The 260,726-nt window shown below is 41.1% G+C and overlaps 8 protein-coding genes and 1 long non-coding RNA gene across 17 annotated transcripts; 4 read left to right on the top strand and 5 right to left on the bottom strand.

Moving 5' to 3' along the window:
* Positions 1-24,950: 24,950 nt before the first annotated feature.
* Positions 24,951-64,220, top strand: NEDD9 (neural precursor cell expressed, developmentally down-regulated 9). Its single transcript, XM_032704932.1, has 7 exons — positions 24,951-25,016; positions 41,063-41,503; positions 56,824-56,925; positions 58,118-58,219; positions 58,661-59,881; positions 60,218-60,307; positions 61,603-64,220. Exons 1-7 carry the CDS (start codon positions 24,984-24,986, stop codon positions 62,110-62,112), a joined length of 2,499 nt encoding a protein of 832 aa, XP_032560823.1. The 5' UTR covers positions 24,951-24,983; the 3' UTR covers positions 62,113-64,220.
* Positions 64,221-77,118: 12,898 nt separating this feature from the next.
* Positions 77,119-91,384, bottom strand: SMIM13 (small integral membrane protein 13). Its single transcript, XM_032702788.1, has 2 exons — positions 91,209-91,384; positions 77,119-80,498 (listed from the first exon to the last, which is right to left on the bottom strand). Exons 1-2 carry the CDS (start codon positions 91,282-91,284, stop codon positions 80,305-80,307), a joined length of 270 nt encoding a protein of 89 aa, XP_032558679.1. The 5' UTR covers positions 91,285-91,384; the 3' UTR covers positions 77,119-80,304.
* An 8,343-nt stretch (positions 91,385-99,727) lies between these two features.
* Positions 99,728-148,170, top strand: ELOVL2 (ELOVL fatty acid elongase 2). The gene is made up of 8 exons (XM_032704677.1): positions 99,728-99,964; positions 123,900-123,963; positions 129,163-129,350; positions 141,339-141,416; positions 142,578-142,749; positions 144,630-144,754; positions 145,279-145,413; positions 146,021-148,170. Exons 1-8 carry the CDS (start codon positions 99,962-99,964, stop codon positions 146,147-146,149), a joined length of 894 nt encoding a protein of 297 aa, XP_032560568.1. The 5' UTR covers positions 99,728-99,961; the 3' UTR covers positions 146,150-148,170.
* Positions 148,171-152,689: 4,519 nt separating this feature from the next.
* On the bottom strand, positions 152,690-169,466 carry SYCP2L (synaptonemal complex protein 2 like). The gene is made up of 19 exons (XM_032683777.1): positions 169,372-169,466; positions 168,899-168,974; positions 168,704-168,749; positions 168,027-168,072; positions 167,161-167,249; positions 165,623-165,671; positions 164,473-164,528; positions 163,809-163,863; positions 163,094-163,250; positions 161,954-162,003; positions 160,866-160,962; positions 160,345-160,436; positions 160,116-160,179; positions 158,339-158,470; positions 157,468-157,592; positions 156,137-156,231; positions 154,730-154,829; positions 154,591-154,649; positions 152,690-152,873 (listed from the first exon to the last, which is right to left on the bottom strand). The coding sequence occupies exons 2-19, from the start codon at positions 168,969-168,971 to the stop codon at positions 152,858-152,860; spliced, it is 1,401 nt and encodes a 466-aa protein (XP_032539668.1). The 5' UTR covers positions 168,972-168,974; positions 169,372-169,466; the 3' UTR covers positions 152,690-152,857.
* A 4,937-nt stretch (positions 169,467-174,403) lies between these two features.
* Positions 174,404-175,423, bottom strand: LOC116783544. The gene is made up of 3 exons (XR_004355746.1): positions 175,346-175,423; positions 174,820-174,872; positions 174,404-174,451 (listed from the first exon to the last, which is right to left on the bottom strand). It is a non-coding gene; the product is annotated as an uncharacterized LOC116783544 (long non-coding RNA).
* A 7,237-nt stretch (positions 175,424-182,660) lies between these two features.
* On the top strand, positions 182,661-187,436 carry GCM2 (glial cells missing transcription factor 2). Its single transcript, XM_032704183.1, has 5 exons — positions 182,661-182,702; positions 183,958-184,210; positions 184,608-184,720; positions 186,186-186,311; positions 186,555-187,436. The coding sequence occupies exons 1-5, from the start codon at positions 182,661-182,663 to the stop codon at positions 187,434-187,436; spliced, it is 1,416 nt and encodes a 471-aa protein (XP_032560074.1).
* A 7,763-nt stretch (positions 187,437-195,199) lies between these two features.
* On the top strand, positions 195,200-223,647 carry MAK (male germ cell associated kinase). 9 transcript variants are annotated; one of them, XM_032689667.1, is made up of 15 exons: positions 195,200-195,299; positions 200,981-201,318; positions 203,017-203,071; positions 203,989-204,110; positions 205,130-205,209; positions 206,884-207,016; positions 207,108-207,279; positions 210,937-211,104; positions 213,030-213,350; positions 214,367-214,557; positions 215,092-215,222; positions 217,130-217,261; positions 217,924-217,998; positions 220,626-220,754; positions 223,394-223,647. In XM_032689667.1, exons 2-15 carry the CDS (start codon positions 201,218-201,220, stop codon positions 223,546-223,548), a joined length of 1,965 nt encoding a protein of 654 aa, XP_032545558.1. In that variant the 5' UTR covers positions 195,200-195,299; positions 200,981-201,217; the 3' UTR covers positions 223,549-223,647. The 9 variants fall into 9 exon arrangements, 7 of the variants coding, with proteins under 7 accessions (XP_032545558.1, XP_032545568.1, XP_032545588.1 ...); XM_032689677.1 differs by having other exon boundaries at positions 195,244-195,299; positions 201,044-201,318; XR_004357456.1 differs by lacking the exons at positions 195,200-195,299; positions 220,626-220,754; positions 223,394-223,647 and adding exons at positions 218,643-218,806; positions 218,911-218,992; positions 219,269-220,226 and having other exon boundaries at positions 200,707-201,318.
* A 3,655-nt stretch (positions 223,648-227,302) lies between these two features.
* LOC116787805 (transmembrane protein 14C-like) lies at positions 227,303-230,942 on the bottom strand. The gene is made up of 4 exons (XM_032689721.1): positions 230,759-230,942; positions 230,343-230,444; positions 228,334-228,418; positions 227,303-228,105 (listed from the first exon to the last, which is right to left on the bottom strand). Exons 1-4 carry the CDS (start codon positions 230,832-230,834, stop codon positions 228,048-228,050), a joined length of 321 nt encoding a protein of 106 aa, XP_032545612.1. The 5' UTR covers positions 230,835-230,942; the 3' UTR covers positions 227,303-228,047.
* Positions 230,943-244,487: 13,545 nt separating this feature from the next.
* On the bottom strand, positions 244,488-258,505 carry GCNT2 (glucosaminyl (N-acetyl) transferase 2 (I blood group)). Its single transcript, XM_032683647.1, is given in 7 exon segments — positions 244,488-244,537; positions 244,540-244,761; positions 251,777-251,815; positions 251,818-252,206; positions 252,208-252,310; positions 256,691-256,764; positions 258,459-258,505. Coding segments are annotated over 7 exon segments (924 nt in total).
* Between the last annotated feature and the right edge of the window lie 2,221 nt (positions 258,506-260,726).

The raw sequence follows: 260,726 nt of genomic DNA, 5'->3' as shown, positions 1-260,726 counted from the left end.
CATAAATAAATTCTTAATTCTCAAGACTAAAAAGTCTATCTGATGTCACAATCTACACCGTTTGGTATCAGTCATGGATGTGTTAGCACTGCCTCCTGGGTGAGCTTGTACAGTGGTATGGCATTTGTTAGCTTGTTCAATAGCACTACAATCAACTTGTAAATTCAGATTTCATGAGAGACAGTTTTTGGTCTTAAGCAGCAGGACTGCTGGCAGCACTGTGTATGTTGTGTGCAATTGTGTGTGGTGTTTTGTGCAGTATCATCTGCAACATTTTATTTTAGATCATGCCCCATGTCCTCCCCAAAACGTGACTGGACTCTTTAAGGGTGAGAATAGATTTCACAGTGGATGATTGCGAGCTGTAACTTCACGGGGCCTCAAAATAAAACTCCATCTGTAGAGAAAGAAAATGAATCAGCTGCAAATACAGTAATATTAATGCATTATTCATCTGCTGGCAAGGCACACCCTGGGAAAGCGGCTAATTAAAAGGGATTTGTGGAAAGTCACATAGGATTACCTCCACTAAAAGCAGTGGCAAGACATTTGGGTTATCAGTGATTTTTAAAAGTTCTAATTAAGATTCTAGAAAACAGAAGTCGTACCAGAAAATTGAGTCCTTCAGCTTCATCTGCACTGGAAATATGCTCTTCACATTAGTTCTGCAAGCATTTATACCCTTAGGAAACTTAGAAAAGCCAAGAGTAATGTTTTATTATCTCAATACTCTAAATCCTCTTCCCTTAAACTATCATGGTAATGACTTCTATTTACATCAGTGACATGGTCTGATGAGGGAAGGTAGTAAAGTTCTGCTGATTTTATCAGCTGAAGCTGTGATGCACAGGACTTGTTTCCCAGTAAATTAAACTAGCAACCAAATTAAGGAGCTGAAATGCCAGCTCTGCTTTTCTGACAGCAGCAGATATTAATTTTGCCCAAAACACATGGTGTCAAGTTTTTTAAGAGAAAACTAGAAAATTAGTTGGAGGACACTTCCTTTTCCATCTCTTGGCCATTTGAGAACACTGCTGTGTGCTTCAGAAACAGGGGGGGTTGGTACACCTGGTTTTACCTGCTACTAATAAAAGCTAGCTCTTCCCTTGCATGCAGGGAAGAGTTTACTTACAAAACATTTCTAGCACGATCAAAATTGCATCTAACAATACAGAGAGACAGATGTGTTTTCAGAAGTAGGTGTCCTTCGGAGTGCCATCTGTAAGAGATACAGATTGTGTCTCTGAGTGGGGACCCTCCTGTGGAAACAGCTCAGGTGGTCCCTCAAGCCAGTCTCAGTCACTCACAAGTGACAGCATCCATGCAGGAAAGCTGCATTCCTACACTTTGGATGATCACTGGACCTCTTGCCTCAGAGCAAAAGAAGCTGCATTGTCAGGGCCATCCCAGCCAACATTCTGGCTGAGGAGCAGTGAAGGGGTGGTACACAAGAATAAATTCAACAGCTGATCCTTACGGAAAACACACACTGTCATGATAGAGCCTCCTGCTTGGAAATTGAAGTGCCTTACATCCCTGAGCCAAAAAGGGTAGAGAATCTCCCCTACAGAAGCAGCAAGAAATAAGATAAAGAACCCTTTTCCTTTGCTTGGTAACAACCAAGAGAGATACTTCATGGTTTTGTAATGCCCTGAGAGGGCAAAAGTAGATGCACTCACAGATGTGGTTTGGTGGGATGAATGATGATGTGCATTTATATTTTGGATTACTGAAAGATGATGACTAGAGAGGGTCATCAGCCATGAAGTTCAGATCCAGGTCTGAAACAGCTCCAAGCATTTAAAAGTACAGGGTGGCAGGCATGGGGCTTGGGTTTTGCTTTGGGTCATTGGAGAGAAAGTGGTCAGCTATAGCGTTTAGCTCTGGAATCATTCCCGAGTTTGTCAAGATTCATGGCCTTGGCTTGGACCCATTAGCGGTAACAACTGTGAGGGAAAGCGCAAGGAAGGAAGAAAAAATAAAACAATGGCATAAATTCCAGTAGCTCCTGGAAGAAATACATTTGACCTTTATTATCTATTAACTTCTAATGCTGATGCTTAGCTCTGGTTTTTGCTTTTAAAATACTGTCCCTGGCAGAATGGAGTCCAAAGAGAAAATAGCCTCTGGAAAAAGTGTGAGACTCTGGGGAGACAGTTATTTACTGGCAGTTTCACAACCGCCCCTGCACTTCTAATGAAATTTCATTTGTCAAATTCAGTGAAACTTGGTGACAAGCCAAGCTTATTCTGCCTGCCTTTTAGAATAGAAACATCTTTTTGGTCTCCTGCTCCTAAGCAGTGCCTTTATTTCATTTGAGATAAAAGGAGTTGCAGCTTGTAGCTAAAAAGCTGGCCTGAAGCTCTCATGGACACCATTTCTTATTTTAATATGAAAAATGAGTTAAAATTTTGAACTGCTCTTAACAGCATGCATAATAAAGCATGCTTCTCACCAACAGTAATTCAAAGGGAAATATATACAGCTTTGGCAAAAATAAAACGCAACCCACAACTGGTTATGATTTTCTATGGACTCACCACTGTCTGGGAGGAGGCCACCTAACAGGAGTCTGGACTCAACATCCTTCCAGCATAGGATGAAATCCGTAGCTTCTAAAGGGGGAATGGATCTTACTTCTTATTGATGTTTTTTAATATGTGAGGCATGGTTTGTCTACGTGGCTTGCGTTACATTCCAGTGGTGGGTAAAACAGCTAAGCTATTTTGTCTTCTCCTGGTTAAAATACTACTTTAAGCCGGTTGAAAGTTTTTGCATGTTAAGGTCTTAGAGCAGAGCTGTCAACAGAAACAGTCACAGGTTTTGGTTGGATTTAGGGAGAAGGAAAATTAATTTTTTAAAAAAAAGAGCACAAACAAAGTGATCACACTTCACCCATTGTTCAGGAAAAAAAAGAAGAAAAAAAGGCAGTGATTTATTTTAGACAGCCTGAATAGCTGGAGACAGAGAGCTAAAATATGGCAAGGAAATTGCTACCCTAAACAAGTTCCTTTGAGCAATTTGTTGAGTTGGGTTTTTTTCTGCCTGAGTTATGAGCCCTTGGAATGCACATACCATTGAATTGCTCGGTAATTTGCACAAACATGTCTTCCTGAGGTCCTAAAGCCACTGTATATATCCCTGAGTAGAAATATTAATGTGATAGAGAGAGACAGAGTCTGACTGTTTGCTAGAGTCTGGCTACCTAACCTTGTCAGTAGACATGAGACACTCTGGCTTCCCCCATGAAACACATCCATCCTGCAACTAAGACACATGTGCTGTCATGCACACAACAGTGAACATGTGGATATATACATGAGGGCCCACTTGCTGTTCACTGAATCTTGAAACTTCTGTTCTAAACTACCCAAACTCTCACAAAAGCATCATTGCTGTGGTATCAAATACCTCCTGGCTGCACATCAAGTGGTATAACTATCTCTATAGTATGGGGTCCCTTCTTCCTGACAGAAATGTTGTTTGTGCAATGAGATATTTTCTTTTGCCAAAGATGTTTGTTTGTGTTTACATCTAAAATACAAATATAACCATAATTATAAACATAAACACACCACAGTTTGATGGGATGAGATTTGGGGGGTGGTTTTGGTGCCTAATTGCTATGTTCTGCACAAAGCCTATGGTTTGCAGCCTGAGAACCTCAGCCTGCAGACGCTGAACCTTGTTTTCTCTTTCATTTAGCTCCAAACTGCTTATTAGGCTTTTTGTGCCTAATACACGTTAAATACTGTTCCTACATTAGTCTTGTTCACAACAACCACAAGCCACAAGAGGAGACAACGAGGACTATACTGCTCTTTTATAAAGAGGGCCAATGGCTAAATCTTATTTCTCGGACACCAGGAAAGAGAGCTCAAATGTTTCTTTGCCTGATGTGAAACAAACTGGTGCTTGACCATGGTTTCTCAAACTCCTAGGAGGCTGCCTTAGCTGCATTGTTACACGTTATCCACGAGTGGTCCTCCCATGCCCTCACTACATGGACTTACTCCACTCTGTTCCCTCACTTAAACTGGGACAGAGTAACACAGGAAGTAAGAGGAGAGATCAGTAATCCAGCAAGCTGGATGCTCGCCTGGAAGCTGAGCATCCAACAAACACTGAGATACCCACCAAGTCCCAGCAGGGAGAAAAAGACCCAAACCTTAGTACCAGGCGGTTCTTTGTTTTCCCTAGGCAAGAGGGGGCAGACTCCCTTTGAACTTTTGCCCTAATACCCTGCAGGAGGCCAGGGGGAAGACGCACTGTGAATAGCATTCCACTCACAGCTTCCACCCTGGGCAGGTTCTGCCAGCGGCCTCTCATCTCCAGGTCTACCTCCTCCCATAGCAGCACAGTTCTCAAATGGAGGGTCTGTTCTTACCTTTTGGGGTTCATGGTGGGCACCCTGATTTCTAGAAGTAGTGGATTAAGTTCAGTGACTCACGCAGCTCAGCCTCCTGTATAACTGGGAATTAATCTTAGAAAACTAGGGCTGACAGGGACCTCACGAGATCATCTACTATCATTTTCTGCCCAGAGGCAGGGTCTGATATCTGTGAGCTAACCCCAGCCCATGTTTATCTAACATGCTTTGGAAGGCATACAAGAAATGAGAGCCCATAACCTCATTCAGATATCTGCTTCAGTACTTTATACTCAAAGAATTTATATTTTTTGTTATATAGTTAACTAATGAATCTTTGCTCCAAATTCATTTTCTTCTTCTCCCACCATGTATGAAAGAAAATATTAACTTCGTATAGAAATACTAAAATTAAATTTCAAAGTTAAATGTTCCCATTGAAGCTAGTAGTTAGTAAACAATTTTTCAAAGCAAAATAAAAGGATATTGCTAAAAAAAAGTCATCTCAATGCTGTGTCACTGTGTATGGGGCCTCCTTTTGGAGCTTTGCTGTGTATGTGGCAGCTCTTTGTTTATTTTTAAGGGATAAGTCAAGGATGGGTAGGAAAAGCCTGAGGCTGGAGATTACCATGTAGCTTTCTAATTAGACTGGAATGAAAATAGGACTAAATCCATTGAGTAAACAAAATACGTTTGCATACTTGGTAATTGATAATAATTATGGTTCCCTATAACAACACTAAATGCCTGGTTGTTATTTTGTGACCTCAGGCAAATGAGTAGGGTATTTGTTTTACTTAAGCTGACAAAACTTGTAAAAGAGGCCACCACAATGACTTCCAGAGCACAAGGAGAGCTGTCATTTTATCTGCTGGCTGGTAAAAAAATAATATATGATTTCATAATGTTATCCAACTGAATACTTGAGGAATTGCACATTTCACTTGCTGGAAGGATCAGAGGAACTAAACATTAGTTGAACAGTCTAACTTGGTCCTACCTCAGCACAGGATAAACAGTCCAGCAGCAACAGAAGAATGAGCTTACTCTTGAGAAACAAGTGGAAGAGTCTGACCCTCATTTCCTTACATAGAGTAAATTACACAAAAGCAATCAAGAAGTCAACTTTCAAAATACCTGAATACAGACATAAACTATATGATGAACATGCGCTAACTGACAGACCAAAAGTACCTAAAAAATCATCATGGTTATCTAGGGAGGGAATAGGAAACAACATTAGGACATTTCGTATAATGGATGGCTGTTAAAAGCTGGCCTTTTCCATTGGGTTCTCATTTTAATGGTCAGAACTTGATTATGCAGAAAGAGGAGAGATTTTCAGCTCCATGAATAGAAGTTATGCAAAAGTACTCCCAAACCCACAGGTCTGGTTACCCCGTAAAGAAGTAGAGATTTGCAGTAATACATGTGTTGAAAGTATTACACCAACCACACATGTTCAGTTCCGAAAGTCAGTTACCAGTGCAGCCTATATAAGTGTGCCACAGGACAAAACAGTACCCGAGGGACCAGTACAGTTTATTAAACTTGTCAAACTGATTCTTAAATCAATCTACAAAATGCCCATCTGTATGTGTGTGCACCTGTGGGGGTGAGGTGTGCGTGTGCCTGGTTTCCTAAGGAAATGAAAGCTTAAGGGATCTGCATATATATATTTCTTAGAAACTTCACCATGTATGTGGATGACCATTTATCTAAACCTAAGAAACTCACAAGTCTTGACTACCAGAGAGCCAAGGCTGGTAGCTCATTCAGAGCCCCGCCCAGTGAGATGAACTTCTAAATTGCTTGTGAAGCCCTTGATGTAGATAAACCAATACCACCAAGAAAACCATCTCTTTGCAATGCAGAAATTCCCTTCGTAGCAGTTATGCAGCTGCAAATTTACTTTGTATATTGAAAATGTTGGGGATTTGTTAGGGACTTTGCAAAAGGAGATGATCCATCTGCACCTAAGAGTATCCCTGCACATTTTATGAGCCAGCTTTTTCTGCATTTTTGGTATTTGGGATTAAACTCTGGCAACAGATGTGGTTTGCAGGTCTGGGAGATATTTAATTTATGGATATTCTCAAAGCAAGCTTTCAGAGGCAAGGGGAAGTTTCTAAGTTCCTTAATACTAATTTTTGGCTAGGTGAATTGCAACTCTAAATTACAATTTTGAAGGAGCCCAAGAAGGTAGGGAACAATGACTTTCAGTAAACAAATCCCCAGCTTTTAAGAAAATCTACAGAGGGAAAATGGTGATGATATTGACATTTCCATATCTTCCTTTGTTCAGTAGCCCACAAAGGGATCAGGTTAAATTTCTCCATATGCATTTACTGTTTCTTTAAATGCTTTCCAATGATGGAAAGATTCATAGATGCAGCTTTTGGAAAGGGGGTAAGAGGATAAGGGGAACAATCTTTTTCTCAGTAGCCGCCCAGAAGTCCATCCCATCAAGGAATAGAGACAGCTTCCAACCAGAATCATCTGTGTTTCTGATTGATCTGATTTTTGTCCTTTTGCAGAGGACTAGCAACAACTACAGAAGTCAAAGATCCAAATGAAAGTAAAAGGGAAAAGAAAGAAGTTTTTTTTCTTGATTCTCTAAGTAGACGCAGTTGAAAGGTGAGAAGCAGTGTGCAGTAGAGGTGGTATCTCTTGCAATCTAGTAGAAAGGCACTGAACCTTAATCCAGTGCAAATCAATGGATAATCAGTCATGAATGCTGTGAAAGCAGAGCACATTTTACACAGCCATTTCAAAAGGCCAAGTCCTTGGTCGGTGAAGATGTGTCGATTCATTCAAATCAGTGGAACTAGGATGACTTGCACTAAGGCAAAGGACAAGCCTGAAATTTTTACAGTCATTCTTCAGTCTGCACTTGACACCAAATTCTACGACCCTGTCTACTAGACCATGGCACTAAGTGCCACATCCAGTCTCTTCTTAAATACCTCCAGGGATGGTGACTCCACCATCTCCCTGGGCAGCCCACTCCAATGCCAATCACTCTCTCTGTAAAGAACTTCTTCCTAATATCTAACTTCCCCTGGCAGAGCTTAAGACTTTGCCCTCTTGTCCTGCTGCTGGTTGCCTGGGAGAAGAGGCTGACCCCCACCTGGTTACAACCTCCTTTCAGGTAGTTGTAGAGAGCGATAAGGTCTCCCAATGTAATATGGCATAAAATAGGAAAATATGGGTCAAATTGATTTCACATTCATTTTTCTTTGACATGCTTGCTGCGAAATTACATACTACATTTATCAACGCCGGTGGTTGGGTCAGAGTTTGTTACTTTGCTTCTCAATCAGAATATTTACTTCTCAGTTGCACTTATGAAAGAAGATAGACAACTTAAGATGATTATTACCTAACATGAGTAAAGAAAGGCAATACCAGTACTTTGAATGAAGCATGCAGACAGTACTTACTGACTGTGTTGAGGTGCATGTATGGTATTTAAAAACCAGAGAAGTCTTTTACCATATGAGTTTTAAACTGGTTACAGTGCAAAATGAGTATCTTTACATGTGGATATAATTTGCACACATGAAGACATTTTAATATCCCTTATCAGTTAGGAAGTACTGAAAGCAGTTACCTTTTTTAGAAGGTACAGAACCCAATATTTTATTATTCTGACAGAAAACAAATCGATGAGTAGCATAATTGAAATCAGTTACGATGCTTCACAAATGAAGTAGAATCCTCCCCAGCGATATTTTTAATAATCTGGCCTATGGACTTCTGTAAAACTTCTACAAGAGCAGCTGCAGTCATCACCATTGAGATATTTGCGTGCCAGGCTGGTAGGAACAATCTGAAATGTAAGTATTCAGAAAATATTCAGAGACAAGAATGACCTGGGAGCAGATTCTGAGAGCGCTCTTCAAAGGGAAGAGCATCCAGTTCCCCTGGCAACCTTTGTTCTATGTGAAATAAATTACACTATTAGCAGAACAAAATGCAGCTAAATGTACATAGAATCAGGCAGGCTTCACACTATTAGAACCACTTACTAGAGCGCAAATATGGAACAATACTGCTGGTTTGGTAGAAGGGTTCAGGGCCATTTTCACCTGTATTTAGTATTCTTTATATTTAAAGAATTATATTAGAGGGAAGAGACATGCTCACACATTAGCACATCAAAAGCCTCGCTGTTAAACTGGGGGCCTGGTTCAATAACCACAAGATCCACCCATGAGTGGGAGCCTCCTTGAAGCTCTTTCAGTGTTCCAGGAAGAAGCTGCACAATTGCAGAACAGAGCTGTAAATATCAGATTAGATATAAATATTGCATGCTGCCATGGGTAGATTTGTAATATCCACTGTGAAAATTCAACTAATGCAAGATTTTAGGAACTCTCTGTTTTTGAATGTTATAAACGATTCAGCAGACCTGAGGCTGTCTTTAACAAAAAACCCACACAAACAAACAAAAAAAGAGCTGGAGAACATATTTAGTTCCTTTGGGTTAATGCAAGCATGCCCTGAGCTGGCCCTTTGCTTCGCAGTCTCCATACTGCCATGTCTACCTTGACTCAGCTTGGAGGTTTTTTTCAGTATGGGCTGAAATTTTGCAGTAACATCTTCTATATGAGATCCACTATCAACTATTGTCTCTTAACTATTAACTATTATCCACTCTTAACTACTGTCACCCCATGTGGTCTCCAGCCATACCAGGAGAATGATGAGATGCTTAGGCCAGAAGCCATTCTGACATCATTGTGCAGCTCATTAGAATCCAGATTTAATCAAGACCAAAAGTAAATGGTTTTGAAGCCCACGTTTCACACTCAAAACATACTTATGGTAAGAAGAACCCAACCTATGTATGATGATTATGCTCTACATATTTTCTTTTGAGAAAAACAGAAACCACTTCAGCATAAATGAGATGGTCTGGAAGATTATTAAATTATAACACATATAATTGGTCTTGTTATTTTAATATCAACTCTTCCTTGAAATGAAATCATGATTTGTACCTAATTGGTGGTTTTAGAGAAGGGTTGGTTTTTTTTCATTATGGTGTCAGAGAACAGGAATTATGCAATAATCTCAAGAGTCTGTCCTTAAAGATCAGTTTACTAATTGGTGGGCAAATATTTCCTTCAAACTTTTCTTTGGTAGCAGTTTCAAATCATGGTTTTGGGGGATTTTTAGATTATAAAGCTTTTTTTTTTCTCCTTTGTTCTCTAAAGGAGAAAAGAAAGATGGAGACTTGGTTTCAGTGCTAGCAGTAAATAACTGTGCTGAGTACATTCAGCAGTTCCAGTTCTGTCAAAAGTGGTGCTGCCATAGATCTATCAAGGAGCAGGCACTGGCCCTCTGGCCACCACCAGTGAGTTGGGCAAATACCCACAGCATGCTGGTGGATGTTTTAGTTGCACGACTGTGCGTATCTCCTAGTTACATCAGGGCTATCCTCAGCACCTAGCACAAGAGGCTCCACTGTTTACCAGTGAGTGCGGGAATGTCACTAATGTGGCAAACCCTTTTTCATCTCCTTTTTTTTAGCAAATCTATCAGGAAGGAGGACAGAGAACCTTTGGTCTTCATGTACAAGCACTCAAAGCCTGCTGAGCTCCCAGAAAAGAGTGTATCTCTTCCTGAAAATATAACTGCGCTGACAATGAATGATAAATCATCTTTTCTGTGTTACAACATCTAGTAGGATTGAGTTGACCAAATGAATAAAGCTTCTTCAGTAGCACAGCTAGTCCCTGCTGAATTAGCCCTGTGTTCCTAGGAACTAGCCTTTTTCGAAGAAGCTTCAGGAGAACCACTGTATTTGTTTTTCCCTATCATTTGGTTTAAGGAGCAGTTGTCCCCACCTACATTTCTTCCACGCCCCTGGGAACTCTGCTAAGCCTCTCACAGCTGAATGAGAACTGGTTGCAGAAAGTAGCTCCGGGAAGCACAGGGAAACCCTTTGCAGACTCCAAAGACATAAGGCTCAGTCTTAAGCACTGCAAGGACATAGCAAATGCTTGGCAACCAAAAAAGTGGCATATAAGGATTCCTTGTATAGGGCAGCCTTTTGAGTATAAAGTCAAGCCAGGATGCAGAGTGTACTTAGATGCTTGCCACAGAGGATGAAAGAGTCGAGATTTATTGTGGTGGGACCTTCAATCTGAGCAGCAGACAAAGCAAAGAGTAAGGAAGGGTCTGTTGTAGTGAGCATTTGGGCAAGAATCATCGCGCTACATATTTCCATTTGCCCTCCTGTCCTAGTTAATGTCCTACTGTACCCAGTGTGCAAGCTAAACCCGAGTCTAGCCTTCCCAGTAGACCAACTGCAGTTCAGAGGACTAAAACAGTGGATTTCACCTCTTTGTGAGGAATAATGGTGAAGTATTGATCACAGCTGGCACTACACAGCAAGCTTTCTGAGTCCATTTTGGTACAGCTTGGTATTGCAAGCTACAGAACAGGAAAACCACATCCTTTCTGAATGTAAGCATATGACCTAGAAACTCTCAGTGTGAGGTGTGACTTCACTTTATAAAACCAGAAAGACCCATTTTGTCATTGCAGCGACAGTAGGTAGACTAGTGGTGCACAGAGCAGGATACTGATGCATAACAGTGAATCTGTCAGTAATGGATTTAAGGGTCTTTTATGTATGGTACAAATTAGTTGAAATAGAAAACTGGAAAGAGTAGTTTCCCCTCTGTGGTATTTTTGCCTTCTATGTGCATTCTATTACATGAGCAGGCTTTTCAGAAGTCCTGGGAAAAACTTACCGGCTACTTTGAGCACTGAGATGCTTGACTGCAATGAATCACTTTCTGTTCCTTGCTGGACCGGAGAAGAGGCCACTTTGTATTTACAGGATCAAAGTGACAGAGGTCATGGTCGCCTAAGCAAGCAGGCTGTGACAATTTCACAATGGAAGACTTTTCACTTGGCTGAACCTTAGGAACCGGAACCGGGTCCAGATTTTTCTACTACTACTACTCTGACTACCAAATCTTTCCTGCTCCTAGAATTCCTGGACCAAAATTTTACCTGGAAACAGCTCAAACATATTTTGAAGATGTGATGATTATTATTTTATGTTTTCTCCTCTGCATGTCTGCTTCTTGCCAGAAGAAATGATCTGAGGACAGGGAGATGCAGGTCTGAAATCCCAGCTCAGCTTTGCTGAGCCAGGATATTCAGATATCTTGGCCATGATCCCAATAAACATTCATGGCCTGGATTCAAAAGGCTCAGGCCCCCAATTCTCAGGCATCCATGCAAGGGTGAGTATAATGCATTTGGACCTATTGAATACTGCTGTCTTCCTGGAGCTGCAGCTGTATGTCAGCTGGAGTACCCCAAGACAGACCTGTCCACAGACTCCATGTGCAGGCAACCCAGTCCCATCCCTGATGGACCCACACTTACTTTTGAAAGTCTGGCCCTCAACATTCATGTGCCTAAGTGAACCAAACATCCAAACCACTTTGACTTTTGAGGAGAAGGATGTCAAAGGGCATAGAGCAAGGGAAATCCAGATAGGTGTTACTTGTAGCACTACAACACAGGCAAGGATATAGTGGAGGAGATTCATTGAAGGTACAGCAGCCCTGTCTATATGTAGTTAGTCAGAACTATTACCCTACATATATGAATGCAACAGCCAGCTACTTCATCACAAGTTTTATCAACTGGTGTCAAGAGACAGTAATCACTCATAAAACTAAGCAGCTTCAGTGCAGCTTCTGGGTTCTCAACACCATCAAGATCTTGAACCAATTAAAGACAGGCACAGTCTTTAGGATGTATGGCTAGTTTAATTAAGTGATTATATCATATACACCTTTAAAAATGCCTGATATATTGTAGATTATCTGGGGGCACCTGCTCACACAAAATCTGAAATCTATAACCATGACTATAAACTGTTTATATAAACAGGCCACATGCATGTTTGTTTTCATTTTCTGAAATGCAGAACAAACCCTGCAAGAGAAAACAACAAAGACAAACATTAAAGCACAGCTGAAAGCTGTCCAGAGTTTAAGGTGGAAAAATTCCTCTCTACATCATATCTTTCATTGTATCACCATGCAAAGAAAAGGCAGATGCACTTTTTACTTGTCCAGATATTTGGGTGAAACAGCGACAACTAGCAAAAAGTGTCACAAATTCACAAGTTTTTAAGGAATTCTTTCATTTTTCGAAAGAATGAAATAATGAAATATCTCCTATCATCCTCAAAGACGAGAACTGAGGTCAGAAACAGAGCAGCCTCAAAGCCTGAGGGAAGGGGGCAGGAGGAGCACTTGCTACTCACCATATGAATGGTAAGCAAAGAAAAAAGCAGACCTGACCTTTCAGGGAGACCTGGAAACAGCCCCAAGAGCACTGGTCATTAAAACAAAACAAAACACACAAAAAGGTATTAAGAAAACCTCACTCCAATGGGAGGAGGAAGTGGTTTAAGGGGATTAGCTCCCGAAAAACAGAGCTCCACTCTTCCTCAGACTGCCGAGAAGCCCCAGAAATATTCTTCTATATTGATGGGGCTGTGAAAACTGACAAACGTTGGCAACCACTCAACAAATGACAATAACATGAGGTGACATCTCTGGACCTCAACCAGCTAGCACACAATTGTCTCATTTTCATGGTGTGTCAAATTAAATTTAGACTTAAGCTCATTGCTTGTCTTGCAGTGTTATCTCCTTTCCAGAGCAGAACACAGAAGAATATTTACAAATTTACACTAACTTTGACCTGCAAACACAATTGCCAGCCCTCAAAAACTAGTGCTGAATCATTTCTTTTCCTAGCTGCGACCTTTTTACCCTCCTTCCCTTTCATGTCAGTCCATTTCTTCACGAGAGGCTCTCATGCATCTGTATCACAGAAGAATTTGGGAAGATTCAGTAAATTTGTACTTGATTAGCTGCAGGGAAATTTCCTCAGCCAGGAGCCTTTCAGGTTGGGCAACAAACACAGTGCCCCTTTTCTGACTGTCCTTCTCCAACAACCAAAGCAACTATAAACCCCACAACAGCTTAGTAACCTATTTCACAAAACTGAAATGTCCTAAAATCTCGGGATGTTACAAACCAGCAGATTGGCAAGGCATGCATGGATACAAAATAGACACGAATTTTGTCTTGGCACTGTAAAAGTGTGATAGCTGACAAAGTCTTCTCTATTTTGACACTAAACTGATGACACAGTGGAGTCACAGCCACACTTAAGTCAGCTTTGATAGGACCAGGATTGTACCCTCTCATTCTTTTCCTGGAGCAATAGCTGTACAAACCCAGCTGATCTGGAAATAATAATCTGTTACTGAGATCAGACTCTTTGAAAGCATTGCTGCTTTTTTTGAAGCTGGCATTAAGAGTCTGATGTCTTGCTCCATCAAGGCAAAAAACATCACTCCCTTGAGTTGCAAAATTACTCAGAGATTCGAGCTTGAAAATGGGAGAGAGTTTATGGACTCAAAACAAGGCTTAAGTTAAAGTGCTTGAAGCTGGTTAGTTGATTGTGTGACTTCAGGAGACCTTGAATTTGAATCTCAGACTCAACAGAGAGCAATTGTAGAGATGGATGAGGAAACTGCATGAGGACTTTTTAAAAAGAGTTATTGACATGACTTCTAGATTAGATCTGAATTAGTCTGAGTTTACCACAGAAGAGGAGGGGATGTCTCAAACCACCAGCTTCTGCTCAGGCTGGAAATACTAGAAAAATTCCCTCTGCTTGGGCATTTTGGCACTTCTGGGTTCCAAAGATCAGTACACTGAGATGAATAAAAAGTGGAGAAGGGCCTGAATCAGAGCTCTATCCAATATCCATAAATCTGAGAACTCATTGCACATGGTTCAAACTTTGTGGATAAGTTGGATGCAGGAGAAAAAAAACACAATGACTTCTCAAAAAGACTGAAAAACTAACTCCTCTGAACACAATTTTGTTGCACAAGCAGACAAAGAGTTATCAAGGACCCAGTTCAGTGAAGCACAGATGCACAAATGACTAAGGAAGGACTTGAGCATGTGTATGAAGTTAAGCACGCGTTCAGTCGCTCTTCTGAACACCGAGCATAGGTTCTACTCCTTAGCAGTCATTTCCCATTTGGAAGCTAGTTGGGGAGAGAAAGGGGAAAAAGGAGGCTTGTTTAGCATGATATTTTTAGATAGATTTTTAATGGAATGTTTGTTAAGCTTTCTTCCACCCTGACTCCCCCCTGCCCGCTGTCTGGGTTTTGTGTGTGTTTTTTTAATGGTTAGCAATGCATCACAGTACGGCTGCTGTTTAAATATTTGCCTTAAAAAAATGTAGTCTGTGCTTAAGAAAAGTGGTTTGGCACAAACTGGACATTTTCAAATATCCATTTACCAGATGGATCACTTTGTCCAATTATAAAGAAAAAAAAGATGGTGAAGAAGTTGAAAATTGAGTGGAATGTTCCTAAGCATACAGCATTGTTTACTATCTGCATGTCTCCTGGCATCCTGTGAGAAACTATCAATAAGCTCTTCAAAAATGTTCCTTTCCTTTAAAGAAGTCTGCATTTTTAACTATAATAAAAAACTCTACAATAGCCTGATGGAAAAATGTGCTAAAGTATTTCTATAAATCAAATGTAGCAGTTTGGCATTAGCTCTGAGGCAGTAAATTTAGTAAATTAGGACCAGATGATTTTAAAATAGAATCTTACATAACTTTCTAGCGTGATATATATTTTTTTTAATTTAACACAAGTTTGTCTGTCTTCATAAAGTTATCTTGGCTGCTACCAGAATGTGGTTCAGTCTTTAAGGACCATGTTTTTTGTTATTTATCAAGTGCCGAATGTTTTAAATATCAAAGTAAGGAGTGGAACAGATTTCTCAAAAGACAGAAAAGGCCATAATCTGTACTGATCCACATAAGGTGTGGGGTGCTCTGTATCCCTGATGCTCCTGACTATTTCACTCTCATTATTTTGATTAATAATAGTCTATTTCTCTATTCATCTTCCTTTTCTTGCCCTCCTTCCCTTTTCCCACAAATTCAGGGAAAGTCTCCCTCCATTCCTCCCCACAGTGGTTTCAGCTCCTATAAAAGCCTCTTGGTGTGACAGACTTCTCTCACCCATGTGCTTAGGTCAGGAGTCAGCATTTGGGACTATGCATTCCTTACGCTGTCCCACTTTTGATCTCTGCACCAGAATATCCATCTCTGAGAAATAAGGAAAAATGAAATAGTAAGAAAAGTCTAAAGAGCTTATGCCACTGGCTTTAGTCCAAACCTTTTGATGCTATATATACATATATCCCTGGAACCTGCTCTTTCAGCACATCTTTGACTTTCACATGCCTTAGCCAGTGTTTACACCACTAGACAGTCATGCTAGACCACTGCTTATGTTCTAAGGAGAAGGGATTGCATGCATACATACATCCTGCATGGTCTTCTTTTTGGACAAACACTCAGCCATACCATGGTCTTTCACTGGAAGCAACACCTTCTGCAGTAGCTACTCTGGACCCATCCCACAGCAGCTGTGCTCACTACGATGCTACAGTGACTTACTTTGGAAAGCACGACTAAGGTCCTTTTACAGTGCCTACTTATGGTCTAGGGAGCCAGAGCCAAAACACTCTATCTCAAAACTTTGAAGATAAAGGAGAGCCTCTCCAGTACCCTGACTCACGGCTTCCAGACGTACATACTCCACGACCTTCTGACACAACAAATGAGCTAAGCCCCTCCTCAAAAGTTGTAAGCACACACGGAGACAGATTTTAGAGCTCCCAGACAGGGCTGAACTCTGAGGATGTGAGGTGTCAAACCTATGTGTCAATTCTTATGACTCAAGCCCTCATTAGACTTCAGGAGCAAACACCATGAGTCAGCTGGGATGTGAGGGAAAGGGCAGACAAAGAAGACAAGAGAGGTGTTGAAAGAGAAGTCAGCAAAGACTTATGTGGAGACTTCCTTTTATATGATCCCAAGACTTGTGCTTCAATTAGCTGTGCAAGTGTAAGTGTCCAGACTGAAGCAAGCAGAAGAATTACTGTGGCAGATACTCATGAGAGTCAAGTTATCTGCAAGTGCTGCCTCTCTCAGCAGAGACAGTCTATTACAAGGAGCCAGTTAAGTCCTTAGCTTAAGGCTTGGGATGCTACAGGGTGTGGGCCAAATCCTGGTCCCAGTGAAGTTGAGGGAAGCTTTGCCAGTGGGTACATGCTCTGTCCTTTTCACCCGATCTCTGGCTACCCCATTGCTGGAAGCATTCAGAGTTTGCAAAGAGAGGGAACAGAGTTCCCACGTTCCTTCTCTTCTAGTATTGTTTCCTAAGAGTCCTGCAACACACAGTAGAGCAATGATCTTTTCTTTAAATGACATCAGACTGAAATGCTTGTTAAAAATAACAGAAGAGGAGGAGGGGTTTGGAAATCAGTCATTTTCCTTTAAAGAATGATTGGGGAGAGTAGACCATAAACAGACATAGATGGCAGCAAAGATAACCATTTTTGGCAGTTTTGTGGAGATGCAAATTTTCACTGAATATGAGATGAGAGCTTAAACACCAACACCCAAAGAACAGAAAAATAAGTAGACAGTCTGAAACATTTCACATGCTGTTCTCTGTTGTTATGGATATCAACTGACCTCCACAAACCTGGTTGAGACAAAAGGGAGAAAAGATGATTGCTTTCCTTATATCCTCCCTTCAAACATCTCCAAAAGAAGGAAATTTCCTTGAAATTCCTCAAGGTTCAAAACACTTCCAAGTTGAAATTTCATGGGAAGCTTGATGGTAAAGCCAAAACAGAACTTTCCCCTTTGGAATGAATTTTTTTTTAAATCCCAAACTTGCATTTCATTCAATTCTTATTTTTGCTTCTCCTCCCACTGGAAAAAAGCTGGCTGCTGGCTAATGAACAACTACTGAGCTGATGGCCTTGTCAGAGTGAAATGCTTTTGGTTTGAAAGAGTCGCTGGTGAGAGATGGGGAGAGGGAAAACATGAAGATGTAAAGTATAACAGCAGCAAATTACTTTTGCTAAAAGAAGTGTGGGAGATATGCAACAAAAGGTTTCTAAAAATGGACAGAACAAATATAACAAGCTTTGCAAGCAAAATAGACACAGTTGGCTAATCCAGTCACAGGACAATTCCTTGGATGATGTGTAAAACTGATGGACAAATTACAGTAAGGAGAGATTGTATTTTAGGGTCATTTTTGATGTTTTTCCAAATTAAATAGTGTGCATTTTGCAAATCAGGGGGAAGGAGAGAGTATTTAGACAAAGTTTTCTTCCATCCTGACTCCCTGAGATAGAGTTAAGACACAGAAATGCTCTGCATAGAGGGTTCATGGGATTTCAAGGATTTTGATGCAGTATTTTAAATCTATCTAATAGATTTGTAAGGGCTTCAACGCACACTCCTTTTTATATGCCATTTTGTAGCTTCATGTTTCTGTGCAACCTCCTTCTACACAAGTTCAAAGGGAAGTGCTAACTTGTTCTTTGAATTGGGGCTCTCCACCCTGCCAACTGTAGGACTGGGAGAGCAGGAGGAGGGGAAGGAGAGGCAGGTAGGAAAAGTAGACAGGAGTAGGGCACAGAGACTGGAAAGAGCACAGCTTTGCACTGCTGTGTTCAAGAGAAAGCTTCTGGGGATGGGAATTGCTGCATATTACTCTGTGTGTGCATGTGTAGAGGCAAGAGAAAATGCATCTCCTGAGAAAAAACTTACTGATGCTAGTCTACAAAACCTTATCTTTCTAGACAACAAACACAGTGTCAGAGGAAACTGAACCTTTATACTCCAGACCACTGTTTCCTACTTAATTGTCCACACTCCCACTCCCGCTTTCAGGAAGAAACTCCTTTGCAGGTGGGTTATATGCTATTTGAGTCAGGACTTTGTTCCTACAAACCTAGTATGTAGGACACGTACTCAAGAGAGCCTGGTGTGCTTCCAAACTGGGATCATAGTGCTGGGATGTGCTGGTTGACCTCCACCAAAAAAAAAACCCAAACAAACAAAAATCCCCACAACCCAACCCAAAACCAAACCAATCAACCAACCAAAAGAAAAGAAAAACCTTACTTAATTCATTCCTATTTTAACAATTTCAATACCTGGTGGCATAATGTAAGATGATCCACATGGATAAAATCTCAGCTCTGGAGTTTCGCCCAAACTGGGGAAAGTTCAAGTAGAAAGTTCAGGTAAAGATCTGCGGTTTTGGATGCCAGCACCACGACTTCTTACAACTGCATGAAACACTTAACATGCCTAAGCTTTGTGCCCAAGTTTCTCGTCTGAGGCAATTCCAGTTCCAATTCTGGGTTCCTTTAATCTTAAATGAGCTGTGATATCTAAACATACATTTCCTCTTGAGCAACCTCCCTATATCACATTTATCATGTTTCATCTGCACAGTTGTGAACCAGAGAGAACAGAAGCCTTTTGCAGTCTCCATAGTTGTGCTATTTCTGTTTTTCTTAAGAAAAAAAAAAAAAATCCTCTTTTGGCATCAGTAGGTTGAATGGCATGCACGCCACACGTCTGGAAGTAAGCCTGTATTTTTTAACCCATTTATTAAAAAGATTCAGTGCTGGAGGGGAATATAAAGGCATGTAGTCTGCGAGTATGACTGTTAGACTGGTTTGTTTGTTTGGGAAATGAATAAGCCTTTGACAGTATCTCTGGAAGGAATAGGCCAGTGCGTGCTCCATGCTGACATTCTTTTCCCTCTCCAGTCTTCCCTGCATACCTCACATTCCTCCTCCCCTCCCAACACCACCGGTTTGTGGGCAGGCAAGCACTGGAGATCCCGTCTGCCACAAGCTGTGCACCCATCTAGAAGCCAAGGGCTTCTGCCATCTCTCCTCTCACCAATGTCATCTGCACCAGTGCACACATCAAGGTCAGCAGAGCTCTTACTTTGCCTCAGCTTTGCAAAGGCGTGTGACAGCTCAGCTACAATTGATGTTGTCTTCCACAAATTCCTTCCAATGCTGCTGAGAACATGAAGTCCTCCTGACCCATGTGCTCCACGCCAGCCAGATGGCTGGGGAGCTGCTGTGCTGCATGGACCTGAAAAAGCTATTACTTTCCATTCTCATTTGCAGTTACTGCTCAGCACTGGACCAGAGATAAATTTACTTCTTTTCGATTTTACATTCTTGTTTCACCAGAGTGAGAGCGTCCCTCATGCTGCTTTAATAGTGATTCCATTGTTTCCCTTTCCCGTGGTCATTTTCCCCTCAGAAGGTGACCGCTTGCATCTCATAAGAAATAACAATTGTAGTGATAATTATTTTCCTCTCTTTTTAAAAACAAACAAACAAACAAACAAAAAACCTGAATAAACTTTTCAGGTTTTATTCACTGAGTCAGGCTGGTGGCTTAGCGACAGCCAGTGCCAGAATATCTAAATTCCAACAGCCTTCCATGATTTCTCAAGCTAACAAAGGCTGGATTCACTTTCAAAACCTTTTGGGTGGGAGTACACCAGTATGTTTCTTTCTGGCTGGCATTTGAAGCGAAACAGAGAGGACAGAGGGAGCTGCATTTATTTGCTTTATCTGAAGGAGGGTCACTAAACAGGGCCTTACAAAGGTTGACTTACAAAGTTAAATGAGCGATTCCCGGAGAAACACTGCATAAAATGCCCTTCTCAAGAATGTGAACAGCTTTTGTGCTTTATAATGAAAAAAGGTGGGATGCCTGTAAGATTAGTTTGTATATACTAAAAGAAATGTAGAATTCTAAAGCAAGGCAAGTGAGATAGCTCTGTGGTTAAAAGAGATCTTAAGTAAAATGGCAAAGGCAGTCAAATTTAAAAAGATAATTCTCTACACAATTTTTATTCTCACAATTTTACCCTTGCATTTAAACCTTACCACTACAGCAATTTCTACCCACCCCTCTGTCTGCCATGACAGACTTCTGTTACTGTTAAATGGAATAGACCGCTTGCTTGAAAAGATTTCCATCGCTGGTCAAAGAAAAACAGACCAGACTTTGTTTTGGTTTGCTGAAATGAAAAATATTCCCTTCTTTGGGTGAGAATGAAATCTTTTTTGCATTATCTCCTAGTGAAGTGGGACAGGGAGCCTTTCGGTGCAGACAGACACTGAATCCTGTCCACGTCAGTGGTGAACTTTTGTTGACGTTCTTCTCAGGAAACATCAGCATTTCATCTTTTTTAACAGATTTGTCCAAGTAAGCAAATTCCACCACTCTGAGTGTATATAAAACTATTCAGTACCGAAGAAATTCCATCCACTGCATATCCACTGAACCAGCCTGGGTAGCGTTATAGAGGTGGCAGGACACGAGGCTAATTATGATGACTCCTTTGCTCATAAAGTGCAGTGGCACTATAACTAAATTAATTTTAATTCCAAACCCCTGGCCAAGTATCACAGCAAGAAGCGATGCAGATGCCACACAACATTATCCAAGAGATAGATAGGTCTTTGTGAAGGGGGAAAAAAAAAGACAGCTCAATGTTTCCCAAACACAGAGCTCACAGACCCTTCCTGAAAAGACTCTCTCAGCTGTGAGGGAGACACTCTGCTGTGTCTCTCTTTTCTCAGATTGTGTCAATGGGGAAACAGGAACAAGGGATTTTTGTTTGAGTAACCTTTCAGAGCAGGATATCTGTCTCATGTTCTCCTATCAATTGTCACAAGGTGATAGCTGGCTGATCTGCTTCAACGGGTATTCCCTTCACAGCCTGCTGACAGCTCCGTTTCATGTTGTACACCAAGGGTTGTGGCAGGCCAGCCACAGAGCCTAGCTGACAAGCAGCCCCTGTGGCTGCCCTATCATTTCTCCTGCTGCCATCCCCCAAATACCCCAGAATCCCAGCTGGTAAACAGAAGGGCACCAGGAAGACAGAACAGCAGTGTGGTGAGAAATAAAGCAAGAGATAAGCTTAGCAGGAATGGTGTGTGAGAGAAGGATGCAAGCAGTAGGTTGCCCAAATGAGCAGAGGATAATATTAATTGCCCACAGCAAAATCAAAGAAACAAACAAAAGCCATTGCTAAAGACACAAGACAAAGTCACAGAACCCATTTGGTGCTCTGCCAGAATTGCAGTGGAATAAAATATGAGGCCGTGAATCAAGCCATTGCTGTGCTGCGAAGCAAAAAGTCACATTACATGAATTACCCTCCTGAGAACTTCAGTAGGACCCTGTAGTTATAAATCCTGGCAATGCAGCTCAAGTTGCCTCTAAAACACAGACATCAGTAATGCCAGGTTTCGGCTTTCTCATCAGCAAGTTCCATTATATAATTGAGCTGATTGTCCAACACAACCAACTCAAAACTTTCCTACACTATGCCTGAAATACAATATTACATAGTAAAGGCATGGACATCGACAAGGTCAGCAAAAGCAGCAGAGTGCTTGCACTAACCACAAATGTGCCTGCCACAATCCTGACTTCTTACAGTAATGCGTCGAGGTTAGGGGATCACATTTACAAATCTCTTTCAAGGTATATCTAATTCCTGATATTCGTGATAGATCACAGAGCTCCACCATGCTGCTAGCTCTGCTAGAAGTCTTGCACTAAGTAGGAATACAACCGTTGGGAAAATTAAAAACTCCCTCAAAGTAAACAGAGTAGGTGAGAGAGGGAGAAGGACGGTGCGTGAATAAAATGAGCAGTGGGACTTCACTGTGGAGGTGGTGTGCAATGGCAATCCCTTTTCCTCCCTGTAAAATACCAGCTCTCGCATCTGCTTCTTCAGAGTTGTAAAGTACAGCTGTGAACACTAGTAGACTTTGTGGGTTTGTGTCCAAAGTGTCATTGCAGTGGCATCTAAGTAAAAGTTTTTAATATCAGTTATGGAGAGTGATAAAGGCAAAACAATATACACATGGGAACAATCCAACTAGAATTTCATATTAACACATCTGTTACTTCATATTAAAATCAGTCAGGGACTTTTTACACACGTTAAAAGCAACGCAAGCTAAAACAAAAGCAGAAGGCACAGCTTCTTGAATGTACTTAGGTTTCATAATGTGATTGTAAAGTGTTATGAAAAATGCCAATTACAAGAAAAGTATCACTATTGGTAGGATGACTGGAAACCAGACGCACTCTACATTTAAATATAGGTGACGTCAGAAATATGATGCTACTTTTCTTATTTTTGTCTCCAGTACTTATCTGGTTCTTACTGATGTGGTTTTACAATCTTTATCTTCATGGCAATGGTGCCACATAGAGAGATTATACAGACCTAATTCAAGGAACTTGATTTGGATGCTAACACCTTATCCATTGCATCATCAGTACTTAGCAGAAATTTTCTCCTTGCAGTTTGAAGGGCAAAAACTTGCAAAAAGAAAATCAAAGGTTCTTTGATTCTTAACTCTTCAGTTAAGAAATGCTCCAAAGAGACTTGCACTCTCCTAAGAGTAAGCTGGTAATATATAATCACTGGAAGAATTCTCTTCTTAATTAAAGTGTCTAAGGACACAGCATACAAATGGATTTTATTTCTCTTGAAACTACCTAAATTGATTTTGATGCTGCACTTAAAACAACACTGCCCTAAACCCAGTGCATATAAAATATTATCTGTTTCTCATATCTTCTTGGGAAATCAGAAGAATCAATAGCAACAACAAAAACTGAAAGAAAGACCCAGGGAAAAACCCCTAGGAGCGGTCAGAGCTGGTGAAGCTACAGCACCGCATCTGGAGCCCAGCCACAGTGGCACGCTCTGCACTGCAGAAAGCAGGAGCTCACTCTTCTCACCAATTACTGAGACGTCTTTTGTTCTGACAGGGGCTCACACTGATGAGCTATTAGGGCATGTGCAGTCAGGAAGATGACATAAAATATTTTTGCATTTAGTAAATTTGTACAGTACAGCCACATATTTTATGCTGTAATTAGAGAATGGAGGAGATTGCACATAAAAGTATGACATTCTTTATCAGTCAAAAAGCCATTTTAGCAACAGGATCCCTCTCTAGAGGATTAGTCACATGAGAATTTAAGGATAATGATGTAGTATGGAATGTAGTGATGTTTGTAATCTGGTAGTACAAGATTATTCTTTGCTGTTTTTCCTTAGGCCACCAGAAATAGCCTTGAGTCCATCTGTGACCTAGAAATATTGGGTAAGATCCAGCTCAGGCAAAAAGGAGAGAATTTATTTCCTGTTCATCTAAACAAGCTGGTGTATGTCCCATACACAAAGGTTCCTATTATGTGCACCATATTAATCATGCCTGATTAAGGGATCTGACTTAAAAAGCATGGAGAATCATGACACATTTTATTTTCCCTGCTCTTTCCTGCCCCCAAGATACCAGAGTTAATTATTACTCTCTTCCAAATAATCCGTATTTACCATGGTCACTCTTCATAATGGACATCTCTAGACCATTAAAGCATTCTTGGCCTCTGGTGTCTAATCAGTGTTTAAATAGCAGCCAGGCAAAGCGAACACTTGGCATTTTGATTTGAGCAGTAGTAGTTAAAAAGATCATCTTCTGGGGACAAATGAGAACAAAAATAATTGCAAAGACAGGAATGGAGCAGTGTTTAGGCCCTCCAAAAGTGACAAAAATGGCTAAGGAAGGGATGGATGGAAAAGGTTTACACCATCACAGAACCATTTAGATTGGAAAGACCTCTGAGATCACTGAGTCCAACATTTGACCGAACACCACCATGTCAGCTAGACCATGGCACTAAGTTACCAACACCTCCAGGGTTGGTAACTCTACAACCTCTCTGGGCAGCCCAATGCTTATCCACCTTCTCCGCGAAGAAATTCTTCCTAATACCCAATCTAAATCTTCCCTGGCACAACATGAAGCCATTTCCTCTTGTCCTGTTGCTGGCTGCCTGGGAGGAGACCGTTCCCCACCGGGCTATGGCCTCCTTTCAGGGAGTTGCAGAGAGCAATAAGGTTCCCACTGAGCCTCCTCTTATCCAGACTAAATAACCCCAACTCCCTCAGCTGTTCCTCATCAGACTTGTGCTCCAGACCCTTCATCAGCTCCGTTGCCCTTCTCTGGACCCGCTCCAGCACCTCAATGTCTTTGTTGTAGTGAGGGGCCCAGAGCTGGGCACAGGATGTGAGGTGTGGCCTCACCAGTGACCAATACAGGGGGAACATTACTTCCCTAGTCCTGCTGGCCACGCTATTGCCGATGCAGGCCAGGATGCCATTGACCTTCTTGGCCACCTGGGCACACGGCCGGCTCACGCTCCGCCGGCTGCCGACCAACACCCACAGGTCCTTTTTCCTCTGGGAAAAAGTCGACGCGAGCATCTTTGAAAAGGCACGGACGCGGGTCCCAGGGAGCAGGGCCGCCAGCGTTCGCTCTCTGAGGGGTCTGTCTCTCTCTGGACAACGGAGTTGGGAAGCGGCCGGACCCGCCGAGCCCGGTCCCGAACCCCGGTCCCTCCCCCGTCTCCCTCCTCCCCTCTCCCGACCGGCGGGGCCGGGGGCGGGGCCGCTCGCGCCGGGCCGTGGCCAATGGGGAGGGCGCTATGCAAATGAGCCGGGCAGGCTGGCGGCGCGGCGGGGAGCGGGGCGGGCACAGCCCGCGGGGATGCGGCGGGACGCGGAGTAGCTGCTGCTGGAATGGTGGAGCGAGCCGTAGCCATGAAGTACAAGGTGAGCCGCCGCCGCCGCCGGGCGCCGTTCTTGGGTGGGCTCAGGGGCTTGGCAGGGGCCGCAGCCCGGAGAGGAGGCGAGTGGCGGGAGGCTCGGGGCTCCTCTCAAGGCAAGCCGTGTGCGCGGGAGGCGGCCGGGTATCCCTTCCCCTGCGCTGTCCCCAGGCGCAGAGCCCCAAGGAAGGTGCCTGCGGGGAACGAGGGGGCAGCGAAAGGGGACCCCGGGTGCTGTGGGGTGTTGGTAAGGGGGGGGAAAGGGGATCCCCTCCCCGCCTCTCCCGCTGGCGCTGGATAACGGCGCGAGCCCGGGATCGCGGGAAACGCAGAAGGTTGGTGCGCGATGGCAAGACGCGGTTTGGGACAGGTACCGACGCTTCTCCCCGTGAGGTAATTTACCCCCTTTCCAGCCCTTTGTGTATGTTTCCTTATAACGGTGCTGTCTCTTTGATGGTTCACAAGCGAGAGAAAAAAACCCACATATATTTTTAAAAAAGTTTGTAGCCTGTCCTCCTTATTAGATCCCATTATCCCCACTTATTAAATAATCGCTTTTAGCAACCTTTTGCCAGAGGTGGTTGGTGGTTAGGTTTTGGGGGTTTTTTTGGAAGGGACTTTTTTTTTTGGGTTTTGGATGTTTTTTGTCTTCAAAAGACACAAATGTGGAGGCTTTCATCTTAATATTACTCAAAAACGTCTGGGCAAGGTACAGAATTGCCCACAGGGCATTAGATTACAGTACGGACATACCATAATCTTGTATGATTGGAAAAAAAGGGGGAGGGAAGGAAAGTTTCCTTCCCCTGCCAAAAATAACTTCAGCGTCAATAAAAAGGTGATTTTGGAAATGGCACGCTATATACTTACTTGGAGACCAAGTTTCTTTGGAAGTGAAGTCCATCTCCTTAGTGAATTTAGGCAGTGTAGTGTAAAAGAGTGCTGATGCTATAGCATTGTAGAAGGCTTTTGAACCTGGGCAGAGTGAAAAGTACAAGTGATATCTCTGTAAATATGCATATATTTTCATGTTTTTCTGTAATCTCTTAGTTCAGACCAAGCTTTCTGTATCTCTCATACCCAAACTTTGGGAAAGGTCAGAACTAAGTTTTCAAAGCTGCTGATGGTTTCTCTGTCTCATAGTGGTTAAGAATAATAAGGAAAAAAGAAATTGTATAAGATGTATATCAATAAGGATAATCCACAACTTTGAAAATTTGATCTGGATCTGATGGCTGGGTTGTTTTTTTTTCATTGTATATCAGCTGACTGATCTGAAGTCTGAGATCAAATTCATCTCTTTTCTCCTATCTACTCTGCCTCTAATCAGTTCAGGTAGACTTTATACCTGCTTAGAGAAGCTGTTACTCTGAGCACATTACATCAGGCACTTGAGGATAGAAGAGAACTGTTGCTGTTAGTCCAGAGCTCACCAACTGCTTTCAGGCTGCCCATGGCTAAGCAACTTTTGTATCACAGTAGCAAAATAATGGTCCTGATTTCTTGTCAAGTCACCGCCTGTCCTTCCTCGACTGCAAAGGAGATCTTGTGTCCTATGTAGCCTAGGGGCACTGCAAGAATAAGGACCTATAAGGTGGCTCAAAAGGGGGAAGTCTTCCCTGCTCTGTAATGTTTCCTTTGCCCTGTCTTGTGGGAATGAGAATTTTGGTTTGGGTGTGTGATTGTCTAGAGAAAGCCAGACACAGAAAGAACCAGCCATTAAAAAAAAAAAAAAAGAAGACAAGACTGAGGGTTTTGGCTGAAAAACCTTCTCCTTAGACTAGAGTGTTTACTTTCCCTGGGAAATGTGAAGTAGTTATTTACACTGTTGAACTGTGACAAACATCCTTAGATCTATTTCTTATCCCTGGAGTATCATATAAAGAAAATACCTGCTCATTCAGTATTTGTTCTTCTGGTATTTTCCTTCTTTTATCTTCCTACAGGAAAACAAAAGTGTTATTTTTTATGTTGTATACATGAAATAAAGGAACAGAGAGTGTTCATGGCACGTATGATGCCTGGAGACATACCATCACTTCAGAGGCTTAGCATCCAGGTGCAGATTCGGCTCTCTTTAACTGCTTCTGGTGTTATACTGGGACCTGTCATTCTTTACTTTCATTGTGATAGTCCATAAGGCCTCAATTAATGAAATAATTGAAATTCTTACTATAGTTTAATTTAGAGTATTAACAGCAGGACAGAAGTGAAACTGATTCATGGATGAGACCCTGAATATGTCTCTCCATCAGTCATGGCTTTGCTTTCAGCGTGACTAATTCCGAGGTCATTTCTGGTCTAGAAATCCTTTCTGGTACTCAATCTACCAGTTTTTTACTCAAACATTTTCAAAACTTGTTCCCTCTCTCTTTTCCTTCACCTAAAGTCCATCTCACTTTTTACGCATTCTTCCAACTTTATACTCAAGTCTGAATCCTCTGAAAGCCATGGGAAAATCCCCGTGGATTTAAGCAAGTTCAGAACTGACATGACTGTTTAAAGCAAAGACAAATTTGACCCCAGGTTAGGTCTAATCTACCATTCATGTACTAGTTAAATATTGGAGAACACAAAAGTTATTCTAACTAAGCTATGGATAGATAGGAAAGATTAAGCATAACAAATATTTATGTTGTTTTGTTAGCATGTCTTAGTACTAATTGTCTAAAAGGTACTTTGAGAAACAAATTGCTGTAGGGGTGTGGCTGTAATAGGACAACACCTCAGTTCTTTAATGACAGCAGCTTGCTTTTGTGCTAAATCTCGATGTACCACATAACTGCATCCCATCAAGTTCTCACAGGATGCCATTCCAGTATTCTGTGATCCAGAAGGTAGGGTCATCCTTTTCTGAAATGAAACCTAGACTATGATTCCAAGGATGGAGCAGTTACAGCTATAATATACTCTGTAGGAACAGAAATACCAGTGGGTTATCATGATCAGAGAAGAACATGAATTGGAGAGGATATATCTGGCCAACAATTCCAATGCTCTTATTTCAGGCCATAAAAGTGCAATAGAAGAAAAGGGAAGAAAACATTATCATAACAGGGCTTTTGTAGCTTGTTGGCTGTTCATAAGCAAGACAAAATAAGAGGGGGGAGGAAGAAAGGGGGACTTATCTGTTTACTAAAACATCCAAACTGTTAGTGAAAGAGGAGAGGAAAAAACGCTGCATTCCTTACCTCATTTAAGCCAAAAGGAATGACGTAGATGTAAAGTATGAGGTCTTGATTATCTATTTTTAGATAATTTGTTGGGCAAGGAAGAAAACTAAATAGGGTTTGAAATGCCTGCCATTTGTGCTAAGGCACAGTCCTGTAATATATAGACTTGATTACAATGTCTACACGCCAAGACAAACAAAATAGTGTCCCTGGGAAGAAATACAATATTCCCAACCAGAAATGCTTGTGAAAAGCTGCTTGTAACCCTGGCAATGAAAGACTTTGAGTGTTGGACCATGTAAAGGGAAGAAGAACTGTCTGTACTTTATTAACCAAATCCTTTCTGCTTTGTTTATTCTTCACTCCTGTTAGTTTTCATTTTTTTCAGTATCTCATCAATCACAGGGAGACAATCAAACTTAGAAGTAAATAGGAACTGTAAAAACCTTGTAATATGTAGTATGAGAGGAACAAACCAACAAGGGGAAAAACTGTCCAAGCTTGTGCTGTCTCTCTTGCAATGAAAGCTTCACGATTTTTCTCTCATCTGTGTGTGTACGAAGTGAGGTGGCCAGAGTCTAGAAGGCTCAGGCCTAAATGAGCATCAGCACTAGTGAGATGTAGCAGAAGAACTGTCTCCTTCACAAAGCTTGGATGGCCACTGTCATTTTCAGATTCCCATTCTTCCCCCCTATGGCCTCTGTGTGCCCCTCCCTCCCCTCCCATCCCCCATACCCCCCTGTAGATTTATGTATTTGTATACTCAATAGAGGTAAGTGCCTCAATACCTCAGGGTATTTGAGAAACTCCCACAGCAGTATTCATTTGCCCTCTCAAAGTCTTGTAGGATAGCAAAGTGCTGTTAATTCTGTTGTACAGATGGAGGTACTGAGGTTTAGGGATGTTATAAGACTTGGTTTAGAGGAAGTAAATGCCATCATAAAGCATCAGACCTAACAGCATGGAAGTTTTTTGCATGATTTCTAGACTTCTGTGTTTTTATGCTACCAACTGTTCTTGAGTAATGTAGCTTTAAATCTATTTAATCGAGAAGCTGGTAGCCTAATCTGTCTCTGTCCAGTAGTTCCTAGTATTGAATGGGGAAACAGAACTATCAGATGAACAGTCTTCCTTATTTCTTTGATAGTTCCAATTCAGTTTGACTCTAAATAGTACAAGAGGCATTAGATACTTATCTGGGGGGGTTTACTCATACTTTTAAGGTCCTGCTAGAGGTTGCAGCCATATTAGACTCTTACTTGGCCTTGAGGTTTCTTTATTCAACACTGCTAATTCCAAACGGTGCCATACTGTCAAAAGGGGGACCTGCCACATAGAGCGCAGGAGAAGTGCCTAGTAGTAAGACTTCATGGAAACATCTTCTGCAAAGATAAAATGAAAGCACTTTTCAGGAGAGTTCTGTAGCCTTTCTAAGTCAATAACCACTATTTTGCAGAATATATGGTAGACTTTGGAGAAGTCTTATGCAGCATTATTGTGAACTCGTTAAGTGTTGGAGCACAGTTAAATGTTGGAGCAGAGTTCCCACATGCAGACTCGTCTTTGGAATCTTACAGGCTCAAGCACAGCAACAAGTGGGGTTAGAAAAGATTATACTCGCATTGATATCTGATCAGTGAACATTGAAATCCTATGTGGGGTGTCTTGGGAGACATTTATATTATTGAACTGCCTGTGCTCCATTATAAATACCAGAGTCCTTGCAGCAAGACCAGGTGCGTCTAGTGACCCGAGTGAAAGTGAGGGGCCATTCTCATGAATCATGCTTCCATGGACCAAAACTAGAGTGGGTGTACCTACTGACTGCTATGGCCAACTTTAGAAACAGCAGGAGGCAAGAAGCCTACTTGTCTTCCTGCAAAGAGCTTGCATTCATGGCAGTCCTCAGCCAAGCATGAGGTCCTGGTCTTGCACAGAAGTACAGGAGAAGAGGATGTTCTCTCAGTATCTGGAAACAGCAAACAGCCTTGTATCTCTCTGCATACCAAAAAGGAGAAAACCAGGAGCATAGAACTTCCTACTTGTCATATTGCTGTTATCAAAGATGTTAGGGGCATGGGAATGCCTTCGGCATACAATAGATGGGCTTAGGTCACTTAAGGGCCTAAGGAAAGTCAGTTTAATTTTGCTTCTTTTATTTGGACTAGCTTATCACAGACATTTAAGTACTTAAATCCCATTCATACCATCAGCATTTAGGAACTCACCTGTGTCTCAAGATCTAGAGTTTAATTCCATTTTTGAAATGACATAAGCACTTAAGAGGAGCACACACAAGTCTCGGCCTTAGCTGCAACACTTGTGGAGAACCCTTATCTTCTACTGCTCCCATTTCTGGCTGCACTTGATGGAGACAAGTAGCTGAACTTCTTAGGACATGAAAGTCCACACATCTCTGTATGAGCCCACATTCAGTGACATTTGGAATCGTAAATGCGCAAATCACTTTTCAAGATGCTTCTTTGTGTAATACATGTATTCTTAGCATCCATGAAAGCAGTGGACATTTATGTGTTAGAACAGTCCTCTGAAAAATTCTTTATGCCAAGGCTTCAGTAGGCTTGATCAGGCAGTCATCTGGGACTGTACTACAAAAAGAATATTTATGGCATGTATTTAGCAATATTTATTTGGTCAGGCTACTGCTGAGTAAAGCTGCATTTAGAGGTTCTCCTGCCTGTAAATGGCTGCAGCTTTCAGCATCAGTGAAGCTGGGTCACTTTATAGCAGCTCAGAGTGCGGCCTTTGCATATTACTGTCTGATTATTGTAGGCTGCTCTTGGCAAGTGACCATTTTCTTTTGCCTTTTGGTCTAGACATTGCAGTAGTGGAAACTGTCTTAATTTTAAGGAGTTCATTTTTCCACAGCAGATTTGGATGTAGCTTCCATTTGACATGAAACAGGACTGCTAAAGTTATAGTTTGCAGTCCTAGAAACACAAGTGCCTAGCATGAAAAAATTGTATATTTTTTTTTCCTCGATAGGGATGAAGCAAATTCTCGCCTTTTGATTTTTGTGTTTGTTTTAAAAACACTTTATTCACAGTCAGAGTGGATTAGCCTGCCTGGAAAAGGAAGAGTATTAAGAATGGGTTTACTCTACAGGAGTGCAATCAGCACATCAGAAGCCCCTTCTTAAGCAGGTCTTATTGACAGCAAGGTTGAAAATTTTAGCATTAGCAATACTGTGAATCATTTGGTGAGAACAAATCTTAGAATATGCTGAAAGATCCTAGAAGTAAATCTCAGTTCTTCCAATGAATGTTGTGCTTAGTTGCAGACAATGAGAGGAAGATACAGACTATGAAAATTCAATGATTCTCTAAGGAAATTTTTGATCCAAAGGGTTAAGTACAAAACTAGAAGCACGTTGACTGTTTAAACAGCTTACAGTAGGTAGGGTCATGAATGCCCTTATCCTGTGGACTTTACATCCAGTTAAAATGGTTAAGGTAATAAACCAATTTTTACTGCTATAGAACGACCTAGTTTACAAGCAGATACCTTCTTTTGTGTTCTCTCTCTGTTTATACTGCTTTATCTTGTTTGCAACCCAGAAGCTGCACAAACCAGTCTCAAGTGATCAGGAATGCAGTTAAAGTTGTGTTTCAGCCTGAGACTAAGCAAAGTAACTATAGGTGGTTAAAATGAACTCACCATCTCCCTTTTCCGGGGGTACGCTTACCCAGAAAATGTCAGCTTGCCAAAATTGAGCTGTTCTGGGAGGCTTGTTGACTTTTGGCTGCCACCCTGTAGAATGGAAATGGCTCTGACGGACCTGGCAAGCATCATCTGCCAGCCAGGCTTGGCTCTCCTGGAAGCCTGATTCACTGGCAACATGCTATCTTTTCTTCCCACCAGCCTGCTGAGGGCTGGTAGGAGCCTGGAAATAGGAGTTCCCAAGCTTGTTTTTCTTTAGTAAGCTGAAGTCCCAGGTCAGCTCAAGTTGTAGTTGCTGTGTAGTATCCTAGATGGTGATACTAAATTGACTAGAGAAGAGTGACTTTCCCTACTATCAGAATATCTTTTGAGAGACTTGGGGGAAGAAGAGCATGTCCCAGTTCATCTAAGTTCTAGATTTAAAAAAAATAATTTAAAAAAAGTCATATTTTTCAAAGCTGAAGACATCAGATAAGTAAGTTGGTGACAATACTGAGGGCCTATGTCTACCCAGCTATGGTTTCTTGACAAATTGTAATTGTTGTAATTGTTTCCCCAGAGCCGCACAGGAAGGGTTAAATTTGGAAAGAGGGTGTGGTTGTTTTTGGAGGAAGCTTTGTCTGGGAGAAGACTGCTCACAAATGCCAGAAAATGGAAAATGGAGAACTCAAAACACACGTTTTGGAATTCTTTCTTTCTGTCCTTCTCCCCCCACTCTGCTTCTTCAATTCTTAAGCATTTAACATCCGATCTCCTCTCATTAAGTTTTTAATTGCCTGCCTGAGGGAAAGAGGTTAGGTTTTCCATCTGCCTTTTGATTTTGATGTACTGTGGTTTAATCACAGTGAGATCATATTTGCTCTAAGGCTATTGTTTGCATGCTTGATTTTTTTTTTTTTTTCCCCCTCCCTGTTGATGTCACAAAAGGCACACAGCCTTCAGACAGATTTGAAAAGGCCTTTTAAAGTCATGGAACTAGATCACACCCTTCCTTGGGTGGGGGGAAAGGAAACTGGTTACAGGGATGAAACATATACAGAAAACTTAGTGAGTTAGGTGTGGTGGAATTTCCCAAAATATTAATAGGTCTTGAAGGTAAGTCAGGGGATGTGGTTTGTGTTCCCAGAAAGAATAAAGAAAATGGTATTTCAGCACTCCTGTAAACTTCAGGAACTCAGAGGTCAGGAGAGTAAGATCAGGATATGTCATCAGTAGATCAGTGCTCTGCTTCACTGTAAATGTTACTGTCGCAAACCCTACGGGACTTTGGCGATAGCCCCAAACAGGGTGGGTGGTCTGACAGCACAAGCTGTGTGCATTAATCTCAGGAGTGTTCCCCATGGCTGAACGAAGGAGCGTTACCTCAGATATGCCCTTTTCCTGCGTAGCTGTGACCCATTGTGTCTCACTGCACAGACGCCAAACACAGGGTTGCTATGGGAGTTGTCACTCCTCTTAAACTCCTCCTGCGTACTCACCAAGCACCTCGGAGCTTTTGTGGTACAACACATCCAGCCTTCACCACATCAGAAACAGAAGGGGTAAATGAACTCCTTATTTAACATCTATGATATTATATTTCTGTGATTACCTTTGCAATACCTTGCATCCTCTCTAACTACAATAAAACCGGACAAGCCAAAACCCAAAACTCAAATCAAGTGACAAAAGAATATCATGTGAATAAACAAAGAAAGCCTAGCTTATTTTCCTTCTAGCTAAGGTAGAAATTGTCATTTTGCTGTTCTTAATAGATACAGAAGCAGAAAACTTCCTTTTTCAACTCAGTTGTCCATTTTGAAACTTCATTCATGGCAATAAGCGGATACACACAGTGCAGAATAATTAAGTATTTTATTCTCACAGGCTAAAGCTTCAGTTAGGATCTTAGCTCTAACTTTCATTTTCACATTTTTCCTTTCTTACTTCCCCTCCCACACCTCTTCTATCCTCCTAATTCCTTCTTTCAGAGTCATGCATTTGGATTCCCTCTGAAGTTGCAGGTTCACTGCTGTGCCTCCATTTTGCAAACTACTTTGCCAACTGCCTACCAAAAAAATGGTGCAAAAATATCTCCTATTTACTTAAAATGGAGCAGCTATGAAACGAAAAGTGTTTTCAGACCACAGAGCCTTCAGTCTCTCACATTTACGTCACATTTGAATCCCAGATTTGGGTGAATCAGTGGACCACATCAGCATCTTGAGCAGGAGTGTGAAGTGCCTGGGCCCTTGCTGGTCCACTCGCTGCCTGCCTGCCCCCCTTGCTTGGTGGAGTATTGTGCCTGCAGAAACTGGCAGTGAATATTCCAGAGCGTGACAGCCATAGTGCCTACTTTGGCCTACCCAAGTGTGATCCATTAAGGAGGGGATATTCCCATTTTTCATCTTTTACTTTCTGTGTAACTTGTCTCACTACCAAAGAAACCCCAGCCAGAACAAACTCTGAAATTCAGGCTCCTCAGGCCAGACAGGCAGGCTGGGACAGCTCAGTGGAACACTGAAATAAGACTCTTTCTGCCCTCCAAACTCAAGGTTTTCCACATCACAGCCTCCATGCAGCATGGTGTGCTTTAGCATGACTGACAGATGTACAGGATGCAAGGATACTTAGGGTGGATGAAGACCTGTCCTCCTTTAGGGCTCTGCTCAGGCTGTTAGCTCATAGGTCTCTCATTAGCTGTAAAGCTAGCCTTCCAAATCTGTGCATGGAAAACTGCTTTAGTTTCCACCCAGAACTGTAATTATTTGGCATCGCAACGCTTGACCAGAGAAATGTCTTCACTGAATCAAAACTTGGGGTTTTTGGTGGAAGAAAGCAAGAGAGTGCCTGAAAAGTGGAACTTTACCTGAGGAGCAAACTGAAACATTTTTGTGCTGAGCGTTTGCGACCAGGCTCCTTATTTTGCCATTAGCAGTGAGCCAAAGAGTTCCCAGAGCCAGGCACAGGCTAAGGGCCTCTCAGAGTGCTCCCTCTGAAGCTGCAGTCACTGTGACGCCCTGCTAGTGCAGCAGGCTCTTTCATACATGCTGTGGTAGCACTTCCTGCCTTCTCTGCTAGCTATCAACTTGAGATAAAAAGCAAGTATCTGCACACAGCTTGTTGCTGGTGATGAGTTGTTCAAGGTCTACACGTGTATGAGGGGCTGTTATGGCCAAGCAGTGCCATTTCGTAGTCCATGCCCCACGTCACTGCCCACAAGGACATGTCTAAAAACATGCCAGTGCAGCTTTGTGTGCACCAGATATTGCCTTTGCTGTTCACACTGTCTTCTTCCAGCTTTCAGGAGACCAGCAAAAGATGTTTTTCAAAGCTGAATATCTTGTTCAGTGACCTCTGTCAACTTCTATTAAGTAGCCTTCATGATAAGTTGCTTGTTATAGATAGACCTGTTACCTACTGTGCTTCAATAGCTGCTTTCCTTGCCAACACAGCACAATAAATTCTTTATTCAGGGGCAGTGACAGTGAGAAATAGAAAAAGAGATGAGAGCTGAAAAGCACCGAAGTTAAACTGTACAATGGCTCTTACACTGAAGCACTTGTGTCAGAAGGCAAGAGAAGCACAAACTTCCCTCTCTTCTACCAGTACTGCTTGTAGTCAAACCATTTCTCTCACAATAAAACTCACTCTTGGTGGGTTTTCAGATCGGTTCTTTAGTCTCAGGCAAATCATTACTGTTGGGCTTACTGCAGCCGTACAAGTGTATGTAAATGCTTAAGTGTACTTTGGAGTGGCAGTGATTCATTTTAAAGAAACCTAAAAGATGTGAATCTATATCAAAAATATTATGTGATGGATAATTAAAAGTGACCCAATGAAAAATTAAGCTACTGATTTGTTCACAGACACTCCTTTGGGGAGTGTCACCCTCACCTTTCCTTCCTTTGTTCCTCCCTTCCTACTCCCAAGCTGGCTAAACATAGAGGAGAAGCTGTTTGTCATTTTAAGAAACAGTTTGTCCAGTAATAGAAAAAAGGGGTCCCACCCTTTTTCAGTGAAGAGCACAGGCACTTTTCCTAGTTTTGTTTGCACATAAACTCTACACATAGGAAGCAATATTTAAAAGCAAGATAAAGCGGAACAAAACAATACACCTCATCAGCCAAGCACAGAGCAGGGATCAGTATCCTCATATTGCACCTCTCAGGGATGTGACAGAAATTCTTTGAGCTTACGGTTGGTTGAACCTTTTCCTTGAGCATTCATTCATTGTGGAGCTGGCTGAGGAGTCAAGTCGGCAGCCCTGCGCTAAGAGCTTGGCACCGCAACACTCAACCCTTAAAGAGTCCATTGTATTTAATCTCATAGCATGTAATTTATTATTCCTGTGTTTGCTTCCGTGGCTGTGGGCACCTCACACACTCTTGTTACCCACGTCACTGGATGTGTTTACTCTAACAGAAATAGTAGATGTTTCCACCACTCTCTTTAACTCTTGCCTCTTCCCTCTTCTGCCACTCTGCCTCATCAGCAAACAACCTCTTCATCCTCCAAACTGCACATTACAGAATTCTGTCAGTTCCCTTCGCTGCAGAGAAGGCCAACCAAAACAGATCATGTTCTTCAAAGTATTTTCATATGTCTTTATCGAGCTGCAGACATGTTAACCATCAATTGCAGTAGGCTAAGGAGAGAGTAGACACCTTTGGCCGTTCTAGAACAGGCCTCATTTATGCATCTGAATTTGGCATGTAATTCTTTCAATGTCTGAGAAGAAAAATAGTGTACAGAGTCTTTTTTTTTAATTTGGGTTCTGCAAGTAGAGCAGCTGACAGTTTTCGGAGCAGCATCTTTTGCTCTCAGTCAGGTTTCTCTAGGGCACCCACCCTGGATGCAAAAGAAGGAAAAATCTAAGGTGTGCAGAGAATACAAATTGCACCTTTCCAGGGTTTATCTAATGGACTTGCAATTGACACTAAAGGAAAACTCAGAAGTTTCAAATCCCAGGCTCACTTTACCTAGAGAGAGCTTGAAAGCTTTACTTTTGTCTCAACCAAGGTAGAAAGTTGGGACCACAGGCACTGTAATCTGCATTTAATCTAGAGAGTATCCATTTCAGTTTCAGTTCTTTTAGACAGAGTTTCTGACACAAGGCATCAGCAAAGTCAACTGAGCCTTTTCCTGGGGCATGTTCCAGCTAAAATCCCCGGGGCAGTAGTCATTGGGATCAGGCTCCCTTTCACTTTGACCTGCTGACAACTGAGATAGCACTTTGTTTAACAGAAGACTGAAGAACTTCCATTTTTCAGTGATTTTACATAAGATGCCTTCTGCTGCACTCATGTGTCCAAGGTTAAGAGGAATTCAAGCCTCTTGAGAACGAATGTTTTGCCTGTAACAGAGTATTAACACAGTAGGGGCCTGACCGTAGCTTCAACTTCCAGACATCCCAAGTATTGCTAGCTAGGCTTGAGGATAGAAAAGCTGAATGGAATCTTTCCAGTCAACCATTAGTTATACAGAAGTGCTCCTTAATTGAAGCATGGCTGCTATAACACAGGGGGCTCAGGAGAATGGAGCTGCATAGAGACCACAAGTACTTTTGGATTTTGAGGGCACCACTGCATCTCTCACAGAATCAACCAGGCTGGAAAAGACCTATCATGCAGTTACTTTAACTGAACCAAAGGGGGGCAACAGAGACTTCCATCCTTAATCTTATTAAAAGAAGGTGGTAGCTGCCATTATGTTCATTTTATGAAGTACAGCTCATTTCTATGACAAACCAAAATTTTTTCCCCTATATAACATCAGATCATTTCTCCCTACCATTACAGAACTTGAATATGTAGTTCTCAATCTGTTGCCCTCCTTTTTTCTTGCTGTATTAGAAACACAAAGGGACTTCTGTGCTACTTGCCAGTTGTGAAAACAAGTTCCAGGACAATTTTCTCATTGCCCTTTCTCTATCGCCAATTTGTTTAGGAAATGGCCAAGGTTTTTTTAGCACTTACACAAAAAGGTCACTGATGTGCCTTCTCATATCAGATCTTAGTGCTTATTTGATGCCTGTTTCACAGACAGATGAGCGACAGATATCCATACGTCTTCAGAGCAAAGCGAATTAATTCCATATAATGCTCCCCATTCTCTGAGCTGATGAGAACAAGGAAAGGGACTATTGAGATATTAGCTATGATGCCCACAGAATCAAAAAAATAATCAAATTTGTCCAATCAGTTGAGATAAAGCCCACAAATGTTGAGAGATATCTTCGATCAGAAGCTCTTTCCGTGTGCGGAAAAGTAAAGACTACAGTTTTGATCACCACAGCAGGTTAAAGGTACCTCTGTGGTTTTGAAAAGCTTTCCTGATGGCCTTCTGTGGTGACAGTTTCATTTTTCTCCAGGCTGACTCTGCTGAGTAGTGAAAGTGACTGTGACACTGTTTCTGAAGCTCATGTTAAGCAATCCTGTGAAGGAAGAATGAAGTCAGGGAAATGCCCAAAACACAGATTTGCTTAGCAGGATCAGTGCCTTTGCTGCTGGCACCAAGCAACAGGCTTAGTGTTTCTGGTCCTAGTCCTTATTTGGTGGAATATTTTGCCTGGTTCACTGCTCCATCAGTGACTGGTGCTGGTGGCATGGCTCTGGGCTATTTAAAAGGCCTTGGGGAAATTGCTGTGAAACAAGTAGCAACCAATTAGTATGATTCACATACTGGTGCCTGAGTTGACACTGACAATGAGAATCTGAAGCTGTTTGCAGCAAAGAAGTTCTTGAAGCACATCCAGAAAGTATTAACATGCTGCGTGCCAGGTGGTGAGAAGGTCACTGGGACAGAGATAATGAGCAACTGGGAAAAATTCACATGGGAACTTTTATCTGCTCTAATTCTACCACCATTCCAGCTTTGTTCTGAGAATTGCTTTGCTGTAAAAGCTAATCAAGCTTTTCAAATACCTTTAATCACCAAAGTGTAGAAGAATATGCATTTATCTTTGATTTAACCTGCTTGGTTTGGGCCTCCCCAATCTAGCCATAATCTTCCTCCTTTAAAGAACTCCTCTGTGAAAGCCTTCTTTAAATATTTTGTCGGTTGGACAGGCTCAGCTAGTCACGTTAGTAGATTTTGCCTGTGAAAGACATGCTAGAAAAAATGTAGAAAGATAAGAGATTAACTTGAATATTCATACTAGGCAGGGGCTTTTGCTTTATGAGCTCCGAGGACTCAGCTAAGCAGCCAGGTCAACACAGCAAGAGCACAGATGTAGTGTTCAAGAAGAGACTGCTGGTTTTGACCATGCTTAAATAATAGTCTTACAGTCCTGCCAAGGCATGGACAAAAATCGCTCTCTCCTTTATCTATATTCTTGTTTCTTAGTGCTTTGTTACTGATGAGCTGAGTAGACGTACATCAGAGAGAATGGTGGGCCTCAGTCCTGCTGTTTACAGGGGAGTTCGAAATGGCAATCCTCCTTTTCCAAGCCAAAGCTTAATTTATACTGACCTCATTAATGACGCTGATGAAAGGCAAAGCCAGTGCTTCTCATACATTTGAAAGCTGATCCTCCATTTAGAGAAGAGGAAACTGATCTCATGCACCCCATTTCAACACTAAATGTCTTGGAAAAAGCATGTCCGCCTACCTTTTATGTGACATCTGAGCTTACCATTTTTCCATCCACTAGTCAGCCCTGCATACAGCCTCCTGACTGAGCGAGGTCAAATGGAAGTCTGCTGTCTTGATGAAGCACAGAGATGATGGGAAAACATAAGTGTGTGTCAATAGGGAAGGATATAACAAGTGAGGGATAAAAAAAAGTTCTGTTATATCCAAGGAAGAGGATAAATATGACAGATAAAAACACTAAACTGTACTCGACACTATCCCTTTAACAAAGGGAAGATAAATGTTTAAGACAGCTGTATATCCTTTTTGGTGGATTAGTACTATTTCAGTTTGTGTGCTGCATCCAAGTATTTCAGCTTGAGCGCTACAAATTCAGGGCTCTATATTTTTTCAAGTGCATGTGATTAGTTTATAACCATCTCTGCTGAATGCCTTCACTGAAAATCAGGCAGTCATGAAGCAGTTGTTTCCAACACGTTTGGAAATATCACCAGAGCCAAAAAATTAAATGTTCATGGCCTTTTTGAGGAGTCCAAGAATGTTAATACAGACAGCCTGCCTACTTTCCGTTGAATACCTTGGCCAGTTACTCAGAACTAGATGTGCCATTCAGGCCTGCAAAAGAAGAGGAAAGGGAGCTGGTTCCATCTGTGATAGAAGGTGGTGCTTATTATTCTTAGTAACACATCAGTAACACATCACAGACCACAATCTTCCATCAACTCAGAGTTGGCTTAAAACTTCTTAGCAGGGGTACTGCTGGTAGCACAGCCACAACACTTGGGGTAACTGGGCACATTATTTTTTTTAAATAATGTTGTCTTCAAGATCTTTCTACAGAAAGTGGGACTCAGAGCAACTATGTCCTTTGAGGTTGTTTTGGAGGGATTTTTTAGTGGTGGTGGTGGTTTTGAGGCAGTGGGGGGAGGAAGCTCTTTGCCTATTAAGCTGATGCTGTGCTGTACTGCACCACCAAGGAAGTTCAACAGAAAGAGTGAGAAGGCACAAAGCCATGTGCAAACACAAGCATTGTAGTTCAAAACCTGTGACATTTTGTCAGTTTGTATTTTAGGACAGTTTTTCTCACAAGGTGGTCTACAGATCCCTGACTTTAAGGAGCCTGCAGGTGTCAGCTAAGAAAAGCCAGCTCACTGTCTTTACCTTAATGGGATCTGCACTCCCATGGAAAGTCTTTTGGGACCCCGCAAATGTAAAAATGTTTAGGAAAAACTGCTCTGGATTATGTCCCTGAGAGTCTTGTTCAAGTTTTATTTTAAATAGCAGCTAGTTAGCTGAAGTAGTACACAGAGAACATTTATATGGAAATCAATGTCAAGAGATTAAGGGACAAGCCCTCATTCACAAGAAGAGCACCTCAATGCTAAGTGCAGAACTCTCCTGACTGCCTGTCTGTCCAGGCCAAATAAAGAGATTCCATCTGACCCGCTGTTACTACTAGGACAGAAAAATCCTCTGCTTCATTATTTTCCATGTTATTATGATTTCCCGCGCACTTCTTTTTCAAATTCTGTTCTTTTTTCATGTCACCTAGAATGTGCTTGAAAATTTAGAAAAATTCTAGCTTGTTTTTTCATTTGCTGTTCTTGCCCTTCTTTCTCCACAGAATCTGATGGCAAGAGCCCTGTACGATAACGTCCCCGAATGTGCAGAAGAGTTGGCCTTCCGCAAAGGAGACATTTTGACGGTGATAGAACAGAACACCAAAGGTCTTGAAGGATGGTGGCTCTGCTCCTTACACGGCCGGCAAGGCATCGTCCCAGGCAACCGTGTGAAACTCCTGATAGGTCCAGTGGTACAGGACAGTCTGTCTGGCCAGGATATGCCCAGCTCAGGATTGATGAATCAATCTTTCAACCAGCAAAAGATCTACCAAGTGCCAAGCTCACATGCTGTAGCACGGGACCCTGTCTACCAAGTGCCACCTTCCCATCAGAATCAGGGAATTTACCAAATACCCACTGGTCATGGTCTAGTGGGACAAGATATTTACCAGGTGCCACCCTCCATGCAGAGGTGTGCTGATGGTCCAGCTCTGACTAACAAGGTGAGTGCATTTGCTTTAACTTCACAGCTCCAAAGCAGCTCTCTTGTGCTGCCCACCAATGAAGTTGTTAATGCCTAGTGCCAGCCTGTGGACTGATTAAAAAAAAAAACAAACAAAATATATATATATATAAAAATACTATATGAAGTTATAGCAGTAACTTTAATTATTTGTAATTAAACTAAGCGGCTTAATTTGCAAGGGAGATACACAGTAGAGCATTTTGGAGCTGCTGCTAAAGGTGAGGGGGAGTATGTGATCTCACAGCCTCCCAGGTTGAGGCACATCTGGCCTATGGCACTCTTGCATTATATGTTCAAAAGCGCTCCTGTAGCAAGATTAACTCTCCCACATATTAATGAACGGTTACATCATCTGCCCAAGTAATTTTTGTTTAATTAAAAATTATATAGTGTTGCTGGAGAAGTCCCAGTGGGTCTAAACTATAAAGAGGAATACGTGATTGACAAGAGCCATACTTGTGAGGGAACAAGAGGATGATGGTAAGGAGGGATGTTTGAATACTGAACCTAAACCTTGTAAGAGTGCATTTACATTTACCTACAGCTAAATTTCTTGATTGAACGTGGGAGCTGCAAGAGCTCCATGATGCAGCCATTACTGAAGCAATTGACAACTCCCAAGGCCCCAGTGAGCAGCACTGCATTAAGAGGGTTCCCCCTTATTCCTACTGTCCTTCTTAGACTCTCCCCATCTCCTGCCACTCCCTCATTTTACCTTAATAAGATACTTGCCAGGTACCCTGGTACACACAGTGCACAGTCGCACTGGGGGAAAAAGATTAAGATACCCAAGGAATGAAGGAGATTCTCCTGGTCTTCCAGACCCCTTATTACAAAGCCAACAAGAAGTTCTTCCATTCCCTCCATTCCCGCTTCAACAGCTTCAGCTATTAGCTATTAGCATCCTTCTTACCTTTAGAGTTTAAGGCATAGCATTTATATCAAGGTTACAGGAGCAGATGATGTCTCTTGTCAGGAAGTTCTTGTCTGGTTTAAACTTTGATCTCCTAATTCAGATTGGCAAGACAGTCTGTTTCATGTTTTTCCCCCACCTCTTCCGCAACTCAGCCTTTTTCATATCAGGCCTTTGGAAGACATCTTCTAATGCTTTTATTTCCTTGTTATAATTTCATTTTCCCTGATAAGACTAAATGGATTTTTTTTCCTTCTGAGCAAGAGAAAAAGATCTGTGAAACTATTCCAAGTCAATTTATAAAGAGGTTTGCTTGCTCAGCTTTTCCACAATTATGCTTTCTAGGCTGTGCAGGAAGATAAAATGAGAAAATTGCAGTTGCTGCACAGGCAGAGATAGGACCTTTGTTGGAGCAATTATGTGGGTTTTCTTGACAAGTCTCACATATTTTTTCTCCTTTTCTCCTTTCCCTGTAGACTAGATATAGTGAAATGTTTTTCAGAGGCAGTATTGTTTACCTCTCCACAGTAGCATTTAGATACCCTCTAAGATAGTCACTGAGCACCTGGTAAATATGTATTAATGGGACAGCAGAGAAGAGATCACATTTTAGTGTATGTCTGTAAGAAACATTTTACAGCACTGAATGTTTTACAACCTCAGCTATCCATCTTGGGCCACAGGAGCTTCATGGTACTGTGGAGCTACACTGAGGTCTGTTGAAAAACCCAAGCTTGGAATAGTTTTAGGGCCCGACCTGCCTAAATGAGTGTTAGGGTAGTTTGCTTAGCATAATACGTATGAGTTTGTACACTGCACAGAAAGAATTTTCCAGCTGTATGTGAAATCTCTTCTCCCTCCAGCTCCACTGAAACTAACAGGACATTCTGCATAAACGTGGTTGCTGCTAGGACTGCGTTAAAACCCTCGAAACACTGAGAAACTGAAAACTCTGTTTTAGTTTAAGTGCAAACTTCTTGTTGAGATGCAAAAATCAGAAGCAGTGAAGCACCTGTTTTCTCCAAGTTTCTGCCTAGAAATTTTTTCATCAACCTTGAATATGCATTTTTCTGAATTCAAGTCATCTTCTGTAGAAAACTAAGATTATTTGTCTGCCTTATAACTTGTTTTCATTTAATTCCCTTCAACCTATGACAGGCCAGCTCTGCTGCATAAAAAGAAATGGCTACAGTGCTAAGTGTAGAATAACTAAACACATACATTTATAAAGCATTTTACCCTCATCAAAGTAGATATCAACCTGCTTAGCACTAGCTAATATTTGCTACTTGCTTTAATCATGACTTAAATTTATTTAGCCTAAGAGCCCTTGGTCTCAGTATTCACTGTTTATTAGCGGCAGACACGGCAGTGTTCTGCTTTGATCAGAGGTAGACATATCTCTAGTGCTTTGGAATTGCTTAGTTCTACACTAAATAGAACCCACTGGGTTTGAAACCATGGTAGACAAGAGAGAACTGTAGGGTTATTAGTAAGGGTGGATTCTGAGGTAAAACATGCTCCGTTCTTTGTTATCCTAACCTTGCTAAAGTGCTATTTAATGCTAAAGCTGCAACTCTCTGCTAATGGGTTTGTGAAAGAAAAGCCTAATTAAAGCGAAGCACTTTAGCACTTGTGTTCTTTGTCTGAGGAAGCAGTCTGTCCTCCAACTCCTCCTCCTCTAGGGATCAGTAAAAACAATCCTTAATATTAAGGAAAGCTGGACATCTTGAAGATTTAATTTGGGGAATCTTTGCTTTGTCTTCCAAAGATAATTAATCTCTTTTCTCGGACTTGTGACACCTGCTCCAAAGGCTTAAATGAACCACTTTGCCTCCTTCCATCAGCGGAATCAGCTGGTCAGCAAGCTGTGTGTTTTGGCAGTTTTAAGGACTTTGAATAGTTTTGCTATGAGCACTTCCTATATGGAAGCCTTCTCCCTTCCCATAGCAGTAGCTAGAGAAGACGACCATGTCCTTTAGACACCACTCTTAAGTGGGACCAGCAGCAGTTTCTATCCTATCCATTTCTGCACACGTCTGCCTGTTTTCTTTGTGCAGACGTGTGGCTTGGCTGCCATACAGGTTTTGCAGGCAAGGCTTAGGAACAATAGTCAGGCAGGAATTGTCTAGCCTCAAGCAGCAGTAAATCAACAGTAGGCATGTTATTAAGCTGCGCTGAGGTAACGCATCTTGTTAGCCAGAAAGGCAAAGCGAGTAAAAAAGAAGTCCTGAGGTAGGTAATTACAATGATTAATTGATTCTGACCAAGCTGGTTGTTGACAACAGAGCTGTATTGGCTCCCTCTATCAAATAAAATAGCACCTTCTAAAACTCACCCTCCCAATGGCAGAGATAACGAGGGACAGTTTAAAATTAGCCTTGGTTAGCCCCAAGCTTTTATAGAGGTGCTGCAAGTTTAGTCACAAAACGGTTACACCCCTAAGTGTGGAGAGCGTCTGAGGAGCATAAAGATGTGAAAGCTGTATCTTAGAATTTATTCCCTCCCTGTGTGCTCTGCCTTGAAACTTACTCTCTTTTGCTACAGCCAGCAAAGAGAAGGAACCTTGAGACATTCAGGAAACCTGGATTTTATCCTTGCTGCAGAGTTCTGCGTGGGTTTTAGTAGTGTTTCTGCACCTCATCTGTGAAATATGTGGGTTAATTATGAGGGAACTCATTCTGTACAGATTACTTTAAGAACATCCTCTGGGAAAGGTGCTGTCAAAGTCTTGCATCTGTGATTAATCATTAGTTCACACCTAAGCTTTAAACTGGGGAAAGCTACACATGAAAAAAGTCGCCAGCATCATTTAAACACTCTTTATCTGGTTCAGTGTTTCCCCTGGCTGGTCTGTTGTGCTGTCCCTCCCATCCTGAAAATAGTATTGCCCAAAAAATTTAAGGGAATTATTTTCTTGTTGGAAAACAGTTTTGCAAATTCTGAAAGCTTTCTGTAGGAACCAGTAGCTCTCAGGAGAACTGCTGATTGAGAGAACTCTGCACAAAACAGATTTAAGCTTATGTACCACAGCTGTTTGACCAGGGAAGAGGCTGCACTGCAAGAGTTACCAGCCCTGAACAACAGCTCCCACGGGGCACAGACTAACTCAGGCAAATGGAGATTAATGTCTTGGAACATACCAGCTTTTTTGTTTGTTGATCTGTTTGAACTAGAACTCTGCAGTTCAGGAAACACTTAAGAGTTACCCACCTTCTAAAAGTGGATAGAGCAGAATAAGAGAGGAACTTCATCCCTGGCCTATTTCCAAGTATAAATATGTCCTTGACAGATGAAGGGTTTCACACCCCGCCATCCTGCTAACTCTGCCTTTTTCAAGAGGTCACTGCCTTCAGCAGGAGGCTTGGGTAAACCATGGCTAAGGGAACAGACCTTTTTCCCTGGTCTTTATTTTTATATTATAGAGTCATGTTGATTGACTGAACTAGAAAGTGGAAACACCACACCACAAGCAGCACCACCCCGACAGTTCCAGCACAGGCTTCGGTAGCAGGAGCCAGTTAGCCCCATTATGACGTTTTTCCTTCCAATTAAATAACTACTGTCTTAGCTGGGAAGAAACAAATGGTTGCATGTAATATTTGTTACAGAAATAAGCCTGCCTTTACATTATTATCTGGTTTTTTTCTTGCCTGTTTTCATATTTGTGAGGTAAGGAGAGACATACATTAAGCACAGTAAAGAGTTGTGTGGCAGATATATTTTATTATCAAAAAGAACTGGAGCATATGTAGTATTCTGCAGTTTGTCAGCAAAATGTATTTTCATTTGAAGTTAGAATAATGTCCCCGTTTACCCTCAAGTCTGAAGTACCACAGTTTCCTGTGATAGGGTTTACATAAATTACCCAAACAGTGATCATATAGTCCTTCTTTTTTTCTGCTTTCACATTACAAATTCTATTTTGGGGATTTGTGCCCCTTGTAACAAAATATCGCTTCAGTGGAAGAAGTGCTGAACACACAGGAAGTTTGCTGAGTACAGCAGGAATGGTACCACATACCTCAACACTCAGTGCTCTGTTTCACAAAGTGTGCTCTAAAGGATGAAAATCTCTCAAATTAAATGCAAACTCAGTGGTTAAAACAGCACACAGCCTTTTTCTTAGACTGAGGAGTTTCACTTGTAATCTTCCATGTGACAGTAATAGAACAGACATTTTACTGTAAAATTTAGTGCAGTTAATCTATTCTCAGTAGTCTTCATGGAAACTGAGTGAAGAAACCCTAATCCACAACTCAGAGTAAGCAGTAGTTATTCACTGATGTGATTTGTAGAGAAGTATTATAAGAAAAAAACTGCATTTTATTAGGGTGAGCAAACATATGAGCTCAACATTACTCCCTGTTTCTTCCTGAGTGCAGGGCTCATTTTAATCAGTTCTATTTGTAGACCAGAGGCATGCATTTTTCCCCTGGAGTATCACAAAAAAGGCCAGTACTGTAATCTCCTCCAATAACCGAGGTCTCCCAGGACACAAATCTGTCTGCACAGGCACAAGCACAGGATCAAACCTTTAATAAAAAAAAAAAAGAAAAAAAAAAGAAAAAGAAATAAATAATAAACAGGAAAATGCAAGCTTATGGATTCTTTTCTTGGTGGTTCAAAACCTAACTGGAGCTTTGGCTGTGTCTGAAACAGACACTAAATTCAGGTAATCTAAATTTCCCTCTAGGTACTAAAAACTAAGCACAGCAGCAGATCATTTTAGAAAAAAATTCCACACAAGTGGAAAACTGATTATTCAGAAAGTGAATCTAATCATAAGGAGGAAGTGTGGTTTATGGAGATAGGAAATGAGTAGATGAAGACAGGTTGCTGACCGTAAGAAAACACAGTTGTAGTGAAACCTAAGGCTTGGCAGGCATTCTATGATTTTGGAGATGTTTTGATTTGGGGGAAGACTAATTAGCACCAGAATATCATCATTCCACATGTCTGGCATGAAATGTTTCAATTTTTCTTTTTTAAATAGCAGTGATAATACTGCATCTTTTTTTTTTTTTGGTTGAATCTAAATTAATCTTTCTCCCCAAACAGATTTGTTAGAATGGAAATAAAATGAAATTAATGTACTTAAGTTCTAGGGAGACAGGCACCTTCTATAAGACAACCCATCCCTAATCCATAAAAGACAATAACATATTCCCATTGGGTTTTACCATCACAACTTTTTCATATGCACAATCAGTCATGACTGAGGTCTGATATAATTATTGTACAGATGCAACAAACAATTAATGGTGGAGTTTATATCTGTTTAAAAGGTGTCTATACCTTCCATAAACTTGCCACAGCAAGCAGTGCTAATCTAAACACCGGTTACTAGGAGCACTTGTCTGTACATGTGCCCAGAGAAACCCATACAAAAATGGAACCAGAGTATAACTTGTGAGCCAGAGAACCTCTACAAATCAAATTAAATTGAGCTGCTTCCTGATGGAGGGTTTTATTTGCCTACCTCTCTCAGAGCAACATGGTTCCCAACCTAGATGATTTAGAGACACTTCCGTTGTTTCTACCCAGGTGTACCTCCAAGAACACTCTTGTGGAATTGAAACTCTTTGGCAGTGCTTCATCTCAACCATTTTTTTTGCCCCCTGGGAAATGCCGATTCACAAAAACTGAAATTGTTGACAGGGAAGGATCTGTTCTGAGAAATGTCTTAAAGGAAGGGGAACGAAGTCATGGAAATACCCTATTACAGCAATTCCCAAATGAAGCTTTCCTCCCTCAACTTTCAATTCAATATAGGAGGAAAAAAATAACAGAAATAAGAAGAAGCCCCTCAAAAGAATTAAAATTAGTTGTTTGGACTGAACCAAACTGGTTTATTGCTTGTGAGCCTTTAGGATTTTATGTCATTCACAACAAGACACTCTCTGCTCTACCTGTCCCACCACCTCATATTCTTATCCTTTTTCTTTCTTTCCTGTCCTCCTCCAAACTTGCCCTAAATTTTGGCTTCTGTCTTTGAGAAGAGACAGAGTATTTCCAGCATAAAAAACATATGCATGTTAGCCAAATGGTTCTTCATGTGGCAACCTTTTTATAATGGGAAGACTAGACAGACTGGGATGGACAAAGCAAAATGCTGCTTTTTTATCATGGGCAAGATACCCAAATGCTGAGGTGCTGAGTTTTGCCACATGCTTTTCATTAATCAAAACTGCAGCTCAGATTTAATCGCAGGTTTCCAGAGAGTGCTTTAGCAGATACACATATTTCTCCACTAAAACTTATCACTCAGTAATTTGAGGGGTTTCTTTCTCCATAAGGTCCATCCATAGACATTATTTTTGAGTGTGTGCCTGTTCTGTCACTAGTCCTGTAATGCATCAGCTCTTTAGCCCTGTTGGCCAATGCACGCAAAAATGATGATGTCGCTGTCTGTTTGAAAATGAGTAATTGTCATGGGGATGGCACTGGTAAAACTCTTAGCAAGAGCGTTGAACAACTATCCTCTTTCACACTCCTCTTAAAAATGCTGATAATTTAATAGTACTGAGTATGTTTTGCTTATTTCTCTTTTTCTCTTCCTTTCCTCTGGAAAAAATGGGACGCTCTCAGAAGTGTTGGTTTGACTCTCTTTAATCACATTTTGTAAGCAAGAATGACTCTTACCAGAAGCTAGGAAATACCCCTTCCCACTCAGCCTTGCAATTCAAGGCCAGCCAGCACCAAACCTGTTCCACTGAAGCAAGCAGAAATGTTGTTCATAACACAACTGGCAGAAAGCCCCAGAGTTGATGTGAGAAAGAGCAGGATCAGGTCACGAAAATATCATAAAATAAAGAAAAAAAACCCCCCAAGTACAATCTTGCCAGTGACAAAATTGTTGAGCTTTTTTGTGCTTTGTACTGCTCATTCAGGTAAGGTCTGGAGAGAGAAAGAGACCTTTCTATCTGCATTAATTTGCAATCGTGAACTCCAGTAAGCAAAAATTCAACACTGTCATTCAAAGCTGCAGTTAATGCAAGTCAGTACCATTCCACCACACTTAATACATCCCTGTCACTTTATACTAGTCAGAGCATAGGCTATTTATGTAACTGCACATATTTGTAAAAAAAATTGTTTGGAAAGACAATAAACCTGCACTTCAGTTTTAGGAAAACTACAAAACTGCAAAACAGTGTAATGACCCTGCTTTTGTGTGCTGGTTAATGGAAGAGGTCGCACTAGAAGTTAAAAAAATCAGGATTAGGCTAGTTGCAAAGCAGTGGGCTATACCATTTTCACCAGCAGTTGAGGGTTTGAATCAAGGCCAGCTTGTGATTTCACACTTTTTATTTTAAATTTGTTTCACAGCTTCTGCTCAACATCTTTAAGACTCACAACCCAAAGCTGGTATAAATCTTGTTGAAATAATACCACCTCAAAAGCAAGATACCCATTTCCATTACTTGTAGTTATTTACATTACAGTAACGCAGGGTTGTTTTTTAAGGCTGAGCATCTACTGGTGAGGGAGGCACTTCATAGCTGCATTTAAAAGTTTCTATTTAAATGCCTGAGCCTGCAAAGGTAGGCATTTTTAATTTATCTCAGCATCTGGACATGCTTTAGCACTGAAAGCAGTTAAAGTTACAGCAGAATCTTCATAGGTAAAGGTCTTGGACAACAACTGGACAAGAAGTAGAGGAGAAAATAAGCAGTATTTTGAAGATGAAAACAACATCAAAAAATAAATCAATTCTGTATCAGTGTAGCATTTGTCATGTATTCTTATCTTCACACATCTGAATATTCTAAGAAAATTCACTGGTGAATACCCGCTCAAAGACAAGCAGAGGTGTCTCTATGCGTGTTGTTGCCGCATTTCTCTCCACCTCACAGTAGAGCTGATAACACATTCAGCCCAGAAAACTAATACAGGCATTTCTGTTGATTTCCTCTTGCCTTGCAGAAGCATTTGGACCCATAGCACTAGAAACAACACATAGTTGCAGCTACAAGCCCAATGCATTAGAAGAAATGCTTCTGCAGGCTTCCTCCTCAGCTTGTGAACCTTGATCAAAGCTTCAACAGTTCAGTCTTGACAGGAAATACTATACTAGAATGTTTTATAGTGGCCCAATGTTCATGCATTATTTAGGTTAAAATAAAGCCTTATGAGTTCATAATCTAAGACCTACAGCAACTTACAAACCCAAACATTTATAAGAGCGAGTATCCTTAGCACATGTCAGAGAGAAGCTCCAAGGTTGACTCACTGACAGCGGGGAAACACTGTATGTCATTGTATATAACAAAGAAATAAGTTTGCTCTTTATTTTCAGAGCAGACAACAGAGAGTGATGCAATAGATATTACTGTCAGGAAATTCATTATCGTTCACTGGATATCTTGATGCAGCTTACAAAAGACAGAATTGGAAACACTATGTGCTTTCTGTAAAAAGCACAGAATTTTAGCCAGCTAGACAGATTCTTTCAAATATCCAGTGTTTTTTAAGATAACCTTCTTGCAGCTCAACTTAGCCACAGAAACTTTCCCAAGGAAAAAAACCACCAAAAGCATTCATGTGGCTTCCTAAGTACATGCAGCAAAACTGAAAGAAGGACCAAGAGGTGGTTCACTGCCTGATCTGACACCGTTCAGTGACTCCTGCCACTGCCTTGCAAAAGGCTAGGAGTTCAAGAAATAGGGATCAGGGTTTTTTCCCCTTAATTCTCTCTGATAATGATTTCCCCACATTCTCTTTGTCTATTTCATGCTCCTTACAAGCTTGAAAGAGCCCAGGTAGCTGTTACACATCCACTTAACAAGTTCAGGAACAGAATGTCAATGATTAATAGTTTTGTATTAAATTTATAGAAATACTTTAAAACAGACAACAAACATGATTTTTTTCCATTTACTCGCATTTTGATGAATTTTTCCCATATCCAGGCTTTATGACAGCCCCATTTTATGCACCACCACTTGGCCTCATCTGGGGCATAACTCTTCCCAGGGTAAGCAGTGAATGGCAGTAGCTCATGAGCTGCTGAGGATCGCCCATGGGGTGAAGAGGAGAGCATCATGGGAGGAAATATGTTTTAATACAGTTCTTCGTCCAGATTTAAAATACATATACAGGATTTGCCTCACGTGCCTCTTCTTTTCCACCTTCAAAAAGCACTGATCTATTTTAGGTGATGCAGTCAGCAGGCATCAGTAGGTTCTTGGGGTTAAGAAACCATATGGGGAAATAGCAAGCTGCCCTTTTCAGCTCCCCTCTCTGCCTGTGGTTTGGGTGCGGCAGAGTGTTACAGAGGTGAAACATACCTCTGCTTCAGTTCTCTCACCTGTAAAACTCACTTGTTTCCCATCATTCTGCTTATCAGGCATCGCAGTTCATGGGAACAGGCCATGTTATGTTCTCCACGGTACTGCTATAAATTCAGACTAATTTTGTTTGCTTCAGTAAGTTTATTTGCTCTTTGTCCTTGTTGAACAATGTAAACTACAGTGGTGTGTATCTGCTGTAAGCTCGAGAATGGTCTTGTTGTTGCCTTAGTTAGGAATGTTCTCTATTGCAGCCTAATATCCGTTTTAATCCTAGAAGAAATAGAATGTTGGGGGTTTTTCCACTATATGTAAGAAAGAGGGATTTAATGAGCCACAGGACAGGATATTTTGTAAAGTACATGCACATTCAGCTCTTTTTCTTGGTTAGGAACATGCCATTGGCATGGAAAAGGCTCAAGTAATTGCTTTTGGAAGAGCATGGTCTTCAGCAGGAACAGAACAAACTTTCTGCTCAATTGTCTTTGTTTTGCAGTACTGAAAGTTTGAAAGCTCATTACATGTTTCATCAGAGCCAAACCTGGTCCCTGTTAGTTGCTCTGCATAGATTAAGTGGTTAACAATGTTTTGAGAATGTTGGGCTAAATAGTTTGTGGGAACAGCATCTGTTTCCTTTAACACATAAACAAGGAAAATTGCTGGTTTGAAATGCAGGATTATTTAAACTTTGATGACCACAGGCATTCTTAAAAGAGAAGAGGTAAAAGGAAAAATAATCCTCATGAGGTATGAAGTTCAATGACATTTGTTAGAAAATAAATTTCTGAGTACCAGACAGGGCTGCTATCCCTGTTCTAGAAGTGAGATGAGGGGAATGTTTTCTTTGCAGTCACCTCCTTCCTTTTAAAGTCCATCTTCAAAAGTTAACTGCCATCAAAAATGAAAACCATAAAAAATGGTTCAATAATGCATTGAAAGGGCTGAGCATCCCACCCTGAAGCAGCAAGTTCATTTAATATATTTATGGGTGAATATCCAAAATCAAAAGTTACTTTTGACTGGGTTTGGTACCTTTCTTACTTCATCAGCCCAGCTACCTTTCTCTTCCTCATTCGGAAGAAGCAGTGCAGCCATGTGTCCTGATGTCCCATGTGAGGTCACCTCTTGGGGAAATGAGACTAAGAACAAACACTCCTCATTTTCACTTTGTCAGGTAGTGTGGGTATTCTTTTAATTACAGTTACAAAATGTTTACTGGAGATAACGTTTTGGTGATGAGCTGCTTCTGTTGTGAATTGACTAGGAACAGGCAGTCCAGAGGCATGTTTAGCTTAACAAAAAGGGTTGGAAGAAAAGGTACAACAGGAAACATTCTTGTACTCAGTAAAGACCCGATTAGCATCTCTAGGGAATTTTATGATGAAATTCTTCACAACATGTTGTTACTGGACAATAATCCTCCACACAGGAAAATATACCTGAGTCACTGGAAGAAAAAAGTTGTTTTTCATGTTATCAACAAACTTTGGTTGTTTCTGGGTTTCTTAAGGTCATACTTTGTGCCTTTCATATAGCTTTTTCAGAAGCCTAAAAAGGAGCATTTTTATTTGGAAAATAAATGTCACCTAAAGCAGAGCGGCCCTGCAGACAGCTCAGGTCTTCTGTCCACAGTCACTCATGTAGGCAGGCTGGACTCCTGAATGCCCAGAATCAGGCATTTTGTGTTTTAACCTCTCACTTCCCACAGAAGGAGTTTGTTTCAACCAAATAAAGGAGTGACGCTGTTTGACCACTGCTTCAAGTTGGTCAGGTCTGGGAGAGTGCAAAAGTGTCAAGACAGATGATATAAAAAGTGTAACGCTGAGTAAAACTGGCTTCCTTCATCTGTCTTGTCTAGCCTTAGTCTAGTTTTTTAGAATTGTATCACAGCACAGTAAATAAAACCAGCAGCCTTGTAGTACTGTAAACCTTTCATACGGCATCTGGTATGTCAGCATTTTTTGAAAAATGGGAAGGGTCTCTAAAGATGAGCTACAAGAGTAAATGCAGCGGCATGAAACTCCTGTATGCAAAATGAGGGAGAATCTCTCTGCAAGTGCTGAGCATGAGCACAGCTTCTCTTCCATGTGTGTTCCAGGCTCCACCGTGCAAGGACATCATCTGCTTTGCAACCAGAGATTCTTCTTGGAAAAGCAATGTTTACCTACAACAACCGTGTTTAACAAGAAGAGCAAGTGGTTTTACATGCATGTACTTAGGGACGTTGCTTAGTGGTGGACTTGGCAGCATTAGGTTTGTGGTAGGACTCAATGATCTTAAAGGTCTTTTCCAACTTTCTGTGATTCTGTGGCGTGTTATCTGTGCTGCTCAGATCAGCTCTCTTTTTATATTAGAGGCTTGTGATTTTGCTCCTAGAGATTAATTCTCTGAGCAGGAAGAGAGTGGTGGTGCCTTGTATCCTGAATGAGTTTAGTCCTAAGATGCGTAGGGCGGTTACTGTCGAGCCTGCTTAAAGACGCTTCTCTAAAGTAACTATGGTGTCCTAAAGCTTCTGCAGAGGTGCCATCTGTTGCCTCCGTGGGCAGGACTGTCAGAAGCATCACACATCTGAGACCTGGAGAAGATCGGGTCACATTTTACTCCTGCTCTGGATTTAGGATATAGTTTGGCTTCTGGAGTAGAACACAACTGAGCAAGGGGTTATAAAAATTTCAGACTGAGGGACCAATATCTGTCTTTTTGGAGCCTGACATCACCTGACTCCTGCTTTGCCTGGCTAGGCAACAACCATCAGGTAAAGCAGAGACAAACCGCAGCAGTGCACTGCTCCCTGCTTCCAGGACTGCATGGAGCATCTTGCTGCCTGCCCTGAACACCACCACATTGTTGCTTTTCTCTGGGATGGTCAAGCAGTTTCCCAGCATATTAGCAAGCAGCCTAATGCCACAGTGTTCACAGCAGCAGAAGGGCTCATGGAGATGGGCTACCCAGGAAACGGCCCTTTGTTTTTTACTGTACATTGTCTGTTCTCCCAGAGGAACACTTTTGAACACCCAGTGACTCATTATTGAAGCAACTTCATGATAGTAATTTTTGAGTCCCTGGAAGGAACCTCTGAGTAAACATTGCTTAAAACCAAATCCTTCTGTTCTTGGGTAGAAAGCATTTGACTGGCAGCACACAGCTGGGAAAAAAGAAAAGGATGCAAAATATATATGTCAAACTATGCTAGTCTGATCACTAGCCCTCACTGGCAGAAAAAGCATGAAGAAGTGATATTGATACAAGTTAGAATTTTCTCAGGCAAACAAAATAATCCCAGTATTACATGAGAGTGGCCTGGGAGGGATAATGTCTGAAGTGATCCATTATTGGAAGCTTCCAGTAACTTCAGAAAGAACTTCTTTAGAAGTTTTGCCTGTAGATACCTTTTACAATGCAGCAGGTGACTCCATGAAAGAGGAACAGTCTCTCATAAATGTAATACATTTTTAGATTCTTTTAAAAAAAACTTGTACATATGTAAGCCCTATTAACCACACACACAATTTAGCAGGAGTTCTCTCACTGAGAGAACTGACCCAGCGGTGAACTGACCCAGCTCTCTGGAGACTGTGTCGCTTCCAGTTCCTGTCTTCAGTTGCTAATTCGAAGAAGAGCAGTTGCAAAACCAACTGTCTTCCCCCACTGCCAGGCATGAATGTTTCTCCTTCCCTTAAGGCACACACAGTCAGTGCAGTGGGTAGTGCTGCCAGGAGCACTGCCTTGGGCTACTCACATTGAATCAAACCTGTGTGCTAGTATGCTGGTATGGCAGCCACCTCAGGGGGAGGATTCAGTGATTGTTTCATGATACAGGGACAGAGATTGCCCAGCAATGTCTGGGCAGCAGGAGAAAAGAAGGAAAGACTCCATTGTTAACATAGCAGAGAGGAGGTAGCAGGTTAGCATGAGGGACTTTCCCTGAAGACCTCAGTCAAGCAAAACTCACTCTGAAATCTGGCTCCTAACAGCAAAAAGTGTTACAGGTTTTTGAATGAGCAGTTGAGGTCAGTCTTGCATACATTTTAAAAGACAGTTAGGTAGCTGTTCTACAAAACTTTCCCCAGCTGAGTACAAAGCCACATTTTATATGAGCCTATGTAATTTGCCATTTTATGCCTTTGGGTTACAATATTTATATTTTTTTCTTAGAGCTAAATAGTACCAGCAGAAGTTAAGTTGTCAGCCTTTCTGCTACAAACCCAGCTCTTTTTTGGGGTTAGGTAACATTTCTTTTGTACCACATTATACTGAAATTCTCCCATGCAGATGCTGTCCAAGACATAAGGCATTTATTTTTCACGAGATTTTATTTGAAGTCATTATGGTAGTTAATGGTTTACAAAATGTCCAAAAATGTAAATTCTAAGCTTTTTTGTTTTTCAGAGGCTGTTAATTCATTATATACTTGAAGAATGGCTTAACATTTCCCATCTCTTAGCCGCTAACATAGAAAAACCAGAGACAGCAAAATGGAACGTCCTGCTTTGGAAGCTTTAAGCTTAGCCTTTCTGCGTAAACAATTTTCAAAGCCACAGCTCACACTCAGTTCTCCAGGATGTTGTGCTATGGAGCACAGTAACATAAGAAATCCTGCCATAGTAGGTGGGAAATACCTCTGCAAGTAAGGGGGTAGACTCCCAGGGTGTAAACCTTGTATTTAAAGCGTCTGACAATAAGTGGGGACACACACTTATTCGGATTAGCACGTACACAGCCCTGATCTCAGCAAGTGGGTGGCGTAACCATCACCTAGTGTGGTCTGTGCTAATGGGAGATCAATGGGAAGAAGGGACCAAGCTCTCAGACCTGCTGGAGAATCTGTGCTTGACAAATGGAAGATATTGTAGGGCAGTAGCAAGCAGACATGTCAGGACTGGTCTAGAAGGAAAAGATGGTGCATTTGTAGCTACTAACAGTCATATTTGGTGTTCAGCTCTCAGAATTGTATGTAGGCTGGTGTTTCTAACATTGCCACTTGAAGCGTGAACGTTAATAGGACTAGATTGTTTATACCCTGTGCAGTAACAAAGAGAACGTGCCAAGATCCTCAGAGACTTACATTTCCTTGTTTTCTTTTATCCACAGGTAATAACTCCAGTGAGGTCAGGACAAGGTTATGTTTATGAACTCCCTTCCAAATACCAGAAGGATACCTACGATATCCCCCCTGTTCGCCCTCTCCAAGGGGTAGGTACCAATAAAAGTGCCAACAGGGCTGACAGAGCACAAAGGGTGATGAATTTCTACCAGAATTTTACGAGCAGTGCAAATTCTCTCATTTCAGAGGGAAAATATGTTTTAATTAGATGCTGTGGCTTATTCACAGATCACAGAAGTATTTCAAAGTTGTATTTGATGTTGACTAAGATTTGGCAGCACACCAAACGCAAAAGTCCCATTTGTTCTCTGTGTTTTGATCAAAGAGTATATCTAAACAGAATAAACTTGCTGCCTGGGAACAGTTTTTTTTCTGTACTTTGTTGTTGCATAGTTGACAGTAATTCACTCAGTAAGGGTAAAATTATCGCCTAGATGAACAGCTGCTATGCAGGGAGTTGTTTTCACCACATATCAACTGCACCATGTCACTGAACTTGAAATATATCTTTGTTCAGGGAACACCTTTAGCATTCAATCCCCAGGACCACAATGTAGAGTGGATGCTTGCAGGACCTGTAACTCAACAGCCCTGCATCTCTCCAGAGCTCCCTGACAGAGCACCTCCTTGAGGGAATAGTGTTGAAATCCAAAAGTACCTAACACAGGCTGACACCGATTGGCTGGAATCATTAGGAAGTCTGGGTTAAGAGACATTCAGATAGTGGCCTCAGACCACATGCAAAACCCTCTGTAATGTAGGACAAGCCACCAAGTCCGATGCTTGAAATACCTGACAGCTGTACTGTCTGCTAGAAAGACAGCTCACACTGCACTTGATAAAGCAGATGGGCAATGCCGACAGGGACAGCATTAGTTTCAGAGAGTTCAGGGTGTACTAGTACAAGCTTATTCCTCAACCCCTCTAATCTCTGTCAGTATGGTTGTGATTGGTTCTGGTCACATGTGCTCCCCTGTTCAACCCAAGGGATACCCATAGTAGACTGACCTTCATTTAACTCTCAGGATGGAAGTCAGCTGTGACTTCAGTTCTCCAGCCTGCTGTCTGTCCACACAGTTGCCCAGAGGAGACCTAGCAAAGTGCATTTCCTCCCAACTGTCCAAAATACCGGGCAAATCCAAGCAGTTCTCCCATATGAAACAAGCTAGAAGAGCTCTGATCGTGTTCAGAGTGTTTGAGAGAAAACACAGAAACTAAGAAAACTCAACTGAGATCAGAGCTTTCCCTGAGGTGACTGGAACCATTTTATTCTTTCTTCAGGTATATGACATTCCCCCCACATCAGTTAAGGGGCCTGCACTTCCAGTTCACATGGGAGAAGCAAAAGCTTTAGGAGTGTATGACATACCACCTGCCAAAGGGGTAAGTATTACTCTGTTTCCACAAGATCCTGTATTTTCGTATCTGATCAAAGACATGTTGAAACAAGAGTCCGTGTATAATCCTGAAGGAAAAGGAGCTTCAGTACTTCAAAGATCTCCTTAGGTTCTTAAACTGTTAAAACTGGTAAAGTGAGGCACTGCCCCAAAATTAAGGTTATGGACTATGAATTGCTAATTAGACCTACACTATCTTTGTAGCAGCATGCTATCTCTTTGGATTTTGCTGCTTATGACAATTGCATCAAGATAAATGATAAAAAGTGAGATGTTAAAACTGACTCTGAGTCAAACTCAGGGTAAGTAGCTGACTCTTTGAAAAGCAATAGCAGATCTTCCATCCCATCATTTTATAGGCCGTACGTAAGGTATAACCATGTGTTTTTCTAGTCAGAGGTTTCATGGTTTACTTTCTGTCATTCAGGTCTATGCTACACCTCAGTCTGCATGCCAAGATGATACAGGCCTGAGGGAAAATTTGCAGGATTTTTCATCTTCACTGGGCCACAGTGTAAGACCAGAAGGAGCATATGATATTCCTCCTCCCATCACCAAAGCAATTGGAAAAGAACTTAATAGATTTTCCCCTGAGAGCCTGTTATTGCCGGGTGGAATGCCACAGACACAAAGTGTTTATGACATCCCTATGAACCATCAAAACCATTTTCTTGGACAGCAAATTGCACCTGAAAAAGATGTTTATGATACCCCAAGGGGCATTGCATTTCCAGGACAACAGGCAGGACTCAGTAAAAGTCTCATTGCAGAAGGAAGAGAAGGTGTATATGATGTGCCACCAGCAGTCCTCCAAGACAATAGAGGTTTACAGGATGTGACTGATGGGATGAATAGGTTGTCTTTCTCCAGTACAGGAAGCACAAGGAGTAATATGTCCACATCTTCAACAACATCAAAAGACTCTTTTTCAGCATCAACTGCACAGGACAAAAGGCTAATCCTTGATCCAGACACTGCTATAGAGAGGCTTTATCGCCTCCAGCAGATGGTGGAGACAGCTGTCAATAACCTCACAGCCTTCATTACACCAGACTGGCGGTCCTATGGATATATGGAGAAACACATCAATGAAATTCACACTGCTGTGGATAAGGTAGAACAGTCGCTGTGGGAGTACCTGCAGTTTGCAAAAGGATCAGCAGCCAATGCTTCCTGCCTATCTGAATTCAGCCTTCTTAACAAAATGAGGAGGGAGGTGCAAAGGCTGGAGGACTCTCACCAGATCCTTACCCAAACTAGTCATGACTTGAACAGATACAACTGGTCTTTGAATGTCCTGGCTGTTAACAGAGCACAGAACAAGTGTGACGACCTGGATCGGTTTGTTATGGTGGCAAGGACGGTGCCGGACGATGCCAAGCAACTGACCACTACTATCAGTGTCAACGCAGAGGTGCTCTTCAAACAGGTGCTGGGCGGCTCACGTTTCAAAAACATACCTGAGAATATAATGAACGCTCCCAACTGTGTCTATGACAATCCTCAGATGCAGCATCATGGAGAGCAAGCACAGAACCCCTGCAGTTCCCTTCCTCCGCTCCTGAGTAAAGGTCAGCACCCATACAGTACCACCAGCGAAGGCTCGGAAAAGAGCTGGATGGATGACTACGATTATGTTCACCTGCAGGTAGGTCAACCCAACACCTTTTCCTGCAGAAGGCTGGGCAAGAGTTGTCTGTGGTTTTTGCAGAAGCTGTTTGCAAGGAAGTAGCAATCTATTGTCACAGTAACACATATTCAAGAGTAATTTCACCAGGGTGATTCCTTCCCTCAAACAGGGTTTTGCATATGTAATAATGATACCTTTTTGCACTGCTACGCCATCCTTTTATTTTCTGAACTCTTAGTGGTGCGCTACCAGTGAAAAAGCCAATACAAAGCAGTCTGTTACTTGACCTGTTAGTTGTCGTTTAGCTCAGGAGCAATTTTGATTTAACACAGTGTCTTTTGTTGTGTAAAACAGGGGAAGGAAGAGTTTGAAAGGCAACAGAAGGAGCTGCTGGAAAAGGAAAATATCATCAAGCAGAGCAAAGTGGAACTAGAGCACCATCAGGTATGTTCACTTGGGTGCTACAGTCACACTGAAATGCAGTGTTCCTCACACATAGGGAGTACTGGTCAAATAAAGTAGGAGGTGGCCCTTCCTTTAGCCATGTTCAAAGGCTGTAGCCATGTAAGCTGTGTATGCATGCCAGCACACACTGTGAAGGCCCATGTGGGGTTTGTGCCAGTCAGGCACAGCATTAAGGGATTTATCAACATAAAAGACAAGGACATGCATTGTCACGCTCCAAATGGAAACCAGTGAGCATCAAGACTTCTGCACCTTCCTAGCCCCGTACACCTGTGTCAGCATTTGCTTATACCAAAGAAATTTTAAGTATTTACTGCAGAGTAGTTATTCTGAAGATCAGCATCTCTGCCCCATTCATTTCCTGTTGCCACTTCACAATTGAGTGGAAGCACAGCCACAGGTCTCAGTGTTTAGAACAACATCTCTTATGGCAGGAATAAGCCTTTCACTTCAAAACAATTTTCAGTCATCTCAGTTTAAGATACTAATTGTTTTTTTCATACCGTGCACCATTGCAGTGGGCCCAGTGCACACAGATAATAAAAAGCAGAAAGTTTAAAAACTCCAAACGTTTACCACGGAGGAGAAGCAAACTGTGATGTCTCACAGCAGGGCAGTGGCAAAGCCAGCTTGAGAACTTAGCTTTCCTGACCTGCAGTCCAGGGCCTTAGTCACTGAACCACGCTGAAAACACATTCTGCCTGCACATCTGTTCAGTGAACATCAATACCATTAACTTAAATATTACGCTGAACATCACTTTTAAAAATAGGTCACATAAGATTCAGGGCTGTCACTTTTCCCTCATATTAATTCTTCAATATGTTGTTGCCGTATCATATGGCAGAAAACTGTACAAGCAATGAGGAGGTGAGTGTTAAAGGCTTTTCATCTCAAAATCCCACAGTGATGACAGGTTTTTAAAGATTGTGTAGGAGTCACTGCCACTTGGATCCATCTCTCTCACTTGTGATTTCAGAATACTCCAAATGAGCAACAGCCTGTAAATTCAGGAATTTGGGTCGTTTGGTGGGTTTTTTTAATGTAAATGAAGCATTTTAGATGTTTCTCCTGTTCTGAACTCCATGTGTTTGAATTAATGGTAATCAAAGCCCTTGATCCGAGAAAACCTATTGCTATTTTATTTAGCATAAGGTCAGTCTAGGATACTTGAGGGTGTCCCAAGGAATAAGGTGAAATTGTTATACATAACAGCATCTTACAAGAATACTCTCTGAAGAGAGCTTTTTTTTTTTTTTCTTTTTGCCTTTCAGATCAATCAGTTTCAACGTCTGGAGCAAGAGATCACCAAGCCAGTAGAAAACGACATCTCAAAATGGAAGCCACCTCAAGCTTTCCAGAACACAAACAGCACTGCCACCTCCCAAGACAGCCGCCTGCTTTTATTCTACTCTGACCAATGTGAGACTCACTTCAACTCCCTCCTAAATGCCATTGATGCCTTTTTCAGTTGTGTCAACTCTTCTCAGCCCCCCCGAATTTTTGTGGCTCACAGCAAATTTATCATTTTGAGCGCTCACAAACTTGTGTTCATTGGGGACACACTCGCAAGGCAAATGACAACTCAGGACATATGCAACAAAGTGATGAACTCCAGCAACCAGTTGTGTGAACTGCTGAAGAGTGTTGTTCTGGCCACCAAGGGGGCTGCCTTGAGTTACCCCAGCACAGCAGCCCTACAGAAGATGGTGGACCGAGTAACAGAGCTGTCTCATCACGCACAGTTGTTCAAACTCTCACTGGTCCAAATGGCGTCCTTATGAAACCCAGTAAAATCCAATCTGTGAGCAGCAAAACAAGAGCAGAGAAACTGGAGCTATTTTTATGTAAATGTTATCTTTTTTTAGATATTTTTTATTAAATATTTTAAATACATTCTTGTGCATTAGAGAGTCTAATTAAATCAGGGATCTGGGAATATTGTTTGGTTCTGTATCACGTTTCTTATACACGTTTAGATTTGTATACACTGCATATATGTATATGTTGCTACATTCCCTAAAACATCAGTTAAGCACCTTAAGAGTTACGCGTCAGGTAAACAGTGCGTATCTTTTGTATATACAGCCTGTTTCCTCAGTATATTTGTTAACTGGATGCTGCACTCTTCTTGTTTCATTCCATCTTGATGCTGGCACATGGACTTGGTTGTGAAACCTACTTGTAGCAATCCATGAAGCAAGTGTAATGGTTCTCATAGAACTCCATTCCCTCCTTAGAAATTACTTTCTATAGGTTAATTCCGTGAAGTTTAACTCCTCTTGAGGTTACTTTGGTATGTGAAACATTTGGTCATTCTGACCAACATATATGCACAATTACAAGGAGCAACATATCAAGCAAGGTGTACAGCATTCGGGAGAAAAGCATTTTTAGGCCACGTAAGAAAGAGAACCTTCTAAGGAGGAAGGCAAAATTGTTCATACTTATGGCATTCAAATTTCACTGTTTCTAAAGACTATGCAACATTGGATTTCAAAATGTGGATGGATTCCCAGCAATGTAATTTCATACATTTTTACCTTGTATGCGCTTGCATTGGCAATTTAATTTAACAGTCAGGGTTGAAAGCCTTATTGTTTATGGACTCAGTGTTATCCTGAGGGCATCTCAGGATCCACTGGGCTCATCTTTGAAACTGTGGATGAGCAATGTTTCAAAATACCTATCCCTTTCAGAGGGATTAACATACAAATTGTAATTTGTATGGAAAGAAAAAAGGTTAATTTGAAATAACAGATATTCAAACATCTCTATAGCATACACACAATTTAATGAAGAAATAGCACTTAATTTTCTAGGACATACTATTGCATCTGTTGCAATTCAGAATTGCATCTGTTGCAATTCTGACTTCTGTTCAACCACTGGGCTTTTTTTTTCCAAATTCCGTTGCGTAGGTGCTGATCCTTTCTGCACTACACTGTTGCCAAAAAATGACCTCCTGTTTTAATGGGGCCATTCCATCAGTAAGTACACAGCTAGTAATTTTTAATGTAGACACTTATAAATTGTTAGCAGAGTGGTAGACTCCTTTAGAAATTTCATGTATGCTGGTTGCTCTAAAAGATGTATTGGCTTATTGGTCTTCATTGCCTTTTGTGAACCCCCTGAAATAAGTCACAGAACACTGTTTGCCTGTGGTCCCCAGCCTAAAAGCCATGCTTCAAGGTGAGCAATACCTCAGGTAAATTCCAGGTGATTCCGGCATTTTTAAAGCAGAAACACTACTCTCCTTGTACAATTCAAGGTAGTCCCACATTGGTATGTTCTGAGCACTTGACAGATCACTAGTAACTACATGGTCATGAGGTCAGTAGCCACCTGGAAAACAGGCACTTCTGCCTAACTCCTTACTTTACCAATTGTAGCCAAACACGTGCCTTATTGAAATGGGATTTGTCATCTTAGATAACAAAACCATTTCAGCAGTGTGTGAAATACTGCAGCCTTAATGTATTGTCTTAGAGTGAAGATCACTCTTCACTATCATAATGTCACTTCTAGAGTCTGCAGAACGTTTCTGGAAGGGCAGTGGAAGCCAGCACACCCCCAGCTGGCTCAGAAAGGGCTCCAAGGCTAACATCCCAAAAAGGGCAGTTACACTATTGCAACCCATAGCCAGTTGCCAAAAAGCAATCCATGTGAACCTGTTTTGTACTAGTGTTGTTTGGGATTCTTCTGGAGTTCCTTGTTCAATTTTTTCACTGTATATTCTTAGAAAGTGAAAGTACGATTTGAAGTCTAGTGTTTATGTTGATAGTTTGTGCTTTCCAAAGGAGAACCTGTATTGCAACCCTGTATTACAGTTTGTTATCTTGTAGAGAGTCATTTTGAAATGATTAAAATTACTAGCTTTTTCATATAAAAAGCCAACTTGATCTAATTTTTTCTTGTTTTCAGAGTCCTCTAAGCATATTTAAAGGAAATGTTGCTAATTGGTAATTCTATCAAAGCCATTCTAACATGAGGAATTCACTTTCTGTCTTTTCACTGGTCCATGCTTATACCATGAAGTGAAAACTTTAGGGTTTAAGAGAAAGGGGAAGACAGTTTCTCTGCCTGTCCAGAATAAGCAGGTGAACCATTTATCCAACTCAGCTACACAAGATACCAAATCCAAAATACAACCAAGGTCTACAATATGCTGAGCCACACTCCTGCCCCATTCCCAGTGTCTATTCCTGCTACGTAAGTGGTATCCCGAACCACCTCATCATAGTACAGACACTGGTTCTTCAGGTGAGTGGGGCAGTTTCTCTGAACACAATCCACAGTGAGTTGGGGTGGCAGGACACAGATGTGGCTGTCCACCCATTCTGGCCTGCTTCCCCTCTCCAGCTCTTACTGGTGAAGCCATGATCCATGCAGGAACTGAAAAAACAATTTTGCTCAGTACAGTCACCCTTTGCCCCTGACCCAGTGGTAAGAGTACCTCTCTTCTAGTACATGCCAAGTTGAGCATTATGTAAGTGTGTGTTCCACCTGAAACAACCCAATGGCTTTAAGGATCATGGAGTCTTTCTAAAAGTTACTTCCACATTTCACTGTTGTCAAGGCACTGCCTTACCTCCTGTCAAACATCCTGGGGTGCAAGGAGGAGAGAAAACCCCTGGAACTGGGTTAACACTGGTTCTCGACTGCCAATGAAAGATGCTTTTGCCGGAAAGCGTAAGACCAATGAAAGCCTTGAGAGCAAAGTACCTGGTTTGGCTCATCATGTCCTCACAAGGGGACAGTTGGTTATGCAGGGTTGCTTCCCCAGGGTTGTTCCTTTGCTAAATTTAAAAAAGTCAACCAACAACAAAGGAGGGACTGGACAATCAAAATGGTTCAGAATAGAAACCAGAGCCTCTTTGCTCTCCACCCTGAGCCAGCGTCCCCTTGCAGTTGCCAAGAAACTGTTGCTGTTTTGCAACCAAGTTGATGACCACTGTGAAGTGACTGTCTTATGTCCAGTGTGGAAAAACTGTCTGCCTCACGCTAGTGGCAAATGTGGAATACACATGACTCCTTAATCCAGACATTAAGTAATTACTGTTTCATATTAATTAGAAACATGCTTCCTTTGTCTTCTGGGATGATGAGAGAAGGAGAGAGAGAATGTTGAAATGGGTAGGTTTTAGAGAAGTTATCAACTCATAATGTTACCTCACAGGAGGTAACTCACACTGCACAACTGCCTGCTGCTACCTCTCCCATTTCTTGCAAACCAGGACTCTGCAGCTTCTGCATTTTCTGTAGCCGTGCATTGCTGCAGCCTCGGCAAACCCCTTACCTGCTGTTCCAGCACAGGCAACATGGCTGAAGGAAACCAAGTTCCCACACCATCACCTGATACTCAGTTACATTCCAGCATCTTCACATCCCCCATAACTTCTGGATCCTGGAGCTTTTGGCATTCTCTGACATGAACATCTGGGCTGTGTTTCAGAAATGTCCCTCCCACACCTACCACCAGCACTCCTGATGTTGCTACACCAGTAACACCTTCCCTCTGCCCATATGCCAAGCATCTGTAGCTGTTCTGCTCCAAATCCAGCTTTTGCATATTGAACACCCACTTCCAGGCTGCCTGCACTACCTTAAATGTGCCTCAATCTCAATCTAAAGGCTATAGAAACTCATGGGATTTTCTTAACCCTCCCTTGCCATTTCTCCTCTCTCAGTGTTGGTCCACATTTAGACAGGAACATTTCAAGGGCAAAGACAAGGTCATGCCAGTCTCAGAGGACAACAAAAAGTGTTCCTTCCAACTCCAAAACATGCCTGTTCATTTCATCTTAACCTTTTACACTGGCAGTTTCAAAAGCAGCATATGCACATCACTTTTAAAACAATGGAGCCGTTTTTCTGCTAGAAGGTTTTCCCATCTCAGAGGTGGACTGTCCAGATAATGCAGACTTTTTTTTAATATATTTTATTATTGTAATTTGCACCAAAATTTCACTTAAGATAGCAGCTTTCTCTGTCTGGGAACCAGGGATATTGCTGTGTGGTTTTAAATATCAGAGTAAAGCTACAGTTTTATCTAATGCTACAAAGTCCTGCCCAGAAATTCTTCTGACTTAAAGAGGACATTGAATCCAGGCTTGAGAGTACCTGGATAAAGTGAATGGCTGCAAGAGAAACATCTACTCCAGCCTTTTCATAAACCTGCTGACTTCAGAGAGAGCAAGAATGATGTGAAGTGCAACTTCCTGGGAGGTTGCATGAGGGCCAGCACAGACCCTTAGCAACTTGTACCGCCTCATTTTCCCTCCAGTGTGCTGTTCAGAGGCAATTTTACTTTGATTGAATTAGACCTAAATTTAAAGTGCATTTCACATTAGCAAGGCCTGACCATGCTGGACATATTGCCAGCCTTGGGATCATTCAGAAAATGGAACTACATCATTCTCCATTCAAAAACTAAATATTTAGTTTTCAGTGGCTGTGAGTTACACTGGGCATGAAATAGCCAGTCAGCAGCCTGACCTCAGAGGAGACACCTCCCCAGGGCATTGCTTTGATCCTCTGGGAAACTGCTGGGTTCAGATCAGGGTGCTCTTCATCCTACCGCCTTCCAGGTCAGTAGCTAGGGCCACTCAGGGATGGCCTCCCAGAGCAAAGGACCAATGTGGATAGTTTCAGGGCACATCTGGGCATGCACACTGCTGGCTGCTGCAGAGCCCTCCTCTTCAGCCTCTCAGGGCAGCAGAAAATGGGTAGTTTCCCATTCCATGGCAAGCAGCAAGGAGACAAAAGCTCCTTGTGCCTCCTGATAAACCCATGTCTAGAGAGACATGGTCTTTGCTCGTAGATGCTGTGAATTTCTGAACAGAAGATGAAATGCCCAGAGGGAGGGGCAATGCTGAGCAGAAGATCACTTTCCCACCTCTCCTGCGGTTTGATTTGCAATAGTAACATACTCACAGCAGTTTGCGCTTAAATTCTGTCTTCTCAGCAGACAGAGTCAGTATCAAGCTTGGCTCAACGCACAACCAAACTGCAGTTTGCTTTCTTCTTTCTGCACCTCTCTGGGTTTAACTTCTGGCCTTGCACCCCCACAGGCAAAGTCCATCGAGTCAATGTTCCTCATAGGAGTTCACCTTGTTGCTATTGACTCAACGCATTTCCACGAGTCCTCTGAGTCCCTGCCGAGGGTGAAACCCAGTGCCTGGGAAACCAGTGCCCAAGGAGCACTGCTGGAGCTGCAATGGACTCGGCATCCGCATCGCCTCCCTGACAGGGGTTTCTTTTTCTCTGCTGAACACCAAGAGACAGGATATCTTTTTTTGTACAGGCAGCAATTTGAGACGTCAGGCTGACTTATGGCAAAAACAGAAGCAGGGAGCACAAAGTATCGGGTCTCCAGGAGACATGTGAAGCTCATTTCATCTGCAGCGCCCTGCCTCGGCTCAGCGGCACAAGCAGCAGCCGCCGCCTCCGCACGCAGCAGGCTCCCAGAAGGTTACACATAACATCAGGCCAGACAAAGATCGCAATTCCCTGGTTCCATGTGCGCTTGCTATCAGCTTCTGTCAGCCACGGGAGGGATGTAAAAATCCTGCTACTAGGTGGGGGGAATTGTCCCCTGAGATCAGGAGGACTTTTTTTCCTTCTTCCCTGTAATTTCCCTTCATTACAGAAAAAGTGATCATAGCTCTTTCCTTGATGCAAAGCTGCAGGAAACCAAATCCAAGAGGCCCTTCATAGCTTCCTACTTAGCCAGCTTTATCTTGCTCAACCCTGCAGCTGGGACTGCCCAAACCGTTGCCAACCAGGAAAGCACAATGACAATGTCCCAGAATCATCTGCTATTTATATGAGGGCAGACTTAAGTGTGGTTAAATGAAGATTACAGTGAAGGACAAGCAGAAATCTGAAAGGTGAGAGCAGAGGACAGGGGGAAAAAAAAAAAAAAAAAAGAGAAAAAAGCCTGCTCTGGCTTTAAATTTTCTTACAGAAAGGAAAATCAAAGTGTATCTTAAAACCTTTTGTGCAGTTAGAAGGCCCCAGGGCATTTTGCTGTGCAGTGATTAAAGTCTTCCTTTGTTCTCAGTTAAGCTCAAAGAGAAGAAGCCACAAAGTTGAGTGGCCATGAACATGAAAAATTAAAAATAGACTTTTAGTGTTTTTTCACCCTATGCTTTGTTTTTATGAAGGATGGTAGGAGCAGCCCACCCAAAAGCCTTTTATCTCAGGAGATGATTTGAGCTGGAAACAGGTACCTGTAATTAACTTGGGTTCCAGAGGGAGAGAAGTTAACTTACGTGGCTTTTCTTCATCAGGCATTTCAAAGAGAATTTAATGAGCATATGCATTCTGCAGTGCATTCTGCAACCTACAGTTACTTTCAGGCCTCACTGCTTTAGACACAGCTTCCACTTGTCCACTCTCAGGTAAAGGAATAAGCACAACAGCCCTGCTAGAAACTTGTATTGCTTTCATAGGAATTGCTACGATGACCAAATGGACATTCCTAGAGCAGGGCTGTAGTGCACAGGACACTTCATTCCACTTTGTACAGACTGAGAAGAAGGTGGGTGTGGGATCCAGCTTTTCCACCCTGAAAGATCAGCGGGTGGAGCTGCCTTTGTTCACTGAGAAGTTAATGTAGAAATCCACAGGTCCCCCAAATGCAGGCAGTACGCAGAACCACCAGCCCCATCCAAGGCGTAAAGCTGCTGAAAACACCAAAATAGACAAATGAGAAAGCCTCTTCCTCACTCCCTCCTTTCTTCTCCATGTGAGTGGTGAGGTTCAGAATTGCCTCAATTTGGATTAGCCTATATCTACTCCCAGTGTGAGACACCCCAGATGGAATTCATCCTGCCTACCTGAAGATGTTTGCATGTGAAATATCATCAGAGTCCCCTTTAAACTGAATAGAGTCCAAGCCATATGATTAAATCTATTTTAGGACAAGATAAATCCTCTCTAGGCTCCAAGAATTATGCCTCCTTAGGTCCTCAAGGGCCCCCAAGACAGGCAGCTCAGCTGCAAATGACCATATCACAGGCTCCTAAATTTTGAGGATGATGAATACCACTTGCCAACCCTATACCTGCTTCCTAAAACTTAGTGTGGCCACATACACAGTTTAAGTTACAACCTGAACACTAAAACACTGTAGAAACCTCTGCACTCCTCCCAGCCCACCAAACCTGAGGCTGGTATTGGTACCATCAAAGCATTGGGCCCAAGGGCCCAAGTCAGAGCAGTCCTGGAACCTGAGCCAGAAAGTGTCACATCCCACATCCAAACTGAGCACCTCCAGCCCTGCCACCTCCCCCTGCCCTCAGACAGCCTCCAGGCTTTGCAATCAGCCCTGACCCTAAAGTCCCATCAACCAAAACGTGCTCTTTGCCAGATAGGGAAAAAGCTGGGCACATAGGTAACTCCCAGCTCTGGGCCTCCACTCCCACAGCAGTTTTCTTGCCAGCTCTGGGCTTGTAGCAGGTAGTTACAGAGGGCTTGCTTAGGAGCTCACAGCCTGAAGGCATTCCTAGTTTAGTTTGCTCTTCCTCGTACCAGACCAGAGAAACATAAGGGTCAGGAGATTAGGCAGATTTCCTCAGGTCACAGAGGTGGTTGTTAGGTGATGTTTAGGTCCCCTCAATAAGTAATCCAGCATACATCTCTGCCTTGCTGCAAAAGTGTAACATAAAGTTTCAGACACTCGTTTCCAAGGACAGTATGCACCAGATGCCAAGTTAAGTGGCTGCACATCTGGAGTAGGTGTCCTTTGGCACAGGAAGGGCTGAATCACCAAGAGGGGCGAACGGAGCTCCATGCAAAAGAACTGCCCTTAATTTTGAAGTGTGGATTTCAAAATGATTTTCTGACAAAGTCGGTTTGCTTTCTTTTACTGGTTAAAAATGTTTTGTAAAAGTATTTTTTCATTGTCTCTGACTGCTCCTCCACTACCAGCACATATGCCTCATCCCATTTTTGTCTGGTTTTTTTCCTTGTACGGTTATGAGGATGACACAACTGCAAACAGTAAGTACCTTACATGGTGACTATGTACCTCCAGCTGAAACAGTTTTCACATTTTTGTTTTTCTCTTCAAAATATATAAGAAAAAAAGCTCTTAAAGAGCTTATTCTCAATGCTGTATCTAATGACACAAGCAATTGAGACTCCTGCAATTGACCAGTTTTCCAACAGATTAATCTGCCTCAGGCTGATTCTAGCACAGGGGGAAATCCCTCAATTCATGTATTTCATATGGAGCCATTACATCTCATCAACTACTTATCAGAGGGGCTCTGCTATGTTAACTTTTTCTGCCAAGAGGGCAGTAGCACAGGAGCCTGTAGCATCTCTTTCACAGCAAACCTAAATCTTTAGAGCAAACCATCTGATCCACACAAGTTATTCACAAGTAATAAGTTCAGCAGAAAATACCAACCTGTACTTCCAGGCAAGGCAACTGAGAATAAAATCTCCATATCTTGTGATCACTGCTCAGTTTCTCATCCTATAAAAACCCAATCAAGTAGAAAAGTGAAATTCAGTGCTTTCTACCTGCATACATCCATGGCTTTCCAGGAAGACATTTTATGATATGCAGCTAGGAGACCATTTAAGTAGGCTCTGTTCCTCAGCAGTGCTGCTTTTCCACAAGCACAAAGATGAGGGCACAAGCCACACAGAAGAGCCACAGCTGTGGCTTCATCACCAGCTGAGATGCATCTATTTTTAAAGCTCATTCCATGCACACAGCAGTGAGTCCACCAGGCCTGATTTGTCTTTAGCCCTTGCGCTAAAGAACAAATAACACCTTTTGCACAAGTAGGAACTAATTAACTATTCTCAGCTTCCTTACAGGTGAAATCAGCTACACAGAGGGTGGGACAGTCTCACACCTGCTGGCTGGAACACAAAGTCCAAAGGCAGAGCCCAGCTCTGATCTTTGCTGGTCCTGCTCAGTGTGCAGGGCATCCCAGGCCATGGGCAAAGAGGGGCAAGAAAGGCTCCCATCTCCTACCCGTGTGCTGCACTGAATGCTGGCTTCTTACTGGTCATTTGTAACAGTTAACGTGATAGTTATTTGTAAAACAAAGAAGTTTTTTCATATCAGACTTTGAACTTCAAAGACTTTTTTAGTTGAGGGGATACATATGTGCAGTATTCCATCGGTTTTGTTCTCTGAGCATCTCTAGCTATCAGCCTGCCAACATTTAAGAAAGTAAAAACTGCCCAGTTGGGTCAGGCCGAGGCACACGTAGACCTGATTCTATTTCTGAAAGGGGCAAGTGGGCCTGCTCAGGGTACAATCACTAACATGACTTCCTCTAGTGCTCACAATCATTGGATAGGGGATGCTAGGAAATACATCCCTGCCTATACCTCTCATTATCTTATGAACTTGGGATTTGCCTGTGGAAGTCTCCATTAGACTATATTTGCAGGTTCACAAACTTATCTTTGTGACATCCTGTGGCAGCAGGTTATAGGCTTTCATTACCTACTGTGTGAAATGTTTATCTACATGTGGGACATCCCAAGAAATCTGTTGCTGCAGGCACCACTGAAGTACTTGGCAATCCTAGGAAAGCCATTGCTCCGGTCATGTACCTGTACCTTGAAACAGTGTCCTCAGTCTGTTGTGTCTTCTTTCTGAAGCAGGAAACACACACTGAACCCCACCAGTCACACACTTCCCTCCTCTCAAGCACACTTTTTTCCTTTCCCTACGCCAGGCCCACGCTGCTATCCATCACAATTAGTTTTGAAACACTCCAGTCCTGGTTAAAGTGTTGATGATGAGCACATCTCACCTAACATGAACTGAGAGCAAGGGTCTTGGAGAAGGGAGAAAATACAGTGTGACTGAAGTATTCCCTGATGTTGTAGATGGATCCTGGCTAGTAAACCTCAGGTTGGAGTCTGGACAAGAGAAAAACAGAAGCCCTATCTGTTTTAGCACTTAAACAACACACATGCAAAAGGTTGGCTTCAGCTGTTCCTCCTGCTGGCTGTAGGGCAGAGGCTTCTTTTCCTGCCCAAGTACTGCCCCACTGCGAGTAGATGGCCACAGCTGCAGTGCTCCAGTGCACTGGCAAGCACGTCCTTCCCGGGGGCTTTTGTGCTCCCCATGGAGCTGCCTGATGCCAGGCAGAGCAGTGGTGTAAGAGCCAGTGTCACCCTCAGCCCTGTTAGGACATTACAGACAGCCCAAATTTTTAATCCCAGCATTTATTCTCAGTTTTGACTTATAGAGTCTCTCCAAGTGCGAGGGATCATTAATAAAAGAGCAGCAGCCCTCCAGACCAAAAAAGCAGATGAAGGACTCCTCAGGCACACACCTGCACAGCTGGAATAAGCCTCGTTTCCCTGGCAAGCCACACAGATGAAAAAAGAACAGTATTTTTTTTGGTTTTGATGCCAGCAACTCTTTAAATGTAAATGTTAGACTTGCTAATGGAGACTCACTGTAACTCTTGAGTAATAAATGAGGGGCTCAATAAAGGGAACACAGGTTTTTCCAAAGCCCTGTGCAACAAAGTGCTCCCTCCTTCTCCCTCAGCCTGAATACAAGAGATTCATCAGCAGGGTTAACTCAACCAGGCTCCCACTATGTCTCTATCCCATTGGTGTTCTCAAGGATTTTGGTCTTTAATCACAGAAATTCTTACATAGGCTCTCTGTCCCCGAGTCTAATATTAATATTATGTTATCAATATTATGCTATTAATATTATTCTACTATTGGTCTGATACTAATATTATACTTGGGAGAAGGTTTTAAGGTAAGCTGATCGTGAACCCTTGTTTAACCTGCTCAGTAAGCAACAGGATTTAGACCAGCTTTGATGGGATGGAATTTCACCTCACATCTCTGCAGCAGAACTATGAGAAGCACGAGGACACAGCATCGAGAATTGGTTTTGAAGAGATCTGGACGGTGGGCAGATTGGGGAAAAAAACCCACAAACCCAACCCTTTTCTTAAGCCGCTGTTGACACTGGTACCGTATGTTTGTAACCCTAAGGCCTGAAGAAGTGCTGCTGTGGCGAGTTTTGTGAGGTTTGTTTCCTTAAGCACGGTGAGAGGTAAGAAAAGCAGACCTCTCTTGGCATTTTTGAGACCTCCCTTCTTTTGGCAGATAGTTTTTGAGGAAAGGAAAAACTCAAGTACTTCTTTTGTGCCACACGAATGTCCCTAGACACCAGGCTCCACGTGTTCCCACAGCTTTTTCGGCGTGTAGCATACAGCCAAACAAGAACCAAGCTCAACCCCTACACCGAGCTGCCCTTGTACTTTCCAACACCACTAAACACCAGCAGAATTACTACAAAAACTAAAAGCAACAGTACCGGCGAAGGACTCCGCAGCATCGGCCCCGTTCCCCCCGCTGGGAGGGCCCGTACCGCAAAGCCCGGCCGCCCGCGCCATCTAGTGTTGATAGCCAGCCCCAACGCGCCCTTCCCAGCGAACCGGGACACTGAAAGCCTCCAGGACTTCAGACCGGACCTGCACTGTGAGCAGTTCACCCCTTTAAGCAGCCAGTCCAGGGATAATTGCTTTCCCCCATCCGTGCTGTCACTCCAGGGTTCAGGAGAAACGCGAAGACATCCTGGGAGCCAGGTCAAGGAAAAGCAAAATCAAGTCTGCCCTCAGTATGTGAATCTTTTGGAAAATGTAAAAACTAAGGCTGCAATAAGTGCCATTGCTAGTCCTTAAATGTCATAATTGTTAAATAGATCTCGTGATTTTGCACAGAGAAGCTGTGGATGTCCCATCCCTGGAAGTGTTCAGGGTCAGGTTGGATGGGGCTTGAGCAACCCGGTTTAGTGAAAGATATCCCTGCCCATGGCAGGGGGGTTGGAAGTAGATGATCTTTAAGGTCCCTTCCAACCCAAACCATTCGGTGATTCTGTGATTTTGGAAAATAAAGAGGCTAACAGAGAAAGTCAGTAAAAGACGCGCAAATCAGAGCCACAAAGTGAAATTCACAGCTCCCTGACCTTGGCATGCTTCCTCTGCTGGTCGAGAGGAAGGGTGAGAATTTCCCCCTGTGCCAGTTCAGGTTTGTGAATGTGAACCCAACCCAGTGACACCAGAGGCTGATCAGACCGGTTCTGTTCCTGAAAAGGCAAAAATCAAGTTGTGCCAGGATCAGAAGTCAAAGCACACACAGTGCCACCCAGCCACAAACCCAGGAGGGCTTTAGGGGGTTATCAGCCTTGCAGAGAGCAATCCATGCTGCAGACCTGGCATGTCTGAGCTAAAAATGCCAGGTGTCACCTCTGAGAGCCATCTGACCATGCCTTGCACACACTAGCGCCCTGCACCAAACTCAGCCCTTTTACAAACAATCAAGTCACCAGAGAGCATCTCCTGCTTCTTCTGAGTTCTCAAAGCAGCGTCTATCCAGAACTTGAGGGCAGCAATTCTTTACATTCCCAAAAACTGAAACCACTCATGCTGGAAACAAGTGGTGTACAAGAGACAGATTCTGATGCATTCCACCATGGCAAGGATATGGCCTAACATTTTAAATACGGAAAAGGCTGACAGCTGATCATCTGGCCATGAAGGACTGATTTGTCACAGAACTGCAATTAACCCAAGCAAGAAGTTCTAACAAACATAGAAGGTTCCTGATTAAGTCCTTAAATAAGAAGGAGCAGAGCACGGTGCTAGGAAGTTCAAGATTGACTTTAACAAAAATTCAGTGTTAATATTGCTCCAGTGGTTCAACCTAGCACACAGTAGTAGCAAAACTTACTTCAAGCCACAGCCTGCGTTATTTGTGAACAAACAAATTTGCTCATAGAAGGCTTTTAACTCCCCTTACAAGATGTTAAAATACTCCAGTGCAAAGGAAAGGAAATTGGTATGACATAGAGCAAGGTGTTTTGAGGAAGACACAGATTACATGTAACTTCCCATTTTGAAACTTCACATTTACCTGCATAGAAAGCTGGAAGTTTTAACAGAGTGGGATGGAAGTCAGCTGCCTGAATTGTACAGCACACACAGACCCAGGTACAAGGGATTCATAGACAACTACCTCTCAAGCCACAGCTCTCCAGTACAGGATATCTTCTTACCTTTCGGATTTCAAGTGCACTGCCTGCATTCAGGATGAGTCCTGGTGGCAGTACACACAAAGCATGCCAGCAGAGGCAGGTACACCATAAATAGTATGTGTACAATACCTTGATGATGACGCAAAAGCGGCCACATTATGGTCCCATCCCATCCTTTCCTAGATATTAGAGTCCCTCAGCTACCAAAGTTATAACATTTGTGTTATTCATTTCCCACTGTGGAAACTGAAAAGGCCTGTGAATAGAAACGCAGGAAAATAAAGCCCAAAACGTATTTGGTCACGGTGTCCCCCTTTGTAAAAATGGGGACATTAGTCTTGGTTTGAGTTCTACTGATGAGAAGTCTCCTGCCCCTAAGAGACTTCTCGGCCAGATTTACATGTGCCTCCTCCAAAGGTGACTACATCCCAAGACATTAGCACTGGTTAGTTCTTCTGTTGACTCCATAGTCTTTCCACGTCCACCCACAGGTCCATCTTGCCATTCCTTTTGCCTGAAGTCAAATCCAACACCACTACATGTCAACATTAGCCCCAGACCAGATGCAGAGCCTTCTCACAGGCTCTATGAAGCACTGTCAAAAAGCCTCTGTTCCATCCAGCTTTCAGAGATAACACTTTGATTATAAGCACCCCCAGGGATAACAGAGATGATGAAAACATAAGAGCTTCTGGTTGACATGAAGAATACAGCTAATATACGTCTTAAAGGTTTAATATAAACGCCAGCATATTCACACTGCCAACCTCCAGCCTGATCCCACATAAAAAATATTCATGTAAGTATAACCCAAACAAGATGTAACACTACCTGTGTTTTACAAAGACTGCGTACTTAAATTATGTAGAACCAAGGCCAGGGGAGAACCCTAAGAGCACATGAGTGCTAAGGCACGGTACCAGTTAAAACGGCTTTTGGTGGAACTTTGAGCAAAGTTGTACTATGACATCTTTATTCATCCCACTGGGACAAACCACAAAGCGGTTCCTTGGGATCAGCACCAGAGCAGAAAAGCAAGCATGTGTTTCACAAGCATTTCACACCAGCTGCTCCCACTTATATTAGCCCCCTCACACAAAGCCAGCTTTCTGAGGTGAAAAGACCCAAGTGCTCAAGTCATGTTAACATCAGGACATTTTGCTGCACTCCATTATTAGCCTGTTTTCACAAGTGAGAAGAGTAGGACAATAGCAAAACAGCCTTTTCTCTCAAGATTAAGGTATTTAATATTTTTCTTCAAAATCTTTTTAATGTCTTATTATTCAACAAAGGAACCCAAGATACAATTTATGCATTTTACTTAAAAGAAGCAATCAGGGGATGAAGCATGTTCTCATTTCCTTTTCCTGTACATCTTTATTTCCAAAATAAGAACTTTCTACTTTACCAACATACTTCTTTGAGAAAAACTACAAACCAATTTTAGAAGTATGAAGAAAATCAGAGTGGGCGAGGTGGTTTCTTTGTTTGGGATTTTTTTTTAATTGTTAAAATGAAATTACAACTTCCAAAGATAAGGCAGAAAAAACACCTTTTGCTAACAAGTTCTCTAAAAGATATACACTAACCTGCCCTTTAAAATGAAGTCATCTGCATCTATTACACCAGCTAGAATGTGAATTTTGACAAGTCTTCTTTTGCAATGCTTGATGCTCAAATAAGTGGTCGTATTCTACAGACAAAATCCCATTCAAAAAGTCAGAAAATCACTCAGGTCAAATATTCATATCAAGTCTGGTTACTTTATTTTTTATCTGTGCAGTCAGTTAAAAGAACAGTTAATGATGAAAACAGACAATCACAGAAGCTTTAGGTACAGTATTGTAACACTGAAGAAGCAAGTGACCACACTGAACACATTCTTTATGCTGGTCATTTCCAGACAAAACAAAAGGACATACACAGGTCTAGTTCAGTGTAAAACCTGATATTAAGCAGCAAGATGATCACAAATTGCAGCACTGTCACACAGAACACAGGTAATTACTGCTTATTCAAAGTTACACAGCCCCTGCAACAAAGGTGATATGACTATTTTTACAATAAAAACCCAAAGTACATTCAAGAGAATGGCTGCAACAATAAGGCAATAGTTTTAAAAATAAATCCCACTAAACAAAACAAGACCAACTGTGTAACCTGTTGCCTTCATATGATTTCAGACTTGGATGGGTCAATTCAAAGTTAAGTGCTTACCCACCACTAACATGTCAGAAGTACATTGGTAAGAACACCTGAAGACATGAGCATGTTGGACTGCCAGCAATCACAACCCAGGTCTTATCACAAGTACACTTCCACACACACAGCTTCACTTTTACAGGTTTGCATGAAGTGCCCTGTACAAAGATTTTATTACAGATTCCTTCAAGAAAAATGATGCATTGACAGAAGACATTAGCATTCCAAAATTCTTCCAAACCACATTATATAATATATACCTTTGGCCTGCTACCAGTAAGATCGTTAAAGTTATACACTAGGCAGACAGCATTATTGGCAGCTATGTCACAACAACATTAAAAAAATAGCATCAGCTGTTTAAAAAAGAAGAGACTGAAAATAACTCTGGGGAGTGAAATGTACATCTACAGACAGCAAGGAAGGGAGAGGGAAGTTGTTTGGCTAAAGCAGATGAGCTACCTAGAGGTTCCACATCCATCTTATTGCATATTTGATCAGTGTCAGCTTTCAAACCTACAAGGATTTCTCCTTCATTATCTTGCTCCAGAATCTTGATTCCTGCACCTTCAGAGCTACCCTGAACTAGCTATGTATATGGCTGTAACTTCACATTTCTTCACAGCTCCTAGAGGCAGGGACTAAGTTACTGTTTCTTATCTCAGCCAGGGATACTACAAGCATCAGCCTTTTGCCATCTTCTGTGCACTGAAGTCTATAGAGTGTCAATATCCCATGTCAGTACAAAATAAGTATCTTTATTTGTAAGCCTATATTAGCAAAGCTTAATACAAAGACACTAGTTTTGTAAGAAAAATGGACCAGTACTTGGTTAGCACTGATAAACTGAGTCTCATCAGCTGACAAGACATTACAGAGACAACAAAATTGTGACATTAAATTGTGTGAGGCAAACTGAAAGCAGCAGGAAATAGAATCTGATTGCTTTTGATCAGTTTAAATAAAACGGAATTTTACTAATTAAAACAAACAAACAAACAAAAAAACCCGAAAAAACCAACCAACCATCATTAGACATTCCCTTGCTAGCACACAGGATAGAGGAGACTATCAGTATTTCTACATGTATTTACAGGATATGTGCCTAGCACTGTCTAATCATGCTTCAAAATGTAACTTTATGCTTATACATATACACCAGTAAATAAAACAAAGCCTTTTAGACTCCAAAGGAAAATCAGGGCTGATCTTACATATTTTAATACTGAAACATCCAAATGATTTTAAGTGAATGCCCTCATTAGCTTTTGAACACTATTCACAGATGACAAATTAAAACATAGAGGCACTAAAAGAGTGCTCTTTTCCCAGATGTAGGTCTACTTGATCAACAACTGAAATGCTGCTAATTGAACCAAACACAAGTTTGGAAGCCATAGATTTAAACTTCTTAACAGCTGAAAATACAAGACAATTTTGTAGTCCTGATTAAATTTTTATACACGGAACAATGATCCAAACACTACCACATAATCAAACTTTGAGAAAAAACTGAAGCTGTTCAACACAAGAACTGTTGGTAGTTCCCTCTCATACACACATCAGAGGTGGCACATGCATGTTCCTCCTCTTTCCAAAATCTCATGCATCGATCTTCGGAGTCGCTAGATAAACAGAAGTGGAGCTCTTCATTCTGAAGTGCAATGCCAAAATAGCCGTATAATTAATTGTCAGAGAAGACAGGAGCAACTGCTTATTACTGGTAAAAATCCTAAAGTCCTCCAGCAAACACGAGGTACCAAATTCACTGCTGTAACACTGTCAAAGTGTCTACCAAACTGGTCAGAGTGCCACAACTGGTTCCAGAAAAAAGTGATGTCAGGTACCATATACCTGACTGTAAAGGTGTACGAGGTGAACTAGAGAAGTGCTTAGTATTCAAATACCAAAGATGACACTTCAGAATACTAAACAGTGAGCAGTACATAACCCAGGCACCTTCCCATCTCCACCACAAGTTGGACTGGAGTAAAAGGTTCAGGAAAAACAAAGAAACCTAGCAGGACTGTTTAACCTGTGACCCTTCTTATGCCAAAACCAAGAAAACAGCTCTTGTCACCTGATTGCTTTCTTTGTCCCTCCTTGTTTGTTTTTTTTTTTAAGGAGATAATAAAAACCTCCAAATCATGTGCATCTAATATTGATTTTTCATATTTCACTTATACTTTTTATATATACAAGAACTTAACTAAAATCTCACTTTAGAATATGTTCTAAAGCAGGATATCCTTTCAAGTTTTTTAAGTTCATGTGCATTCTCAAGGTTGAAAAAATATATATATTCATATACAGCTAAGGAAATAAAACTCAATTTCACTATATGTAGTTACAGTGCTGTAAAGAAAAAATAATTTAGAAACTATTTCAAGTCTGAAATGTTTACTATGTTCAGACTAATGCAAAGGCTAACCCTATAGTCCAGGACCTGTTTTTCATCTGCATGCTTGAGATAGGAGCTACAGAAGCTCAGCATTTTTCTGATGGAGATTTCTCTCCACTCCTCCATTCTTCCAGTATTCTATGACTTGCTGCTGAAGCCCTCCCTGAACTTCTGCTGGAGTAGCATCATACATCGGTAGCTCAGAAGTCAAGGTCCACAGGTATTAATGTTACCTCTGAAGTCAGTTTTTCAGTAAGATCACACCACTGAGCAATGCAGAGGTGGTTAACTATTCATAGTCACTCAGGAGTTCAGTGGAGTACTTTAAGTCGTGTCTTCTGTGGGTGCCCTTCGCTGTCGAGCTGATTTCTGTCTACTTCTCTGAGGCGAGGGTGGAGTCTCCTGCTCAGCTTCAGTCTCTGAAGGCTCGTTGTCTCCCTGCTGGGACCCCGTATCACCTATCAATTCTCTCAGGAATTTGAATTTAGACAAAAACAACTGCCAGACCACATACCATCCTGCAGGAGAAAGAAAAAAGGTACCGCTTAGTTACTTCATACAAATTGTTAGTCATCTATCAGGCAAAGTATATCAGAAAAGGGAGAAAAAATTTGATCAGCTCCCATCCTCTACTTGCCAACCCCAACAGCCCTCGCCAACACATCCACTCCTTTCTACAATCCTAGAAATACCAATTCAACTTCATAAAGTTTGTCCTCATCCAGAAGCAACATTTAAGCCTCAGGAAAGGACCTACGCATTCTGAATTGAACTGCCACAGCAAGTAGAAGGTGGATGATCACCATCACACAGACAAAGGCCTTAACCATCAGGAGAAAAGGAATTCCTGTGGCTATATCAAAACAAGGACTTGGGATTCATTACACACATACTGTAAAAAGGTAGCACTAGAATTTCTACCCTCAGCAAACACTTCATTCTGAAAATCACATTTTAAAAGCTGCATTACATAATTGCTATTAAGCACACTTGCTGAGATCTTCAAATTAATACCATGTTTTATAATAAATCCTCTTCTGAAATGCACAAGGTCTTCTTATGTTCAATAAAAGACCACATCCCCCAAATTGAAGGAGTTTCCTCTCCATGACCAAATCCCACTAAACTAAAATTAACATTATCTGGTAAATTTATGTTCTGCTCTACTGCTAAAACATTCTAGATATCAAAATTACCCAACTAAAGAGTTGAGATTTCAGGATCTCTCTTCAAAATATTGAGATTTCAGAATCTCTCTTAAAAATATTTAAGATCTACCTCCTTACCTCTCATTTGTCTAAGTCTTTCTCTAACAGGCAGCCAAGGAACTTAAAAACAGATATAAATTTATCTAAACCCAAACAAAAATTTTCATTTTAAAAGGTCTCCCTTTTATCTATGTATTTAGGTCAAGAGAGTCCTATGCAGCTAAAAACTACTGATATCCCTTTCCCTCTAGCTAACCAGTCAAGTTACATCACCCACAGAACAGAATACAACTTCTCTGTGAAATACAGAGTTAAGTGGAGGGAAATTTAAACAGCTATTTGAAAACAAAAGCTATACAACCATCATTTGCACCACCAAAAACCATCTGTCCTGCATAGAGCTATTAATTAATAGTCCCATTCTCTGTTCAGAAGGTCTTGCTAGCTATTCAAGCCTATACTGCTGACCTATTCAAATATTAAGAGCCCTATTTTACCCATTCTCCCAAGTACACAGCTGTCATCAGAAACAGACTTCTGAGCTTGGACAGCAGAGACATATTAGGAAAGGGAGAAAAAGACTAATAAGTGGCACTTACATAGCCACAGCACCACTGTATTTCCTCTTCTGTAACCAGAGCTTAGGACAAAATGAGATACCACCCTTCCTTTTCCTCCTGGAATACTTTTCACATCCTGCAGTTTTTTTACTTCTGTAACTTCTCTGCTCCTCTCCGTTGGAGGAAAGCTTTTATATGACAATTTTCTATGATCTAAATCAATTCCTAAAGCCTACACAAGTATTTCCTTTCCCATGAATACCTAAACCTTCAAATGACTTGTGACTAAATTGAATCTGAAAGTTGCTTCCATTGAAGGGTATTTCAGCTCTCTGAGGCCTTCAATGGTTTGTGCATTCTGGAGACCTAAAATCAATCCATTCTTCTTATGGGTATAAACATCATCAGAAGTAATCAAATTTCCAAGAGCCAGGCTCATTTCTAGTTCACACAGGAAAGAAATGCATAAAATACTCCAAATAAATACAGGGCACTTGCAAGAAAGTGCGGAATATTACAAGCTATTTAAAAATGCCTTCAACTCCCCAATTTGTTGACAGAGACAAAGTTTGAGACACTTGACCTAGAAGTGCATGAGAAGTACATTCTACTAAATCCACTTAAACACATGGTGGGGGGAACTCTCAGTCACAATTTTTTTCTTGGGGTTGCGCTTCTACTTGGCTGTTTAAAATCCTAACTAAAACACTTACAAAGTGAATTATCAAGAGACATATTACTTCCAGAGAACACTACAGGGAGGATGGAGGGAGGAGGATGAGCCAAAAATATTCAGGGCATTCCCAGAAGAGTTATAGGGCACTTTACAGAAGCGCGACTTGAATATTTTTGGTGTCAATAAATACCCCTTAAAGGGCAGTATTTTAACTTAAGCTAAATTAAAAGAACCACATGCTTTCTCTACCACTGCAAACAGGCTACTCAACATAGGGAATTACTATGGGGCGTGTATTGAGAAATACTAAAGAACATTCAAAGTTTATTCACAGTCTCAAGAGAAACAGCGCTAAACAGCACTAACATCAGACCAAACGCAGTGTTTCATCTGATGAGTTAGAAAGCACAATGGTCTGAATATCCAAAACATGGAGTACCATAAACAGACTTTAGACCTCTCTAGCTCAAGTTTACAAACAAGACAGTGTAAGTAATAAGGCAACTAGACTGGTTATAGTAGACAAACAACCAGATCAATGATAACAGGCAAGTGAACAAACCACGATGTAGTGGATTGAAAAGAAAACTGCAACAGGCTTAGCCAAAGATAACAATGCAAGGGCAACCTGGTAAGATCTCCCAGCCTGCACCAGAGACATTTAGGTACAAAGTAACCAGAGTAGAAAGATTTTTTCTTACACTTGCTCTAGTTACTGTGCCAGCTTGGGTGGAAAGTTAAAAAAAAAAAATAATCCCCAATAAACACACTTGTCTGAATCAAGTTAAGACTGCCTCTTCAGCTGAGACTCCCTGTCGCCTCGCTGTTACTAAACAAATAAGAATTTCCTTGGAAATAACCAGGGTACTAAAGAGCAAGTAATTCTGGGTAAGAGAAAATCTCTCCAGCAACAATATCAACTAAATACATCATTAAACAAAACCACACGCACAGAGACAAAGCCTGGAGGCAGATTCATAGTACTGAGTTACCTCGGAATAAGAAGACAATGCATTTTCTATTAATTTCTCATCCTCTTAATAACATTGCAAAATGGTAACACTCAGCACCATGCCGTACCGAAGAACTGTGAGTTACATAACAGTGTATTTTAAAAAAGAAAATAATTGTAAAGTAATTTAAAATACACACAAAAAAAATTAAATATGTTATATTTATAAATACATCAATAGCAAAAGGAGGGGCAAGGAAAACCTCCATTCTTTATTGGACGTGGGGGGGAATATAGTTACCAAAGATGAGGAAAAGGCTGAGGTATTTAACACCTTCTTTGCCACAGTTTTCAACAACAAGGCAGGTTGTGCTCAGGACAACCAGCCTTCTGAGCTGGTAGACAGGGACCAGGAGCTGAATAGCCCCACTGTAATCCAGGAGGAAGCAGTTAGTGATCTGCTGAGCCACTTGGATCTGCACAAGTCTATGGGACCAGATGGGATCCATCCTAGGGTGATGAGGGAGCCGGCGGAAGAGCTTGCCAAGCCACTCTCCATCATCTACCAACAGTCCTGGCTCACCGGGGAGGTTCCAGATTACTGGAAGTTGACCATGACACCCATCCATAAGAAGGGTTGGAAGGAGAACCCAGGAAACTACAGGCTCATCAGCCTGACCTCAGCGCCTGGCAAGGTTATGGAGCAGATCATCCTCAGTGCAATCACACAGCACCTACAGGATGGCCAGGGGATCAGACCCAGCCAGCACGGGTTTAGGAAGGGCAGGTCCTGTCTGACCAACCTGATCTCCTTTTATGATCAGGTGACCCGCCTGGTGGATGAGGGGAAGGCTGTGGATGTGGTCTATGTGGACTTCAGCAAAGCCTTTGACACCATCTCCCACAGCACACTCCTGAAAAAGCTGGCAGCCCATGGCTTGGACAGGGGCACTCTGTGCTGGGTTAGGAACTGGCTGGAGGGCCGGGCCCAGAGAGTGGTGGTGAACGGAGCTGCATCCAGTTGGTGGCTGGTCACTGGTGCTGTCCCCCAGGGATCAGTGTTGGGCCCAGTTCTGTTTAATATCTTTACTGATAATCTGGATGAGGGGATTGAGTGTACCATTAGCAAATCTGCAGATGACACCAAGTTGAGGGGGAGTGTTGATCTGCTGGAAGGCAGGAGGACTCTGCAGAGGGACCTGGACAGGCTGGATAGATGGGCTGAATCCAGTGGTATGAGGCATAACAAGACCAAGTGCCGGGTCCTGCACTTTGGCCACAACAACCCCCTGCAGTGCTACAGGCTGGGGACAGAGTGGCTGGAGAGCAGCCAGGCAGAAAAGGACCTGGGAGTTTGGATTGACAAGAAGCTGAACATGAGCCAGCAGTGTGCCCAGGTGGCCAAGAAGGCCAATGGCATCCTGGCCTGCATCAGCAATAGTGTAGCCAGCAGGACCAGGGAAGTGTACTTCCCTTATACAGGGCACTGGTTGAGGCCACACTTTAAATACTGTATCCAGTTCTTGGCACCTCAATTTAGGAAGGATATTGAGGTGCTGGAGCAGGTCCAGAGAAGCGCAATGAAGCTGGTGAAGGGACTGCAGCACAAGTCCTATAAGGAGCAGCTGAGGGAGCTGGGGTTGTTCAGCCTGGAGAAGAGGAGGCTCAGTGGAAACCTCATCGCTCTCTACAACTCCCTGAAAGGAGGTTGTAGCCAGATGGGGGGTCAGTCTCTTCTCCCATGCAACTAGCAGTAAGACAAGAGGGCATGGTCTTAAGCTCTGCCAGCGGAGGTTTCGGTTGGACATTAGGAAGAAGTTCTTGACACAAAGGGTGATTGGGCATTGGAATGGGCTGCCCAGGGAGATGGTGGAGTCCCCATCCCTGGAGGTGTTTAAGAAAAGACTGGATGCGGCACTCAGAGCCATGATCTTGGATCATAGGCTGGACTTGATGATCTCAGAGGTCCTTTCCAACCTAGCTGACTTTGTGATTCTGTAAAATGGACATTTCTATGCAATCTTGTGTGTACATGGCTCAGTTTAGCTTTGTAGTTTTTCTGCTGTAGAGCTCTTTCTGGACAGGTAACTGACACCATCAGTTTACAAATCAAATGCTTCCACTTCAGGTAAGCTGCTCTCAAAGAAGTCCTACTGGTTTAGCTTCACCACACACAAAGTATTTGATTAGAATCAGTCTTCCACTGCTTGCTTTATTTTTTTTTTGGCCATTTTATTTACTTTTTCAAATCATCCTTAGCATGACTGAACCTGTGAAAGCCAAACAGCATGCCCACAGTATGTCTTCAGCAAGCAAGCAGTGATGACATGTAGACTATAATACATAATGTATCTACATTAGTTGGTGAGAGAAATTGCCTCTCACAGTAGTAAGCCAGATCAAATAGTACATCACTGCAGTGCAAAACAGGGGCTCTAGGTCTTCCTCTAGCAGATACTTGAATACAGAGTTGCAAAATCCAATCTACCACAAACAGTATTTTGCATTTAGATAAAATAGCAGCTCCCAGCCTTGCAGAGTTTAGTACTCACTAAAAACTGAGTGCCACTGTCTCACTTAAAATGCCAGCCAGGTGCTAGCCAAAGACATTAAAGCCACATCTGGCATCATGCCATCAGTATGTCAACTCCTCTCTTATAAATCACGATGCAATGTGTTTGTGAAGGTGGGACCATGAGTCAAAGTTTCTTTTACTGACTCATAAGCAGATGTATGTAACATCTTAAACAGATTTTATGATTTGACTAGGCTTCATTAAAACTACCCTTTCTGTTACTTCCCACACCAGCTCTTCCTTCTTTGTAAAGGGAAAAGAAACATAGTGATCCAACTACAATGTTACTCCCCCTCAAAGGGGTACAAGTCTCAGGTCCATCTAATTCATTCACCTTACACGGCCATGTACGAGCAACAGCTAACAGAGGGTTTTCTATTGGAGCACATTTTCCTCTTCCATTTGAATCAGGAAGAGCAAACAAAACAAAACCCCCGGGGCTAAGCAACCAGATCTTTCCTATGTGAGATACATATGAAACCAAGAAAGGAAGGATGGTGATGCAGTAACAGCACACGACAGAGTCTGAAGATCTGGCTTCTAGTTCTGACTGTGCTGCGAAATTCCTGTGCAATCTTGAGAGATCATTTTTCCTCTGTGTCCCTACTGATTTGAAAATAGGATGCTATTACTTCAGAGCATGAGGATTAATTTAGGACCAGGGTATCACCAAGCTGAATGTTGCCTATATTCAAATGCTGAAGTGTTCATCAGAGAAAATCCTAAGCAGCTACAGCTGCAAAAAAATGAGCACGGAGCTTTAGAGGCTGACCTGTGCTTTGGGAGAACAGGGTTCTACTCCAAGCTCTGTGCCAGATGACTTATGTGACCATGGACAAGTCACTTCATCTACATCTTTAAAACAGTGGATAGTTTTGCTATGGAGAGGATTAGACTGAAGGAAGCACACGCTACTCTGACACTGGAATAACAGAGGACATCAGCTGACACAGCATTTGGATCTGCACATCTCCTTAAACCTAGACCCATTTAATGCAATACTCCACCACTTGCTGCTTCCTGACTAATCAAAAGGAAGCTTGCTTCTTCCAATCTCCCATTTATAACAGTTTCGAAACTCAACGTCAAATTAAAGGGTATTTTCTCTTTATATGTGGCCTAATCAAGCATGACTTTCCTCATCTGTTGAGGTATTTCACAAGAATCAGTCATTTAAGATAGTTACAAAACTGTTTAAACAAAGCATTAAAGAAAAGTTATTCAGGCAGAATTTAGGGCTCAAATGTTTTCCCATCTGCAACCAAGTTCCGACTTGTGAAGCGAACCACACATTCATTTTTCAGCACTTTGAGCTACACGGTTTTTATTTTAAGGTTATATCTCTCAAACCACATCTCATTAGCTCCTCTTGCCAAATGAAATGAATGCTTCCATCTGTTCCACTGAAAGCACTTCTGCAATTTCACATGGCTCCATGCACTACTACACTGGGATTACAAAACAAATACACATAGGTAAGCAGTAGTAGAGTTCACCTTGGCTGGTATTTTATCTTATCCTATATTCTTGACTATGCATGAGTTCCTCCCATCTGCAGAGGAACACGGAATACATAAAGGCAGCAATAAGATCACTGGAGACAGAAAATCAGAAAAAGTAGGAATAAAAGAAGTGTAATCAAGTTATCTTACCTTTTAAAAGAGCAACTGAAAATTTGCTATGTTTACAGTCCCTCAATGGTTTCTGTGTCAGACGTGATCAGTTTACAAATAGAGACACTGCTAGCTGCAAGCCTTCCGTGCTTCCTAACTAAATCAGATTAACACTGAAAGTAGCAGTTGTAAGCATCCAGAAATATTTAAAAAAAAAAGTAATCAGATCATTTATTAAAAGTACTTTTACAAACATAAGTGCCTAATTGAGGCATAAATATTTGCTTTTCACACAGCTGAAGAACTACGTTGAAACAACATCTGATAATTGGTCCTCTGAATTTTGTCTTTTCATTTTAGAAAAAATGATAAAGTGAATCTTTTCCCCCATTATAAAAGTTTTGATAGCACTTATCACTTCATACTTGTTATGGGCAGCAGAAATCCACATCATCCTAGGATGTCTCCTGGATATTTAAAGTTATTGTTTTCTGCAGGCAATCACACCACAAGTCCTTATATAAGCCACTCAAAATCCAAGTTTCATCTCTTTAGGCTTTTGACCCTCTAAATCCTTTTCATAAGGCTGTTTCAACACTTCTCATCAGATGGCTGCAAAATATTTTTTTAATCAGATCAAGCTTACTCAAGATTATATCCAGTCATTCTTACGTCACATTTGTCCATTAATTTGTATGTCTTGCTGGCTGGCATTTACTCATATTCTGTCACATGCAGCACTTAGGTGGTTCCTTCCCCACCTTCTTACCTACAGGTCTCTATTCTTTACAGTCTGTTGGCCTTCTCAGGGACTGGGAAACTGCCTATCACTAGCAGAGATAAACAACTAAATTGAAAGTAACTTGTACTCAGTTTTTTCTAGTAGTGGTCAAGACACTGTTTTCCTTGAATATTTTCCACGGCAAGAGAACCAGAAGTGTACCAATACTAATTAATTAATATATGCGCTATGATGGAAAAATAATTACAAATAATGTAAATAATTCCCAAATCCCATTGATTCGCTTTTAACAGGGTAGTAGTTCAAATCCCTCCCCAAAATAAAACACCAATGAACACGTTAGCTTCCTGTGTTCAATACTTTTGAAAACTAGGTGACTTGAAGCAATCATTTTGTAAACTCTGACGCTGTTGAAAGCAAAATACAATGAAGGAATCAAAGCAAAGTATTCATTGAATTCAAGATGAATGGACAATATGTAATTCCAAACTGCTCAGTACACACAAACCACTTAAAAATAGCTATTTATTAATTACTTTTGTTCTCTTTAAGCAAGAAAACACTAGGCAAATATTTATGTTAGTAGGCAAAGTTAGATGCTTAGAATTTCAATTCCATTTGTCACATACAGACAAAAGCAGAAAGGCCTGAAGAAACTGATCCTTGCTTCTGACTTTGAATAGCATGTTGCAAAATCCCATTAATCTTTCAGCAAGACAGTAAGCAAAGATCTCGTGTGCATAGTTTGAAAATACAAAAACCCTAACAAGTACCAAGCTTCATCTTCTAAAACATGAGAAGTGGCCAGTCAACACCTAGTGAGGGTAGAGAAACTTGAATAAATATCCGCTTAGGTCACTGTTTAGTGTTACAATGGACAGTCCAGGACATGCAGGAAAAGAGCACAAGACCAAGTCAAGTACAGCCTTGCAGTTCCAGTTACCTGTAATTTCACAAATTTCCTCACCCAAGATTTATTACTATTGCTTAAATCTGCTGACCTTTCTTTTGTGAACTTTGAATGAGAGAAGTTTCAGCATGCAAAATATTCTTTGTTAATGAACCTGCAACTTACTTCCCCACTGTAAAAGAAATCTTTTTGTTTCATGCCTGTTGCTTGATCATTTAACTTCATGGACTCCAACTGCTCTCAATGGTGAAATTTCACAACCATTCCCACCTAACCTTTGACATGACACTCAGTGTTATAAACATCACCCTTCCTCCAGTCACCTACTTTCCAGGCTAGACAGATCTAACCTGTTTAGAGTTTCTTCACGCAGAAGTCATTTCACAGCTCTCAACACAGAATCATAGAATTGTTTAGGAAACTCTGTCTTTCAAAAACAAGCTAGGATTTTATTTAACTTTAAAAAGAAAATACACCATTTGAGACACATACACATGGAGGATTCCTATAGCAGTAGACATTTTCTATTTTAATTCAAGCTTCTAACATTTCATTTGCCTGTATCCTTGCTACAAAGCATTAAACACGTATTTTGGAGAAACGCTTGCAATTACTTGAGCTGATCCTTTCTTTGGGATACCAACAGCTCAGTTTGAATCCATTATATTTCTCTACATAAATTAAGAACATATACATTTCACACTTTCTATGTGCATTACTTCACATTGGACTTCACTATCCAGTCTCTTGATACTGCAAAATCTTTTCACAATGCTTTGTCAGCTTGACCACAATTAACTTTTTTTCTTTTTAAGTACTACATGTCAGCTGACTCTTCACTTTGCTCCCTCAGTTTTTTAGAAGCCACTTATAAACCCACCGGGTTTGTAAGTCTCACAAGCCTTTCATCACACACTATGGCCTAGTTTGAGTTGGATGGTGTGTTTTTTGGTGGTTTGTTGGTTTGAGACTTTTTGAGAGCTCCAAGCTCAGCATATTGGTCGCACCACATATACACAGACCGAACTGCTGATTTCTTCCAAGAACTCCAACTCCAACAGACCTGCAAGCTGTACCTCCCATTGAAATAACCCTTCTCTCTGCACATTAAAACAAAACAAAACAAAACAAAACCAAAAAAAAAAAAAAGCAAGCCTTGGATCATAGAATCATAAGATCATCAAAGTCAGAAGAAATCCTTAAGATCATCCAGTCCAACTGGCCACCCAGCACTGCCACTGTAAGCTGCAAATCACTAAACCATCACCCAGTCCTGATCCAGATGTTTAGAAACAACTCCAGGGATGGCACTCCAACATCTCCCTGGGCATCCTATTTGAATGCCTGACCACTCTATCACTGAAAATTTTTTTTCCTAGTATTTTATCTGATTCTCCCCTGTCTCAGGTTAAGGTCATTTCCTCTGGTCCTCTCAGTGCAGGCACGGTAGAAGAGATGGGCCCCCACCTCACCACGACCTCCTTTCACGGTAGTTGTAGGCAGCGATGAGGTCATCCCTGAGCCTCCTCTTCTCAATCTACATAAGAAAAAACTTCCTAAGAGCTGCTCTCAATCCTTGCGAGCAAACTGATGTCAGAAGCAGAGGGATGCCAGTCGGAAGTTTACTTCTGGCACTCACCGGCATTTCAGACCCACGCATGTACAAGCCGCACGGGGTGACTGCCCAGGGGTCCGAGGGCAAGTAAAACCGTCAGTTGCAGAGGAAACACCGAAATAACCCGAATTAAGGCTCTGGGAGCGTATCAAGACTCGGAACGACTCGGGAACAAAGAGAAGAGGGCGCTGCGCAGCACACACGCTCCCCACGCCCCGGGGCACAGTTGCCCTTCCATTCCCCCCGGTCAATCCGGGCCAAGGGGAACCAGCACAGATCGCGGACCCGGCGCAGGGGGTGTGAGGGCGGCCGGTGGACACCAGCCCCGCCCGCCACCGCCAGGCCAGCAGGAGCACCCCCCCGGCCTCCCCGCTCACCGCACAGCATGAAGAGCAGCACGCAGGCGAGCGTGGCCACGATCACCAGTAGAGTCAGTCCGATGCTCTGCCACATGGCGCGGCCGGGGGCAGCCGAGAGGAGCCGGGCCGGGCCGGCGGCCGCGGCGGCCCCGCTCCTGCTTTTCCTCCTCCTGCTCCTCCCGACCCGGCGCCGCGGCGGGGCGGGGCTGCGATCGCGGAGCGATGGCGTGTAGCGGTCCTGCTGGGAGCTGTAGTTCTCCTGCCGCCAGAGCCGGCTGGAGTAGGAGAATGACGCACGCCGGCGGGGACTACAAGTCCCGGCGTGCCCTGCGGCGCGGTGAGGGGCGGCAGCGATGGGGGGCGGTGATGGCTGTGTGGAACCGGAGGCAGCGGCTGGTGGGGCAACAACTGGGGCTGCAACCTTGAGCCGGGTAGAGCCCCCGGGGCAGACGGGTGCCCCTGCAGGGGCTTAGATCGATGATTCCAGGCCAGGATGGATGGGGCTGTGAGCGACCTGGTCCAGCGGAAGGCGTCCCTGCCCAGGGCAGGGAGGTTGGAACTGGGTGGCCTTTAAGGTCCCTCCCAGAGCAAGCCATTCTGTAATTCCATTATTTTATGGTTCTGTGATTTAGATTTACGGATGGAGCAACCTGATCTCTTAATTCCTCTTCCTGCTTTCTGCCGTTCCTGCCCTTGCTTCCTCTCAGCGCGATCCATAAGGGTACAGCAGGAATATCCAGCCCTCAGCCAAGGCAGCGGTTGCACACCTGTGCCACCCCGGCGTGTTTCGAATTCCGTGTGACCTTGGCTCTTGCCCTCTGTTGACACTTCAAAGCTAGCCCTCCCCACTTAAGGGAAATCTGAGGAAATAACGTTTCCAGGAACTGTGAGATAATCTTGATTGTGATACGGACTTTGCCTTTAGCACTGGAATAAAGTTATAACTTTCTTTTGTAGCGTAAAAGATGCTGGTTAATGTTTCTAAAACTACTGAGAACATGTGTGTAAATCACAGAATACAGAAACTTAACTTCCTGTGAGATGCCACTGTTGCAGTGAGACGCCACTATTGCAGTGGGACATCAGAGAAAGTCCAGTTCTCCTTTGTGTGTATTTTATGCAGTATTTAAAAATCTCCCCTTTTAAGTGAAGCTAAAAATTCCTGCTTTTCCTGATCTCCGAGCATGCCACATGCCTCCTTCTTTGAAGATACCGGTAAACCGAAATTACCTGCACGTGCAGACCCCCCATCCACATCCTTAAATTTGCTGTCACTTCACCAAATCAGACTAGAGTTCTCTCTTGCCGTTCCTATCTTTCTTTCTCAAGATCACCAGCTCTGTTTAATACTCTGCCTAGAGTACTAAACCATGCTTTTGCAAGTATCATTTAATTTGAAACACGTTTTCTGTTATTTTTCAAGTTTTGCTTTGACGTATCTCTGATCTTTAAATGTCATTGTAATTCGAGACTAAGCAGTTGTTTCTTCTGTATTGCAAATAGATAGCAATAATGGTTACTACCATATTAACTTTTGAAAAATAAGCCCCCTCCTAGCTACACTGTTCTATTTCTCTGATTTTTTGCTTATCATCTGCAGTTAGAGTATATTCTCTCAGTATGGGACTGTCACCTTCCCTTTTCTGCAAAATAGCTGTCACAGGGCTATTAAAATATTTTGCCGACGTCATCCTCTGGTTCCAAACTGTTTTATTAGTGATAGTTGGTTAATTCATATCACATCCCGAAGCATCACAGAATCACACAGCATTCGTAACAGAAGAAGGAATTATCTTGGAGTCAAGTAATTTTGAGGTGATAATTTTATGTGATCCATGTATATAGGTCATGGATATACATGCAAATAAATATATATGTGTGTGTGTATATATATATGTACACGATCAAACATACATTATATCATTCATGGCAATATGGCATTTTAGACACTTGGTCTGATTCTTGGGGTGTCCTGTACAGGGCCAGGAGTTGGACACGATTTTGATGGGTCCCTTCCAACTCAGAATATTCTATGATTCTAATATACTAGGAAGTAAAAAATGAAAACAAATAGTGATTAGAGTTCTCATATTACACTGTACAGGTCAAGGGCCTTTTAATCAATGTGTGTTCAGTTTGGAAAACCACAGCTACAATTATCTAAGTTTCCCTTTCTCTAGTTCATTCACCATGCTAGTCACCTTGTTGTAGGATATGGTCAGGTCAGTTAGGCATGATTTCCCATTCATAAATCTATGTTGACTAGTCACAATTACCTTGACCTTCATGTGTTCGGAGACCATGTGAATTCCGGAACGATTTTCTCTATGACCTTTCCAGGGACTGAGGTGAGGCTCACTGGCCTGTGGTTCTCCAGATCTTCCTTCTTGCTCCTCTTGAAGGTAGGAGAGATGCTTAGTCTCGTCCAGTCTTCAGGAATCTTACCCAGTCATCACTGTTATTTCAAAGCTAGTTGAGAGTGGCCTCACAGCAACATCAGCCAGCTCCCTCTGCACCCATGAATGCAACCTCTCATGGACTTAGGTACTTCCAGTTTGTTTAAGTGCCCCCTTACCTAACCCTTCTCCACTGAGTATAATTATTCCTTGCTCCACACTCCCTCTGGTCTTGTTTTTTTCCTGAGACTGTTGAAGGCCAGTATGGCCTAAAATTGTCCTCAGGACAGACAACAGCAAGTAAAAAGGACTTTCTAGCATAATGGCTGAAGCACTTATATAGGAGATAGAAGTTCAAGCCACGCAATTATAGAGAAGAGGTAACTGTGGATGTTATGCTCTAACCAAGCCATGAGATAAAAGGAGAAACTCTTCCTCCTCCAACCATTTGGTGAACATAATCTTTGTTATTCTATTTTTCCCAATATATGAAATAAAGCTTTTCTTCTGAGCCACTTGGAACACACTGTATCAATTGAAACATACACAAATCTCCATCTGAATGAAAAAAAACAAAAGCATTACATGGATTTTATTTCAGATTTTTCCTCAGACCAGAGTTAAATTACACGAGCAAATACACATCCATCCTACTAGATGTCATTTCATGTTGCTAATGTGCCAAAAAATTGTACAATAGCAATGATGGTACATTTGGGAAAAGTGAGCTGCAACGTGGGTGTTGTTATTTTTCAAAACCCGGTGAAATGACACAAAAGAAAACAGGATTACCATTGGACACATGAAGTTGTCTAAACACTGAAGTTCAAATAAAAGGTTATTTATACAAATCTAATCTTGTCCTAGTGATCCTTAGATCGCTAAGGATCTAAGCAGATCCTTAAGTGTGTATGTATAATGTGGAGTTACAGAATTGTATATAGCTCATCCATTCCCTGAGGATGATGGAAAAACTCACTCATGACATTAAGGCCTCACACATGCTCACTACATACTGTCAGTATGCTACATTTAACACTTTTTCCTATGATGCTCAACACTGATCAAACTTCTCACATCTTCTCTCAGTGTGTACAACCACAGACACGCTGTGGTTTTGGGGCTTGGGAAAAGAGGATGCTCAGGTCATAAAGCAGCAAAAGGACTACAGCACAAGACTGATGAGTAGGCACTCAGAGGGCCTCTGCCCAACCACGGATGAGCTCAAAGCAGCAGGATTTGACATATAACCTCAAATCAGCAAGGCCCTGCAGTGCTGTGAATAAGGGAGCTAAAGACTCTTTAGCTCAGGGAAGAAGGGTGCAGGTGCTGAGGGCACAAGCCTTATTTTCAGGGTGCAAGAGCTGATGCATCTAGACTAACCAGTTGCTTCACAGCAACCAGTTAACTAGTGTTTGTGTTTGCGTAGCAAGACAAGGGGAGGGATGTTATTGTCCCTCCTTCACCAGGGAGAGAACTGAAGCTGAAATACGTTTGAAGTATCAACTGGTTTTCGATTGCCCCTTCTGGCCTCTTTTTGAGCTGGCATATGGGGAAAATTCCCATGTCTCCCTTGTGTTTAGTCTATTTGTAGCACAACTTTCTCTGATGTCAGATACTGCTGTAAGTTCTCAGCACTTCAACAAATCTACACTCGGTTACCTAGAGGCAGACAGCAGAAGGAAGAATAAAATCGTTGACTAGCTGTAGAAAAAAGATACATAAATATCATGGGAATTATCTTATATAAGTTGTATATTTTAGTCCAGAAAAGGAATTTCAGCCACTTTAGCAAGATTATTTTTTGTCCTTTTGCAGGTCCTTGCATCATTCATGGCCTCCTCTTTGTTTATTGTCATAAGCACCATGCATTGAGGAGTGTTGCCGAAGGCTATTATTGCAAATAAGGCTTATTAAAATGAAAATGCACAAGGAGAGCAAGTTAAAGTAATCTGGGCAGTTTTTGTTCTACAGTGTCCTAATTTTTTAATCCTTCTTTTGGCACATACAGTATCTTTGAATGTAACTGGCGACCATACCAACAACTGGAGCCAAAACAACATATAGGAGCTTGACTGCCTGTCAGCTGTACCCCAGAAGCTGACCAGGTAGTGATAGTTCATGCAGAACAGTGCAAACTGTGGGCCTTTCTGCTATTCAGAATATACTCGGTGTCCTTCACACTGCTGACCTTCTTTTGGCATTATTACACTTCTCTTTCCCGGGGCAGGAGTACAGAGAACAGCTTCCTCCCACCTTTTCCCTCAGCGCTACACCATTACTCATCATTACGCTGTGAACTCTTTGGTGTAGGTCTCAACACAGCAAGGCCATGATCCCAAACTGGGGCCTCCATGTGCTACCCTAACACTAAATACTGCTGATGTAAGAAGAGAATCTTCAGGTCCATCCACAATTCACAGCAGTTAACTCCAGCAGTCTCCTCACAGGAGACGCGCAGACTGCAAGGAACAGCACATCAAACCGTGGTCTTTTGTAACAACTCACCTTCGGTATTTGCTTTGGAGCCATCAATCTTTTCCCAGTTCTTGGCTGGCTTAAGTGAACAACACAGACTATTTGTATAAAGATGATAAGCGTAAGAGGGATGGGAAAATTCTATTTACGTCAATTCATAGAATACCAAGCCACACAACTAAACTGTATCTGTGACTGCAGCCAGGGACTTTTCCTGGACACATTGCAATTGCTTTCCAGCTTTAACTAAGCCTTTAAAAATAAACACCAGCAGTATTGGTTTGTGTCCGAGAGAGGGTGCTAAAGTGAAATATTTGTTATAAAAACTACAAAGCTCCACAATCACTCCATTCAATGCTTCCTCCAGCATAAGTTTATTCTTAGTTTTTATTTTATATGCTCACAGCTGACAAATTAAGACGAACTTTAGCTTTACAGACATATTACACCAGCCATAGTTTCAAAACCAATTTGCAAAGAACTAACCATACCAGAGAAAAACAAGAGAATAAACTCAAATTTTCACTTTAGCCTGATTACTTAGATTTAATTCCACACAGTTTTGTTATTGACAGTCTTTTAGCACTCTTTGAGAGTTAAAAAAGTTAACAAAAAATTAACAAATGTTAACTGAAAGAGGGGAAATTTAGGTTAAATATATGGAAGAAATTCTTTACTGTGAGGGTGGTAAGGCACTGGGACAGGTTGCCTAGAGAAATTGTGGATGCCCCATCCCTGGAAGTGTTCAAGGCCAGTGGGATTGGACCCTGAATCTGGTCAAGTGGTGTTCCTGCCCATAGCAGAGGGGTTAGAACTAGGTGATTGTTAAGGTCCCTTCCAATCCAAACCATTCCATGACTCTATCAAATTCTGCCCCACTGATCTCAACACTCCCCATGGTGCCACTAGCAGAATCAAGATCTTCAGTTACATAACCACTGTCCTGTGCCAATAAAATTAGAAAAATAATGGATAATATAAGAAAGTTAACATCTTTCATCTGAGATAGTTAGAGAAAGATGAGTTGCATAGATGCTTCTGAGAGAACAACTTTTTGAAATAGGCATGTCCTGAATTTAAATTCCAAATTTCAGAGGAGTTCATGATCAAGAGCAGTGACTGGTAATAGATGTTGGACTTAACTTTTCTTTCCCAAACTGAAACTTTATCCTATAGATTTAAACTTAGCAGGAGCTGAGAGTTGCTGGTAATTGGCTGATCAGTGGTACCTTGTTTGCCTGTTTCCTGCTGAGCTGCAAACTCAGTGGGACCTGGCATCTCTGAAGTCATTGCAATTCAAAGGTGCTTTTCCTAAGACACAGAGATATTCAGAGCCTGACTGGACACAGCCTTGGACAGCTGACTGTAGGGGGCCCTGCCTGAGCAGGTGTGTTGGACCAGATGATTTCTAGAGGTCCCTCCTCACCTCAGCCAGTCTGTGATTCTGTACATTAGGTGGTTTGTGATAAGGTTCAACCTACAACAACCCCTAGATAAGCAGGGCTCAAGCCAGCTCCCTATGGTATTTCACTTTGAACAGTGATTGTTGTGTAACAGAATTGCCCCAGAATGAAGTTCTGTTTTATTTGCCTCCACTTACTCTTCTGGTTTCCAAGGAATTTCAGCTGGAACTAATCAAGTCTGTTTGTCCTCATGTCAACTTATTTTTCTGCCTTTTGCCTCATGCCAACACACTGTTCAATGACCACTAAAAACTAACATCCGTGGCAGAGGTCTGCTGTTCTCAGTGCCTGGGATCCAACTAAATGCATGACATCACTCTCCATACAAAACACATGAATCCAAATCCTGCCACAGCCCTTAAATCTCCAAATTCAGGTAATTAGAGAGGCATTAAAAATACTCATAATGCTATTACAACTTCTTTTAAGTGCCACCAGAATACTATTTGTTCTTTGCTGGTGACACTGTTGTTTTTATAAAAAATAAAGTTGCTACTATAGGAGGAAACTACATTAATTAGTATTAATATACTGTATCAGGAACAAGGAACTCAAGAAAATAGAAATGTTACATATTTATCAAACTTGAATATATGTTTCCTTACTGTTTTAGGCAAAGAAAAAGAAGACTTTAAAAAGAATATATATTACTGTATTACTAGGTCTGCTATTGGCTTGACACAAACTCCAGACTGTTTGGACTATAAAGAAAGTGGAATAAAAACTGTGAGGCCGAAGCATTCCAATGCACCAAATCACTACCATGTTTCTCTGTCAGTCACCATCCAAACTACTCCTTGCTCTACAGTGCATAAAGAGAAGTTTCTTGGACAAAGAGGATGATTTTCCACCTAGGGAACAATTTCCCTGGGGACAGAATGAATATCAAAAAGTATTTTTGCTCAGTATTTCAGGATGGTTTGTAGTAACACACAAAGAACTAAACCAATAACCTGTCAAAAAGATGAAATAGGGTAAAGGATGGCTGATCAACCTCAGAATTGCGGTAATTCGGTGTAGATGGATGCACTGGAATTTGGAAGCTTGAGCAGACAAGTAAAAATGGGTTAGAACTTCCGTGAGGACATGCTTTCACGTGAATCTCCTGGCAGTATCATTTCTGGGCAGGCAGGCAGCCCTGGGAAGATAGCCCTTCTCACTGCCTTCGGTGGACCTCTGTGTCCAAGAGAAAGCAAGGGGTGAAGTTGTACCTGGACAAAGAGACTACCAGGAAGGAAGTTTCAAGGTTCAGAACATCAGTGCTACATTTTGGACAAATATAGCGTGTCTGTAGGTGAAGTACACTTTAGTTTGTGAAGATGATACCTTTCCTGAACCACACATGATCCCCTTATTTTCACTGCTCGTGCCTCTGAAACTGGGACTGTTCTCTGAGCTCTGGTCAACAAAACTATGCACAGAATTGAGGGGACAACAATGGAAGTGCATGCATGAATATGTCATTTTTTGGCAAATTTTCGTTTAGAAAATAAAAATAATATTTTGATTTCATATGCCAAAGACCTCTTCATTAAAAGCAGGGGTAAAGAAGCAGTACATTTTCAATAAACGTTGATAGTTTAAATAAATCTTTTATTGGAACTATAAGACTTGGTTAGCACCTAGAACAAAAATCAGTTCTGAAGGTGTGAAATTTTGTGCTTGTTCTACCACGCACAAAGCCTTTTCCTTCCCTGACACTTTTTCTGTTATGTTGTCAGTGGCAGAGTTGTGACAGGGTTGGTAGCTCCTGTTCTGTGTGATTTTTGCCTCCTCCCTAGCCAACATAAATAAACATTTGCTTATCAATTCCTCCCTAATAGACAGATCAAATCTCCAGGGAGATGCCACAGGGAGAATCATAGATTCATTTAGATTGGGAAAGAACTCTGAGAGCATCGAGTCCAACCACCTAACCCTTAAGTGGTGGATCTCACTTTGTCACAGTGTGTGCAGGATTCAGGGCTTCAGGTCAGAGAAGTTCAGATGCAAATACGAGTGCTGGGCCACCGACCAAACCCTCTTTGAATGAAACAGGTTTATGCCAGGACCACAGCAGCCAGCCAGTGCCCCTCTCCGCTCCCAAAGTGGCTGGTCAATGAATTGAATCTTCCCAACAGCGAAGATTCCAACAAAGACAAACGTTCACTATCCACTGTGACATCTGGGTCGCTGGTGGAACAGCATCACTCAGCCTCTTCCCCTCCTCAACTACTGCGTTCCCCCTCCCAGCGGTCGCTTCCCACCACCTCCCCATCCATCCTCTTTGCTCTCCCGTCCCTCCCAGCCTCGTGTCCGCCGGCAGCCGGCGGGGGCGGGCTCGGCAGAGCCGGGGAGGAGGCGGCGCCTTATAGCGGGGGCTCGGGGGCCGCGCCTGCAGAGCTCTCCGAGCCCGGCGATACCCTGGACAGCGCCTCGCCGCCGCTCCGCCGCCATGGTGAGTGTCCCCCGCCCAGGGACCCTGCCCTGTGCTGCCCCCGGGGGTGATCGCGCCCTGCGCCGCCTCTCCCCACACCCACACACACGCACATCGTGCCGGGGCTGGCTGCGAACGAGCCGCCTCTGCTCGCCGTGCCTCCCTGCCCCCCGCTCCGCCGCGGCCGGCAGAGAACCCCCGCAGCCCCGCTGACATCCCTCCCTCCCTCCTCCCTCGCTGTTGTCCCCACTCCTCCGGGCCGCATTTGGGGCGTGAGTTTTCGGGGGGATAAGGGGGGATGCCCTTAAATGCCCCCCACCCCCACTCGGCGGTGAAGGGACTCTATAGGGAAGGCAGGAGGGACAGAGGGATGTTAGGGAGGGAGGGAGGAAGGATGGGAGAGGGAGCCCCGTGGGCACCCGCACAGCGCCGGCAACCGGGCGGCGTGCGGGGACAGGCACGTGGAGGAACGTGGTCGTGTGTGGAGGGAGGAATGGGAGGGAGCAAGAGGTGCGCAGCCCCTGAGCATCCATCCACCGGGGCCCCCCTTCGCCCTGCCCCGTTTCTAGCAGGTGCATCTTCCTCTACCCCGAGGTGTGTTTGAGCATGTTACATAAACCGATTATTCCCGTTAATTTGTTATCTTAATAGAAGCTCTTGCATCAGTCATGCAGTCTGTAGTGGACCACTTATTTTTTTTTCCATGTAATGAATGAACAATGGAGTTTTAGATTCCACTTCAGCATTTAAAAGAGTTAAAGTGGAACAACTAGTCACCTATTTAGCGACCAAGACCATTTCCCCATAGCACATTGTGTCTTTGCAGTCATAGTAACTTGCCCAAAGGGGCTCATCCTGTTTATAAACAGCAATGCTGACCTTATATAGTAGGACAGTATCATACAGGTATTTTGCAGCCTTAAATTCTGAGGCACGTGGGGATGAATAATTTGGCCAACCTTATTGTATCAGAAGCTTGAGACATGATTGACAACAGAGCCTAGTTTTTCTTTTATATGGTTTAACAACAAAAATACTTTTTCCCCAAAAAAGTCTTTGCATCATATATATTAAATTCTACCTTCTTTGAATAAAAATCAGTTTGGACCCTTCCATACCCCCCCCAACAATCCAGATGTAAATAATATTCAAATAGTCATTCCATGAATTAACTTCAGTCCTCTTCCTAACAGTCATGTATCCACCTGCTGTCAGTGTGAATCTGTTCCTCCTATGTATTCTATTTGCCATCAACTCAGCCTTGGGACGATGGATATGAGAAGACCCTATTGAAAAAGACCTGAAATGTTGCAGTACTTTATGCTGCCTAAGCCCCCCACCATAACTTCCCACTGTGTGGGAGTTACTATGAATTACTATTTCTTATCAAGTAGGGTGGAACATAAACACAAAATCCATGACTAAATTACCACAGCTGCACAAAGCGTAAGTTAGTACCAGCCATTGGTAAGGTCTTCCTTATGACAGAGGAAGAAGTTACAAAGATACCTGGTGTTGCAGAAGATAGTGTGTATTATTTATCAGGAATTGGTACAGCTAATATCCAGGTGCTCAGGAGTACTGATTCAACTGGAAAGTTAAAATACCCTGAACTAGTTAAAATATTTCATTTTGACTTCTTCCAGGACTGAGATGAAGTCAGTTATAGTAGTACCAATCAAGGAAACATTAGTTGGTAGCATAGGCACTGGCACTTCCGTAATAATAGAAATGATAGCTGAGACTTACCCTTAACTTGTTCTTCCTGGTTCTTAGAGCTGTTCAATTAGCCTTGGCATTTTTCTTGAGATGACTGGAAGCAATATCCAGAAATTGCCATTCAGAGCTATAAACAGGTTTCTATTAGCAAATTTTGCTCTTCTGTAACTCCAGCAACCTTGGAGTTCAAGAGTTGCTGAGATTTCCCATATATAAAGACATTCTGGAAGAAGAATTGCCAATTTGGAAAAATCCTTGAAGCGGTATAAAGGCTGAAGGTTGCTTTGGCTCTAAAAGTTTGAAAGAGTGTCCTTGGAGTAATAGCTCCTGAAACAAAAACCTGACCTATTGATGAAAAGTGTTGCAATGATGCTAATGCAGGGTTAAAAGTCACAGCACATTGATTTCTAGATGGACCTGGAGCTTGGGGGCAAGGGGTCACAGGGACATGGGAGGATACTACCAAAGGTATCAGTAGCAAATGAATGACAAATAGACTTTTGGCCCATATAGTGGGAACGTTGATTAAGCACTCCCTTCTCTAGTGGCATAGAAACAAGCAGGTGTGTGTTGCCAGTGTCCCTTAAACTCAACTGCGAGTTTCCTCAGCATCCTGTGTGTTCAATCACTATTATTTGCAGGAAGTAGCCTAAGGAAACTTTTTTTTTGAAACTTCATTTTGCTGAAGCAGCAAACCACTGCCATCATCAGGCATTAAGGGTCTCCTCAGCATCCTCACTTTATGAGAGCAACCACAATGGGTTGGTTCCTCTGTCTATGTAGTTCACTGCATCTCTACTTGCTCCAGTGAATCTAGGTCAAATTACACTGGCTCGGGATTTGGCTGCACCCTTGAACTTTAAACCGATTACACATTTTGATTTGTCAGTGTATTTTCCATGGGGTCAAACCCCACTTTTATGGAGCAAGAGAGTGTATAACCTTGCACAGTGCATGGCCACTAATACTTGCAAAGGGGCTAGGTAACACTAAGGTAAGCATAAACATGAGAACAGTGCAAAGCTGTGTTCAATAGGTTTCAGTGTCTGTACCTCTACAAGAATCCAGTTGTAGAGGGGTTATATAGACAGCAGCTAGAATATATTTTCATTTCCTTGAGAGATTTTCATACCCTTTGAGGTGTTGTGACTTCCAAATCAACACAGAAAGACATCTAATTCTTTTTAAGCAGTCATAAGCTTCATGGCCACCATATCAGGATATGAAGCTTGATATGCGCATATACTGATTGCAGAACATACAGAAAGGGCCCAAGAGAGCAACAAATATCTCTTCTTTATTGACAGTAGCCAAAATAAATGCCTGTCTCATCGTCTATTAGTTAATTGCTCTGAACACTGCATGAAAAAGAGTATTGCAAAGAGCATATTCTAGCCCCTGAACATGCAAACTGGAAGAGAACATTTTTTTGGAGACAGATATCAATCCAGCACAAATCCCTGACTGGCATGAAAGCCAGTGCTACAGCATCCACAAGATCCCTCTGGCCCCATCAGAATGAAGAGGGAGCAGAGTTCAGCAACCCTGCCATTCAGACCCACAGCAGGAAGCCAGGGTTTTGTCAGCTGATGCGGAGTTAATAAGCTATGAGAAAACATGCTGAGAAACTGCATACAGAACAGAAAAAATAGACATAAGTACTTTTACAGAAACTCAAGAAGAGGCACTGAAGCTTTTTGCACATGGTGGAATTGATTAGAAAAAAAAGCTTCCAGGAACTGAAGTCCAGTGTTTCATTTGCATAGTTAGCTGTAGATATCTGCTTACCAAAACCTGCTTGCTGCCCTTGGTGTTGACCACTTTTGTCTCTAAAGAATCCTATGATTCTTTAAGACTGATCATTGTATCTTCATTACAAACAGTCTGACTTGTGAAAAACCCCACACTCCTATTATTTATCAGGCATTTGGTTTTACATTCATTTAGTTTTATAGCATCTCTTGATTTTATTGAAGAAAAAATTAATCATATGCAAATACTTTAAAATTAAATCTCTGTCTCAATCAAAAGCTGGGGAAAAAACCCTTCAGTAGTATTTTCTCTAGGTATTAGTAAATTCCAAAGTAAGGTGAAAATGAAAGGCTGGTATATTCCCTGATCTAAGCCAACTTCAAGTATAAATAAATGGAGTAACTTCAGGTAAGAATTTTTCCTGATGCTTTCATGACACGTTATATGAGAGTTCTGTTAATCACTGCCTGTAAAACTGATTTAGGAACTGAGGCATTGATAAGCCTCATACAAACTGAGTCTGAAGTCTGTATTCAATGATAAAGTAAGTGCACAAGTGCAGCCTGGCTTGTAATTACAGAAGGTAATGGAGAAGGGAGGGTAATTAGGAGGATGAAACTAAGTATACCACTGGTCGTTCAGAGCCAGGAAGCTGCTGGGATGAGCCTGCCTTTTGAGGCAATGGTGGAAGGGCACAAGAAGGATTGCCCAGCTGTAATGAGAAGAAACACCCTGGGACCTGTAGCTTTGCCACATTTTAAATGCTACACTTCTGACTTTAAGTACATCAAATTTATCAGGCAATTTGTAAGTGCCTGGCAACAGTGCAGCTTGTAAATCCATTATCTACATACACCCTTCGTGGCTTGCTTTTATCATATGCTAAATACATGGGCCAAAATATCTAAGTGGCTGCATCTTTACCCGTGGGACTGCTGCACAGCTGACAAGTAAAGTGCGATACGAAATGAAGTGAATATTAATGACTCCTTTAGGACTTCTTATCTACCTAAATAACAGCAAAAGCCACTTTAATTACTGAGGAGTAGTTATGTTCAGATCTAGGAGGGAAAATAGAATTCCTTGCATCTTCAAGAATATGGCAATTAACATTATATTGGCATTAATACTGACAGTACTCTGACTTGATGTCAATCTAACAACGACTGAGTGGTATTTTTACACACTACGCTCATCTAGCTAATGACTTTTAAAGTGCATTGCATTTCCTCTTCCTCTGTCAAAACTGAACATGATAAAATGGTGAAGGTCAGCTATCCCACGTGGAAGGAAATCAAACCCTCTCTGGCAGAAATTCGTATATGAAGAGGTGTAATTAGAGAATAAAAAAAATTAAGATTGTTTTCATCATTGTTTGGAGACATTTTGATTTTTTCCCCCCTAAGAAGGACAGATATGGAAATGAAGCAAGAAATACTTCACATTCTGTGTCATCATTTGAAAGCCAGACACAGCAAGAATTGGAAGTAGGGTGACCAAGTTTTAAATAAATATCCTAAATCTAAGCATAAGGGACCACAACAAAACAGTTCTTCCCCTATTCTTAAAGGCCTCCTACAGTATGCTAGTCAGTAGTTACCATTCATGACACTTTGCAGCTAGCGAAGACAATGTGATACAGCAACCTAACAGAGGGAGTGACTTACACACATGATAATAGGTCTACAGCTGTTGTTATTTCCTCTATTTGACAATAACAGATGCAGTTTACAGACATTTTGTATCTTTAGGGTCTTACCATGCAGGACAGTCATTAGCATTTTTATTTTGAGAAAAGTGTCAGTTTGAGTGTTTCCACGGACTAATGGGCTTAAGGGTCTTGGGCTTTAAAATTCCAGTTATGTGTGGATTAAACTCTAGGATACCTACTGTTGGGGCTAACAGAGAAAGGGAGCTAATTAGCTTGTGCACCCTCTTATCCTGTGCCAGCAGACGGTCCCCTGTTATTTGGATTCCATACACTTTTTTAAAAAGAGGTGTCCTTGGAGATCATTAGCCAGATTTAAGGTTTTAAAAGAGGTAAATTTAGAACTGTTTTGGAGGAGGAGAAATAACAGAACTTCCATACTGTCTTTTTTCTTCCTTATTAAACTTGAAAATCAACTGTCATTTCCTTTCCTCTCCTTGCACAATCTTCTTTAAATAAGACTGAAGTCCAAAGCGTGAATTAGCATTTGAAATACAGGGTTTTGCCCTCGAGGATTTAAGGGAGAAATGGAAGAAAGAAAAAAAAAGTTAGGGACCGGTTAACAGAACAAGAAGATATTTTCCTCTTTAATTGTTTTTTTTGTGTTCTCAAGTGACACTTTGGAAAACAGGCATCAGATTCTGTTTCTTTATTTCCCTATATTACGCTTGCATTTTTGCAGCCAGCTAGAAGTAAAAAAATACTTTGTTTCTTGCATTTTGCTGTGAGCATGGATAAAACTGTTCCGAAATGCAAAGTGCCCTCAAACTGGCAGGGAATAAATGGTTGGCAAAGTTTTCGAGAGTGATTTCCATGACAGGGAATTGGCACATCTTTTGGTAAGGTGGTTCTGAATACTACTATCCACACCCGCTTTCTCTCCAACTGCTGGCTGCAGCCAGGCAAGTTACTTCTATTGCAGTTTAAAAGGTTAGTTGTGAGGTTATGCAAGTTCTGCATCTGCTAAAAGTTGGTATTTATGTCAGAACCATATTTCATTATGTACACAGGTTTTTTTTTTTCAGTGTCTGTCAAAAGTCCATGCAATTACAAGGGGAAAAAAACATGAAGTCTATTTTTACCTTTATATGCTTGTCAATCCATTATTCAGATCTCTTTATGTACTAAGTAGTTTAAACAATTTGCATCGTGACAGGCTACTCAAAATTTAAATGCTTATCTGATATGAAAAATATCTCATGCAATGCTTGTTATTACTTGTGCCTTCCTGGAGTAGCATTTCAGTGTTACTTTGCTGTTACACCAGAGACTGTACTGTGGTTTTAAATCTTAAAGTTCTTATTTCTTACCTAGAAGTACCTTCTTACCTTGACTAGACTTCTCTTGAAGATGTATCTTTTAATACTGACAGAAGGCTATGCATGAAGCCAGACAAAAACTCCATCTTTTCAAGTTTATGGAAAAAAAAGAAAAATCAAAGACATAGAAAACAAGTGTATCAGAAACCAGTTCATATTAGTAAAGTGTTTATAGGTTCCTTTCTTCTTCCCAATTCCTTCTGCTACTGAAAGCAGAAATGAAAGATGTCTTCCAACCAGCAGTTATCATCACTCTCCAAAGAGTAGACACCTTACTTTCTGTAAGTTACCTAAGAAATCTTCTCCCAAAAATCAGGTCCTTCTATTGAAAAATGTGTTAGAAGAATGTGGATTCACCCTCAAAAGCACCCTCGGGAATTTTTCTTGTTCAAATACTGGAGCTATTGGCTTTCTTTGGAAACTTGATGATTAAGAACCATGAGAAAGTATCACTGAATCAGTCCTTCCCCAGAACAAGACAAATAAAGTACATCACATCTCTAGTTTTATGGAATTCTTTTCAGTTTCCAAGGTTCTACCTTCTAGCAGAAGTTTAGTTACATATTCCTCTAAGATTTTTTTTTCTGATATATGTCACAAGCATCACAGGATGTTCATGCTCCTCTTTGAAAGCTGAGATAGAGCTTGTGATTTCCTGGTACTGAAACACATTTGAAACTTGGCTTTAGAACTGGCAATTTTTGCAACACAATAGAAAAAGTAGCATTTAGCTTTATTGCTCTGCAAAATACAAATAACTCTCCATTTCAGTGAAAACTGATATTGAAAACCTTTTGGGTTTAATACAGTTATTTCTTCCTTACTGCTGGAGTCTTTGTAAGCCTGCGTTTTAATAATACCTGCAAAACCCCTTGAAAGATAAAAGGCTAGATGAGAGTTATTTTGCTTACAATAACCTAAAGAAAAAGTAAAAAATATCCCTCATAACCTACCTTGGAGGAAAAAGCACCACTTTTTTTCCTCTTTTACATTTACTAAATTTGTAGAATAATTTTATTTCTAATCAGGTATCACTAAAATGTCCCCTCAGGACTACATCTAATGTATTTTTTTTCCACAAAATAATTTCTTTTCCATCAGTCGGGAAGTAATTTTCTTCTGTTTGCCAGACACCTTTGGGAGATGTCAGAATTCAGATCAGAAACTGTTTTGATGGAAAGGTGCGAAGTTGAAAGCCAAGACAGAGAGCAATGTCATGAGGAGAGGCGTAGAAAGGAAGCAACACGGCACTATCCCATTTTACCTCTAGATGTGTGTTTTTGAGTTTAAAGGAGTGTGAGTATTTCAATATTCTGGCTCGTTAAACCTCAAGTCTTGCTGAAATACGACATGTGTACTGCAAGCACTCAATAAACCTAACAACTCCTGACCACTCGGTAGGACAAGTAACATCCTGACGAGCTGGAAGCAAGAAACCCAGACTAGTCCCCTAGTCTTTGGCAAATTTGGGGGTTCCTGTGCTCTTGCTTCTTTTACAAAGGCGTCCTTTCACTGTTCCACCTCCAAACATGACTGGCATTGATAAGAGACTGGTGTAAATGCAATTCTCAGCAGTTTTTGTTGAATGAAATAAAGTGGTTACTTAAGTGAAGAGAATACAATATTATTCGAATAAAGATGTAATGTAAATTAACAATACTGAGCTAAATAACAAAGTATAAAGCAAAGTGAGATCATTAAATACCTCTGACACTTCATTCATCAATCCAGAATTAGATGTCGTTTGAGAATTTGTCACCTGAAACGGTCTTGCACTTGACTCCATAAGCCAGTTTGGGATATATTTTGATCAATATGCAGTTGATCAGATCTTCAGGTTAATACTGTAGGTAACTGAGTTTAAATTATGAAGGAGAAATGTGTATAGTCAGAGTGAAGGGAGCTTTCAATTCAATCAGAGCCCTCAAATAAGGCAGTGCTTATACCTAGCTGGGAAAAGTACCAGAGGACATCTTCAGACATCACCTCCTGGTTTCTTTCTTAAAATCTTCCTGAAAGAAATAATTTGAACCAGATGGATTTTCTTTAAAAGCAATGATACTTGCAATTTTTTTATTTTACTTGCTTACTTAAATCCCATAGCTATCAAACATTTGCTCCCTCACCACATTTACAGATCGCATAGACTTAAATAGAGATGTATATTTCTTGCTATAGTCTGTTTTGTAGGGGAAAGCTTCTTATTGCTACTTTTTTGCCAGTAACGTCTTAGTACGTTGTGATATTTAATAACTGGATTTACCGTCATTAGCTTTGCCACTCTTTCAGATAGTACATTTTGCTGGCAAACAATTATTATGTGTCTAGTTGTTAGTTTCTCTTCCCTTAGTCTTTCTGGGGTTTTCTTTTTGAGGATAAAAGCTTATCTGTCTTTAGGGTTATCTTTGAGGTACTGAAACTTAAATCAGCTGCAGGTGCCATCAATACCGCTTCTAACTTCTCCTGTAAAACAAATGTATTTATTATATTTGCTTGTAAGAAATTGTCATCTCCTCAGATAGTTATTTCCAAGAGCACACATCTGATGCAAAGTAAGAAGTGATGCTTATCCTTCTTGGAAACCTGAGCTTGTGAGGATATTCATTTTCTGGAAAGTGGTATTTGATCAGTGCCTGTGATGTATATCAGGTCCCAGATAGTTCAAGCTGACCTTGCCAGCAACTCCGTTTTCCCCACTGCCAGCTATCTGTCCACTACAGAGCAGCACTGAACCTCATTGATACTTAACTGTGAAGGGAACCAAATTTTTTCCACATGATCTCTATCTCTATATTAGGTTGTTTCTTCGAAGAATCAATTAATAATTCAGTCATTCCAGGTGGGTGTGACAGTCACTGCAGTGCAGCACTCTCATGTAGATGTTATGTCACATGGAAATTCCCAACTTCGATGGCACTTTATTTTACAGGTCAGCTAAGGCTGATCCTATCAGATGATCTTCCTGAATAATGAAGAAAGCTAGCTGTGTGAAAAGCTTCCACCAAGGAAGCCTTCTAATATTGGACATTAATGATCCTTGTGGGCCCTTCCAATTCAGAATATTCTGAATCAATCAATCCATTTCGTACAATCACAAAGACAGAAAATATATTGCAAGACCAGCAATAGCCACTGAAGCACTGGATGCCTTGTAGTCACATTTTCTTTACATAATATAGATATTGTGACACGCTTATCCTTTAGAATTTTTCTGGGTTTACTTTTCTTCTTTCAATCAGCAGTTACTGGTAAATGATATCTAGCATGAAATGATAAATTAGAAGATAAATGTCTATTACAACTCATAAGCTTGAAATCTGTTTGATTTAAAATTTAATGTACAGATTTTAGAAGCAGATATTTTTAGCTAAAACTCCATGTTTCTTTCCCAGACTGATTGATACTCCTAACAACCTAATTGAAAAGCTTTCTGTATTGAGTTTTGTACCCGCATTTGTCGCACAGCAGTTAGACTGTTTTGTACGTGGCTAATGACCTCAAAGTGAAATTGAAAGGCTTTGCATGTGTTGGAAGATTAAGGCTGAAACCTTAGAAGCTGGGATGTGAACTCTCTAATCCTCAGCAGCATGCTCCAAACACCTCCCCCTCTTCCATTCTTTTCCTTCCCCTTTTTTCCACTTGCATCCTTATAAATAGCTCAGGACAGGGCCTATCCATTTGGGTAGCAACTACAAGAAATGGTGCAGCAAATGACTGCTAACCAAGAAAAACCATTTCTCTAGTGGGCAAAAGAACACAGCTGGATTTCCTTCATCCAAACTATGAGAACAAGAACAAATCTATAAGCTGAGTGCTGTTAATTTTAAGGATGCGGCTAAAGCAGGCTACAACATGATCTATCTTACCAGTCTCTGCGTGGAGAGCAACAGCAAGAAACCACACACACACACACACATACCTGCACATAACCTGCAGCACTGTGCTACGTTGCCAGATTCCTTCATTCCATGTTTTGAAGAGAAGTTAAAAGACAAGGGCTCCACTCCCAGCAGTGTGTCCAGTGAGTCTGGATAAGGGGACTGTTACATCCATAGGGAGCTCTGTTGATCTCTCCAGCAGCCAGCACAATATATACCCATACATGTTAGGCTATAGTTATGCTATGAACATGCCCCCTGGTAAATCTCCTGCTTCTTCCAGGTCCATTCCCATGTGGCAAGAGGATGGGAATATGAACTAGTTTATACCTTGCATAATTCAACAACTTGAGCAGGTTACACAGAGTATGTATCAGGGTAGGTACTTAGCCTAGTTTGACTAAATGTTCATAGATGCAATTTTTCACTAAGGAAATACGGCTGGACAGAATTCATCTCAGTAGTTTTACATAAGGATTAAATAAGACAGTCAGTGGAGTATTTGGGAGACAAAGTGAACACACAGGCATTAATATAGGCATGCTTTGTGGGTTTTAATCCCACTTCATTCCTTTCTGGGATTTCTGAATTTACAGAGTTCAGCAAAAAACCTTAATTTACAGGTATTCTTTTTAAATATAATTATAGTTTTACTTTTACACTGAAAACCTTGAAAGTATGACTGTAACTTCTAGAGCGTGTGAATTTATGGAAAGAGAACTTGGTGGATTAGCTCAGTAAAAATGAAGGACAGAGGGAGTTTGATTGGGGAATCTATACTAAAGAAATCACTACAAAAGCCAGCCAAGGATATGAACACCTGTCTGCTCCCGTTTCAGCTGTGCCAGCTCCCAGTCACACAGCACCGTTCCTTTGCTGCAGGTCATTGTCCTGCATGACTCCTCAAGTGAACTTGGCATCACATATTTTAAGAGCTCCTGCTTGGACAGTTTCAATTAACCAGAGTCACTTTGTCTGTACCAGCACTGCCAATAGCTCTGCAGGGACATTCCCAGCCCAGGGGAAGCACAGATGAGAAGCCAGTGCAGAATCCAACTCTCCAGCCAGTACAGTGTCTCTCGTGGTGCCTAAAATGCAACAGATCTTTAGTTCTGATTTAGTTTTTCTTTATGTTTATAAGGAGCTCAGGGCAGTTAAATAACTGCATCAACTGGAGGTGGTTTTGCTCATGAGGATGAATGTATTTTCAGGACTATTATTTTTTCTGAAAAAATAAGGTATCCTATGTTATAAGTTTTCTATTACTCCTAGAAGTTTTTATATTTAAAGCAAGCTTCTGTACACATTCTGTTGCTATTACAATTTTAAAATTCTTCAGGAGTATAAAACTGAATATAGTAGTGAGTGAGTATAATAGTAGTGAACTTCAGAAATTCATAAAATATTGACTATATGTACAGTACTAAGTTAAGTGATGCAAAAATATGTGCTGCATTTCTTCATTTTCTTACATACAGTACCTGCAGCATTATCTATATTAGAAGTGCATTCTACCTCATATGTGCTGACTAGGTGACTTTGATATTGGTTTGAAACAGGTGTTAATTACATGTATGTATAAAGCTGTCAGTTTTTCTAACAGCACTCACAGTTTTCCTTTTTCAATACATGGTTTACAGGCTGTATTCGATCTCCTGCCACTCTTGTCCTTAGTAAAAGTGTGTCTATAAAGGGAATTAGCACTGCAGGAAAAAGTCAGAATTAAGCAATTATTTAGTTAATATTTTACAAGTTGAGTTTCTGACTTAGAGTTTTCTGAATGGCTGCTGACAACTGTCTGTTAAAGAATGCAAGATATTAAAAAAACCCTAAGGCTTTATTTAATTTTTATATGCTTACATTTTAATACTTTATTTTAATTTAATTTCTTGTCTTTTAAAGGGAAAACCACACAGCCCTAGTTTTAAGTCTGCCTAGAGGAACCAGAAATGCTACCCACACAGGTTTTCTGACACACCTGCCTTGTCTCCCCCTCCAGCAGGCAAGCACCCTCAAGGACTCATATGAACTGTTTAACAATCTCAGGCAAAACAACCATTCAGTCAGGGAGAGCCCCAGTCAGAGAGCACATTTTACAAAATCCTTTTGATCCTCCCTGCCTGTATCAGGAGGGGCAGGCAGTCCCTTGCACATTAATCCGCGCCGTGGGGACACAGTGTTACGCTGCAGACATTTGGGACCGTGACCAAGAAACCTACTTCTTCTGCATAGAGTGCCCTTTGTCTTCCTGCACTGCCAGACTTGTGGGAAAACCACAGCTCTTGATTTTGGGTTTTTTTTGGGGAGTTTTGTTTTGTTCTGGTTTGGGGTTTTTTTTAAGGTTCTTTGTCCAACAAGCCATGAGATCATGTGCAGAGTCTTAGGATCTCCTATTCATCTTAGATATTTAAGTTTGTTACAGTAGCAAATGAAGAGATTTTCACAGTACTAGAAAGGATATGTTGTCAGTTTGTCTGTGTTTCTTTCTCCAGAAAAACAGTCAAATGTGTATACCAAATAGAAAATAAATCCCTGCATGCATTATACTGACTTATGAAATCAGCTTCTCAGCAGCGACAATATTTATCTGCAAATAATGAGAAAAACAAAATTATCAGGATATGGCATACTGAGAAAACTGAGCTGCCTTGTAAGCTTGTTGCTGTAATTCTCCCCCACCATTACATTTGCTTCTTGTGCCCATCTAATATATTTATTGTATGTATCTAAATGTAGGATGTGAGTTCTTTGCTGCAAAAACTGTGTAGTTGCATAAGTGGCATGTTTTGGGCAAACACTCTATACCCAGCTACATTTCTGGGGAATATTCAGTTCCAAAACCAAATCATCTGGTAAATCCAAAGCCTTAAAAGTGTAACTATCCTCCTTTGTCTTGGTAGAATTATTTTCCTATGCTTCTCAGAGTGCAGCTATTTTCTTGCTCTTATATAATGAGAAGTTGTATACTGCTTCTTCACCCCATAGTTTGGCTAGGCATCCCTTCCCAAGTCTAGTTGTTTGGAAGCAGGTATGTTAAGCTGTGCAGGCTTTCCTACTGCTGATGTAAAATTAATTCTGACACTGATCTGCCTTCCCAGTGCCTTGTAAAGTCAACAAGAGCTGAACAGACCATTAAGAAAACAGCCATAACAAAATTAACCTCTCTCTAAAAAAACTGATTGGGGTTCTTCGCTTGTAACTTTAAGACCTTTCTGCTCCAGAGGGAACTTTCTGTCATTCAAGCTGGAATCAGTTCCCGAGGATTGTTGCTTTGCCTGAGAATTGTATTTATTCGCTCAGGCTATTAGAAGGAGGCAGAATTTTTATCTACTCTTTCATTTTTAACTGATTTCCTTCTTGTTTATTCCCTCACAGTCATATATTCTTGTCATATCATCACTGACAGGAATTATACTCCATCTCAGGTCATTCTGTCATTTTAAATCTGACTGTTAGAGCAGAGGAAAAATGAGGTCAATAGTTGCTACCATTTTCTTGGGAACTGACAGACCACATCTGAGGTCTCCCCAGAGAAATCTTCTTTAATTACAAGTTAAGCTGATGTTCCCCCGTGTAGCAGGTAGAATTGAGCAGGATTACTTTTAAAAGGATTGCAGTGATCTCCTTTGATAACAGTTTCATTTTGAAATTCTGATAACAAGCAAGAGGATGGATTATAAATATATGGTTCTTGAGAGTGTACACAACTGATACATACTGCAAATTGGGCCACAGTAGCCACCCTTCCTTTTCACTCTTCTTTTAAAGCCATATAAGTTTTATTTTAAGCACTGCAATTGGCATGTATTATTTTAGTAATTATTTAATATGACTGCAAAGAACAGATCCAAAAAAAAAAAAAGTTTTTGGAAATTAGTGGAAGGGAAATAATGCAAGCAGTGATTCCAGAAAGGGAATTTTTCATCTTGGAGACACTGTGACCCTCAGCCAGGATCAAGCAATGAAAAATGTGTAATGGACTGAATGCTTTCAAGTACTTAAATTATGAATAGATTTTGGGAAACCAAGTAAATATTAATGGATTCTTATACCACTTTTATTCTAACCCATGCAGTTGTAGTACAGAAACCTTCCAAATTCCTTTTCCTTGTACTTAAAAAAAAAAAAGTCCAAAGAGCTGATTAATTTTGCAAAAGCAGTTTATCTCACAATGATATATGTTCTGACAATAGCGTGACAGGTAAAATAAGTCTTGCCTCATTTTATGTGAGAAATTAATATTTTCTATGATTCCTAGCAGGTTGTATAGTCCAGAAACAAAGACTGGTATCTGAAATAGCTCACATATTTACAATGTTTTCATTAAAATTCTTCTGCCTCTTAGTGCTTACTCACCTTTGGTATTGATGGTGTTTCAACTTTATTTGAATCCTGACAGAATCCATAAAGCAGATATTCCTTGACCTAGGTCCTTACTCCTATGTGTGGGATGAGCAGGCTTAGCACGAAGCAGGACTACAAAAGCAAGTGAAAATAGACCTCTTATTAAGCAAAATTAAAAACCCTAAAGCAGAAGGAGCCTAAATATTAGTGCCATTTTTCCAGAAGTGAAAAGTCTGGAGTATGTTAGCTCCTCAGCTGAAAACAGTTCAAACTCCCATTTTCTATGGGAGTCACCAATCATCAACCCACAACTGAAAAAGCTTGAGAGAAAAATGTTTCTCTGGGGTTTCTGGCTTGTAAAGGCCTGCCACACAGAATTGAGGTGCTCACACAGTGCCTGCTTCTGACAGCAACCCCCAAAGCCAGGCAATACATTTTCATGAGTTTTACACAAAGTAAAATGCTGCACAACTCACTCTGCAAATATAACTGCACTAAAGCAGTACATGCTCGTGTTTTGGCTTTCTTCATGTATTATAATTTGGCAGTATGAGGTAGAACTTGCCATTCTACTTCACTAAAGCTAAAATCTAGCATTTTCAGAGAGCCATAAGAGCTAGGATACTTAGTGAAACCTTACAGTATCAAGAGTTAAAACTCAGTCTTTTTGGAGGCAAAGAAGAAAAAGAAAGCACAGTATTTTTTGTTAGGAAGAGAGAAGAAAACATAAACACAAAGCTTTTACAGTTTGATCTTCATTTTGTATCATAATTTTTAGAAAGGCAAGTGTTAGGAATGTCCAAAAGTAAATTTATCTTTTTTTACTTTTAATGCATTGGGTTGTTATCTATCACTTTTTCCAAAACCACCTTATGTGTGAGAAAATTTTATCATTCCCTAAGCTGTTGTTTCAGAGAAGCATTGCAGCAGCAGCAGCATGGGTTGCCTATAGATTCATACCTGTAAAACCCAAGAAAAAATCAGCACTGAGGGTGGATATTGCAGCTGTAGATGAGACAGATTACAGCTGGTGTGAGGTGTGTGCCTGTTCTGCAGTTACAACCGTGAGCAGGATGGGGCACAGGCGTGTTTTAGGGAAGACCAAGCACAGCTCGTCTCCTTGGGTCACTCTCCCACTCTGAGGTGACCAGCTGAAGCCTTGCTTGGAGCTCAGAAAGCATGTACGTGCTGTTTTGGGGGCAATGAGCAAGCTCACCAGAGGGCTCTGCTTCCTCAGTGTGAGTGGGTGCAAGTGCCACACGGGCAGCAAGGCAAAGGCTCTGCCTTTAATAGGCCACTGTTTCTCTTAATGCTCTCTGTGAATAATACTCAGAGAGCTGCAAGATGCCTAAGGAAGGGGTTGTTAAGCAAGCCATGTCCTCTGACTCATATGGAGGCCACCCAAACTCGCACTCCACAGAGGAAGATGTGGAAGTTTCTCAACATTGAAGTGTCAAAGTCATCTGCTTCCCTTTCACCAGAAGGAAAGATAACACAGCAACAGATACTGAAGGATGGGTTGGCTTTCTGCCACTAGCTGCTTTAACAGAAAATGGGAATTAAGTTAAGGAGAGGTCTGTGCCAAGTCCCTTCTGGCCTTGCTCTTTTCTGTGGAAGCCTCTATCTGCCCGTGGAGCTGTTGGTTTGACTCTCTGATGTTTCTCCACCATGGGCGATGACAGGGGATGTTTCCTGTGTTCACAGTTCCTATTGCTTTAATATTCCAATCTGGTTTGGGAGTGGAAACACTCACAGAAAGTACCTTCAGCACAAGTGGAACTGTATAAAAGTGACATTATTCACCAGTGACACGTGGAGTCCACAGGGATACTTGCCAAAAGACCGGTCTCTAACCCCCTAAAGAGCAGAGGTATATATTTTCAAGAGGAAAGATTTCCCCTTTGAGCAACCTGGTCTACTGGAAGGTTCCTGCCCGTGGCAGGGAAGTTGGAACTAAATGATCTTTAAGGTCAAACTACTCAATCTAAATTGAACTCATATCTGACATCTTTTTATGACTTTCTTAACTGCTTGGGCTGACACATCCCTCTAAATTTTTGAGAGTAGTCAGACAACATCAGTATCAAAGAAAAGGGAAAAATTGGAACCAAAGTCATTCATCTCAACATCTGGATTCTAGTCCCTACTCAGACATATACTAAAGTATTTCTTAGGGGGACAAGAGCTATAGTTGAAGAAATAAATTCTGAAGTTAACTGCTAGTTTAAGTAAGGCTCAGGGCAGATTCAGAATACAAGCTGAAAGTCCACTGACAGATTAAACAGAGAGTAGGTGTGAATGCTGGTGTCCCAGGCACACCTAGCATGCTGCTGCTGCTTGTATCCAGGTACCACTTTCTTATCTTGTCTGTGTTCACAAAGGAAAGTAGTTGTGTAGGTATCCAGCTTCGGAAACATTTTCTGGCTGTGAGTCACAAGCAGAGGCAGGCAGCCACAGCTGCTTAGTTACCACCCTCCAGAAAGGGAGCTCCTGTGCCCTCTCCAAGTGCATGTCTGCACAGAGCAGCAGGGAGTCAGGTAGCCGGGTCTTGTGCCTTGAATAGTGAGCTTACACATCTCACCTGGGATCACACAGCTCATCAAGACACCTCAGCATCATGCATCACAACACTATGCCCCAGACCTCTTTGAAGATTTAACTCTTCCTTGCAAAATCTGTTTGAGTAGAGAGAACACAGAACTAAAAATGAAGACGAAACTAAAGAAATTCAGTTTGCCCATATAAGTAGCATCTTTTAGCACGCTGCTGGTAACTTAGGCAATCAAGTCAGTCAAATGTTCTGCTTCAGGTTTGGTGCAAATACTGCTGCCAGCCTCCTGCTTCTCAGCAGGCACTGCTAAACCCTGTGGTAAAATTTCTCTGAACAGCAATAAGGTAACAGAACCTTAAATCAAGCCACTTAGACAGCCCAAATGCCATAAGTGTTGAAGATAAAATCTCTGGCTACATTTAGCTGTGTCTTTCTATGCTTACCAAACTTCACATCCTTCCATTCATTTTTCATATCAGAAATTGCTAGCCAGTCTTCTTATTGTGGAATCCATTGAAAACTGCATTTTCCTGCAGGTCGTGTAACCTGAGCAGCTACTGAGGGAAAACCTGCAAGGTTCCCTTTCCTTTGCAGCCACCTTTCCCTTATCTTTTGACCCTCAATAACACCTTCATCAACCCAGTTCTGTCTTCAGTGACTAAATCAGTGCAGGAGAAGGTGTTCAGCACTTCTGGCTGTAATCCTTGTTCAAACAGCTGTTCTCAATTCCCTCTAGAGAAAACCAGCCTATTGGATGGTTCAGTTCTCCCATCAATGTGCTCTGTCAGACCTGGAAGCTACCAGCCTCACGTAGGATGCCAACCTGCAGTCAGTCTTTTCCAAACACATGCAAAAATAACTCTCAGCTGCAAAGATATTGTCCTTTTTGTCAAAAAAAAATGCTGCATTTGATAATATCTACTGGAAAATATCCAGACATTTGCATATACGTATGCAAGCTTTGGCCATGGAATGAATCATATATTGCACGGCATGAAAAATTAATAGGAATAAAATATGATCTGGGTGAAAAACATTGAAAATCAAATAAATTGTTTTCAGATCAGACATGGGTCTCACTGAAATCTTTTAGAAATACTATATATTTCTAAAATATAAACAGTTCTATTCTGTGTTATCTTCAAAGCTACTCTTGAAATCTTTAACATAATTTACTGACCGCAGTAACAACATCTTTCTTTCCTGGAATGCTTACAGTTTATTGTGAAAGGCTTTAGAAGAGATAGGAAGAGAAAAGAAGCATGCAAAAACCATTCATTTTTTCTTTTCTGTGTTAAAGCTGGAACAGCCTTCTTTTGTTTTTTATTTTTTCTTCCACCATACCATATTTTCAGAGATTTTTGTGTTACATTAAAAGGTATTACACAATTTGCATTTCCAAAACAAAGATACAGATCTCTCTTTTCTTGAAATTCTAAAAGAATGACTATATATTTAGATGGAGTCACCCATAGTTCTTTTTCTTCGCTATTCTTGACCATTTTCTGCAAAATAGGAGCATTACCAAACATTTTTCACGTATTATACATGCACATCTCCAGACTCAGTCCACTAGGAGAACTTCCCTTGCTGCAGTTTGTGTATAATAATTCATAAACAGGTACTTTCTTTAGGGATATTTTTACACGTTTTTCCCCTACAGATATAGCACAAAAATCACGAACAATAAAGATGACAAAAACCTTAAGCGTTGTCTGAAGCAATCTGTGGTGGAGAATTGTCCCCTGTTGTACATCTTTGTTCCAGAGTAATTTTAAATGCTCCAAGCAATAAAAAGATAAACAATTTCTTTTATAAGCAGTTCTAGGTTTTACTTTGAGTTCCCTCTGCTTCATTTCATCCACTATTTCAGCCATTCTGGAGCCAACACTTCAGTTTCTGAAAACTTCTTTAATATTTGTATATTTAAATATGTGCAGGCAGGCATCTAAAATCAGTTTCTTTAAAAGTGCTGATAAATTCTGAATAATTCGAGTGCTTCTCAGTCACTGACTATTTACAGAGCAGAACTCTTCAGGAAATTTAGGAAAAAATACCATTGAAATAATAAAAATTGTATATATTGTGTATATTTTCTATCAGGGTTGTTTAAAATATTACAGTTGCTTCCAGAAGCTGTATTGGAGAGCAGAGGCTGGCACCCACTTCTATTTTTTTTTTTGAAGCCTAAAATGAGATCTCATTTTGTACAGAGTGTTGTGATTTCTGTGTAGCTGTATGAGAACAAGTAACACATTATCTTGGATTTTTGAGACGCTGAATGACATGTAAGGCTTTTGAATGAAAAAATAAAAAACAGTAATACAAATGGTTACCAGACAGCATAAATGAGATTGAATGCAGTTTACACATTTGTAGGAAGTTTATTTCAGAAAGCTTTTTTGTGTTTCCATTGGATCCAGGTAGCCTGGTTTCTAGAGCTATATAAAGAGAAACTTAAATCACTTGAAGCAGTCTTTTCAGTGGGCAGTAGACAATACCTAATGACAGAATGTTGGTATTTTGAGAAATCAAAGGTATTTTGGACAAATTAAAGGTGTTTTGATATTTGCACTGTTTAGATAGCTGTTACCTAATTTTTACATGTCATACTACTTTTACTAAAACAACTAGAAAACCAGTAGACACTGCTCTCTCAATGAAGACCAACACTAACAAAGATATATAAACATAGAACGAGAACTGATATATTTTTTATGTACCTGATGATTTCAAAATTGTTTCAAGTGTAGTAGCATAAAATATTAATTCACTTACGTGCACTGAGCTACGTATTCACCTATTTACATTTCTGTGCAAACATACTGAAACTCTGTTGGTTTATCATCATTGGCATTATGCTCCCTCCCCATCTTTCCATTTGGGTGATTTGATTTGCTCAGACAACCTAATGTCTTTCTTATAATTTTGGGTAAATAGATCTTCCACAAATCTGTCCAAAATCCTGCCAAAATGCTAGCATTGCTAATGCCCAGGGCAATGTCCTGTACAAAAGAAGAAACAACATAAGAGACATGATAATCTTTAGCCTTGTAACCCAAATACCTTCATTGATAAAGGCTATTAAAGTGATTTGCCAGAGAGAAGTGAGTTGTCTGAGCATGTAAATTTGTTCAGACTGGTTTTATTTGCTTTTCTTTAGAAATATGACAGGTCATGTTGAGCAACATATTTACATCTGATCTGCCCAAAGGGGCTATTAAGGACGTATTCTAAACTCCAGAAATACAGTATAGACTCTTGTAGCAATGTTGACAAGAAGGTGACAAGAATGCTTACACAAAATTACCTACCCTTTTTAAAGTAAGAACTATTCTTTTCCAAACTATTAACACTAGTACTAGGTATATAAACAAATGTATTGTCTTTAACAATCTTGCAAATCACTATCTTGTAAATCTCTATTTTTCTTCCCTTAAACTAAGATAAACTGTAAAAAAAGTTGAAAGGGAGGCTAAGGCTGGGACATTCTTAAGAAGTTTATTTGTTTCCTTGTGGTACCTCCTAGAAAAATTTGTAATCTCAAATTATGAAAGAAAGGAAACCAGGCACTGAATTGTAGTGCTAATTTAAGTAGATGGGAACCGGGCTGTCAGCTGGTGCAAGTCCCCACTGTGTCATTTAAGCACACTCGTGAGGAGGTAGATTTAACTTCAGAAGGGCTCATCTACTCAGCACGCTGTCTGCTCATCCTGGCCAGGTGTAAGAGGTCAACTGTCACAAGTTGGATCAGTTAAAACAGTAACCTATGCAAAAAGGAGTATTGTTGTATTTTGCAGATGACACCGAGTTGGGTGGGAGTGTTGATCTACTTGTGGGCAGGAGGGCTCTGCAGGGGGATCTGGGAGGCCTGAATCGATGTGCTGAGGCCGATGGTATGAGGTTCGACAAGGCCCATGCAGTTTGCAGGCTTGGGGCAGAGTGACTGGAAAGCTGCCCAGCGGAAAAGGACCTAGACTGGTTGACAGCTGGCTGAACCAGAGCCAGCAGTGAGCCCAGGTGGCCAAGAAGGCCAAAGGCATCATGGTTTGTATCACCAGTAGTCTGGCCAGCAGAACTAGGTCAGTGATTGTCCTCCTGTACTTGGCACTGGTGAGGCCACACCTCAAATCCTGTGTTTAGTTTTGGGTCCCTCACTACAAGAACGACATTGAGATGCTGGAGTGTACCCAGAGAAGGGCAACAAAGCTGGGGAAGTGTCTGGAGCATAAGTCTGATGAGGAACAGCAAAGGGAGGTGGGGTTGTTTAGCCTGGAGAAAAGGAAACTCAAGGGAGACTTTGTTCTTTACAGCTACCTGAAAGGAGGTTGTAGCAAGGGGGGGGAGGGGGTCAGTCTCTTCTCCTAGGTAACAAGCAACAGGACAAGAGGAAATGGCCTCAAGTTGTGTCGGAGGAGATTTAGATTGGGTATTAGGAAAAATTTCTTCACTGGAAGGGTTGTCAAGCACAGGCTACCCAGGTAAGTGGTTTTGCCACTATCCCTGGCGGTATTTAAAAGACGTGTAAATGTATGTAGGGACATGGTCTAGTAGTGGACTTTGCAGTGCTGGGTTAATGGTTGGACTCAATGACCTAGAAGGTCCTTTCCAACTGAAACAATTCTATGATTCCTTTTCTTTTTCTTTAGCATCTTCCTTCTGCTCTTTCTTTTTAATACTTGAATTCCTCCATCTAAGTGCTAGATGCACTAATTTCAATTTCAATGCAGCTGAGAGTAGTTTTCTCTACAATATTTTAATATGAAAGGAATATACATTTTTTTTTACTTTTTTACTTTGTTCTTGACATGTAAGATTTGTTTATATACTGTAAGCATGAAAGCAGGTAGCTTTGTATACTCATTCCTACAACTCACTTGAATCCATTACAGTATTTTTAACAAAGCAGTCTGTTAAGTCTAACCACAAAATCGTCAAGCACAGGAGTAGCTCTGTTTCAAATAGCTGAAGCAGGTGGGCACATCACAGGCAAACAGCATTTCCCAAACAGCAGTGTCTTCATCATGAAATAACAGCAGAGCAACTGCATAGCTCAAGGATGTAAAAATGGCAGCAGACTGTTTGCACAAGTCTGGAAACTGGAAACTGAGTCACCTCCGCTAACAGAAGCCATCATTAGGCTGCTAAGGAAATTGTTTGAAATTCAGAAAATGCCTTTCTCTAGGGGCAGTAGCCAGGACACTTTCCTAAAGGCTAGATTAGTGTCCTCGGTGCTGCAAAGTATGAGAAATCTTTTTGTGTCATGAGTCACTGGTTTCATGCTCTTCCTTTTGAGCAAGTCCTTTATTTTTTGTTCTAAAAAATAATATATACTTATAGTTTTGGGGGTTTTGCTGGGTTTTACTTTAAGATAAGTTAAATGGAGCAGCATCTTGCAGAGACAGACGTTTACAGCCTAGGATGCTGCAAAACCTTTTGCTGCCACATATTCACATAAAATCTGTCCTCTTTTGAACAACCCGAGGATCAAAATGTAAGAGTGGAAGAAACAGAAGGAAGGGGCTTGGAAGTGCCAGGAACTTCTCTTTGTTCAGACCACAACACAGTCCCAGCAAAGGAATGCAGAGACCAGGGATGGACCTTCCAGGGTGCAAATATGGTTCTTCATGGGCAAATCTGCTAATGGTGTCTGCAGTCCAGGTTGTTGTGGAGATACCTGGCATTCAAAAGCACCCACAGCCCATTGCCCTGCAGAAATGCTCACTTTGTGTCTCTCTCCCCATCTTGGCTGCATTTGCTCAGTGCTGAAATTAATTCATTGAGCACAGTAGGGTACTGTTGGGAGGAAGAGAGGAAGAACCTGGCTGACCTCAGGTTGTGGCAAAGAGTTGTTCAGGCAACAGCATGCAGGAAGCCACTGCTCAGCACTGGAGTCTGGAAAGAAATGTTTTGGAGAGGTCACAGATCCAACTGAGGGAAGGACTGTGTTGGTTATGGCTTAGCTCCCAAGTCAGTCACAAAGAGACATAAATTTGCTAAAACTGTCAGCTTAGCAGCTTCGTTGACTTAGACCTCAAAACACAATATCTCTGTAATGTAATCCTGCCTTTCCTGCCACCCTACATGGGCTGAACTTCATTGCTGGAGCTCTAGGTTCTTCTGTAGACTTTTTTTTAGGAACCTGGGGACTGATTTAGATAAATCTTAGTTGGCTCACCTCAAAAATTTCCTTCTTTAAGCGTAAAGCATCGAGATATTCAGTTGATGTGCTGTCACTAAGCTGGTTGCAACCAGGCAGTTTCGTGAAGCATATCAAAGGAATGGCCAGCTCCTCTCTGCAAAACAAAACAATTCAGTTGAGGAAACATAACAAAAACAAACACAGAAGTATCTTTATTAGAGTGAAAACTACATCCACCACAGATGGCTTTACTAGGATACTTGCTGGTTTTCATTTGCAAAACCTTAATTTCTCTTCTTAAAGAGTTCTGGTTTGGCCAGTTTCCAGCAACAAGGCTTCTACTGTTATCTAGACCACAATCTGCCCTAAATTAATTTTTAAGAAGGTTTGGGGTTTTTTCAGTATACATGATGTTGAATAATTTGGAAATACTTGTGCATGACACATTTTTTACTAGTTTATTGGAGATTTTTTCTTAAATGTATTCTCTATGTGAGCTGTGAGATAATGTCTTTGTCACATATCCTTTTCCATATTTTTTAGGAGACCCTGAAAGCTTTTGACCAGGAAGTAAATGCATTTGTGGACTATATGTTTGGACCTCGAGGTAAGCTGCTCCACTTCCATTTCCCATTTAGAAAATAACACCTTTACAGATTACCACTCAAAAAAAAAAATCTAATAAATCTTCTATCATTGAAAATGAAAACCAGGCAGAATCACAGTATTTGCAGGAACACACCATTGTGGTAGGAAATCTATCAATGCACTGCATTTATAGAAAGCAAATAGATTTTTGTTTTGGGTATTTGACATAATATTATCTGTAATATAATTTAAAACCAATCATAGATTATACTGAAGCTGAAAGAAGAAATGACACACAATTTTTAAAAATTTTTTTAAGCTTAAAGAAAAGTCACTAGATTTGGGATTCCTTTGTTTCTGAGAATATCAAAGGAATTCAATTTTATATCCTAATGTGGAATAAAAACCTGAAAGACTGGATCTTTTGGAAAGTGGAAAATCTGTTTTGGGATTGATTCTTATTCATAATCCAGTTTGTTCGGTCCAGCTACTTATTAAATTGCCTGCAGGATCACATCCAAAATTTCAATAAACTAGTAGACTGGATAGAAGAACAGATGCATTTGTCAACTTCCCGTTAGTGCTTTCTGGCATAGTTTGGACAAGAATAACCTAAATAACTGTAGCTTGGGGGTTCCTCATGCTTTGTTAGGACTGAAACAAGTAATGGCAAGAAACACCCAAACCTGAAATAGGACTGCAGATGAGGATGGAGCATCAAAGTCAGGGCTAAGAGAGCCGAGCAAATAAAGGGAAGGGGTGAGGCAGGAGCTTAGACAACACAGTCTTTAGAGAAGGTCCCTACAAGGCCACCTTGCTGTTGATAGGGCTGGATTTAAACATTCAACTTCAGGAACTGGCTTGCAAACTTTTTCCCATGGTTAAATCTGGAACAGCTGCTCATGTGGATGGACATATTGTTATGGATTCCTGATTTGTTGAAGTAATGTCCTCCATGTCCCAGAAATAATTCTTGCTTAATTAGAAGGAAAAGGGAAAGATATTGTGTTCATAAACCCAAGAAATTCTCTTTTTTCATAGCTGGCTGGATGGCTACAAAATCTTTTTCATCCTCTCTGCAGTAGATATGAAATTTAAAAGAAAGATTTCCAGTGAAGAAACACTGAAGAGCTTGGGAACAGCACCAGAAGTGGTTAAAACAGAATAGGTTTAGTTAATGGCTTCTACAATAGTACATTTTAATATTAACAAAGAAATGTGATCAGAAGAATAAAAGTACTACTTTTTTTGTTGTTGGTGGTGGTTTTTTGTTTTATTTTGTTTTGTGAGGTTTTTTTTGTTTGGTTGGGGTTTTTTTGTTTTTGTTTGTTTGTTTGTGGGTTTTGGTTTTGTTTTTGTTTTTGCTTTTTCCCCAAATGGCCATGATATTCTCTTTCATTCCTCTTTCCTTATTGGTCCAGACAAATTGTCCAAAGGAATGAACTGTAGTTAATCCAATTCAGAGTAGCACACAGATCCCTTTGGGCTTTTAAAAAGCCCTTCAATTAAACAAGTATTATTTGTATTGCTTGCCAAGTACATCACCATCCTTCTCCAGACAACAGTGCTGAAGATAGCACTTGTTTGTCCATGCCCATGCCTCTTCACTCTGATCTTTCATTTAACTGGTGGTATAATGACACAGCATCATACATTTTGTGAATAACATAGCTCCCTCCAGTGTGTTCATACACATAAATAATTCATATAAATAATTCACATAAATAATTCACAATAAACTGCAAACAGTTTTAAATTGAATGACTTCACAGATTAATATCTAATGAATTTGAGAGCTTCCCCAAACATCTAAACCCACAAACCATTTCCCTTCTTTCTATCCACCAATTTTCTTCTACAATATCCAATTCATATAGCAGCAAGGTGACTTAAAAGGATAGATTTTATATACCTAGTCATATTTTGTACCTTCATTCACTGGTATCAGCTGGGCTTTGCACACAGATTTACCTCAATGTTTGCTTTTGAAGTAGCAGATGAAGTCCTTTGAGTCAGGAAATAGAAGCCATATAGATGCCCACCAGTTGCATCTCTTAATTTCTTCATTGGTATTGTTCATAGGCTCAAGGCAAATCAAGAAATAGCTCGATTGTTCTGTAAGAGATCATTTTTCCAGAGTCACCTTCATCTGCAGAGCATTGTTTGGTATTATGAAAATTAAGGAGTATTGAATTGCAGGAGCTAAACCTAGTTAACTGGTTCCTTGTGAAAGAAACAGAGGTAATCAAGAAGAGATATATTTTATTAAAGTTATGATAAAGTAATAAGCACTTCTCCTAAACAGAGTATGATCCGTAGCAAGGCATCTACTCTCTGCATCTAAAAAGGTCTGAATCTACTCAGACACCAACTGGCCAACTTGAATCAAACAGAAACTTGAATCAAAATGTTTCTAAACCTCATTGATAAAAGTCTGATACATTTAAAGAGCCTGGGAGGCCTGCCACTCACTTCAAAGGAGCCAAGATTTCACCCCAAGGGTTTGGCACATCATGGCAAGTGACCGTGAATGAGCCTATTCACGGAGTGATCAGAGCTTGTGGGCACCTGCTCCTTCCCGTACTGTAGTCCAGTGCTTTCCCACTGTGGCTTTATTCACTGCTTTGGTCTCAATCTCAGATGCTGTGCAAGTTCAATATTGTAAAAATAATCCTTTCTGGTATTGACAGCATACTTTTACAGTACTTGAACACAGAGATTTAACTGTCAGTCAACAGAAATACTTTTCATCTCTCCTTCTTCTGATAACTTCTTTTGAAATACATTCCCTTTCCTCCCACTTCCTGACATATAAAATCCTCCCTCCTCTTGTCATTCAGAGATAAGCGGAAGTGGAAACAAAACAGTCACATTCCTTGGCTGCTGTTTATAAACCACTCTCTTCCAGTAACTGTCCTACACTTCAAGGTATTGAGGTCATGGTGGACAATGATCAGGAAGGCTACATGTTTTAACAATTTCTCTTGAATCTGAAATAGTACAGAACTTAAAAATACTTAACATGGTGACCTGAACAAGCACACTAGTTGTGCTTTTGTATGGATCAACCCCCATGCTTGTGGCCACTCAGAGCAATATGGAAACTTTCTGAGGTCAAGTTGTGGCAGAATTTAATTCTGTTTAGTTTAGTTTGTATTCTGAACTCTTCAAAGTACTTTTCCTCTTTGAGCAAACATGCGGTTCCATCATCTACTAATGCCAGTTGGCATTTTTGCACATAACCTTTATGCACCAAGTGTTGCAATCCTTGGATGGGAGACCTTTCCTTAGATAGCAGTCTTGTTGACATGATTGCTTTCTACATCTTCATTTAGGATACCAATTAAATAAATGAAATCCTTATGCTCCTAAAACATATACTCCTAAAACATCAACACTTACATGCACAACCTTTACCTGTCCTATGACTCTGTCCTGTTAAGAGCCAACTTGGGAGTACAATCACCTCAAAAACATTCACTCCAGAGTTTCAGACATGGCTTGTGAGCTTTAAGAGGGTATTGGAAGGGTTTTATTATCACACTGAGGTGATCCTGATAAGCGCTGAGATCCAAAGACAGAAAAGAGGTGTCGTAGATTGGTAATGCACGGCAAAGCAAGGCTACCCTATAAGGATGGTCTGTGCTTTGTAATAGGCAGTTGTGCTGTTGTGACTACCCACACCTCTCTACTCCTAGAGGTTTTTGGGAGTCCAAAATGGAGAGTCAAACCCAGGAGAACATTGGACTTCCATGGTAGTGTGGGCCTGGTTGAAAGTCTTTCCAGTCAAAGAGCTAACATCCCTCATGGAATCCAAATTCAACACATGAATGTTACAGCCACTGCCATGGAAGCAAGGGGAGAAGTGGAGGAAGAGTGTAACGAAAAAGAAAGCTGATGTTCATAGCCTGGTTCATAAGTAGGTTACTCTAACACACTTAAAATTTCACTTTACATATACCTGTATGCATATACTTCTAAGGAAAGAATAGTTAGAAAGAATACAGTACAGCAAAATTGTAATCAATTGTTAAATGCTTGGGCACATTTGTTTTGTGTGTCATCCATTGACCAGTCCTTTCCAAATTCAACACAGGCAGAAAAACAGTAAAATATTTTTTTCATGCACTGTGAATACCCTTTCTTTTACAATTTTTAACATAATCTTGGTTCTTTGTAAAAAATAAACTAAGTAATTTAAAACATTTTAAACATCTTCCTAAAAGCAAAAAGAACTACTTTCTGTGTGACCTGCACAATAGCTCCTCACTGACGTCTTTCTTCACTTACTTCATAAGTCGTGACAGATTTAGAGTAAATTTTCTGAAAACTAGCCATGATGTCCCCTTGTTCTTTTCACAAATAAATGGCTGAATATTGTTGCTGTGGAAAATTAACTCTAGATTTTGCTCCATCATGGGAAACAAAAAAAAGAAAAGAAAGCACACTCCTTTTTCTCTTGACATACAGTTGCTCATATGACAACAAAATTGTGCCTCCAGATTGGCATCTAGGATTAGGCTTTGCTCATATACACTGAACTATCTGATTACTGCCAATGGGATTACTTGTGTGAATAAGGCAAGCAGGATTTGACCTTAATATTTCATTTTAGGACCAGGCAAGTAGGACAGAAACTGTGAGAAAGCAAGCCCTTGCCCAGACAAAGATCTTTGATAACCATAAAAGTACATGTTTGCCACTTGCTTTTCGTATTTAATGTTTTGGAAGAGTCTTCCCCCTGTACAAATATTTTCTAGCAAATGTTATATACCTTCCTACCTCTATGGCAAGTACAGAATTAAAATAACATATGACCTGGCAATATTACATGCATATTTTGTATTTAGCACTATCTGCAAATTGTCCATTGAGCAGATTAAGATAGGATTTAAATAAATACTAAGTTAAAACATTAGATTAAATTTTTAAGCCTATAAAAAAAGGGGTTTTTCCATTTTCTCTTTACTATTAAAATGAGATGATTTAAATGACCTTAAATTATTAGGAAATTCCATACAGTTTTCAGCCCACATTCTCTGAATTCACATGCAATTTTGGTGAGGTGAAGTGAATGGATGGATAGATCTTGTGAGCAAAGCATGGCAGATTACCTCTCACACTTTTAAGCAGACTTTTTGCATGATGTATTCTGACTTACTTTAGCAATACTTTACCACAGCCTTCTTAATTGCCTGCTCTGTGTGGTTTTTTTTAGATGCCAGAGTTAGAGGATGGTTCCTTTTGGACTCTTACCTTCCCACATTTTTCCTTACTGGAGCATATCTACTCTGCATATGGCTGGGTAAAAAGTTCATGAAGAACAGGCCCCCTTTCTCTCTCAGGGCTCACCTCATTGTGTATAACCTTGGGATCACACTGCTCTCCTTCTACATGCTCATAGAGGTAAGTGTTCTTCCATGCAGTGAGGATGAGAAAGGTGAGAAATACACAGTTTTTAGCAGAAATATCTTAGTGACAGGTAGTTTTGCTAGGAAAGTTAAAATCAGCAGCAAAATAAACTTTAAGATCAAAAAAAGGCCCTCAGCAATTGGACAGGGAGTTGTACAGTACTTTCTCATCTTAGATCTTGGCATGTTTTAAACATCCTTCCTGAGCTACAGGCACTCAGTTCAAACATGCCTACACCTCGTTTTTCAGCACCCATGAAAATGCCCATGGATTGTGTTTCATTCATATGACTGTCTATGGAAAGGTTTTGCCATGTACAAATGGTCATGCTTAAATATGTACAGATTTATAAATGAGAGCACATACTGATTTATGGTAGTGAAAATTCAATGTTATTTTTCTGCTCCTGTGACTAAGAAGCTTCCCTCATATAGTCAGATAGTCAGAGACAGATTTTAAAAACTTACCACTTTATCAAAAAGCAAGTGCTGTGGGGCTTGGAGGCTGAATATGGTCATATAGATTATTTTCCAAGTACTTATCAGGAAGGAACATGCTCACACAAATCAGGATCCATTCAGAACCAAAAGAGAGGTTTGAATGCATCTGATGATTTTGCAACAGCGGAGGACTCAAACGGTGCTCCTCAGCAGACGAGTGTTTTCCCCTCCCAAGTGGGGAGCAGAAGCCAAAAGTCACTGTTTGGATATTGTTTGGGAGCAGCCTATTCTCAGCCTTTTGATAATTGAGGTACTTCTAATATTAAGGTGATAACATACATTACTTGTGGCCCTTAAAAACAAACACTAGAAGACAAAACCCACAGAACATTTTCTGACTTGGCTTAGGAAGTAACCCCAGGCATGCGAAGCCCTGGCTGAAGGATGTGCTTGATTTCATGGTGTGACCTGCAGAGGTGTGAGCTGACACTGCTGTGTTGCCTGCACAGCCTCATGGCATTTCTTGCTCTCTGGGCTCTTGGCCACAACAGCAGTTTCCACGAGAAATACAAGGATTGACTTGTTCTGTCAGTAGGACAAGAAACTTTTCAGAGGCCAAACAGGACCCCCAAAGATTTCAAGTTTTAAATTAATTTGAACTAAACACCAAGTTACTGGCCTGGTCAAAAGGCTAAGCAGCAGTTTAGATTTGTGCCCTTGTGCAAAGGACTGATTGTGCTACACAGAGCTTCATCCTGGTTGGAGCTCCAGCTGGCTTCAGAGGCTGCTACAGTGTCTGAGAGTGCAGGATAAGATTTAGAGCAAAGAAGAAACAACTACAATTGCTGGAAGGTTTGATGACTCCATAATGATTGTCCTCTAGAATTTAAATTAGTACTTTGATGTTTAAATCCCCATTTTGCTTGAAGGTATACAGATAACTCACTGCAGTAGCAGGACTCAGCAAAAAGGATTAACTGAATAGAAAACAATACTGCTGCTCCCTTCCCCTTGCACTCTGATTTGGCCTGCCACAAGTAAATAAATGAAAAAACAAAGAAAGTTTTAGCAGGTCTCATTTGTATGAATGAAGGAAACTTGGTTTCAGCCACCTTCACATCCTTTTAGGAACTGTATTTAATCAGCTCCCATTCAGCTGCCTCACTGATCTGTCCTTCCTGAGGCTAACTTTTCTGCAGACAGTCACTGAGTTGTGTTAGTCCTCAAATTAGTCCCTTGATACCTTGATTCTGAGTCTGGAGGTTGATGATTTATACCTCCCAGATTGCAGCTGGGCATGGCTGGCAGTGCTAACTCGTAGCTCCACATTCTGCATTTTTTGGGAACCCAGGGAACATGATAACTGATCGACACTGCCAGCTGTTTTACTGCAGATTTCCCTCTTAGCTCTGGACTGACAGTAAGGCTGGTTTTACACTGTACAAAACACACTTCCATAATAGTGGGTCTGTATTTTTCATAGTCTAATTACCTGGCTCCTATCACAGCTTCTCCTGTAAAGGAGCAGAAAGGAAGTTAAGATTTACAGACCTGCCTGAGGTAGCTTGCACATCTCTGCTGAAGAAAAACAGGCGAATGGGAGAGCAGAAATCATCTTCAGTACAGAATAAATTCATGGTGACTCAGTATTTCAAAATGTCTAATTTCCAAAGCTTCTCTTTGCCCCTTATTCTCTCTGTCTGTTGGGGACATTAAGCTCTTTAAGGCAAGAGTTACCTATATTTAGCACATTCTGCTCGGTGGTTTCTTATGTAAACCAGTTGATCCCTCCAGAGAGTGTGATTCAGGATTAATTCTTAGTTAGACACATCTATAATAGTTGTTTTATTCCTCCATAGTCCCACTGCATCTAAACCCCTCTAGTCTCTGTGCCACGGATAATCAGAAAATAATAAGATCTACAATAGAGATAAAAAACCAGAAACAAGACCAAAAGAAAATCACCACCCCCAAAAAAACAACAAGCAAACAAAAGCCACCCAGTAATGGGTATTGTTGTTCTTATCTCTTCTTCGTTTTCTTTATAAGATGCCACACACCATTTCTTGCAAGAGCACCAGAATGTGGTGGTTGCTTCTTAGACATTCAAAAGAAAAAAGTGTCTTGTTCAAAGGAAAGGGTGTATCTCCAAATGCAGACTATCCCATATGAGGAATTTAACAAGAAACATCATAAACCTGCTAATGGGAATACTTGTGCTTCATTTTTTCATCTCCTCACTCTCATCTCCTGACTAGCTTAGCTGTCCCTTAATGACAGCTGATTTGTACAGCCTCAAGGCAGGAAAATAAAGGCTATGGCAAAAAGTCATAACAAAAGGGCTGGTTTTACATCTCCAAGGGCAGATTCCTCTTTTGAGCCAGAACTCCATGCACTGCACCATAGGCATGAACTATCTGGGAGCTGATTTTAGCTCTATGAGCTTTGAGGTCAACCAATCCGCAAAGTACTTGGAGGAACAGCTCCAGGACAACTCTAAGATGTGCCATTAGCATAAGGTCAGATACCCCTACTATCCCCCAAGGACAAGGTCTAAAGATAAACAGCTCTGCCCAGCTGCCCCCATCCTACTGAGATGTCTCAAAATTTTTGTGTCAAGAAGGACCTCTGAAGGCCCACCAGAATGGAAGTTTATTAGACCTTAATCTAGACTTTTTAGTTTGGCAAATATATTTCATCGAAGTTGTCAAATGCACTTACCTCTCCCAATTAAATATGATGCAGAAGTGGGCACTTGGTTTCGGAGCACTTTTTTTTCCAAGTACCCGAAGCTTAGAGACAAGTACTGTGCCTAAATTAGGCTGCAGGTGCACTGATGGGGAGGCAGAAGACAATTCCTTCCGTCCTTGCTGCTACCAAAGAAACCTGCTTCAGAAGTTTGTTATTGGTTGTATATTTCTCTGTACCATTAAATGTTCATAGCCTCAGATAACTCTACCAATCCAACAATTTCTAGCAACATGGCCAAAAATCTGCATAAGGAAGAACAGCCACCACCTTTTTATTTTTATAAAAATCAAAACTTTCAACAATTTTACTGATGTAACATGTGCCATTTCTCTACACAAATCTCTGCTTAAGATCCTGAAAGTACCAACTATGAGCAGAAAATCAGCTTATTGTGAAAACCAATCATGTCAGTGAATATTTTAAAATTATTTTATGTGCTCACAAACCACACTTTGGGCATTCTGTCTGAGGCACCAGAGGCCACAGGATAAAACTGTCACAAGTCCAATGATAAATTAAAACTGGAAACACGGGAGACCAATGCTGATCTCTGAATTCTGAAATTACTCAGGTGAGGATACTCTCTCTCATTAGTAGGAAAAGACTTAATCTCTGCCAAGGTCTTAGGCTGCTTTCCCCAGCAGTAAGTATCACTTCTGCCCTATTTAAATTAAATCTCAGCTGGTCATCAAGGTCTCACCCAAGTCCTTTTGTTGATCAGGCACTGAGAAAACCAGGACACTGTCACCATTTGGGTCAGATTAAAAAGGAGATCTAGAGATATGTGTCATTAGCATAGTGGTGGCGTGATGTCTCAAGCTGCCTGTATCCCCAGATAGCTTCTCAGACTTATTACAAATCCACGGGATTTGTAAGCAAGCAACCACATCCATGTGAGAAAGGCAGGACTTGCATTTGAGGGCCCCTTGATTCAAAGCAAAGGGAAAAGAGCAGTACTCACAAGTATTGCCAGCCCAGTACATTAACCTTTCTAGAGAAACCAGAAGAAAAGTCTTTTACCTTATAGGATTAAATAAAATAAAAAGCAGTAAATCAACTTTACTTTACCTATTTCTAGGAGCTGAAAATTCATCCCACGTTAAGTCCAAATTCTGAATTATAGTCACAACTTGCAGATTTATAGGTAGTGTGAAGATTCCCAAGAATACCAGAATTGCCTTCTGTGTATCTCTGATAGCAGGGATAGGTCAAAAGCACAGTGCTGGTACGACCAGGTCCATCAGCCATCATTTTTACCCTACACACTGCAACTGAGATTACATCTCACAGATTACTAGTAAGACAAATATAATGCCCGAATTTGGCATAATGGGATAAAACAAAAGGAACAAACCAAAAAATAGAAGGAGCACTTAGACTCTATTTTATTCCATCATTACAATGGCTGACATCAGAAACGTTTGCTTCCTAGCTGTGCAAGTGTTGAAAAGATAAAGCTTGTGTAGCAGAAGTTCTAAGAAAAGCTTTAACGGTACAGATGATGAGGGAACGTAAAAAAGATACAGATATTAGCCAATTTCAACTGTCCAGGAATTTTACTATAGAAATCCAACTTCAACATAATCTTGCTTTTGGTGGGGTTTTTTGTTTGTGGTTTGGTTTTTTTTTTGTTTTGTTTTTTTTTTAAGATTGTGATAAATTATTGTTTTCTCTCTTCATTAATTGTTCAGAAGTTAACAAATGTAAATTAATTACGGAAGTAGGGAATGATTCTAGATCTATAAGGATTGGTGCTTAAGGTGAAGGCTTCCTTGGAAGTATTTCTTTAATTAGTACAGAAAGACCTTAAGGGAGCAAGAGAAAAAGAACAAAGTGAGAAACCAGAAGAGATCAGATGTTCATCTGAACAATGGAAAAGTGAGAAAAAAAACCCCTAGACAGCAAAAGGTCACCAAGCAGTGAAACGTAAGGACAAGAGCAAACAGCTCTTTTGAGCAAGTACGAACTTTGAGCGAATAAACTACCAGGTGTTCCTCTATCTTAATTGAATAATTTGTTTGGAGAGCTGAGAAGCTGACTTTGCTGTCCTTGCCTGCAGTTATTGCAGTTGGACATGTTGTCCTCACTTCTCAGTTTTCATCCTCTGTGTTCTCCATGTCTTTCATACTGACCTTTCTGAGCTCTGCATTTAGATATAACATTTAACCTCATCATCAAAAAAGGCAGTGCTCTGGATCTCATGTGCACATTCAAATAGAATTCAGTAGAACTTTACTGGAAAACGAGAGTAAAACTTCTTATGTTGAGGTTTTTCACAGTTACAAATCTTCTGATACTGTCACTGGTACCACAAAATAACATACAGGAGCTACTCAGAACAGATACAATAGGGTATTTCCTATTCAGCGCCTGTTTTTGTTTGGCACAACACCACCACTAAGTTATTACGTTTGGGGAAACCAAGGCACTGACCAAGTAGCAAGGCTGGGACCAGGCTTCTGGAATTACCTAGTCTGGGGCTGAACAATCTAGCCCAAGCTGCTTCCCAATAGTGTTTATAGTCTTGCCAGTTTATCCCTGAGATCTTCAAGGCACAAGAGCAGCAATTTGGAAACTCAGGCTGTCCTGCACCTTAACTATCCATCTAAAATCTGGGATTATACCATAATTCTTGGAGTCTTGTCTAAAAATAGGCAACCCCTACAGAGAGGTTTTGTCCAGCAAATATTATTCAGAGATTATTTTACAATTTAGTACCTTAGCCAAAATAAACTGCCTTAAAGCTTTCTAGGTATTGTTTAAGACTGATTTAATGGCAAATCGAGGGTAATTAATGGTTCCTTTCTCTATTCATTGAGTTATCATGTGTGATGGCCTCAGTAGCATTGCAGTGTGCTAAGCTCCAGCCTCTTGGGGATAGCAAGACAATTCAGATGTTGCATGCTTGTGGAAGTGAGTCATGTTACAGGAAAAGAGCTGATTTCTCCCTTTAAAAACTAAAAAAGGAAAATCATGTGAGATTATTAGCATCTCCTCTCTGTTTTTAGACACTGATAATCTTCTCAGGCGTTCCATGCTAAAATTCATTTAAAAAAAAAGTAATTCCCCTCTCCTTCCTGAGACACTGTACTGATTGTTTGGTTAGACTCCTTTTCCTTGGGATGTGGCCACCAGAAAACTGCTTTTAGAACTGTTTTGTCCAAGTCAAGAGATCCAGGGAGGAGCTGCCATTCACAAGGACTAAGGAAAGTCTCCTATGGCCAAGGGAAGTGATTCACCGCACTTCAAGTTAAACCCTTCTTTTTGCTACATAGACATATTAGACTCCTTTACTTAGTTTAGCAGGACTGCCATTGTTTGAGAACAGTGGTCAGATCAAGTTGTTTTAATTGACCTGAGGGCTGGAGTGCCTTAGAAAACCCAATAAAACACCATACCCATAATAATGTCAAGGGGCATCTTGCTCTGTTTTTTTTTTCACAAGAAGGACATTAATGCTCATCCTCCCACTCTACACTTTGAAGAGGAATTTTAATTATTTGAATACTAAGTCCATTATTAGTTACTGGCTTTCCTTCTGAGCTGTTTCCATATAGATAGATGATATACTGGATAGACTATTTCAGTTGGAAGGGACCTACAGTGACCACCTAGTCCAACTGCCTGACCACTTCAGGGCTCATCAAAAGTTAAAGCATGCTGTTGAGGGCATTGACCAAATGCCTCTTAAACACTGACTTGGGACTGACTGAGGCTTGGAACTTTGACCACCTCTCTAGAAAGCCTGTTTCAGGGTTTTACCACTCCCATGGTAAAGAAACATTTGATCTTGTTGAGTTTCATGCCACTGCTGATTGCCCAATGTTCAAATCTATCTAGATCCCTCTTCAAGGCCTCTTGTCTCTCAAGAGAGTCGACAGCATCTCCCAATTCCATATCATCAGCAAACCTGATAATGGGGCATTCAACTCCTGCCTCCAGATCATTGATATATATGTTGAACCACACTGGCCCTAGAATTGAGCCCTGAGGAACTGTGCTGTTGACCACCAGCCAGATGTAACAAGATGCTGATGCATCATCCTCTGTCTTTCTCCGGCCCTGGGACAAGGGGAAATACCTTATTGCTTCTAGACATTTTCTCTCTGAGAAGGCCCAACCATGCAGAGACTCAAATAGCACAAAGAAACAGCAGTCAGTAGAAATGGGAATATCCATTCAGAAAGCCACGTTGCTTTCCTTTCTAGCCTATCACTAGAGGACAGATGCAAGAACAAGTTACAGCTGTGAGACTTTTAAAGTTGAAAGCTTGAAATGAGCAGGGCACGGGCCCCTGGGTCAGGCTCTTGGTGGTTAGTCTGCTACTCAGCAAAGTGAGAGGATTATATTGTCTTCTGGTACCTGCTGCCCACCCCCCCCCCCCCCCCCCCGAAATTTCTGACAGAGGAACCAGCTTTCGTTCCTGAACAATATGATTCCTCACTTAAAAAAATAAGGCATGAGTTGGACTGTTGTGGCAAAACAATTCTCATGAATCTTCATGCTGGTTATACTTGAGTAGACAAATAGTAGTAATTTATTGGTGTAAAAACTGGAATCTATTAAGAACAACATTAGGGCAACAGCAAAATACGAAAATATGAAAACTCTACTAATTAACAGGATACTGTTACTTAGCAGAAATTTTTCACAAGGCAGCGCTTTCCTCTTTACGTGATCTGATTTTCCAAATAGCTTCAAACAATACGTGTTTTAATATTATTTTCAGGATAGGCTGCCAAGAATGCAAAGAATTATTTGCTAGAGGGAGAGAATTTGTGTTTTGAAAGGGAGAGGGGACTTCTCATGTCTTTAATACATCCTGCACTTGCACCATCTCTGTGTGATTAATAATACCAGCTCTACAGAGCTGTAAAAGTGCTCAGTGTATGAAAGGGAACATTACTGAAACAGTACAAGTAACATATAACCTTGGTATCAGAGGAAAAGAGACCCGATAACAAAATATCTCATGTGAAGGTACCAGCTTCTGTTCCAGATATGCAGCTGGCTTATTTAGCACCACTGGGTAAGCTGCTTACCTTCCACATCACTGAGAGCCAATGTGAAAGTCATGGCCTAGGATCACCAGGATTCCATAAAAAGTACTCTTTGCCTTCCAAGTTTCCCCACTACTTATTATTGTTTTAATTTAATTAGGAAATTAGCCAAAAATCTTGAAAATTATCATACAAAGCAGAAGAGTAAAAACTCAAAGTGAATTCTTCTCTTTTTCCTAAAGTACACACAGTTGTATGTAAGGTGCATGCAACAGAGAATAGAAATGCTGAGCTACAGAAAAGCTGATATGAAAGACTGAGGTTAAAAAAAGTCAGAAAAATATCTTCACTCTAAGCTGCTGGCTCTTGAAATGCAGACACAAACCAGAGGAAACTCTTCTGCCAAGTAAAATGACTGGGAAATATGCAAACAGAGTGATCTGCAAAATTTGACATTATACAGAATGATGAAAGAATGAATAAAAGAAATCAAATAAAACCCTGAAGTCAGAGAGAGCAGTATTCTCACCCTAAAGCCTGCTCTCCATTTGCTTGCTGACCATTTGTAAGGAGTTGCAGATTTCTCAATTACCAAGTTAAAAAACTGTGATGTTGAAAAGAAATATTGATTTTCTTTCTCAGCCTCTAAGGGTTTTTTCATCTCATTTTCCAACAGGGGACCTATGAATGGAATACTTGAAAAAAAGCCTAAAACCTTTAGCACTATCAGGAAAGTTCCTAACCTTTAACACAAAAGAAAACAACACACATAAAAGAATTTTGAAAAATCAATTTATTGTAATTTTAAACAAATCAGAACAGTCATAAAACAAACTGAACAAAATATCTAAACAAGAAATTTTCCCAGCAAATTTCTGTGAACCGACATTCACATACTGCAGCAGAAAAATTTATGAGGCCAGGTTTCTTCAGCAAAACAAAGAAATGAGTTCATTTTAAAAGGAAGAGAAAAATAAGCTGAGAGAGTAAAGTGGTTTTGCAATTAGAACCTGAAAAAAGTAGATTTCTACAATGAGATTAAAAGAGATATGAACAATTTGACAGTTTAAGCATAGGAAAAGTATGAATTTACAGATGTAGAATGCAATAGGTGAAATTGTTTTCATAAGTCTTGGAAAAAAATGTTACAAAATTGCATGCCTCATAAGGTAAAATTATTTAAGAACTTTAGATAAAAAATACTATAGGCACATCATATCACAGACCTAAGTTACAAAAAGTAACTCAAGAAATACAACAAAATGCAATAGTACATATTTGCAATGAAATCTTATAGTTTCTCAGTAAAATCAGGAGAAAGGGTCCTCTCTACTCTATGCACAAGAATGGAAAAGCAGTTCCCTCTTCTTTATTTGTTGTTAAGGTTTTGGGGGTTTGTGGGTCATAATTTCAAGGGATAGAGATGGTTCTGCTATCACTGCTTCCCACCTACACAGCCACTGCGGATTTCATTATAGCTGACTGAAAAAAATAAAACAGCAAGAGGAAATATCATTTACTTCCTGCTCCTATTAGTAGATCTTGTACGGTAGGTTTCTGGCAGAGCTGTTAATATCCATGTTTGAGGCCATGCCTTACAAAGCTTCCAGATGTCACCACTGCAGCCTGCTGGAATCTTGTATGCTGTCTCCAGATGTGCTCCCGACACTCCAGCACTGTTAGACCATATGGTTCCCAGCCAAGAACAAGATGACAATTCCATTTTCTTCAGCATTTCTCAAGTAATAAGACAGAAGCGAGAACAAATCTGCAACTACAGCCTGTCAATAAGGCTTTACTTGCCTATTCCAAAAGACTCAACTTGGAGATCAGTCACCTCTCACTTAGGGGTAAAACTCAAGGCAGATGACTGCACAAAGAAGGCACCAAGAGGAGCTGCCCAGAAAAGCAATTGTGAATTAATGTCTCTTCATCCCTCATGAAGCAACTATCTAGTGGCAGCTGCAGCATAGGCACAGATTTGGGAACCAAGGACATGCCACAGGAGGGACAGATGGGGAACTGGCACGTCCTCTGCCTCCTACTCAGAGAACAGAAATGACCCCTTTTCCACTCAGCAGCTTTTTGAAAAATAGTATGGAAATGAAGTGGCATAATTCGCTTTTCTCAAAGCTTTAACTCCTTTCTCTTCAGCACCTCTGCAGGTTGTTGGAGAGGTGCAGCCCATGCCCCACTTCCCACCTGACTGCCACAGCAGGGAAGGGAGAGGAGCCCATGTGTCCCAGCCCTATGTGATTGTAGGCACAACACCCAAGCAGAGGCCAACCTGGCAAGACAAGTTGTGGTTTCATCTGCGCTGAGCATTTGTATGAGGAACTCTGGTTGGTTTTTTGTTGTTTCCCCTGGTTTCAGATTCTGGTCCCATCCTGTTTGGTTTGGTGAAGTCTGGCACATGCTGCAGTTGAATCCACTGAAACATAGGCTGTTTCAAAAATAAATGTTCTTGTTTCAATTGTTATATAGCAGTTATCTATAAAACACTTACTTGTTTTAATCTCTTTCTGCAATCTCTATGGGTTATTTTGGCCACATACATGACCAAAGTTACAGGGACAATCACAGAATTGCAATTCAGAAGAAAAATAGTAGAAGACCCTGGTTCTCCAGATTTTATTGCATTTTAACATGAATTTATAATAAGCATTCTAGGCTATTTTCTAATTCTCCAGATAATATTATCAATAATATTTTTTTAATGAATTTAATATATTAATTAATTCAGTTTGATCACTGCGAATATTTCTACTTCACTTTTGTATAGGCTATCACACATTCAATACTTTTCAGTGTGAACTGAAGGGAAAAATCATCCCTTCTGTGCTAACACAAATCATCCCCGTGAATGTAGTGCCAGAGTTGAAAGCAATCCACTTCTCTCAGCATCTTGCAATTCTGCTTACAGCACAAGACTTCCGTGTATTTCTCCCATCACTGCTCACTGCATCACCTGTAGAGAGTGAAACAGTCCCCAGAACATGAATTGCTCAGCTTGGCCCCAAACCCCAATTTGCACACATTCAAAATCAATGGATTCTTCACTGCATTTATAGACGAGAGATGATGCTCCCTTTTCCAAAAAGAATGCTGAGTCCTTTAGGTGGTCATTACTATAAAAATATTCCACATCAAAACCCACCATATGGTTTTCTACAAACCTTCTGCTCCATCCCAGTGTGGTATGCTGATATTTTATTTCTCTGTCTGCTTACCAATATGATGTATGCAGAATCTAAGAAACTGCTTGTGTGCCTATTCATGTCTCCATTCAGCACTGTGTCCACTCTTCATTACTTCCTCCAGCATTTAACAGTGTAGGATAGAGACACGTATGGCATTAAGAAATGTTTCTCCCCTTGCACTACTGTGGATTTACCTTCTGTTTGCTTGCTTGGCCTGAGGGATTTTTCTCAAGTAGCATTTTGGACAAGTAGCTGTGTTAAACTCTATCAACACCACTTCAGGACAGAGAAACAATGTTCAAGCATAAGCTTTGGAGCGAGGATCATTGCATTAAGTAATGAGGGATTTTAATGGATGCCTTCAAGAAATGGAATAGGTGTACACTGAAATGGTGTATCTCCAACACAACTGTTTCCTATTTTAAAATAGAAAGTATTAGCAAGTTATCTGGTTTAAGACTATCAGTTAACAAAAGAAGTGGGTATCTACTGTACTTCCAGGCTGTTTTTTCCAATAAACACAGAACAACTGGAGGGGTAAAAACTGCTCCATCTGTTCATGAACATAATTCCTCTGTTTTCTGTTTCCAGCTCATCCTTGCCACATGGGAAGGCGGCTACAACTTGCAGTGCCAGAACCTCCACAGTGCAGGGGAGGCCGACATCCGGGTGAGAGACAGCAGCAGCTCAGCCGCAGCAATCCTTCCCTCCATGTCCCTGATGCAACACCTCTGCATTCAAGGAGGTTATAAGGATGCTATCAGTAACATCTTTGACATGAGCATTTTAATCTGGTTGTTCAATAGCTGGTAGCCCAAGCAGTGTAATATTTTGTTCAATATAAATGCATCCTTGCAGTGGAAAGCACAATAGGACATATTTTGAAAAGCCACATATCAAGACCTGTAGTCACAACAGCGTTGCCTGACTATTAAAACAAAGAATTAGATTCTTTAAAAACTTTGAACAAAGATAAAAGATCTAAAAGGTAAGTCTTGTTGGGCTGTACTCGGACATTGATTTAAGCCCAGCTGAAAACTCTGCAAACCTGCAGGGACATTTTGCTGGCTTGACTCATCTCTAGTTTCAGCCCTTATTTCTGCATCACAGCAATTCCATGTATTAACTTTCTTTCATTCCCCATATCAGGTTTATTTTCCAGATGACATTAGAGCTCAAGGGCAGAAAGATTGGTTAACTTATATAATTTCCACCAACTCTTAAAATTTGCCTGTGTTATGGCAAGGAAAAGGTTAGTTAAATACCTTTTCCCATCAACAAGGTGTTTTTCCCCTTTCTATCTGTCTGTAACTGTCCTAGGACATATTCTAAGCTCTGATAAAATGTCTCTGCTCTAGAGGAAGATATATTTCATTATACTGAGTATTGAATTTAGATTTTTAAAAAGAAGCTGTCAGCAAAATCTTTTCAGTGCCAAAAAAACATGAATGGTAGCATTGTCCTTAAAAAAGGACAAACAACAAAACACCAAAAAAACCCCCAAAACCAAAAAAACCACAACCTACAAAACTGTACTTTTGAAAAAGAAAAAAAGCCAAACAATTAGAAAATGCTTCCTCAAAGTTTATATTTCTTAAATTATATTGATAATCATGTATTTATACAATCACATAAAAGATGTGCAGTTTTTTTCAAAATGCTTCACTGAAAAGGGAAATAAAATCGAAGCCAGAGCTTGTGCTTCGCCTTCAATAGCATGCTAATGCCTCCTGAGAAGTTGCATGCCTAGGGTCTGAAGAAGTACAGTAATACTTAAGCTCTTGTATGGACAGATATTGATTTCCTGCTCCTTTGTTCTTGCTTGTACAGGTAGCCAAGGTGCTGTGGTGGTATTATTTTTCCAAAGTAATTGAATTCATGGACACTATCTTCTTTGTACTGAGAAAGAAAAGCAGCCAGATCACCTTCCTTCATGTGTATCACCATGCCACTATGTTTAACATTTGGTGGTGTGTTCTGAACTGGATACCTTGTGGGCAAAGTAAGTGTTTGTTTCTTAACCTGGGGTATAAGTCAGCTGTGGCTGGAGGGGAATCACGTCACAGTGCAAAGGAAGTGTGTCACTGTGTGGTGTGATAGCATCTTTAAGGCTCACAGTCTTTCAGAACTGCTGATCACCTGCAGACTGCAGTAAAATGAAAAGAATGGTTAAAAGTTTAGGCCAAAAATACCTGAGTGTTAGGCCCTAGATTTTCTACTTAGCCACCACAACCTGTCATATTTACTTCTTTTCAAACCACTTTTAAGAGCAACATTACTGAGTAGTGCACCAGAGTGATCACATACAAGATCTACTCCAAAAGCTGTGTAGGAAGGAATCATGATCCCAGTAAAGTCAATCACAACAACTGCAATCAATAGCACTTTTACAGGTTTGACTCCTGTATGCATCAATCTGACACTCTGCTTTAGCAAAATACTTTACTTGCTAATCACTAATTAAAACACCAGTTTGAGTTTGTCCTGTTTTGTATGAGAACACATCTCATTCAGGCAGTAAAACCACTGGATAGCTAGAAGTGATCAATACGGTCTAGTATTCCATGTAGAAATAGCAGCATCCTTTGCCTTATTGTATTTTGAGTTCAAAATATTTCACAAAAGTAATCTGTAAACTACTTGGCTCTTAGAAGGATACTGTAATTGTCATCATATTCCCTGTTGAGGAAGGGAAGATTTATGGTGCCGTAGACTGGTCACTTAGTATTTGTGTGAGTCCAAACAACAGGGAACTACTTCAGCTCTCTTACAACATGCACACTTTTCCAGGCCTCCACATCGCATCCTGTGGAAGGTACTGTCAGACTTCAGAAGAAAAACAGTTTTCTGCCCTTCTACTAAAGGGACTCACCTCAATCTATTGTAATATTTTGTAAAGAATTAGTTGCAGGTGTTTTTCAGAACCAAAAGCAGAATTCATATTTGTTGGCAATTACTATGGGCAGCACAAAATCAAAGTAAATCACTGTTATAGGTAGAAGCAGGAATCAAGGATTTCATAGCAAATCTAGAAATAAGAGCTATTTCTAGAGGTCTAAACAAATTAATGGGGGTTTGTGCTTTCTAATGTGTCTGAACCTGGTCCTCACAGTTTGCACTAGTTTTGCATTACTATAATTAAGGGATTGAAAAATCAGTAGCTAAGTGATTAATCAGTGGAAAAATCAGAACTGGCAAGACTGTCTTGTTATAGCACTGCCATCAAACACATGAGCATACAGCAGAGTAATGCTGCTACTTCTCTGTAGTCTGTAAAGTACAGAGGGTAATTAACTTGCCCTAGAACTAGTATTCACCAAGTGTAGCTAATAAAAGCAGCAAGGTATTATCTGGGATGAAATTCTGCAAATCTGCATCTAGCAGAAAAGTCATTGAAGAAAATGAGCGGTGCTCAAACACAGCCACAAGGGGCTAGTTTAATTCAGAGCAAAGCCCTTGCTCACTGCATCAGAGAGCAGGAGCATGAATGCCTCCCAGGGCTTTAAGCTGCCATACTAGCAGCAAAGTCATCCACAGCAGTGTTTAAAGCTTACCCAAATAATGGGGAGACTCATAGCAAGAGGAAGGTTGGGAGGGAAAGAAAAAAATAGCCTGTAAACTACAGAACAGAAAAAAAAAAGTGGAGAAGAAAAATGTGGGATAAAAATACAATAGTCAGCATAAGAAAAAACATGTAAGAAGTATCATTCAGTTTGTTGTTTGCCCCTAGGACAGCATCTCTACACATCAGGAATGTCTTTAGCAAGGGATAAGCATGAAAGGAATACTTAGCATATGGAAGAGATATCACAAGCAATAATATCTTCTCTCACTTTTTAGCAGTAGGTATATAAACATTTTTTCCCTGGTGGATTTTTATAGGTTTCTTTGGACCCACTTTGAATAGCTTTATCCATGTGCTTATGTACTCTTACTATGGACTGTCAGTCATCCCATCCATGCGCAAGTATCTCTGGTGGAAGAAATACCTCACTCAGGCACAACTGGTATGTATCTATTTTACTTTCAATTTAGCTACCAGAAATACTTCAAAATGTGAGAGAGGATGAAGTGAACTATGAAAAAACATTGTTACTTACAGAACTAAGCCAGTTAGAATTGAACTATCACACAGCATAAGTCACTAGTGCAGCCTGATATAAAGAAAATGATGTTCAGAAATTATTTTTACAATACAGTAGAAATACCTCAGTCCACAAAATTCTGTTATTTTTGAACTCTTTCATAGAAAAGCTTCTTAATCACAGAAAAACTGACTTAAAAGTGATAAAAACTGTCTAACAGAGCCACCTCCAGCCAGCTCCAAGACCTTTGACCCCTTGCTTTTCTTTTAATTTCATAAGAGTGCCATTTTAACCTAACCCTCACAATACATTCAGAGGTTAGAAAGGGATAGTTTTCAAGAGTACTCAAATTTTCAAAGAGCAGGACTAGTGGACACTGCTGCATCTGATTTAGCTAGCACTGACCCTTTCTCAGCAAATAGTCATGCATTATCTTCCCTCCACAGATCCAGTTTCTGCTCACTATTGTGCACACACTTAGTGCAGCTGTGAAGCCATGTGGATTCCCATTTGGCTGCCTCATGTTCCAGTCCTCCTACATGGCCACACTGGTCATTCTCTTTATAAACTTTTACATTAAGGTAAGCACTCTTCCAAGAGGTCTCTGACAAGACTGGGGAAAATATAACTTTTTGGGTAGCAGTATTGAGGGACTCAGATGTAGAATGAGCATCAGGACTTAAAATATGTTTGTAATAAAATATGTCACTTAATGATAGATATAGTAATGCCTGCAAGAGAGTTATTCAGTAATAACCTCCTCATTGCAGCTCAGCTCTTTGGCACTTGTATAACAAGTCAGGCACCATATTCAATACTTAGGAGGTCTGAATTTGCTTTGTTGCATAACTTTTTGAGTCTTTCTCAGTCCTTAGAAAAAAAGAAACAAATAACTCTGCATTGTTTACTTCAACCTCATTTAGCAGGGGTTGCTCCAGCCTGCCTGCATACATAGAGCTTTTAGTTTAAAGGCTTGAAATCTCTTTTGACATCAAGTATTACGGTAATACTAGTAAAGTAACATCACCCACAGCAATGAAAAGAGCACAGTACCCTTAATGCAGTCTGAAGTAAATATATACATCTGCATCAACAGACACCAGACAGCTTCATTTACAGTTAACAATAAGTAATGTTTGTGGGCCACTAAATAAATCCAAGTGTTTACTTTGGATTTTGCTTTTATAGACATACCGGAAAGCTCCTTCAAGAACAGCTATAAAGGAAACCCCTGTCACAACAGAAATCAAGAATGGTTTTCATAAGGACTACTTTGCTGCTGCCAATGGATTCCAGAACAATAAGAAGGCACAATAAGTATAGTGTTTCCTATGACCTTTTTTCCTAAAAAAAGAAAAAAAGAAGAAAAAAGACTGAATTACAAGCTTTAGCTTAAAACCTATTTGATTACATTTATCAGTTCTTTGTACCAGACACTTATTAATGTACTGCTATTTAGGTTTTAACAAAGTGAGTAGGATTACTTGTCTTGTCAAAGATCACCATCAGAACATAGAAAGCCAAGATCGTTCTCATATGAAGAAGAAAACCTTTCTGATCTCTAATGCTGACACAAAAACGCCTTATGAAACACTTGATGGATAAATCCATCAATGTCTTCAAAAGGTTAGGACTCTGTTCAGACTAAAACAGTGAGCACTTTCTGTGCATGTGAGAGGTCTCAAGGCAAGGCTTCACAGTGCACTCAATGCATCCAGCTAAACTGTGGCCAAAGTCAGGAAAATAAAGAGGGCAGAGGGAAAGGTGAGAATCATACCTTTTCTATCACCGTACCCCTCTTTTCTTCTTCTCAGCTATTCCCCAAAGCACGTTCCCTCCCTGTGGACACCAGCAAGGAGCCCTTTGATCCTGTGGGAGGCCTAGGGAAGAACATGACAGAGGGCAGAGCCCAGGTGCACCATCCCATAGTTAACAGACAGATGTGCGCAGCACTCAACTTTCTTGACATATGTGCAACCTGATTCAAAGGCCAGGAAGGCTGGCAGAAGCTTGCTGTTTCAGGGGGCTGGAGTGGAAGTCCTTGGAACTGCCCAGTATTGTATTCTGAATACAGAGCAAAACAAGTCACTTTGGATACGCTAATGATTAGGAGTTCTGAGGAAACGGATGTTGAAAGAAATAGGGGCTTAGCGACTTAAGGAAGATAAATCCTGAGTGTAAATGTGTAAAAGTTAATCCTATACAAACACTGCTGATTTGAAGCAAACTGACATGCCACATATTAATAGACTGGAAGTTGCAGAAAATGTTAAAAGTGGATTCAGCAACGAGCAAAGCATATTGTACAGGAATTTCTGTGCCAGGTGGGCCTTATTCAGACTGGTCTGACTGGAGAAACAGATGGGACTGAGGCATAATCCTCTGCAGGGAAAGCAAGGAGATATTTACTGTCTGCAGCTGTAAAGGTGTCTCTCTCACAACAGTCTGCCACATTCCATGCTGCTTCAGTCAGCTGCATTTTCCCCTCCCCACCCCTTGAATGGTTAGAAATTCAAAATATCCATGATTGACATTGTGGATCTGCCCTCACCCTTTTCTCACTTAGTCCACTCCATTTCTCTACTAAAAATAGACACAGACTTTTTTCCCTTCTCAATTTTTCACAGTGAAGTAATTGTGGTCACTTCCACTCTCATGTGTATAAATTCTCTCAAAAAAACCCACCTGTCAGTCACCCAGCCCAGCAAGCCCCTTGGAATGAAGCAGTTCTGTAAAGAAAACATGTCCTCTCACTCCTGTCACCTTGCAGAGTCCCATGGCAGGAGGGGGACAAACCACACATACAGCCAGCACAGAGGGACCAAAAAGCCACAGAGGGCCTGTGTGTAGAGGAGGATGTCCCAAACTGTGCTTTTCAATTCTTTTCCACTTCTAGAGGGTCAGTTATCCCCTCTAGAGATCCTCATCTAGATGATCTGTCATCAGGGGCTCTGGGAGACTGCAGGTGCAAAGACAGGAGGAAGGTTTGTTCCAGGGAATAGTATGGACACAGGGCAGCCAGCCTCATCAGGAGCAGCCTGAGAAACTGCAGCCATGCAGGCTCACGGACAGAAAGGAAAAGGGGTGAGGACGTGCTACAGAACAGGGGGAAGAACAGACAGGTTTGTTCAGCAAAAGCAAGAGGAGAAAATGGCATGAAGAAGGGTGTCTTGGGTCAGAGTTCAGTTTGAATGTGATGGCTACAAAACATCACTGTCTGAAAGTCAGTGTTTTGCTTTATTTAACATTCAATAAAGAGGGAAAGCAGCAATTTAAAAAAAAAAAAAAAAAGCCCGGACACTGCACAAATATACTATTTCTCATTAGCCCTTCCAGAACCTTTGCTTTCTAGGCCTTTCTGATTGATACTGTAAAACTCCCAAGTTGTAAGAAATTTGTGGGTTTCACTGAAAGTGTTCTACATGGCCATAAGTAAATGGGAAGCTTCAGGGCTCTGCAGATATCAACTTGATACTGGAAACGGGGGTAAAGGCAGAGAGCTTCGAAAGAGTTGGCAAGACAGTGCACAAGGCAACTAGCTGAACCATTCATCTAAGGCAGGCAAAAAAAGGGTTGTGTGTCTCAGCATGGATTTTAGGCCGAGTGGAGTCCATAATCTTTTGATGGCAAAGCGTGCGTTTGACTATCGAGGTGGGCAGCGTCAGCACGCTAAGTGTTAAAGTTTACTACGGCAATCAAACCCACACATATTGTCTTTTGTTTTGTTGAAACCTCATTCAAAAGAAAAGGAAATAAATAAATGCCTTACTTGAAATTCAAAGGGCTGGGGAAAAAAAAAAAAGAAAAAGAAAAAAAAAAAAAAAAAGGAAAAAAAACTGAGGCGGTCTCACCTTGCAGATCCAGAGCAGCCAGGAAGGCTGGAATCAGGTATGTTTAAAATTCTCGAGATATGTCTTAACATCTTCAAAATGCCGCAACTTTGAAGAAAGAGAAGCATTGACTTTTTAAACTGATTTTCCTGTAACACGTAACACTGTAAATAAACAAATTTTACTATCAGACTGTCTCCACTCCTCTTTAAGGCATCAAATTGCTGGAAACTGGTCACTTTTTCAAACTGTTTGAGACTGTTTTCTCAAACTTTTTCAGGAAGTTCTCAGGACATTCACTTCAGACCGAGAAACAACCTCTATGACTTTACACACCACCTTCGCTGGTGTTCATGTAAAGCTTCCCTGTGGTTTTTTTGTCCTGCTACCTGTAAAAACTTGGTTTCTGAACAAAGGTAATACTGCGATAACTTGTTCGTTCAAAGCTTGTACTTGCCTATCAAGTCATCCTTTATTTCTCAGATTGCTTTCAATTGGAATCTGATGGTAGTAAACAGAGGAGACACAATGGAGAATTCAATCTCAAAAATAACATTTCTTTCAGCTTGAGAATACAAACATGGGAGAAGAGATGCAAATACTTGACCTTGCTGGTTTGGGCTCACCAAAGGGTATGTCTGCAGAGAAAGGGAAGTAAAGGAGAAAGCTACTGAGTTTGATTCACTGTTTTTTGATGTAAGTAACTTCCCAAAGGAAGAGGAGGAAGGAATGAGCGTTACTAAAGACCATTCCAGGAACACTGAAATTAAAGAAGATGAATCAGACTGCTGGTTAGTGCCAAGACTCAGCTTTGCAAGGTTTTTCTCACAGTCTGGTTTTAAGTAATGCCTTGTCAACTCTTCCTCGTGATAAAAAAACATCACCCTGTAATGTATGACCAGGTTGCTGTGTTTGATTCCAGTATACAAAAGCTCTCAGCTGTTCCTAGAAACATGTCTATTTTCCAGTGCAGTACTCTTCTAGACACAGTCTAAAAGACACAGTCCTACTGCTTGCAGAAGCAGGACTGTCCCAGTGTGCTCCAGTCAATATCATCACACTCTACTGACAAGTAGGGCAAGCTGTCCCCAGGCCAGGGCAAACACAGACACACAGTTCCTCTGCCGGTTTCCAGCCACAGAGGACATTGTTTTCTTTGGCTTTGTACAGCCTTGACATTAGGTAACTGTAGCCCTCTAGACCTTGGAGGGACCATTGCACCAGTACAGAATGTGCAGGTAAACAAGCACTTGGCACAGCATCACACCCTGAAAGAGATACAGCATGAAGATAGCAAGGGTTATAACCAGTTTAACATTAAACTCTGTTTAGACCTTAAAATGCATAAAGCAGTTGTCCTTAACATGCACTTTGTATTGTTCATTTCTTTTTCTGGTGCACGTGTTTTACATCTCAGGATCTACATCCTCTTTGTTGTTCTGGCTCAGGAGTGTTAAGGAAACCAAACAGGTTGAAAATTGAGCTATATCCATTTGCACTGAAAGGAAGAAAATAAAACAAATATCTAGATTAATAACACTCTTAAAAGTTTAAGTGAGAAGGAAAAGGAAACATGCCAACGTCAACTACCTATCTTCCAAAATGAAACATTACAGTAACCCAGTTACAGGTCTGTTGTAGAAACCAAACGCACTTTAGACCTTCAGCAGGTTTAGGCTCAATCATCCTTGATTGACCCAACAATGCAGGAAGCTGTATGAGATGGACTATTCAAGGTCAGATAAAGTCATTCCTGTCCCAGATGTTGTCTCCACTGCTACCGACTACAGATGGAAAGACCATCAGTAAAGTCCAAAATTTTCACCTCAGGCAGTTTATGGGTTACCAAGCTGGAACTCACTGAGCTCAAAAGCTGAAGTGTTTCATATAAAGGGATAGAAAGAGAAGTGAAGGAGTAGAAGGTATCTAAGTGCTATGACATCCCTTTCTGCTCTCCTATACCCATCACTAAAAGCAGCCTCTTAGGGCTTAGACTTTTCCAATGAAACAGTTAAAAGCAAGTATAGATGCATACAACATTATAGTAATTTTTAATAAGTAAGGAACCCTGATCTCTCCTTTACCCATGCCTTTTGAAGTGCTCAACACTCACCTTCCAAGCTTTGTAGTTACAGGTTACAGAATGGCTTTGCAGAATTCAGTATATAAGAACAGCCACAGTGTGGCCAGCTCATCTCAATTCTTAGGTCTGCTTCACATCAAGCACCTTAATAGGCCTGGTTGCATCATCATGTTTGGCCAGGTCATGAGGAATAAAACCATAGAATGTAGACATTCAGGTGGGAACCAGTAGAAGGCTCACCTTGGTATGGGGAGTAACATTATAAAAAGCATCCCTTTACCTTCCCCAGTGTGAACTGTGGATTACAATAAAAAGCAACAGGGCAGTTTAAGTCTTATCACACCCCTAGGGCTAGGACCTTGCATTACTACTCAGGTAGTAAAAGCCACAAATTTGGGACCGGGTACAGCCAGGCAATAGGAAGACATGCTCGGATTATTCAGGTTGATATCTTAAAACCTGTTTTGATTAATGTCACTTCTGGTGCCACCACAGCATACCATCACACTAGTGGGACAGAGGATGCTGAAAATTTTGCTACTGGGATGCAAAACTAAAGAGTATTACCAGACACAAGCAGAGTTGTTCACAGAAGTTAAAGTTTCATCTCCCAAAATTCACTTTGACTGAGTGCTTTGAGAGCCTAGATTTTCAAACAGCAGCAAAGACTTTGTAAAGACTTTGTTATTAAAGCAGCAGGAGGATGCAGCATAGTCAGGGCCAGGCTGCAAAGAAACAAATGCAAACTACTGAATGTGAAATCAGGGTTACAGCCCTTAACATTGTGACTAGGAGAAGGCAGACCAGTGGATCTGGAGCTTGGAAAGGGCAGGGTTGAAGCAGTCTTTTCTTTTAAACCATCCCAGAAGGAAAGCACCAACCACCCCTTGATGTGGTTAAACAAGTTTCATCTCATGTCAACTCCAGTCAGGAGTACTTAAACTAAAGGAATAGGCATAAAATGGTAAAGCAATAGCAACAGCAGCTTCTTGTTTTCTGTGCTGGCACTAGCCTGCATGACCCTGTCAAGAAGGAACAGCATCACCCCCGTTTCAGCGGTGAAACAAACCCTGTCAGGGTTTGGGCTTTTGTTATGAAGATACATTGTGTGCAGGGGAAGATTCCCTCGACTCTAACCCACACAGTAATCTGAGGTTGGTTTATAAGGTAAGTAGATAGAAACCCAAAGCTTGGAAACATGGCATGTTCCTACAAATTCATTACAGTGCCCTAGCACTAATGCTGTGTCTGCAACAGTTTGTGAAGAGCAATATCACTTGGGGAACTCTGTCAAAGCATAGGAAAATATTAAATAGCATGGTTTATCTGTGGCTTGCTTTCAAGAGACTTTTGATGCTATTTTGTCTAATCCTAGCACTGGTCACTGTACTTCGAACTCTCCTTGAAGCCAAAAGTCACTGGTTGCAGAAACACTTTCTCCAGCCTCACTTGCCATTTTCTCTTCAATGCTCCAAATTTCTTGCCCTCCACAGTTCTCCAGTTTGCCATCAGGCATCTGGTCAGTAGATTCCTCTCAGCTTTCAACTTTGCAGCCCAGAGTCGAGTGGCAATGGTGTCAAGGCAGCAGTTCCCCCACTGCTGCTGCACACAGGAAAGGCTATGCCTAACACATCCCATGCAAGGAACACAGGACTCTAGAGTACCTTTCCAGCCATGCACACTGCATCATTTTGAAGAAAACAAGATTGTTATTCTATGCAAACAATATTTTACTTAGAATCAATCAGCAGAACACTCAAAGTAAAGCAGCATATACATCCATTTGGTGGACAAATAATTAGATAATTTTTTAAATTTCTTTTCTATGTAATGGACCCATCTTGTAACTTTTCAGAAAAAGTTGTTATCAACACAGGGATCATAACTGGACCACTTAGCAATGCATATTCTTTTTAGGTAAAAAAAAAAAAGTTCAATGTCGATGTTTTTTCCTCCCCTTTTTTCTTTGCATTTAAAAATACATTGACATCCTTCACAGAACCATCTTCTCTATGCTGCATACACAAGGTTGTCAAATTTTAAGAGTAATAATGAATTCAGGGGGTTGCTAGTCAGAAGGAACCACGAACACATTGCTTTCTTCTGCCTTCTTCATTGGGTGTTCGTACTGCAGGGAAGAACAAAAAAAAAGTAAGAAAGCATTTCAAAAGCTTGTACAAACATAGAAATAGTACAAGACAAGAAACTGCAAAGGTCCTGGAAGCACATTTAGACTCAGCTCTTAATTCTCAAGCACCTCTCCTCGAACAAGTGCTGCAAGATGAGCAGCTCCCATGACATGTTTGCCCCTTTCTCAGCCCTGCTCTCTCTAAAAGTGTCCTTCTCCAGTGGCACCTGCGTCCCTCAGCAGCTCAATGCTCATAATGGAAACCTTTCCCTTTGGAAAGGCTCAGGATTCCAGTTTTAATAGCTAAAAGAAACAAGCCATTGCTTTTCAGCATGTTTTCTAAAAATCCCAGGCCCAGTCCACTGGGGTGACCACAGTTGTTCCTTCAATCAGGGAGCTTTCTTCAGCCCTATGCAGTGCAGACACGTGGCATCACACACATCATAGTAATCCACTGTTCTTATTGCAGGAATGCTAGACTCTCAAAGACATCAGACCTGTGCATGAAAGCTGGAACAGCAGCAGTAGAAAAAAATACATGCCCATGTGATGGGGTGAACCAGACAGAAACTAAGCATTGTATCAAAGTTAGCAATGTATTCAGCTTAACTATAAATTCAAACAAGGGCATAAGTTAGTGATTAGACTCCGAAGAGTTTAAGAACTTCAATAGATATTTAACCAGGATACAAGGTAAACAAAAAAATTGATTTTTAGAAATTAAACTTGAAGGCATCAAGGTTAGAAGTTGCCAGACCCAAAAAGCAGGTGAAAGAAAGCATGTAAGGTGTTGCTAAACTGCAGAGTTCTTAGTCACAGGTTTCCATGGACGCACAATTCCAAGGCCAAATGCATTAAGAACCACTAACTGCACAGAAACCACCCTTAGGATGAACAAATCCCCAAACTGTGAACCCAGGAGAAGCATCACAATCTCATAGTCTTTGTCCTTATCTTTTCCCTTCGGCAAGTGCTTTTTGACCACTTCCCCTAGTTCACAGGTGGGCAAACACTGCTTTCTTGATGCTTTCCATGCATCAGGACCAGAGGTCCCACAAAGAACCAGCCCCACAAATCAAAGGCTTCCCCTCTGAAGAATTCAGTTTCATTTTCTCACTTCCAACACTCAGTCCACCACCCACACAGAGCTGCTTTTGTATCACATGTACCGTACTGTTGTATTCTGGATACTGTCGGCAAAACTCTTCACTGATTCACCCACGGCTGAGTCAACAGACTCAATTCTGAAAGAAAACCAAGCTTGGCTAGTTTTTCTGTGAAGCATTAGTACTTACTGATGAAACTTGAACAGAGATATTTACCATTAAAAATAAACCTGTGAATTGCAGCTTTTTACCCAGCACTCGCACCAACAGCACCTTTTACATAAGAAATGATCGTCTTCCACCTCCTCTGACCTCTAGATAAAGTCACATCCAGAGAGTGCATTGCACCTTGTTCCAGATCCAGGTACAGGTCTCTTGAGGTATGTGCCTCTCCTGGACAACTTCCCACACAGAGTCCCTCATGGCACTCTAGTTCCAATTGAAAACCCTCACAAGACTGCAAAGGCTCGGTCAATGGACACCAGGTGGAGAAGCAATACAGGTTTTAGAATCCTTTTCCATATACCAGCAAGGGTACTGTCAGCCTAACTAATACCCTCTATGACCATTGGAGGACTTGTGAGCATGCAAGACAGCTGGCAGAGATGTACCTTTGTTTTTGTTGGTTGCAGAAAGAATTCAGCTTGAGCAGATGTGCATTCCAAAAGTCCTAAAAAGAGACCCGAAGAAAACCCCCGTTACTTGGGAAGGAGTACCTCGCTAGGCTGATACACGAGAAGTCATACGCACCACTGCGTCCTTCTCCATGTTTGCCAAAATTTGAGTTTCCTTCTCAAGACTGGAAAGCTCTTCAACGACAATCTTCTGGAAGGTCTCAAGTTTATTAAGCCTAGCGATGGAGAACAGAAACAAGTTTGATACTTCAACGTGCGGTCACACAAGGTGGATGACAACCCCTTCAGCACCAAGCCTAACTCCGGCAGAAGTAAATGTCCCTGCTGAACTACATGGGGCAGATCTGACTCCCAAATACTTCTCCCAGGTCCAGGAAGTTCAGCAGAGATTTCCCAAGCCGAAGACTTCTCTAAGGTCCCTTCCAACCCAAACCATTCTGGGATTCCATCTTGACACAATGTCTAATGGATTTTCCTACCACGGATTTGATACATACAGTGTTGTCACAGGATGCCATCAATTTCTAAACCTTAACCAGCAACACCCTTATCCACTTGAGTTTGCCACCATTCCCTTGGCAGGGAGGTAGGACAAATTTGGCACAGCTCTGTCTCCACTATCCTGTGACTCTGGCTGGATCCAGGTTACTTAGTTAGCAACATCAAAACATGGCAGCAGCTCACTGCCATCAACTCTTACCTTTCACCCCAAAACATTAATTTTTTTTCTTTTGGAACTCAAACTTCTCCATGTACCTTAATGGCAAGTAAATTCAACTCATAGAGGTCCCATTGATACTAGGAATTTTTCACTTTAGGAGCTATTATTTCGTACTAAATTTGCTCTAAATCCTGTAAACTGACTGTGTAGTGGATACAGAGGCCTGATAGACTTAATTACTTCTTAGACTGTGCTTGTATTTCACTTATAACAAATCCACAAATATTAGAATTGATTTTTTTATCTATCTCCTATCTAAGAAATTTGACAACCTGTAAAGCAAAACGACTTTCTTAAAGCCCAAGCTGGTGAATGCCTGTATAGCCCACTTCTGGCACTTATTTCATGCACATGGAAACAATCTACAGAAATGGGCCTATAACAGATCCCTTTTCTTCTCCCTCACTTCATTAAGTAAATCAGAACCTGGCTTCTCTTAAACAATTTAGAAACAGAAACAAAAAAAGTGTAAGAAGAGAATTTTTAAACAGATTTGTGAACACTGATGACAACCAGAAGATAGTCTAAGGACTGTTTCATCAACTGCTTGTAACTCAAGTTTGCTTTGCATTAATGAATCCATCCACTCTTCTCCTACAGGAAAAATCAGGATCAATCTCAAGAGCTACATTTTTGAAAGTTTTCTTGCGGAAAAACAAAATAAAACAAAAAAAGGGACACACACAAGCTATTTTGCCTTACAAACCATAAGGGCAGTAGCTGACTGTCAGGTTTGCTTTCCCTATCAATCAAAATTTACACAAAATTGAAACTGTTTTCAGCCAGCACCAGACAGCTTACCTGCACTGGTGTATCTGGTTCAGCAGGGCAGACAAGTTCTTCTCCGAAGACCTCAGAGCATTCTGTGTGCTGATCTCCATCCTTTTGTACCGTGCCTAGCCACAGGATGCACCTTTAGGGATGGGCAATGCCCCAGGCCAAAACCTGTAAGTCTAGTTTGCAAAACCTTTCCCTGGAATGCAAATCCCTCTGTGGGCTGTCATTCAGCTTAGCAGAAACCATCTTAAGTCAAATTTGAGGTGACACATAGGTACTACAAATATGAACTGACTTCATTCAGCCACACTAGTTACATCAACAAGCCTCTGTGTAACCCAGGTAACTTCAGGTCGGGGTTATGTTATCCAGTCAGTGAAGAGGCAAGCTTCACCTATACTTCAACACATTTAACAGCTACCCAAAACCAGGTCTTTGTTAGCACTATTTCAGGTCAACATTTACACAGGCAGTGTGCATTTTGATCTTAACTGATTCGAAATGCATCCACCTTCAGCCTTGATTCAAGGATTTAGTACCAAAAAGTTTAGTGTGAATACCTAGCAGTAGCTGGAAAGAAAACAAACAAACACTCACTGTAAGTCTGCTCTGCCACATCTGGTTTGTTCAAAGCTTTTGACCACAAGAAGATTTTCTAATAGGTCAGACACTGTTCTCTCATATTAAACTTGGTTTAATGTCCACATTACTTGTTATAGCTAAAATCAACAGTAGCAGTTGATTGCTTGCATCTTAAGTAGGTCTGTACAGTTGAGTGAACCACGCATAGACAGCTCACTACAAACTGTGCAGCTAACACCTCCACATACCATTAATTTCAAAGCATGTCCTTATGGATCTATGCATGTTCTAGTCAATAGATGCAGCCTGTATTGCTTTCTGGTTTTTGATCTTACGTTTCAGTTAAACTGTTCTATGCTCCAAAAGGGAGTTTTTCCATTTTTGATATGTGTTCATGAGGAAAATGACCCACAGTTCCAGCATAGGTACACTGTCACTACACTGGGTTACTTTTCAAAAAGCTTTGATCCCTCCCTTCTGAGGAAAGTATTTAAAGTGCCTAACTAAATCTGATGTTCCAACCTATATTTAGAGACAAAAACAAGGAAAAAGCTAATTAAAACTTCCTTTATGTCTTCCCTGTAACATTTTTCAGAATATACAGGTTATGTAGAGTACTTCTAAGAGCTTCAGACTAACAAACACTTCAGCCAAAGCCCTGGTCTTGGGCAAAAAAATAAATATCTGATATTTGCACCAACTCCTCTGGAGATAAAAAGGTAATTTCACATAATATGATAAATTGCCACACACAATAAGAGAGCACACATTACCCAGAACAGTTTCTTCAGCTGGTCAACAAAGCTTTCAAATGCAGTAATCACTCCTGAATGACTGAAGTCTTCATGTTGCATCTTGGAAAAAAACACATCACCCACACTATCATCCATTTCCTGACCTAGGAGGAAGTGTATGCCCAGTTAGCATCATGCTGGAGGGCTTATTGGAATATAAGCCTTCCTGCTACTGAAGGGTTTGTCATTCATGTAAGCAGCAACTTTTGTTATAGAGTTGGAATTTGAGTCTTGTTCTTCTAGAGCTCACAAGCAGGAGGAAAACTGGCCCAGAACTCCACTGAGAAATACTTGTTAGCAGCAAGGAACAAGAGGCACAATAGAGCAACAGAAAGAGAAGTATATTTACAGACAGTGAGGCAAAAGCACAACATAAGGGAATTTAAAAAAAAAAGTCGCCACTGTTTTCCTGTCTTCTACTTATTCATTGCAAAGAAAGTCTAATCGCCTTGTGTTTGGAGTTAGCAGTGTTTTGCAGTTACTCTGTCCATTATCTGCATGCTTTTTTTTTTCAGCTCCTGTGTTTTGTTGGGTTTTTTTTGTTTGGGGTTTTTTGTTTTGGTTTGGTTTTTTTTAATAGCTCTAGACAGTCACTATTCAGGAAGACTAGAAAGTGTGGATATCACTGAGCACCTTACTGAGTGGAACCCAAATTTCCTCATTCACACCTCCACGTATGGTTCCAATGACAGTGATGCAATATGCAACTTCTGTTAATTTTGGACTTTGGAGAAGTTAGCCTTGCTACAGACACATCTCCTCAAGCTTCCGTATGACTATGATTTCCACTATAACAAAAGAAAAGCTGAAAGCATTTAAACCTTGACCTTAATTGCCAATCTGACTTTACCTTTTTGGATCTCTGCTTCCTCTTCTACTGAATCAAAAATTTTCCTTGGTTTATAGTTAGTGTCAGAAGATGAATGATTTGCCTCCCAGTTGGAAAATTTAAGCTTTTTTATGACAGAGCTTTCTAACATATCTGGGAAGAGAAGAGAAAATATTTCAGAAAAGACCGGTTCTTCTGCATGAGGTACATGACAGTACCTGCTCAAGCAGAAACCACCATTGGAATTACCAATGCTTTGGGAAAGCAGGCATTTCATAAACTTCATTTTAGCATCTGAAATCACACTTACGGGACAGGATAAGACTTCACTAGCAAGCATCTTCCCCTGCAAAAGCAGGCAACTAGACTGCCTAGAGTTATGCAGATAACTGGAAAGTTAACATGTCTCCATCTTAAAGATAATTTGCTCTCTTGACCTGCTACTCTAACCATAAAAAACCTCTTGTCCAGCTTCTTCACACTTCCAACCAAAGCTTGCAATCTGTTTATGTTACTAAGCTAATTCCAGCTTCTCCTTACAAGAAAAAAATGAAACCAAAACCCATGCATAATCACAATAGAGGGGAAAAGTACCTAACCACACTCATAACAACCACCCTTCTGCAGCTTCACTGGAGTTGCTATACAATAGCTTTTAATCCATAAAAAAAACTTAGAAACATGTTGAGGGAGACTACGGCCTGTATTTTAAGGAAAATTTGTCTAAAAGGAAAAAAAAACATCCCTTTGTCTCACTAATCACTTTTCTCAACTTCAGTGAGAGACCAGCAATGACTGCAGTCTCCATAGTGCAGAAAGGAAGGTGGTGGGGGCCCAAGACAAGGGGGACAGTCAGAACACAAGAAGCATCCTGAAGAAGATTTTGGGTTCATAAAGAAAGAATTCAAATGCAGTCACAGATCACACTTGAAATTTCTGAACATAAGCCTACTTGTGCCTTCTCATGGCATCAACTCCTGTCCAATGGTAAGGCTGTACAGTAAACAGTGATAAAAAAAAAAAAAAATCAAGTCCGCAGCACTTATCTTCCCCCAAAATTAAGCAGATGTGTTGGTGCAGTGACAGTGTATTTTGAAACTGCAGGACAGGTAAGAGATACACAGGGAACACAAATATAGCCAGGTCATTAGAAAACGGATGCTTTTGTTCAGTGATCTCTCAAAACTACACAAGTATTGAGAAGATTAGTATGAAAACAATCCATTGCTACTCAACTTTCTTGAAGTTTGGTTGTTTCCAATCACAAAGAGACTGTGCTGCAATTCTGACTTAGTTTATGCAGATTCAGTTTCATTAAAAAAAATTCCTTAAGTCACCTACCCCAAAAAAAAGCTACAGCAGTAATAAGCATTACCCAAGTCATCATTTACCAAATGCTTATAGCAGTGGTCTGTGTCTCTGCTCTTAGGTATAAAGTCAACAACTTTAAGAAAGGCTTGTTCTTTTTAAACTGAAGCTGCAGTGCATTTTCAAATCATTAAAAAGTATGTTCTGTGTGTCTCTTGGGTCACTAGTTTGCAAATCCCCAGCTCTTAATAGTTACACTACAAGTTCCTCTGTGATCAAGAACAGGATTTAGGGATTGGTAATGAATTCAAACATGTATATAAAATCATCTTACCATAGTCTGTCATAATATACAAAACAGAGAAACAGAACTTAGCAAAAAATTATCTCAAGAAAAGTCAGAGCTATTTTATCTTTGAAAGCAAATAATGCTTTGGCAATGCCCTTTCTGCTTTTTAACAACCCTTCCATGTTATCAAGAATAACAAACCTGAGTCCTTTCGCTTAGTACTTTCTTCTTCTCTAGTCAAATTTCCAGGTGCTTCATGTAACTTCTAAGGAGAGAAAGAAAACAAAGTAAGAAGGTATCCACCCTGCACTGCAGGCAAGCTGTCAGGGACTTGTCTAGTTATAGGAAAAAAAGTGACACTATGCATTGGTTTTAGATGAGAAGTAGCCTGACAGCAGACTGGAAGGAGTTTAAGCACTGCATACTGCACCTGCACGGCCTTCTCCACATCACTGGAATAGCCCCTGGCAGACGCACCTGGTGATAGCGAATCCTCTTTGGGCTCTTTTGAGAGCGTTTCATCTGCGTGAGAGATCAGTCAAATGACACAGGCAACAGAGGTTGAATCCTGTATTGACTAGGAACCTCAATTTAATGACAACAACAACAACAAAAAAATCTCCACTCTCTTCTTTATCCCTTTACACAGGGAAGAGATGGTGGTTCGAACTCAGTCCAAAGGCTGTTTTCTTCGTGGCTGTCAATTAAGTTCTTTCCTTCACCTCTCACTAGCCCCAGCTAATGTTCTCCCTGCATAAGAGTATCCATGCAAACAATATCCAGCTCTCACAGCCCTTACAAAAAAAAAAAAATATCACCAAGCAGAATGCTTATGAAGAAAATGTGAACACAAACAGAAAAATCAAAAAGAAAAACCAACCCAAAAAGTACAGACCCATATATATCAAAACAGCTTTTCTAATGCACTGAAGAAGATTAAAATAGAAATACCAGCATGATCCACTGTAGGTAAATCACCTCCCTTGGTGCTAAATCTGCTTTTTTCCCTTAGCATCTCCTTTTTAATTCTTTTCCTTGATTCTCCCCCCTGAAACAAAACAAAGTCTAAGCATTTATTTTATTTAAACATTACTAAAGAACTAGGGGCTTGGGCTGTTGTTTTAGTTGGTTGGTTTGGTTTTTTTATGCACACTAAGGGCAGAGATACACTTGAAATATGCCTAACATACTGATGGCTCGCTAACACTGAAGGAGACCTGTGCCCTGAAGTTCAATGCATGCATCACATTTCCCTTTAGCCATAAGAGCTGTACATTTGATATTTTTAATAAGCAGAATAGAAGCATTATAGTCAAGAGAGTAAAGAAAATTTTTCCAGAGGAAAATAAAAGCTTTTAATGCAACTAAGCGTTCTGGAGAGTTTTTTTCAAAACTTTCTGTATTTCAAATATATTTTGATTGAGATATATTTGATATATGGCATTTAACAGCTGGGCACTGGAAAAGCCTGACATAACTCAATTTTATTTTTATTTGCTTGATGTATGTCTGGTCCACCAACTCCTCCGTTGCTACATTATCCACTGTTAGTTTTCCCAGAACTATAGTTGAAAGCAGAGAAGGATGATGCATGAACCAGGACTTGGAATAAAAGCTCTGAAAGTTGCCAGCAAAGCAGAGGTGAACGCGAGCTTTCCCAAGGCACTGCACAATACAGGACAGAAGACAGCATGGGAACACAGCCTTGTAGGGCCCAGCTGGGATTTCTGCAGGTATTTAAATAGGTAGCTGTGTCAAGGCAAGTGTCACACCAAGTCCAATTTTTCACTTGTCAACGGTAAATATCACTCCAGGACAACATGCTCAGGACTCAGACACAGTTGTTTCTACAAAGTTTCCCATGTTTCCTTAAGACCTCCTCTAGTAGACCAATACAGTCTCAGCAACGCTTAGACAAATCTGTCCATCAGAACATTTGAGAAGAAAGATAGCACCAATTTATTTAATTCTCACTCATTTGTACACATTTTACATGTATATTTTTAAATCTGAGACACCTAAGCATGACACCACCTTACCTTCTTTGACGCGTAGTCACTGCCACTACTTGCGGAAGACATTGGAAGCACTGCAAGGAAAAAAGCTTACCTGGTTACAAAGTTAAGTGTGTACTTTACCCTGTTACCTGAGTTAGCCACGATGCTAACCTTTTCAGTTTGGTTTTCTGGGCATTTGCAAGACTAAATGCCACAAAACTTACAGTAAGCTTCAAAAAACACCCTTTTACTAACAAAGCCCTTTCTCTAACAAAGCCAGGTACAACGATGCAAACATAGACAACTCCAGAGCAGCCAAGAAAAAAGGTAGGCTCTGCATCTTGTCTGATGGTCCCTAAGTCCTAGGCAGGATGTGTGGGCTGGCACTGGAGTGAGAACAACTCCCAAGGAAACACAGTAAAAAGGATAATTTCAACCTCAACTTTCTTTTGCTTTTTCATCCCCACCGAATCCAACAGCTACCTGAGAAAGCATCATTCTCCATGAATGAGACAGACACATTCCATCTCATTCAGAGCAACTCAGTTTGCATTTGGAGGTCACAGCAGTAGATGGCCATGGAGCAGGCTGTAGGGGAGGTTTGCTCTTGGGCAGGTCTGAGCAGAGAATGCTATCCGTGATTTGCAAAATCAAATGTGATTATTTCTAAGAGGACAACTGGTCTATCAGTGTATAAAAAGGGAGCAGAGTGCCATGGTCTGCAAACTGTCAGGTTTTTCAAGGTTTGCTTTGCCAAGTCAATCATGTTTCTGGGGAGATGAGGAGAGGAAAGTTACAGGGAGGAGGTGTGGTAGCTTTAAAGAGATCTTCTTCCTGTTGTTTTCAAGAGCACCAACACAGCCACCAGCTCGGGACTCAGGGTCCTTCACCATCAACACACAGAGGGCTACACCCACACAGATGTTTAAGTGCCAGATTTTCCACCCAGATATTTCAACCCCACTCTGGGAAGGGAACCACCAGAGACCAGCTCAAGCACAAGAGTGTGCAATGCACCTCCTCCACAGGGCACCCCTTGCTACCAGCCTCGAACCTGCTCCCTCCCACTCAGGAGGATCAGGATTTGGCTGAACATTCTAAACCGTCACCAGCCATTTGCTTTTCTGCAGCACAGCACAGCACATCATGCAGAGCTAAATGTCAATAGGGGACTACACTTACCTTTCAATTTACTTCTCACCCTTGTTCTTTTTCGGGTATAGTCAACAGATTTTGGCACCGACTGTATCTGAGAGTCAAGGATCCAGCTTTTTTCACTCTGACCAGTGCTTGTATTTTCATTGTTGCTTTCAGAAAAAAGATGTTTCCTGTAACTGGACTAAAGACACTCTTAAAAGTGAGTTCTGCTTAATCAGCTCACTGAGAAGACCCTCAGCCATTCCCATTAAAACTACTGTCAAGTTACTCCATTTCTTCCTCCCCACAGTGCAACATGTAAAACATTTTAAGCTGTGAAATCTGCCAAAACAGTCACAGTTAGCTGTCAAATCACCAGAATAAAAACGCTGAGAGGCAGATGATTGCCCTTTGCCAATATGGGGTTTTTACAGCATCCTCCTTCCTCTTCTTCCCCCCTCTCCTGTGTTTAAAAGTGCTCTTGCAAGACAGAAAACTTCAGCATGCCTGAGCTGCAGCCAACAGCACATCAGTGGGGCAAAAAAAAAAAAAAAATGTAGCAGACAATTCGCTCTCTGGCAGTGATGGTGCACCTTGAGTGCTGTTTTCAGTAGCAAACAGGCTATTTAGAGGCTACCAGGTTCATATTCCTCCACCTCTGCCCCAGGTAAAGTTTAAACCTCAGCCTCTTTAGGGGTGCAACAGATTTGTACAGATGGACAAACACAGTTCTAGGGATGAAAAAGCACAGAAAGCCTACCTGCCTTCTCTCGAGCTTGTTTGATTCCTTGTTCTTGTTTTTTACTTCATAAGTCCTGCCAAGTAGCACATAAAGACCCAAACTAGACAAACGAACACTAAGTGTAGCACACCACAGAAGGGGTACAGTCAAACAGAAATTGCAGGAAGGTTCCTTGAGAGATCAGGACAAGAACCAAACTCTTAACGTGCAGTCACTAGCCAAATTTTTCTCTGCTTGGTTTTTGAAAGTAGCAACTCAGGGATATTTACAAATTAGTATTTTTTTTAAAACAGAAATTAACCTACATACTTAGAGGTCCAAGTTCCTGGCAGCTTGCTATAATTGGGAGGCAGCCAAAGCAAGGCAAGGAGTTTAAGCATTTTTCAAAAATTAAGTCAGTAGTTTACACATACAATCAGAGAAGGACGATATTTAAGAGTTAAAGTCATGTTAAAATCTTATTATAATCAAAGTAGACAAAGTATAACCTTTATATTCTCAGTTACTATTTAAAAATTAGTACCAATAGCATCCACAGATACCATGGTAGCTAAGCAAGGAACTATTGTATTAGAAAAATCACACAGCCTTTTTGATCCTAACTTAAAAAAGCTTAACAAAAGCTATGAACTCTTTTTCACATAGCAAAAAGTTCATAAATGGTACATGTATGATCCTGTACCTCTGACTTTGTGAAGAAGCTTTCTGACCAAGAATCTTTCCTTTGGCTTCAGCAACCTGAAAAAGAAGAAGATATTTGTCTTTGAGTCCGGCTACCCCATAAAATAACCTACATAATTATATGTATCAAACTCAAGAGTCCAGCATGGAAATGTCAGTGTCCTAAATTATAATAGACAAACACTTGTTGTCTTAAACAGAGTTACTTTCTCCTTTCCCTGCTTTATGAGTAATGCTCATTTTAAGCACTAACGTCATAAGAAACATCACTTTAATCAATAACACCACTGCTAGTAGCACGTGTAAACACAGAACACGGTCCCTGGACAGCCTTGGGACGGGGTTGCTGGGACACAGGGCAGGATGCCATGGAACAGGGATTTATGCTGACACCCAGTGGCAGTAGCAAGGATCGGGCAATGTCCCGTTTAGAAGAGAAAATTGGGGTGTCCCACTCATCACCCATTGCCACAGAATTAACAGCAGGTGGCAATGACATCTCTCACACTAGGAAAGAGGTTGAAAGCCAAAGGGTTTCTGCAGCAGAGCCACCTTGGTGGAAGCCATCAGGAGCATGTTTACACTTCTTCAGAAAACTCACACGGGTCAAAATTTCAAAGCAAGCAAAGCAACTCATTATTTTTCATTTTTTCAAGGGTCTGCAAAATATAAGTCAAGCAGAACTTCCAAAAAAATTTTGTGAGGACTGGCTTTTAACCAGGGATTCCTAATTTGCAAAGCATGGCTTGAAACGGATTTCAGTCTCTTCTGTCTAGCCTAGAAGCACAAAGCAGATGCTCAGCAATCTGCTTTTGATACTCAGCAAAACACAAAGGAAGGCTGGCCTTCAATCACAGAGATACCCCATGGCCTCACTCAAGCAACAGCTCAGATTTCTGTTGGTGATATCATACATTTCCCACCACAAAATTCAAGCAGTGATGAGCATTCTCCCTACTCAAAAAAAAAAAAATCCATTTCCTCCACACAAACAAAAAAAGCCTCAGATTCCCAGCTGTCTGTTTTGCTATAACAGTGTGTCCATCCTTACAGCATTTCTGCAGCAAACTATGTCCCCTCCTGCAAGTTACTACTCTGTTAGGTGTTGAACTGGGACCATAGCTCTTAACAACTTCTGTTCTCAACTTTACCTTTTCATGACTTGAAGAGTCTGAGTTTTCAAAGTCAAAGACTTCCTTCCTGCAAGACAACATATATATGGAAGCGACATACAACCATGAAGAATCACCTTACAGAACTTCACTAAGATTATGGGGGTAATAATGTGGTTTGTTTCTGTCCCACTCTCCCACTACAGGCTCAAACACTTTCTGTGACTAAATGGACTGCTTTCACAGCTTCTAAAAAATACTTTCCCCTTTCCTACATAGTTTCTCTTGTTCTCTGTCTTGACTTTCAATCTTTCAATTTTAACTCTAATTTTAAGAGAAATATTCCTAAGATACAAATTAGTCTATCCCTGTTTACATATTGGACATTTTCTCCCCACATCACCAATAAGAGTACACGGTAGGAATAAATAAGTAATGGAAATATAATATCTGAGGTATTTTTTAAAAAAAATCATGTAATTGCCTTTCGAAAATTCCAATATTCAATGTTCTGTGTACATCTAGATTTTGGTTTCATGTCTTTCAACATTTAAACTTAACTGTACCTTTCTTGCTTTCTCCAAATTGTTACTATTTTAAAAAATTCTAGAACTATTGCTCAGCAAACAGTACACCCTCTCTTTATTAGTGACAGAACGGGAAAACCAAAGAACTGAGCTCCTCGTTAAAGCCTCCCCTCCTGAGGGAGGGACACGCTCATTTCCAGACGAAACACTAGAGGGAGCAGAATGACCGAACTAAGTAGTTCTTCACCTCTAGCTTTCACAAAGCTACTCCTGTTTTAAAACCAGTATTTGTGGCACCAAATTGTTTGGTCTTAAAACACACAACTTGTAGTCCTGATGAAGTCCTGCATCAAGTTTTCCTATTCTTATGTACAATCAATCAAAAAATTCATCTATGCCCTCATGGGGTTTTTTTGAGCTAAAGAGTCAGTAGGTCGAAGCAGGAAGCCTCAAGGAAGTTCCAGAACAGCAGCAGAGATCCTCACATACAGTTCATTTGCTCTTCCACCCAGCAGAAGGCATTAACTCGACCACAACACTTGGCAGAGACCACAGGAGGAGTGACCCACATGTCAGACTTTCAGTGCCACAGGTTGCAGTGCCCCCAGACCCTCGAGTGCTTCTGCTCACACTGTCACTAGCTTTGGATGTGAGGAGACAGAGAAAGACTGTCCTGGAACTCTAGCACACATGATGCTGGATATTGGAACAATATCCAAAAAAGCTTACGTATTTGTGAAAGAGGTTGACACTCATAACTCTACTCACTGGAGGATGGGAGGATTATATTTGGGTAAGGAAAAATGGAAAAGGCAATGTGACATAGTATCACAGAGGTAGAGGGCATTTTTGGCAAACTAGGGTTAGCTTCTGAAGTGTTCATCACTTTGGGGACCCAAAGGGTCCTATTGAGACAAGTCGTGACCCTTCATAGCCTCCTGCTTGTTTTACTATCTGTTCTGTTCAGATAGTCCACCCCATGGGGACACCCTCACCCATGAGGACTAGAAATAGTGTAAAGTCACCTGGTACATCAGTCTCTGCTCATACCTGTCTTCAGCCCTTTGCTTGGCCAAACTTGTTTTCCTGTTTCTCTTTTCCCAGGCAACGTCCTTTGGAAAAAGAGGGAGTTCCAGGAGCTAAAATGACAATATCCAAAGTCATGTTTTTATCCAAGAGCCTGCTAAAAGCACAGATAAGGTGTGCCAGGAAACTTCCTTCCTCCTACTGCAACTACTATCCAGGTGCAACTGTTGCATGCAGTTCTTCCCTATCAGAGAGTATACGAAGTCTCAGAGCTGGGGGGGCCAAGAGGGTGGGGTTACAAAAAGTAGTTCAAAAGCTTTGAATTCACTGCAGAGTGGGCAAGTGTTACAAAGCATTTGAACCGGCAGTAAAAAAAAAAAAATATTAATTTTATTTAAAAATCTAAAACTAGCACTAGACCTGTCATGGGAGGGTCATTAGAGCTCAGACAAAAGTGAATAAACACGTCTGTAGACTTCCAAGGCTTGGTTCCATTCAGCAAGCAAACATTTGCTCTTGCAGACAGCGTGCAAGTCTTGTGACATGTGAGTTTGTCCCACACACAGCCAGTCTGGATGCCCACACACCACTGTACTCCTAGACACAAGCACAACACATTGCTGTAGGGTGGGCATATGTGCTGAATACACTCCAGTGAGCTCGAATTAACTGGTTGGGCTACTCTAGACTGAGTCTGGTAGCTGTTGCCTCTGCAGCTCACTCCTGGTGCTAAACAGCACATCACATCAGGTATGACACTGCATGGACTCAACACACTGCTCAATGGCATCAGTGGGTCAACCCATCCCAGTTTTCTTCTGCAACTCCACCAGAACCTCTCTTCCCTGCCCCGTATCTCTTCACTCAGGTGACCCCCAAGGCAAACATACCTTTGGTGTTTCCTCCTCCCTGGGTTCTTCTTCTAGGGGCTTCTCACTGGGGACAAGAGGACACATGAGGGAGCTGTTCATTTAAAGACCAAAAAGTCTGTCAAGTACTAAGGGGAAAAAAAACTTGCACCAATTAGCATCAAAGCAATGGTTTAGGTGTGTAGGGAAGAAAGTTAGTCAGTAACTCTACAGAAGTTCCAGCTCCTTAATTACAAGGATTTCTGTCCTCCAAAGTTCTGGAAAAAAAGGTGTTACTGATGCCAAGGAGAATTCAAATTCACATGATCTTTCACAAAAGTCATGTTTCCCATTATGAATAGCCTCATATTTGCTGAGCTCCAGTTAATAGCAAAAGCTACACACATAGCTGAAGTTAAACTCTTAAGTTAGCTGTGTGATCACCTTGTATTTGGATTAAATCTGTGATGAGAAAAAAGTGACACCAAAGCAGCTGCCAAGCTAGTAACTCAGCATCACTGTTCAGCATCTCCACAGTGCTGTAACTCTAGGCATCCAGCCTTATTATCCAGGCTAAAAACCAGAATCTTTTTCTAATTTAATAAGTGATGGAATAAGCCTCAAAATCATATGCATTAAAACCCCAGGAGAAGGGGACAAAAAACCAAACCCCAAACACAAGAAACCCCTTTGCAACTTTTCATCTGCAAGACACTCACCTAGGCTTAGCTTTCATTCCTGGAGATGGAGTTTTGGACTGTTTTGCTGAAGAAGGTAAAGAAACTATAGCTTTAGCCTCTGCACTACTATGAAATCTTTATCTGCTTTTGCTGTAAGGCCCACAAAAGCAGGTGCTTCAACATGTCATCTGGGTGACACTGAACTGGATCAGACTTTAGGAACTGAAGCCTGACCTGAGCCTTGGTTAGCATCTTCCAGGTCAGTTTGCTGGCTCACTGTAACCACGGCAACCCCAGAGTTCACCATTTTCTGCTCGGAGACATGAAACCATGAAGAGGACATACATATGATCAACAAAAAAAGCGGGGATTTTTAGAAACAGATTTTCAGTGTCAGTCTGTGACAACAGCTGGAAGACACATTCATCATTGTCCACACATAAAAACATTTTAGGCTGCGTATAAGTGATATCATAGGTTTCTCACTAAGGGCATCCCACCATCCCCTTACAAGAGGAAGGAAAATTTCTTTTTTTTCTTTTTAAAGCAGTTTTGAAAAAATTGCAGCTCTGGAGGCATACATTTGGGCTGACTGGATACAAACAAGTTTTCTTTGAAAGAAGGTTTTAGCCCCACCTATAAAAAAGCAGACTGGAGAAGGGGGAAAAGGGGTACAAGGACCATTCCACCATACAACAAACACTTACTGCTACTGTGCGTGTTAACTGCTGGCTGTTCTCAGAGGTTAAGTTGTCTGATAAAGTCTCCACGTCTTCAGAATTTGAGGGATCTTTCCTCCTTTGTGCATTAGAAGACTCAGCTATCACTGCAGAACAGCAACCAGTGTGAGAATGCTATTGCAGTAACTGAACACACTCACTACCTGCCTTTTCCATTATTACACTCATGCATAAGTTGTAACAGTACAACTTACTAGGCACAAACATCCAAGATCATGTTTAATAGAACAAAAACAAACATCTCCAAATTACCCATTGCAGAATTGTAATGCTAAAAAACCAGTATCTTGAGCCTACCCCATGTAAGCCCCTCATACTGTACGAATACAATGAAGTTTCTCATATTATCGCTACCTTAAGTCCTAAGCTCTGGAAGACATGGAACAACCGTTTGTGTCTGACTAAAGCAGTGGGATCTTCCACCATCTCTGCTGCCCTTCATTGAATCTCTCCCAGGCACTGCAAAATGTTTCACCACAGATTAACTACCTTCTGCCCTTTGTACTCCTTGATTGCTTCAAGTAGCAGTGCCCACTTTGTACCTCTGCGTGCATTACAGTGGACGCTGATGAAGGAACTCCTAGCTCACCTGTGCCTCCAGAATCTGGAGGACTACCATTCTAGCTCATTTTAGGTTGTAACTGGAGGAAAATGGGAAGGACTACTGAAGAAGTCAGGGCCTCAGATATTTAGAGCTGGAAGTAGCTCTTTCAAGTATTCACTTGGAAAAACCTTAAATGCACAGTAACTTCGATGAGAGTAAAAATTTGTTTTTAATATTGTCACAGAAACAATGCTAACTATCCTAAGAGCTCTTCAAACTTGATTTGATTCTGAGACAGTGGGTGGTAGCAGTAGAAAGAGCTGCGAGTTCACAGTTTTAGGAGATGTGGAAATATCTGTCAAGCAATTTACACCATGGAGTGATCTACACAAAAAGTAATCACTCTAAAACCTGAAATACAGCCAGTTTTGCATCAAGAACAAGTCCCAGTCTTCAAAGATAAAAGATCACTATAGGGGAAAAAAAAAAAAAGCGCCACCTTCCAAATAATTTGATACCAAAATTAAGCTGAGAAAACATTTCCTGTTTCAGATCAATTTTGATCATGTACATTTCTTGCCTGTTTTGCTGAAAGTAGCTTTTCGTTAAACTGTGGGTCACAACCGTGGTGGGGATTTACAGAAGAATTTCAGAGGGGGATAAAAGGAAAGAAAGGAGTTACTTTCTCTTGTTCTTGTACAAGTACAGGCCTTACAGACCCTCCTTTGGGTCAGACACCCAAACATGACATCTGTACTTCAGGCTCTGAGTTCCCTTGACATCTATAATATTTGGAACATAATTAAACTCAGCCAAATGATCCTGGAAGAAGACATCTTGCAGATGTTCACTGGCAGCACAGGAAATGACACCATTTGATGATGGAAAATCTAACGTGCCCAGTTCAAAGAAATACAAAGCATTGGCTATAGGCTGATGAGAATAAGCAACTAATGGCTATTCCTGGTCCAGCTAAGAGTCTTTGTTTCTGTAAGGCACACAGATACACTTGTAGCTGGAGCACACACAAAGATAGCCCCACAGCACAAGGTATTCATGGCAGCACTGACAATGCCCCTGCACACAGCAGCAGGACACCTTCTGCAGAGATGAGCTGCTGTTCATCTTTACCTACAAACAGGGACTACAGGTGAGCATTTCTGCTCCCCCTGCTGCTCTTCCACAACAGCATCAGGAATCTCCAGGGCATCATTCACTCCAGGTGGAATAAAGGGACTGGAGCACACCACTTTCTAGCACATCACCTTGTCTAGAAGAAACAGAAGCCACTCCCCTGCAGAAAGCTTTGGTAGAGGTTGCCTCACCACATGCACCTCACTGTACAGGGGAGAGCTTGTTAAATGCCAAGGTGCAAGAACTCATCCATCAGAGAACCTGTGCTTTCATGGGCACACCAATGCCACTGTCCCCTTCTGCAGGCAAACTTCCAAAGGCACCTACACAGCATAGCCAAACCAGAAACCAGGCACTGAGCAAGCAAGAGAGGTGGACAGAAGGATGCATTCCACTGCACCTGCAGATGGAAAAACACTACTGCACACTCTTTGCACATCAGTGGGCAGCCAGCAGCCAAGATGTGCCTTGCAAGGCTGCCTGCCAGATCCAAATCCAGGTCCTGTATCACTGAGCAGTTCCTCTGCCTGTGTAATACCAGCAGCACATGGCCCATGGTGCCCAATCCTCACTCCCTGGGCTAGAGGGACTCAGCATCTGCCACGGGCACCAGTTACTAAGCTCACAAGACAAAGAACAGTAGAAGATTGAGCTTGGACATTGCTTGGTTTGGGGTTTTTTTTGTTTGTTTGTTTTTTTCTTTTTTTAAATGAGGTTAACTGCAAGCTGTGGACTGCAAGTGAAAACAATAATTTGAAAATTGAGATATTTAAATTTAATGAAATAACACGATAATCAAAAAAAAAAAAATCACCTGCTTCATTCTCCCTGGCTTGCTTCCCGGCATGGACAGACTTCTCTTCAGTCTCATTTATCTGCTGGTGTGAATTAATGTCATGTGAAAGTGATCTTAAAAAAGTAGTCTTTATCTAGTAAAGTCAACTACTTAATAACAAAATTAACAGTTGGTAACTGCCAGCAACAAATAATTGGATGCTAATTGTGTTGATAATTTGGAAATGTCTTGGCTCCTGCAAGGGCAAATGACAGCCACTATATCAATGTTATTTACTGTTGCCAAAGGTTTTCTGCAATCTCCATAGTCTGTGGATCAATTACGAGTAAAAAATTAACTGTATTAACATTTGAGAAAAGTCAGTCACACACATCACCCATGTTTCTACATTGGCTTAGAAAAAAAATTCAGGTTTTAGAAGTACTCTTCATCTAGAAGTACTAGCTACAAAGTCAATCTAAGATTTGCATCTTGCAGCACACCTATTCTCTTTTCCAGGTTCTTATGTAACAACTTGCTCACCCTGTGCAATGTAACACTTGGAGCTATATGTAAGAGCATGTTTAGACTTCAAGTTACACAATTAAATGCCATAGGCTTTATTTTCTACTGTAGAAGCTCAGCAGAAGTAATAACACATAAAATCCATTAACAGATCAGTTTAACCTTCCAGCTTCTAAACCATAACTTTGAGTCCTCTGAAACTTTGTTACTAAGATGCCTAATTTCTCTTGCAGGCCAAAGCTAAGAGCATCTATATAGAGTGTTATAAATCCACAATGGGAAGACAGATATATAATAAAGAGGCATGGAGAAAATAAACAAGGAAACCACACAAACATAAACCCCAGAAATCTGAATGGTTTTGCCCAGTGCAAAATCTAGTTTAGAAAAAAACCCCAACCCTCATATTAAGAGTTTACCATAAATTTTTCATCACCCAGGACTTTTTTAAGTGCACCTAAGATTTCAAACTCAGCACTGAAAACCAGTTTGATTTTTGTTGCTTCTGTTTTGGTAAGAACAGCAGGTTTCTTCATAAAAATTTTAACAATCTTTTGTCCACCATCCTCTGAGAAAAAAAAAAAAATAAAGGCAATTAAATCTGGTTTAGATCAAGACATACTTCTCTCGACCACAAAATAACTGAATAAGTGTCTGGAATTTTCAGAACACTCTCTTTTACATCTTGCCTATGCATTTCCAGTTACTCTGTTCACTCATTTCTTTCCCACTGGATCTTGATGATTATGCTGTTCCCTAGGACATCTATAAACTGATACCTTAACCTGTCCTGCTTGGGTAGGGGAGAGTAAGTTATTGTGCTCAGTGGGCCCACACACAGTCCAACAAGCAGAGCTAGTGCAAGATGACTATCAAAGGGTAAGGCAAGGAGGGAGGAGAAGACACAGTGGTGCTGAGATTTTAGGCTGACTCCACGTGTCTCACGAACCCATAGCCAGAGAGAAGACATCAGTGGGAAAATCTTACCCTCCAGCCTGTAACTGCTGACAGCTTCTTTTGGCAGCCTCACAGAGTCCCAAAGAAAGCCCTTTGAAAACCAAAGCCAACATGTCAGAAGGGCTAAGTGAGTGCCTACAGCCTTAGGCTGAACCCAAAGCCACCTGGGCCTTGCTGTTACCGTTACCTCGTTACTATCCACATAGAAAGTCACACTCTGGCTGCCAGTGTTGAAGTCAATCCAAAACTCCTCCAGTTTTTCATCTGATGGTTTCTTCACCTGGGGAAGAAGAGTGGTACTGTTGTTCCCAGAAACACCCCACAACTGCTGTATCACTCTCAGTTTTCTTTAATAAGACAAAATTGGAAAGTGTTGCCTTACATATCTGTGAACACATGTGCACATCTTGCAGAAATAAAAGTTCAGATCAACCTGCGAGCTGCCAGTCTACTGCTCATCCAACCATACCCATGTCAGACACGGCTCTGTATCCGCCAAGGGAAAGGCAACACACAAACACCCACGTGTTTGTGCCAGGAAGAGGGTACAGGAGTTGTTTCTGTTTCCGAGAAGTTGAAATAATCAGAAACAGTGGAACTGGCTTCCATTTACATGCTGTTGATTTGATATGACTGCCAGGAACGGTGCCACAGTACACATACTAAAGACCACTAAAGCAATCTGCAGGATCAGCAACTCTGACTTGCCCTACATGGGCATTAGGCTAATCTTGTTTTCTGGCACTCTGAGAACAGCTCTGCTGGAGGAATCAGCATTGTCCTGTCCTCCTGTTTCTTTTTAGAGCTCTCCCTTCTGTCATCACCATGAAGAGAAGCGCTGCCTCTATCTTTTGGCTGATACAAAAGCAAAGTCAGCAGCTGTAAATTGGGAGCTAAGTGACAAACAAGCAAACTTTCCAACCAGTATAGAAGGTTACACTCTACATTTTAAGAAATTGAGCTCTTCAATGAAAAAGAGGGAAGGGAAAAAACAATTACCACAAAAATCAACATTTTAGCAGTAGTAACAGTGTAGGGAACATGTCAGAGCTTTAGGGGCTATTACCTCCTTTGTGTCAGCAAAAGCAGATATGCATGGAAACGAATACACTCTGGAAGAAAAGCAGACTTCACATGATATATACAGTATTAGAGTCTGACTTAAATAATTTTATTTTTCATAAGATTAGTATAACCAATCTTATTGTTCAAGAAATAATTAAAATATTTCTAGAAGTAAATTAATATTGGAGAAGCTTAAGAGGCCATAGTATTTTAGTAGTGATGCATTATCTTCATTGATTTTACTTTCAAAAAAAAACATAAAAATGAATAAAATGTCCTTCTTAAGAGCAATTTAATTCTTCACATGTGATGTAAATCCTTTTTTTTTCTTTTTAATATCACCCAACTCAGTTTACAATCCTGTTTATTCCCCTCTAGTGAGGGCACCAGTTTATTCTGTTGGTCCCCAGCTTACCTTCTTTCATTCCCAAGCCTTTCATTCAGCAGGTTAAGAAATTTTCTGCAGTCCTTCAAGACAAATGATATATTATTAAAAAGTCAGGTTGCATTTCCTTTGCAAATACTTATTCTATCGGGCTGTGTGACTTCTACTCCAGTTAGAAGCTTTTAACTAGTCAGTGTGATGCCAAAGGCCCCTGAGGAAGAAACACTCAAGTTGCTACAAATGGTTGGACCCAATTTACTACCAGTAAGCCTTCAAACATAAACGTATTTATGTTTTATTATTTATTATAATTTTTATTTTACTTTTTTTGTAAGTAAAATAACTTAGAAGAGCTATTTTAACAATGTGTCATTATAGAAAAAAAAAAAAAAACAAAACACACCATCCACAAATAATTCAATAACTAAGTAACTTTGTGTATTTATAAAGTCAGTTTTGTAGGAATTTCTTACAAGGACATCCTGACTGAATTCAACCAAAACTAGCCCCTATAAAGACTTGTCAAGTATGTTGTTTTCAAAATAAGGACCCTCACCGTCTCAAATTCTCTATCCTTGATCTCTTTGAAAGCTTCAGCAAGATAGTTATCTTCAAACCAGTGGTGAACAAGGTCATCTCTCCATTTTTTTATCATTAACCTACAAAGTGCTTCTGAAAGGGCAACCTGGAGGTCATAATCTACACAATAAACATAAGCACAGGATAAATATCATCCCTCTGGCATAAGACAGTGTTATAGCATTGCCACCCTTGTACTTATATACCACACAGTCCCATTCATCATCTAGCTTCAGTTCTGCCTAGGAGAACTGTGGAGGCTAACAGCCAAGGGTTAGCTCCAGGCATCCTCAGCTCCCCCTGACTCAGTGAGGTCAAGTATGGAGTGCTGCAAACCACAACACACACAAGTGCACTGGGAAATTTTCTTGGGGTTCAGGAAGGGGATGAGAGCAAAGACTTATCACTAACTCACTAGGATTAAGTTACATTCCATATATCATGACAAAACTGTAGAAAGTGTTATTATTAAGAGAAAATGAAGAAGATTTCACTCAAGAGGCTATAAACCTTGTTAACTGATGTTTGTCCACATCTGGGCAAAGCAATTCAAATTTATTTTTTTTAAGACTAACAGCCAGCATATTTTGTAAACACGTATGTAAAGCTGATCTAATTACTTTTCTACATATATCTGTTTAGCTTGTCTTATTGATTAATACACATTACTAATACCAACCGGAAAAAACTAAGGCATTGCTGCATTTACCAGTTTTTTTATTAATATTTTCTCAAAGTACTATCTGATTTTCCTCCCTAAAAGTCAACTCTTGACAAGTAAGTAATTTAAATTACAATTCAGCTACAATAAATAAACAGATAAGGTAAAGCTGGAGAAATTTAATAAGAATAACCACTAAATATTTCTTACCACCAACCTCCAGAATAGTTTTGGCAAGGTCCTTCCTGAAACAACATAATACCACAAGTTAAAAGTGAAAATAACTAACTCCTATTGGAGGGAAGATGGCATTTAGCTACAGGAGCTAGGAGGAAAATCACTTACGTGAGCGAGCACATTTCCTCAGAGAGAGGGAATTGCTTTCTCTCTTCCCGTGTGACATTGTCGAGTATAGAGTTAAGGGTCCTCAAAGCCTTTCCCCCCACAAAAGAAGGGGCAGAAAATGAAGAGAAATAATTCAATATTATTCATTTTTCCCGTATTTTCTAATTACACACACTTGTGCGCAAGTGTATCTAATTTTCTCCTCCTAGTAGGAATCTTACCTCCAGATGCAGAGTGCAGCAAAGATTTGCTTCTGTCACTAGATGCCCTAGTTCAGGTAAAAATAAATTCAGCAGATCTTTCTTCCCTAGAAAAATATTTTGAAGGGTTACAGCTAGAAATGGGCTGGTCTCCATAGAAAAGACAGCTGAGGCAACTACAGTTTGCTGTGTTGGAGTAAAAATAGTCCACTTGTAAGTTCATTTTAAAACAAAGCTTCTAACCATCTAATACTAGACAGAAAGGGAACTGGTAACTTCTATGCAAAAAAAAAAAATAAAGTGGCAGATACATTAACTGCTGACCTGGGTAATTATTTTAAGAGGCCTAACCACAAGAGAAAATTAGAATTGTTGTCAAAATCAACAGAGTAAACCAGTAAAGTACTAACCAGAAGATGCTCATGTGTACTCTGCTCCCACTAAAATAAGCTACAAGGACAAATAAGCACACATGACCTGGTCCACAGTGTAATGCTTTATTTTTACGTGACTTGTGAGACTGGACATTTGGGCATACAGATACTTTCTGAAAGCACCTGCTCCCCTGCCCTAACAGAAAGCCAGCTGCAGCCACAGACAAAATTTTGCTGCTGAAATGAATGAGAAATAGGCAGACATCCCTCTGCCTAGTTCAGAAAGCTGAAGGAGTTACCATGGTTTTCTGTGGAGGTGGTTGCCTTCAGCAAGGAAAGAACTTCTCAAGCCAGTACAAACAGATGTGGCGAGAATAGATCCTCCAGCCTGAACCCCTTTCAGAAGCACCACTTACTCTGATCAAGTGAATTATTTGATGCTGAGCATTTAAGCAAGATACCACAGATGGATCTTTTTCTTTTTTTTGACTTGTACAAAACAAGGAAGCAAAGAGAAATGGCAAAAGGTTTTGTGCTCTGATGTGAATGTTAATGAAAATTACCCGAAGAGAAATCAGAAGGAGGATGAAAAGAAAAAAAATATTGCAGAGAGGTAGGAAGTGGAAGGGAGAAGAGAAAGGAGACAGAGTTCAAGCAGAATTAAGAAACATGCTCCTGAGAATAAGATACAGGATATCAAGGCATGGAAGGAAAAAAATACTGACCTTCATTACTGCATTTGCAAATCACCTGATGGAAACAGTAAAGGAAGCCTTCATTAACACACTATCACCTAAGAACAGCAGTACTCAAAGTGCCAAGGTGTTTATGCCCCCACCACCACAACTCTCAGGGGCTAAATAACATAAAACACTAGTGCACCCACATCAGGAAAAGCAGGGCCACCTGACACAGGTATGTCACATATTATGACCCTAATCATACAGGTTGACATTATGCAGGGAGGGTAAAGATAGCAAAGCACCCACTTTTCCCAGGGACTTCAGCAGCACTTGAGAGTGCAGTGCCCATAGGTTCCCTGGAAAACCCACATTGTGGCATTGTTCTCTTATTTTATTACACCTGTGGGCTTATGTACAAGCACATTTTATGCTTCCACACTACAGTACTATATGTCACAATGTATATCTGAATGTGTTGAAGCCCCTTGAGGAAAAATAAAAATAAAAGTTAAAAACCTCCAAACAACAAACAAACAACCCCAGATCCCCACAGAACAAAACACTTCATTCTCCACAATGAAAGCATGCGGAAGAAATGTACTGGGAAGGAAAATAGATCAAATTTTGGAAAAAAAAAAATCGGGTATATCGGTGTGGTTAGCAGAGAAAGAAGGAACTTTGATTCAGCTTAAATATCTTTTATCAGAACTCCTAAAAAGAGTCATAAGTATTGATATGAATTCTGATGCACAAACTGTGTCACAAAAGTGACACAGTTTCAGTAAGCTACAGACAACAAGACTTGGAGGAACAGCTTGGGTAAAATACATTTGCAAGTAAAGTGCAGCTTAGTATTACTGACTTGTGGTTTTTAAAGAGAGCTTCAGCACAAAAGCCTTTATTTACAAAATGCGTCAGAACTTCTTGAAAATTTTTCTGCAGAAACAAACACTTGGCTTCATGTTAGAAAATCAGAAAACACTGCAGCCCTTAAGCAGCTTCTCCCAGGTTGTGTCAAATCTCAGCCTGATGCCAGCTCAGAGCACACTCCTGGGCACTCCCCACCAGCACCATCTGGACTGCATCCCAGGCTCACTCCCAGGTCCATGCAACTATTTCTTTTTTAACTGGAAATTGTTTGTGAACAATGGCTTTCCTATCCAATATAGGCAACCCCTTCTGTTCCCTTGATGCACATACATACCAGTGCAGTGTCAAAGAAGTCTTCAAAAAATTTATTCTCATTTGGGTCGATGAGGATCACAGATGCTCTTGCTCTTTCGAACCAAGATACCAGGTAAAAGGTAAAAGAATTGGTTAAAATCTGGGAAGAGGAGTTAATAATCCTTAAACTATATATGTCTGCAGGAAACTTTACAGACAGTTTTTTACTCTTAAAACTTGAGTTACGTACTGTGTCAAAAGCTACATTGCATTAAGGAGCTCAAATTTTGCTAGGAGGACATAAAAAGTGACATTCCCCTCTTCCCTCCCCAACCCTCCTTTTATCCTCCTGTGTTGTCCAAGACACACACTCTTGTTTAGCCACAATGCATGCTACCAATGGCATGGTAAATCCTATAGAAATTTCTACAGAAGATCAATTCACAGTAAAATAATGTTTTAAAATTTTTTCAAGGTAAATATTTTAATACTTCATGGTTTTAAATATATTGCATAGCCACACAGGTGGCAAAATAGAAATCTATGCTTCACTGGAGGTACAGAGCTCAGATCAGGAAAACTTCATTAATATATCTCCATACAGGAATTTTGAGTAACTGTATCCCTGAAAAGCATAATTACAAGGCAGGATTACAATATTTGGAACTGAGGACTCCTTGGTAGAACTCTGGAAATGTAGAGCATGTGTTAACTGTTCCCTGCTAGCTATGCTAGGTCCAGGTATTACTCATCTTCAGCACAAGTGCATTTCTGCTACTACAAGTATTACCAGCTGAAATCAGTATTGTGCCATTCTGCCAGAAGATAAAATGCAACTGCAGATTAAATGCATCTGGTTTGCTACATATCTAAAAAGGGATCTTCATAAAGAGTATGTCAGGTCTTAAAATTACAAAAGCACAAACTACTCATCAGTTCTATAACTAACAGTGTATTTTGCTGGAGCATTTAAAATGCATTTAGAAATTTTACATCATTTCACAAGTGGGACTCATCAAAACTCTGCCTCTCCTTCCACTGTCAGCTTTAAAAAAAAAAAACCAAACCCACAATCCACTGAGTCAGGTAATAAATGAAACCATAATCTTGGCTGCTGCACCAAAAACAATGAAAGACAGTAAGTATTTTTTTCCCCATTGAGCTCACGCAATATATTTTAAAAATATGTTTCTGCATGGCCAACAAGCCATTCTTTAGTTTTCACTTCCTTGGAGTTCTTTTTCTGATGCAAGCAACTTTAAATCACATTAGTAACTTGCATATAATATTATACTCATCTTTGCTACCAGTCCTTGCTCAATAAACAAACTCTTCCCTTCTTGGAAATCACTTTTAAAGTAGACCTGAATACATTTCAGCAGCAGTGAAACATTCTGGAATTCATTCTTGTCCAGCTCCTACAGAAACACAGAGTGCTGTGCATCATTAGTCTGATACCCTTGGGTGTTAGGATGGTTGAGGTTATTTATGATACTTGCCTTTCTCAGTGCTTTGTCTAGCTGACTAAAAAGAGATTCACTGTATTTCTGGGGAGGCTCTACTTCTCTCTCTTGAAGCAGTTCACTTATTTTTTCAAATCCTTTCCCCTTAAAGGCATCAGTGAGAAGTGATTCAAGCTGCAGAGGGAGGGGAAGGAAACAACTAATGAGTTAAATAAATGGGTATTAAGATTGTTGCAGCACTAATTATGAGAAAATACTTGTAACGCTATTTTAAAAGTTGCAGGCTTTTTGTTTACTTGTTTAACTTTAGTTTCTCTACTTTTATTTTATTGTTACATCTGAAGGTGACCCATCAGTCAACCTCCAAAAGAGACAGAACCCTTAAAACTGAATAATCTTAAAAGATACTGAATAAGACATTCCTTTGGTGTGCCCAGTTTCTAATTCTTACGTCTCAAAACTCGTACAATAATTTCTTCCCACTTACTAGGGAAAAGACTAAGGAGTCTGCTGCACTTCCCATATTAAATTAATAAAAATTCTAGGTCATGCCATATCCATTTAAGAAATGCACCTTTAAACATATTTATATAACTATTTGTGAGATAAAGCTAAGGATACACTTAAAGGATCCTTACATAGTCTTCTGCTCTGCCTGCCATGTTGCCACTCACATCTCTATTCCGTTCTTCACTTTTTTCTTCCTTTAAAAAGAAGAGAAAAATACAGGAAAAAAAATCCTCTCCTCCAAAACCAGCCCAAAACCAAACACTTATTCTGTCCAAAAGCTGAAGTCCACTTACTCAACCCCTCTCTCCCAAAAGGCTGATTTTCCTTACTTAGTTTCCGAGTTGGAAAACCACCCCACGCATCCAAACGGAAGGTTTCTGGAAGCCGCAGGGGAGCCCCGCGGGCACCACGATGTGTCCGTCCGTCCCTCCCGTGCCCGCTCCCCCCCAGCCGTCTCCTTGTTCTCCTGTGCCGGGAGCGGCGCTTACCTGGGCCATGGCGCACGGGAGAAGGTGCAGGGGCTGCTTCGCACCCTCCCCACGGCCCTCGCACGACCGTAACTGGCTGCTATCGGATACACCTGCGCTTGGGGTGGAAAGAGAGCCTCGCCAGCGTTTCCCGCGGCTTCGAGAGCTCTTCTTTCCCCGCCAGAACCCAGCACTGGAGGGGAAGGAGGAGGGGAAGGGGGGGGAAAAAGCCACTCTTGCACTCGCACTAAAAAGCCGCAGGTGTGCGGAATCTGGGATGGGTCTCCCGCACCCGGGGATCGGCTTTGCAGCACTGACAGACGCCCCCGGTCGATCCGAAGGGTGTAAAAGGGGAGCGAAGAACCTCAGGGGGGCTGCTCTCTGCCGAGGGGTGCCACAGCCGGCATCTGCTGCTACCGGCTGGGGCTTATTGTGGACGGTTAAGGGTAAAGGCCAGTAAATTTTGGACCAGAGGGGATGGAAGCGAATGAGAAAATCATTCCGAACAGGTGGGATCGTTTAAAGGATGATAGCAGCGCTTGGCGTTCAACGGCTTGGTCTCTAGTGATACTGTGCATAAGTCTTTTTCTTTCTGTTTCTCAGACCAAAAATTAACCTCCCTCCACCCCCTGAAACCCCTGTCCCCCCTAGAAAAAACCCAACCCAAACCAAACAAACATACAAACCCCCCCCCAAAAAAAAAAAAAACAAAAACAAAAACAAAACCAAAAAACAAAACCCCGCAAAACCAACAAAACAAGCACAAACACCGCAACCCATCGGCTATTTCTTCCAAAAAGAAAAGGTAATAAAAAGCTTATAAGTTTTTAATAAGTTAAAACGTGCTGATAGCACCGGCACTAGCTTTGCATTTTAAACTGGGTGTTATAGAGCACGGAGCGAAGGGGAAACCTCCCAAATAATGTTGAATTCGTTTACATCTACATCTAAAGAGCAGGTTATTCAGCGCCCTTGCCTCCCTCTCGGAGGCTTTTCAAGCTGCAGGCAGCTCCGAGCCGCGCTCGAAATCCAACCTCAGGGGCGTCCCGGCCAGACGGAGATGGGTCCCCATCTCCCCATAACCTCTCCCATCCCAGCACCTGTGGGAGCGAGCGGCAAAGCCCCGCCACCGCCGGGTTAGACTTCCAGACCCTGCTCAAATTTGCCGAGGTCACGGCCCCCCGTGCTGGGGGGTGGATTCGTGCCAAACCCCCACGGCTATCCCCGGTCAGACACCTCCAGGTAAGGGTAGCGAAACCCGCCTGCGTAGCGGAGGGGAAGCGCAGGCCCTGCCTGCCCGCCCGCCCAGGTACCGCGGTTATGCTGCTGCTCCACCTGCGGAACCGGCTGAGAACTCCCCTCCAACTGGGCGACGCCCCGACGGCATAAAAAAGCGGGAGTCATCGCCCATTGCTGCTTCTCGCCATGAAGCAGACCTGGGACATCAACGATCCCAAATTGCCGCAGGTAACGGGTGGGCGGGAGGGTGACAGAGGAGGAGCTGGGCTACTAAGGAAACAGGGGAGCAACCTTCCTTTTGAGAAAAGCTTCGTTTTATGTCTGCTTTATTTTTCCTGCACTTTTTCACATTTTTTTTCCCAGCCCTTAACGAAATGACTTGCAATAAAAATATGGACTCGATAAGCAACTTTGGCCAGTTGTGTACGAAGACCTAATATAATCTGTGGCTCAGTTTGGCCAGTTTCCTTCTCCTTCTTTCTTGTTCAAGAAATGTTGACTGAAAGCTTAAATTAACTGGTTTTTACTACTCTAATCCAACTTATCTAAATATTTCCTTCATTTGTTGATGTGACATTTTAATGCCAACAAGCACTCCAACTTCTGTCTACTTGTGAGCTTTAAATGTGTTAACTTACTACTTTTTTCTGCTTCAAGTTTATTTAATTTAATAGTCCGTGCTATTATAGAATGTCTTAATACTGTAAATGCTGGTAGTTTATTGCTTTCATTGGAATTGCTCACATGTGGTACATACATATATTAAATAAGCATTACAGGAACTCTTTACTTGCACTATAAATATTTACAGTTTACAATCTCAGTTGTTCTTTCATTGTTCTAGTAATTACATTTTAGTAAGGAGCTCCAGAAAGCCAGTGAAATCCAAAATTGAAATGTTCTTTCTTTGAGCCACTATGCATATATTGGAACAGTATTTGCAAGGACAATTTTTTTTATTTCCATTTCTTAGCAAAAGTCTTATTCAACTCAGATACAATCTAAGAAACCATTCCATAGCTAAAACTTCTAGTTTTCTGCCTGCAGGTGCATGGTCCCACAACAAGGAGAACTCAACAGCAGTCATGATCAGGGTGGTCTGTGTCCTGTCTGGGCACACTGGTGACAGACCAGTTAGTAAATTTTGGTAACCAGGCTGATGTCTTACAGCTGGGTAACCCCACTGTAAAGAGGCACCTGTGACAACAGATCATGTAATTATGGATCGTGGTGCAAAGGAGGAAAGGATCCTGATTCTTGAAACACAGAAGCTCAGACTACCTTTTCCCTTCTACAGCATTTCTGAATAAGTTATTCTTTCAGTAATTCTTTTTCTGCTGCTTGGATGGTCACGGAAAAAGCTTTTTTTTTCCTGTTGTGTGTTTTGTAACAGGGCAAAAATATCAGGTTGTGATATACTGATAATATTCTCTTGCTCTTTTCCTTGCTGCCTTGCCCCTCTACCCCACTTGCCCTGCTGCAGGAGCCCAAGCACTTTGATGCCTTCCAGGAATGGCCCGATGGCTACGTGCGGCTCATCTACTCCAGTGAGGAGAAGAACGCGCAGAGGCACCTCAGTGGCTGGGCCATGCGCAACACCAACAACCACAACTGCCAGATCCTCAAGAAGTCCTGCCTGGGAGTGGTGGTGTGTGCCCGGAGCTGCGCTCTGCCCGGCGGAGCCAGGCTGCAGCTTCGCCCCGCCATATGCGACAAGGCTCGGCAGAAGCAACAAAGTGAGGGATACCCAAAGAAAGCTGGGATGCCTAAGGGGTCGCATTTCTTTCATCTGGGCTTGACTTCTAAACTGGAGTCACTCTTACTTGCAGGCACACTAAGCCATAATTGTAAAGACTGTGATTTATTTACAAATTTCATCAATGTCTATTTGTAAATACTTAAGGGGAAATGGATTTGAAATCCTTTACATCATTAGCATTTATATCAAGTCTGCAGCTCTAGTTCATACCACTCAGTTATGCTTGGTAGTCTATGTTGTGTTTCCTTGAACAATATATTTTAACTGGAATTTCAGTGAAGTCTGATCATACTGCTCTTGAGCTCTGTTTACTCTCAGGAAACATCCTTGCCTTCAACCAATCTCTTCAGTAGTTTCTTTGTCTTTATTCACAGAGAAAGCCTGCCCAAACTGCAATTCAGCCCTTCAGTTGATTCCTTGCCGAGGACACAGTGGTTATCCCGTCACAAACTTCTGGAGGCTTGATGGCAAAGCAATATTTTTCCAGGTAAAAATCAGGCATATTTATTTGTGCACATATATATGTTATATCTGTATATAAAATAATATCTGGAGAGAGATTTCTTCCTACTCCCACGCTATATTTTCTTTGTGTGTAACACTGAATGTGGTGAGCACAGTGGAGTTCTGGTCCATGACAGAATTTCTGTGTAGTACAAGTATGGCAAAACCAAATGAAACAATAACACTTAGCTGGTTTTTTAAAAACCGTACTTGAGAGTTGACAATATTCAATTTTCACTATAACATCGTAATTGATGTCTAAAATTCTCCTGTTTACAGAACACAAATACAAACAAAACAATTGTCTTGCACCCTGGTACATCTGACAACTGAATTTTTCCAAGGACTTAATACTTATTTCCCATTAAAATAAATAGAAAAAAAAATCTAGCTTAAACTGCAGGAGTTGATACACGAAAATTCTACTTCACAGGAAACTAGCCTTTCAATTTTGAGGATTTAAAATCTTGTCAGGAAAAAAAGGAAATTTAGAAAGCTAAATCAAGTTTCCCGTTGATTTGTTCTTTTTATAGCAACATTAGAACAAAAACATAACATAAAGTTTCTGTTCCGTGAGATTACATTTTCTGCCAGATGAATTTTTTCCCTGACCCACAGACAGTGAATTCTGTTCTCCAGTCAGTAAATGGAAGAAAATTGGCCATATTCTGTATTATTCTTATTCAGATGTTCTGTTACAGACATGCAAAACCAGACGACTTTTACCATCAAAATAGCTGATAAATCCTTGCTTAGAATTTAATTTCTGCTTGAGAAAAGGACAGTGTTTTAAAATCAAGTTTAAGCTTCCTACTTTGTATTAGGGACTATATGTTGGTGCATTCAGACAAATGTAATGAGTAAGGACATGTAGAATATATTACTTCATCAGATACCAGTACAGTTTTGGTTACATAGATCTGCATATCCACAGGTATTTCAATAGCAGAGCATCTTTGGATGGTTTTCCAGGATACAATTTTCAGTCCTATTCAAGAAGGTGTATTATTTTAAGAGAATATTTGTCATCTTGTGGCATGAAACCTCGTTAAAGCCTATGTATACAATTTTTATATATATACATTTATAAAGCAGAACTGAGATACTGGACTGCAGAAAAACAATGAAACTAAATGTATATGTTTTTCCCCTTGGTTCTAATTAACTACTCCTGAATGTCTCAAAAATAGGTAATATGTCCGCTCCTCCATCAGCTCTGCAGTCTTCATTGACTTCTCCCTCACTTTTTCCTTCTGTCTATCTCCAAATCATGATTCGTTCTATTTATTTATTTTTACACTGAATCCCTCCTTGTTGTTTAGTTTTCCCTCCCTCTTCTCTTGTGCCAAACCACAGACCATGCTGTGGCTATCTCTTAAATTATTTGCTGCACTTTCTCATCTCACCCCTTTCCCATTAACATCTAATTCTTTGTTAATCCTAAATAGGCTAAAGGTGTCCATGACCACCCCAGGCCAGAGAGTAAATTAGAGGCAGAGGCAAGACGAAGTGCAATAAAGAAGCAAATGTCCTCTTATCACCATTCCCAGAAAAAGAGACCTCTAAACTCAGAGGTAAGTCAAAGTCATTAGTCAATTAAAAAGGTGACACAAATTAAGATTTCTTTATTTTTAATTTTTTTTTCTATTAGAAAGGTGTCATAAGCATGTACTGGAGATCCGAGGGCAAAAAAAGATTTAAATTACGCTACATCTGTAAATTCTGGGCAGAGACAAGCAATAGCACAAGTATTGAGATATATATGTGTGTGGGCAGTATTGATTCCTTAATCTCAAGTATCTACTTCTCCTTGTCAGGCAGGAAGGTACCATGACAGCAGCAGCTACACCAATAACCTACAGAATTTTCCCTGCATGGATGGCCAAGAAAGAGTTGGTATCATCACAGACTCCAATTTTTCAGTTCCAGCCCAGTCTTATCCTTCACTGCAGAACACAGACCTCTATAAAGTACCTTATGACTTGGCCAGCTCCCAAGAGGACCAGCTACCATCATACCCTAAGTGCCCAAATCCAAGGATCTACATGCCCAGGCCATGCAGCTACGAGTTTGGAGTTCCTACCTTTATAAGCTCTAGCCCTTACCCAACATTTTACAAAGATCTGACCAGCCCTGCCATTGATGCAGACCCCCTCAGTCTGAACGGGTCTCACTACAGCACTGTGACTACCCACGATAAGAGCTTTGATAACCCTGGCAGACACTACGGACTGAAACCAGCTTGGGGGAAAACTGGCAGCGGAGACCAGGGTGACTATGGACAGATGCAGACAAGTGCTAACCACGCTTACTACAGTGGGGACTATCCCTGCAGGTACAGTCCCAGTCCCGCTCCCATAGCCCCGCCGTTGCAGACGGTCATCACCACCACCACCAAGGTGTCCTACCAGGCGTACAAGCCGCCTGCACTGAAATACAGTGACAACCTCTGCGACATGAAAAACCTCCAGAGCTACACCCACGTGGCAGAAAACGTCTCTGGTGCTATCTATTCGGGGATGAAGATTCAGGAAGACTTTGGGATGGTAAAGTCAGCACTGCTCTACCAGCATGACTCCATCCCCACAAAGCCCAAACCAGCTGAGAGCATGGAGAGCTATCGGTATGGGCTCCTGCTGGGCAACAGCTATGCTGAGCACGAAGGTCAGGCCTTAAGGTTTGAGAGTGCTGAATACTGACTAGACGTTGCCTAAATGGCAAATTCATGCAGGTGGGAAAATACGTTATTGGGCTGACCCTGTGGATGCTAAGTCCAGTGGTTTGGGATTTGAGGAAAGGTCAGGAAGTAGCACATCACAACACCTTTCTCCCCAGAAGTGTCTTTCTGGAGCTGTGCTGAGTGAAGTATATTTGGCATGTAATTTCAAACCAGCCCCACACAGTCTCTAAAATGGCACAAGGAGCTGAGCCCCAAACACAACTAGGAGAAAGCAACATGGAGGTGCAGCACTTCTGGAAGACGACAACCTCCTTTGACAGCAAGCGCAACCCGCCCATAGCTACAACTCCTGCCAGACTCCTCAAGCTGTGAGAGAAACAGTCCATCTGTAAGAAAGAAAACGCTAATCAGGGAATGGAAAAAAGATGAAGGAAGGTGGCTATAGATTATAGTCAACTGAAAGAAATGGCAGGAAAAGAAAGAAATAAAAGAAATGAAAGCAAGACAATTTGCAGAATAAATCACCTAAATGGGCCATTTATCTGCTGTGATCCTTTTGATGAATGGAAAGGCCAGCTAAGTTTCTCTGAAATGAGAAATGGGAAAACTGAAACCCGAGAAATGAAACATGCTGACTTCATGTTGCTTTTTGATCCCCTCTATCAAGAGTACAGACTGTCCAGTCTTTCTGAGCAAAAAGGACAGCCCAGCATAGCCACACCAAGAACTGATCCCCTCAACCTGAAGGCAGGAAGGCCCAGATAACTCCCACCAAGCACGCTCAGCATCACATGGGTGTCAGGGTTAACATACATGGTCCTGAAAACCATTTGCAGTGAAAGTGCTTTTTGTCCTAAGGGGTCTGGAAAACTGGTCAGACCAATACTGCATGGGTACAGCTGCAGAATTCACTTTATCCATGAATACAACTCCATCCTGTCTAAAAATGCAACATCCTATCTGGTTAGCAGTGCAGGTCAGCGTTAAATGCACCTTCCCTAGCAGCCTTTCTCCCCTCCACCTCTATTAGGTCTTGCTCCCTCCTCCAAGGGCCTTCTAGTCATTTTTATTCCCTGCAATCATAGCTCCCCATGACACCACTGCTCTGGAAATGAAGCAACCAGCAACCAGAGGTTAGAAGACAAAATCTCCAGACACTCAAAATTAAACAAAGAAAACATAAGGAAATGCATCCCCAAATTCTTAGCTGAATGAACTAATTCTTCATTAATCCATGAAGAAGAAAAAACAGAGGAGCAATGCTGGTTTAAAAGCTAGATATTTTGAAAGCTGACTAGTACTGGGGAACCTGCACCCAAACTGTGTGTGCCAAGCAAGGGAGCTAAGTAGACACAGGGGATTGGTCAGGGGTTAAAATGTTTCCTCTTGGTATCATTATTATTAAGTTTCCAGGTATCTGTAACTTCTTGGAAACTCCGTTTTGGGTTTTGGTTTTTTAAAATGTTTGATGTATATTTTTGCTATGTTATGTTTTGAGTAGGAGCAAGCTACTGTATTCTTTCAATAAATATGAAATCATGGTTAAAATCAAAGCACCATATAAACTAGCGTGAGCAGCTGGCTAGTTAGAATTATAAGGTCCTGTGTGTTGAAGCCATCATTAAACTGATAAACTTGAATTGCAATGCACAGTGTACAAATAACTGAGTTTTAAAAATAATTATTTCTGATGTAGAATATTTTCTTTCTTTTTGTAATTTTGTGAAAACAATGCATTCAGTCTGACTCATTAAATTGAGCCTTACAGGAATTTAGTTAATAGCATCCTGTTTCAGCAGTGGACTGCTCAGCACTTTAAAAATTCAAGCCACATGAAGATGGAATTCACAAAAACACTAAATTAATTCATGTCCAGCAAGCTTACCTTGTCTTTTAGTGTACTTGCTGTGTATCTCACTTGGCTTTTGTTAAACTCTTATGGCAATTCTTCCACCAGGTGTTTTAAATTGCTGATTAGAACAGATTCAGCTGAATAACATCAGTTTGATAATTAGCTCATATACTAACCTTAAAAAATAATAATGATAACTAAAAAATGGTGGTGGTGAGGGAGTTTCCTACCCAGAAAGATTGATGGAGAGTTCTAGAGTTTAGGATTACATAACACACTTACAGAACTGAGATTTCTCATCTGTATGCCAAATTATATTGAGGCAATTGACATGTAGAATAAAAATCAATTCTTACAGTCTTATAAGTTTAAAGAGAAAAAAACATAAGAGCAGAATAATGCCAAAGAAAATAACTAAAAAATCTGGAAGGATTCACAGCAGATGTGAAAATTGAGGAAAATTTAAAAAGTGTAAATTGCTACATTGATTTTAGAGGAGTTAGTCAACCACAATTCAAGCAAAAGTTATTAAAACATTGTGTGTTATTAAAACATCCAGACAACCTGTAGGGATTGTGTGCTGTTTATATTACTGGTATAAAACTTGTCATTGTAGTTGTATGCTTAAATCATTGTGCTATGCAATTAAACACAGCCTTTCAAGCAGAACTTTGTACACCAGTAAAGAAAATGCAGCTGTTTGTGTTACAGTGCTACTTTTAGGGTGTGGATTTATTTCTTGTAGGTTTACATAGCTGCAGGATTGACTTTAAAGGCATGTTACTCAGGCAAAGCAGCATTCTGAAGCAAGAAGCACTCCCTTTGGTCCCTGAGTAAGCATCTTCTCTTCCATTAATCGTCCCTTTCCAGGGGATCTTTCAGGTTTCTAGTCCTGCCTTGAGCATGTGAGAGGAGCCCTTTGCCAGCTCGCATCCTGTACTGCGGCAGACGTCTTCATCTAACAAATTCCTGTTGTTATGGTGAAGTCACAGAGGGAGTGGGGGGAAAGGTGTTTTCAAATCTCAGCTTCCTCTGGCTCAGGCTTCACATAAGTTACAAGGGCCCTACTGAGGTAAAGCACCATCTGTCCCCATACGCTGAGGCTGCCCTTTGTACCAAAACAGCAGCCTCTTAATGACAAAGTTTAAAGGCACAAGTGCTGAATGGGTCCCTCCTAGAGACAAGAAGCTGCATGATAATAACCGTGTACCCACCAAAGGCAGGCACGTGTCACACGTCTGACAGATGCAAATACGTGTGGGCATCTTTTCACGGTCCCATCTCCTCCTGGTGGGAGGACAGAGCCTGGTACACTGTCCTGGTCTCCATCCAGTCATGCCAAAGACCTCCGGTGAGGGTCTGAGCAATTTGCTTAGCCCTTGCTCCTCTTCTGAAAGCAAGTTATCTCTGGGCTTTTTAAACATGCTACATGCTACAAACAAGGGATAAAGGAAATTGGGTGTTTTGGGCTTATTGCACTTGAAGCAGTTCATCTCCTTGTTTTGGGGTACAGACTATCATCTTTAGAGACAGAGACAAGCTTTCCTCTGAGTTTCAGGGGTAGAAACCACCAATGTAACATTGCAGAATATGATTGGAGACTTTTTTCTTCCTGGGGATTTTCTGGGGTTTGTTCTGGATTTCTAGGTTTTTTCTTCACACCTTTTTTGGGGAAGCTATCTAATACAACTGAGACAGCTTTCACAAAAGTAGATCATGTTTCCTGAGAGACATCATTCAGCAGGATGCCCAATGCAGCTCTAGGGATGCTTTTAGGAAAGTTCATGTCATTCCCACCCTTATCAGTAAAAGTCACATGCAGATAAAAAGGGGAGAACTCAGACATTTAGTGTTGGATTAGTTCCTCCCAACACACAGAGTGAAAAGTCAGTCCAGGCCTGTTAAAATCCCTCTGCCTTAGAAATAATGAGACTGGTGTACGGTGGTTATCAATGGCCGGATTACTGCCTTCGGTGTTCTAGCTGTATAAACTAAGTATCTTCCTGTTGCTCACAGGCAAAGGGAGAGTGAACCAGGCATTGTTTACGTAGTGCTATAGCTGAGATTGTGCAAAATGGAGAGTGCATTTCAACACGGCACCTTCATAGACTCACAAGAGTCCACATGCAACACAAAGATCAGCGGGGTGATACAGGTGTAAGTTTCTCTGTAAGTATCACAGAGAAACATCACTCATTTGGCTCAAACTCATTCAAACAAGCAGAAAAATAAAGTTTACACAATCCCTATCAGCTTCAACATGCGTGCTGGCACTTGTGATGGTGTCTGGGAAAAGCCAGTTTCAGCTATTTTGGCTGGCATTTGAGCAAAGCATCAACACTTTTAAGGACCACAACCAAAGAAGGTTCTTTCAACAGAAAATTAGCAGTGAGTCTGCTTCTCTTGTTTTGTAAAACAAGCAGGGAAGCAGGTGCATGAGGATGTTCTCAGAGGTCCTTTAGCAGGGCTCACAAATATCACTGTGGTTCCTGGGTCTCTTTGTTCCAGCCTGTTGTCTTTCCTTCAGTTTCCTGGTTCATAGCAAGAGCACAGAACAGCACCTCTCTCCTGTCTTCATGACAAAATGAAGTGTTAAGTGACTGGCTTGCAGTGCTTGTCCTGCAACTCCACACCATGTGTCAGTCTAGCTTAAACACTGGTGAGTTCTGTCTACAGCTATTCTCTCTTCATGTGTGTGAAATGTTGGGGAGCATTACAAAAAGTACTAACAACTGACAGACACAAGGTCCCAGTAACAGAATTTAAACTTAAGTGTTTCACTTGTGCAAAACTAATTCAGAAATTATTTAAACATCAGACTCCTTGCTTGTGTGAGGTCTCTTATAAGTGGCTGTAATTAGACTAAAAATGCTGAACAAGCAACAAAAAGCATTGTCATTTTTGTCAGTGACTTGGACAGTGGGATCAAGTGCATCCTCAGCAAGTTTGCCAACGACACCGAGCTGTGCGGTGAAGTCGACACGCTGGAGGGAAGGGATGCCATCCAGAGGGACCTGGACAGGCTTGAGAGGTGGGCCAGTGTGAGCCTCATGAAGGCCAAGTCAGCTGGTTAAAACATGGTGCCAATAACACCAAGCTTGTGGGTTTGATCCTTGTACAGGACATTCATTTAAGAGTTGGACTTGATGATCTTTGTGGGTCCCTTCCAGCTCAGAATATTCTGTGATTCTGTGAAGTGCAAGGTCCTGCACCTGGTTTGGGGCAATCCCAAGGACAAACACAGGCTGGGGAAAAATGGATGGAGGGCAGCTCTGAGGAGAAAGACTGAGGGGTGTTGGTTGATGAGAAGCTCAGCATGACCCATCAATGTGAGCTTGCAGCCCAGAAAGCCAATTGTATCCTGGGCTGCACCAAAAGCAGCATGGCCAGCAGGTCGAGAGAGGTGATTCTGCCCCTCTACTGTGCTCTTGTGAGACCCCATCTGCAGTGCTGCATTCAGCTCTGGGGACAAAAGAGAGCCATGGATCTGTTGGAGCAAGTCCACAGCAGGGCCGCAGAGATATCAGAGGGCTGGAGCATTTCTCTTAAGAAGACAGGCTGAGAGAGTTGGACTGCTCTGCCGGGAGAAGAAAAGGCTCTGAAGGGACCTTATAGCACCTTGCAGTACCTAAAGGGGGCCTGCAAGAGAGCTGGAGAGGGACTTTCTATAAGGGCATGTAGTGAGAGGACAAGGGGAAAATGGCTTTGAGATGAAAGAGGATGGGTTTAGATCAAATATTAGGAAGAAATTCTTCACTGTGAGGATGGTGAGGCACTGAAACAGGTTGCCTAGAGAAGCTGTGGATGCCCCATCCCTGGAAGTGTTCAAAGCCAAGTTGGATGGGGGTCTGAGCAGCTTGGTCTTGTGAAAGTACCCCTGCCCAGGGCAGCAAGGTTGGAACTAGATGATCTTTAAGATCCCTTCCAACCCAATTCATTCTATGATTCTATGAAACTGGGTGGCAGTTTCATAGGTGGCAGCACCAGAGGTGCAGCTGCACCAGAGGGTGGCAGCACCAGAGGAGGAAGAACAATAGTCATGGAACATTGCTAAACTGTAGAGTGAGGAAAGGACACAAGGGCAGGGAGGGGACATTGCTATTGTATCATTTCCACTGGCAGTGGAGAGGTATTTCCACACATATAATGTATACATGTAATAGTGTTCAAACACATTTTTACTGCTTACTGCATGGTTAAATGCTTTGCTACGTACAATCATCTCCTGTTGAATCTCTGCCTGAGATAACCTGTGGATTATGGGACCTTCTTTCTCATGTCCAAGTCTCACCTTTGAACTTCATTTTACCTAGCAGTCACCTTTGATGTTTTATTTCAGTAAAGGAAACAGGCATATTTTGTTTCAGAAAATATAATGTTGTTTTCTTGTACTTTCATTTCAGCAACCTATGTGCAAGTGGTCAGATCCTCTGGATTCCAGAAAACTGATTCCCGTAGCCCCACGTTCCACCCAGTTGACTTGAGGTAGAATCAATTAATCTGTCAACAGTTCTTAAACCATCACAAAGTTACCACACCAGTTAATGAGGGAGAGGGCAAAACAAAAAATATAACAAAAAGAAAAGTATAATGAAGACAGCTTCCCATTTTTGCTCAGCTTGGTGAAGCAGATAGGAATCTGAATTTCTAAAATGATTTTCTGCCTTTCCCTCTATGGTGCTACTAGTAGCTACTGTGTTGAAATAATCTCCTCCTTTTCTTGCCCTTCGCTCTCAAAAACATTAAAAAATAGGAAGTTCAAGCTAATGTTAAGAACTGAAGCTTAAAACAAGACTTCCCTGCCAAAAGTACTCTTATGTTTTAGAATACATACAGCAAAGTTTCTCCCCTGTATCAGTATTAGCAATGTGCATTTTAATAAATTGCTTACTATAAATAATAATAGTAATAATAAAATAAATGCGAGGGGAAAAAAAAATCCCTCGGGTTCCATTACAGCTGTGAATACCAGAGGTGGGAATTTATGTACAAATGCTAACTACGCAGCAGCTTAGCTGGTGGCTTTATTTCATAGAATCATAGAATGGTTTGGGTTGGAAAGGGATCTTTAAGATCATCTTAAAGATGATCAACCCCCATGCCATGGACAGGGACACCTTCCACTAGATCAGGTTGCTCAAGAACCCCACCCAACCTGGCCTTGAACACCTCCAAGGATGGAGCATCCACAGCTTCCCTGGGCCACCTATTTCAGTGCCTTACAACCCTCATAGTAAAGATTTTTTTTCCCAAATATCTAATCTAAATCTTCTCTCAGTTTGAACCCATTCCTCCTTGTCCTGTTACTACATGCTTTTGTACGTAGTCTCTCTCCATCTTTCTTGCAGGCTCCCTTCAGGTACTGGAAGGCTCCAATTAGGTCACCCCAAAGCCTTCTCTTTTCCAGGTTGAACAATTCCAGTTCTTTTAGGCTTTCCTCATAGGAGACGTGGTCCATCCCTCTAATCATCTTGGTGGCCCTCCTCCGGACTTGGTCCAACAGGTCGATGTCCTTCCTGTGTTGGGGACGCCAGAGTTGGATGCAGTATTCTAGGTGGGGTCTCACCAGAGCACCAATTATATATTTAATATATAATTACCATTACCACTAACAGTAATGATAGTAAAGACAGTCCGAAAACGATCTCGCGTACCACGGTGCCACCTTCAGGGAACCCGTGACGCGGCTCTCGTCGCCATGCGCACATCGCGTTGTGCACCACTCGTGCTTTCCCACGGCGTCGCGGCCCGTCCCCGCTTTTCCCACGGCGGGGTTCACCCCCCTCCCCGGCTCCGGCTGGGATGCTGCCCTGGCGCCCCGCCTGCCGCTCCCCGTGACCGCGGCGAGCGGGGCGTTGCCGGCGGCGGGTCCCGCCCCGGCCGTCGCCCCGGCGACGGGGGCAGAGCGGCCCGGCCGGGAGGGACGGCGGGCGGAGCGGGGGGCTCGCCGGGGACCGCCCGGTGGCACCGCCCGCAGCGCCGCGACGAGTGGGCGGCTGCGCTCGGGGGCGACGGGAAGGGTGGAGAGAGGTGGGTCTCCTCGTCACCCCCGGGGCTGGGTCGTCCTGGGGGTCCTTCCCAGGATGAAGGAGGTGCTGGTTTAGGATGGAGCGGGAACAGCCCCGGGGGCTGTTATCTGTCCCTGAACAGGACGGCTGCTCCCTGCCCCCAGGCTGGTTTGGGGTGGGCCGGCTCGCTGGTGGGCTTCACTCGCGTGTATAGGGAGCTGTCCTGCTGTAGTGCTGGGGTTGGGAGAGACGGCGCTGCTTGTGTGTAGAGCCTCCAGAGAGAGGGATCCTGCCTGCTTTGACTTCAGTAGGTCAGGTCCGGGCCTTGATGGACTGAAATGGCCATGCTTAATGAAAGGAGGTGAATGTTCATTTGGGAGAACCGGGGTGAAACTTGCAGGCCGGGTGGTGCTGAGTTGCACAGCCTGAGTGAGCACGAGGAGTGCTGTGCTCCCCTTTCTGCTGTGAGCGTGTGTTAAGGAAGGTACTCTCTTGGGAAGTGACTGAACGTCATCAGGTGAAACTGAAGTGGAAAGAAGCGTTTGTTTCCATTCTCAAGACTGAGAGGGGGAATCTCATTAATGCATAGAAATATATCAAAGGCAGGTGCCGAGAGGATGGTGCCAGACTTTTTGGTGGTGCTCAGTGACAGGATGAGGAGCAGTGGCCATAAGCTAAAGCACAAAAAGTTTCACCTCAACAAGAGGAAGAACTTCTTTATGTTGAGGGTGGCAGAGGACTGGAACAGACTGCCAATGGAAGTCGTGGAGGCTCCCTCTCTGGAGATATTCCAAACCCACCTGGATGTGCTCCTGTGTAATGGTGGTTGGACTAGATGATCTTCAGAGGTCCCTTCCAACCTTAACAACTGTGTGAATCTGTGATTTATTGAAATTTACAGTGGTGTGGAGATGCTGAAAGATGAGTAGTTCATGTTCCTTCTGGGCACTGTGCAAGGCTGGAGACTTCAAGGTCCAGCAGCACTGACCTTGCTGTCCTGAAACTTGCTGTACTGCTCACTGCATTGCAGGAAGAGGTTTCATGGGGGTGGGAAAAGGTAGCCTTGCTGGCATGGATGAAACATCCTGAAAAAGTTGTTGTGAATCATTTTGGTTTGAAACCAAAGCTGGTTTGGAAGAAAACAAGGGAAAATACTCAGAGCAAACTCAAATTCTTCCTTTTTGAGTTTTTCTTCCTAAAGGCCTGATTCAAACAAATGAAACAATATACTAGACTTCTGAAGAGACTTTTAAAAAAATTTATTTAAGACAGTCTATTTAAAAGTACAAATATTTACTGTCAATGCTACTGACTTCTTTCTTGCAGCTGAGAGTCAGGCTTTTAAATAACTGCTGGTCTTTGATTAGAGTAATGGATTTGTGGTAATCTCCAGAACTGGATCCACCTGTCATGGGATCTGATTACTGTCAGCTTTAGTAATACACGGTCACTGCCAAGAAGGCTCTTGTAGCACCAAATTGTTTGTTGTTTAGTGGTTGAGTTTGGGTTGTTTGTTTGTTTGTGTTTTACTTTTAAAATTTGTATCAGCATACATTCCGTACTGTGCAGTCCTGCCAGTTTTGATCATTGAGAATAGTACCATCCTCTGCGAACACTTTTGGCGATTTCGGGATTACTGTAAACAGGTCGGTGAGATTGAGTTGTGGGTGTTCTGCTTATCTGTGTGGGAGGTCTTTGTTGGGTCATATATCCTAGTTTCTGTTTATTTGAGAGTAGCCTGTTTAGCATGCAGCTATGAAATGGTTGGTAACGTGTAGTACTTGTACAGAAGAAATGCAGGTGATTTGCTGTTATTCATTGCATTTTGAAATGTAATTCAGACAACTAAAACAACTGCAAATTGTTGCTAGTGCTTAAAACACCATTAATATAGTAAAAGTGAAATTCTGCTTAAATTACTTAGTATTTGTTCAGATCCTCTAAATTTACACAAATTATAGATTCTGTCAAGCTATTGTATTTTGTCCTCTATTTGTCCCTTGCTTTAATCCTTCCTTAATCCTGTGTGAAGAGATTATGCACAGTGTGTCATTAAGAGTATAAAACAAGCTGTTGTTTAGAGTAGGATTTCTCTTTCCAGTTTGGTAACTGACTATTTTGATAATTTTACATTTTAGAGCTTCGTATCACTGGGGAAATAATAGTATATAAGCATTAGAATGGGAAAGGCCACTTCAGAGGCTTGTGCTAACCAGAAAAGCTAGACTGAGCCCTTGCTTTCCCTCAGGTTGGTAAGAAAGAGAAAACTGAACTGCACATTTGAAAAAGACGATATAGAGAGACCACTGAGAAAAAAAATTCTCACCTGAGCTGGGTACATGTGGTTTAAAGTGCAAAGTATGCAGAATTCTGTAGTGAAATGTGACTCTCTAGAGCATTTAGATTCTAACTCATTGTGCTGTGTAACTCCAGTAAAAGTGAAAGAAGCCCCTGACCCTGATGTCAGATCAGGCTGAAAAATGCAAGTGCTTGGCAGCCTCGTTTGTTCCAATATGGGTGGGCAGTGGCAGTAAGTTTTGCAGGAATCAGTGCTGCCCTTTTTTGGTCAGCAAACCTCTGTCACCCTCCAGCATTTCCTACAGACTATGGTGCACCATAACATTGCTGTAAAATTGACCGCTTAGTGTCCAAAGAACCCTATCAGGTTTTTTAGATACATGTGTGTGATGGATGTATTCTCTTAAAAGCTGGAAAAGAGCTTATAGTCAAGTGTGATAGCTGCAGTCCGTTTTTTCCCACTGCATTTTGCTAGTTTTCATTTGATGATGTCTCACTGTAAGAGTTTCATTGTTTGCCTTTCTTTTGTAAACCGTAAGTGCCAAGACAACTCTTTAATGAGAGTCAATAGTGGAATGGCCTAGTGTGCATCAGTGTGGTTTTAGGTATCCACTACATAGACGTTGTTACCAGGGTACATAGTTTTCACACCTTGTTTTGTGCATTTACATAGAGTAGATTTGACACTTCCATTTGATTATCAAAGGAATGTGTTGACTTTTCTATACTTTACTTGATCAAGTGCTTTCGTGCCCTAAAAATTACAATATAGAGAAGAAAAGGAATAAGGAAATAAAATCTATCACAGAACGGATTAAATGCACAATCACACACCCAATACAGAACTTCTGGAGGGGAAATTACACAGAACTTCTGGAGGGGAGAACTACTTTATGTGATGTTGTTTCAAGGGCACATGCCAAAATATTAGAATTGGACAAAAGGAATAATTTTAAGAGCATGTGATTAATATATACTCCAAAGAAAATTACTTGGAAAGCTGGTAGGGTTTAGGCACCAAAATTAGAGGACTTAAAGGTTAAAACTTGAGATTTGTGTCTAGATCTGGGTCTGTTTATTGCATATACAGAGGTTTTCATCTTGGGTTTTTTGGTTTGCTTTGTTAGAGAGCAAAAGGTTGAAAATTAAATGCGTGCAAATTCTCCAGATTTGTAATGTAACTTCAGGAGTTCAAGCTAGGGCCATCTTTGGCAGATATTGCTAAATCCCCTCCAAAAAACATGCCTTAAGCAATGTACAATGATATTTGTTGAAATGGACAAACACAGGCACCCAAAATTTGTTACATTTAAGTTTACTTCACATTGTATGCCTATGTATACCTATACACAAAATGAATACACAGTTTATCATTGATGATGCTTTAAATGTGATGCTGTGTTTTAAAATGGGTATAAGAATACCTACAGAATGTTTTTATCTTGATTTGGTTTTTTAATATATACATAAAACCAACAATTGACAACTTGCAAGATGGACATGCAGAATGTATCTTAACGTGGAGTAAACACTTGATCAGCTGCTTATTACTGGAGTAAAAAAATAGTCTTGTGGAAGAAATGGCAATATTGAAAGTATCAAAGACTTCAGTGTGTGCAGGTATTTTGGGGAACGAGATATAAAGCTGAACTCTGAGAAAAAAGCAATAGGCTTAAATATATGAAAGTCCAATTTAAAATCCAGTTACAATTTGAGATGTCTATGACAGTTACTTTTTGTTCAATCTGCTTTTTAGCTTTGTCTCAGGATATGCTATTAACCAGAAATCGTATTTTACTATAGTGATGGCTTTGGAGGGGAGGTATAGAGGGGGGTGTGTAAAAACATGTTTGTATTTTTCCATGGCAAAGTGGTGGTTGTCTGGTGCAAAGATTATAGACTGAGACGTCCACTAAGTCACTTGTTACTGGCATCTTGACAGCTGATGTGAGATTCCTTCCTGGTAACAGAAGCAATAAGAGTAACACTGTGCGTTACAACTGCTCTGAGGAAGCAGCATTTCAACTAATAATAGCTTAGAAACATTGGTCTATTGTCTAGGCAGATGTTTACACAGCAGGCTAGTCGACTTGAGAATGCATTGTTCACACTCCCGAGAGGCCAATTTTAATGTTAAATTTTGCCAGGCCTGTAAATCTCAAGTGTGAGGCTTGTTATCAGCTGAATTTGAGTTCCTTAATCTGTTTGGACAGGACAGCCTGTAGCTAATTCTGGCATAAGGCTAAGGAGTACAGAGTTGCATGCTGAATTCTGCATCTCCTATAAAGGTAGGCTGACTGTGTGTTTCATTGACTTGAGCTATATTTTGTGTTTTCAGACAATAGAGGCAAAAGGTAGAGACTTTTTAATAGTAATGCTATTACTCAGCATTCAGTGGTTTGTTTGTGTGTTGGCATTTGGGTTATGGTGAGTAAATGGTACAGTGATAGGTTGTTAGTTTTTCCTAGACTTGCATAAATAAGCGAATGACTACAGTGAGTTTGCCTGAGTGCCTTAACGTCAGTTTTTAGGATTGTGTCCAAAGTGCCACCGGTGCTTTGTTGGAATTTAGGATTTGTGCATAGGACCTATAGCAGCTGGCCTTCATCTGACACATTGGTGATGGTATTGTGTATAATGAAACCTGGGGTTCAGATTCAAGTTTGGATCAGGATTCAAATTAAGATTTACATATATTCAAAGATGATCATTCAGCGTTGCTCAGTGTGAATTCTTTTCTGAATGATAACTCAGTCTTTTATACCAATGCATGTGAACTCAATACTTCTCTCTGCAGGCCTTGTAAAACTGAAGAATAAACTCTTCAGCAATTACCATGTCTAAGAATTATGGGAACTTCAGAGCAAGATATCCAAGTACATTTATAACAATTCAGTTTACCTTAGTGAAGAATGAAGTGGTTATCTCGCTGCTTCACCTCCCTTCCTCACTAACTTTTTAAGCATAGAAATCCTGCTTTCACTACCAATCCAAAATAGTGTTGAGACCCTAGGTTTACCACGGCACCCTGTGCAAAATTTGGGGGTTTATGTTATCCAAAACTTAAACTGTGCCTTTGTTACAGATCAGGAAGCTGCTACTGTCTGCAAATTCGGAGTAAGGAGTTCCATCAGAGCACACCAGCCTTAAACACACTTCTCTTGTTCTAGGGAATAATGACAGTAATCTTAGCTCTCCAGTCTCTGCTTACTCTAACCCTAATTGTGCAGTAGGTACTTTTCTGTGGTTTGAAGGATTTAAAGGAACTAGTGACAATCAAGTGTTCTATTTAAAGAACACATACAGTTCTGGAGGGGTAGTTTGATACAAATAGTAGTGTCTCTTTTCTAAAATCTTGGAAAATTATGTAGTTTCCTTTTTTTTTTTTTTTTATTTTATTTTAAGGATCTATGTGAGAATGACCATGTTCTTGTGTCTCTTATACTTCATATCTGGATCTCAAAGTAGCTGTAGTTTGGGGGAGACCAGTGAATGTCCTGCTCCGTTATGAGAAGCGTTTGCCAACATAAAGCAATCTGGAAGAAGATTTCTCTTAAGAAAATCAAAGAGCATAGAATCCTTTAACAAAGCAGAAGACACTGAGAATTTCATAAGCTTTTGGCTATCCGAGTCTTAAAAGAAATGAACCGTTACACAATTATGAAACAACTAGGTGATGGCACCTATGGCAGTGTATTGATGGGGAAGAGCAACGAGTCAGGAGAACTTGTGGCTATCAAAAGGTATGTAGCATCTCAATTCAGTAAAGGTACTTGCAAAATCTTAAAGATTTTCACTTCTAACTTCATTGTTGTCTTTCATTTGTGTAGGATAGAAAAAATGTCCCTTTTTAAAAGGAACTTAACAAAATTATATTTTTTAATTAAGGTGTTTAGTAAGATGCTTGTGAGTCAGACTTCAGCTAACAGATCAACAGAGAGACACATCAGTTTAAGTTACTGATTTATCTTGGCTTATAAGATTGCATGCTGTTTTGTTCAGTTTGAATATGCTTTCTTCTAAGAATGTTGTTAGGCTAACACCAAAGGAGAAGCAAAACTGAATGTGCAGTTGATTAATTAGGGAGTTTATTTATATGACTTGTAAGAATACCAATCTTAATGGGTAGATTTAAAATATCTTCCAACCCCCTAATCTTTGTAAATACTGCATTAAGTTTAATGTGTTGCTACAGTGATAAATAACAGCAACAATCTGGTCAGGTAAATAAAGGCTGTCTCCTTGGATCTAATGAAGTTGTGTTATGTGTAATCATGAGCCTTGTTATACTTGCCTTAAAAGATGATTCCAAAACAACAATTTATTAGAGGAATGGGGAAGTTCCCCTTGAAATTCCTAGGGAATTGCAAGTAGAATATAAAGCATAAATTGAAATATCAGAAATTGTATCTTGCTGAGACTCCTTTCCCTTATTCATGGATTTACTGCACTAAGTTAATTGTCATATAATTTACTGACTTTCTCTTTAAGAATTTCTGAGAATCTCAGATTTCTCCATATCTTGCTAGTACTGTTACTGAAGTTAATATTAATCTAACCTAAAGAAAAAAAATCTCCAATTGATAATTTTTATTATTTTTTGCAACATTTTGTGGGAAGTGTTTTTCATTATCATGATTTCAGGATGTGGAATTCTTTTGTGTGATTTTTAAGTTTGGGATTTGAGAGGGGACAGTTTTGGTTGAAGATACTTTTATTTTGAATTAAAATCTTGGGTTTAAATCTCTTCGCTTTAGGTGCTAGAACTTTACAGAAACACAGCAGTGACATTCACAACCCTGTCCCAAGATCTGAGCAAAACCAAATATCCATATTTGGATGTATGCAAGACATACAAATAAATGTATTACACTGTTATGTGCAACAATTAGTTTAGAGGCATGTGTATGTATAATGTTGCCTGAAAAAAATGAAACTTTTTTTTTTTAATTACCTTGGAACAGATTTGTAAAATGACTGGTCAAGTTAGATGCTTAATTATAATGGTAACCAGTCCAGACACCCTGCAGATTTTAAAAGTTTAATTTTCTTGTTTCCCTAGAATGTGCAACTTAGGCATAAGGATGTGATTTTCCATGTTTTACATATAGTGTCATCATTGCTTACCATATTATTAAGAGCACAACTCCAATAATACAAAGGGATTCTGTGTCCCTTATACTTTGGAGTAACATGGTCTCTGGCTGTACTCCTCTAAAAGTGTGTTTTGAGTGTTTGATGATTAATCACTGCAAATTTATAGCAATTCTAAGTGTTGAGCTGGTTTTTAATAATATTGGTGAGGGGTATACTTGAATGTTTTAAATTGAGGTCAAAATAAAGGTAATGCTGCACTTAGGAAATAACATGTTTGGGTTTTTTATTCTAAAAGCATTCTATACTGTTCACTGAAAATATTTTATCTCGGAATTGTATTTCAGAATGAAAAGAAAGTTCTATTCATGGGATGAATGTATGAATTTGAGAGAAGTCAAGGTAAAGTCGTGAACAGACCACGTTTAAAAATAAGTGTCTTGTTAGGCTTCCATGAAGGAAAAGGGCAGCTGCAATGTCCAAGCATAAGGCCAAACTCTTTAAATGGTGACAGATTTCACAAAACCATGGGCTGCTCTTACTTTTAGAGGTCTTGCTGCTTTGTGGAATACCCTACTATTCTCAAGCAGTGGCCATGTCTCACAGCCAAGCCTCTTGTCTTTGAGAGAAGATAAAGAAATTGATTTTGTGTGTGTGTATTCCTGTGGTTGACTATCCTGCTCTTTCATTTTATTTGCAGATTTCTAGGTATATCTCCATTCTTTATATCTTGCATTTGAGGCATTTGTAGAAAACACTGGGATTTTTGGCTAGCCAAGTGACAGAATAACACTTGAAATCCTGGGCTTAAATTCCATATTTTGGGCATCTGGGCATTTTCTGTATATACAAAACTCCCTAACAAAGGAGTTTAGATTTTACTTATTGGAGGTTTCACATAATCAGTATATCCAAAAAGTACATCCATAAGAAAATCCTTGTTCATTAAAGTCTCATGCCAAAAAGGAAAAAAAAATGAATGCTGGGTTTTCTTATTCAGTTCAGTGAGCAAGAGCTGTTACAGCTTCAGATCTGACTTTCATTGTAGGGAATTAGGTTTTTATGCTAATCTTCGCTCCAGCTCTGATGTAATCCCTACAAATAGGTTTAAACTACTATTAATATAGTTGTTGGTTTTATTTTGGAATTAAACTGCTATTTTGTTGTCCTTTGAAACAGACATTATGAGATAAGTAACAGTATCAGATGAACATGTTTTGTGTATTCTGGACTAGAAACTTACATGTTAAAAATTTAGTTCTGATAAGGAATCAAGGTCACCGTGGAGTTATCTGAAGCCATATTTTGTTCTGTTACAGTCTCTGAAGAAGCTAAACCATGCCAATGTAATAAAATTGAAAGAAGTCATACGAGAAAATGACCACCTTTACTTTGTATTTGAATATATGAAGGAAAATCTCTATCAGTTAATGAAGGATAGGTATGTCTTTTTTCACAGAACAAGCAATGTGCTATCATGCTTTATTTAATGATTCTCATACTACCTTGAAGACCACATTGGAATTCTGGTTTTGGCTCTTCTTGCAGCCCTATTGATGTTAACAGGTGTTGCTGCACCTGCTTATCTGAGGGTAGAATTCTGCATTGCTCTGTGTTACAAGATTGCATATTTTAATGCTTTTGGAAATAAGTTTGATCAGTTGTTAACATGATAGTTTGCATGCCTTTGTGTAGACTCATGAGAGAAATTCCAAATACTTTTTTTTTTCTTTAATAACCTTCACTTTAATGTATGAAGGATTGGATAAGCACTGTTCATTCTACTTTTGCTCATGGGTTTGGCTTAATGTGGGGATGCTTATGTGCGTGTACATGCATAAAACCAACCTATATATAGGTTAACACTGATGTTGCAATCTTGGACAAACAGTACATAGCAAGACTTGCAAGGTGGACTTTGGAATAGGATCTGTCTTTGCAGTAACATCTTTCTTTGCAGAATGCTTTTGCCTTTAATGTGTGTTTCCTTCAGACTTTTGTCATGCACTTTTACCTCTTAATGTGCCGAGCTCTTGGGCTGATGTCCTGGGATAGCTGGTAGCGATACTAGCACAGAGTTACAGTGCAGCTGAGCAGCACTGCTCTCAATCAGGGTTCCCTTAAGGGTACCACTGGGTGGCACCCCTCCCAACAGTGCTTACTGTTTGATGTCTGCCTTGCTGCATTACTGTGCATTCCATGTTCACCTGGTCAAGCACACTGCCAGCCAGCCTGCTTGTACAGAGGGATAGGATCATGAACCTCTCAGCAGAGAAGTTCCTCTGCAGCACTTACAGTGAGTGAAACTAAGGTCTGGTAGAGTTTTGAAGTGAGCTAGGTGAATATGTCTTATTTTTGTGACAAGACTTGATGTGTCATGCAAAATGAAGAAATGGGTGTGTTCTGAAGATACATTATTTTTCCTTAATTACATGAAGTTGTTACTCTGTTTCTTCACAGAAACAAGTTGTTCCCCGAGTCAGTCATCAGAAACATGATGTATCAGATATTACAAGGGCTGGCTTTTATCCACAAACATGGTAGGTTTCATACTAGAGTTTAACTGTGTTGCACTTTTTTTTTCAGAAAAGAAGATCATGCGTAGAAATAACATGAATAAAAATATCTAGCAAAGGCTATTAATTATCTCTAATAAAATATTCTTATCTGTTTCAAGTATGGTGCAATTTTAAACCATGCCCTGTTACTCTTTGTTTTCCTATAATTGCATTTTCCTCTTTCTTTTGGAAAGCATTGGATGTTGTTCATACAATGTTCAGTAGTTCTTTCTGCCTTAGTTACTAGATGAATAAACAAACTGTAGAAACTTTTATGCTGTGCTATACTAAACAATTCTGCTTCCTCAAAAAGATCTAATCAAGGAGCATTGATACATCAATACCTTTGTGTTCCGATACTATAACTAGTAGGATACCCTACATATAAAAAATACTAATATAACTTGTTCATTGAGAAATTCAAACAATATCCTTATTAAATACAATCTGAATTTATTTTAATACAATCTGAATATATTTTAATAGATGGGATGTTTCTAGGAATTACAGGCACGGTCTAAATTAGAGGTGCAGTGTGCTCACAACAATAGAAAGTTTCACAGAGTTTGCAAAACTCTTAATTAGCTGAAAATGAAATAAGAAACCATGTTCCCAGTGAAGTCTGATTGACTTTCATGTACCCCGATAAGGCCTGTTGATGAATTCAAATAAATAATTAGTTCTGTTCAGTATTATCAAATACCCAGAAATTGCCATTTTCTTGTCTTTCTGATCAAGATCATATACTGTTCTCTGATTATTAGCATCCTCTTTTCCTTCCCCATTTCTCCATGAAATCAATGAGAAAATTAGATTTTAAGAAAAACTTCAAATTTTAAGGTACGATATTAATATTTTGATTTGACCATGTTTGGAGATAAGAGTATGATAAATTTGAATATTTACATTTCATTGTAATAGTTTCAGCGAACTTCTTAGAGTGGTTTTCAATTTGTGCATGCAGAACTTGAATGCTTTATTCTAGCAAGTGAATTTCCAACAAGTTAATGTATAATATAACAAATTGTGTGTTCCAATTAATTAGTAGAATTGATTTGCTTAGCGACTTAACCACTGCCCAAGTATAGAGGTGCTCAAGCCTACAGCAAGCACTGAAGAAACTTTATGTGCCTGCATTACTGATAATTAGTATTCTTGAGCAGAATTTGCATCTCTTTTATATGTCTGTATCTCCAAGTTGTTGTCAGAATGATAAGTAACTAATTAAAAAATCATTCAAGGAATTTTGTGAATCAAGTAGGTGTGTCAGACGCTCAATTTTTCCATTATCTGAAACTGAAAAAGCAGTTGTAGCTTTTGCAAAAGATTTCATTCTGAAATTGGTTTGGTGCACAAATTGATGTTTCTGCAATAGCCAATTCATTTTCCTTAGTGTGCTCATGACTGTTTACATTTGTTAATTTAAGAACGCTTGGTGTAATATTCACTGGAGGGAAAATGTGTGCACTTGTTGGGGGAGGGCTACAATTCTTTTATGTTGAATATATATTAAAAAAATAAAGAAAAAAAAGACAGGAAAAGACTATATTCTTCTAAAATATCCAAAAGTAAATATTGGATTATTCTATTAGAAGGTGCTGCTTAAGAAATGATTACATGATGATTTGCCACTCTTTTTTGTCTGATCCCCTACAGGATTTTTTCATAGAGATATGAAGCCTGAAAACCTTCTCTGTATTGGACCAGAACTTGTGAAAATAGCAGATTTTGGTTTGGCTAGAGAACTAAGATCTCAGCCACCTTACACAGATTATGTTTCTACCAGGTGGTAAGTATATTAAGAATTTAATACATTAGCTTAACTAATTACCTTTCTATTACCACTTTAATTTATCTGTTATTTCCTTCCATCCTTTTAGGTACCGTGCTCCTGAAGTTTTGCTGAGATCATCTATCTATAGCTCACCTATTGATATGTGGGCAGTTGGCAGCATAATGGCTGAATTATACACACTAAGACCTCTTTTCCCAGGCACAAGTGAAGTAGATGAAATCTTCAAAATTTGCCAAGTACTGGGGACTCCAAAGAAGGTAAGACTTAGAAAAACTCTGACAGTTGTATTTTTAAAACAAACAAATTTTTACAAAACATTGTGTTATCTGTATTTCAGAACCTACATATTAAATTATTGGTTTAGTAAGTTTCCTGAGGCTTAAGGTTTTCTCAGCCATATTTCATTTAAGCTTCCATTATGGCATGTAATGCTAGTCCTTTGTTGTATATTACCATCTGTTGTGTATCATACCATTATGTGTAGCCTTGTTCTCCTCTGATGAAAGCCAGATAAAATTGTTTAATTTAGTTATTTAAAGCTATTCATATTGGAAAGCAAATCAGAAGTCTCCCAAGATTTCATTTCCCACAGCCAACTTGCTTTCCTTTCCTGAAAGTGCAATTTTTCTGTGGTGGCACCCAGAATTTAGAGCTAGTAGAAGATATGATAAATAAGACAAATTATGCTTTTCTTTTGAATTTGATCTCAAATACAGATATCTCATAAATATTATTAGCAATAAGAAGTAATGGAGGGAAAATGTGCAGTCTTTCAGAGAGGAAACAATGTTTTTCAGTTACTTTCTGGATGGGATAAATACTATTTTAAATTACAAGGAAGGTTTGGTTAGGGCATATAAAAATGTATGCAATTACATCTATTTCAGTTTAAAAGTTCTTTTAGCAAATGAGTATGTGAACATGCAAGAAAAGGATAAGCTTACCTTCAAAATTTTGAATAAACTGAAAAAAAGACCATATACGATTAAATAATTTGGGAGACTAAGGTAAGAAATGGCAGATGTCTGTCAGTACTTTATGGATGCAAACAGATCTTGGTGACATAACTGACTGAACAGAGTCTCTAGATCTGGGAAAACCTAAGGGTGGGAGAGAAAAAACAGTTTCATTAGTGTTCTACTGAAATAAAATATAGTATAATTCTTGTCTAGTAATGGAGCTGTTATCGATAGAGAAGGAACTGAAAACGTAAAACAGAAATAGATTAAGCTTAGCTAGGAACATGAAGAGCTTGAAAGTGGTGGGAAGACATCCAAGAGAACATACTGAGAAACAGGTGCAAACTCGTGACAGAGCAGAGGATAAAAGGTCAAGTGGAGAGTTACAGATGGTATGTTGTGGAAGAGAGACTCTAGAAGACTAGGTGAAAATTGGTATGATGTGTAAAACAGTGCTTGCCATGACCCAGTTATGCATCAAAATAATGCGGAATATGAGTAGTATTTTAGGACTTGTGTTTTCAAATGGATGTGAAGTTTCTTAAGCAGATCACAAGTCTAGGATACTAAGAAGAACATTTTGATGTATATTAAGAATATCTGTGAAAGAGAGTAACCTGCTAGCTTCTGGAACATTTCCAATGTATAGCATAAACAGCATAGAATTCTGGAAGTGCAGGGAAAGGTCTTAATTTTGTAAAGCAATAGCTGAGCAGCACTGAACTGAGCACTGTGTTTTTTCTCTGACCTTACAAGTAGTTAACAGAAGCAAATGATGACTGTTTAGAGTGTCATTCCCTGACTAGGAAGCTTATTGCTTGGGAAAGCAGGGAACATTACCAGCTGAGTATTTCAGAGAAAACTGTAGCCTCCAGTAAAGACCCTACGGGTTAGAGACAGCGTAAGTCAGCCCTCTGGGATCAGGAAGCTGTAATTAGTTCCTTTGTGCCCCTGTCATCTGCTGGGCAGACTTGGGAATTTTCTCTCCTTACCACAGTGCTAAAGGTATTCTTCAGGGAGATCACTGTGTCAGAGGAGGACTTAAATATTATTATAGGAATTATCACAACAAATAATGCATTTGTTTCAAGTGAAGTACTGTTCTGCATTCTGAAAAACAGAAGCAGTTATTTTAATAGTGTGATTTTGCAGATAGTTTTACAAATAGTATTTTTTTCAGACACAAATTTTGATTAATTCCATTATCCCACAATAAGGAATTACAGAAATTATGCACAATAGTTCTTTCCAGTTTGCCTTCCTGTGTTTAAGCCCATGATACCGTATTAATGACTTCTGTGAATTTGGGTGTTTTAAATAGTGACAGGCAACTATTTTGGTTTTTTTATAAATTACATTGCTTTATTTATTTTATAAATAAATTGCACCATTCAAGTACTGGCAGTGATGGTGCACTTCTAATTTTATTTTTTTTTAATAAAAATATATTTTTTATTTTTGCTCTTATACTGTTTTCACCCTATCCCTATACTTCACCAGTTCAACATTCAGCCCTTGATACTTCATTGTAAACTGTTCCTTTATCACTACTTCTAGAAGACAGAATGTCACCAAATCCAATAAAGGAGGACAGTGCAGTGGAGGAGGAAAGAGGCTTTCTCCATTAATTTAAATGAACAAACTATTCTCTGAGGTGGAATAAGAAGTCACTTGAAGTCTTGAGACTTATTTTAACCAGATGTGGTTTATAATTATATTTGAGTTCTTGGTCACCATGGGCTGTGCTAACAGAGCTAATACTGTTGTACATAAAAGGATGAGTAATAGCTAACATGGTATCTTAAGACCAAATTCTATCAAATCAATCCAGTTTGCCCTGTAGCAGAGTAATAGGCTTGGTGGATAGAGGAAAAGCACTAATATCCTACATTGTCTTCAGGAAGGCTTCCGATGCTGTTCCTCACATTTTCATCAGCATATATATGTATACAAACTGCACAAGTGCATACCTGTTTTGAAGGCCTTCTTCAGAGAGTAAACTTCACTGGTTCTCATTCAAAATGAAAGATAGATTGAATAGAACTCATGAGTGGTTCTGCATCTGATGAAATTTTTGAAACTGAATTGAAGTCCTTCGGATGGAATAGATTTTACTTCTTAAGTTGGTAGATAGGCTGAGAAGGACTGAGAATGTTAGAAAATAAGATTAGAATTTAGAGGGTTTTTTAAATAAAATTAGAGATGTAGCTTTAAAAAAATTTCTTCAATAATGTGTTGAGTGCTGTACTTAGGCAGGAATAATCAGTTACATAAATATCTGTGGATAACTATTCAGCTAACACATCTGTAGAAGAGGCCATAGGAGATATACAGTGTATTTTATGTCAACAGTATTTTGTTGCAATATAGACAAATACCGTACCAGTGTGTAGAGAAAGGAGTATTGCTCATGGGCATAAGAACTAATCTTTCTGTTTCACTTGCTATATTACATCCAGTTTAAAGTTTCCCTTTTCAAGAGAAAAAGATCAGAGTCTAGAGAAGAAATAAAACTTTAAAAGCCTAGACCCAGGAATTGTTTGGGTTTCTCTAGCCTATACAAAGGAGTACTGGAAGAAAAGGAGAAGAAATAAATCTTCTAATGTATAAGAAAGCTGTTCTAGAGGGAAGAAAGAAGTAGTACTTCTTGGTATCTATGGATGATGCACTCTCTTGTCCTTCAGGTAGAATGTTTCCAAGTGTGTTATTCACAACAATGGTTCCACCTTTACCTACAGGAGAGCTTGAGAAGGACTGCCAGAAACTGGAAGCTGATGTTGCATTCAGTAGTGTTGTAATAATTTTAATGGATAATAGGAATGCCTGTTTCTGGCTATGTAGCAAGCAGCCATGCAAACCAAGCATGACTCAAGCTGCATTAATTTTGATGTAATACTTCAAAGATACATAGTCTTTGTTCTTTTTTAGTATTAATTTTTCTTTCCTTTAAAACAGAGTGACTGGCCAGAAGGATACCACCTTGCTTCTGCCATGAATTTCCGTTTCCCACAATGTGTCCCTATAAGCCTAAAAACTCTCATCCCAAATGCAAGCAATGAAGCAATACAGCTTATGAGTGACATGCTAAACTGGAATCCAAAGAAGAGACCTACAGCAAGTCAGGTCTGAGCACATGAATAATTAAGTATAAGGCTGAATTTTCTTGCATTGCTAAAAAATTGTAAATACAGAGAGCATTTGATTGTCATACTACTGATGGCCACAGAAACACCTCCTCACTTTGAACACTTGTGTGGGAATGAGATTGAGTGGTGAGGAGAAAAAGTTCTAAACCTGGCTCAGCAGACATCATAAACTCTTCAGTTATTTCTGCAGTGTTGTCTTCTGTGTTGGCATATTTTAAAACTCTCTCCATACAGGATAGAGAAAAAGCTGAGCCACAAGTTTCCTCAGTTGTGTTCTACAAGTCACTTCTGCTGCCTTTGTTTTCCCCCCCTATCTGTGCAAAGGGTGTTATTGAAAACTACGCTTTGCTTTCTGTGAAGCTGCAGATGGAATACAGTATGGAAGAGCTAAGGATTATTTTTACTTGGAGGTGGAATGTAAATTGTACTAAGCGATAAGGAAAGAACTTTGTGAAGAACATACCAGTAGATCACAAAGGTCACAGTTTTTCTCCAAGTTGATTTAAAGAAAACATATTTCAAGTACCAAAGATGGTTACATTCTGTGGATTTATTTTTTTTAAATTCATACCTAATGCGATCCTATTTAGAAGTATAGGAAGGAAGAATAGAGGAAATTGGGAAAGAAAAGACATATTGCAAGTTGGATGTAACATAAGTGGTTCAGAAGTGGTTAAACAGATGGTACCAAATACAGCAACCATTTCTATCCACTTTATAAAGCATAACTATTGTACAGCCACTGAGATCTATCTGTAGTCCAGTACTATGTATCTCTACACAAAACACCGTATGGTGCCTTATAAAAGCTTTTACAGAAGTGAGTTATCAAGGAAGCAGCTGCAGCAGTTGTGTAATCCACAGTCAAAAGAAAGAGTTTAATGCATATACATGGTAATGTGTAAAAAGGCAGCAATTCTTGAGTGCAGCTGAGGCAAAACACCTCTTTGAGAACTAACAAAGAGTAGGATCCTACCCAGAAGGAGTAGCAGAATGTGCTGTTTTGACATAGAAGGAGGTGTGTTACTAAGGTGTGTCCATGCTCTGCATCCAGTGGTGGACATGAAAAGGTCTGAGTAAAAGGCTGAAATAAACATCTGCCTTAAGACAGACATTGTAGTTTCCTAATAAACACCATGAAGACACAGCAAGCACAGCGAATGTATTTTAAAGCAAAACAAAAGCAGGGAAAGTTGGTGATAAGAAAAATGAGGGAGAAACTTTGCTCATTAACATTCTGTAATTGTAAAACCCATACATGGCAATCATCTCACTTCTGGGTTTTTTTTTTGGTTTTGTTTGTTTTGTTTTGTGGGTATTTTTGTTTGTTTGTTTGCTTTTTGTTGTTTTTTGGGGGGGGGTTGCTTGTGGGGATTTGTTTTGTTTGGGTGGTTTTCTTATGTGGGGTTTTCTGCTTTTGTTTGTTTTTGTTGGGGATTTTTTGTTTGTTTTTTTTTTTTAATTAAAAAACCCCAGACTGTTCCTTGAGTTGCCAAAACATAGTCAGCAGTGGAAACATGCAATAAAGCATGTGGTAAAGGTAGTGGAGACTACTCGTCTTAAAATTGAGATTTGTTACTGCATGAATTTAGAATGGTGTTGAATGTAAAACACACCACAAAGCACAGACTCCACAAAACCTAGCAGAAAAGGAGGGAAAGATATGACTGCTGTAACATGCACAATTGCATCTGTCTTACTGAGTTATGATGGGAAGACTTTGAAACACAGAACTGCCAGTTATCAATACACACTGTTTACATATGATCTCTTTATGCATCCATCCTGCATCTGTGCAGGATTTGCTTGCTTAAATGTTTCAGAAACCTGCTTAGATCCTTGCTGAGGTTACCAAAATCAACTTTTTGAAGTCAAATTAGTATTTTATATCTTCTTCTCCAGGCTTTGAAGTATCCTTACTTTCAAGTTGGCCAAATTTTAGGACCTCCTCCACAGTATCTGGAGAAGCAGACTCCTATTAAACCGGTTCAGCCAACAGAGCCAAAGCCAGCTTTTCCTAAACTGGAAGCTATATCCAAGCCAGAACCTCTGTCTTCACCTGATTTACCTGACAAAACAGAGCCACAGCCCCTGCCAAAGGTTAACCACCAGCCTCTCCAGCAAATTCAGTTGCCTCAGAATACAGCAAACCAGCAAGTACCAAAGCAGCAGCAGCCACAAGCACAACCATTTTTTCCAATTATCAATAAAAATTCATCGCCTGTAAGTTGTCTTTAATAACTACTTAGATGGTTTTATTAAAAGTTCTTAGTATATTCAACCAGGTGATCACTTGTCCTACATTTTATTAGAGGAAATACAAATAGATAACTAGGGACTAATAGAGGATATGCCAGGTCGCTTACTAAAATTTGGCAGCCAGTCAGAAGAAAAGATTGCTTGTAACAACAATGTGTGTTCATTTATAATAGCCCTTACTGACATGCTTATGCAGTAACGTAGTTATAACAGCTATGACTTATTGACCTTTGAGAAATAATTCACAAAAATACTGTCAGTATGCAGTAAAGAAGTGGAAAGGGAGAACTTCTCTTGCCTCATGCAGGAAAATACCCAAGAAGGTTTATCCAATTCCTAACCTTACAAGAATTTAACAACTAATATTTTTTTGTAAGATGAATAGTAAACTTTGGTTTGTAATCTTCATTTTGCTTTTGGGTTGTACTCACTGAACTGCAATATAAAGCATGTTAAAAGTAAAAGGTATTCAGAAAATACTGGAAAGCAAATGGTAGTCAGATGAAAGGATAGTTTTTAAATTTAGTAATTTCATTGGAAGAGAATGTTAAAGAAAGGCCTGACAAGCTTCTTTTATTTGCTGTACTTACTTTGGGGCCACAGCAGTGTTCTGCACCATTGTATTCTATTTCTCGAAGGTTCATCTACCACTGTTTAGAGCACAAGTTCAACAAGATACCAGCAGTAGAGGCTGAACACAGAACTGGATCTGCAAATAGAATGTTAACCTCACTACTTTAGGTAGACTTGGGCCATTTAAGGATTAGAGTCCAAAATAACTGCACTCAAAATACATGCTGGCATTATTGTTATGGTGTGTACTTAAAGTCATTCTGAGACTATGACCAAAACAGGCACAACATAACGAGAAAAATTCCCTCAAAGTCTTTAACCAGTATTCAGAAAGTAAACTAGATACAAAATATAAAATTTTAGAATGGAATTAAAGGTTGTTTGTTTTTTTTTTTTATTTAAAATAGAAACAAGCAGCTAGTGGCCCTCTGAATGTTGCACTAGGTCCTAAAAGCTGCAGAAGACGATGGGGCCAGACTTTGGTAAAGGCTATGGATAGCTGGGATGACTTGGATGACCCTGAATTTGGAATGTCATGTTCAAAGAAGCCTAGCATTGCATTGTTAAAAGAAAAGAAAAACAAGGAATTTATTTTTAGGTAGGTCCTACAATTATGAAATCGTATTTTCTTTTAGCAAGCAGTCCAGTAGATTTATAGATTGATTAAGACAAGTCTGCGAAAATTCAAGTCACCCAAATTCTGCAAGAATGCCAAAAGCTGTATGAGCAGACCAGCTTTGGCTGTGGTGTTGATTTGGTGCTAGCAGTATCCCAATACAATCAGATTTGCTTTCAGGCACTACATGGTTTAGGTGTTTCTTGTGTTATTAAGAAAATGTCTGTCTTACTAAAATCAGACATACTAACATAATTTCCTGTGTCAGTTAAGTGATACTGTGTTCTGCCAGTTATCCCCATTTGCTCTTATTCTGTACTGTTGGATACACTTTTTTCTTCCAATACCAGGTCAAACGCTCATGAGGTATTAGATTTGGCTGTTACTTTTTTGAAATAGACTCTGCTGATGAAAGTGGGATAACTGAAGAGCACCCTATTCTTCAGGCTAAGGTCAGCTTGTGGTATTCTGAGATGGAGGTGTTGGTCACATTGTTTGAAAATTTTGATTTTTCAGTGTGCCAGAACCAAAGCCTTCATGCTGTATCCAGCCAGGAGCGGAAAATAAGGTTCTGATGAGAAATGATTCTGGAAGATCAAATACATCAGCAAAACAGTACTATCTAAGACAATCAAGATATCTACCTGGTAAGGTTAAAAGTCAATACATATAGAAAATACAAGGTGGACACAATCTACATACAGTACATTTAAACTTTGGATTTCTCATTAGATAATTTTAATGTTCATAACCAGGCTAAATTTTCAAGCTTTGGACTAAATGCCTTTCCCAGAACACATCACAATTGATGCAGAAGTTCATGGCTATTAAACGTGGCTTGTACACCATAAAAGTTCACAGGACCTCTTATGACCAGTAACATAAAAAATCCTCAGTAATATAAATCCGACGTCTCTGGGACTACTAGGAATATATCCTGATTGACCTATAAGCAAGTGTGTCTGAGGACTGAAGAAACTACATATATTCTCTTCATCAGGAACCATAGTGATAGGACAAAGAGTAATGGGTTCAAACTGAAAGAGGAGAAATTTAAATTAGATATATAGAAGAAATTCTTTACTATGAGGGTGGTGAGGCACTGGAACAGGTTGCCCAGAGAAGTTGTGGGTGCCCCATATCTGGCAGTGTTCAAGGCCAGGTTGGATGGGGCTCTGAGCAACCTGATCTAGTGTGAGGTGTCTCTGCCCATGGCAGGGGTGTGGGAATTAGAAGATCTTTAAAGTCCCTTCCAACCCAAATCACTCTATGATTTTATACATATATAAAGCATATTTATCAGTTTTGCAGTGTCAGGAGGTTGGAGGTCTTTACACAGTTAGCCTTCTTTGTAGGAAGTGTTTAGAAATATCAACCACTGGCACTGGTAGGAATTCACACATTCACCTCCCCTCCCAGGGTATCTTTAAAAATAGATAACTTAGTCTAAATCTGGGTGCTTTTATCAGGAAAATAACATGAAATTATGTAATTGCTAGAAATGAGAATGGGAAGGAGGGGAAAGCAAAGAGAATGTTTCCTTCAATAAGTATTCTAAATATATACTATAATCAAATTATTTTCTTGGTGCCACTTAGTGTCATTTATTTGTTACCATGATGCTTTGTACAATTCCAATAAGCATATCATGACTTCTGCTGTAATCCACATGTGAGAATTTAGGTGGCTCACAAAGGAATTCCTCATTGTCAGGCAAGTTGTTTTGTTACAACGTATCATTAATTTGTCAGGAATTCATTAGGGCAATGATGACTTCTGAATATGAAATCACTTCCTGAATGTTAAATAGGATGCCCAGAGACTCAAGAGTTTAAGTCCAAAAGAAAAGAAAAAGAAAAATATAAAGGGTGAGGAGCTTCCCTATCTAAAGGTAACACAAATGGAAGGTTCATCTATATTTCTTCTTTTAAGCATGATTCTAGTGTCTCTCTGGTTTTCAGTTAGAAAGGCATAGATGTAAAAAATAATTAATTCCAAGATTTAAGGGAATAATAGCTCCAAGGAGCATATTTGTTATTTATACATATTACTTTAGTTCTGTAACCAGCAGATCTGGGAGCTGTTTTCGTGCAGTGTAATCCCCTTAAGTCTTGTAATGCTCCTAACATGTGAAGTAACACGAACCTTTTTGTCCTACTTTTTAACTTAACCCTTAAAGAAATAGTTTATTTTCAGTCTTGAGAACCCTAGTTTTTGATAGGTATTTTTAATTTGTGTTAATTTTTTGATAGACAAAAATATCAATAATGCAATTATGGTTTTATAGAAACCAAGTAACTGTACTAAAAGGACTGTTAAAAGTTGTCTTGAAAGCATGAAGAGAATTTTTCTTAAATCAGTGTCGCTAGTTTTCATGGCTTAGCTTAAAAATCTAACCTAATCAATGGACATTGTTAATTTACATTAATGGTGTTCACATTATAGCACAAATAATTCAGTGTTGGTTCACTGTTCTAAAAATGTGCATTTTTCATGGGTTGCATAATGTTTGAAAATTGATATTTATAACACTATTTATCATTTGTTTTCTAAGGTGTAAACCCAAAGAGTGTCTCTTTAGCAGCAGTCAATAGAGAAGGATCACAAGGAACCTGGAACAACCAGTTGTTTTCTAAATCGCTGGCACATACTGGAGGAGGATTGACTTTCAGCAGAAATACTACAGGTAAAAGTGTAATTGAAAATGATCAATACTTTATTTAATTAATGTAGTTAAGACCATCTGGTTTAAATTCTGTGGTCAAGCTTAGCTTCTAAGCTTTTTTTTCCTCTTGTTTTAACAAATGACTCATAACAACTTTTTCATATGTAAAACTATGTATTTTGCTTTCAGAACATTAAGAAGGTATAGACCAGCCATTCTTTATAAAGTTTTGTCAAAATAAATTTTGTCCATAATCCTCTTAGACCATAGGTACTGTATTTAAGCAAATAGTTTGACCTTATTACTGCCTGCTCAGTGTGCTATGGAACATTAGCAAACAGCAGTGTCACCTGTGAAAACAAAATGGTAAGCAGTGTGCTCATGTAATAAAAGTGCTACCTAATATTCTAAATATGTCTTTTATCTGTTTACTAGCCTTGTCCTAAATACTGCGCTGCAGGAAAAGTCCCCTCATTTTCATGAACTTTCAGGGAAGTTATTTTTGGGAGTATGTTTTGTGAAGTACACTATTAGTGAAGACTAAGGCTAGTTAAACAAAGTTTCATTCTTGCTTGCTTTTTTTCCTTTCTGTTCTTTTACATCACCTAAACAGGTTCTTCTTATCCTTTTTCTAAAGTTCTGTCTTTCCATCTTTTTCTTCCTTTCGTTTTCCTTACCTACAGATGAGAACTTAATTATACCTATTGAAAAGCTATCATGCAAAGAAAGGTTTAATGAAAAATTAGAAGATCCAAAAGGTAATTTATAGAAATTGTAGCCTAGTTCTTTGTATGTTTCTTATTTATGTTTTACAGTTTCTTGTAAAACAGTTATGTTTATAATGCATGTTCCTGATGATCATATACTTCCATTTGCAGTTGTACTCTGTTTTGTCAGACCTTGCTCTCTTCATTGTGACTTTTGGATTCTTGGCATTTACTCTGTCTTAAAAGGCAGAGAGTATTTTATTATCCTAATTATAATCCACAGCAGGTCACTGCTCTGTTGCTGGATAATGGTGAAGAAGTGATCCTTAAGCAGCACGTGCATCTCTCCTGAAGGACTGCTTGTTCATGACAGGACTTGGGACTTGAACCATTTCCTGCATTTGGATTCTCTACCTGATTCTTACACTGATTTTACAGTGCTGTGGTTGAACAGATTTTGGTGGAGCTACCTTAGTGTAAGAAGGTGGAAACTCAGGATTCCAGGCAGCCTAGTTTATGTCTAAATACACTGTTGGCTATAAGCATTGCAAATGCTGGAATGTTTTACCTCCCACCCTGTTCCTGCCCCCTCTGGTGTGTACTGCCCATGTGACACATCTCATTGCAACTACTTGTAGGGTTTTTTGAACTCACTACTTACCTCAAACAATTCAACAACCTTATCCTTTATGAAGAATCAGGTGTGTGTTGTTTGAGATGGGGGTATGGCCTTGGCCACCCTTGTGGACATCATGGCAATGAGTGCTTGCCTATAGACCAGCTGCCAGACCTCCTGGATGCCTGATGGATGATTACTTCTCTAGCAAGAACCCCTTCCTTTGTATGGCAGTAGTCAGAGGTAAGGCACTGTGCTTTTAAATAGGATGTTTTTAAATTTGTAGTTATTCTGTTATTTTATATTGAACTTTTTTTCCTGCTTCCCTTGTTCTCATCCAACAAAAGATCACCCCTGCAGACTGTTCATCCTGGCTGCACTTTTTCACTTCCTGCAGAAGAATTCATAAAGGACATTGGACACTGAGAGGTAAGGAGAACCAAAAAGATGGTTGAACAATTTTTGACAGCTATGCAGCTTTGCCGAGCTGTAGCAAAGAAGCAGATAGAAGTAGTCTTTTCGAGGTTGTATTAATTGAGGCCTGTCATGTTCTTATTTTCAGACCTCAGAATTTTAAGGAATGCTATTGAGTTCTCAGATCTGAACTACTCCCAATAGCTAGGAACTGGGGAATAAGAGAATGTGTGTGTATATATCCACAAGCAGGTGAATGAACCACTAAAACTGTGTTGTTTTGGTTTTCAGGCAAATTCCTGAAAAGGAAGAACAACTTCGACTCTACAAGAAAGTTAAATTTTATTGGAATACTTCATTAAAGTTTTATTTTTCACCAACTGTACTGATGTGTCATTCTTTACTGTGGAAACTGGTATCAAGTGGACAGAGGAAAGCTACATGGAGACCCAACTATTTGCAGAGCTGTGAAGTGACAGTTTGAGGAGACTGGCAAAACTGAGTTATCTGAATGCTTTTTGTTAGTGCTCCTGAACAGGGAGGTTTGCAACAACCCAATGCAGCTGTAATTAGCTGAGGATACCTATTTTGGGTTGTAGATGACCACTTTTGCAGCTTATAGATCCACTGCTCTGAGCTCTGACATCATCAGAGAGGACTGAGAGTGTTTGTGTGAAGAGGAACATTATGGGATTGCACAAAGGCTAGGAATTTAGGAGACAAAAACTGTCAAAACAGATACTGCATGTTTAGTGCAACTACCACTGAAACTATGATGAATATGCTCACATTTAATAAAGGTTAAAACAAACTACTGTGTATGGCCTTGTATTTCACAATATAATACTACTGAACACAGAAACATACCACTAGAGAAAAGCATTTCTCTCTGGACATTGTGCCAGCACAGTCTTTACACTGTCCCAAGTGATGACAGATATGAGGAAGGTAAGAAATTTTCTTGGAGCAGGGAATCTAAGTATTGTAACAGATCCTTCTGCCACTGAACATTAATTTCAGTACTAATTTTGTGTGTACATGCACAATGCTTCTCAGCTTCCAAATGAGGATGGTTATGTCAACCTTCCCATGAGAGTACTGCTTTAAAGAAAGATCTGAACCAAAACTAGGCATAATATTATAACCAGGGTTAAAGAAAGAGGGTAGTTGGGTCTGACCTTTATAGTAGGCCTTTTAGCTGTGGGACTGGCAGTCAACTTCAAGTGGTGCACCACTTCCCAAAAGAGAAGTTGGGTTTCAGTTCTTTTAGATTTAGTCCAAACATGTTGAGCATAAGAGTAGGGCTGAGTGCTAGTTTTCAAACAGCTTAAACCAGCTTCTGGCAAAGCAAGTAGATGTAAGCAAAAGGTAAGATCCTATCTATCTTTCTCTAAAACTCAGTGTAAACCTTTCTATGTTCACCCTTCTCTGTTGTTTTTTTTCCTGCTGATCTCCAGCTTGCAAGTCTGCTAAGTGCTGTAAAGAGTATAACTAATATACAAAACAAAGAATTAATATATACTTTTTTTCAAGAGATGAGCACTAGGGAGTACTCGGGGTACTGCAAATATATTTTGAAGTGACTATAAAAAGTAGGCAAGGTTTTCTGAATGCCACTGAAAATTCTAAAATTCTGTAATGTCAACAGGAAATCCTGGCTTTGTAAGTAGTGCTGCTTACAACCCATCAGGAATATACACCCCGTCCTTCCATAAAAAAGAAGTTGGCTCAGCTGGACAACGGATACAGCTAGCACCTCTTGGTGCACCTGTATCAGGTAAGAGATATCCTTTTACCATACATAACCAAGACAAAGAGAAACGTTAATTTTCCATGCTTCCAAAGAGATTAGCCCTTAGTAAGGTTTTCCTCAAGTTCTATAATTAAAACTGTAGGGCATAAATTGTTCTTAACGTAAGTGAACTGAATGTAGGTGTATAGAGGCAGTCCTGATAGCTAGAGAAACTATTGCTACTAATATTTATTAGGTAAAAAAGAAAATAATTACAAAAGGTGCAAACCTTTTATAATTCTAGAAAGTTTGGACCATTTGCTAAACTATGGCTCATTAGTGGTGATGGACTAAGCAGAATTGTAAAAATATATAACTCCACAACTCTGTAGTCAATGGTCATTTAGACTGGACTCCATTCATCTGGTAAAAACAATGTGAAGTCTGTTCTAAATGTAACTGTTACCTTGGATCCTCTACAGTATGGATGACATTCTGAGCACTTCCTTTGTATGTTCCTAATTCAGAGAAGATGAACAGAAGTGCTCAGGATGCAGGGGAAACTGGTTTGTGAGTGAAGATTTAGAGCTCTGCCCAGCAGCATGCTTCTCTAGTTACTTCAGAGGAAACAGCAAGGCCCTCAACTACTGGTGAATTGTTTAACCAAAGGGCTTATGGCACACCAATCTCATATGGTCCTGCTTAAATAATGTCTTTTTGCTGATGTGCTCTTTTGAGTTACCTGTTCTCCTTAGGAATTTGCAAGTAACTTCTGAGAAGCAGAGAGGGAAGGAAGGAGGGAGATGGCATGCATATATAACATATGCTTAGATGTATTTGTATTCTGTGCCTGAGTGCATCAGAAGCCCACCAGGGAAGGCTGGAGCTGCAGTTCATTATCTTATCAACTCACTGCTGGAACACAGCTGCAAGAGTTTTGATTTGTCACAGTGTGTGGATCAAGAAGTTCATAGGAGGACAAAATCTGCAACTATCTCTAGACTGCTGTGAATAGTGTGAAAGAGAAGGGATTAGATATGGTGTTCCAAAGGGAAATAAATTCACTGTTAATCTGTAATTAGAAATGGAAAATGTGTAGTAAAAGTCAGAAAAGCTGGCAGATGGAGGTCAATTAAGACATTCTTACATGTCCTGGAAAAGAGCAAGAATACTATTGCTTTAAACCCCTCATATTTAGCCTAAACTTTGCAGACTTGCATGGGAAGAGAGATAAGGATAAAGGAAATGGCAGGTTTTATCTCCTAGCTGTCAATATTTGAACATTAACATTTTTGGTGACCCTTTGCTTTGCATTATGCAAACTGAAATAAGTTATGCTCTCAATTGTATTTCTCTCTTAATTTGTTAAGTTTTTTAATGCCATGATTTAAATAATTTAATGTAGTATAAAGGATCAGTTTCTCTGTGGAAAATGCCAAGACCCAGGAAAAGTGGCCTTCATTGCCAAGGTACTGTAGGCCTACAATAAAAAGGAACAGTATTAGTTTTCATAGAGGTGGAGACCTGACCCCCAGTTTCAGTTCCTTGATGTTCCTCCTTTTTAAATGCCTTGATCCTCACCTGTTCTTTAATGGGTTCAATCCACTCTTTCTGTAAGAAACAGAATGATACACAGGCACCGAAGAACCATTAAATTTAAATGTGAATTTTTTTTTAAGAGTATCACTAATACATAATAAAAGAAGACTAAACTACAAATGTAGGAATGGAAGGGGTAGGACCTACTTTGGGAATGCTAAGGTATAGCAGGAGTCTGGATAAGAGAGGTCCCAAATGACTGACTTTAAAGGATTGGGAAAATGGCAGAATTGGTCATGAACATGAAGAAACATCAGCCCCCGCAGCAGCACAGTTACTTTAGTCACATGAAGCTTGAGGAAGTGCCAACTACCTGAAATGCAAAAAGGGGAAATCTGAGTAGGAAGGCCAGGAATACAGTAATGCACTACTGCTAGTGCTTGATATCAGGTGGATACCAATATTAAGGAATAAAAAAACCTTCAGACTTGGAATAGATCCTATAAAATCAATGGAGAAATGGGAAACGGAGCAAAGAGGACTTGGCACCAGTTAAACCAGGAGTTCTGAGTTGAGCAGGAGGGGAATAAAAGGCATAAAATCTCAAAGGGAACAAGGTCTCCAGAAGCTGTCCTTCAGTCTAAGCTGTTTGGGTCTTAATAAGTTTATCAATGTTATAATTACATGCTTTTATAAATATTTGAGATAGAAGAAAGAACACACTCATTCTGTAGCAGTTTTATAACAGGAGATACAGAATTGTAGGTATATGCATCAGTTTTTCTACTGAATTTCAGTCTCAATGTTTCCTCGAGGGATTGCTGCAAAACAAATATCCAGTAGGTGAGGATTAAACACACAAACTATAAGAAACATGCACCTTATCTTAAAACAAGCATAGACAGCATGCTCTCAGGCATATAGTGGGATTCTTGCAGTTGTCCTGTGCAGGGTCAGAAGTTGGACTTGATCCTTTTGGGTCTCTTCCAACTCAGGATGTTTTATGACATGTAGGAGACCAAGGCACCCTGCTACATTGGCACCCTTAAGTACCATAAGTCATCTTTAACCTCTCATTCTTTTCTCTGTAAAGAAGTAAAATATCTTTTTAGTCATCATTAATTGTGAGTTCTTGTTCCTTTCAGATTTTTCCTGGAAAACCAAAGCTGCTCGTGCTCCATTACCAGGTTCTACCTTCAATTCACCAGCAAAAAACATGAGTATCTTAACTTACCCACCAACAATTCAGCGAGTACATGGAAGAACAGACTGGGTGGCCAAATATGGAGGAAACAGATAGAAAATGCCATCCTGTACAGACACTACGTGCGCTGTGTTCGGTTCTCCTGCACTTGGAAACCTGAAATGCCTATTTGCTCTAACTTTTCTTAAGACTATGCAATAGTAAAGAAGAAAAAAAGACCTTGTGTTCTATTACCTGTTATAGTACACATATAATACCATGTAAAATACTGGCTATACAGTAGGATGTAATGAAGTATTGTATAACACATATTGCCAAAACTACTAGAAGTAGATTTCATTTGACATTTTTCTATAGATGATCTCCTATCCCTGTGCTCTTAAACACAACAGTTATGGTTATTCATCCAGTGCAACATCCACTGTTGGGATATGCTTGAAGCACACAAGCAGTTAGAAGTAGGGCTGAAGCAGAGCAGCACCAGGCTTCCAGGTGTTAGGCTGGTTCCTCAGCAGGAAGCTGAGAGTGAAGCACAGCTCCGGCTTTGTGAGGAATACCAAACTCTCCTACAAGGATTTCAGAACTCACTTGTAACTAAGAATTACTCAGGGTCTGTAAGCTGCAAATATTCATGTAGCAATGAGAGCTTAAATCCTTGTAGTGGGACATAAGCAATCCGCTTATAGATACTACACAGGAAAACTCTAAAAACTTGGCTGATACATGGCTGTAGAAAGATATAGCAATATTGGAAAATAGCTAAACAAGTACTGAATGCTAGACTCAAGCTGTGAAGTGAAGCCTAACAATTAGATTCTGCTGTTATAATTAACTTAATGCCATTTTTGGTCAAAGACCTGTAGAGATTTTCCTCTGTCCTGTCAAGGGAGTGTCGCAGTGACCTTTTAAGAAGCCTGAATCACTGTGGTCTGTCAGTCATTTTAAGGGTGAATTAGTCAAAAATGAATAAATTAATCAATAAACTCCTGTTTCTATATATCTTTATTGGGTGATCAAACTTAAACTACAGAAGTTGAATAAGCTATATGAGGGAGGATATTGGGCTGTTCTTTAAAAATATTGTTTTCTGGTTTAGATCTTAAAGGCCAACTTAGGTACCTAAAAACACACAGAAACTTTAATAATTCATTGTGTCGCTGTTTATATGCTCATTCAGTACTTTCCCCAGCTTTTATGGTAAGTTTTATAATAATATCGTGTAAAGGACTTTGCAATGTACAATAAACTGGTTTTTTAGGATGTTGAACTGGGCTACTTCTGTTAACAATTGCATTTCGAATAGATGCTTTAGACTTAATAGTTACATTAAACTTGCCATTTAAAAGTATAAACAGAGTAGGTTCTTTAAGGATTTAAAGCTGTTAATGATTACTTTAAGCATTGTAAAAAAAGAAATGTATTTGTAGGCTTTTATAATGGATATTAAAATTTAAATTTCTGTTGTTGACCCAATCTTTCATAATATATAGGTTACATTAATTTCCTGGAAAGCAATTTAATCTAAAACAGTTTTACCAAAAAGTCAAATATTTTGTTATTAAAATTGCACCTAAAGAAAATGCCACTTTAATACTGTAAGAGCTACACAGGGATAGGGATATATGGTTAGTAATGCACTAGAGAGTTTAATTCAATTGCCATTGGTCTAGGATTAAATATTTGTCATTCCATTAGTACTAACAGATGTTCCTATGCTATTTGTGTCCTTATTTATTGGTAGAATATATGTAACTTGCCATGGCAATGAAGGACAACCTCAGACTTTGTAACAGGCATTAAAGCAATGGTTTTATAATTAAAAAACAAGATAAATTAATCACTTGTCTCTAGTACAAGATGCCAATGACTTAGTTAAAAACACGGCCTGGTTGAGGAATTAACTAGTAATGCATCCAAAGGTCACATGTCCATAGCTCACATGTCCATAAGTCACCTAGAGCAGAAAAATAAAGAGGTACTATTTCTGGCACTAAATATGGCTAGAAGAAACATGCTGTCCCTTACCACACGCTAATGAACCTTGAAAGGGCTTTGACATAACTAAACCAGCCTTTACTTGTTCATAATCAAAGCATGACCAGCATTAAAAAATTCTTCTTGCAAACAGCAAGAAAAGGCTAATGAGCTCTGTACAGTCATTTTAATTCTGAATCATTGACACATATTGGATTGTTAGTGCAGAAATGCCATCTAATGCTTAAAAAATTTAGTATGCTGAAAAAGTTTCAAGGGGGTAAAGAGTATGTAAGACTAAAGCTTTCTCTTGTCCCTTTGTCTGTATTACTGCTGTGTCTCCTGAACATGAAAAGTGATAACACATTCTACCAGCAGTTCTCAGTTCAAGCTACTGCTTTCCAAAGCTCATGGAACAGCAGCTTAACACTTTGGTCTAAGAGTTTAAAAGCTTTTAAGTCCAATTCCCTGTTTTCTATTTTCTTTATTCCATCAGAGACAACTGCAGCTCAAATTTGCAAGTTACCTGATTTGAGACCAGCATTATACAATTAGAAAACTGCTGGATCATGGATGTTCTCACTTAATTGCAGGAGATGCATTTATGTGTGCATCTTACTTCTACAGAAGAAAATGATTCAACAGCAATATGAAGAAGCAAAAAAACTATGAAGTAGTTTAAAGAGAAGTGTCTTAAATGCTAATGCCTGGCTTACTAACTTTTTCAAGTTAGAGCAAAGACACTGAGACACGTGCCCACCAATGGTGAGTCCATGGGCTGGGATTAGGCACTTAAAAGGATGACATATAAACAAACCATCTTCTGTTTCTATGCAGGGAGGCAAGAGGGAAATGTAAATACAGGAGAACACCTGAAGCTGAACTCTGCAGGATGATGAATAAGGGTTTTAAGAAGATGCTCTGAGTACAGTTCCCCCTCAAGATCTCACTGCCTGTGCTCAAGCCAGCTCTGACCCAAGTTGTTTGGCCTGGGAACAGGCTGCTGAGACCCTTGCTGGAGCTGCACCCATTCCTGGCCATGTCTCTGAGGATCTGGAACCCAATCTGATTGGCCTGGCATCCTGGCTTGATCTCAGCCTTGCCTCATCATTGTGAGTTTCCTGGCAAACTGCACTGCTGGCAGAGCCTGGCTATGGCCACTGGCCCAGCTCTGCACCTCCTGCTCAGGCAGCACAGGGTCACTGACCTGCCTGTTTTGCTGCAGCAAGGAACGAGGAAAGGAAAACTAGAGGATGTGACCCTCCTGCAAAGTTACTAGCCTGATACTTAGAGAATTCTAAGCAACTCCAGGATCTCACCATCTAATGGATCAACCCTGCTGCTTCCATCTCTCTCAGTACCAGGCACCAAAGAAAGGCTGAGGAAATAAAGCTCAGGATCTGTGCAGAAAGGGATATAAGTTAAATGAAACCAGAAAAGGGATACATTACCAACCATGTGTAGCTTCCAGGATTATTTCACTATGGCAGGTTTATATTTGGAACAATTTCAGGCGTCAAGGGAATCAACTGAGGACAAAGACTGATCAAATGAACCCTTCAGTCTTTAAAGAAACTTTCATACAGAATTTTCTAAATCTAAAATAGACGATTCCCTCAGAAAACAAAAACCAAACAAACTTTAATACAATAAAATACTTGTCTGAATATTTGGTCTGTATGCTTTTGTTCTCTACACCTCCCCCCAGTTCAGATTTTTATATTTACAAGTTACTAGATTCAGGGAATAGAATAGAAATTATCTATACAATTCATGTTTGCAAATATATCCAGACACCCTGCAAGAAAGGCATCAAACTATCAATCCAGATGAATGACTAAAGACAAAAAAAGTTGTGTAGAACACAAAGGTTTGTAATAATAATTTGTTAGTTTATTTAAAATAACATTTTAATAAAGCTATGCCTGCAATTCAGCATTGCCTAATAAAGCATATTTTTGATTTATGAATAATAATCTGTAAAAGTGAAATGAATTACACATAGCTGGGCACTTTTGCTTACAAGTAATTGCAAGGAATGGGTCTGCATTCATTGCATTACAGCAGAACCTCAACAGCCTGTTCCATGATTATGTTTTGTGGGACCAGCTTCTGACACACAGTGCTGGGAAAACAAAGTCCCTGACTGACAAACATTATGACCAGATAAACTGGTAAGGAAAGGGAGATATAATGTTATAAGCACATTTATTATATTAATTACTAGTGACAGACTGGCAACTCCCCTTCCCTTGTTTTAAAGGTACACATGATTTTAGAAGGACAAACCAAGATGTACATTTAAGCTTCAATCCTGCAACTGTCTGCATACAAGGGCCAAGAGGTCTTTGCCTACAGTAAGCTGCAGGACCAGAAGCTAAACTAATGCTATAGTCATATTTTCTTGCTTCACAGTGCAGAAAATGTTAAGACAGATACCATTTGGGAAGACATAACAAGGCCTCTCTATGTCAGTCCTTTAAAAACACAACCCATGTGTGTTAGGATATGAAAAATACAATACACAGGTAGCAGTGTCTTTTCCACTTTTGTGCAGCACATTTAAGCAGTTGCAGCTTCAGGCTTCTCAATCACATATCTTCAAGTAACTTGATGCAGATTTATGGCTTAAGGGGCTTTTCCATTATCTGCAATCCAAGCCGTCCAACCATCAGTAAACTGTTGAACAGAATAGTTGTTATAAAAAGAGGAGGGTGAAGGCAAAAATCCCATAAAGAACAAAAAGGAAGAAAATACTGACATGATTTCATTTAGCTGAACTCCACCAAAGATTTCATTTTTTCACAGAACTTACCATGTAACATTTTTAAAACAATATAATCCACAAGTAAGTTAAATAAAATGCACATTTGATAATACAGACAAGGGCAAAAGAGAGGTGATTACCTGGCACCGGCAATTATCCCAGGCATTGCTTTTCTGGTGTTGTAAAATCTCATTCCCATAACAGTAGACAAGGTTCCAGACGCCACTGTTGAAACGAAGCCCAGTCAGAACCATTTGGCACAGAAGTACCAGTGCAACACTGCCACACTTGGACACTGAGCAGCGCCAACCACAGACCTATGTGTACAGACAGGAATGCCTCCCTCTGGATGCACTGGATTTTCTTAAACAGTAAAGCTGTTGTTACAAACATCTCAGCAGCTCTGGTAAGCGCGCTCCACTGCTCAGGAGAAGCAGGGAGGTCTTGTCAGGGTCGAGACCACTGTCTGATTGCTCACAACCTCCAGTCCTCTGGAGAGATCACTAACTCTCCCTCAATTACTCCTTATTTGCAGATGAATGATTATTTCCTTGAACACAGGCAGGCTCGAAACTGCCAGAAAGCTGGGATGGTGACAGAGTTCACTATGTGGGAGGCAAATATTACAGTCCCCATTTCTCTGTGGCATTTTGAACTAGAAGGGGCACTAAATATTACAACTGGAAAGAAAACAACCCCACTTGAAAATACAAACTAGAAAACAGAAAGAAATCTAAAGCAACAAATTGAAAGAGTGATTACTCTCTTAAACATTACTCTAAAATATTTAATCTCTAAAACAGGAAAAGCAATCCCATCAATATGCACATAAAATTTACAGGGACATTGTTTCTTTGAAGAAAAAAGGCAAGTGGAGATGCTGTATACCTTTCTCCAAAGCCTCAAGTTTGTTTGCATCAGACAGGGCAAACGGTATTTTAGAGACACTCTGTCAAGGTTCCATTTCTGGATTTCTACCCATGATGTACTATGACCAATATAAAGCTCTGCAGGAGCCACAGCTGCACATTGGAAGCAGGGCTGAGGAGGAATGAAGAGTTGTACTAGACTGTGACACACCACCACTTTCAACAGGTGCTTTTGAAGGCACTATATGCATCACATCAGGATACACGGAAGCTGCTCATCCTTCTTCCATGACACTGACTAAAAACTTGTGCCAGAGATGCACAGCCATGCACAGCCACTCCCATGTCATGCCAGAGACAGTTCACAAATGGAAATTTTGCTTCATATTGACCTGCATTTTACATGTCATTCCTTACTGATGAGGCAGTTTGGTCCTCTGCAGTATCTACCAGTGGCTTCATAGAGCCTTTCAGCACACTAGTCCTACTGGGTTAAAACAGTCTTAAATCACTGTAAAGCTATAGTATCACAACACTAGTAACACTGTGGAGTAGTTACAGAACTAGAGGGAACCTCAAGAGGTTATCTCGAATACCCTAGTGCCCAAAGGCAAGATCAATTCCTGATAGTGGTTTAACCAGGTATTACAGTCCTGCAGCACTGGAAGTCCCTGAGGTTCACCTGTTCTGTTTCAGTGCTTCATAACACTCTCCACGGTCATTTTCTCCTTCATCTGAAGAGCTAACGGCAAGATATGCCCACAGCTTCTTGTACATTCTACTATAAGCAAGCAGAATAGATCATCGCCTCCTTTCTTTTACATACTTCAGACTGTTTCCTCCACAGTGTATGATGCATTAAAATATATACTGCTCTTCTGACATGCTTGTGCAAACCAAGATTCCATAAGGCCGCACACCACTTGTCACAGTGCTGTCACTATTGCAAAAATAGTGCTTATTCCATGACCACAGGCTAAAAATGCTGCTTCACAACCGAACATTTTCCATGCACGTTTTCATTAGTTAACACAGTGTCTAACCTGGCAGAGGAGATAGGTATTTCTCCCCAACTCTGGCTTCAAACAGGACAGCCCGGGTTTTAGAACCAAGTACTGTGCTTGGTACACAAATAGAGCCAGGAAGTCCTGTCCTGCCACTACTTACATTTGTACAGGTAAATGGGCACAGGTCAGAGGAAACACGCTAGGAAAAAAAAAAAGGTTACTGCTCCCACCGCTACTAGTAACGCTCAGTACTCAGGTGCTGAGCAAACTTACCGAGGGAAAGCCACACATTCTTTGGATCTTTGGACTGCTGGTAAGCACCTAGTCCGGCTAAGCCACCAAACAGAAGACCAGCAGCTAGTGAAGGGACGCTGCCTTGAATAAAAATAAATATAAAGCAGTCAGTGAAAGAACACATACAAAGTCACTCTGCACACCAAAGAAAGGCACCCGCGGGTTCCCGTTATTTGTAAACCCACAAAAACAACCTAAACGGAGGACACTGCACTGGGCTGGGGTTGTCTTTAAAGATACTTTGCAGGCCTCAGCAAGCACCGTTTCGGCGGCAACAAGGACTTAGCGGGGTTTGCGGGGTCACTGCCAGCAGCGGGCCGGGACCTGCGGCTGAGCGCCCCCGCAGCCCCGGCTGCCGCGGGCCCGGCCGGGACAGCCCCGGCCCCGGCACCCACCTGCCTTGGCGTAGCCGACGACGCCGCCCGCCGCCACCAGCGCCGCGTAGCCGAAGCCCAGCCAGTCGTATTCCATTTGCGGGCACAGTGGAGCCGCGGGCAGCGCCACGCCGACCTTGAGCTGCTCTCTCTCCTCCCCCCTCTCTCCCTCCACCCCGCTCTCCCTCCCCGCCGCGGCACCGCCTCCCCCGGAGGTCCCGCCCGCCGGCCGTGACGGGGGCCCGGGGAGGAGCCACTCGCACCGCTCAGGCTTCGGGAGGTTTTTCCTAATTGACTGCCAGTCAGTAACACGGTAGGAAAGTCAGAAATAAAGCAAAAACCCACCCTTGCCGCTCTTCTTCCCAGGCTCAGCTGACATCACTTCGGACTGCCAGAGAATGGGGAGAGGCGGCTGCGGCCAGTCCATAGCGCCTCTTCTGCGCTACTTATTCCTCCTCGCTCTCTTACCGTGCCCCTGCCTCTTACCGCGTCCCTCCCACGGAAGACGGTCCTGCACAAACTGCCCCAGCGTGGGTCCTTTCCACGGGGTGCAGTCCTTTAGGAACAGGCTGCTCCAGTGTGGGTCCTCTACATGGTCACAAGTCCTGCCAGCAAACCTGCTCCGGTGGGGGCTTCTCTCTCCAGGGGCTGCAGCTTCCACCAGGGAACATCCACCTACTCCGGCGTGGGCTCCTCCATGGGCTGCAGGTGGAATATCTGCTCCACCGTGGACCTCCATGTGCTGCAAGGATTAGCCTTCCTTACCATGGTCATCACCAAGGGCTTTCAGGGGAATCTCTGCTCTGGCACCTGGAACGCTTCTTCCCCCTCCTTCTTAACCGACCTTGGAGTCTGCAGGGCTGTTCCTCTCAAATGTTCTCAGTTCTCTCTCCAGCTGCGGTTGCTGTTGTGCAGTAAGTTCTTTCCCATTCTTAAACACGTTATCACCAGTGCTATGATGAGCTCAGCCTTGGCCAGCAGCAGGTCTGTCTTAACCCTCCATGACTCTGCCCAACATGAGGGCAGCTCCTGGTGTCTTCTCACAGAAGCCATACCTGTAGCCCTCCTGCTACCACAACCTTGCCCTGTAAGCCCAATACAGGCATCAAAAGAAGGCATATGGATTCCCTGGAAACTGCTGAGGATGCCATGCACAAGCAGGGTGATGGTGATGTGCTGCGGGTCACAAACCCCAGCACGATGTGGAACAGCCTCTGCACTAGATGCAGTCTGAATGCAGGCTTGTTACCTGAGGCACAGCACTAACTCATACACTGAGGTGAGGTACTTCCCGTTTTTATCCTGGTTTGTGCAAATTAGGGAGCATGGTGGTAACCCACGAAAGGGTTACCCACCAACCATCAAAACTTTACACTATTTGTACAGTTTAACAAACCAATTACACTATTTATACATTTTAACAAACTAAAGCAGGAGCATTCATTGGTTACAAATGACATAACTTTTTGATTAATTAGGACTCAACCCCTTATTTGCTAATTATATCTCTCACTTCTCATGTTAATCACTCCATGGGTGCAGTTCTTCTCTCCTTGTGAGTCTAGGGTCTGTTTAAAGTGGGTGCTCAATGAGTTGGTGGTTGTGACTGCCTATTGCTAGATTTTACCTTTCCCCCACTTACTGCTCAATTCTGCTGACTTCACTCCTGGTGGCTCTCGTCCAGACAGCCCATTCATCTTAGCATTGTCTTCTCTTGTCCTTAAAACAAAAGATTAGCTAAGTGTATGATGCTCAAATGCAATTGCTTAATCATATCTGTCCAGCTACAGCTACTAATTAACAAAGCAAACCAAAAATTTGCAAAGTTTCACTTAAACCCCTATTCAAATCTTGAGGGGCTCACATCTGGAGGGTCTTGGTATCAATCCTAGTTCCTGAAGGAGGGTGCAACTCTCCCAGTCTGGATCTGCAGAGGTGCCTGGGACTGAGAGGCTGGAGAGCAGCTTTGCAGGAAAGGTCTTGGATATCCCGGAGTGTCACAAAAAGTTCCTCCATGAGGCAGCAGCATGGTCTTGCAGCAAAGGTGATAGACAGCAACCTGAGCTGCATTAAAGGTGATCCTTCCCCTCTGCTCTATGGTGAGACATAGCTGGAATCTTGGGTCCAGTTCTAGGCTCACTGGTGCAAGGCAGACTTGGACATACTGAAGCAGATCCAGCAAAGGGCTATGAAGATGATTAAGGGCTTGAAACATCTTTGATACATGAAGTGTCTGAGAGAGCTGAAACTGTTCAGTCTGCATGAGAAAAAGCTCAGAGGCATCTTATTGATCCAGATAAGTATCTAATGGGGAAGGGTAAAGCAGGTGAAGCCAGGGTCTTCTCAGTGGTACCCACTGACAGGACAAGGGGTAATGGGCACAAGTTGCAATACAGGAAATTTCATTCAAACGTAGGTAGAATCATTTTCATTATGAAGGTGGCCAAACACCGGAAGAGGCACTCAGGCAGGCTGTGCAGTCTCCATCCATGGAGATATTCCACTCCAAACTGGACACAGCCCTGACAATGCTTTAAGAAAGGGAAGTTGGACTTGGTGTGCTCCGGAGGTCCTTTCCAACCTCTGTTGGTCCATGATTCTCTGTGACACAGGCACCATGAAATTGGTGCAAATTTCTCAGCTGATCTCTGCCTCCTTTCTTCCCAGATGTACTTTGAGAACTGACCGCTCTGGTTTGTGCTTGTGACAAGATCTTCTATGTATTTTACAGAAAGGAATATATCATGAGCCCCACCTGACACAAGAAGCAAATCACTTTCTGGCAGGGCTTATTCATTAACACGTACCCAAAGATTTACTGAACTTGGCAAGTTTCAAGTCCTGCCTTGTGTAGACAACATAAATGATCTGTTGATCATGCTTTCTGCTTTATGTTTCTTTTTTCCACGACTGCACTACTGATAGTAGCTATGCTTGGGCCTGGATAGATTTGCAAGGAAGGAAAAAACCAGAAGATTTGAAGCTTGCACACAGTAAACTATGGTAAGACCAATTCCTTCACGAGACAATGAACTTTTCCTTCCGTAACAGACTCTGAAGAAGAGGTGTGCAGGGTAGAACTTTGTTCTGTTGTATATGAGTGGTTATGAGACTAGTACAAATGGATTTCAACAAAAGAAAGTTAATATGGTTGTCAGGCTTTCACTAAACAAACAAAAAAGCCCAATACAAACCAAACACACACACACACACACACAAACCAGAAACCCAAAACAAAACCAAAAAAGGGCCAGCAATTACAGATCAGTGGCTTCATGGCAAACCAGTAGTTTCCCTGTTTTTGTCCTAAGGCTTTCTCTATTTCTTCTGTTGTCCTCTTCCTCGTGTTCTCTGGTCCCCCTCGCTCAGAGCTCCGTGCCTGAAAAACGCTTAAGACTATGGATCACATTTGCTAAAGTTTTGCTCCCAGGCAACTATCAGTAAGATAAGAGGCCATAGTCTTAAGCTCTGCCAGAGAAGGTTTAGGTTGGATATTAGGAAGAAATTCTTTACAGAGAGGGTAATCAGACATTGGAATCATCTGCCCAGGGAAGTGATGGATTCTCCAACCCTGGAGGTATTTAAGATGAGACTGGATGGGGCACTTAGTACCATGGTCTAGCAACCATGGCAGTAGTGGATCAAGGGTTGGACTTGTGATCTCAGAGGTCCTTTCCAACCTGGCTGATTCTATAATTCTATGATTTGCAGTCTTTTGTGGCGACAACTCGATTTGCATTTCTGTGCCATTACCTGCATCTAACCAACAGAGCTAATGACTTGCTCATCAAAACCAGGCTGGCTCCTTTGTTTGATGCAGGACCTCTGCTTTTGCTTTGAAGTACCTGATCAAATCAGATAGAAAGGTTTAAGTGTTACCTACTTGATGCCATTGTTTTGCCTTGAGTGCCTATTTCTAGGCCTATTTCTAATGCCTATTTCCAGCCTCTTCAGGTACATCTCCCAAAAATGACATTCATACAGCAACCTGTTGTTTATCATTCCTATGAGTGAACCTTCATGCTCACTTAGCAAACCACCATTATGCCACCTTAGAATTCCTACTGGCAGTCACCAGCCATGAGCCAGCAGGATTTGCTAGGCAAAGACCTTTTCTTGGATGACCCTCTGTTAGCAAAGGTCTGAATCTTCCCTGGTTTCTCTGGAGTGGGGAGAGGAAGGAGACGGAAAGTAGTGCCATAGCTATAGTGTGGCGGTGTGAATCTGCAGGAATGAAAATCCATCGTTGTTCAAATCCACTAAGAATGATTTCCAGAGGGTCAGCAAAAGTGCCCCCCTGCTGTGGAGTAATGCCAGTAGAATTATTTTAAGCCTTAAGTCAAGTTGTTATGTTTCTTAGATAGTTGTATGATCACAGGCTGGTTCCTGGTGGACGGTGAGGGCATTAATATGTCCTGCATGTCACGGTGTAACACAGTGTCTTGACCTCTGAGTCCGTGTGTGCCAACAAGAGGCAGATTTTGGAACCATCCTCCATTCTGTTTGCAGCACCTTAATTCATTGTTTGGTGTTGCTGATGTCACTACTGACTTCACAGCTCACATAAGTCAGAATCTTTGATGCTTTAACTGAATTAGAAGCCAGCAACTAACTCAGAAGCCAGTGAGAAGACAATCCTACCAGCTACTTCAGTTTTATACCTCTTGTGGCATATGATTTATTCATGGGCATCAAAGTTGTGGATTCCAAAATGATGAGTTTGTGGTAGCTGTGGTGTCCACAAATTAAATGAGATAAAGTTGAAGGACAAGGCAGTGTACTCTAAAAGAGGAATGGGACATTGCAAGAGAGCAAACCAAACCAGACCACAAGCCCATTAAAGTGTGCTTGGATTTTGCTCTGTCCTGCAAATTCAGCATCACCTCTCCTTTATTTTATACCATTTCTGTTATTCATTTGCAGGAGGGGGGGTCCAGTGTTGGACCCATATTAATTGGTTACTATATGACCTCTAAGATAATACTTCATAATAGTGGTAAAACTAAAAACATGAATACATATTTGACAGGCTGAGACAGCCGGAGTTGTTCAGCCTGGAGAAGAGAAGGCTCAAGGGAGACCTTACAACAGCCTTCTAGTACCTAAAGGGGGCTTTTAAAAAAGTGGGAGAGGGACTTTTTATATGGGCGGATAGTGACAGGATGAGGGGCAATGAATTTACACTGAAAGAATAGGTTTAGATTAGCTGTTGAGAAGAAATTCTTTACTCAGAGGGTGGTGAGGCACTGGAACAGGTTGCCCAGAGAAGTTGTGGATGCCCCATCCTTGGAAGTGTTCAAAGTCAGGTTGGATGGGGCCCTGAGTAACCTGGTCTAGTGAATGGCATCCCTGCCCATGGCATCGGGGTTCAAACTAGATGATCTTTGAGGTCTTTTCCAACCCAAAACATTCTATAGTTCTATGATTTTATAGTTCTATGAGTCCACATCCACATTACTTTCATTCCTTAAGTGAAGTTAAAAGGATACCTTAGTAAGCCTCTCCTTATACCTCAGTAAGCCTCTCTTTTTTCTTTTTTTTCCTTTTTCTTTTTTTTTCACTAGAGTCAACTTGAGCAGCTGCCTGGCTCCTAGTCCTGGGCTTGTCTCTGCTACTCCTTCCTTTGGGCTGGCACAACTACTTTTGGTCTTTTGGCAGAGGAATTGATACAGCTCGGATGTGGACAGGATTCCACAGGATTAGGAACAGGAGGGCTGTAAGCCTGCTGGTTTAAGGCTGGCTTTTGCAGCACTGCCACCAGACATCAAGCCACAATCTCAGCATAAGACTTGTCCTCCCTTCTCTTAAAAATATCCATCTTTTGGTCCCACTGCCAGGGAATTTAGTTCAAGGCCTCGAGACCAGAGCCCTAGAGCAGTATTTGCACAGATACCTGGTTTGAAATAGGAGGCCCAAGCCCTCCAGGGAACATGAAGAGGCACAGTGCTGCATCTTGTTTTCCTTGGACCCTCTCTCACAGCTGTGCTCCCAGGGACTCTTTCACAATCATTGCAACCTGGCACTCGCTGCCAGATATTTTTGGCTGCTGTGCATGCCTCTGATGATGCAGGCACACACAGAACATACATCTTCCTAGGGGTGAGGGATTTTTGGAACTATTTGGATGTGTTCAGCTGAGGGAAATTACATGAAACCTGCAAATTATTCACAATGGGGAACAGCACACCTGCAGCCACACATGTGGTGTAAGCCTGAAACTGCAGGTCCTGCTGATCTCAGCAGCTCTGGGGAGCGCTTGGCCGCAGGGTCTCTATCTGCTGCAGCCCTGCTCATTACCCCATGCTGAGCACTGGCTTATCTGCCACTCTTTCTACTGGCTTGGATCAAGACCTGGGAGATAACTTATGTCTCAGCTCCCCTATTAATTTCACGATTCTGTGCCGTGGGGTGGAAAACAAGCTACCTGAGGGTGTTTACTGCACCTGAAGAAATAGCGTCTTAGGAAGATAAGCTTACGAAGGTAAAAGCTTGTGAAGAAACCCTCAGCTAAGTTTAACATCTAATAGATGGGAGCCTCTATAGGAGAAGGTTCCACTTAATTTGAGACTTAGCAAGCGCTGGCCCTGTCAGCTTATACACTGCATTGCAACTACTGTGCTGTAGAGCCACGCAGCAGATACTCCACGTCTTGCATGACTACCTGCTTTCATTAACAGACCAGTTAAACAAACCCTGATGATGAGTCCAAGGTTTGCCCTAGGCCAAGATGACAGCAAGCAAGGGGTGAAGCAATGGTGATGCCTCTACGACTGACAGAAGGTGCTAGCTCCTCCAAACGTCCTTTACCCTCTACCTTACCTACAGAGTGAAGAAAGAGGAATGCATGCTGCTTCTCTCTTTCATTTTTGATATGTTGAATATCTGAGATGCTAGGAAAAGAAGGAAAAGCATTGCAATATCTACAACAGGTACAGAAGTTTGCACAGTCAGGGAGCTGCTGCATCATACAGTATATCATACTGCATCATACAGTATATCCTTGATGCTAGGAGTGCACAAAGGTTGATGAAAGGAAACTGGTGATTTTCATTCATAAGCATGAATCCTAATCCCAAGGTGATGACAGCCTGTGCAGATGTACTTGTCAAAGCTTCAGAGCCTTGTCTAGTGGGGTCCTGAGCCCCTCCAAGGATGGAGGCTGCCCAGCCTCCCTACACAGCCTGTTCTGTGCTTGTTTTAATGTCCTTGGAATCAAAAGGCTGCAGTTTCACATACCTTACATCCTATGATGTGAGATTTCAGCTCCTTGGGCAAGGTGTGTAAACGTCTTTAGGAGCTCAATAACCAGAAAGGCATCCAGTGGGTTGTCTAAGCAAGTGAAACTGACTTCAGTGGAAAATCTGACTTGCTTGGAAATCCCATTAGAGAGAGCATGTCCTTTGCATGCCCTATGCCAGTCAGTGTCTCAATGATGACTGAACAGAACTGAAAATTTTGCATCCCTGTTAATACTGATTCAGAATGGCAGCTACAAGTAGCACTGTGAAAGAGTTTACATTTTTTTCCTTTGCCATAACTGTGGAAACTGAGGAGGTACAGATACAGGTTGCTCAGAGCCCAAACTCTCTGTGGAGGCACACTACAGTTGCTGAACTGATTCACTGCTGTCATTGCTATGCAGGGGAGTGTACCTCCTCCAGTTTTCATCTTTCCCTGTCTTTTACTGCTATTTCAAAGTAACACTAGGATGGTTAGGTCGCATTGGTTTTGATGCACTTCTTCAGCTCAGCTGCCAGAAATCGTTCTTTTCTCTCTTCTGTAGTGATTAACTGTAATGTTCTTTCTTAATAACAGCAACAAAACCAGAAACCAACCCAAGCCAACCAAACCAAACCAACTAACCAACCAAAGAAAAAAAACCCAACACTAACCAGCCAACCAAAAAAACCACCAACCAACTCACAACTGGACAGAAATCTCTGATGTTTTCCTGTATTCTTACTTAAAGAGGTAATATAACCCATTTTTAAAATACCTGTATTTCTTCAGGTTCAGAGTGCAACGCTCTGTTGTATGCATAATTTCAAACTGCTGATCTTATTGCTTATACTTTTGGGTGATATTTTGCCATTTGTCTATGGTTCCAAATCATGGGTCATCTACCACCACCACCTGCGTCTCCTAGAACGCTTCCATCAGCGCTGCCTCCGTACAATCCTTAACATCCGCTGGTCTGATTATGTGACCAATACATCTGTACTAGAGCAAGCAGCTGTCACAAGTATTGAGGCCATGCTGCTGAGAACACAGCTGCGATGGGCAGGGCACGTCTCAAGGATGAAGGACCACCGCCTCCCTAAGATCCTGCTCTATGGTGAACTTGCCACTGGCTGCCGCATGAGAGGAGCCCCGAAGAAAAGATACAAGGACTCCCTGAAACAACATCTCAGCCTTGGCCATATTGATCACCATAACTGGTCTACTCTGGCCTCCAATTGGGAGGCCTGGAGACACACCATCTATAACGCAGCTGTCTCCTTCGAGAACACACGCAGGATCACTCTCGAGGAAAAAAGGCAACGCAGAAAGAACCGTGTCTTGCAGATTACACCATCTAAGGAGTCTTTCTGCTGTACCTTTTGCAATCGGATATGTCTGTCACGTATTAGCCTCATAAGCCACCAGCGTGCCTGCAGCAAATGTGGATAGTGCCTTCCCAAATCTTCGTTCGCGAAGCCTAGCCATGATGGAGTCTGAACAATGACTTATTCATACTCTGGGATACTTTAAATATTCACACAGAATGGGGAGAATGCCTTTATTTTATTTGGGATGTTTCAGTTTGGGGGATACTCGGCTTGACAAAGCAAGAAGGAGATGGTCTGGTTTCAGACCTCTCAAGTTCTTAAGTCTCCCGACCTTCCTAAAACTCCCCTTTTAAAATAATTACTTTCTGTGAAATATTTCTCTCTTCAGCTGCCCCATTAAGAGTAAGATAGCAAAGCTCTCTTCTTTCCTCTTCAAAATACTGAACAGATTTTCCATCAAAGTTCTGCTCTTGAGGTAAAGTTTTGATGTCTTTCTGCTGGAATCTGCAATATTAAGTGTTGGCTGCTATAAACTCAGAATAAGCTGACTGAGGCAGATCCTGCCTGTTCAGAACCTTGCCTGCAGGTTACCAGCCATGCTTCAGGACATCTATATGTGATGTGATGTGTTGTTGTTTCTGAACTGCTCCAGTTTGCTAAAAGACCCTGAAATTAATGATGTTTTAATAAAGTTGGTGTTAAATTGCTACTACTCGAGGTATTCTTTGAGCCATCACTGCTTGCTCAGAAGAAAGGCAGAAGCGCAGCACACAGTCTCCTTAGAGTCAGGCATCCCAATTTTTACTGCTTGCATGCAGCTGACTAGGTCACTCAATAGTGCTGCTAACATGCTATGTAAATAGAACCACAATAGCTACAGGAATAACCATTCACAGGTTTGTTTCTTTGCTTTGTTTTTCAGGATGTGATGACCGATATGCATAACTTCAACCTTCTGTTGGCCATCCTAAAATATTCTCGGGCACTGATTTGTTGTTTTTCTTTTTTCTCTGCAGTTTGTTTAGTCTGTTGAAATTTTGTGTATTTCATGTAAACTTGGAAGGGAAAATCTACTCAGACATTGTGTGACCTCCCTCTAGTGGCTATGACTGAGAAATAAAAGTAGGGCTGTGATGAAGCGAACCCCAAGGTTAAGTGTTTGTATTAACCACGGTATGAAATGAAAGGAAGTAAACTTGGGAAGAAGACCTATGCCACATCAAAATATGCCACAGAATTGCTGTGTTGTTGTCAAAGCTTAGTTGACTGCTCTTTCAGCCCTGAAAATACTTATCTTCCCCCTTTTCCATCTTCTCCCCCTGTATCCTTACACATGACAGTTGTATTGGGTTTGCGTGGCCAGGTTTTGGTAGCAGGGGGGCTAAAGGGGTGAGAAACTGCCAGAAGCTTCCCCCATGTCCAGTAGAGCCAATGCCAGCCAGCTCCAGGATGGACCTGCCTCTGGCCAAGGCCGAGCCAATCAAGAATGATAGTAACATATCTATGATAACATATTTAAGAAGTAAAAAAAAGTTATTGGGCAGATGAAAATTGCAGCCAGAGAAGAGAGGAGTGAGAACATGCGAACAACTCTGCAGACAGCAAGGTCAGTGGAGAAAGTGTCAGAGCTGAGGCTCCCCTGCAGTCCGTGGTGCAGACCACGATGGAGCAGCGTCCCTGTGCAGTCTGTGGAGGAGACAGAGAGGTGCAGAGATCCACCTGCAACCTGTGGAGGAGACCCATGCAGGAGCAGGTAGATACCCAAAGGAGGCTGTGACCCCATGGGAGGCCCATGCTGGAGCAGGGTTCTGTCAGGGACTTGCTGACCCATGGAGATAGGAGCCCATGCTGGAGTTGGTTTTCCTCGTAGGACTTGTGACCCTATCAGGGACCCATGCCAGAGCAGCCTGTGCCTGAAGGACTGCACCCCATGGAAGAGTGACTCATGTTGCAGCAGTTTGTGAAGAACTGTTGCCCACTGGAGAAGTTCATGAAGGAATGTATCCTGTGGGAGGAACCACATGGAAAGCAGGGGAAGGACTCCTCTCTCTGAGCAGAAGCAGAAAACAACTGACTGTAACCCCCATTACCCAGGAGGAGGTAGAACTTGGGAAGGAAGGAGGGGTGAGGGAGTATGTTTTTAAGATTTATTTTACTTCTCATTCTCCTGCTCTGATTCTGGTAGCAATAAATTTAATTAATATCCCCACTTTGAGTCTGTCTTGCTAGTGATGGTAATGGGTAAGGGATCTCTTCCAGGCCTTACCTCAACTTATGAACTCTTTGTTATATTTTCTCTCCTCTGTCCAGTTGCAGAAGGGAGTGGGACAGTGGATTTTGTGGGTACCTGACATCCAGCCAGGGTCAACCTACTACACAACCTAAGGACACTGGTGGACAGAAATCTGCATGTAATTAATTTTTTTTTATTTTTTCCAGTTCTGTTAGTTTTCCGAGTAAGATGTGGGAAAACGCTGCTGTACCTGAAATCCTATCTGATTTTACTAACTACACACATTAATCTCTTAAAAGATGCTCTTGCAAACTTTATCCCAACAGACATTTAAAGAACAGGTAAGATCTGGGAAATGCAGCACCTTTATTCCATTTCTGGTAATTTTCCTTTAGTTCTCTGCAGTAAACATCAGTATCTTTGACAAAACATTATCTGTATGTATACCTAGCAATTGTATTCCTGTGTTTAAGATCTTGTTGACTGTCATTCAGTACCTTATCTGCACATTTGTCTTTTAGACACAAAAAGTTCCAAGGATGCATGGCTGTGTTAGTATCTTTATAGAAAAAGATAGCAGTGACAGTGTAGCAAGACAAAAGTTGTGGGTGGAAAACAGCCCATTAAAAATTACAAAAATGCAAAGCTGCAAGAGCAGCTTTGCCCTTCTGTCTCCTTTTGGATCTCTCATATTTTGGCCTCCAAGTGTTAAGTGCAAGTTGAAATTTACAGACAGTGTGAGACAAGCCAACCCAAGCTGCATCTACAGAACATCCAAAAAACCCCTCTCTCCTGAGTTTATGTTTCTGGCACAGCAAAAAATAATACAGCTGTTGCCATAAACAGAGGTATGCTGCAGCTATAACCAGAATTTTGTTACTTTATTTCACCCCCTCTCTATATTGGGTTTATCAAATAAAATAATAAGCCAAAAAGTGGGGGTTTGTCCTGGGAAAAATACAGAAAATATTACTTTTTCACAGAAAACATTAAGCTAAAGATAACTCTTTATAAAAAACAAAACCCAGCAGTGATAGCAGGAGATAAATGCTTTAAATGACCTGGGACATGCATTGCCATCCCAAACTAAAAACTTGTTCATAACAGATGGCAGTAAATGTGGTGTGTGGAAAGTCTTGGAAAGTGCTGACACAATGGCAAAGCAGAAGGATATCTGACAAAACAGGAACTACCCCAGGACATTCACAAAAATACTGGAAGGTACTACCTTCCAGGAATACAAAACTACTGACTTAACACTATTCAACACCTCCCAGATTGAGCAAACTAGGCATTTTTGTATGTTAATTAAAAAGTGGGGAAAGTGTAGCTCAATACAGGTTAAAAAAATGATTTTACAACATTTTCCTTCAAATATTTGCTTGAATGACTGAATTCAGGTTCAGAAGCTTTTCTGGGTCCTCTTCTTATAAATACAGTTTGTCTGAGAAGTGGTGCTGATGATCAAAGTTAAAATAAATTTTGGCATATGTTGCTCACTCTACTTTTGTCCAGCTTCCATCTCTCATTCCATCGAGTTCAGCAGTTTTATCCCTGAAAACCAGGAGCAGGGAGAGCTGCCTCATGAGCAACAATACTGAGCACTGCCCTGGAAACAAGTTTGCTGCCTTTGGGTCTTAAGAACAGCCATCACCATCACTGCACTGCTCGGTTGTGAAGACAGCAACAAGGAAGACAGGTCAGCCCCTCAGACGCCTTTAATTTCATGTCTTTCCTTAATGATGGAGGTTTGGAAGTAGGAAAAACACTGTTTCAGAGCCTGGACCTCATTCACTGGATTAAGGCAACACAACCTGCTTCTCCTCTAAACCCTTCCTGTTTTTTTGCCATTGCAATTCCAGTGCAAGCTGATCTGCAAGCATTGGCAGCCCACTGCCTTTCCTCTGCGCATCAATACCATAGATTATGAAGACAAACACAGAGAGTTTATACAAAATGACCCCCTACATCCACTTTTCTCTTACACACACATATAAGCTGACATTGGGCTGGAAATCTTGCAGCATAAAAGGCTGCCTGATTTGCCTTGACCTTCCAAGTCCCTTAACTGTGATTCCAGAGTCAAATCAATGAATCAGTTAAAACCTAGCTACCAGTGGGCTAATCTCCACCAGCCCCCTGAAGCAGCCTGTGCTTCCACTTTGGCATTTCTCTCTAGGCAAAGGGACAACTTCTTTACACTTCTATGCCACTAACTGCTCCAACTTTTTTTCCTGCACTTTACAAGCTGTTGCACAGGATCCTGTTCTTTAGAAATCTTCCTTCCTGAAATATTCCCATCCTTGGGAATATTAATCTGCAAGTAGCTTTTGCTGGGCTTTGGGGCCATGTATTTATGTTTTGGAAACATACAGGGTTTGTGGTGGGCAAGTGCATGCCCTTACTCTGAGTGAAGATATCCAGCCCACCAGTGTGTGAGGGACTGGAAATTCCCAAACCCCTTTAGTGGTTTTGGAAAAGCAAGATGGTACAAGGAAGTACATGTGGTACTAGTGAGACAGTACAGCCAAAGAGAGTGGAAGCCAAGTGGATGCCAAGCTGCATCCCTGGGTCTTCATGGAGTAGGGTAGCTGCTGCTAAGCAGGAAGGCATGCAATGTCCCTGAACCCATCACACTGCAAAACCCACCACCCCTTGGACCTCCCTGCCCAGTCATGGGTGCTGTTTCCCCGAGAAGACAGCTCAGACAAGTGGATAAAGGTCCCAGAAATCAAAATCAAGCAGGCTCAGCATGCCTTCCTTGCTTGCCACTAGTGCTGCCAAAATGGGCTGTCACCAGCCTGGGTGTTTCTCAGTGTGAAACACCGGGAGTGACAGCAACGTGCTGGTGGGCACTGCCAAGAACCACAACTGGAAATACCTCCATGGTGAGCCGTGGTGTCCACCACATAAGGTCCAAGTGGTGGCAGGTGCTGGGGCAGTAGGTGAGGGGGGCAGATATCTCTGCTCAACCCAGACTTGATTTCCTATCTGGGATCCTGTTGAGCATCACCCAGAGTGCTTGTCAGGGCTGTAGTTGTCCCTGGACAACACCAGCAGATCGAGGATGTACTGGTCCTAGAGCACAAACTCCCCAAAAGGTCAGGTGACAGCCATGTACACAGATCCAAGGTAGATGGTCAGGTTATGTAACAGGGGTAGCTTGCACACATCTGGAGGGTGACCAGCTCTGAAGTGTTGTGCCTGGCCCCATCCCTGTGCAGTTTCCCCACTGCCCAAAGCTGTTTCAGCCATCAGTGTTTAAGATGGAGAGAAGTCAATGAGCAGTTGTGAGTAGGATGGAAATTGTCACCTCTTGACCCTGTACAGCAACAAGAATTTGTCTGGCTGAGCTCACAAGATGGCATGCAAGAACATTTTGCTCTGACATTCTGGTTTGTCTATTTTCTTGTTTGTCCAGTAAGACAAGTTATCTCATCTGTCCTTGGAAGGGAAATGGCTGGTAAAGATAAGGGGGACTCCTCAGAAGAAAAGATTTTCTTTCAAGGTGAATTGCAACAATGGAGAAAACAAAACCCAACACCCCTCCTTAAAAATGTATAAAGGCTCAAGTTTGTATTTTGCCATCATAAATTTTCATTTCAGTGGGTATGCAAATGCAAAAATGTGTGTGGAGGAGTGAAGGTTTAACTAGAATAAGCTCAAGATTGTCAAGCTTTAAAGCAGACCTCAGAACCTGAAGAGAAGGAACTAAAACTTGGGAAAAAGCAAGAAGCTTATTTAAAACACAGTACTCTGAATTAAGGCAATGCATGTCACCTGCTTGTGCTGTTAGGCTGTTGACAGTCATGAGAGAGGTAAACTTCACCATGTGTGTTGAATCATCTGACATAGTAAAGATATGGTCTCAGTTCTAGGAACTTCATTTAGTATGTTTTGGAGATAGTCTTTCTGAGCTGATATTGACCAATAAACTGACTCTAGTGCTTTGAGAGAGTTGCGGTCCTGTATCAGAGGAGCTGAATTCTAGAGAGAGGTTCGGGAAACACCTGCTTCCCCCAGTGGGAGTGAACTGGACCTGTGGGGACACACCGGGTGCTGAGGACAGCCAACTGGAGAGCTGCTCTTCAGGAACTGCCAGTGCCCACCCCAGCACCTGTTCAGGCATGGTTCTGCCAATTTCCACCCTGGCTGCCCAGTTTGCAAGGTTTGTCTCTCAGCGTGTGTAACATAGCTTTAGGTGTGGTCAGATGAATTTGCTCGTAGATGAAAGCAGGGGACAGTTTCAGGTGGCCGGAATGGAATTCCCCCCTAAAAAATATGAGGGCTGTTGGCAATTCAGCATCTGGGAATGTCAAGAAAAGTCTCTATTACTGCATCTGGACTGATGTTTGGTTGATTACATGCATGAGTTATCACAGACGCTACCTGATGTCGGTATTTAGAAAGAAAAAAAAATTTTCCTTAAATGAGTCTCATCTAATTCTGTTCTCTAAGGAGTTGTGCTCTTTGAAGCCTCTTAAACTAATGTCTGATAGTTGAAAAGATAAATCAAGTGAGGGAGCCCAAGTTCATTTAGTAACTATGGCTTTCCAAAAAGACTTCTTGAAGACATACCCTTCCTTATCCCATCATCACTAAGTGCTGTTTTAGTAAGTAGCAAAAAATTGATTGTGAAGAAAAGTATTGCTCCTTTTCAGTATTTAAATTCTGGTGACTGTGGATTGCTATTTTAAGTTATATCTTCTCAGATGAACTATAATATCTGAATGGTGGGTAAAGGACAAGAGTAATTTTTTCAGATAATTCTACCATGAAGAAGGTGTTTTTGTGATTGCTGAGATGGTGTTGCAAAACCCTCCCTTGAGCAGGTTTTTCAAAAGAGGAAGGTTTTGATGATGAGATTGCAACAGCTTTGTGGGCATGAGACTCAATAATAGTCACAGGAAAATCCCTGCTTTTTTAGTGCTTTATTCCTATGAGAACTTCTTGCTCAATCAGGAAGTTTCATTAAAATAATGGAGAATATGAACAAAAGAATGAGGATTAGTTATATGAGTAATGATGCAGACATAGGTACAAAATACTTTTTTTTCTAGAGCGTGGCTTATTCAACTAGCATCACTGTCTGGAATCATATTAAAAAACTTCTATGTCTCTCTCTGTCTGACTTTTGAAGGGTGGGGACTAAGCTAAGGAAAATTAACAATTATACCAGGTGGAACAGAACCACATTAGTGTATGATGTATGTATTGTGGAGAAAGTTGTTCCAAGAGCCCATGTCTGCAAACAGCAGTGGGATGGAGAGGTACGAAAATGGTTTTAAATGATTAAGTTGTTGTGGTGAGAAGCTCGATGCAAGCTAAAGTGTCTGAAAAAAACTCACAGATCTGTCTGTACAAGTAAATAGCCATGTAAAAACTTAAAAATAGGGAAATGGCTAATGTAATTGATTAATATGCTAGCAGCGCTACTCAGAATTTTCTGGTATTTCTCTTTTATCTCACACCCACATACAAGGCATGTGAACAAGTTGTGCCTTGAGAGCTAACAGCTCTAGTTTGGAAGTAAAGCTACTGCATCAGACAAACTGCAGTGAAGGACAACTCCCGTCTCTCTTGAGATCATACTGGTTTGACTCTCAGAATCACCTGCCACATGCCTGCCATTACCCAAGACATACTGTAGGCCACTCTTCCTATTTTTCTATCTACTATTCAGCTCCTAACTGAGGAACTGCCATCAGGATGATGCAGACATACTTTCAAAGTCTAGGAGCAGTTTAACATTCCACTTACTTACAAACAAAACTATCCATCTTTTTCGTTCCTTTGTGATAATTGAGAAAAGTAATGAATACATTAGCAACCTTTATCCTACTTGGAGGGAGCTGAGGTGAGTCTGATTCTTTGCATTTAAACAGACACAATAAGCAACTACCATGGATTCCCAGCCTCTGTGTCAGATTAGCAGCAAGAGAAAAAAACCCTCACTGAAAGATTCTGTGTTGAGGCTACTTATGTCCCCAGTTGCCTGTGTTTGACAGAAAGCTGCTGCCCTGTGGTTCTGTGCCTACCCATTCAGATCAGAGAGCAGTCTGGATCTGTGGGCTTGCACAGGACTCTGTGGGCTACCCGCTCCAGTAATCAATTACCTTCTATTCACTCTGATGCAAAAATTCATCTAGTTTTAAATCAGGCAGTGATGCCATGCCGTGTACCCAATGTCACTTTTGGTCTGGCACAAGAGCAACAGTGCCACAGTGCTCCTTTTCCACTCCCTTTCCCTCCAGGGCAGATGGCCCATAGCTGGTCCTCATTCTGTAGGCTGCTTGCAGAAACCAGGAATAAAAGCAGTTCTGCTCTGGCACTTTCCCTGCGCATTCCCATCTTCCCTTACACCAAATGACTGCCAAGTGTCACTCGTGATCTCTATGGAGAGCTGTTAATGACCAAGGCACATCTCAGAGGTGGAACCATACTGTCCACAGGTGTCTAGGTGAATTTTGTGACAGAACAAGAGCAGGGAAGACAGGTGCATTTCTGTGGCTAATGGCTGGCACGGCTGCTAACCACCATGCTCTCCTTGTAGGAGCAATTACTGCCCTTTCATGGAAGCTCAGAAGGGCTACTCTAGCATGGCAGGGTGCATCTGCAGCCTTGTTCAGTAGCCAGAACATACCTGGGCACTCGTACAGGGCACAGAGTGAGTGGGTGATTTCTGTGGCAGCCAGTTGCTACACGCAAATTTTCTCTTGCAGCTCATAGCCTGAGGGGATTGCTAAGTGCTCAACAACTCCTATATTTGGATTGGTAATACTCATTGCATTGCTGCAAAACTGAGACAGATGGCTCAGAAAAGTGATCCCCCAGTAGCCTAGTGTGTTCCCATACTTCCCTGCTATATGTGTATCTGAGTCAGAGATATGAATAGTGGAATGAAGTTATCGATGCTGGGCTTCAGGTGAGATGGAAAAATCAGTGTGCCTGGGTGTGAGTGTTCTCATGCAGGTTTTTTTTGTGGTATCCAGGAACAAAGATACTGGATGAGTGCCAGAACCTGCTATCTCTTACGTTTATCATCAGGGAATGAAAGCAATAGGAAAGAGGAACGCTGGAAAACAGATTAAGTTGTCCCCACCACAACAGCAGTAGCTGTTGCACATACCCTATTAAAGCAGGTAAGAGACAATCCCTTGGGTATGTGTCCCAGGCTGCAGTAACAGTTCTGGTCTCTTTGTGACAGGGCAGAGAGGACAGAGGCCAACTTGCCAAGAAGCTGTCAAGGGGGACTCCAGAACGGGTCTATTTTGGCAACAAAGAGCTTCTAGTGCTCAGCCATCTTGTGTACACTCGCTCTTAGTAAAGAGAGCAGAAGCAACAGTGCGATCACACACTGTTATTCCACAGGCAAGCCTGTTCTGAAAAACCAGTTTAGTCCAGTGCATTAGACTGGGAGTCAGGTGTCAGTGTTTCGGTAGTGGCTTTACCTATGGTCTGCTTTAAGACACTGGGAATATCATTTCACTCTTTTCTGCCCGCTTTTGTGAATGGAGAATAATAGCACTGATCTTCCTTGTAAAACTGTGTTGGCATTTCTGAATGAGAAGTGGTTCTCTTACTTCTTGTGACCTTAATTTTCCCACTTGAACAATGTGTAAGTTGCTAGTGACCAGCATAGGTGTATGTCAATGTACACATTGGTGCATATCCTGGGGGATTATTATCACCTATGACTGCCTGTATCCCAGCTCATGCCTATGCTGTGACACTATTGTATGGAAGTGAGGACAGGACTTTGGCTTGGAAGAGAATTCAGTAAAGTTACCCTGAGGTACTCAATACCCGGGACTGCAGATTCACGCCTCTCCCAGCACCATCAGAACCTACTTTCTGCTTTATATGAGCAGAGAGGGGAAAGGCGGCTCGGTGGTAATACTGCTAGCCTGGGGTGTGGCTGCTACCCTGCATTGTGGTGGTACATGCTTCTTGTGAGACCTGGGGAAAGTGATTTAGGGCCAGACACTTCAGACCTACATACCTTGAAAATACTTTCTCTTAATTTCCCCATGATTCTATTTCTTATCTGAAAAGTGACTTTCAAGAACTTTCTGTCATGCAGGAATGATGTGGGAGATAAGTGGCCTGAGACAAATACCAAGGGGAAGTTAAGACTGTTATAGGAATTGAAAGTCTTTAGCCTTTAAGGGGGTAAGAAAAAGTCTTGGTCTTAATTGCATGACTTTAGGTAGTAAGTATGCTATTTTAAGATTTGGGGACCAGGTTTTTTATCTTTTATCTGAACTGAGATTATCATATCTGTCTGAAACTACTAATATCTCTGATTTAGTTCTTTCATGATACACTTATCCATCCAAACTGATCCTTAAATGACTTCTCTGCTTGCCTGGTGGCTTCCAACTTTTTGTTCTAATAGCTGGACCACTGTCCGACACCCTTACCTCCCTTTGATATGCCTGAAAAGTTAAAGTGGCTTGGTCAAACTTGGATAGGAGTTTTTTTGTTAGAGCCTGGAACTGAGTCCCAGGCTAACACCCCATGCACTGAGAGAGACGATTTCTCACCTGAGAGTCACTCAGCAATCTGGATCTGACTTGGATATGTTCTGGTGAGTGTCTGATGGAGTGTTAGGCTTATAAGTTTGGATTCAAAATCCTGGGCAACCACGGTCCTTGAGCACATCTGTCAGAGCAAAATGGCTAGTTTTGTCCAGGAAATCTAATGTAATGGCAAGGAAAACAAGGAAGAGGAAAAAACCATACATGCTGTGGAAATGCTGCATCTTTCTGATGCAAAGAGAACAACCTCAAAAAATTGTTTTGCCAATGTGCAACACTGGAAAACATATGGTGATTATTGTGGAAACAACAATGAAATATGCAGCCTGTGTAAGCTACACAGTGCAGTACAACAAGTGGCAACCACCTAAAGCTTTCTGTCTGTGGAGAACATATCTGGTCCCGGGTTTATTGCTTCTGAGGCAATGAATTGTAGTAAGATCACAGCAACCAGCTTCTAGGAAAAGTCAGCTAGCTACAAATAATATATGCTGATGATTATACTATTAATATCTTGATCAGTAATCATTTGTGTTTCTTGTCCATGCCAGTTGTAAAATATGGTTATCAGAAGAGCAAGCACTATTCTCATAGAGTTATGTGATAAGTTACAGTAGGAAGAGGGTGGAAAGAAAGAAAAAGACAGAAGAAGAAATTTGCTTGTGCTTCCATTCCTTGTATCCCCACTTTGGGCTGCTGTGAAGCTCTAGGGAGTCAGAAGCAGTAGAGTCTTACCAGGTGCTTCTGAAAGTAAAGTGCATGGGGGTGAAATCCTGTGCATCATCCAACCCTTTCTCAGTCGTGTGAGCAAGGTAAAAGTAAATGTATATACATACAGTAAAAATGAAAATACTGGATTTAATTCTGTTCTCTGCACAAATCCTTAACCTTGTACAATGGAGTTTAGGCAGTAGTTATGAGGACGTGGGGCTTTTGCAGTTGTTACAGGAGCTGGTATGTGTGTGTGCATGTTTTTGGTCCCATAGAAAAGCATGTGAAGACTAGAAGTCGACTCTAGCGTGAACTCAGATTTTCTTGTGCTTGAATAATAAGGAATGAGGAATTGATTTCAATTTGTTAAAAATAAAATTTCTCCTGGAAAAATGAACATGTGGTAAAAAACTTCACTACGATGTTTACATAGATTACATATTTTAATCTTTATTACCTCTCTTTTCATCGTCTCAGATTTTATAGGTAAAGGGCTTAAATCAGCTTAAATGTCCGAGGATTTCTTAGATCCCCAGGTATTTTCCTGCTCAGATGTGGAATGGTAATTCACATTCTGCACAGCACAGTCACCTTTCCCTTCACGTTCAGAAAGGGCCAGCAAGCTTATTTGTTAGATCAACCTTTTATATCAGTTATGATCTGATTAAATTTTTCATCTAGGCTTTGCCAAATCAACCTCAGTTATGTGCTTCTACGTGTGTACGTGCATGTGCAGAGAATCATAGAATAGTTTGGGTTGGAAAGGACGTCAAAGATCATCTAGTTCCAACCCCTCTGCTATGGGCAGGGACACCTCCCACTAGACCAGGTTGTTCAAAGTCCCATCCCACCTGGCCTGGAACACTTTCAGGGATGGGCCATTCACCACTTCTCTGGGCAGCCTGTTCCTTTGTCACACCACCACCACAGTAAAGAATTTCTTCCTTATATCTAGTCTAAACCTACCCTTTTTAAATTTAAAGCCATTCCCCCCTGTCCCCCCTGCAGGGCACAGACAAGGCCAGAAGGTCTCTCGTGCAGTGAGGTCAGCCCACAGCTGGGAGATGCTGACGCAGACCTTCCTTTCTGCCTGGGAGGTGAGAAAGGTATTGGCGAAGCAGCCCATCAGGTGGTGCAGCACCCACCAGAAGAGAAATGGTGACTTGGCATCCATGTGGACGCAGTAGACATTTTGGGGCATGTATAGCTCCCTGAAGAGCCACTTGAAGGTCTTGAACTCTTTGTGCAGTGTCATGATGTAGGCAACAAGGAACACAGCCTCTTCAGCCGAGAGGGCACAGGTGATATAGTGGTTCTGTGTTGTGTACTCTGTGCAATTAGATTCTCTGAATGATTTTTTTTAAGCATTTTCCTTCAGAAAGGACACCTTGTCTTCCTAAAGTGCTTTACAGGCTTCTATTAAAATTGAACTCACTCATAAGATATTTTTGTGCATACGCATTAACGGTGTAGAAAACAAATGTAAGTGAAAGACTGAGAATTGTAATGGCAAAGAAGCAGTATCTGAATGTATTCACTACTGTCCAGAAAAAGAGTCTCTCTTGAAATATTGCAGAGAGGTCTGATCAGACACCACCAACAGCTTGTTTTGCTGTCCGTGCTTGCTTCCTGCTGGAGAATGCATGCATCCATCTGATGCCCATTATGCAGCTGCTGCCCTTACTTTCAATACTAATAGTTGCATAGCCATCATTGATGTGAAAGCAGCATAAGTAGCGAATGACTTGCAGATGGGAGCTGCTCCACAGCACCCTGAAGATTAAACAGACATGTTGCATAATTACTGGCTTGGCAATGAACAGCTGGCACGTATCTCACGGTGTCCCCAAATTCAATTTATGGGTATGTTCTTAACTGCTCCCTTCCAGTCTCCCTGCATGTATCATATAGCTCTTTAAGTGTCTGTGCATGCACCCGGTGACAGGAAAACCTCATATTTACCTCTTGTATAATTCTATTTTTTTTACTTATAGGACTTTTTTTTTAAACCATCCAGGTGTATCAGTTATCACCGCTTCCGAATTGTGGAAGGCTTCTGACATGAAATAAATACTACTTCAATATGTCTCAGTGACAACTACACTACTTACTAGATCAAGTATATATTAGCTATTGTGGCCTTTCTGCTGTTTTATATCCTGGATGAATATAATTTCTAGAAGGTAATTATCAGAAAACCAGTTCCATACATACCATTTTCCAGCCAAAGAATACAAGATGGAGAACAACCACTCATGTGTCTTCCACCTGAGTGTCTTCACTGTTCTTCATTTCTAATGTAAAGCCACCAACGTTCACATATAAGAAGTAAGAGAATCCTTTTTGCCTCTGTGTAGAGTCATATCACAGCCATTACATTTTTTTCAGCAATGTTTTCTCAATTTGTAAATTTGAAATTTGACAAACAGATTCTGCTTAGAGTCATGAATGTGTTGTGATGAGCTCCAGACTTACATCCATCACAAGGAACTGGGTTAGCAAAATGTGTTATTTAAACCACTGAAGTTAACCGTAGGCTTTCTGATGAGACATTCTTATTTCTAAGAACTATGCATGCATCTGGTATAACATGCTTATGCAATGAGAGCTTGTGGTGTGACTCTGACTAAAGTGAAATCCTTGGTCTCTTTCTTTCAACTGTGAGTCTGTTCATGTGAATCTCCTGCTGTGAGACAGCATATTTGGGGCATGTAAACTTTTTGCAACATCACGTCCCTTTGCTCCAATGTGAAGCAATGCTGAGCCAAAATCAGTTGATCTGAGATTATGCCAGTCAGTAAACGTCCTGAGTGAGCCACTCCTCACCAGGCAGTCAGAAGGAACAGGTAGGGATAGCTGCAGTCCTGCTGGAGATCCAGTGCAACCTCCTTCACAGATGCCAGTGCCTTCGGAAGGAGAATGGCTCCGATGGAGCTGAGGAGCTGGAGCAGACCTATGCAAAGTCCCAGGGAGTAACAGAGACTCACCTGATGCTGCTGAGAAGTCATCTGGAGAACACTGCTCCTAAACTGAGACCACTATTCAAGTCTAGAATAGAAATGCACAGCAAACACCATCTTCCTGATCTGATTGTTACAGTGAATTATATCCAAGCGTAAACACCACTCCCCTGCCTGATACCTCAGAAAAGCAAATTGTCGTGACAGCTGGTGACTACAATACCAGCAGCCTCTTGCTGTCCTCTGTGCAGTCCATAGACCAGGGAATTCATTGTCTTCCCACCTTCCTACTGGGTCAGCTGGCTGCAAGACCATTTCTCCCCCTCTGCCATAGTCTTAACATGAGACCTCCATTCAGCTGGAGTTAGGAAGATGTAGAAAGAGAATAGCAGGGGGTAGATGCCAACGTTCCTGCAGGCGTCAGGGTTTCCTTGGGGAAGTCTCAGTTGGGAGCAGAGAGCACAGGTTGCTTTTCTGAATTACCAATGGCTGAGATGTTTCAAAGCATTTAAATGCCTTTGAAACTGTCTGCTCAAACATTCTTAAAACTACTTTAGGCACTCTGTAACCTGCTACACAGCTAGGAAAACCTTCAAGATCTTTAAATATATACATTATATATACATATATATATACACGTATATATATGTAAGTAAGGAGACTGTTCTCTCTTGGGTATTGAAGTCTGCATTACTAGCCTGGTCCACAGCAAACAAGTAAAGCTACACACAGAAAACAAAATGGGTCTGGTCTCCATAGGAGTCCAATGCAAGGTTTAACCTTTCCTTGGTCTCTTTTGTTGATAGATTTTTTTTCCTTGCACAGACACTACTGCAACACCTTTGCAGAACTCCAGATTAACCATAATCCTTTGGTACTAATACCCTTTGGGATAAGAAGGCTTCATGCTTGGTGCTACTTCTTAATTCTGGTGCCTCAATTCTCTGGCACAGATAGTGTTTAGAAACCTGAAAACATACATGTAAATGATTGCTGTGGAAGATCAAGCTGTCAAAACCTTTGGGGTTTTGAGGGCGTTTTTTTGGTTTTGTTATTTTAACACTAGTTCTACTTTGTGCTGCTCTGTGTGAAATAAGATCCATGCCTTGAATTATAGGCAAAAATCACAAAAAAACCCAACCAAACAAAATAAACTTTAAAAAAGCCACCTACGCACCCCCTCAAAAAAAAACAAAAACAAAAACAAAAACCAAAAAACCCAACAAACAAACCAAAATCAGTCAGACAAATAAATAGTGTATAAGTCACATGAGCCACCTTATTGGAAAAAGTCTTTCTCAGGTATTAGTGTGTTATTGATTTTATAGTCTCATCCTAAGTTCAGATGCAAGGAGCAGCCAAATCTAAATGTACGTCTAAACTCTATTATGGCACCGGCAACCAGTAAGGAGACCTCATGATGCCCCTGGATTCTCCTGTTATAGATGGTATTGAACCTCTGCATATTCTGGGTGCAAAAACAGAGTTACTGGACAAAAAGATAAGACTGAATTTTCCAGGGACTTTAACAAATATGCTGTGTAAAAGGGATCTGTGCTGGCAGAACTAAAGCTGCTGCTGACAGATTTGCAGTGCTGCTCCTTTCTATTGTTCCCTGGACATGCATTGTAGTAATTTTCGTTTTAGCATCACAGGAGTTTTTGGTGTGACGCCTATAGTGAAAACACACTCCCCAGTAGGATTGGGGATTGAAATGTCTTCCCTGTGGATGAATGGGAACAGACCTTTCCAGACAATGAGGATGTTATCTTCAGGATAGAGTCAATACTCAGTAAACTGCTCCTGGCCTTAATAAATATAGGTAATTGGTTTCAGCTTATTTGTTAGCTAATTAAAAGGCAAGATGCACGGGCTTTGCACATTGGTTTTGAGTTCCTCTTTGGCCTCAGTCAGCAGTGATGAATGTTATGCATTTCAGGTCTATTTGAAGTCACTTGGCATTTTCTATTCTCTTGTTAGGACAAAAACATCTATATCACGACATTTCGTTTCATGACTCTCTCATGCAAAGCTCTGAATTTGAATTGACACTGTTGTTAAAATCACAGTGAACCTGTTGTGAGCAAACAATTTTGCCTCAGTGTGGTTTTTCTGGTTAGGAGGTGCAGGTAGGCGCTGTTTTGTGCCCAAGTAAAGGATCTCCTCCGCCCACACACCTTCTCGCACCAAGATGAAACTTCTTTGGTCTTATGCTGGTTTGGGATGTCATACAGTGTGCATGGTCTCCCTAAAACTCTCTTGGAGCAGCCCTACCCAACACCAATCTTCTCTAACATGTGCCTTACATGCCCCACCTGAGCTGGAAGATACAGTATGCACTCTATTCACACAGGGGAAGCGAAATCAGACTCTGAGTGCAAAAGCAGTCAGAATTTATTCCTATCTCTCCTCTGCCCTCCCTTTTTTCCTGTTCAAAGCAGTCCCTGCCTTTCCTGCACTTCCCAGCCAGCCATAATCTGACTATTCAAAGAGAAGAAAATTCAAACCTACCTGAAACAGGAGTTCCCAGGCAGATGCACTGACACCGGACAGTCACAACGCAGCAGCACTGGCAGCAAATGGGAGGAGAAATGAAATGACACATCAAGGCAAATGCTACCTCAGCTCACATGGTCCAGTAAAACCATCGAGTAATCTAATTGTACACAGTCAGTGAGCACATCTGTCTGCACAAACAGCAGGGGCCAGACAATGCACCATCTCATCCACCTTTGTCTTGCTGTGCTCTCAAGCTCCAGACACAGAGTCTCTTACACAGCAGGAACTTCACGACTTGTCTGCATTTGCAGCAGACTTTTAGACACAAAGGTTTTGGGAATAGGTAAGCTGCCTAGTCTCTTAGCAGAGAGCATTTTGCAAGTCAGACTTGCTACTGGTCCAAAGCAGAGCACTCTACTGCTCCCTTCTCCAATTAATTACCAACAGGGACACGTACTCACCTCTGTGCAAACTATTCCTCATCAGCTGCTCAGGAGCAACAGCACGGCATTCTCTTCCCTGCTCATTTATCCTCCTGCGCAGAGAAAGCAAGACATAATTAAACACGTCCTAATAGAGGACAGGCAGGCTGTGGTGGTGAAGCTGGCTTTCTTCTGTTAAATATGACTAGATTTTATAGCTGGCACTGGTGTAGTCGACACATGGTGAGAGATCTGTTTTCTTATTGCAGATTAGCGTACAGTAAAGTACAAATTTACATGTGCCCTGGGGAAGTGTCCAAAGGTAGCCCACACTGGATTTTGCAAACATTTGGGCTCTTGCTAACTTTATGAACGTGAACTCAAGGTGTTCCCTTCGGTGGGCAAAGTGGAGCAGCTGATGTCAGACCCTCAGGGTGATGCCAGGTCAGGGCAGTGTCCCTGCAGCCTGGTCTCTGCACGGCCAAGGGTCTGCTCCCACCTGCAGGTATGTTAGCAGCTAGAGGAGTAAAGCAACTGGATTTTCAGCTTGGGAGTGACCTGCTCTGCCAAGCAAGTCTGACCACAGCCCTGCCTGCTGATACAGGTGACTGGCTATGCCAGAGAGTGCAGGTATATGGATCACTGTTATTATTTCTAATACCTACACTAAACATGTAGCATTATCATGTTCTTTATTCTGACAATATAACTTGTTTCTGGCTGCAAAATGAGCAGAGAACCCATAGGGATCTAAGAACCATCTACTGTCAGGGATGGCAGAAATACATATATGTTTATTATAGCATTAAAAAAAAAGGCAGAAAGTCTTCAAATATGTAAAAAAGGTAAAACAGAAGCAAATTATGGTGCAAATAGGAAGGGAGTAGCTCATTCTCCCTGCTCTCTGTGCATAAGACAAGAACTAATCATCTTAGATAGCATCAGGAGAGGTAAAGATCAGACACTGGGGAAGCTTTGTAGTGATAAACAGTTAAATGTGGATTAGATTGTCTGGAGAGGCTGGAATTTTCCTGCCGATGGTTTTTGGGAGCAGGTTAGGCATAGCTTTTTCAGCAGTTTTGCAAGTCATACTGGTTCAAACCTGCTAATTTTCTAGGTCTTTTCCAGCTCCTTTTCCTATGATGGTCTATTTTACAGTACCACAACTTGACTGTAGCTGGGCTGAAGACCCTGTTACACTCAGCAACTGTAACAAGAGGACTTTGTCGTCATTTAGAAATATGCTCATAATCTCTGCTAATTACCATTAACATCACAGTTTGGTTAACCTTGGGATAGTCCTGGACCACTCAAGAGGGAAAAGCATTTGTATGATACTTTTGTGATTCATCCTAAGCATAATGAAAAATCATTTAATAAATGATAAATCTGTGATGGTTTACTTCTTGACAAAACCTCAAACTGAGGCTTTTCAAATTGCATTTCCTGAGCATTTCAAATTGCCAAGCACCTTCCTATTTGCTTTTGCTTTGGGTGGAGGCTCATGCTTATGTTTTGGTCTCTTGTTCTACTGCTTACACAAAAACTTTTTATGGCTCTCTAACGGGAAGGGGAGTGGCTGCAATCACCAGTCCCCATGGAGTAGAAGACAGACCCTGATGGCATTACTGAAGCTGGGACAATCTGGTCTCCCCATACTGGGTCACTGGAAAGTCGTAAAGAGGCTAGAAAACTACTGGAAATCTCCTGCCTTGTACAACATCATATTCCTCAGCTCCTACAGACAGCCTTGTCTCATCTGGTCCCCACCTGCTAAACAGCTTCTTCCAGGCCAAGGTTTTCTTACCGGAGTCCCCCGTTACCATATACACCTGGCAGCTGGTGCTCTGGCATGTTTTCTGTCCTGTAATGGGTTATTTCACAGTGCTTTCTGGAACCTTCCTTTTGAAGCATTCCTGGATCCTGATTTGAACTGCAATTCTACTTTGCAGTCTCAAAATTCTGCAAGTGTTTGTTTCTTTTCTTCCAGTTTAGTACAATTTCTCAATTTGAGAAATACTTACAGCTTCTTGCCTGTTGCTCACACTGATAATTCTTCTTGGCCTAAACCCAAGCCTATATTTAGGTTAGTTTTTGTTAGTACTTTTCATTTGCAAAGAATGTACACAAGGGCTTCTTTTTTCCTGTACCTACAGCAATTAGAAGGAATATGGTACCTTTATCCCTAGGCCCCTGCTTATTGAATCTCTATGTGAGCTCTGTTCAAGTGATTGGGCAAGTTCATGACAGAGGACCATTTTTGGATACACAACAATTACGTCCATCTCACAAGATCCTGGTCTGCAAATGGTTGGAGACTGGAAGGGTGCCAGGAAAAGCACTGCATTTTCTTACCCACCTCCCTTCCCCTTCCAAAGGCCTCAGCACATGCTGAGGATGCATACCAGTCAGGGATGTTATGACCCTCCTGAGTCCCTGCTCCCTCTCAGGGGTGCATAGACAATTGCTTTTCTCACTCTCAGGTCTTTTTCATATACACACGCATAACTCAGGACAGCTGCAAACACTGCCCTGCTCCAGGCTGCTGGTTATCAGTAGATGCCAAAGTTTCTCCAAGTCAGGACTTTTCAGGACATTACATGAAGTCAGGTATCTTGGCAGTGGCTTCTGTTGTTTCGGTGGTAACTCAACAGTGTGGGAATCTGAGTCGCTCCTGGTGGTTAGCCTCAACACACCACAGAGAGGTACACTGCATCCCTCAGTAGGCTCTGAGGTTTCTTACATAGCCAACTTGCTATGTCCGGCATGAGGCCACCATGTCTTCTAATAAATGTAGCAGTTCTTGAGTAGCTTGGCTTCTCTGTCATAAAATAATGGTGAATTTATGTGCTTGTATTCGTACAGTACCATTCTAAAAATTTCAGCAGGGCCATCTCATAGTGGAAGTAAGACTTTTTCCAGGGGCATTAGCTGTGGGATCTCCAGAGTTATAGCCACATTAATCATTAATTCCCCGAGAAACTGCCCTACCCCATTAAATACACTGGCATATTTTTTAATAAGGTCACCTGCCTTGTGTCAGTTGAGATGGAACAATTCCCACTTTCATTACCAGTTTGATCAATTTAATATCCAGCCTGCTCAGGGACTAAGCTCTAGTGATGCTGCTGTGTGTACAGCATGAAATTTGTGGTGTTTTACATCCTATTTCATTTGGTCTAAAAGCACACCATGTCTGTCAATGCCCTCCTGCCTTACCTTTCTCTTGAGAGGTGGATTCTTACTCTTTTCCTTCAGCCAGTCCTGCCATTGCTGTTTCCACACCAACGTGGAAAATTACACAGCCAGATGGGGAGCTAGCTGAAGCTTCTGCATGTTCTCAATTTCTTCTGGGACCCGACTGCTTCCATGGGATTATTAAAACACTGAGAAATTACACTGCGGAAAAAAACAAAACAAAACAAAACCCAAACAAAAACACAACACAAAACTTCAAATATAAGCAGGATCCACTGGCAGGCATTCTCTGAAATGGGACAGGTACCTTTCAGTTAGTATGCCATTCTTTGCTTATGTTAAATGTTCAATACCTTTTCTGCAACATCCCAGTTAACATCAAGCTGGTACTAAACAGCGATGTTCCAAGCCGTCAACCAGTGATGTACTACATCCAGCCATCCGGTTGCTGCCCAAGTTTGGGCCGTATCCCCGTATCACCGCCGGGTAGAGCGGTTAAACTAAAGAAGGTCTCCCCTCCTATCCGCAAGCCTCCGCTGTCATTTGTCCCCTGTGCCACTGGATGGCAATGCTGGCTAAAGTTTCGCGGCCGGTAGCGGAGAGCGGGGAGAGGAGGAGGAAGAGGACGGATGGCAGCGCCGGCAGACGGGCAGGGTACGGACAAGGCAAGGCAGGACTGCCGTGGTGAGCCCGTGGGAAACGCGTCTCACTGAGACATCGTACCCTTTGCTGTAATTTTCGAACTGAAAGATGTCCGACTCACGGGGTGTGATTTATCAGGACCCCCGCATTTGAAGGACTCGAATGATGGGAAAGTAATATGTGGTGTCGAGGTTTTAAGCGTCGGAAGGAGTTGTCGGCAGGAATGACTAGGAGT

Source organism: Chiroxiphia lanceolata, chromosome 1 (assembly GCF_009829145.1).
Source record: "Chiroxiphia lanceolata isolate bChiLan1 chromosome 1, bChiLan1.pri, whole genome shotgun sequence".
Lineage (NCBI taxonomy): Eukaryota > Metazoa > Chordata > Aves > Passeriformes > Pipridae > Chiroxiphia > Chiroxiphia lanceolata.
Note: the sequence above shows the minus strand (reverse complement) of the source record. Positions and strands in the feature narration are given on the sequence as shown.

Bases quoted from the DNA above. Each gene is read 5' to 3' on its own strand.
- MAK (XM_032689667.1), top strand. From the start codon at position 201,218: ATGAACCGTTACACAATTATGAAACAACTAGGTGATGGCACCTATGGC. The intron at 203,072-203,988 runs GTAAAGTCGTGA...GTTCTGTTACAG, and splicing joins TGAATTTGAGAGAAGTCAAG to TCTCTGAAGAAGCTAAACCA. The intron at 205,210-206,883 runs GTAGGTTTCATA...GATCCCCTACAG, and splicing joins GGCTTTTATCCACAAACATG to GATTTTTTCATAGAGATATG.
- SMIM13 (XM_032702788.1), bottom strand. From the start codon at position 91,284: ATGTGGCAGAGCATCGGACTGACTCTACTGGTGATCGTGGCCACGCTC. The intron at 80,499-91,208 runs GTGAGCGGGGAG...TTTCTCCTGCAG, and splicing joins GCTGCTCTTCATGCTGTGCG to GATGGTATGTGGTCTGGCAG.
- SYCP2L (XM_032683777.1), bottom strand. From the start codon at position 168,971: ATGGTGAACTCTGGGGTTGCCGTGGTTACAGTGAGCCAGCAAACTGAC. The intron at 163,864-164,472 runs GTACAGGATCAT...GCTACTTGGCAG, and splicing joins GCTTCTTCACAAAGTCAGAG to GACTTATGAAGTAAAAAACA. The intron at 160,963-161,953 runs GTAAGGTGGTGT...GTTTTGTTTCAG, and splicing joins GTGACTACGCGTCAAAGAAG to GGGGGAGAATCAAGGAAAAG.
- GCM2 (XM_032704183.1), top strand. From the start codon at position 182,661: ATGAAGCAGACCTGGGACATCAACGATCCCAAATTGCCGCAG. The intron at 184,721-186,185 runs GTAAAAATCAGG...AATCCTAAATAG, and splicing joins GCAAAGCAATATTTTTCCAG to GCTAAAGGTGTCCATGACCA. The intron at 186,312-186,554 runs GTAAGTCAAAGT...TCTCCTTGTCAG, and splicing joins AGAGACCTCTAAACTCAGAG to GCAGGAAGGTACCATGACAG.
- NEDD9 (XM_032704932.1), top strand. From the start codon at position 24,984: ATGGTGGAGCGAGCCGTAGCCATGAAGTACAAG. The intron at 56,926-58,117 runs GTAGGTACCAAT...TTCTTTCTTCAG, and splicing joins CTGTTCGCCCTCTCCAAGGG to GTATATGACATTCCCCCCAC. The intron at 60,308-61,602 runs GTATGTTCACTT...TTTGCCTTTCAG, and splicing joins TGGAACTAGAGCACCATCAG to ATCAATCAGTTTCAACGTCT.
- LOC116787805 (XM_032689721.1), bottom strand. From the start codon at position 230,834: ATGGAATACGACTGGCTGGGCTTCGGCTACGCGGCGCTGGTGGCGGCG. The intron at 230,445-230,758 runs GTGGGTGCCGGG...TTTTTATTCAAG, and splicing joins CGTCGGCTACGCCAAGGCAG to GCAGCGTCCCTTCACTAGCT. The intron at 228,106-228,333 runs GTAATCACCTCT...TCTGTTCAACAG, and splicing joins GGGATAATTGCCGGTGCCAG to TTTACTGATGGTTGGACGGC.
- ELOVL2 (XM_032704677.1), top strand. The intron at 129,351-141,338 runs GTAAGTGTTCTT...TTCTGTTTCCAG, and splicing joins CCTTCTACATGCTCATAGAG to CTCATCCTTGCCACATGGGA. The intron at 145,414-146,020 runs GTAAGCACTCTT...TTGCTTTTATAG, and splicing joins TTATAAACTTTTACATTAAG to ACATACCGGAAAGCTCCTTC.